The 288,358-nt window shown below is 41.4% G+C and overlaps 1 protein-coding gene and 2 long non-coding RNA genes across 24 annotated transcripts; 2 read left to right on the top strand and 1 right to left on the bottom strand.

The window, feature by feature from the left end:
* Positions 1-69,347: 69,347 nt before the first annotated feature.
* LOC111768775 (uncharacterized) lies at positions 69,348-73,587 on the top strand. Its single transcript, XR_011428570.1, has 4 exons — positions 69,348-69,483; positions 70,359-70,575; positions 70,764-70,870; positions 72,590-73,587. It is a non-coding gene; the product is annotated as an uncharacterized lncRNA (long non-coding RNA).
* Positions 73,588-79,129: 5,542 nt separating this feature from the next.
* Positions 79,130-260,266, bottom strand: MYO1B (myosin IB). Of its 22 annotated transcripts, XM_070242054.1 has the most exons (32): positions 240,394-240,499; positions 239,465-239,521; positions 225,128-225,271; positions 207,830-207,945; positions 173,542-173,636; positions 158,884-158,988; positions 154,627-154,673; positions 149,151-149,214; positions 137,492-137,590; positions 136,170-136,273; positions 134,559-134,706; positions 134,201-134,319; positions 128,876-128,962; positions 127,687-127,752; positions 117,760-117,864; positions 115,185-115,247; positions 111,621-111,821; positions 110,232-110,458; positions 107,533-107,733; positions 105,762-105,855; positions 104,494-104,643; positions 101,162-101,230; positions 99,301-99,387; positions 98,935-99,021; positions 97,067-97,153; positions 93,909-93,983; positions 92,356-92,490; positions 89,894-90,000; positions 87,425-87,557; positions 86,924-87,076; positions 85,461-85,588; positions 79,130-80,606 (listed from the first exon to the last, which is right to left on the bottom strand). In XM_070242054.1, exons 3-32 carry the CDS (start codon positions 225,260-225,262, stop codon positions 80,483-80,485), a joined length of 3,411 nt encoding a protein of 1,136 aa, XP_070098155.1. In that variant the 5' UTR covers positions 225,263-225,271; positions 239,465-239,521; positions 240,394-240,499; the 3' UTR covers positions 79,130-80,482. The 22 variants fall into 22 exon arrangements, with proteins under 22 accessions (XP_070098155.1, XP_023478011.2, XP_023478012.2 ...); XM_023622243.2 differs by lacking the exons at positions 239,465-239,521; positions 240,394-240,499 and adding an exon at positions 259,320-259,483; XM_023622244.2 differs by lacking the exons at positions 239,465-239,521; positions 240,394-240,499 and adding an exon at positions 259,320-259,471 and having other exon boundaries at positions 225,128-225,268.
* LOC111768774 (uncharacterized) lies at positions 258,738-274,622 on the top strand. The gene is made up of 3 exons (XR_002801307.2): positions 258,738-259,040; positions 260,712-261,036; positions 273,999-274,622. It is a non-coding gene; the product is annotated as an uncharacterized lncRNA (long non-coding RNA).
* Positions 274,623-288,358: the final 13,736 nt, after the last annotated feature.

The raw sequence follows: 288,358 nt of genomic DNA, 5'->3' as shown, positions 1-288,358 counted from the left end.
TGATCTGAATTATTGCGAGAATTTTCTTCAAAGATACTGGACCCAAACCTGGGGCGATCCTGGTACAGTAGTAGTGGGGTGAGTGTGCTTAGGGCTCTCCTGAGTGGTGGAGGATAAGAGAGTTAACAAAGTTAGGCCCAGGTTTACGCCACTCCACATTCCTACTGGGACTCCAAACGAAGCTTGCACATGGTGTCTGGAAAACTACATTATCCAACTCATGTTATTCTCCACGGTGTGGCTGAAGGGCGGGCTGTTCACCCCCTCTGCCCAGAAGGAAGGCCTGGAAAGTCTCAGAAGGGGCAGCGAAGCAGTCAGACACCTTTCAGGAGAAAAGGAAGATTCAGGCCCTTTGGGGGCTTCTTCCCAAACAGAGATTCACACCCCATGGCCTATCAAGGGGCACAGGAGAGGGGCAGGGATTCACTGCGCTGGGCTTCACATTCAACAGTAGGCTATTGGTCTGCAGTCACAGAAATGCACTGACAAGGTTGAGTATTTAAACAAAGCCACAATTTTTATTACCATGTATTAGCATTTCTTTTTTTCTTACCATACCAAGTGCATCTTAAAAAAAAAAAAGTCATTCGTATAGGACGTAAGTTTTGTTCTTTTTTCTTATAAAATTAACATTCTTGTTTTTGTTTCAGTATGGCTATGTGGTTTATAACAAATTACTTAGCCACTCTGAACTTCAGTTTCTTCATCTATAAAAATGGGAGCAATGATAATATTGACCTCAGGAAGTTGTTATGAAGATTAATTGAGGCATTAAAGACACTGAGCCTGGCACATGATGAAACCTCCAATGAATGTTAGCCAGTAGTAGGAGTAATTTTTGAGACAGTAGTAACATCACTGATTGAGCCACATTATCCCGGTTCTGAATCTGTCACGTGATGGCCAAAGCTCACATCATAGTGAACTCACCACGCCATGCCAATCAGTCTGCCAACTTCTTTCTTAAACGTCTTTAAGTCTCTACCTAGAGATTTTAACAGCTTCTTTATAAAAATAAAGCCACTAATAATAGTTCCTCACAAATTTCAAAGTACTCTTTTTTTCTAAGTATAAGATATAGATTAGATATATGATGGATGGATGGATGGATGGATATAGAATCAAGAGTAGAATGTTAAAAATATTATCATTTGGATGTTTGGGATTTTACCATGCCAACCTTCACTCATTGACTCCTCCAACAAATATTTATTGAATGCTTATTTCATGCTATACATTTTGTTAGGTAAAGGGGATTTGATAGTGAGCAAAGCCAGGCAAGCTCCCTGCCTTCACGAACCTGAAAAAACAGAACAACCTGGATGCAACCAGCATGGCTATAACACAACTAAGCAGGTGATCTGTAAGATGCATCCCTTTCTTGATGTGTGCATTTTTTATGTTCCTCCAAGAAATAGCATCAAATGGTTGCTAGTGCTAATTCCCCATGGTATAAATCACTCTAAGAGGAAAATTCCCATGTTTGGGAGATCATGTGGAGATGGGGTTTTGCTGGGTGTCGTACATCCCTACCCTGTAGTATGGTGGGGAATTTATGAAATTTCTGGGTCACAGACTTAGTGTTGACAGTCCCTCAACAGACAGTCAGTCCCTCAACAGGTCATCTAGTCAACCCTTACCTCCAAAGACGGAATGCCCCCACAGAAATAATACGTCTCAAGTGTTCTTCCAGCTTCAGAGAAAGACATTTACCTGCAAAAACACATAGCTCCCAGAAGGTAGCTTTCCTCTGATGGCATCATGGCTAATTACTTGGAATGACTAGCCCTTAGTGGACATATTGTAATAAAATAATAAATTCCCACAGGCTGACATTGATTCTTTCCCATATCCTGGTCACAGACCTCACTAAGCCTCCTCAGTCAACTCTACCAAAGAAATAAAATTAGATTCTTGACGTTGAAAAAGCAGCATGATTACAGTGATCATTTAGAAGAGAAAGAGGAGGAAAGACTGCTCCAAAAAATTTAAAAACTGCAATAAAACAATTAAATCCACAAGCCCAGCCTCCGGCTGATCCAAAAGATACTTCTACTCAAACAAGGAGATAGCATTTAGCAAGGTTTAACTCTGGTCTCAGTTCAAATCAAGGGAGAAAAGATGTTGGGGAAAAAAGTGTTCAATGAAGACAGTTGGGGGATAGTTGTTAGGATTCCATAATTCCTAAAGGAGCACAGAGTTCTGATTAAGGGCCTCATCTCTCCTCGTGCCTGCACCAGATCATCACTCAGTTCTCCTTGTCACAGCCTCTAGAGAAAACACTGGAGTGCTCTGGAGAAAATCTAGAGGGGAAATGAAGTGAGCTGTTTAGTACTGCGTGATTTCACTTTAAAAGAAATCTCCGTGTGCACCCTTAATAAGACCGTTAATATCCTGTCAACACAAATGTGCATTCTAAAAGCCCATAGTTCATGCTATTAGAAAGCACTGAATTTTTATCACATCATTTGAATTTTGTATCCATTTACTCACAATCTCGGTAAGGCAGAAAATCATTATACCAAACATAAAGATAACTGTACCTTCTCAAGTGCAAGAAGGGGGAAATTGCGGCATTTGACTTGGAGTTTTTACTTTCCGTGCAATGTAGACTTTTCAACACCAGAGGACAGTGTGTGAATGAAAACAAAGTTCAATTATTATTCATCTAATTCAATTCATTGACTTAGTACATCAAAGCAAAATCTTAATTTTAAGTGCATTTCCCCCAAAGACGTTTTATGTCATTTCATGCTTTAGAAATTAGAAGTAGAGGTTGATAGAAATGTGAATCATGAGACCAACTAATCAAGTTAATTTGAATCATAATGGAAATTAGAAAGATTAATTTCATAAGCAATCATTAATAATGGAAGCTCTCATGTACGAATAATCAAAGCTTTAAGTATTATATGGTAATTAATTCATTACTATGGGTTGCATATTTTAAAATAGCTCAAATCTTCCTTGCTTTGGTGTACTTATTAATAGTAATCCTGAGGGAAGAAAAGCTAAAAGACTACTTTAGAAAAGTTTTCTGTATGTGTCTTTAAATGCGCAAGAGAGAAAGTTGAATTAAATGATATAATAAAAGGCTTGCCCATCGGTAAGTTGCCTTCAAGCATGGAAGAAGTCAATTGTCAGCCCTTTGTGAAAGAGAGGAGAATTGTGCCTTTAACGAAGAGTTGGCCTAAAGTGGAGGACTAATTATATTATTTCCCAATATTGAGACTAATATTTTGTATATGTTTCATTTCATTAAAAAATGCGTTTGACTGGGACTTGATTTGGAAAGCGATCTGGTATACCCTCACTACTTACCAGAGCAAATGTGAAAAAATTAGCTAGATAGTTGTATTTCTCACTGGCAATGCCCCTGTAATCTTCCCATATTCAAATCATACAAAAACACTTGCTGTTGTGAGTTATCCACGCAAAAATCAAGGCACAAATGTACTTGGAATGTACTTTCAGACACTGCCTCTTCTTGTCTCTAGGAATTCTTCACTGTCACCGTAAAAGAGATGTGAAAACTGTCATATGGTTTCCTAGTGATGATGTGAGCGCCTGAAGAGAATACACTCCTCTCATATGCTAAAATGATGCCTTACATACCAAACCTTCATATAGGTCAATGGACCCGACCTTGTTTTCTACATTCCTTCCCCATTTTGCTGAGTTTTCTAGGTGATCTGGATTTGCCCTGGTCCTCATGACAACTTGACTACAATATGTGACTTCTGTAGTGCTAAGTGTATCCATTCCTTCAGTCACCAAGTATTTACTGAGTGTCCACCACCTTCTAGTCACGCTTTCTGGTCCTGGAGATAACAGTAAATAAGGCAGATTAGATCTGAGGAAAGAGTTCTCGGCAGAGGTTTGCAAAGCCTCCGTTTCTGAGAGTCTAAAAGAAGCCCATTATGACTGACCCACTGAAGTAAATGAATGAAAAAGAGATAGAAGCTGGCAGGTGCCATAGGGTCTTGGCAGGCCAGGTAAGGGGCTTGGAATTTATTCTAAGTGCAATGGGAGGTTTTTGAGCAAGGAAATGTTTCTACCTGATTTACTCTTTTAAAGTATCATGCTGTTTAGGAGGCAAGTTCAGAAGCCATTGCAAAGATAAGATCGTGTTTGGACCAGGATTGTAGCAATGGGGATGACGGGAAGACATATTTGAGGGTTAGAGGCGACAGGGACTTCTGTGGATTGGCCATGGTGTGTGAGGGAGAGAGCAGAGTCAAGGACGGCTCCTAGGTTTTCAACTGAGAAACCTATTGATGGAGAAGCAGGTTTGCTGGGGGTGGGGGGTTGTTTTGGTCATGGTAAATTTGTGGTGATTATTAAACATTCAAGTAGAAAAATTGAGTTAGCCACCGCATATAGGAATCTGAAGCTCAAAGAAGAGGTCAGGGATAGATAGCTAGATATAGATACCCATGAAACTTAACTAATGGGAGGAGAAAGATATTAAGCAAATGGTATAAATAAGAGGTCTTCTGAAAAAAAAGACAGTGCAACAGGTAGAGAAGAACAATATGCAAACAGCAGATTCGAGACAGCCTCTGAGGGCTGAAGGCTCTGAAGACCATGTGACTCCTGAACAGCATCAATTTAAAGGGCTGAAGATCTTAGATTACAGACAGGACCTTTACCTATAAAATGATAATTGCTTAGGGAAATAGGTCCATAATGACGAGCACTTTCTAATTCATAACAGCGCTCAAGACCACTTTCCTACCAATTACAAAGATCATCCCTTATAAATATTATATGGAGCATATGCTTCCACAATGGATTATGACCAAGAAACTAAGCTCTTGTTGTCAATTCTTTTATTTTTCTCGTTTGTAACCCCTTGTAGAAGAAAGAGGGGAGATAGCAGCATCGACAAAGAAATAATGGCCTACACTGAAGTAGCCCATATCACGGGCTTCACCTCTCCCTCCCACACCTTTCACCATTCCAAGTTTTCTTCCCTGCTCTGAACACCTGTTAGCATCATGAATTAAGGCCAGTGTGTCAAACCTCATTTTCAAATTTCTCTTTCTTCCTTAAGCAAAGCTCTTAGCATGGTGGATGTCATATTTGTTATAAGTAACAGGATTCTCATGTGGCAGGAATTATAAAAGAACAATTTCATAAGCCTCATCTGCCACATAATTCATTATTAGAATTTTTTATCTTTTTCCTCTGGAATAAGAAGATGTACTTTAAAGAAAAAAAACATTCCAAATAATGGTTCATAGTTTCCCTTTAAATTCCAAACTTAGAGAGGCTAACACTGCCATTTTCAAACTAATTTATGCTACCAAAACCTCTTCCTAACCCAGAAATTAATGAATGAACACACACACACACACACACATGCACATGCAGACAAGCAGACTAAATGGTATGTACATATTTGTAAGTTTTGGTTCGCACAGTCTCTCGAAGCTGTCACAGAGGAACTAGTTGAACTATAGAAATGTTGGGCATGTAGTTATTTTTACTGAGTTGATTGAAGCAACCAGTTTGTCACCTCAAACTCTAGCAAAGCTACTTAGATGCTTTCTAGCTGGTACTCAAATACTTTTTTCATTAATCTATTAGTTTCTAAACCACAAAATTTGGCTATTTACAATTTCTTTCTTTTTTGTGTCTTTGGATTATACCCTAGCTCTGGCCTGGATCCTTTCCTGCTTCACCTCTTATAGCATCCTCCTGCTAACCTCCAGCCTCCAGAGCCTTCCTGATGCAATCTTTCCTGCCCAACTCTGTCAGATTACACGTCCTCACTTACCACTTTGATCATGTCACTTCTCTGCTCAAACACGTTGACGGCTCACTATTTATTTGTCCATGAAATCCAAATTCCTAAGCAGGACACCAGTTGACACCTCATTTCTCTCATACACAGACCTTGCGGTCCAGCTAAGCTGAGCTACCCGCATTGCTGTGCCTTATTTGAGAAGAACTTTCCCTCCACATCTTTGTTAAAGTAATTGGCTTCCTTTAAGGTTGAACTCAAATGCGTCTTCAAATGATCTCCCTGATCACCAGTTCTTTAGAAATATCTCACATTCTCTGTAGCTATTAGCAGACGGCTCACAAAGTGATGCCTGTTAGGTGTCACGTAGCCTGGCATCCTGTGTTTGTACAGGTTTTTAAAAATTTTTCCCACTAGAATGTAAGGTCCTTGAAGGTAACCTCTCTCCGCTCGTCACTCGACACCCCAAACACAATAGGTGCTCAATAAACACTTGTTAACTGGAATTATAAAGATAGTCTGAAACATTAGTAGTGACATTAATTTTATCTTGAGCCAAAATAAAACTATTTTTAGATTATTTACATGAAAAGAATAGTCCTTATAGTCCTTCCTATTTCCTCTCTCAACTCTTTTCTTATTACTTAAAAGATTTCTAGAGGTTTGTGCTGTGCATTTTCAGATGTGCTTACTGTTTTCATGCATTCCACAAGAACAAGCAGGCTGTCCATTTTAATAAAAAGAGAACCATGCTTGGGAGATTTCTAGATAGACGCCCAGCTCCACTGCCCCATAAACCAATGGTTAGGCCATGGGAACACAGAGACCCGCTTTTCAGCCTCCAGGCATGCTCCTTCTGCCCACTCCAGAGCTTAGCTTGAGCCATGAGAGGAATTGACCAGCTTCCTTCAGAGTCTCTAGCCAATAATGCTATCCATGAGATCTTTTTAAAGCCTTAAATGTAATAGACGCAAATTAATTAGAATCTAGTCATTTCAGCTTTGCAAAACCAAGTTGGTAGACCCATGGCAGCCGAGCTTGTACTGTTTACACTGAGGATTTCTCTCATCTGAGTGCCTTTTAGAGCTCCCACAATGCACTGCTAGTCACATTTGGCCAAAGTGAAACCACAGTTTGAGATTCTTGCAATAATCTGTGCTCTTCTACCTCTCTTTCTCTCTCTCTCACCAAGGAGCACCATGCTGCCCCTCCTCCGATTTCCATTTATCTGTAAGTTACATCAATGCCCAGCAGGAAGCGAAGGTCCAACACCTCTCCTATATTCTTTACTGTTGTACCAAGATTACAGCGTTTATGTGGCAACAAAGGAAAATGAACTGGACACAGATTCCAAATTTGAGAATCTTGAAAACAAGAGACTAAAAGACCATATTCATCAGAGAACAAATTATTACAACTCTTTCCAGTCTTGACAAAGAAGTACCATTGCCATGGGGACTATTGGGTAGCTCACCTCAACGCGGCAAACACAACAGAACCTGAGGGAACATGATAGGCTTTTAATCAAGTGAGTACAATTTTTGAGTTCTCAAATCTTTCTTTATATTAAGTATGTCTGTTAGCTTCTGGGAAACCAGCTCTTATTGGGCTGACACTGTTGCTGTCGACACAGCTGTTACTCTCTCCCTCCAGAAGGACGGAGGGAATCTTCATGCACTTTACCCAGGCACTCAGCCCCTCCACCCACACACCTTCATAAAACATTCAGATATTTCTCTGCTCAATCATCTGTGCATATCCCACTGCGCAATAATCACCCTCCTAACCAGATGTCATCAAGAATAACCTCAATAGCACTGTTATGATGGACTAGGAGCAAGGCACAGGGGTGTAACCAGGATTGCACAAGAAGGTTTTGGCAATAGACCCTGTCTTGAAGCCAAGACTGATTATTACAACTAATAATAGCTATCATTGATTAAATTCCCACCAGGTGCCAGCTGCTTTATATATGAAATAATGCTGACAGGTAACATTTATTGAATTGCTTATTATATGCTGGATACGTTATAGATTCTTTACACATGTTTTCTCATTTAATCCCCCCACAACTACCCTGAAAGGTAGACACCAATTTTTAACACCAGTGGATGTATAAGGAAACTGAGATGCAGATAGATTAAATAATCGACCCAGATCACACAGGCAGTATATGCTGGAGCCGGGACATGACGTCAGGAAGCCTGACTCCAACAACGACACCCTTACCATCACATTGTATTATCTTCCCCGTTCAGCCACTTTTAATACTCATCACAACTCTACTTTTGTACCCAGTTTGCAGATGAGGAAACTGAAGTTCAGAGATTTTAATTAATACAGGTAGTAGCTGGGGTCCTCGTCAGGTCCTTTGGACTCCAAAACGTGGCTCCTGGATACAGAGCGCTATTACCCAGAAATCTCCGCAGGTGTCTGGCCTTGGATAAAAGTATCAATTCATTGTAGTCTTCTTCCAGAACTAGCACCTTTTGTCCTCTCCACTCTCATCCCCTTTCCATCTCCTAACTCTCACAGAGGCCCATCTCCCCCATCATCCACCCCCAACCCGTCATCATAAAATTGCTCTTTCCTTTGTCTCCTTGGAGGAGGAGCTCTATAAAGGAACTAATAATTTATTTATCCCTTTCCAATTTTTCACGGTCTAATGTAGTGCTTTAGAGTGCTAAGTCTGCTGAAAATGCAAATCCCTGGCCCCAAACATAGTGGCTTGATATAGAGCTGGGCGGGGCCCCAGGATCTGAATTTCCAGTAAGCATCCTGTGACTCAGATGCAGGCAGCCCAGCTTCGTTTATACCGGTGCAATATGTCACTACTTTCTGTAACAGCTTTGCGTGGTGGAGAGGGATTTCCCAGTGGGACTTTCAGGCCAGGGTGGGTGAGACATTTCAGAGCAGAAAGGCCTTTGTTGTTTTCTCCTGCTGTCATGTTGGTCAGTCTTGGGTATAGACTTTATTTATACCCAAGATTTTAAAGCAAGAGTCTTTCATAAACTCTTCGTTTGTATTAATTCAAAGAATTGGCTTTTTAAGAAAAGAACAAAAGTAAAACCTCAGGTTTATTACCACAAAACTTGCTAAATAACAATTTTTCCCTTTTTGATCATTAAATATATACATATATCACATATGTGAAGTAAACAGTATTGGACTTCATCCTTTCTTTTAATCAGACTTCTTTCCCTGGAGCTCCAAAAGGTATATCCTGAAGAATAAGGTAGAATTTTTAAAGACACTGTTTCTTTACCAATACCCTAAAAGTTATGTTTTAAACCAATTGAGCATTTTCCCCTGTATTTCCATGAACTTGCTTCCAATAATATTCAACACGAAAAAGCCAGAAATACTGATGATAAGAAAAATGCATAGATAGTTGAGAAAATAAGGGACTAATTCTTAATGCTAATAGAAGTTTCCACATTAAGCATTTTGGACTGCTAGACATCACACGAAGGATGAAGAGACCCACCCCAAGAAGTCTTAACAGCTGTAAAGGAAAACCGTGGTCTCATAAATAAATTAAGCTAGAATAAATACTAATGTATGCCCTACCTCTTTTATTTTGACTGCAGAGCTTTCTCACAAAATTCTTATTGGTAATAAATTCCCTTTGCTACCATGGTGAACTCATAGTTTAAAATGTTCAGTTATTTTTTTCAGCCAACTTTGGATGTGTTCTGAAGGTTTTATCTGAACTTTTTTTTCCAGATACTCCTCTGGTTGACATTTGCATAGTCATTTGCATAATGTTATTCCTGATAAAGCTCTGGTTCTCTGAAGAAGAAAATTAGCAATTATTATTTTGCCACAGAATGAATGATAGCGCAGGATGTTAGCTACCAACCTCGTTTAGAAATTTTTGAAACAGGGCGTAAAAATAATATGGAGACATGTAGGATTCAAAAAATTACCATCCCATCAAAGGTGGCAGAGACTTCTCTCTCAGTGATTAACAGTGTCCACTGAGGTCTCGGGGGAGCCAGGGAGGGGCGGGTTGTCAGTTGCTGAAAGGCTGGGAGAGCAGGCAAATTATTCCAAGCAAACCATTTAATGAAAGCTTTGTTAGCGTGGAGGGCTGCCGTGCTGTATGACAGCTGGCACTTAAGAGTCGCATTAATAGGGCAACATAATTCTGTCCATCTGCAGCTTGGGCAAAGGGGCAGTAATGGCCCACAATAGCCCCGAGCAGCCCTTGATTTTAATTACAATTTTCCCTTCTTGAAAAACACTCTATATGTGTATGCTACACACCCATACATTCATACATTTTGGTTTAGAGATAAGGGATGATTTTTTATAATCCCAACACATCTTTTAAATAACCCCCCATCTTCTCATGGCCATCAGGGAGGGCCTCTCCTGTTCCCTGAGAAAGAAGAGCCCAGCTGTGCTTTCTCCCCAAGTAATGGTGACAGGCATCAAGTCGCATCATTAGCAGGGCTGCCACAGATGAGGGGGTAAGGGAGAGGGCTGCCAGCAAAAGCGAGCCGGCATTGTCTCGCACACCCAAAATATTAAACAATGTTAGAATTTCCAGAGAGTTGAAAAGGTCGAGGGTCACCAAGACTATTTATTTATAGGACAATAGCAAACTCTTTAGTAAGAGGACCCTTAAAAATAAATTTAAATTTTTTCTCATAACTGAAGTTATAGAACATTTAGAAAATGAAGAGAAAAAACTTGTAATTTCATTGCCCAGAGATTAACAATAATAACCTTATACATAACGATATTCTTTTATTCTACATATTATCTATCTATCTATAATTTGTTAACCAGTAATATCATACCATTATATTGGTTTATAACCTACTTTTTTTCAAATAATGTTCTGCTAACAAATTTTCCTTGTCATTCAATATTTTACTCTACAACACGATTTTTAATGGCTGCTAATATTCCAATTATAAGAATGTGCCATCTTTTATTTAACCATGCCCCTAACGTTGGGCTTTCAGGTTCTTTCCTTTTTTTTTTTTTCTATTATGCAAATCCTTTCTTAAATATCAAAAGGAATTATCAGAGTTTCTATAAGCTTATCCAGTATCTTATTAACTGAAGAAATTTCTAGAAATAAAAGACTACTATTAATTTAGCAGAACTTTCAATGAATCTGTATTTTATTAATCGCAATAGTATCTGCTCACATTTAACAAGCAGGCATACGTGCTCACAGGTGAAAACACTATTCAGTGCCCATATGATTCCTGGGTACCCTGGAAACTTACAGAGGCTGTCCAGGGGTCTCAGGCCCACAGGGGGGGAAGATTTGGTTACAGTACTCACCCGGGAAGGATGTTCCAGGAATAGGCACAGAAAGGTAGCCTTAACATTTCCTCAGATTTTAGAACCACGGTAGTGTTGGTCTCTTAAAGTACAAAGCAGGCAGGGGCTGACCCAGTGGTGTAGCGGTTAAGTTCATGCACCCTGCTTCAGCTGCCCAGGGTTCACAGGTTCGAGTCCAGGGTGTGGACCTACACACAGCTCATCAAGCCATGCTATGGTGGTGACCCACATACAAAATAGAGGAAGATTGGCACAGATGTTAGCTCGGCAACAATTTTCCTCAAGCAGAAAAAAACAAGGAAGATTGGCACAGATGCTAGCTCGGCAACAATTTTCCTCAAGCAGAAAAAAACAAGGAAGATTGGCAATAGATGTTAGCTCAGGGCCAATCTTCCTCACCAAAAAAATTAATAACAATAAATAATTAAAAAGTAAAAAGCAAGCATTAATTTGTTGTCAATGGTCTGTATTATTTTAAGTAATATTTAAGAAAAGTCCTTAAACCTCAGGGTTCGAAATCGTAATTTAAAACTGGACACATCAGAGGTCACCTGAAGGAAGGACAGGACAGAAGCAAGTCTTAAGCCCTGGGTATGAGCCAGGTGCTCCGACTGACACCTTTACGTGTGTTATCACAAGTCCAAGCATCCATTTGTGTTAACAGCTGGTATTCAAGATCAACATTTTGTGTTAAAAAGAATTAAGGAGGTTGCATCTACCAGGAAAATTCATTTATATCCAGCAAACAATAAATAAAAATAAGTTAGCTTCCTGGCATAAGGCAGACTCTTAACCTGTATCTTAACTCACCTCCAAAAGTTGAAGAATAATACAGAAGTAAGAGAAAAAGGGATTCTGAAGGAGAAAAACAACCACACAAATGTGTTTTAATTGTTCACATCAATTAAACAGCTCGACGCATCTGTTTTGAGGTTTTAGCACATTTTATGAAATTTTCCTATTTAAAATTCAAGAGGGCAAGTCACTGGCTATTTCAGCATTTAGTTATTCATTTTCATTGTTCTTGTTAGTGCCATCAAGTTGATTCTGACTCCTAGTCACCCTGTGGCCAGCAGATCAGATCCCTGCCTGACCCTGTGGACAGCAGAGCAGATCCCGGCCTGACCCTGTGGACAGCAGAGCAGATCCCGGCCTGACCCTGTGGACAGCAGAGCGGATCCCGGCCTGACCCTGTGGACAGCAGAGCGGATCCCGGCCTGACCCTGTGGACAGCAGAGCAGATCCCGGCCTGACCCTGTGGACAGCAGAGCGGATCCCGGCCTGACCCTGTGGACAGCAGAGGGGATCCCGGCCTGACCCTGTGGACAGCAGAGGGGATCCCTGCCCGTTTTTTTGCACCTTCCTCTCACCTTCTGGCGCTGTATCAGACAATGGTCTGCTGCTCTTCACAGGGTTTTCACGGCTAATTTTCTCAAAAGTGGGTGGCCACATCCTTCTGCCATCTTAGTATAGGAACTCTGCTGAAACCTGTCCACCATGGGTGACCCTGCCGGTATCTGAAATACTGGTGGCATAGCTTTCAGCATCACAGTAGCATGCAGCCACTACAGTATGACAAGCCACAGATGGGAGGTGTGGTTCCCCGACCAGGAAAGAGCCCTGGCAACAGTGGTGAGAACCCCAAACCCCAACCACTAGACCACCAGGGCTGGCTACTTACTTATAGGTGCGCAATAACCATTAAATACTTGTTCAAACCTACAAAAATGGATGCATAAGGGCTGTAAAAATGTCTTCCACTATCATCTGGAGTAGTGGGCCTATAAAATTTTATATATTTTTGAGTTGGGATAGGATGTAACTCATAATAAAGTTTTCAAAAATTGATGTAGATAGAATGTATTTTCGAAAACATGTAATGCTTATGATACGTGGGGGTAAAAACAGTACATAAAACTTTTCCCAGTGTCATCAAAATTATTTTTCATTGTATCAATGCAACCCAAGTGTCAGCTGACAGCATCCCGCCTTAAAGATTTAAATAAAATTGTTTTTCCTCCCTTCTAAATCCCAATGAGAGTTTGGGGCCACCTCTAAAATTTCTGTGCATTCTGGGGGTTCACTTCTCAATCACTCCCAGTGCCAGGTTTCTCCTGCTAAACTCTGGATCTCATGCAAACATACCCACTATGGCATTTTTCCACCCCTTCTTCCACACCCATCCGGATGTGGAATTCGGCCATTTTTCTTTCTCCTCAGACACCCGTGCAAGGCAACAGAACGTGAAGCAAGACAGTAGAGATTCGGGGTGACCAAAAAGGATCATACATCACACAAGATCAAATGGAGTCTTAGACGTCCTCGTGTGTAAAAGGCCTCCGATGGCCCTGCCTTGGGAATTTCTCATTTTTAATTCCGGCTGTAGCTTCCTGCCTTGCTGCCCTGCTCATTTGTCATTTCCTCTTTCCTCCTCTCTCTTGTCTTCCCATAACTACACTCCTGTTTATTTCGCATGTAGGGCAATTTCACTCTCTCTTTGCTGGTTTCTTCTAAACGTGCCCTGGAGCCTCATTTTCTATATACAAGAGACGTATTGAGCACTTCTTCTAAACAGCTACAGCTCCACTTTCATTCCACCACCTTCCTTCCCCCCTCTCTCTCTCAACCCCTCTTTCTGTCTCTGTCTGTCTCACATACACATACACACACGTATACAAAGGTAGCGTGGTACATATTAAAATTTTTCTTTACATAAAATTACTTTCACAGTCAGAAAACATGATTCAAAACATATATATTTTGAAATAATGACTTCATAGTCTTTCTTCTCTCTGTTGGTCTCAAAACTCCTGGCAGAGTTGCTTGGGGAATGCCCATTGTTAGACTGAAAAGTAAAGTGAAGTACAAAACACTGTTTATAATTCCCTAATATCAAGAACTCATAAGGTTGCTTTCTTTCTTTTTGTCTGTCTGTCTGTCTTTTCTAAGAGGTGTTTCACTCAAAGTTCCTATAGGTGTTGGGTGTGGTTATTTCTGCCAAGCTACATTCCAAATGGTTGAGATGGGGTCTGGACTATAAATAGGATCCTTGAAAGAAATGGTTTTCAAAAACAAGACATGTGTACACATACTCACATATTCCAAACCAGTCGTAGCTGACAGTTTTGGTTGCTAATACAAGAGTCATCCCACTTCTCTTTTTTTTTTTTATAATGGCAGAGCTCCTACTTTATTCCAGAAGCTGTTTTTCTCCCATGTGCCTCAATGATAAATCTTGGTTGGTCTAAACCAATTCTGGTAGACCAATTTCTCTGGCCAGTGATTGTTTTAAGCATGGGCATATGATCTAGTGCTGGCCAATAACCTATAGGCAATTATCTACTAGGGGATGTCAGAAAGTATTTCCTTCACTTAAAAAAAAAAAAAACCCAAGGAAGAGATCATCTCTTCTTCTGCTGGACGTTTTTTTGTCAGTATGTAATACCTGGAGGTGCAGCAGCCATCTTGCGACTACGAATACATTAAGCTAGAGGATGAGTCTGACAGGACGAGATGATAGACTGAAAACATGGGAAGAACTTAATTCTTTGATGATGTCATTTAACCTCTGAATTAACTAACCTTGGTGCACTTATTTTTTCTGAGAGAAAATAAATTCCCGTCTTATTTAGCCAGTTGAGTTTGAGTTTTTTGGCTTCTTGCACAGAAAACATCCTGATACTCTGTGCTCAAGCCCATTGACTAAAACTAAACCCCTTTGAACACAATATTTACACTGAGTCAATGTGAGCTGCTATCTCAAGGGCTGTCATTTTCATCTTCATGCTTAAAGATGCCTGATCTCATTCACCAGCCACTCGAGAATTGCTCTGTGCTTACATTGCCTTCTTGGCAATTAATACCAGCTGTTTCTGCTCAGAAGCATGATGATTGGACCCCATGGTTTCTTCTGTTATACAAGTGGTCTCGGAAAGGAGAAGGGTGCTATAGAGGCAATAGGTTAGTCATATCACAGGAATGGCTCCTCTTGACTCAGGCACATTTATGAGAAAAGGATCACTAAGGCAATCGAGTTTCCGTAATTTGATGGAAGCCACGAAGAGCGTCTCTTTATTCTGTCTTGTATGTAGACCTAAATTCACTTCGAAGATAACAGAAGGGCATTGCATAGAAATTGACAAAGACGCCATGGTGAATATTTAAAAGAGTGACTTGTTTCAAAAGAGCCTCTGTTACCCTACCCTTTCTTGCTATGCAGCCCCAGGGGTTTCCAGATCAGCAATGCAGCTTTGTCTTGTCATGTTCCTGCTGGTTCATAATATCTGCCTCATGCAATCAAGGGGGTGGGTGTAGCTAGAAGCGTTAATGGAGCAATAACAACATGAGGCAACCGTCTCCACCTCCTGCCATCTGCGTCCCCACTCCCCTTTATGGCATGAGGGATGTCTCCTTGGTATTAATCATAAGTGTTCCATCTTTTAAAGTTTAATTTAACTTTGCAAATAATTATAAAATGTGATCAACCCATGTTATTTACAAGCCCATTATCCTTCTAAATATTTCAGAAGGGAAAAAAAAAAAAAACAAACCTATGGATTATCTATTCCTGAAGTCATCTCCCAAAGGCCAAAATTAGGAAGAGCGATTTAATGTGTACCTCTGTTATTCTTTGTTGCTCACTCTCCTTTTAGGATCATTGATACCAATCCAATTTAAACCTCAGCACTGGTTGTGAGTTCTTAAAAAGTATTTAACCTCTTTAAGCCTCAGTTTCCCAGGAAGATTGGACTATAATTTTATTGCCTAGAATAAATGATATAATTTAGGTGGAGTGCTTGGTCTGAAGATTGGCGAGAATAAATGATCAATAAGCATTAAGTATTGTGTCATTGTTGCAAACAATTCGGCAAAGAACTTCGGTGTTCGGCCTAGGAGACATAAATTTCATTTTGTCCTCTTCTCCTTCCTTAACCATAAATAGAGAAGAAATTCAGCCTAACATTGAAGAACTAAGTAATTTTAACCTAATGCTAAATCTGTAAGCGTTAGATTTTACAGACAGAATTTTCGCACTATGAAGTGTTAGATTAAAAGTTTGTTTCAAAATATTTGTTCAATTCACAAAATTAAAGCCTTTTCTTTAATTATTATAACAATGCTTCTTCTTTTTGTGCAAAAATAAGACAATGGAGAGACGCGGCAACAAGAAGCGCCAGTGAGTTCACTCCGAGTCTACTGTCTTTAGTTGTGCATACTGTCCACATACAACCAAGAGACAAGACGAAATCCACAAGGGGGAGACAGGCTCATGCTAAGTTGCCTTAGGAAAAAACAAGAAATAAAAATAAAATAAAACTGATTCTGTTCAAGGACTTCTTGAAATTTCCAAGACATTTAGGTTTAGTCATATTTTAAGGGTATTATTTTTCTATTCTGTGAAATAAAATGTCTTAGCACAACTTAGCAAATCTTCAAAGGTGTAGATGCTTACACTCAAAAGTCCACTGGGTGACTCAATTTGCAAAAAAAAGAAAGAAAAGAGAGAGAGAGGAGAAAGAAGAAAGCGGAGGAGGGGGTGAGGAGAAGGTAAGAGTACTTTAAACAAACCCCAGGCCACAGCCCGGCGGGTTTCCAGCCCGTCCTCCGTGAGCTGTGGAAGCTTCTCTAACCGGCTTAGTGCTGAGATGTGAGACCTCACGTCTTCCCTTGCTCCGCTCAGTCTTCCCTGCGCCACTTTGCAAGGTGTCCCCGCCTCCATAACTGATGTCTGTTCTGCTGGCCTGCCACCGTTGGTTGTTCCTCACCAGAGAGACACCGTCTCTGGCTCTGAGCTTCTCTTCCTGGCCCCTGACACTTGCGGTCCATTTGTGTGCACTTCCCTTTATATCTCACCTCTCAATTGGCCATTAGAGAAAAGGATCCTGCCTAGAAAGAGACATAAATCAAAACCTGGTTCCCAAGCGGACCTTTGACCAAACGCCATGACCATCTCCCAACATGGCCTTTGCTCCTTTAACTTGGCATGTGGCACCGCCATCCCACCCTCCTACTTTCTTCTGCTGGCACCCAGCTCCATTTCTGTCCTCATTCCCTGCTCTCCAGCCCTCTTCTGAGCCCTCACAGCCAGCGCCCCCTCCTTCACCCTGGGGCAGAAGCACAGCCAGGCAGCAGAGGGCAGCCGGGGAAGAACTGAGGCGGCTGCTGCTTCACGTGTGTGTTTCCTACCAGACGCCTGGTAGCCTGTGTCCCCGCTGGAAGTGGGTGAGGGGCCCTGGAGACCAGGAGGTGGAGGAGGAGAGACCTGAACGCAGTGGGATTCCCCGGGAGGTGACCAATACTCCCCGGCTGGCTCCGCCTCTCCATGCTGGCCTCCTGCCTCAACAGCTGTCCTTTGCTTTCTTTCTGTGTGCCAGAGTGGGCTTCCCCGACTTGGGGGATGAGTCATTTTGGGGTGGTCCCCACGGTTTCCAGAATCCTCCACCCTTCAAACTGCTGCAGTGTACATGTCTCAGCTGAAGGACAATAAGTTAGGCCTTCGGAAGGAGCCTTCCCAGCTCCACCACTCCAACCTGTGGGACTCTGGTCTCAGCTCCACCATTTGTTATGTGGGGACAATGACACTTAGGCTGCAGGGCATCATAGGGGTTAAATGAGGTCAGACAAGTCAGGGCACTTTTTCAAATAACACCATGAGGAGCTTTAAGGGTCTGGGAGACATATCCAAGAGATCACTCTGGCAGTGTGGAGTGGGGCTCAGCAATCAGATCCCCGCCTCTTACGCAGGCACACGCACATGCATACACATAAAAATGCAACCAGAATAGCCGGCTGGCCTTACATACAAGAGCTTGACCCTCTCGATCAGAATCCTCCTCTTTCTTCTGTGTCCCCATGCGCCTCGGGCTTTCAGGCCAGAGCTTCTAATCACCAGTCCTACGCAGCGTTTTCAAAGTGAGCTTCCCTGGAGCTGCGCTGGGGTTTGGATCCCCCAGGTTCACACCTACCCCGCCCCCGCCGCTTAACCACACAGAGCAGCTCCACTTTTATCTGCCTTATGCAATTTAACAGATTCTGAGGAACACTGGTGGGGAAGGAGTAGTCTGAGGCTTTCAAACAGCCCCAGAAGCCCCTGGTGGAGGACAATCTGGAACCACTCAAATGAGCAGGAGTGACAAGGTGTGATGCCCAAAAGGCATGGAGGCTGTGAGCAAGTACTGGGTGGGTCCAGGGCTGCCTCAACTGCAATAGCCCTCCTCGCACAGGGGTTCAAAATACTTCTCTGTCCGAATACTTACCACCTGCCAAATGCTTGAGACTGTTTTCTTTCCTGGCTTGCGCCAGCTTCAACAAGAAGGAAGCTGTTGGCACTGAGCCAGAACATCCCATGTGGCGGGAGAAGCAGCGCGAGGCGGTGTGGATGCAGAGGCCAGGGCGCAGAGCGCAGCTGCTGCCCACAGCCAGCCCTGCCCTGCAGGGCGAGGCCATAGGCTGTGTGAACCGTCCATGCCTCTTTGCCCCGTGAAGCAGGTGACACACACGCGACATTCACATGTGCCACACATTCCCATGAGTGCACCAAGATCGGGGCATACAGGCTGAGTGTGGTGAAGGCTTACCTCCAGGTAGTCTTATTAAGTAGTAATTTGTTTTATTTTTGTTTTCTCTATGTATAATTTCCCTGTCATATATTTATTTTATTTTACTTTAAAATGTTTATGCCACAAGAGCCAAAACGTGGAAGCAACCCAAGTGTACATCGATGGGTGAGTGGATGAAGCAAAGGAAGCATACACACAAGGAAATGTCAGTCTGGCTTAAAAAGGGAGGGAATTCTGACACGTGCTACAAGGATGAAACTTGAGGACGTTATTTTAAGTGGAACAAGCCAGCCACAGAAGGACAAATACAGTACGATTCCACCTACGTGAGGCACTAAGAGTAGTCAAATTCATGGAGACAGAAAGGAGAGTGGTGATCGCCGGGGCCTGGGGGAGGGGACAATTGGGAGTTAGTGCGTAATGGCTACGGAGTTTCAGTTTGGGAAGATGGAAAAGGTTCTGCTGTATTGTATGTTCGAAAGCTGCTAAGAGAGTAGATCTTAAAAAGTTCTCAGCGCAAGAAAAAAATTTGTAATTCTGTGAGGTGATGGATGTTAACTAAACTTGTTGTGGGGATCATTTCACAATATATACAAATATCAAATCATCACATTGTACTCCTAAAACTAATACAATGTTTTATGTGTGTTAGATCTCAATAAAACTGGAAAAAAAAGAAGAAAGTTCTGGAGATGGGTGTCTGGCGGTGGTGGCTGCACAACAATGTGAATGTACCTAATACCACTGAGCTGTACGCTTAAAAATGGTTAAAATGGTAAATTTTGTTATGTATATTTTATCACAATGACATTTTTAATTGTTTAATTATGACATATTTTAAACATACAGGAAAGTACATGAAATAGCCACCTGTAAGCTCCTGGATTTAATAAGTGCTTGCGTTTTGCCATATTTGCTGCTTTTTTTTTTTAAGAGATAACATCACAGATGTGGCTGCGCTTCCCCTCCTCACCCATCCATTTAATTCCTCTTTCTCCTCCAGAGAGGGAACCACCCTTGTGTATATCCTTCCCATGTATATTTTAGCATTTTACCTTAAAGGAACATATAGTATTGTTTTGTGTAGTGTTTAAACTAGACAAAGAATAATGTCTATGCAACTTGCATTTTTACCCATCGTTTTGGGAGATTTACCCACACTGACCTACGTAGTCCATTCATTTTTAGATCCTGAGTATTATCCCATAGTTTGAATCCCCTGCTGATGGACATGTAGGTTGTTTCCACTTGTTTGCTCTCATGACAAGCACTACGCAGGATATCCTGTGTATGTCGCCTGGAATGCATGTTTAAGCGTTTCTCTGATGCACAGTTCTAGTGGTGTAACTTTTGGGTTGTAGGGAACATGCATTTTCCAGTTCACTGGATATTGTCAAGTTGGTCTCCCAAATGGTTGTACAACTTGAATTCCCACTTTCACTGGAAGAGACCTCTTGTTTCCCCATTGCCCTCACCAAGCTTTGGTATTATTACTCCTCTCCACCCCAATCTAATGGATGTGAAGTGAGTTTCATTTGCATTTCCTCTCATCAGTGAGATTGAGCAGGTTTTCACAAGTTTTTTGCACATCCTAGCTGCTTCTTTTATAAACTGCTTGCTTCCTATACAGAAATTTCCACAAGGGCAAGGGCAGTCGGTATTATACATAATTGTGTGCTCATCACCTAGCATGTAATAGATAGTCATAATTCTTTGTTGAATGAATGAATGAATTGCCAGGCCCTCTGATAGGTGTTAGGTAAAAGTAGTTTTTAAACAATTTTAATGACAGTAGGTGCTATAATTACTCCTGACCTTGAGGTTCATGGAGGTTAGATAATATGCCAAGTCCCCACAGCTAATAAATGGTGGACCCCAGAGTCAAACTCAGGCTGTTTCACGCCAGAGCTCACCCCTTAATACTTCAACGTCCTGCCTCCCTTCAAAGCTCAGCCGGGAAGAAGGGAGAATAATGAACACATGTATTAAGGATCTTTAATTCTGTTAACAATTCTTTTTCTTATCTTAGTTACTTTATCTTGATTAAATCTCTCAAGGAAAAAGAAATGTTTTAATGCTGGAAAGTACATTTGCCTTTCGAAAGCATCAAAGAATTTTATTAATTTGGAGGCCTCGCGCGAAGACAAAAAAAATACTTCTGTTTAAAACAAAAGCTGTTGCAGCTGCTGCTTCTTCTAGGAGACCGTTTATATCTACAGCCCATACTTTCCACTCTAATTGTAAGCGTATATAGCCAACTGCCTTTGAGATATCTCTTCTTGATGTCTAAAAGACATCACAAAATTGCCTCTCCAAAATCGAACTTCTGATCCTCGCCCCCTGCCAATCCGTTCCACCCACAGCCTTCCCATCCCAGAGGATGACAGCTCCATCCTTCCAGCTGCTCAGAACAAAAACCTTGGAATCATCTTTACTGTGCTCTTTCTTTGCCAGTTCATGCCCCTTCCCTCAGCACATCATGCTGGCTCTGCCCTAACAGTAAGTGCCAAGCTGGACCCCTGCTCACCGCCCTTTGCTGTGTCACCTGCGCCCATCACCTTTGTCTCTGCCTTAGTCCCCTGTTGCTCCCCTTGCCCCCAGCAGTCTCTTTTCAACAGAGCAGTCAGAGCGAACCTCTTAGAACTCACATCACATTCCTCCTCTACTCAAAAGCCTGCACTGGCTCTCCATTTTACGTGGTCTGGAAACTTGAGTTCTTAAAACGGCCACAGGCCCCACGAGATCTCACTCCTGCTTCCTTCCCTGGGCTCATCTTTCCCACTCCCCCTCACCCTTCTCCAGCCACACTGGCCTCCTTGCTGTCCCTTGCACATGCCGGGGGCACACTTGCCTCAGGGCCTTTGCCCGGGCTCTTCCTGGCATCTAGATTGCTGTTCCCACAGGACTCACCTCCTCTCTTCCTTCAGGTCTTTCCTGAGATCTCACTTTTTCAAGAAGTCCATCCTAAGCACCCGTCTTGGGATGTAACTTGGCCCTCCCTCCACCTCAAACTCTCACACTCCCCGTCTCTCGCTCTTCTTTTTCTCTTGTCCGGATGACTTATCACTTTCTAACATGACGTATATTAACACTAAATATGTCATTTATAATGCCTGTCTCCCCCTACTAGAATGGAAGCTTTTCAAGGGCAAGAGTATGTTTTCCTTTGTTCACTGAGGTGTCTCAAGCAGCTAGACCAGTGTCAGGCATACAGCTAGTGCCCAACTACTGGAAGGAAGGAATGTTGTTTGTCGACCCCACGGCATTTCTCCTCATCGCATCCTTACTAAGAAAATCTCAGTTTTCACAGAGAGAAGATACCAGCCCTAAAGAATGAATCACAGTCACCTTGCCAATAACTGGTCTTGAGGCACGCATATGGCCCCAGTTTTGGAAACCTAAAAGTCACACTTCAAAAGTGCTTTTGCAGCTAGGATAGAGGCACGTGACCTTGCTTTGACCAAGTAGACATAGAGTATCAGACTTGGATTGTGTAAGTGAGCACTGTGGCTGACATTCCCATGAACCGGCTCTGGTAGAGCTCTGGTACCATAGGTGCTGCAAGGCAGCTGGCAATCTCAGTCACGTTTCATCTATAACAGCCCTAAGGTTTGCTTGGGCATTGTCCCTAGTTGCATTGTTCCTAATTAGAAAGCCTGTTTTTCTGGCTTTCCAAGAAATTCTATGAACTATTTACTATTCTTAAAACATACTTTTCTGCTTAAATTAACTATAATGGATTTGGATATCTGCATCTAAGAAATGTGACTGATACAAGCTTTTTTTTCTTTCTTTCTTGCCTTACTTCTTTTCCTCCTTCGGACAATGTTTTGTAAGGATACAATGTTCAGTGATGTAGTAGCCATCTTGTACCCATGAGGTAATATGCTAGAGGAAGAGAGTTAGACTCTGAGGTTAGTGCCATTAAGGATACCATTAAGCCATCAAATTAACCCTGGGACTGATTATCTCCAGGCTCCTCACAAGGCAATAATCAGCATCATCATGACTCGACAGTTTAACACAGTGATTTAACAGTTACAGTATTTTCTGGTACTTTCAGTCGAATACATACAACTGTATGTATTGTACTTAGTTCTTTAGTTCTATAAAAGACCGTCATGTGCTCTTGTTTTGTTTTATTTTTTGATCAAGAAAAGTAAGGGCCCCTAAACATTGCCTGGATGTGTGAAGATGGGGCATAAAGAGAGTTGGATCTCTCTGCCTAACGAAATTAGAAAGCCCTGGAATTCTTTGTTGATAGCTTGAAGTGAGAGAGAAACAAGAGAATGGGAAGGAAGTGAGAGATGTGTGGAGGTTATATAAAGAGAAAGAAGATGGCACTACTCTCTAGTTTGTAGAAAGCCAGGGAGAGCTTCATTCTCACCATAACAACAGGAAAAAGCTGGATAAGCTACAAACCCATAATTCTCTTGAATCCATTGGAAAGCTGAGTTCACAAGAAATCAATAACTTAAAATCTAAGAAAAGACAGGCTCCTTCTGAAGAGATGAGATGCAAGCACTGGCTCAAGCCAGAGCAAGAAAGAGACACTGGATGCTACACACACAGCTAAGAAGAAATCAGCTAAAGTGTTTAATGAGTTGCTGAATGCTGAATGTGACTCCCAGGGATTCCATAGACACAAGAGAAGATTGCACCCACTCACAGGGTCTTCTCTGAGAACCTCTACCCTATCCCAGGTGCTCATAAGAAAGATTAGGGGCAGGGCAGGAGACATGAGCAAGCCTCACTTGGTGGTGGATGCCTAGAGGAGAGGAGAGGAGAGGTTTTTCCACAGTGGGAAAAACACAAACCCAGCCTGGACCCATTTCCTCTAAGGAACAAAAGCCCTAAGCTGCTAGGAGAATAAAAGAAAACCTGTTACTCCTAGGACACAGATGAAGACCCATCAGGGTGGGGGAAGGGAAGAGACAAACCCTCTCCCTGTAAAGCATTCTGGGCCCAGGCCATTAGAGGTCTTCTATCACTGGAGGAGGGGCACCAAATTCTTTCCCTCCTGATGCCCTCCAAAAGTACAAAGCTGAGACTGGCTTCCAGTGGGAAGAGAAGCAGGAGCACTGAAAAAATATTGCCCCCCAAGATCCAGTGAGACAGGGTTTACCTAAGACTGAGGTTGGATCAAGACCTTAGAGGACCAGGCCCTGATGCCCACCACCACCGGGCTAGCAAGCACCAAATCACAAGCAGCAGCCATTTACAGATGAGAGACAGGCAAGGGCCTAGAGAGAGATCCACCCTGAGGTGCAGACACTCAAAGAAGATATAAACTGAGGGAAGAGAAAAGAACATTCAGGAAAGCCCTCCAGCCACCCAATCTCCACCCTAAGCACAAGATAATGCTAAAGGAATTTAAAGTTGGTGGTATACTAAAGATAACCACAGCAACAGTAAAACCCAAACCCAGTCAAACTCTGTCTAGATTGCCTCAGCTACGAATGGCCACAGGAATGGCCTAGCAGTAGAAGAGACATGTTCATTTTCAGGCATGAATTCAGTTTACTTCAGTCTCTCCTGTTCTAATTACAGTCGTGCGTCACTTAACGATGTGGATACATTCTGAGAAATGCATTATTAGACAATTTTGTCATTGTGTGAACATCATGGAGCGTATTTATGCAAACCTAGATGGTATAGCCTCCTACACACCTAGGCCATATGGCACTAATCTCATGGGACCACCATAGGATAGGCAGTTCATCCTTGACCCAAAATGTTATGTGGTGTATGACTATATATCTAGAATTTAATCAAAAATTACAAAGGGGAGAAAATAAGCCACAAGACAAAGTAATCAACAAAACCAGATTCAGAGATGATGCAGAGTATCAGACAGGGAATTTAAAATAACTGTGATTAATATGTTAAAGTCTCCAGTGGTAAAGGTGGACAACATGCATAAACAGATGGAATTTCAGTGGAGAGGACAAAACTATTTAAAGACTCAAGTGGAAACACTAGAAATAGAAAATGCAGTATCAGATATGAAGAATAACTCCAACAGGCTTATCAGGAGACTCAACTCAACTAAGGAAAGAAACAGCGAATTTGAAGATAGGTCAATGGAAATTACCCAACCTCAGACAGAAAAAGGCTGAAAACGAACCACCAAAACATGCAAGAGTTATGGGTCAATATAAACTGGACATGAAAATATATCGTTAGAATCCCAGGAGAAGAGAGAATGAACTGGGAAGAAAAAATATTTGAAGAGATTATAGCTCAGAATTTTTTTAAATGATGAAAGACACCAAAACACAGATCCAAGAAGCTTACGAACTCTAATAAATAACTACAACAAAAACCCATTCTAAGTGCTAAAATCCAAAAATAAAAAGAAAATCTCAAAGGCAAGTATACAAGCCAGAAGACATTTTTAAAGTTCTGAAAGGAAAACTTTCAACACAGAATTCTAATCCAGTGAAAAATAAAGGTAAAATAAAAACTTTTCAGATAAAAGTTTAGAGAATTCATTACTAGCAGCTCTGCCCACAAGAAATGTTAAAGAAAAACAATAAAGAAAATCAATGAAAGCAAAAGCTGGGTCTTTGAAAAGATCAACAAAGATCAAGAAAAAAATAGTAAATACGATACAGTCATGCATCACTTGATGATGGGGATATTTCTAAGAAGTGCATGGTTAGGCAATTACATTGTTGTGCAGACATCATTGAGTATACCAAAGGGGAGCAAAATTTGCCACTCCAACATGTGTTTCTTTAATGTGAGGATTATTTTAGGTTGATTATTTTTAAGAAACCAAAGACTTGCCAAGATTTTCTTGTTACCTCGCCATTAACCGCCTAAAAGGATTCAGGTTAAAAAAATGTCTCAGGAAGCAAGCTATTGCCTTAGCATAACATGAACTAGGTGGTAGATAGGTAGATAGGGAGAAACCTAGAAAGCCATTTGTTGGGTTCCCCTCTGTCTTCTTCTGTTTCTGTGTGGCCAAACACTTGTTTTCCAAATGTTTTCTCCTTTTCACCTACCTGTGAATTGCCTTCCTTCCCTTTGAAGTCCCTGACTCTCTCCACCTGCAATATTGTCTTTTGTCTTTAACTGAGGTGGTATTTAAGGGGAGGACGTTGGCCATATTGGCAAGTGGCTCAGTTTTCCTGAGTTCTTCCTGTGTATACATATTATTAAACTTTTGTTTGTTTTTCTCTTGTTAATTTATCTCATATCAATTTAATTCTTAGACCAGCCAGAAGAACCTAGAAGGGTAGAGAAAAATTTCTTCCTCCCCTACAGTACTTCCACAAACCTAGATGGTAGAGCCTACTACACACCAAGGCTATATGGTACTAATCTTTTATGGGACCACCATCATTGGCCAAAACATTGTTATGTGGTGCATGACTGTATACTAATATCTGGAATGAAATATAGGACCTTGCTATAGATCCTACAGATACTATAAGGCTACTAGGGAATGTAACCAACAATGTTATGCCAATAAATTTGACAACTTAGATGATATTGACCAAAGCTTGCTCAAGAAGGTGTAGATAGCCTGAATAATTCTGTATCTATTAAAGAAATTGAATTAACAGTTAAGCACCTTCCACCAAAGATAACCTCAGGCCTATATGGCTTCACTTTCACATTCTACCAAATATTTAAAGAAGAAATAATTCCAAACTTTTCCAGACAATAGAAGTTAGAATACTACCCAAAAAATTTTATGATGAAAGCATTGCCTGATACCAAAGACCTCAGGAGGAAAAGAAATTACAGACCACTATCCTACATGAACATGGATATAAAAATCCTCAAAACAATATTAGAAAATTGAATTCAGCAATAAAAATAACACATCATACCAAGTGGGATTTATCCCAGGAAAACAATGTTGGTTCAATACTTGAAATATTTGTAAAATACATGCCTGACGAAGTACTTATATCTGGAATTTATTTTAAAAACTTTCAAAACCTAATAATAAAAAACAAACTGCTCAATTTTAAAAAATAGGCAAAAGATTTGAACAGAGACTTCACCAAAGAAGATATATGGGTGGTGCTATGAGTACGTGAAAAGATGTGCAACATAATTAATCATCAGGGAAAAACAAATTAAAACCACAGCAGGATACCGCTACACACTTATGAGAATTGCTTAAAGAAAACCTGAGAATACCAAGTGCTGGTGAAGATGCGGATCGACTGGAAATTTCATACATTGCTGATGGGAACGCAATATGATGCAGTCACTTTGAAATCTGTTTGCAGTTTCTTATAAAGCTAAACATACACTCACTCCATGATTCAGCAGTCTCATTTCTAGGTATTTACCCGAGAGAAATGAAACTTATATTCATATGAAAACCTGTATGCATATGTTTATAGTGGTTTTATTCATAACTACCAAAAATGGGAAACAGTCCAAATGTCTTTCAACTAGCAAATGGATTAAAAAAAAATAAATTGTTGTACACTCGTACAACAGAATACTACTCAACAATAAGAACACACCAACCACTGATTCACACAAAACTGTGAATGAATCTCAAGTGCATTCTGCTAAGTAAATAGAGCTATGCACTATATGATTCCTTTTTAACTCCTCTTTAATGGCATTCTCAAAAAGGCAATAGGGGCCAGCCTGGTGGTGTAGTGGTTGACTTCACACAGTTGGCTTCAGCAGCCTGGGGTTCACAGGTTCAGATCCCAGGTGTGGACCTACACACCACACATCAAGCCACGCTGTGGCAGCATCCCACATACAAAAAATAGAGGAAGATTGGCACAGATGTTAGCTCAGGGACAATCTTCCTCAAGCAAAAAAGAGGAAGATTGGCAATGGATCCTAGCTCAGGGCCAAAAAAAGGGCAAAAACCCAGAGACAGAAACCAGATCAGTTGTCGCCAAGGGATGGGGTAAGGTGAGTGGGTGACCAGAAAGGAGTACAAGGGAATTTCAGGGGTGATGGAAATGTTCTGTTTCTTGATTGTAGAGATGGTCACACAGCCACAGCATTTGTCAAAAGTTATAAAACTGCTGTGCACTAAAAAGAGTGAATTTTACCATATGTAAATTATACCTCAATATATCTGGTTTAAAAAAAAATGAATGAGAGAGAGAAAGAGAAAGGACAAAGTAGTGGTAATTCAGGGCTTTGAGGAGGTTAGAAATTCCCCATGACGAAATGGCTAAAGAATTTTAAGAGGGTAATATCCAAACTTGATTTCCATCCTCAGCTACTCCAACCCTTAAAAAAATAGAAGTCTTTTATCCCCAACAAAACGGTGGGAAATTTAGGAAGACAATGATGAAGTCCAATGTGGCAGCCTTGCCCACAGCACCATTCGCATGAGGGCTGTCACAGCAGCGGGATAGCAAGGCGGACCACAGACTCAAATTTCTTCCTCTGTACATGTCATCAAGTTGTACTGCCTTAACCTGTTACAACAGGAGTGTAAACACAGACCTAACTCAAGAATTTGCTTGTTTTTTTCCTGCTTTGTGAATTATCACCGCCATAGCCGATACATTAAACATTTGTTCCACTTAAAGTTATAAAAACACCAAAATCTATCTTTGCGTTGCTAACAAATATGATGTCAATGCTCTTAACTCGTTTTATGAAAATGAATAGCATCTTTTCTTTTTTTTTTTTGATGATGTGAGATTGAACGTGGACAAGAGTTCAATGCTACTCTTTGGAAATACTCTTTCTTACAAATTAGTTAAGCTCAGGATTTTATTTGAATTAGGTCAGCTTTTCACAAAAAAAATACCCTAAGGATAACGAGTCCTACTCTGCTAAGTTTAAGAAAAGACAGAAGAAGAAGTGTGGTCAAATCAGTTGAGAAAATGTGGGCAGCATCTCCCGTTGGTATTCACGATGCGTATTGGTAAATTAAAGGCCTGCAGGAATCTTCTAGTAAAGAGGCTTGTCTAACTGTGCTGGGATCAGGTACATTTTGCTCAGCGTGCAGCCGAGCTCCTGAACAAGGAGGCAATTTTTTGAATGAAGCCAGTATTTCCCACACTCCATTTGACCAGAGAATCCTTTCTTCTCTAACATCTTTTTAACAACGTGCATATCAGTGTTCCGAGGAACTGCTGACTTAGCTACTAAAATAAAAATCAATGCACAAATTTAAAAAGAAAATTTGCAATGCCCAATAAAGATGAAGAGACGGAAATTTTTGTAAAAAAATCCCTTGATGTCCTACTGTCACATGTATTCATGTCCTTGCTCCGCCATTTGTAGTTCAGCTAAAAGGTGGTGAGTTTAGCAGTTTTCAAATTTGAGCTTTTTTTTTTTTTTAGGTATCAGGAAGTTTATTCAAGTGATATTCTGACATTTTACCACTGTCATTTCATGTTTTTAAATGACAGGGTGAAAAATAATAATGTGAGAAACCACAAATTATATATTTTATAGAGGTTGGAAAAGTTCAGCTAATCACAGTCCTTTTAAGATTGACTTTCGCAACTTATCTGGTCCCGGAACGGCCTGGAAATTGGAACTGTCAAAATAGATTAAGAAAGCTGGGCTTCAGCTCTGCAGATCAATTAGACAACGGGGATATCAAACGTCTGGTGGGACAGCTCCGTGCTCTGCAGGGAGGTGAGGAGTAGGAGAGGGTGTAGGGGCTGCCAAGGCTCAGGAAAGGCTTTCTTGGATGACAGAAGCATTGTGCCCCTGGGAGGGCCCTCTAGGATGTAGGACTCTCAGCTTCCCCCGTTCCCCGCGACAGTCCTCTGCTGATGGAGTTACGGACATTCTTTCTTCACCTGAGGAGTCTCCCAGGGAGGTGCTGACAACCTTCATTTGCCTGCACCCAGTGAGAGCACTTCCTGCTTCCTCCTCTGCCACATGGGTTTCATGGCGGATGACCAAACGCAGGGAGGGGCAAGCGCATCGATGCCCCAGGCTCCTGGTTCCTGGAGATGCAGTGTGAACCACTCAGGGCTCAGTCAGAGGGGAAGAGACACTCGGTGTGCCGCAGGAGGAAGGGCCTCTTCTAGGAATTAGACCTTACCCAAGTGCAGGAGGAGCTGGGGAAGGGAAGGCAGGAAAGGGCGAGTTTGAGGATGAGGAGTCACCACCTGGTCAGAGGAGTTAATCACGTTCCGACGACGAAAGGGGGCCTGTGAAGTGGGGCTGTGCAGAGGTCTGGGGAAGCTCTTGCTTCTGCTACTTCTGAGGGTGTGGAGCCCAGGATCTGGTGGTGGGCTTGAGGCTGCTGTTGGTCAGCAGGATCATCGGTCTAGAAGGATAAAGAGCAGACTGAGGACAAGCTTTGTCCATCTGTCACCAGACATGATCCTGGAAAGATCTTCAGAAAGTAATGGCCACTGCCTCTCTTCTGCCTTTCACATCTCACACAGGTTCCACTTCTAGCCAGCTCTAACCTGAGTCACGCAACGAAGGGTATTTAGGAAAATAAAGTTCCCAGCTAAGTGGACACAGCACAACCCACCATACAATCTGTACCCTTGGCAGGTGAAAACATGAACTATGCATAAGGCCCCTCTGGCCAACACAGCCAGGTCAAGCTCAAGCTCTACATAGAGCCACAAGCTCCTCTGGTTATTGGTCTTTGTGCTCCTGTCTTTTCCAGGATGGCACTGAAGACATTGTCTTTGCTCAATGGCACTGATTATCAGAATATCACCAAACCTCGAAATGAGTGGCAACCAGGTGCCATTCATCAAGGAATATTCTGTCCTCTCCAATTACTCTACTCCAGACCACCAGATGATCCATGGAGACATCCTTGCAGCATCCATGGCAAAAACCCTGGACTCAGACATCAGTCCAGGCTTTTACTAACAAAGTAAGTTACCTGGTCTCTCTGCCTTAGTTTCTCTCTATATAATTTGAGAAGATGAAGGAGTTAATCCCTAAGGATCTGCCTAGTTCTATAATTTTATATCTGTGGAAACATTATGTCTGGAGAGGAGAGTCTGCCATTTCGTGAAGAGGATGAAAATCTGCCAAAGAAAACCTCCACTTTGTAGAAAAGAAAGGCAGTAGTCATCTTTCCTCATTAGCAGCGCCGGATTCCGCTGCCTCAGCTGGGTGCTGTTCAGTTACCTCCAGTAATAAGCTCCATTCCCAGCTCCAAGCTGCTGCCTGGGCTTAGGCTGAAGTCTGTGGTTATGAGTCACAAACTCTTAGAGCCAGGAATTGAAAGGAGACCGCGAAAGGCACTTTGCCTTCCATCACTGGCTTCTTAAGAGCTGGTTTCTTCCCAAAAGAGAAAACGGTATTTGTGGTCTATGAAATATCATGTAGTACTTCTTCCTAAACTCATGGCTTCAGAATTGAATTCTAATCCTTCAATTGGAAAAGCCTAGATTTTGGTTTTAGTTATTATCATCAGTTTTTGGACCCACAGCTCCTCCCTGGGCCATTAGGTCACAGCAAAGACAGTGCTGAACAGAACACAACGATTGATGTAACCCATTCCATCTGGGAAGTCTGATGAGGCTATTTGTCCTTTTGGCATTTCCCCTTTGCTGAATTTTAAGGTCTGGCTTCAAGGCAAGGCTTAGCAATGGCAGCGTACCTCTAAGGCCACAGCCCCCTCCTACAGGTGTGCTCACCTTCTCTCTTTGCTGGGCTTCTACTAGACGTCTAATAATTACTCACTGACAGCCTTCTCCCTACTGCTACTATATAAGGCTGGAAGGAGGTGGTGCTAGCCCTACTTTTAGAGGACCACACCCAGGGCAGCCTACACTGCCTAATTTCAAAGTTTAAGAGGAAACAGGAAATGCAATTTGTGGACTATAAACAGAGCTTTGGAGAGGATCAAAGGTTGGCTAGAAATGGAAACCCAAGTGGTGTCTTCTGCAGAGCTAGCACAACGGGCCCGAGGGAATGGGGGGAAGTGGCTGCATGGACAGTGTCACTGACAGAATTTGGCCAAAGGAGATAAAGGGCAAGGCTGAGGGTGGGAGTGTGATCCTGGGAATCCAAAATGAATATGTGAGAGGATAGAAGCACAGAAAGAATGAGGAGGGAGGCAGAGGAGAAGTGAGGAAGACCACAAAGAGGCAGGGAAGGATTTACAGACGGAGCAAGATGCTATGTGATTGGTACTTTTGCTCACAGCCCTTGACACACTGTTTCTTTTAACTCGTCCCATGGGACAGGGAGAGGAGTGGGGAGGTTTTCTCAGAAGATCAATTTCCCTCCCAGCTTCTCAGGTGAGGTGACATCTGTGCTGGTCTTAAAGACTGAGTTGGAGTGAGTTAGTGATACCACACAGACTAGGAAGCCAGACGGCTGGGCTCCAACCTGGCCCCACTGCGTACTACTTGTATCATCTTAGGCCTAGCTGTGCCTCAGTTTCCTTATCTGTAAAGCCCTTCATTCAACAAATCTTTGCCGAGCACAACAAAACTAGGCAACATTCTGGTGAATAAAACAACAGAAATCCCTGCTCCCCACAGCTCACATTTTAGTGGATGAGAATAATAATACCCACACATGGGATTGCCATGAAGATTAAGGAGCAAACATACGTCAAGTACATGAAACAGTGACAGAAAATAATAGATGCCCAACAATGTTGTTATTATTATGTTATTATTATTATTATTGTTAGGTGGACAAGAAAAGTGAGAGCATTTCAGTCAGTGGTGGGAAAGGATATGGTGAATATGGAAATAGCAAGAAGTTAATTATGGCTGTCTTGGCGGGCACATGGGGTAAAGATAAAGTTGGATGTTTGATTTAGGAACACCATTCCCTGACCCCTCAGCGCTTCCTGCCTATCTTCAGAGGCAGTAAGTTTCAGACTCTAGAGTTTGAATCTCAACTCAGTTATGCACTAACTTTCTTACTAGGTGAACTTCCGTAAGTAACCAGATCTCTCTGTGCTTCAGTTTCCTTATCTGTAAAATGTAGATGACGAGACCTATTTCACAAAGTTGAGGGAGGATTAGGCAAGTTAGTATTTGTTAACTCTTAACCTTGCTGTCGTAATTCAGGAAGCATTTAATGAGTCTACGCTGTAATTAGTCACTCCTGTTACTATTATTTCTGTTATCTTCCTCAACTCTAGTTTGCCCAGACGTGCTGCAGTAATGTTTTAGGCTTCTTATTCTTCACTTTTATTTCCTTCTATCCCCCACATAACTCACCAGGAAGCTCTGCCTTTTCCCTGCATTGGGTCTCTGGAATGCTTCCTTTCTTTCCCAGGGCTTCTTTCCGAGTCTAGGTCCTCACTGCTTTGTTCCAAGGATAGAGCAGCAGTTTTCCGGGTGGCCTCTTTCTGAAGTGGTCCTTTATCCCAGTCTTTTTTCATAAAGTTCCCAGAATAATCTTTCTTAAAGAGCATTGTCCACATGTTCCTGAATCCATATAATCTATCACACATCTTAGCCTTCTCTTGGCATTCAGAATAGTTTCATCAGCACTGCCACCCCCAACCACAACTATCGCTATCCTGCCCCTCCTCTACCATGATGGCTAACTCGGGTACAAGGTGAAAAAGGCACCCTGTACTCAAGATATTTGACTGCTGTCTGCAACAAAATGTTGCTGTCAGCCAGGGTCTCATGAGGAAACAGACAGTACATTCAAAGTGGGTAATTTAAGTACAGATTAACAAAAGGACTATTTACAAAGCCATGACAGGATTTAGGGAAGCAAATAATGGAGAGTGTGGCACCCTAGTGCTTGCAATGGTTGGGAGTCCTTATCACCCACTAGGCCTGAAGGTTCAAGGGCAAGGTGTGGTTAGCACAACCCAGAGAAAGTTAGCTGTATGGATAGGGCTGATCGATAAGAATTGTGACCTTCTGTAGAGGGATGTGTTCAACCTGTGGTCACCTGGCAAAGAGAGAATGAGGGGAAGAAATGCTCCCATCTCACAGTCCTTTTGTCCTCTCCTCTTCTCTAAATCCAACCAGAAGCCAGAGAACAAGGCAGCCTGCTGAGTCAGTTCATACAGGTCAACTTCTTGGGACACAGAGCAAGGTGGAGAAGTGAGGAGAGTGGACCAGGAGGAGCAAATGAGAGACACTGGACAGAATAGTTATAATAAATATAAATCTATGATGACCCTACCATTGCACAATAAATAACCTGTACAGTCAAATGCAGCAGCCCTGACACCACGCTATGACCAAACCTACTTCCCCCTCCAACCACATTACACTTCCACCACCCTCCCATTCACCACCAAAGCCAATGCCTGACCTAAAGGAAGCTTTGTGCAAATTAGAAAAAAATACCCCTTCTTCAAGAAACTTGACTTTCATCTGACGGAAAATTTTTGGAAGATTCTGAGTTTGTTAGAATAAGATATAGCCATCTGCCAGAAAATGTTTATTATCATAGAGATCCAAATCTACCATATCTACAATATGAATGAAGTCCACGACTTTGGGATGGCAGCACAAGGAGATCCACAGAACCCCTCCCCAGAGAAACAAGCAAAACTAGTGAAAACTATTAAAACAACAACAACAACATTTAAAGTCTCTGGAAATTGTCCTGAGGGCATACAAAAAAATGAAGAAACCTTTATTCAAGAAAATCTACTAAAATTTTATTTCAAATAAAGAGAGATCCTGTGGCATTTGAAGCACAACCCACTCACTCCCCATCCCCGACTTCCCCTGCAGCTCAGCTGGATGGAAACTCCACTCTGAGCAAGTGTGGCCAAGCAGATGGGGCTCCCTCTCCCCTCAGCTCACCATCAGACGTTACCATATCTCACCAAGAGAGGCCAGCCACCAGCATTTCTTATCCCCACCAACTCAAAGTTGAAGAGGTCAAACTCCTGGTGAGTGTGGTTGGCAGGTTGGGGGCTCTCTTCTGCAAGCCAGCTACTACTCACAGGAGGGGGTTCCACCTTGAGCATGGAAGGCCAAGAATCCTGGGACTTGATCATCCACACCCCAACTTACCCATAGGACAGAGGTTGACCCCAGAAGAGGCACACCTAGGAGGCTAAAGGCTGTCATCCCACCCAGCACTCAGAATAGTGGCTTAGAGATTTTACCAGGAGGAGAGGAAGTACAAGAAAAGGGAGCTCCAATGCTCTCCCTAAGAAAATTGACTTTATCTGAAACAAAGTGTGGGGAAGTTCAACTCTGAGGTGTTTTTGAAAATAGTAGTTCCTTTTAATTAAGAGCAACAAGCTAAACCATAGATCATGTAGTTCACCAGAGAGGACCAGGGGAAGAGACAGCTAAGAAGAGCCATCCTTGGATTAGAACAAACCTCAAAAATGACCCTTGAAAGGGGCCCAAATTTAATTGGATCAGACTGCTGAGTAATTGATGCACTGAGCACTGTTGGAATTAAACAATAGAGCAATCAGCCAGAAAATAGTGGAGCCTAACAGCTGCATGTGATACCAAATGAGGCAGACAGGCTTGCAGAGACCAGAGAAAGAGACAAAGAGAGCCCTGCCCAAACCACTGTCATATCAGGGTGATTGTGTGCACCCCCAAATTTTCAACCTCTGAGAAGCAACACCACCAGAGGGTGAAACAGAGGAGGTAACAGACTTCATTAAAATAGTCTAACCAAGTCACTAAATAAATAAGCAAACTACAAAAACAAGCCCCAGAGATTAGGGAAGGAAATCAGTATCCAGAGTTGCAACAATACATTACCTAAACTATATAATTTTCAATGAAAAATTGCGAGAGGCAAAGAAAGAAGAAAGTGTGACCCATATTTGGAAAAAAAAAAAAGTAGGCAACAAAAACTACCTTTGATAGGGTCCAGGTGTTGGTTTAAACAAAGACTTCAAAGCAACCATTGTAAAGATGTTCAAAGAACTAAAGGAAACTATGCTTAAAGAAGAAAAGGAAGATATGATGACAATGTCTCACCAAATAGAGAATACTAAGAAAGGAACAGAAATTATTAAAAAAAAAAAAAAAAAAGAACTAAATGGAAATTCTCAAGTTGAAAAGCATAACAACTGAAAAGAAAAATTTACTAGAGGGGATCAACAGTAGATTTGAGCTGGCAGAAAAAAGAATCAGCAAACTTGAAGATAGACGGATACAGATTATTCAGTACAAAGAAGAGAGAAAACAAAATGCGGAAAAATTAAGAGAGACTCAGAGAACGGTGACACACCTTGAAGTGTACCAACATTTGCATAATGGGAGTCCCAGAAAGAAAGAAAGCAGAAATAATGGCTGAAAACTTCCCATTGTGAAGGACAACACTTTAAAAAAAAATTTTTTTTTGCTCGAGCCTCACTGTATTTTTTCGTGTGTATGTGAGGAAGATTGGCCCTGAGCTAACATCTGTTGCCAATTTTCCTCTCTTTTTTTTTCTGCCCAAAGCCCCAGTACATAGTTGTATATCCTTGTTGCAGGTCATTGTGGTTCTTCTATGTGGGATGCCTCCGCAGCATGGCTTGATGACCTGTGCATAGGTCCACGCCCAGGATCCAAATCGGCAAACCCCAGGGCCACTGAAGTGGAGTGCACAAACTTAACCACTAAGCCATGGGGCTAGCCCCCTGAATGACAACACTAGATGTAATGCTTTTTGTGTGGCACACAACCTGTACAGCCGTCCATGGCAGTCTGAGTTCACCACCACAGCCGCCACCTCTGCCATCACCATCGCTTCATCCCTTTTTCTTCTTCAAAAGAGCAGCTCTGCTTTAGTCAGGTCAGATTCCTAAGCCATCATGTAAACTTGTCTTAGTCATTCTAGTACATGTCTTTTCCCTTGACATCTCCTGTTCTTGGATTACTTTTCTGGTTTCTTTTTATCAGTACAAACCCATCAATTCTCCCAAGCTCCTGAGCCCATGTATTTTTATCTAATTACTTATATTGCTTACATGTTTTCTGGTGGTTGTCCTATCATTTTATTCAGATATCTGACAAATGCTTATTGAATGCCTATTATGTTTCGGGCATCCTACTTAGCACTAGCAAAGAACAAGACAAAGACCATGTCCTCATTAGCCTGCATACAAGTAAGCAAATGAATAGCATAATTTCAGACAGCATCGGTGCTATGTGGAATGTACAGCAGGGCAACAGAGATTACCTGGGAGAGGAGAGCACTTTTAGATAGTGTCCAGGAAAGGCCTGGCTGATGTTTGAGCAGAGAACAGAATAAAGACAAGGAGCCAGCCAGGTAAGAGCATGGAAGGACTTTCCAGGCAGGAGAAATAACAGACGTGAAGGCCTCGCAGCAGCAACATTCACGGTGGGTCAGGAGAAGAGTGAATGGGACAGTGTGATTGGAGAGAGTAAACCAGTAGGAAATGGGGGGAGGTGGGGTTGGAGGGCTGGTGGGGACCTCCATCATGTAGGGCCATTTTGGGGTGCTTTGTCTTGTTGGGATGTTAGTCTAGGAGTGCAAGCCGCTTCCTGAAATACCCAAGTCCTACCTCATTCCCTGCCCAGGCCCAGTCTGTCCAGAGAAAGAAGGGTAATTTCTATACCCGGGCCTCAGAGTCCCCGTTCTTGAAACTGAGGACTGTCAGAGCCAATGGGTGCCAGATCGACTGGGGAACAGGAGGAGGGGTCACCATGGTTACAGATCAGCAATGGTCACCAAGAGTGATAGGGCCCCCAATAAGCCAACAGAATACATCTATTGCAATATTGCTTACTGCACACTTAATCCATGTCAAGTTCTTCATACACACAATGCCATTTAAAAGTGACCACAATCCTGTGAGGTGGGTATTGTTATTCTACTTTACACAGGAAGAGACTGAGACACAAAGAGGCTAAGTAGCTTGCACAGTCACCCTGTCGGTAGTAACGCTGGGATTTTAATCTACAGCTGTTTGGTTCCAAAGCCCAGACTGTCCACCGACAATTACCGCTACCCCCTGAAGCTCAAAGGTTTAGTAGGAGTCCCACTGGAACAGAGGAGGGAAGGAGGAGAGCAGCAAGGAATTTAACAAGAGGAATTCCTCAATTCCTACAACCTGAGAAGGTTTTGACAACATAAGTAAATGTTATTGCTTATGGTCAATCTATTCCTGTTGTTTAAAATAAGTAAGCAACCAAATGAGAATTGATTTGAGAATACAGAAATCGAATCTGAGAGTTTTTATTTTAAAACCAGCAGAAAGTTTTTTAAGTTTCTTGCTTTCAAAAATATTGCTTGGGTTTTTTGTTTTGTTTTAGTTTTGAAAACACAGAGAAGGAAAAAGAAGAAAATTAAAATCACCTAGAGAATACTCACTTAGTTTAAGTGCTGACCTGGCTGTCTAGAATCTCCTGAGTCCTCATTGTAGATTCTCAGGATAATCTGGTTGGATCAGTTTGGATCATGTGTGTCCCTCGATCCAATCACCTATAGCCAGGGAGGGTCAGGACCATATCAGAGTTGCAGGGACCCACTCCTTTGGGTTTTTAGGGAAGGAGGTCATCAAGGCCCCCAGAGGTGTCTATGAAATCTGATTTTGTAAGGTTCTCTCTGAAGGTAGTGTGGAGGATGGAGTGGGGTGCAGCAGGACCAGAGACAGAGATGAATTGGGGGCTGTTGCTGTGATCTAGGCAAGGAAAGATAGGCTCCTGAACTAAGAAGCAGCCATGGAATGGAGAGCTGAAGAAGGACCTCAGAGAAAACTAAGAGGCAGAATGAATCGTCTTTGGTGACTGATTTGATGTGGGGGATGAGAGTGGGTTTGGGTAAGAGGGTATGAGAATTGGTTAACAAGATCATGATTTTGAGGTGTCTGCGGGACATCTAATCAGACACGTCTGGCAGGCAGTTGTGTGCATCTATAGCTTCGGAGAGAGATCTGGGTTGGAGTGAGGCACTGGTTACAGCCATGGGTGAGGATAAAATAACCAGGGAGAGTGTGCGCCGTGGGAAGAAGGCTGAGACAGGAAGCCAGGGTGAACTGCTAATGAATAAGCAACAGGCAAATTAGGGAAGAGCCACCATAAAGCGGGCTGAGAAGGAGGGATCAGAGAGGTGGGAGAAGCAGTCTGGATGCTGCGGTGGAAATCAGTACGGCATACTGTCCAGAATTCAACAGGAAATGCTGCCAATAGATCCAATAAGGGGTCTGGAAAGAGCCCATTCAACCTGGCAGCAAGGTGGATTCAGTGAGGGAGTGGGTGGAGGATGAAGCCAGACTGCAGGAGCAAAGGCACAGTGAGAATGGAGATGATGTGAGGCTTTTCAGGAAGCTCAGCCATTAAGGGAAGAAGAGAAGGTAAGGGTAAGCTGAAACAAAAGGAATATGGAGGAAGGTGCCTGCGTGTGTGTGTGTGTGTGTGTGTGTGTGTGTTTGCGAAAGAGAGAGAGAGAGAGAGGAATACGGTTAAGTACATTCAGGAAGCCTAGTAAAGAGTAAGATGCAGAGGATGGAATCCTGAGGACAAAGGGAAAGGATGTACCCAGTGCCTTAGACAGAAAAGAGGGAGGGGTAAGCCTGGTGCAGGTCAGCGTGTAGACAGTGGAGCAGCAGGCTGAGGCATCTCCGCTGCGTGGCCTCCACTTTCTCAGGAACCAGAGAGACCACACCATCCACTGAGACGGTAGGAGAAGGTGGGGTAGGACCTGAAGAGCATGAACTCTTTACTGTGTGAATGGGGACATATAGAGGCATCCCCCACTGATGCGGAATCCATGACGCTGTGGTGACGTCTGTCTGAGCAGTGGGGATTTCTCTGTAAAACTCAGCAGCTGAGGCAGAGGAGAAAAAAATCCATTCAATTAGATTGCTCTGGTTGGGGTTTTCGCTGAGTGTGAGGGACAGAGTGTCATAGGGGAAGGGCTGGTGGACGTGGAGAAGATGGAGTGGGAAGTAGGGAGGGAGGTATGGAGGGCGCCAGGGTGTGACAGAGCAGGAGGACAAGCTGATGCGATTGAAAATAACCTGTCCACCTGACAAAGCCTTGACTCTTCTGTGCCTTAGTGTTGTTACTCTGAATCAGACACAGTGTAGCCTTAGCTAAGGGCTCCCTACCTGCAGCCGTAATAATATAAAAATAATAAATGAATAGTAAACATTTCTGAGCTCTTCAGAACATTTGTGGTAGGGGCTCCTCACGTTTCACATTATCTAATTCCCATGACGATCTTGTCCTTCTGTCTGGTGTTACCATCATTTACAGAGGACGTTCAGACTCAGAGGGTCATTAACTTCAACATCAGGTGAGCTTGGCTGATTTTTAAAAATAGCTCCTTCCCCAAATCAACTCAAATGGGGTGTTTGCTTCATCTGGTGAACATTCTACCAGAGTTCCCGACAGCCTCATATATGTCCAAATCACCCAAAGTAGATCAAGAAATCTTACAGAATACTAGTTTTAATTTCCATGAATTGAAGGAACTGGAAGAGAAGTGGTCCTTAAGCCCGTGGGGACAGGGCAGAGAAAGCTGGGGAAGGGTCAGGATGGGGAGAACACTCGGGGGCTCAGAGTCCCCCAGACTGAGGTGTATCTGGCGGGAAAGCCCGAGATCCCCTAAAATCTAAACCCTTTGATCAGCGGCTTCTCTGAGAACTGCTCCTCCCCCCGCCTGCACAACATGTGGACTGAGAAATCTTATTAAAGGCCTTTCAGGAAAGCTCCATGTCGTGGAGCATCTGCTTCTGGTGTGCGAGAGATTACACACGAGTGATCTTGGCCAGGGGACCCAGCCAGCTCCAGGCTCCGCCAGGGAGACAGGACTTCAAAAGGGAGACGCTCAATTAAGGAAACAGCCTTTCCTGGTCGTGGCTCTGAATCTCATTTCCAGCACAGGCTCTTCTGGTTAATGATAAGAAGCCGGGATAAGAGCCTGCTTGTCGCCTGAATGGCTTCCTTCCTGAGGGAGGAGAAAAAAGGAAAGAAAAAGATTAGCACAAGGATCAGACTCCTGACTTAGCTTTCCTTCTGTGAAAAAAAATCACAAAGCGCCCTTTACCATTGAGACTGTTTAGATTTCTTGCACTTCCCCATTCAGGTTGTGTTTTATTTTTTATGGTTGACCCTGTGCACGGTGGGGCATTGTGTCTTTTTTTCTACAGAAGGTACTTAATGGATTAAAGTTGAAAAGAGTCAATGGTAACCAGACATCCATCAGAGAGGTCTATTTACATGCAGTCTCTCCCGCAGTTTTTGAAAAGCACAGAATTAAAAGAAAAAATTGCTGGAAAATACAATCATTAGAGTCCTTTGTCCCCCTTGGCTCCACCTCTTCATACTGCGCCATCTGCTGAGGGGGAGGGGAGGCGTTGGACATTCTGCTGCTGGTGTATGGAGGGACTTTTCCTCCTGAGCTCACAGAAGCTGTCTTGAACAATCTGATTCAGAACCTCTAAAATTCTTTACAAGAAGCAAGATGGCCTGATTCGAAATTTCAGATTTAACCCTGTACTTAAAATCAGTGGAGTCCTGGGCCAGAGAGTAACTGATTGTTACATCTCTTATGCCGAGTAGAATTTGCACCTGCCACTCCTCCACTGAAAGGACTACATTATTATTTGCAATGTTTTTAAAGTCGACACCTTGAGGACCCTGTTTTTTGCTTTTAGAGTGCCTTGTGATCCTCACACAGTTAGCACTATTGTTAGCACGACAGACACATCTTACTCACTAATGGAGGAGGCTGGGGGCAAACCCCAGATTCACGTCTTTTCCAGGGCACGTTCATTATGGAGACAGAAATGGGATCTTTGCCTTATAGAAAGCACACAGCTGAGAGGAAGTGCAGGATCGAGGTTCTCATCTATTAAAAGATAAACTGAGGCATATTAAAAATTTTAATTTATTTAAGCAAAAATCGATTTGAATTAGGCAGTATCCAATCTAGCAGATAGAAAGGCGCTTCGAGGAGCTGTACAAAATGAAAGACTTTTATAAGCAGAAGGGAGAGGGAACAAGGAAGTTATACCGGCAAAAAAGCGGGTTGACTATTGCAAGGTTCCTTTCCTTTAGGGGATGGCAGCGGTCTGTCAGGCCGGTGACCCAACTCGTGCTGATCAGGCGATTCCTGACTGACTGGCTTAAGCGTCCATTTCTGGGAAAGCCCAAAATCTAATAAGTTTAAGTCTTGGTTTGGTGACGTGACTCCATTTTGAGGCTGTTGTCTCGTTAGTTAACACGTCTCAAATCACTCTTTAAAGTAGAAAGGCTTCAGTGTCATAGAATGTAAAATTAATAAAAATTCAAAAAGCTTTTGTTCAGTTGTGTTGACAGCCTAAAGCAAAATGAAAATCAATTCCACAAATATTTATTGACTCACTATGCTAAGATGCTTCTGGGACTACAGAGATAAATTTAACACAAATGAATGTCAAGTCCTACATTTAGGTTCAATCAGTTGCATAAACTCACAGTACGTGGGACATGGACGAATTAATTAGGAATTCGTGTGAAAAAGGCCTCGAACCTCTGATGTGATTGGGAAACAGCTGATGGAGCGTTGGGCTGCCCCAGTTGAAGTACAATATGTAGGTAGAAGGGGGCATTGCCTCCAAGTTTCCTCTCTGGTGGGGCCACGTCTGAAGTATTACATTCCTTCTGGGCATTACAGCATGCTTAGAGTGGACTTTGACAAAGTAGAATCGATGCAAAAGGAGGCAGATGTGTGGTTAAAGCTCTTGGAAAACATATTATATGAGGAACAATTGAGGGAATGGAGACTGTTTAACCTCGAGATGATCAGGTTTAGGAAAGAACTAGAATCACAGAACTGTCAAGTGAGAATGACTTTCTCTGCGTCTTTTACTCTAACCCTTGTCTTTTACAGATGGGAAAACAGGCCCAGAAAAGGGGATGCTGTGTTCGTCTCCAACTACACTCTTGCCTAAACCTGGTCATTTTATTCCTGTAGCACCAGGTTACCTAACCCCACTGCTCACTCTGTAACTCAGTCTATGCTTCCTGTCAGTTGGTTGACTCCTGCCGTCAGAGGGATGGACCTCCCCGGCCCTCAAAGCTATTTGAGTGTTGGAAAGAAAGGCCAAGAGTCCAATTCTTCTTCTTCCTTCCTTTGTCTGGCAAATTCTTGCTCATCCTTCAAGACAGCTCAAATGTCACCTCTACTCTGAGCCCTCACTTACAGCGCTCCACTGAAAATTAATTACTCTCCCCTGTCATTTCCCACAGCTCTCTGGAAATATCTCACTGAAGCATCTTTCACACTGAATTGTAATAGTTTATTACAATTATGTGTACGTTCATCTTTCCGCTAAATTCTGAGCACCCAGTCTAGCATGACTCAAAGGCTAGGCCCGGCTGGTGCTCTTGACCGGCACCAACATACAACCTCTCCACTTAACCAGGGTTTCCTCACAGCATGGCTGCCTCAGGGTAGTCAGGCTCCAAAAGCAAGTGTTCCTGTGAACAAGGGAGGAGCTGCATGGCCTTTATGACCTCACTTCAGAAGTCACTCCCACCATGCCTGCCAGGATCAAGGGGAGGGGCACAGACCCGACCTCTCCATGAGACATATGTCAAAGAATTTGCAGTCATGTTTTAAAACTGCCACAGATTGACAGAAAACAAACTAATAAATTCATAAAATATGGTACCTAATATGTCTAATGGTGATAAATGTTATGAAGAAGAATATCGTTTAAAAGGGGGATAGAGAGTCTGTGACTTGAGGAATTGGGGGTGAAATTCTAAATAGGCTGGTCAAGAAATCCTTGCTGACAAGGTGGCATTTGAGCGAAAGTTTAAGGAGGTGAATGAACTGTGCCGATACCTGGGGCATGACCCCTCCAGTCATAAGGAGCAGCATGCAGCGGCCCTGAAGCAGGAATGAGAGCCTGGCAGCTTCACAAAATACCAAGAAGAAGTCACTTCTGCAGAATTTGGCAATTGGAGATTTCCACTTGAGGTCTTTGTGTATAGATTGTGCCATCTCTTTGATTATGAGATTGTTCCTGATTTTTTCACTGTTTGGTCTTCAATCCATATGTCTAACTATCTTCCTATTTCTTCTATGTTTTTAGGCCTTGGTCTTATTGACTTTAGAGCTCCTGAAGTTGTTCCAGACACAGACTTCTTTTTTTTTCTGTTTTAAAGATTGGCACCTGAGCTAACAACTGTTGCAAATCTTCTTCTTTTTTTTGTTTCTGCTCTTTCTCCCCAAATCCCCCAAGTACATAGTTGTATATTTTAATTGTGGGTCCTTCTAGTTGTGGTATGTCGGATGCCACCTCAACGTGGCCTGATGAGCGATGCCATGTCTGCGCCCAGGTCCGAACCAGTGAAACCCTAGGCTGCCGAAGCAGAGCGGTCGAAATGAACCACTCAGCCAGGGGGCTGGCCCCAAAGCCACGGACTTTTTAAAACTTTATTTTGGTGGCATTGTCTGTCATGGTCTGCAGCGTGGATTCCTTTCTGCCTGTTGCTCAGAAGGTATCACACATAGGCCGTCCTTGTTTTGCATGACACTGTGTTAATGGAAACTCATGCATATCAGGACCATGTCCTTGCTAAGATGTGTCAGTCATCACAGAACCACACAGAGGCACACGTTCCTTCCTATTTGCATGAGTTTCAGTTAACATGATGCTGTGCGAAGCAAAGACTGCCTGTATTCTCTCAGTTTTTTAAAAAAAACACACATTGCTATTTCAAGCTTCTCCTCAATACTTAAATACTTCTCCTTCTGCATGCAGCGCTTGGCATTTTTGAGCCAGGACACTTAGATATATTTGGGATGCTGAATAAGTGTCTTCTAATATAGAGAAATTCACAAAGGTGAAAGAGGAGGCAAACACAACCTTGCAGGATAACACACAATGGGAACTGAGGTCATGGTAGATGTTATGTGCATGTGTGCACTTTGTGCATTCCTATGGGGCTCAGTTGGGTGCAGTTTTCTGCATTCACCTGGTGTCCCTCACAGATGAAATAGTATCTAGGCAAAGGTAAAATTAGTATTATGCTCAAATTATTCCCTAATATATCAATCATTTGGGAACAAATTCACAATTTCAAAATAAGTGTTGTAGCAGAACTGACTGTATTGAGTTTGAGAAACCTACTGTCATGCAAGTAGACATGTTAAATAGGCGTTTATCTAGAATTCAAGGAAGAGCTCAAAGCTGAATATATAAATTAAGGAGCCACCATTTTATACATACATGTAAATCCACGAGATCATCCAGACATTGAGGAGAGAGAAGAGATTCAGACTGAAGTCTTCCAACATGTAGGGGTTAGAGAGATGAGGAGCAGCCAGCGAAAGAGCTTAAGAAAGAGCAGCTTGTGATGTGGAGTAAAACTGAAGATTGTTCTGGAAACAAAGAGAAGAATGTGTTTCAAGGAGAAGAGAATGATCAACTTTGTTCAATTCTGCTGATAAATCAAACAAGATGAGGACAGAAAGTGAATAATTGGTGGAGTGGTAGGAGCAAAAGCTTCATTGCAGAATGTTCAAGAGAGGAAGGAAGGAAAGAAATTGAAGACAGCAAGGATACATTATTCCATCAAAGAGAGTAGAGAATTGGGGAAATAACTGGTGTGGGATATGAGGTCAAAGAGATGTTTCCCTCCCCAAAGATAGGAGAAATTATAGCAGTCTTATAAGCCGATGTAAATGGTAAGGAAAAAAGGAAAAAATTGATGACGCCCCCGGGAGAGGAAATAATTGCCGGAGGTAAATCCTTCAGTATACCAGAGGGGATGGAGAAGGGATGGATGGGCTCCAGGGCCCAAGTAGATGGGCTGGTTGCAGATAGAGGTGCAGACAATTGATCCATGGTAACAAGAGAGGAGACAGAGAACATGGTACAAGCATGGGTGGGTATGTACACGAGGTGGTGGGAGCTCTTCTCATAGCTTCTTTTTTTCTCAGTGAAATGAGTAACAAATTCAGCAACTGAATAAGGACAGGATGGAACATGAGGAGGGAGATTAAGGAAAGCTATGAAGTTTCTAGGAGATAGGAGTAAACTAGGGCAGTGTAGTAAGACGGCTGGGCAGTGGTGAGGGGCCCAGTGGGTTTCTGAGGTATCTCCAGCTGATGCTCTCTGTTCCTTCTATGGAACACACTGGATGATGCCTACAGCAGTCTGAATACTCCTTCACTACTTCTAGGGTACTCTCTTCCTTTCTCATTTCTCTCCCTACTAGTTGAGTTATATACTTACCAAGAGTTGATTGCATTTGTTCCTAAACCTGTTTATGACACCTGTTCTTTACTATAATTATGTAACGTAATGTCTGCTGTGTAAATCAATGACATATGAGTGTGTAAAGAAAGTTGCACCTATGAAAACAAAGTCAAATGCTTCGGAAAGATTTGATAAACACAATGTACTACCAAGAGTAAAGTTGCCATCAATTGAAATGTGGGCAAGAAAGCTTTAACAGCTTGAAAGAATCATAAAAATTTAGATTTAAAAGCATATTTAAGTTCTCCCTCCACTATGAAGAAACCTAAACTAGAAATGATGGATAATACACTATGGACTGGTTTTCTGCAGAAATACAACTCAGAACTGCAATCAGAGAGAACTTGGCCCTTCATCAAAACTTTGGTGAATAAATGTACCTTAAAAAATGTTTTAGGTTTAAATAGAATATTTAAGATATGTATGTATCATTTTTATGATGTTATACCTTATTCGACTTTTCAATTTACCTCCCACTTTGTTTTTATCCCCTAGGATAAGAATAGTTCTACAGCAGCTTTTGATAACTACACGCTGCAAATGTACTAGGAAGCAAAATATAGGCAGTGGAGGATTCCATTAAATAATAGCGCCAAGAGCAAGCAATGAATGGAGAGTGGAGGCTTGGGTCAAGGTCTGATCAGAGGCCAGCTTAAATTGGTATTAGGGAGTGTTGCTTGTAGATACCCCCTGTAGACCTAAATGGGAAAGAAACCAGTTTGTGGGAATTTAAGCAAAGCCAGAGGATAAGAGTTTCCAGATCCAGCACGTAGATGTGGAAGGTGATGAGACAGGCAGATCAGTCTAGAGTCAGGATTCACAAGTCATGGAAGCAAAGAGCAGGAGCAGAGGTGAGCACTGACCCCAGAGAGGGAGGCTTTTTGCCGTCTGCTGCATTTTATGCTGCTAATGGGGCCTGGGTAACCCTGGCCTCAAGCTGCTACCCAGAGCCGGAAGGATGTAAAAGAACCTCAAGGCGAATCTTGACCCGATTTGAGAAGGAGCTAGAGGTGCTGAGATTAACTTACATCCTGAAAGATTCTGACATTAACTTTCAGTGTGTGGGCTAGTCTTGTTGGACAAAATTATTTGATGTAGGAAAGCAAAATACTTTCTATTTTGGAAAAATTATTCCAGGCGTTATTCATGACTGAGATTTTTGTGTACTTAAAGACAAGTTCAGATATACTCAATGCCAGCAGGCCTAGGAAAGAATTTTAATTCCTCTTCAAATGCTGTATCAAAACAGCAAACCTCATGCACCCACCTTGCACTTAATCATTCTCTCCACAGATAAACCAAACACAGTCCCAGGCTTTAAAGTCCCCATCACTTTTACCGAAAAGTCAAACACCCTTTTTGTATTTTGAGAATCCTATCAATAAAACTAGATGGATTACTGATACAACAGAAGTTTAACATGAATTTTTTGCCGTATTCAAGATTAACTGTCCAGAGTTTTAGGAGGCTTTCTTAGATAATTTGACTTCTGTTTAGATATAATTATGCTTAGCAATAAACTGTTACGTTTGTGAAGACATTCACTTGTTTTGTACCAGAATTAAATAGTAACCATGGGATCTGAATTCTTTTATTTCAACAAGCAATTTAGCAATCACATATGTTCCATTTGCTTGGACAGATACTGACCTGCTGAGCCTCCTATGTTATTAACACCTGTTCGGTGCCCTGATTTCCTCTGTGTAATCAATTTCTCCATCTACAGAAGAAAGTGGTTGTCATAAATACACGGAAAGATCTGGAGGTATAACAAACTAAGTCCCTCCAATGTATTTAGATTCACGTCTCAATGGAAATCTGGCCACATAGTTCTGAGGACAAGTGACAACTTCAATCCAAGAAAGCTTCATAGTGATCTGAAAACTCTAACTGAATGCTTTGGGAGTATTTAAGTTGTAATCTTTCACTCACTTACTCATTGCTTTTCTTCCTTCAACGTTAAACACATCTGAAGGTTTGATGTGGAAGATGTATAGCTGAGCCAGGACATGTTTACATGGAAACTCGATGACATTATTAAAACCAAGTAGCACTAAGGCAGTCCATTTGTAATTGCTAGTGAACTGGTGTTGGGAAACGAGTGTCGTGAATTAAAAGGAGGAGAGAATCTTCATAAGCTAACGTGCAGGATGACCTCCAGGACAAGCTAGGACCTGAGCAGGGTCCTGAAGGATACACTGGAATCAAGTAGGTGAAATGCAGAGGATGAATGAGGGAAAGGCGGGAGCAAGGCCTGGGCATGGAAATGGCATGCTTGTTTAGGCAGCATGGACTAGTCCAGCCTGTCTGCCTGATACATTTTTGTTGAGTTTAATTGACGGCTCATTGGAGGAGAGTCTTGAAATCTGGCCTACAGCAATGGAAAGTCTTTGAAGTTTCTTGAGCAGGGCCTGGCAGGATGAAATCACATAAGAAATTTCTGCTATAGTTCAGGAATAACGCAACAAAGACCTGGGTTGGGCCAATCAGTGCATCATCCACAGTGATTGATTCAAGAATGTGGAAATGTGTATCAAATGCATCCATTCAAAGTAAATTCCAACACTTTTGTGTGATGTCTGGAAGACAAATAGGCCTCTGTTGTGATATAGCTCTGACAATGAGATATAAGTTGAGGTTTTAGAGCAGGGCTTCCAGGAAAATTTCTTTAAAGGTCAGCCTCAATTAGCATGCACCATTTTTCCCTTTTTCACTTTTTCCTTAATTCCTGAAAAGTGAAAGTGCTGACTGGAGCCATGAAAAAAGGGGCAAAGGGCTTACTGAGACCTTGGCCTTGATAATTTTGAGCCATCCAACCAACATCAGCAAATATTTCCCAAGTTCTTACTTGTTACACGAGAAAAACTAATGCTTATGTTGTTAAAGCCACTGCTATTTGGGTTTCTGCTATATACAGCCAATTTCACCTATGCTGACTTCTCTTCCTTAATTTTCCAATCTTAAATTTCCAATTTCCCCCCCATCCTTCTTCCTTATCCTGCCCTTGCACTTTCTGCTCCAGCAATAGCAATCTATTTTCAGTTCCTTCAACAAGCTATGTCTTCTCATCTACGGGCCTTTTATATGCTCTTCCTTCTATTTCTTCTCTCTCTAGTCTATATTCCTTCTATTTCTTCTCTTCTCCGCATCAAACTCTTCTCCTGTTAATTCCTATTCAATTTTCAGTTCTCATAGATGGCACTTCTTCCTTAAAGATGTCACTCTCTTGCACTCCCCCCCACCACCACCACCTCACCCCCATCTGGATTTAAAGCCTTCCTATGTATTTAAAAGCACATGTTACTTTCTGTAAGAAAAATAACACATCAAAGAGTCTTTTCAGAGAATGCACGCCATATGGGAAAAGCACATACAAGGTAGCGGGGTTTACACATCCAGGTCAGCTATGCAGCTTTGGTCTTTCTCAGAGAGACTTGCTGCCTGACAGCCTGTCAGAGATCATGTGAAGGGCTGGATTCCATTACTCCCAAGAGAAGATTTTGCACCCAATAGAATGGAGTGAAAAACTGGAGCAACTTAGGTCTCATCCTTTGCCACCCTGATCGGATAGCCAATTCAAAACACACGCAGGCCTGGCCTGTCCTTTTTCTCTGTTGACTTAACACCTAGCTCACTTTCTCACGCGCAATGTAAAAGATCCAACAGAGTTTGGCCTCAGTTTTTATCCCAGTTCCAACCTTTATAGCAGTTTATTTTCCACTTAAAATATAGCCATGGTGTGCCAATGATTTCTTCTACCTTGTATTCTTTCTCTTTTCTTACTTCTATTCAAGGAGGTGGTCCACCCTGTTCTCATGGTCTCTGGGCGGGTTTATCGCAGGGCCAAACAGAAGCAGCTTAGAGGAAAGCTGGGCTTTGTCTTAAAAAGCCTGAGTCTTAAGGAAGAGCTTCTTCTCTCCTCTTCCTCTCTCTCCCCAGACTAGAGAACATCTCTTGGCCTGCTTGTGAGCAGAAAGAAGAGAGAGTGAGAGCAAGAAAGCAAGTGAGTAAGAGATGGAGACAGAGGAGAGGTCTGAGCAAGTGAGAGCCACAGGGAGAAGGCTCCAGCGCTGCTCTTTCCAGAAGCTCTGAGGGGAAATGGCTGCATAGTGCATCTGGAGAAGGGACCAGAGGCTTCCAAGCAGACACGCCCATGGCCCAAGTGTGTAATGGAAACAGCAGAGAGCCACCAGGCCTGCAGGTGATATCCAGACAAGAACGACGGGCATCCAATACCATGTGTGTGGACAACCAGAAGTTGTTCCCCTGCCTTTCCACCACCCCTTCCCTGGGTCTTGGAAATTCTTAGTAGCCAAGAACTTGAGGACCTACCCAGACAGGATGGGGGAGAAGCCCAGGAGAGACAAAGCCTGTCAGGCCTGCATACATACGTGTTGGTTGTGTCCTACAAAAAGTGCATGGCCAGGGGGTGACCATGCAGGCTGGTGAAGTCTGCCGGCTCTCCACGCTGCAGGCCCTGCACCTGGAGGAAGGGGCCTTTTGTGATTTTCTCCCCCAGGGTGTGTTTTGTGATTCTACTACCTCGAAGAAGAGCTCTTTGGAAATTAGGTGCTAGTGGAGCCCTGAAAGTTAACTACTCCTGCCAAGTCAGGGTCAGAAATCAACGTGTTATAGACAAGCTCTAGTCTTCCTCACTTGAACTGCCGGTGAGCTCCACATCCACTAAGTAATGTTTGCCAGGCCTACCCGATGGATCACTGAGAAAACCAAAGGAGATAATATGTGTAAAGAAAAGTGTTCGAAAACTCGTGAAATGAACACAAGCCTAAGGCATTATTACCGATAGCTTTGAGTTTTCCAGCCAGAACACTTCCTTTTGTGTGTGATTCACGTGATCGATATAAAACATTAAATTCATCTTGGGTGCACTTTACTTGGGAGTGAGACGGTCCAGGCCTACAAAATGGCACGTGCACTTCACTTATGCCATTGCATTTGGCTTCTGGACTGGTCACTGTAGGTCCTTAGACCACTGATTTGTTTAACAGACAATACACATTCTGTGTATTATGAAATAAACATTGATGATCCTGACACTAAAATTAAAAATATAAAGTACCATGAAACTTAATTAAATGGTTCTCAAAGGACTCTGAAAGGCAAACTCTCACAATCCCAAAATAATTTCCTCTGTTGGAACACCAGACCAGGTTTAAAATGAAAATATGGTATGCATGTAAAACTGAATGGTTTTTGCCCTATGTTGTCACAATAAGAGCTGAACCCAGGGACTCTATTTTTGGAACTGAATTCAATAAAACTTCTAGTTTGGTTTCATAAAGGCCTTTCTCTCTTTCCTATTCCTGCCTCATTTTATTTTTTAAGCTATAACTAAAATTACTTTGTAGAGAATTGTTTTGAGACATGTGAATTCATTTAGAAAGTAGTTCTGCTGTTAAATACTTTTTGGCAACAATTTCAATGAGCTCGCTTATTTTTTTGTTTAAAGATGATGGAAACTGGTAGGAGGAAAACCTTAGGGGAGGAATAGTTGGAGCCCTCAGGACGGCCTGTGACAGGAAGTCCCAGCGGAACAACCCACAGCTACAGGAAGTAAGGAGCCTTTCTTCCCAGAGTCTTCTGCAGCTGTGTGGCTCAACAGGCCACATTCCTGGACCGACCTCTACTTAATTACTCTGACCAACAAAACCCCAAACTTTGTCCTCAAAGTTGTCAGAGTATTTTCTGATTTTAAAAGACGTCTTGACTTCCCATCTCTTCAAGGCCAGTCACTGCTGTGGCTCCAGCCGCTGAAGCCCCTTGGAGCCTCCTCTCCTTGAGTAAACCATCTCCTGGTACTGTTCCCAGGCACAGGGCAGAAGAGCCTGGCAAAACCAAACAGCCTTAAATGAAAGAATATCAAGCTGAATGTCTGCCAAATTTTACACATTCTTACCGCCCTCCATTTTCTCTTAGTGAAAGTGTAGTATCTCAGGAAATTCCAACCAAATTTGATAAAAATTTGTATTAATAATTAAAAGAATGTTAACTGGTTATCGAAAATAGAAGTTACTGGCTCAGAGTAATACATGTTAGTCATTTTATAACATCACTTTTCTAATACCCTGGGCAGGATAAAATATCCCAGCAAGATATGTTTGCTTTTGACCTTCAGAGGAGAAATGTGACTTCAATCCTTTCAGTAGGAGAACTACCTTTAAGCGAAAAGAAACATGCGAAGTTGAGAATGCAGAATTTTTTCAGGGACGGTAGTGGGATCTTCTTAAAGCTCTTGCCTTTGTTTTGTACATTATGGTGTTCAACCACCAAATAAATTAGGACCTTTGGGGAAGCCATAAAAACTCATCATTTAAAGGCACATTAATTCTTCTAGGTCATTGGCTGTCATTAAGTAAATTACTGGCCCCAAACCTTTTAAGGTGCCTTTGGGGCCTGAAACAATATACGCTTTTCTCAAAGAAGGACTAGATTGCTAACGGTTGGCCTGCCTGCCCTTCTTCCCGGGAAAATCAAAACCAATCTATTTTAAACTCATGTTTAATTCTAGGAGGTTGCTGTATATCAATGCCAGGAACCAGCTTTTGCTGAATTGCAACTGTGTGCTTTGTCTAAGGGCTTGATACAATTGATTCTTCACCCTGAAAAGTTCCTAACATTAAACCTCTTTTCCATTACTGCTCCCGTGAGGGGCCTTTTAAGACAGTATTTTTAATTACCACCCCCGTCCCTAGGAAATTAAATACTGAGGAACTAAAGAATAAGATTTTGTCAGGTACAGCTGAGCCACTGTAATATTTAATTTACAGTCCTTGTTGAGAATATACGCCTTCGACCAGGGTTTCTCAACTTTAGCACAATTGACATCCAGGTTCAGATAGTTCTTTGTTGTGGAGGGCTGACCACACGTAGTAGGATGTTCATAGTAAGATGTTTAGAGCAACTCTGGCTCTACTCACTAGATGCCAGTGGCACCCAACCCCCTGTCCCAGAGGCACAACCAAAAATATCTCCAGACATTACCAGTGTCCCCTGGGGAACAAAATTGCCCCTTTCGAGAACCTCTGCATTAGACATATAAACAAGAAGGAGGCATGCCAATGAGTAGGAAAAGTCAGAACAGCATTTTTGACAAAATGCAGGAAAGACCATTTTTAAAGTGAGAACTAAAGCAAGATTAGGAACTAGAAGGTGAAACGCAGAAGACGATATTGAAAAAAGTGGAGTGCAAAGGGCAATGCCACGTGGGGCACGGGAGAGGGAACGGTTGGGAAAAGACCTATTGTTGGTTCGTCCTGGAGGGCGGCTGCTGTTCTGCTCTCCTCACCCAGCTGCCCCCTCCACCCTTAGGCTCACAACGCACTGAAGGCCTGATGGCAGTTTGTCCACTTATGTGTTATTTATAACTCTGTGGATACATTTCTTGACTTTTAATCGTTAGTTCTGCTTCTTTCAGTGGTGGATTCTGGGGAGGTATTGGCAGAGCTTGTCCTGGGTCCGGGTGAGTTGCTAGGCAACCAGGCCTCAGTTTCTAGCTGGAGTTACCCAAGTGAACGGGAACCTTGACTGCCTTGCCAAAGCCCTTTTTGTAATCAATAGCACTTTTCCCCTACTGACTGATTCTCAACAAGTTAAGAGAAGATGGAGACCAGTAGCTTGCCTACGGCCTGCCTGCCCCTGCTTCAGCCAGTACAATTGTGTTTTAATCTGTTTGAGGCATATTCATAAGATTTTATTTGAAGAAAGAATTCTTCCACTTAGAATGAAAACATTGACCATTTAGAGGCTGGGAGTGACATCTTAGAACCTCACTTTGCATGCAGTGGTGAGAAAAGAGCTAAAGGTATCAGAACAAACACAAATAAAGTCCTGTGCCTCTGTCTTATTACATCTTATCCCAAGGAACTCTTAGGATCTGAGTGGCACATTTTGAAAACCAGCAATCAAGATGGTTTTGTTGTTAAAGAACCTCTATGGTAATGACGAGCCCACCCAAGCATGGGCATCAATGGCTTAACATCACCTGGAACAGCCCTATTTAAATTGGCATGATTACATTCATCTCTACCATAAGAGTTGGAGAAGACTGAGAACGTTTAGGAAAGCACAGCAGAAATGTGTAAGAAATAAGAACCAGAAGGAAAGGATTAAAGAATGTGAATTTTCTTGAAAGGGAAAGGCCAAGAGATGATTTAATGCAGAAAAGGGAGGAAGACAGTAATAGTTTAAGTGCTTTCTAGGTATCATGAGTCTTAGAGTCATTTAATCTTTACAATAAACTAAAGCCCACCATTTGCCCCGAATATTCATTCTTCTCTCCTTCCATGGTAATAACATTTTCAAGTGGGCAGTTAACCCTCCAAATTAACACTACATTTTCCAGCCACTGTGTGTGTCACTATCTAAATTCTAGTTATTGAGATAACTGTCTTGTGGTAGACTTTGAGACTCTGCTTCTTTCCCCCTTGCAGCTGGCTGGAGAGTGAACACAGTAGCTGGAGCAGGAGCAACCATCTTAGAACTTCAGGTGAACTTGGTAATGAAGGCCGCCATGGACAGATCCACAAAAGAAAGGAGCCTGCGTCCCTAATGCCATACCCACTCTGGGCCAACCTCCAGACCTATACATGAGAGAGAAATAAACTTCTATCTTGTTGAATCCTTTATTATTTGGGATTTTTCTGTCACTTCAACTTTACCTAATCTCAACTGATAAACCTAGATACTGGCCATTATCCTTCTTTCCAGATGAGGAAATTGAGGCTCTGAGGAGTTAAATAACCCAAAGCCACGTGGCCGATAAAGTTCAGAGTGCTCTTTGTCCAATGCCAAAATCTCTGTGCTTTGCATTACACCACATATAAACCACCATATAAATTTAGAGTTGGACAGGTCTTCAGGTAGCATGAAGCTTGTTACTGCTGTTCTTCATATCTGGGACACAAAGGACGTAGGTCTATCTTACAGTAAGAGTTGGGTAGACTATCTTATTGCCTGATCCCTAAGTAGAAGAAGTCAAACTCCACCACTGTGTTTGTATCTATGGTTTAAATATAGATCTGCCTGACAAAGAGGAATGATCCAGATTTATTCAATCTTCTTTGAAAAAATGTCCAATGAGCACCTCCTAACTGCCAGGCCCTGTTCTGGCACTGGGGAGAGAGACATCAATGAACAAAAGAGATAAAAGCTCTTGATCTCATGGAGCTCATTTTTTCCAGAGGAAGAAGACAATAAATGAAATAGTAAAATGATGATATTTTAGATGGTGGTAAGTATTACAAAGAAAGGAAGGGAGATAAGGAAGGCCAGTGCTCTGGTGGAGAAAGGGGAGGAGGGGAGGTTCCATTTTAAACAGAATGGTCAGGGAAGGTTTCACTGAGAAGGTGACATTTGAGCCAGACCTGAGTAACAAAGGAGTGTATAAGGCGGGTATCTGAAAGAAGAGCATTTTAGGCAAGGGGAAAACCAAGACTAAGGCCCTGAGGCAGGAGTATGTCCACTGTGTCTTAGCACAGCAAAGGAGCAAGTGTGCCTAGAGCAGAACATGAGATACAGAGAGATAATGAGGGGCCCAGATGGTGGAGGGCCTTGGAGGTCATTGCAAAGAATTTGGCTTTTACTCTAAATGAGGTGAGAAATAAATAGAGGGTTCTGACCAGAAAAGTGTAATGATATGACTTACATATTAAAAGGATACTCTGGACCGCTGGGTAGAAAACAGACTGAGGGGTAAGAGCCAGAGCAGGGGGACCAACTGGGTGGCCAGTGCTCTACTCTGGATAAGAATGATGGCAACCTCTAGTTCCAGGAATGACAGAGTAACATGTATCAGAAATGTTAACTCCTCACGGATAATAGCTACAAACTCTGGACAAAATGTTTAAAAACTTTTAAGATACTGTCAAGTGATCAGAAGCAGGCAGAAACTAGAGAGAGAGAATTCAACCTGTGGAAGAAAGCAATCACGCTAAGTGAGATGGTGCATTTTCATTGGACAGCAGGCTCCATATAACATGGAGCAGACAGAACTCACTTAGAAAGCACAGTCTTACTGGTTTGAAGAGTCAGAAAACAGAATTTAAGGCCTGCAAGAGCAACTGGCAGCTGAGCAGAGAAATCTCAGAAAAAAGATTCGACAGAGTGGGGAGCCCAAAAAATCTGCATATAAATTCCATTCGGTTCCTTGGATGACCCCTGAACTGCAAATACATGGGGTAAAAAGGCTCAGTGAAAAACAATAGGAAGAAGACCATAAGAACTAACCAGAGATGTTAAATACTGCCCACTGGAGGGGAGGCAGAGTTTGGAAGTTAGGTTCAACAAAGTGAATTGTTTGCTAGAATAACTGGATAACAGAATTCAAGAGTCTCTACAGTATGTCATCCATAATGTCCAGTTTGAAATGTAAATTACTTGACTTATGAAGAAAGAGAAAGATGTGGCTCACAGTCAAGAGAAAAACCAAGCAATAGAAGCCAACCCAAGATGACCAGATAGTGGAATTAACAGACAAGAACTTTAACACAGCTATGATAAACATGTTCAAGGATTTAAAGGAAAAGGTACCCACAATTACCAGTGAATCTTGGCAGAAAAATGGAAACTATAAAATAGGTAAAAGTTCTGGGTCTGAAAAGTATAATATCTCAAATGAAAACGTCACTAGATAGGCTTAACAACAGACTGAAGAGAGCAGAAGGAAGAGTCTGTGACCTTCAAGGTAGATTAATAGAAATTATCCACGAAACAGAAAAAAAAAAAAAAAGCATAAATAGAGTTTAAGTGACCTATGGGATAATATCAAGGGTACAAAATCTGTGTACTTGGAGTTCCAGAAGGAGGAGAGAGAGTAGAGAACAGAAGACTAGCACTACTAAAATGACGAGATTTTTTTTCCAAAATAAAGAGAAAGGACACCAGATGGAAACACAGATTTACAGGAAGGAAGGAAGAGCACTGAAATGGTAAATATGTGGGTAAAAATAAAAGACCATCTTTTTTTCTCTCAATTTATTTTAAAGATGCTCACTTCTTAAAGCAAAGAGTATAATGTTGTATTATGGGATTTATAACGTATGTAGATATAAAATACATGGGACAGATAATCCAGTTGAGCATCAAAATGTATACTAAAAGTAATGGAATATAACACATTGAATAAGATGTGTCCATAAGTTCATACTAATATAAACAAATACATAAAACATAAATGGGGAGATGGGAAATCCCTTCTTTACAGAATAATGACAATTAATAAACCTAGAAGGAATGGTGGAATTTGAAAATCACCAATGGAAGCTAAAACTAGTGGTTGAAAATTTGATGAGGAATATCATGTTTTTTATAGTCTTAAAGCTTCTCCCCACAAATTATTCATTAATTATAAATGAAGAAATTATTTATTAATTATACAGTTAATTATAACTTAACACTGAAAAAGCCCTAGATACTACTTTAATCAAAATAAGATATAGGTATGTATATTTGTGTGTGTGTGTGTGTGTGTGTTTGAGAGAAGGAAGAAAAGACAGAGGAGTGAATGATAAAGTAACTGAAGAAAAATGTAAACATTGGTGAATGTGGGTAACGGGTATATGGGAGTTCTTTATACTATTTTGGCAACTTTTTTATATGTTTGAAATTATACTGAGACAGAAAGAAATGATGGCAGCTTGAACCACAGTGGTAGTGGTTCATGTCATGAGGAACAGTCAGATTTCTGAATATATTTTGTTTTTTTTTTTTTAAAGATTGGCACCTGGGCTAACAACTGTTGCCAATCTTCCTTCCCCCCCCCCCCCCCCAAAGATTGGCACCTGGGCTAACAACTGTTGCCAATCTTTTTTTTTTTCCTGCTTTTATCTCCCCAAACCCCTCCTGTACACAGTTGTATATCTTAGTTGCAGGTCCTTCTAGTTGTGGCATGTGGGATGCCGCCTCAACGTGGCCTGACGAGCAGTGCCATGTCCGCGCCCAGGATCCGAACCCTGGGCCGCCGTAGCGGAGCGCGAACTTAACCACTCAGCCACAGAGCCGGCCCCTCTGAATGTATTTTGAAAGTAGGGTCAAAAGGATTTGGTGGTGGACTGGCTGTGGGGTGTGAAAGACAGAGAGGTGTCATGGATGACCCCGAGATTTGGGACTAGGGCAATTAGAAGGAAAAAGTAGCCATTTATTGAGATGAGAAAACTGGGTAGAGAAAGTTTGTAGAGAGGGAAATCAGGAATTTAGTCTGGGAGATAAATAAGTTTGGAATGCCTATTAGCCATCCAAGTAGAGCTGCTCAGTAGGCTACTAGAGTGTCTCTGGAGTTCAGGGAAGAGGCCTGGGCTGCAGATATCAGTTGGGTAGTCATCTGTTTACTTAAAGCCATGTGCTGATGTAGGGAATCAACGTGGAAGACTGAATTCTGGGCGTTCCTGATAAAGGCCTTCCTGCTCTAAATCTATAAGCAGTATGTAAGGCCACAGTTAGATTTAGCTATTCACCTACTCATGGCGCGGATTATTATGTTCTTCTGTCTAATTTATTCACTTAAGTCTTATAAAACAAGCATTTATTGAGTATTTTCACTATATAACGCACTGTCTCCATGTGCCTCTTGGACAAGCACCAACCTGTCTGAAGGATTCCACCTAAGGAACATGACTTAGTGGGCAGCATGAAAAAGCAATTCAGAGCCATGTATCTTGTCCTGCTGCCTAACTGATTCATAGACATTTATTGCCTCGAGAAATTACAAAGACGTTTTAGGTAACATTAAGCAATGCTTTTGCAAGAGAAAACACACAGCTCTATTTTCTCACCACTTCTGGGAGAGCAAGGGACAAAGCTTATCACTGTTTTGTTTACTTATTTTTTTAAAAATAAACCTACTGCTCATGAAAGGTTACAATAAATTGGAGGAAACTTAACCCAAAGTCCCCTGGAAGTAAGTATTCTATGTCAAATCAACTTTTGACCTCTGTGAGGCATTGCCTTCCCAAACTAACAGTTATGGAAAAATTCACTCAATCTTTTGGTTGTTTTGTCTTCTTCATTTTCTTCATCTCCTTCTTATTTTTATTGTGGCAAACACCTCCAAGGTCATGAAAAGAAATTTCGCCAGTCACCCCAGAAGCCCTTCAATGCACCCAAACCCCCATCACATCCCTCCCTTCTCCATAACTAACCACTACCCTGACTTATTCCTCTGTTCTCTGTACCTCCTGCAAATTGGAAGCTGAATCCAGAGAAAGGGTCAGAGAGGTTCCATCCCCTTGACAAATCTGTGGGTGGTATTTTTGAAGACTATAGAGACACGTAATATCTGGTTGCCTCTCTTTTTGTGATTTTAGAAACTGTTGATACTAAATACCTGTAACCACTCATTATAGGTTGCAAAATAGTGATATTCTAGTTCTATTTTTTTTATTCAGTTAGAATACTTTCATAAGGAGACACTGCCCTTCATCCACTATTTGATTTCACAGCGATACAGTTCATATAGGAAAGGGAGGGTAAGTGCTTAGCTCTTTAGTTCTACTTGCCAGTTTTCAAGCTAATGATTTGGTTTCCTGTCATCCTCCAAAAGTAATAACTACTTTCCATATTTTTGTGAAATCACAGATTTAAACCAACTTGATGAATTTTAATCCAGTGCAATTGTCATTAACTCAAAAATTTCCATCTTTGGCTAGTGGAAGTCTCTTCACGTTGACTCCAGTGTCCTTTAGACATGACCCTAGTATTCTTTGATAGCTTCCTTGCCATCTGGTGTGTCAAGATGTTCCAAGGTCACCTTGTTCATTTCCTGCCTTACACCTGATTAGTGATTTCTCCAAAGAGACCTGGTTCCTTGTAGCAAAAAATGGTATTGCAAGACCACTATCTGAGTGCTAGAGATACTCATTGCTATTGTGTAGTTTGTTGTTTCTAAGTCTTTTCAGTAAACATATCTGGAAATAAAATAAGATCAAGTATCTCTTGGGCTTATATTGATAGCTCCAATTCAGTTTTGAGATCACAGATTTTTTTACCTAACCTCTTCTCTACTACTTTAGTATCTCCTTCCTTCTAGATCAAGAATCTTGGTTCTCAAGGAACCAGGGGCAAAGGAGACAATAGAATTGAATATATCGTGATTATTCATTTGTTTTATCCCATATTATATACATAAGAGTCTTGGGATAACAATTATAAGGTTAATACCAATACAATTTCTGAAAATATTCTCTCCTCCATGTTTAGACAGTCAGGCAATATCTACACTATCAGAAGATATGGCTCTAAGCATTCTCTAAGTATTCAGCCAGTCATCTTAGTTCTGGGGGAACTCTGAACTTAATGTCCACCAACAGTCCTTGCGTCTGTCAATATCTGTCTAGTTATTTTGTCGTCTGAAGCTCAGTTCATAGAATATTTCACAGGAAGGGCTCATGGGAACAATATTCTCTGAGTTCTATCTATGCCCATTGTACTTGAAAGTTATGCCAGATAAAAAAATCTTTGATTCACACTTGTTTTCTCGAGTATCTTACATTTGTTACTCCATATTTTTCTCACAGAGTACATTAGCGTCAACAAGTATAATAATCTAATTTTCTTTTCCTTATAAATCATGTACTCTTTTTTTCTAGACACTCAAGGTATATCTTCTTTTTCTTTGAAGTTGAGACATTTTACTAGAATATGTCCTGGTTTGGGTCATTATGAGTCAATATTCTCAGGGTAGATGGTGTGCTCTTTCAACATTGAGTTCCCAAAATTTTTTTTAATTTCAGAAAGGTTCTTATATTATTCATATGTTCTATCTTCTTTGCCTATCTTCAATATTTAAAGTGTTCTCTCAGATCCTTTTATGTCTCTCTTCATTTCCTTTTTCTCTTTTATTTTTTAAATATTTTTTATTCAAAAATTTTTTAATTTTGAAATAATTTCAGACTGACTTGGAAAAGTTATAAAAATAGTACAAAAAATTCCTGTCTACTGTTCACCTATTTTCCCTAAATGTTAACATCTTACATATCCGTAGTCCAATTATCAAAATCAGGACATTAACACCAACATAACTCTATTATCTAATCTACAGGTCTTATTTAAATTTCTCAGTTATTCCATTAACGTCCTTTCTCATTCAGGATTCAGTCCAGCATCGCACCTTGCATTTAGCTCTGTATCTCTTTAGTATCCTTCAACTCTGAGCAGTTCCTCCATCTTTCCTTATCTTTCATACTTTTGAAGAGTATTAGCCAGTTTTCTTGTAGACTGTCCCCCAATTTGGGTTTATCTGATGTTTCCTGACAATTACATTTAGGTCAGGTTTTCTCAGTTTCGGCAGTATCGACACTCTGGGCCAGACAATTCTTTGTCGTGGGAGGCTGTCCTCTGCATTGTGTTTATTGTATTTGTAACAGCACACTTGGCCTTGACCCACCTAATGCCAGTAGCACTCTTCCAGTCTTGACAATCACAAACGTCTCCAGACATTTTTAAAAGTCCCCTGAGTGTGACAGGGAATCAACTCCAGCTGAGAGCCACTAATGCAGGTTATGTATTTTTGGCAAGGATACCACAGAAGCAATATACGTTCTTCTCATAGAATCATGTCAGGAGGCACAATTTGTTCCATTACTGGTAATGTTAACTTTTTATCACTTCGTTAAGGTGGTTCTGCCAGAATTCTCCACTGTAAATTTAATATTTTTTCCCTTCATAAGTAGTATGTGTCGTGCAAGATCATGAGAATGTAGTGTTTCTCATCATACTTTCACCTACTAATTTTGGCATCCATTGATGATTTTTGCCTGAAGCAATTATTACTGTAGTTTTTGCCAACATTTCATTCTACATTTATTATTATACTTCTACTTTTAAAAAGAACTTTCCCTTTTCCTCCATTTATTTCTTCATTCAATTATTTGTTTATATCAGTATGGACTCATGTGTTCTTATTTTATGAGTTATAATTCATCACTATCATTATTCATTTTTGTTGCTCAAATTGTCCCAGATATGACCATTGGGAGTCCCTTAAATTTGGCTTTTTTAAAAACTTCACTAGTTTTATTGATGTATAAAATGCAATCAAAGTAAAAAATAAGATAATTTCTCAATGCTCTCCATCAGATTGAGGCCCTCAAGCCTCTCCCATGTGGATATTCTGGAGCTGATCTTCTGCAAGACTATGGGGTTTGGGCTTTATTCAGTAGGTGATGGCGATGGGAGTCACTTTTTTAAAAAAAGAGGCCAGGGGCCAGCTGATCAGTTCTGCAAATAAGAAAACATGGCTCTGAGACAGCTTGCCGTTTGGAGGCCAGGGGCAGGGAAGGCAACCACACTCTAGCAGGGGCAGTGAGCACAAGGAAAGGGGGTTTCTTAAGAGAAGGGAGGTACTACAGCTCAAGACCAAGGAAGAGAGATCTGTGATATCACATAGCACACAGAGGATACATGTGTGGAGGGCGCACTGTGCCAGGGGCTTTACAGCATCATCCTCCTCACTCTTCCCAACAACCCTTGAGGTAGTCCTCTCAGCAGCCTCAACCAAGCATAGCCACCTCTGATGTTTGCCCCTGCCATGGCCCCAGCACCCTGGACTTTAGAGCCTGCAGCAGCAAATTCAAATAATCGAATGGACCTTGAGCCTTGAATCACTCAAAGATCCAAAATTCCACGCGTGTCTGAGTCACTGTGAAGGTCCTATGACCACATTGTGGCTCCCAGGGAGGAAAACACATCTGCAGCTTTTGCCTTCCGTGGTGGGTCCTGTCTTACTCCTTTCTTGTATTCCCCTCTAAATGGAAAAGATGTCTGGAGTCTGGGCAGCCAAAATGACAAGCGTGCAATCCAAAATCACAGATAATGATTAAAGGAATATCTTAATGCTTATCATCTACAGAATGTTCGAATTGTTATGGCTTATAATGTATATATTGATATACTCCCTTCCAAAAGGACTGTACCAGCTTGCATTTAGTGATTGACACCACGGATTGGTTGATCCAACAGTAATTTTCAATCTCTTCCTCTCTTGCTACTTTCTACTGTAGAGGCTGAAAAAACAAAGCACTTGATTTTCCTGCCATCTTTGCAGCTAGTAGTGACTTTCTGATACAATGTGGTATAAATAGAAGATTACAGGGGAAGATTTTGAAAGTGTTTTTTCTTAACATCATCCCAGCTTCTTTTTTTTCTGTCTTGAATGTGGTATCTGGAGATGCAGCATCCACTTTTCAACCATGTGGCCATAAGCATAAGGGAAAGGCCAAGAAAATCCCAGGGACACTGCCATGACATCAATAGGCCAGTGAACCAAAATCAGCACCTCCTGCCTACAGATATCTTCTGTGACAAAATAAACCCTTCTGGTTTAATTTATTGTACAGAGACACAGAACCAATAGGATGAGTATATATATGCATATTTGTATATATATGCATACTAAAGAGATTTATTTTAGGGATTTGGTTTGCATGATTATAGAGGCTGGCAAGTCCAAAATCTGCAGAGTGGGCCAACAGGCTGAAGACCCAGGGGAGAGCTGATGCTGTGGTTCAAGGCCACAGGCCATCTGCTGGCAGAATTCCCTCTTGCTATTGCTTGGGGGAGGTCAGTCTTTGTTCTATTAAGGTCTGCAACTGATTGTATGGAGTCCATCCACATTGTGGAAGACGACCTACTTTACTCAAAGTCCATCAATTTCAATGTTAATCTCATCCAAAAACACCCTCACAGAAACATCCCGAATAACATTTGACTAAATATCTGGGTACCATGGCCCAGCCAAGTTGACACATAAAACTAACCATCACAGTCACTATAATTCAGGTTTGTGTTACTTGCAGCCAAAAGCATTCCTGATACATAGTGCTATTTGAAATCCAAGAAACTACTTAGATATTCCAAACCCTTCTCATCCTAGTTCATCTCAGTCACAGCCACACAAAGTATTTCCCTGCTCCATCTTTACTTATTCTTCATCTCCCACATTCTCAGCCAAAGTCTATGCCTCTGAAAGTCTTACCACTCCTTTGTATATCAAAGGTCTAAGAAACACTGATAAATATCTCTGTACTTTTAAGCAGAGGATTTTTTCCCCCAATTTTGTTCAAATTTTTTGTATGGTATAGACCTGTGTTGTCTAATAAGGCACCACTAGCTACATGTGGAAATTGAGCATTTGAACTATGGGTGGTTTGAATGGAGATGTGCTGTAAGTATAAAATACACATAGAATCTTGAATCTTTAATTCAAGGAAAAAAAGTAAAATATCTCAATAATTTTTTACATTTATTTCATGTTGAAATAGTAAGATTTTGGATGTATGGGGTCAAATAAAATGTATTATTAAAATTAATTTCTATTGATTCTTTTAACTTTTTTAATGTGGTTACTGGAAAATTTAAAATTACTTGTGTGAATTGCGTTTGTGGTTCACATTCTATTTCTATTTGGTGGGGCTGATATATACATAGAAAGAACTTTCAGAAACATTTACTCTCGTTTTTATAACTAATTTAACAATATTGGATGTACATTTTATTTGCATTTTAAAATTTTATTCAAAAATATTACTTGTTTTATTTTTTTAAAGGGCTAGCTGGAGCATTGTTTGGAATTCAGAAAAACAAAAATTATAATGAAAAATCCTATGCGTAATGAAAGGGTTATAAGAACAGAGAATCAGCACTTTGTGTTCAAAAAGTTCAGCAATTTTCCCAGCTCACTGAATTGTGGGAACTTAGCTTTTCCAGGGGATAAATATGCTATTTTTAACGTTTTTATTATACAATTTGTCACAGGCTGTCTCATGAGAGTATCAACAATCAGTTTCAAACAGAATCCAACCACAAACACTTCTCCACATGTGACTTGGAACATCTGGCCTGCCTGAGGCCCTGTCCACATCAGGAGGGCGCTGGTCTGACTTTGATTCTTACGCTCCTAAATCCTTTGTCCTACTTCCCACACTGGAAATGAGGTAGGGTGAAAACCCTCTTCAGGGGCCAGCCTTCAGCAGGTCTGAGTCCCAGGCTTGATTTTCCCCTCACTTAAGACTGCAGGCCTTTCTGGTGGAGGCATGTGCTGCATTCCAGGGATGTCACCAACTCAATGATTCATGTGGCATTTTCTCTAAGGGGTTGAGATGATAGTTTTGGTCTAGAAAAATTCAGGCATCACCTCCTAGCTGAAGAGATTATAATACCTGCCTTGAGCAGAATGCTTCAAGCAGGAGGTGTGAATTCTCAAGAGGTACATGGCTGCTGTGTTGATTACACCTTCACGTAAAGAAGAAAAAGCTCACAATTGGAAAAATGGAAAAGAAAATGTGCTCATTCAGTCAGGGGTGCTAAAGCAATGAAAGATTTCAAAAGATGGTGATCTAGTGGGACGGGAGAGTTATGCACAGGGAGCCCAGGAGTCTCACTTCCCCTTTAAGCAGTAACAGTCTTTCTGAAAAGTGAGAAACTCAATGTTAAAAGTCCACTGATGTTGTTGGCTACTCAATAAGCCCCCTGGCAAGTTCTTTCCTAAAGAGAAGAAATCTTTAATGAAATGAAACTATCCTTAAATTATGTTTTCCAAGTACAGGTCTCCATACCAATTTTTCTTTAAATAAAGGGCACATGTGGAAGATTCTAGTTCATACAAGAGCTGGGTCTTCCGAATAGCATGACTTTTCAAGTAAATGCTTGCCTGATACGTGGGCTCACCCACATTCGATAGTAGATACACCACTCCTCTCACTGCATCATGATTCATGTGAGAAAATAGACGCAGGTGTTCTTGGCAATGACGAGAAGACTCATAAGAAAGCATTTGCCTCAGTATTGAACAGATTTTGTTTTTAACAGGGTCATTATCAAAGAATTTGAAAATATTTAAGTGGAATTGATGTGAATAAAAAATTTACTGTAAAAGTAAATATATTTGAAGGAATGTATGCCATTCTTTCATCTTAAATATTAATATGCTTGTTGCTTTTTGCCACACATAATTGTATGAAATAAATGACAGAGATGATAGTGAAAGTTTCAATTTGAGTTAGGCTCAATTTAAGGTCACTGCTACCATAACTTTTAAATTCAGTTTTTCAACTGCAATGACAATGCAACATGTAGCACATGTATATATTTAGTACATAGCGCACAGTTTTTATTTCCAGACTTTAGCAGTGAGTGTGATATACTTTTTATGTTGTTACATAGTCTTCATAATATTCCTCTCTGTGAGTATTTGATGGATGAATGAATAAATGAATGAAAGAGAAGCAATAATGCAGGAAAATAAAAGAAATTCTGCAAAGTCAACATAGTATTTTTCATTGGCAGGAAGTTCTCAAAATACACCTTTTAATTTTAACACCTAAAGAGAATTCATGTGACTTATTGAAAAGGTTTGCCACCTTTTCTGGTTGGTGAACGGTCTTCCACATCAACACAGGTGACAGCTGATTTGTTTGTTTGGTTTTTAACTTTGGAAGAGAAGTTTGAGTGTTGGATAGCCCATAAAGTGGGAAGGAGACACAGCACCCACACCTACATTGCAGGCCATGATCAAGTTCTTCTTCTTAATAATGATGATGTTGGGGAAATGAGTAGATAAAATATTTACATCTATTTCTTTAGAGAGCCAGGTTATTAACACTCTGAAATGCTTCCTTCAACATTTCATTGGGTTTTACCCATGGTGAAATCCCCTCTAGCCACACAGATAGGCTGTATTTCAAGAGTTAAGCTCATTATTAAACACATGAATATCTTTCCTGATAAAAATTGTTCTGAAAGATAGTTGGGTTCCTACACTCATATCCAAAGCCTATTCATATTATAATGTGGCTGAAACACCTCATGTTTGCAAGGACACGTATTTGAAAATAATGCTGTGTAATATTAGTCATTAAGAGAGAAAAATAATGAGGTAAAATAAGAAGTATTTCCACTTGAAAGCAGGCACTTAAGAAATTTTAACCAGAAAAAGACAAGGAGATAGAATCTTATATTTATTTTCAAGGATGTTAGAGCTTGATCATACTAGTTTTTTATGATGTCTACTTTCAGTTGCTTTTTATTTTATTTAAATGAGGATAATTCGATGCATTTATCAATTAGAATGTAAGCTCTAGGAGCCCAGGGACTAGTCAATTTTATTTGTCAATATATCCCCAGCACCTAGGACAGTATCTGACATACAGCAGGTGCTCAATAAATATTGCATTCATTCATTCATTCATTTGATAATTCTGCAAATATTTATTGAGTGTCTACCATGTGCTTGCCACTGTAAAGAAGCTGGGGGCCGGCCCGATGGCTTGGTGGTTGAGTTCACACACTCCGCTTTGGCAGCCTGGGGTTCAAGGGTATGGATCCTGGGCGTGGACCTGCACACCACTCATATGGTGGTGTCCCATATACAAAACGGAGGAGGATTGGCACTGATGTTAGCTCAGTGGCAGTCTTCCTCAGGCAAAAAGAGGACGGTTGGCAATATGTTAGCTCAGGGCCAATCTTCCTCATCGCACACAAAAAAGATGGGAATATTTTTTAAAAAGTGAGAAAAACCAAAGTCTCTTATAGGAGAGAGAGAAACTCACAAAAGAATCTCACTAAAGAATGTAAACATTTAAAATTAGCTAAGTGCTCCAAAGGAAAGAGTTACTCTGCTATGATTAGCACACATTTTTGGCTTAAAAATGCCATAAAGATGAAGGAGAAATGTAATTCTCCTGAGAAAACTGAGAGGCTGAGGGGCAGGAAGGCAGGAGATTATAAGAGTGTATGCAGGCAGAAGAGAATAAACTTTCCAGAGATGCGGTGAACCAAGCCGAGAGGACGCACAGACGGAGATGAAGAGCCAAGCACAGTCATGCACAGCACCCCTAGGAGGGGAAGGGGTGAAAGGATGGAAGTGTGGGGAGGAGGTGTTCTCCCCGGGCGCAAAGTGATGTTGTCCAGAGTGGTCAATGTGAGTGGAATGTGACGAGATGAGGCAGGCAAAATGCAGCTTCATGCCAATCCACAGGATGTTTCGTCCCTTGAAAGTTCCCGTGTTGAGTCTTGCTGAAAAGTTAATTTTATGGTTTAGACAAATAACTCTTGATTAATCAAATTATTTGTATAAGTGAGTTCTAGAAGACTAACTGGAAGGAGAAAATTAAGGATATAAATGACACTATTTATTGACTAGAGACGTCCTCTGCCATCACAGCAGCGTTTCCTCCCACTATCTTCACCAGCCCAAACCTGCTTTCTCATCCCTGGAAACTGTGCCTTCCTTGCCTGCTGCTGTTCTGTTCAGACAGCTTGGCTGCATCCCTGGCTCCAGGATGTCACCATCAGTTCTGCCATCTCTTTCACCCTTGTTCTCCATCGGTCTGTCAGAATGGCCTAGAGCCACACGGGCTTACACACTAGTCCACCCTGCAGAGCACAATGGAGCATCTTCCTGGAGGCATGAAAGGAAACTACATTTTTCCAGTAGCAGGGAAGGAATTAATAGTGACCTCTAGAGGCCTGGCATCTGGGACCTTGCTTGATTGATTCTGGTGGATACAGTCCAAGCTAGCATCATGGAATTCTATTTTGTTCTTTTGCTTTTTAAAAATTTTAACCCTAGTGTTATGTCCCTTTGAGGGACAGGACATGTTGTTTTCAAGGGAGTCAGAAAGATGCAGCCCTGTGTTGCAAAATAGTTATAAAAATATCTCCCGTACTTCCTGATTAGATGCATCACAGATGAGGAGATCTGCCTGTTCGTAAGATGCAGTCAAGGTTCAAAGAAGCGAGCACATAGCGAGATTTTTCTTCTGTTTTCAAATATACACACCATCTTCAATGCACACACACACCATCTTCAGAACTGAGATTTCTAGACACTTTTATTTGGGAAAACAATTTAGCCACAAGAGAGACTGAATCATATGGTTTCAAAGAATAACATACATTTGATTGTTTTAAATAGCCATCTGTCAGTCACAAGCACATGGAAATCATACGAACAGTACAGCCAAGAAAGCCCCCATATCTAAAATTTAAATAAGTTGAATAAGTGCCAGAATAGGAGGAATAAGAGTAAGAGTCTAGATAGCTTCTTTAGCATCTGAGCCCCAAGGTTTTAAAGGGGAACAGTAGTAACCTGTTCCCTACAAATCTTAAATGAAGCATAAATTAAACTCTGCAGATGCAATTATGTCACTCTATGGTCCAAAGCACCAGCTGTGTAGGCTCAAGAGTCATTTGGAGCACAGGCACAAGTTTGCCGGTCTGCCTCTACTCTCTTAGCTGTCAGTCACACCAAGTGCTGAAGGACATGTGTAAGATGTGGCTAAAGGCACAACTGTTCTCTTCCTCCACACTGCAGTATTGAAAAAACATTTTCAAACTTGTAGCCATTTTTGTTCATAGAAAACATACCTGATCACACTATTCTAATGTACTTCTGTAACAAAATTATTTTATTAGCGGGTCTGGAATATAAGAGGGAGGCAACAGAGAAAGAATGGCTTACTACTTTTAAAAAAATGTGCTGTATGGAATATACTCATCAACGACAAAATCTATCCCTAATGGGATAATACAAACATGTCTTCCTTAGGCATGTTCTGGAAAGCTTGATGTTTTTATAAATTTCATTTCTCATCATCTTACTTTTTAAATTTCTTTCCGATAGATTGTTTTTGTTTTTCATTTTTCTCTACCCGGAAGTGGCTTTAAACATGTCAGCTCCTCCGGAAGTGGAGAAGAACGCCTGGTTGTCGCATTGAAGAGCACCTTGTGTGCTTCTGGGGCTGCATTTTCAGAGTGCTACTGACTACCTGCAGTGCAGGGCACCTGGGGCCAGGGTAAGTGCCATATGCAGGCGGAGAGATGGGAGGTATCAAACCTCTGCTTTCTAAATGAGGACTTGATGTTTTTGTCATGTTAAAGAGAGCAGACCTCTCTGGAGCTGCTTCCGAAGAAAACCGAAGTGGTAGCTGCAGTTTCCATACAGTAATTCTCCAAATTTTCATCTGTAACACATTTACTGTGTGCCATTTTAATCTTCAGTTTATCAAAATTTAATTTTGAGTTACTAATTTTCTTATGAGAAAATTGTGAACAATCCTCCTCAGATATGGCAGTATTGCTTCAGAGTCAAACGCCCATGCCAATAATTTGGGCTCCTCTTCACACCAGTCCCGAGCCAGTTGAGAGGCGCAGGGATTAGAGAGGTGGAGACAAGCGATGGGGATAGCGGGGCAAAGTGAGCGTTCCTGAAGGTTTGTCCCTAAAAAACAAACCCGAGTCAGTGTGTGCTCAGGAAGCCCTGGGCTGTGTGTATGTGTGCTTATCAACTAGGATTAAGATCTAATGAAGCCGACCAACTCTGGAAGGAACTTCCAATCTGCTCTAAAATGCTCTTCCTAAAAGATAAAAGATGTGAGGGCCCCTGAGTCTAAGCAGTCTAAGTCTGTACAAACACCCATCAGTGCTGTGTTTATCAGAGGTAGCAGGCGTTGGCTTACCGCAGCCTCATGAAACTCAATCTGCTTCCCTGGTCCTTCCTAGTAAATAAATGGCGTGTTGCAAGTAGCCGCAATTGTTCTATAATAAAAAAATGAAGTGCTACACCTTAAACAGACTTCAATACTATTACTTTATACATAGTCACTGTCAAATAAACTTGAAATAATTTTCTCTCGGAGACGAAATATCTAAATGCCCTATGTCTTTTCAGGCAGCTGAGGGTATCTGTTCTCTCCTCTTCCCTTTGGGGGAAATCAGCAGAGCACAGCTTTGACTGGGCTGAAAGAGCACTGAATCCAGGAAAGACCATCTGAATGAAAGTCCGACTCTGCCTGACACAAGTGCCCTTCCTTGGACAGCCCTATTGGCTCTTCCACAACGAGGAGTTCCTGTGGCTCAAGTAACAATTTCACGGATTCGAGGAAGATGTAAATATATTTCTGAAATGGATGTTCATGCTGCAGGGTAGTTTATACTCATGATATTAAAGATGTAATTTGGTTTTGGAATATACACTGTCTTAATTGGCTTAGAGATAGCTCCTATAATACCAGAAAGAAAGAATGAAGACCAGGGGAAAACATTTAATTGTTCACATCAATGTTCCTTTCCTTAGGATCACAAGAGAGAAAGTTTCTTTCTGGAGCACTTGCCTGGGAAATGAGAACAAGCCATCTGTTTGTGCCCATTTCCTGCCAGAGGGATGGCGCCCAGGTATGGAAGGTAAGTCCTGTAAAGTTATAATACAAAGTTATGGGTGGTGGGGACAGTGGACGGAGGTGGGAATTCAATTATTGTAAATAAACATCGTTGGGAGAAGCAGACTGGAACATTCAATTGTATAACAGGGGCAAAGGAAGCTTCATGTTTAAGGGAACTGGAATGCTCAGGGAGAGCAGAGGGTTAATTATGGAAAAGAAGTTGTGTTGCCATCTGCTCTATTTATTGAACAATTACCATGTGCTAGGTGCTGCCAGTTTTGGCTTCTACATTGGGGTCCCATCTTTCCTGCATATATTTTGTATTGTGGCATCTTCCATCAGTATCCACCACCGTAATTTCATAAACAAAAATTCAGGATTTTGGGCTTTTCCTAATCGTCCTATGGGAGCCCGTGGTGGGGAGTGTAAAAATCAGAACATAGATTGTAACCTGGGTCTGCCAGAGACCATAAAGCCTTGGACCCATCATTGAATCTCTCTGGACCCTGATTTTCCTTGTCTGTAAAGTGAAGGGATTGGACGACACATATTGGCAATTCCCAAACTTCGGAGTTTCTGCAAGGGGTCCATGAGGCCACATGAACCAAGTCCTGTCTGTTGACTGTATTAATGACTACAAACATTTGTAATTCCCTTTTGCAAATGTGTTGAGACACACTACAATTAAGAAAATGCAAATTTACTTGTCATGAACTTATAAAAATTATGTATTTGCCCAATCCAAAGATGCTGAAAGCATGACCACCATCATGCAAGTGTCCATGAATAAATTAAGAAGAGGTCTTCATACTAGAAAACGTTGGGAACCACCCAACTAGGTGATGGAGATAACCTCTTAATATTGTTTCACTGATATTTTCCATTGTGTAAAGGAAAAATTCTCTTCTTTTTAGGTAAGAGTTGAAAGTGTTTTTCCTTCAATAACACTTCTAATCTTCAGCATACACATTCTAAATCAAGATCGCAAACTTTGAGACACTCTCAATGTACTTTCATTTGAATGGCAGTGTAGAGTTTCTGCCAGGCCAGTGACTGGCATTTTTGTCTAATGATATACATTTGGTAAGGCTCATTAGGTGGAATCTAAGATAGAGCAAAATGGCCCATTCAGGGATCTGATTTTGGTTTAAAAGCATTTTATTAGTTCCATGAAAAGAACAAATGGTAATGCAGTTATTGAAAAGTAAGTGACTTGATCACATCAAAATTGGACTTGATGGCAAAACTGGAAGAATGTAAATCTCTAGACTCAACATAAAGCAGATCCTGTTACTAGAGTGTACCATGTCTCAGCAGAAAATAGAATGAAATCCTGAAGTGGGTGCCCCAAAGATGAAGTATTCAAAGATGGGTTTGTCTGGGAGGTAAGTGACAACCATGTGCCTAACAATGACTCCTGAGCAATCCAGGATGAGTAGAGCAGACTTGGACCAATTTTCCTAATCAGTCACACGTGCCCATCAGAAACACACAGGCATATGAATAGGGATATGAATGGTGTTAAACTACATTTGTGACATTATTCTTTCAAACAACCTTTGTGTGTCTGGTGTGGTTTGGTGGCAGTTCAAGATGCCACACATGGCATCTTCATCTGTGGGTTTTTTTTTTCTTGGTGGAAAGAACAAATTGGTGGGTAGATTTCCTTCCATTTTTATGTTTCAGTGACGGCTCTCAAGTGATTTTCATTTAGTGTTACCAGATCCCATTTCTTTTTCAGATCAAAGCCCAACTGTGTGAGGAAGTAAAGACAGCTGTTATCAAACAGCCTCCAAGATGAGCAGACTACATTCCAACTATTGCCATTTCCTGGATCTCTACCTTAATTCCTGCCAAGTCTGTCCATAACAATACCCAGACACAAGGACTTTTTCCCTATTTATATTCAAAGCTACAGTAAAGTGAAGGTGTTTTCCAACAAAAACAAACACCAAAACACCCATGAACACCTTCTTTTTCATTTTTGTTCATGGTTAATTTCTACAAAATAATGCTCAAGACAGCATTACGTCTCCCCCTCCTGTGTAAATGGCATGTTTGACAGCATAAACTTTTAAAGCCCTTTCTGAACTTGATTCTCAAAAATGCTGTGTTGGTCATTGGAATAGAAACTTACTAATTTTCCCCCATCAGAAAGGATTAGGTAGTTTCATTTGAATAAAATAGTGCTGAGTCTCATCGGATATAGACCCATCTCCTTTGAGCTTCTATTCCGAAAGCTGTTTTCAACCTCTAGGAAATTCATGTTCAGGTCACTTTTAGGGGCTATAACAAGGAGAATGAGTCTTGATGATTTCTCTGCTTGAGTATGACAACCTCCCCTTTTAGCGTTAGGATTTAAGAGACAAGAGAATGGCAGTATCACCATATATATTACTGACTAAACAAAGAAGGTGAATTTGTAGCTGAAGGACTACTTTCAGGTTTCTAAATGGAGGCAGGAGAATTTTTATTTTCTGCTATGCACTGCCTCAACAACTGTATCGCTCTCCCTTCCCTGCATGAACTCAGACCGACACAAACTTATTTCTCATTTGTGCTTTTCCAGGCAATTATTATTGTTGCATATAAAATGAATGTTAAACATGTTTTCCTTTGCCTATAATCTGTCCCTCATGAAAAAAAAAAGATGTATGTGTCTTTAATGCTACTGAAAAAATGCCACTAAATGTCTTTTTGGTAGTTCCTCTCTGTCAATTAAAATCTCGACTTCGGGAAGCTGAGTTTGCAGTGATCATTTTAGAGAAGGCAATTCTGAATTTAGCTCAGAACTGCACACAAGAGAATGGATTGGGTGAGCCCTAGGAAATGATTTAGAAAAATCTTTTTTTTTTTCAATTAAAAAAAGTGTGGCAGTACTAGAGGCCAAAGATGCACACTCCACTTGTAGCACCATCTGGCTTCATCTATAAACGATTATCACTGCACAAGATAACCAGTCGTAAAAGATTGTGAAAATATTGTAAAAGATTGTTAAAGACTTAGAAAATCCATCAGAAGTGTCTCAGTATCCACCACTAAAGAACCAAATGAGAGAGAAACAGGCAGTCCTACTTAAAGACAGGGAAGATATTCACAGGCACTTGTACGATAATTTTACGAAGACTTTACGGAAAATTTTAAATTAGGATGATTAGTAATATGGATGGAAACCACTGAGACAATGGAAAATCAAAATATCACATAAAATTAGAAGTTGTTAATTTACTTCAAGGAAACATTTAATATTTTCCCCATATGATCCCATTAGGAATTCACATGCCCAAATCCCTGTGGCTAAAGGAAAGGGCTGATTTTATGTTCATATGTTTAGAATTCTGATGAACTATCACTACTCCAAATACCCGAAAATGGGTACTTGTTAATTCTAATGCTTTTTCTTTTATCTCAAGAGTGTAGCACCTCTAAGAGTTCTGAATTTCACTTCGACATGACTATGCCAACATGTTACAAAGTGATAATAATTAACACGGTTTAGTACTGACACAAAGATAATGTTGTTAGAAGTGTGGGGCAAGGATGGTCTTTTAAGTAAATGGGACCGGGTCCACTGGACATCCATATGGAAAAAAGTGAATCTTGACTCCCCACCTCACACCATTCAAAAAAATATAATAATAAATTCCAGTAGACTAAAGAGCCAAATGTGAAAGGCAAAACAAAAAAACTTCTAAAAGGAATCAGCAGGCAAATATCTTCATAAACTTGGACAAACAAGTATTTCTTAAACAAAAAGTACTAAACGTAAAGGAAAGAACTGGTAAACTGGATTACACTAAAATGGAATGTCTGTTCATCAAGCACACTGGTTAAGAGAGTAAAAAGGTGGCCACAGTCTATGAGAAGACACATGCCACACACATAGCTGATAAAGGTCTCATATCCAAAATATAACTGCAAATCAAAAAGAAAAACACAACCTCAACAGAAGAAATGGCAAGATACTTGAATGGGCATTTCACAAAAGATGATATGCAAATTGCCAATATTGAAAAAGTGGTCAAGCTCATTAATTATCAGGAAAATGCAAATTAAAGCTAAAATCCATCAGAAAGACCAAAATTAAAAAGACTGACGATACGAGGTGTGGCTAAGGTATCGAGCAACTGCGATTCCATACACTGCTGGTGGGGGTGTAGACTGGCACAGGTGCTTTGGAAGTCAGTTTTGTGGAATCTACTAAAGCTGGACATATGCTCACCCCGTAACCCAGCAGCTCCATTCCTAGGTAGACATCCAGCAGAAATGTGTACAGATCTTCACCAAAGAACATATACAAAAATGTGTGCAGCAGCACTATGCATAATAGCCAAACGCCCATCAACAGTAAAATGGATTACAATGTTGTAGTCTACCCACATGATGGATTATACACCTGGGAGGAGAAACTTGAGCTGCATGCGACCATATCAATGAATTTCACAATTGTAATGTTGAATGGAGGAGGCCAGGAGGAAGAGCATATACTGTATGATTCCAAATATACAAAGTAAAAAAAAAAATGCACAAAATTAGAAAACAAGAGAAAGGTTACTTTTGCTGGGGATTATGACTAGAATGGAGAAGGGAGCTTCTGGGTGCTATCTTTGGGGTGCTTCTTTCTTCAGGTGCTAGGTACAGGATGTGTTCACTTTGTAAAAATTCTTTGATAGGTACATTTTTGACGTGTATGTCATTAAAAACAGAGAATATGCCAGATCCATTAATTGGTGAGACAAAGGAAAAGGAAGGAAGGCAGGCAGGCAGGCAGGAAGGGGAAAGAAGAAAAAAGAACAGAAAAGAAAGAAAATAGGAAAGTTGGGGTGAATGTAAAATAAGTGAAATGATCTAAGAGAACTGATCTTAAAAGTCCTCATCACAAGAAAACAAACTGTATGTGAGGTGACGGATGTTAACTAAACTAACTGTAATCATTTTGCAATACATGCATATATCAAATCATTATGTTTACACCTAAAACTAGTATTATGTCGTATGCCAATTATGTATCAGTAAAACTGGAAAAATAATTTTTAAAAAAGGGAAATGACAAGGTAGCTGGTTAATGTGTTTCCTTCTCTCAGTACAGCCAGGTCTTTGGGCGAATACGGAACTAAATTCGGTTCCCAGGTTCCTCCTTAAACAGAGAAGCTGAGACTACTTTCCTTGGTTACAAAGTCAGATTTTTGTTGAATTTTATGGAACTGAACAGAGGGGATCTGGCCACCATGCCAGTAAAAAAAAGTTAATGAGGAAAAGATCGTGGCTTATGCTGCACCGTGATTAACTCCAGATTTTGAAAATGATCTTCAAACCAAAGAGAATGAGGCAAACAATTCCAAGATTTGGAGGAAACCAACTCAAAAACAACTAATTTTCTACAGAGTGGCTATTAAAATAGAAGCTGATGAGACCAGAAAGCAAGTGCCAATTCGTCAAGGCCATGGCTTCCTAGGGTTTAGCTAACAAAAACCTGAGAAAAGAGCACATAATGGAACTGTTAAAATGAGATTGGAAGAAACAACCCCTCCAATGGTAATATGTTAACTCCTCAACATGAAATCTTCAAGTGGACAATGGAAACTCACAGCTGTTTTTCTCAACAAGAGGAAAGAGCAAAACTACTGTCCTTCAGTCTCTTCCCTTCTACCCCCTCTGCATCAAATTGTTTGAGTGAATTTGAATGCTGCGGTATTAATGGAAGAACAATGCCCAGCTTAAAAACAAAGGCTCTTACTACAATGCATCCTGGAAAAACCTTAAAATAATAGACACATTAGGGAATTTACTAAATCCTTCCCCAACAGCACACACCATTTTAAAGAATGCTTGTTATTTGAATATCTTAGAACCTAAATACCTTACCTATTACATGAAAAATAGCATATAAGAAAAAAAAAAAACGCTGCTGCCTGTTACATTTAGCCTAAAAGAATTTTAAACCAAGCTCTAATTATCATAATTATACTCAATTACAAGAACTTGAGAGTTCTCACTCAGCATATTAATTGAAATGGCATGATAATAAAACTGCTTGTTCTTTTAGATTTCAGCCAAATCTTCAATATTGAGGATGTGCTTAGGATTCTGAGAAGTCATGGTCCTGGTGCTTTGGCATTACAGACCCCATAACCGCAGGAGTATCAACGAAGGTGTTTAAGCTTGAGCTGAAGTCTTACATCTGAGTACTGGGTCTAAGTTACTATTCCAAGAGTGTGAAATACAAAACTGTCACCAGTCTATTAGAGAGGAACTTTCCCATGTTCCTTTCCTGCCCTGTGGTAGATGGAAGTCCAAGTCAAGAGTATCTGCATCAACCACACAGCAAACTTGTCAACTATCATTACCTGGTTACTTTTTTCAAGCACAACGTCTGTTAGTCTAGACCTACAAGTCACTCACTTCAAGGGCCGGGCAACTGAGTGGTGGTTGGAAACAAGTTGGGGCCATGTGGCCACGTCGGGATGCACAGGAATTCTGGAGTGCCACCAAGAGTTTAATTCCCCATTGCACAACAGTGACAGAAATTCAAAGCTAAAGAAGTATTGGTTGCTCACTCGCTACAATAGGGCAATGCCACAGTTAGTTTATCAGCAAGGTCTAGCCAGGCATTGGAGGCGGGTGGGCAGCACTGGCAGGTCCAGGCACCAATGCCATGTGCAGCTACAGAGGAGCACCAAGTCAGCTCCGATCCGCTCGGGTGTGCATCAGAATCAGCTCCTGGAGGACTTGCTAAGACAGATGGCTATGTGTAGCCACAGAGACGCTCCAGTAGTTTTCTTGGTGGTTCTCAAAATTTTAAGGTGCCTGATCACTTGGAGATTTTCTTCAAAGTGTCTATCTTCACACTATTCTAAGATTTTGATTCAGTTGGGAAGGGGTATGGTCCAGGAATCTGCACGGGGTTTTTATAAAACAAGCTTTCCTTGTGGTTTTGACTCAGGTTGACTTGGCGACATTACGGAAACACTGCCCTATAGCGGGTCACCTGGAGCATGGTGGCTCTCTCCTCACTTCCTGTGTGGTCAAGTTATCACTGCTCTCCCCAGGGATGAAAGTGAGGGGCTTCCAAAAAGACAACAGCTGCCTCTGAAGGGCAGTCAACTCTAACCTCAGGACTGAAAACCAGGGTTTAATATTCTATTTCTGAGCTGAAAATCTCTAAATAATTGCTCTCAGCTTGCTCCCCATGGAAAAGCAAGGAGGCATTACCACGTACATTTGAAGCACTAAGACTCACTTCCACTTGTATTGTTCAGGATGTTTACCCCACTGGCTAGCTTGCTTTAGAGAACTCTAAAGAGGCAAATTTCACCCTGGTACATAAACAGGTTCAGAAAACTTTGCTAAAGTTCAGAAAACCTTTTCCAGCAAGTAAACTCACAACCCACCTAGAATGAATTTCATGACCAGAAATTATCAAAGATTTTGGTGACAAGACTATATGTGATGGATGTATATGCAAAAATATTCTTATTTAAAACTACTTTGTAGAGATGTTTTTAAATCTTTGAAGAACACCTACCATGAAGTTTGAGATTAAATAGTTTCTGTTTTGGAAATAAAACTTTGGAAAATATCTTGTTGCCAACTGCTGTTATTGCTAATTATCAAGACAAACAATCTGCAAATAAGGTACTTGGGAAAATTTAAGAAGTAGATCCATGGAATATTGGCCCTCTCCTTCCTGGACTTAAACTTCCATTCAGGAAACAATCCAATGATGATCAGTAGTGGACAGGATAAATACAGTAAAGTGCATCCATAAATGCAAGACCATGCCACTGTTAAAAGAACGAAGAGTGAAAAAGGCAAGGTAAACAACAAAGTCTACAACATATTAGCTTTTATCTACTAAAGCAGCAAGAAGGTAAGAATCCATATTTTCATTTCCTCTTGTAAGCATATGCATAAAGTAATGCAAAAGTAACTGAAAACAATGGTTAACTTTGGGCGGGGCACGGGAACTGAGCAGAGGGGTGATTGATGAGATGGAGTACTTCTAGTATATATCATTTTTTACCTATTTGTATGTTGGACAATGTGAATGTATTACATATTTTTTTTTAAAAAAGTTTTTAAAAAACACCTCTCAGTTCCAAATTCCTACTCACCTATTTCAGGAACTGTCAATCTACCGCTGTACATCCACGCTAGAGAAGACTAAAAGAAAGGAATTGTGTCCCCCACCTACTCCAATAAACACAAAGGCTTCTGAAAATGTCTTTATGGGACCAATTTTTTTAAGTACAAAAATTAAAAGAAAAGCCCCAGAAAATACTTTCAGTGAATGTTTCCGGTTTATAAAAGATAAGTGAAATTCAATTACACAGAGAACATAGAATGTTCGGATTGGAAAGCCTTTCTGTGCAACGATACAATGACACACAACATAAGAAAATAGCTTAAAATACAAAAATACAGTTGTGATCCAGGAAATGGCACCAAATTAGAACAGTTTTATTATTTAACATATCAATGTATATACATTATCCTCCCAAATAAGAAACAATTTGGTTCCAAAGTTTAAATGTAGTTTCCAAAATGAATCCTTACTGTAAATTTGAAAAAAAAAAAGTCCTGCAAATGAACACAAACAATTTTGATCCTTGACTAAAATACGCACCCTGTACCAATCACCTCTCTCATACAAAATGAATAGTATAAATAAAACTTTCTAAAAAGATCTTGGATGTTTATTGCACATCGTACAGAACGCTTGCCACTATCAGAAAGGCTTTCAGCCCTTCACTGTATTAGCTGTTTCAAATATTTACTCAAATTTGGGTGAAAACAACACTCTGCAGATATTAGCATACGTAGGATCATATATGATGTTTACCAGAAACAGGAAAATAGAATCTTACTGGACTGTTTCCGTCACTTTCTAAAATAAGACTGACTCTGTTTTCTACTGTTAAAAGCAATTACAAGAGATCTGACCAAATTAAAAGTCCCCTTCAAATGTCAGTTTTCTCTTTTCAAATAGAAACCACATGTAGAGGCATTTTACTCAGTCATATATTTCTACTTCCTAGGACCAGCCCTTCTTGAAGTATAAATTGCTAAAGATCATACTACAGGATTCCTAAGAATGCTGTCCGTAAGCAGCAGCTACTGTTTTGGTCTCCCCATTTTCAAACTCTCTTTGCTCTAGTAAAGCCAGCACAAACCAGCCAGGATGCAACGGCCTTAAAAACAAAAAAAAGTTCCTATTAAATCTTCATACCATCTAGCACAGTGCCTAGCACAGAGTAGGCATTCAATAAATATGTGATGAATGAATGCACTGTCTTTTAAGACCGTTTCCTATAGTTAGATGTATTAATGATTTATGAGTAATACGTTGATTTAGGGTACACAGACCTAACACGATCACTAAACAAAGAACACACAGGACATGGCACAGACGCTGTTAGTTTCTACAATCCTGCCCCAGGACAGAATGTGTACTAAGGGGTTAAAACTATTCCAATAATAAAAATTGATTAGTCAAATATTTTTATTTTGCCAAGGGACTCTAACAGTATTAGCCTTCAGCAATTCCCAAACGTACAATGAACCCCAAACAAAACAAAACCAAATTGCACTATAACAAAGACACGAGTCCGTGAAAGCAGACAGGAGGTGCCAGCTACGGAACCGCAACTTCAAGGAGCCGGTTGTTTTTTCGTTTGCACGTTGGGACACTCCCATTTTTCTGGTTGCCCTGAATAAACTTCACACATACTTTGTCCTGTCTGAACTGCACCAGGAACCTAGGAGAAAAGAATAGGACACATTTTTTAAAAGTACACACAAAACAGCTGACAATTACACTAACACTAGCTTTTGTTTTTTAATAGATATTGGTCTTGACAAGTATTCCCCTCCCATTAGCACTTCTGTACACAGAATTAATCACCAGGTGCTCCGTGAGATTTTACTTCCAGCAGTCACCATTTAGCCCTAAGTAAAGTGGAGTTCCTTAACTCATCATCTCCCAAAATACGGCAAGAAGGGCTAAGAATTATTTCCACGTTTCAAATGGAAAGACCAATGTGCTATTTTTCCGTTTTTCTACATTTTTGCATAGCAAAAATCTAGACTGAGGGAGGGGTCCCATTAAACTATCAGCAAATTGAGAAAATGAAATAAAGAATTTCAGAAAAGGAAGGGGTCTAGAGACCCTCCAGACTACGGTTTCCAAACGCTGGTTACTCACATACTTTCCACACGATGTTAGCCATATCCGCTCACTATGCTAAAAGTTATTTTTAGTCTAAATAAATATATTTCAAAATAGTTGTGCCCCATGGAATTATAACGATAAAATCACAAGTTTGATCTGCCACTTATATTTTTAACACCTGTTAAAAAATATATATATGTAAAACTATAAAAATTTAAAAATCTATCGGTGTACACCTAAAGCCATCTGCTCTCCTACCAGTGGTACATGTGGTACACTGTGGGAAACCACATTCTTGTCCAAATCTTTCCTTTCACAGACCATCAATGGTCAGGTGCTTGTCCACAAGATTATTCGTCATACCTTCCTACAACAAACATACCACTGGCTTCCCCCGGGGTTGGGTGCTGTGAGGGACACCTGGGTGGGTAAAGTGAGGTCCCTGCCCTCAAGGATGACATGACTGGGGAGGCATGCGAGTGGCATGGCTGGACCAGAACCCAGGCTTTCCCATCTCAAGGCCAGTGCTCTTTTCTCTCCACCATCAGAATCGGTAAAATGGTACCATGTTTCCAGTAGGTTTCTCATACTGGCCTATAACTGAGTTATTGGCATATAATTAAGTGTGTCACCCTAACAACCATGTGACAGATCGTGCGTTTGCTGGCATCCACGACAACAGCAAAGATCAAAACAGCTCTGCTCTGTACACATTAGTCTCAGTTCCAAAGTCTAAAGAGCCCACGTTTTGCAAACATCATCTACTGGAGGGAAACGTGACACATAAGTTTCTGATTCATCGTTAGTTGAACATGACAGGACTTCTGAGTTTTTAAATGGGTTGCTTCTTTTCCACTTGAAAGATTGAAAAAAACAAGCTATAGTTCCAAATTCACCTATCTGAGATATCTCTCCAGCACATATACTTATATCTACGTGCCCCAAAGAAAAAAAATCTTTCAAATTTAACGCAAATAACATACTTAAAAAAATCAAATATTTTTACATTTTAATTTTCAAAGATTACTTGTAGTATAGTAAACGTATAGGGAGTTCTTTCCCAAAAACTTTAGCAAACATTGGCTGTCTCCATGGTCACAATTCCTGATTGTAATTCACTTTAGAAATAATAATAGCTAAAATTTATTGAGTATTTACCATACACCACACTGTTCTTAGTAAGTTCTATATATTAACTCAACTTTAAAACAAACCTATGAGGTCAGTACTATTATCTATCTCTATTTCATACAAGAGAAAACTGAAGCACGGCCCCCAGTAAGCACGTAGAGAATCAGAGAATTATTCTCCAGCAAACAACGTCCGATGCATTATTTCACAGCATCAATACCAGTTAAAACTCCACAACAAGAGGGACATAGATTAGTTGTTTGGATTTAAAATATTCAGAAAAACAACAGTGCAACTTAAATGATGTGTGCATGTATTATGTGTACGTGTGTATACATACGTACACATATACAATGTATATTTAAAAGGTTTAGCAGAACATATTCACTTTAGTTTTTAATATATTCAGATCTTCATTTCTACAAATGCCACGCATCCTATTTAAGGTTATCCATAATGCAATCTATTTACAGATGGAACAGTTTGGGAGTCTAAGGACTGGGGATTACAAAGCAGTTGAGTCTCTCCATGAATTCAATTCTTCCTTCTCTATGTGCAGGTTAAAACCGCTCTGAGGAGTACACAGGACTTTGACTCTCCCCCAGTAAACTGATATCCAGTTTATCCATAATAATTATGGAGACTGGGTTTGTTAGAATAACTACTTCTCCTTCTGAAGAGGATGCACTGAGGAAGGTTTTGGTCACTGACCTGCATGCTGTTGACAACACTAGTCTACATAGCAATGAAAGACTAAAGCCACTTAGGCTGAAAAGTACATCACGGGCGCCCCTACCCATGACTTTGTAAAATTTCATTTAATTTAAAATGCTCTCAAGGAGGTGTGTAACCCCTGCCTAAGAGCTCCCAGAGGTGATGAAACAGAAGCTACATGGGCACCCTGCTCAGTCATGTCGCTTCCCGTGCTGCCTGGACAAGGGGCCACGGGGGCTAGGCAAGTTTCCATCAGCTATTTTATTTTTATGAGACCAACCAAGAATTAGGAATTGGGGAAGGAAAGGTGTTAGGGAGTGGTTTACAAAGCTACTAGTGTCTGTTTTCTTCACGTGGCCAGGCTGTAAATCTTCACTCAGATAAGCATGTTTACTGAAAGCTTATGCAACCAGGACATCACAGCCCTCTGTGACAAGGCAGGGTCCCTGCTGCCCAGAAGCAAACGAGCCCCATCAGTGTTCCGTGATCGTGGGCCTTGAACACAAACCGTTAGAGCCACTGGAGGGTTCTGTGGTTGATTACGTTTGAGAAACACAGCACATGCTATCCCCCAGACCCCTCAGGAGAGTTGTAATGTGCAACAAGACTGCAGAGGCCCTAAGAAGTGCCACAGGAAAGGAAGACGTAAATTTCCTCCGGAGAATATCCTTCACAGCACACCATTATTAACATCCTGCAGAGGCAGCGTTCTCAGAATACCAGTTTGGGAAATGTGTAAAAGTAGCACTCCTTTCTAGCCTGGATGTTGGTGTGATTTTCTCTGTAAAGACGGCCCTATTAATGTAGCAGGCAACTACGAGGCTGCTTCATCCATGTGCCAAGGTGCTCCTGTGTTGGAATACACAGAATCCATGGATTCTGCATTGGAATACATAGAATACACAATTCCCATGAAGACTGGGAATTACCAGTCCCGCCAAGACATAAGCCCAGCACCCTAAGTTACGAAAAATTTCATCTAAAGGGAGTTTAAAGCTCTAACAGGCCCTTACAGGTTAAAACCTTAATTGACTTAACCCAATTAGCTATTATCTTTTTTTCTAATATTCTTTGTTTATGAGAAAGGACTCAATAAGAAGAAGAGTGATTTAGTCCCAACTGCAACTCCCCATTTAGGGTCTACATCAAGGGCCATCTCGCACCCAATCGAAACCCCACTCTCAGTGTTCACTGAGAACAGACCCTGACCCCAAGGTTCTGTAAATCCTAACACATCAACAAGAGTTAGTTTGGCTTACAAAGGGATAGACATGGGTATGAATTTATTCTAGAAAAGCTTTTAGGAAGCACTGAAATAGAATAGACTGGCAAAATCTTAATTAGAAAATAAAACATTTCCTGAGTAATCTGGTTATGCAAATTTTTACTATACATGCAAAGAAGTATATAAGCAGATAGTAAACAATCCATCGAAAAGTAACTAATTAAGTATCAATCAAGAGAGTACCTCAAATTCATTCAAATGCATTAATATTGACAGATTTCATAAATGGGGGGGACGCTCCATTCTACATGCAAATAATCAGTCTCTATAATTGGAGACCTGATGCTAAGTAAAAAAAGTAGATTTCCCATTTATAGCAGTCTCGGCACTAATGAACGCTCATCAACATGGAGTGCTTATTCTCTTAAGTCTAGTCATCTATGCGAAAAAGTGTCATCTCAAATATCACACATCCAAACAGAACTCCTGATTTCGCCTCGTCCCTGCCGCCCCCAGACCCTCTCTCCCCAGTGTCATCTATTGCAGTAAATGGCACCACCACTTGGGCTCAGGCCCAAAACCGAACACCCAATCTGTTACTAAGTCCTCTTGTTTTCCTTCAAATCACATTCAGAATCCGACTACTTCTCAGTGCCTCCCACTCACACCTCAGCCAGAGCTGCAGCATCCTCACTCTACACAGCTCCGAGGAGCTCCTGTTTTCTCTGCCTCCACTCCTGCCTCCCCATAGTTATTCTGCACACTGCAGCCAAAGCAAGCTTTGAAAATCATAAATCAGATCATGCCACACCCTTGCTCAAAACGTAAAACGGCTTTCCATCATCCTCAGTAAAATCTCACCTCCTGACCTCAGCTACCAAGCTCTACATGGCCGGGTGCTTGCCTCTCTCTCCAGGGTGTTTTCCTAGCATTTCACTCTGTCACAGTGTTCACGCCTGCCCTAGGGCCTCTGCACCTGCCACCTCCCTGCCTGGAAGCTCCCTAGACGGCTGCCTGGCTCAATCAATGGTTGTCTTACTTGATTCCAGTCTCGACCCAAATGTCGCTGCATCCAAGAGGCCTCTCCGACCTCACTATCCTGCTTTGTTCCCTCCACAAGCACTTGCCACTACTCAGAGTCCTATCACCTGTTTATTATCTTATTTGTGCATATTCTCTTCCACCTAGATGTCAGGCACATGAAGGCAGGGACTTGGTCAGCATCCTTCACTCAAATCCATAAAACAGAACAAATACAAACACAGACTCGGTTACTTAAGTAGTGTCTGGATAAATGAATGAGGTCGGACTGCTCAACTAAATCGACAAAGCTGAAAGTGAAAGGTATATTCAAGCAACTCAAGAACATACTCATCGGAAATTTCAATATTGAGCTTCTGTTTGGTTTGGCTGAGAGTCGTCCGGTAAAGCTTGGTGGCCATTTCAATCAGGTGATCACTGCTGAAGAGAAAGTCTCCTTTACTAGCTGCTTCAGAGCCCTGAAAGGACAAACCAAGGGTCAGACAATCACAATTAAAGACAGCTCAGGAGGTAAATGTTTACCGACTTGGCTGAAAACGTATTTACAGTCTCTCTAAAAAATCAGATACTCAAGTCCATTCTTCCACATAAACAATAAGGACAAAAGCAGTGTTTCTTCCAACTTGCTCAGAGCACTTCAGCAAGGTTACCCAGCCCCTTGCTACCCAAAGGTTGGCCGATGGACCAGAAGTACCATCAGTATCACCTGGGAGCTTGTTAGAAAAACAGACTCTCAGGCCCCACCGCAGGCCACTGCATACGAATCCACAACAAGGTCCCTGGGTGATCTGTGTGCACATTCAGGTTCAAGAAGCACTGACCTAACCGGTAACTCATTCTGAAAGAGCTGTTTAAAACACTCCTCGGTGATCTGGTTTAAAAAATAGCAAAAACAATACTTCCAACAAATATCCTAGAGCAGTGGCTCTCAACCTCAGCTGCAAAGGGACTCATCTGGGAGCTTTCAGAAAATAGGATGCTTGTGGCCCATTCCAAGAGACTCTGACGCGATTGGACTAGGAGTCTGGCCTGGGCATCAGCATCGTGTTAACGTGTCATGGAGGTTGAGGACCACTGTCCCAGGATGTGATAAGCCCCCTTTAGATTAAGAGCCCCCGGGGTAAAACAGGCTGAACTAAGCTTATGGGATTGTCCCAAGTTTAGGAGGATGGAGGGTGGCACTCAGCATTTGCACGTCCCTAAATATGGCTGCTATTTGCCAACATCCGTTTACTCAGTGACTGTTCTGTGACAGGCACTGTCCTGAGCACTTTGCATACAGCATCTCATTTAATCCTCATAACAAGGCTGTGAAGGAGGTACTGTTACTATCTCCTTTTTAAAGAGAGGGAAAACTAGGTAAGCACATGGAAGTTAAATGATTTGGCCAAGGTCAGCATAAAGTTAGTGAGACCAACCCAGAGCCTACATTCCTAACCACTCTACCCGGGTCAGGAGGTCCTGTTTAAGCTAAAAGCACAAAACACTAAAAAGGCTTTAGGTCAAAATGACGAGGCAGATGTTTTACTGCGGTTGCATTCTTTAATGAAAAATCACCAAGTTAAAGACGAACAAGAAGACACTTGCTAAAGTGGCACATGGAAGAACCAACAGAAGGAAGCATCATTTAAAATATCTTGGTATTTCTACACATTAGCTAAAACTTGCAAATCAGTAAGGACATGTGAATTTCAAGTAACAGGATTATTCAGATGTGGAAAATTTTAAGTCAATGGCTAAAAGACAGAATAAACGCAGAAATCTTTCAGTCAAGTCAATGACTGAAGCTTTACCTCTTTGAGGTGGACAGCGAAGAAGCCATCGTTTTGTGAGCTCATCGACACTTTGGTCACATCCACCAGGGGAACCTCTGACTTGATCTGTCCAGACTTTTGATCAGCAAGAAGGAGATTATTATTTGTTAAGAGGAAAATTCGGGATGTACTCTAAAACAAAACAAAACAAAAAGGAAAACCAATGATCAAAAATACCCAAAAATGGTCCATGAGTTTAAAGCATTCGTTATTTGCAGAAACGCACATTTTATTACAATACCTTTCAGCATGCACGCCTATACAAACTGAGAACCACAGAACATAGATAATACATTTTAATTCATAAAAATTTCAGAGAATAAGCAAAATTCCACCACGTTTTAAAGGTAAGGGAAAATAGCTTCCTTCACAATAACTCTGCCAAGAAAAAGAAATGCAAATTTTAACATTCAGAAAACTAAAGATGACTGTCCCAACTGATAAACACCTCTCATATGTCTTTAGGATTAACATTTTTACCTTGCCATTAGCACGATTAATTTTGTTCACAACTTCAGCAATGATGATCTTTTCTTCAATGGCATCTTTGAGTTTCTTATACTTGGGGTTCTTGTTGATTTCCAGGTAAGCCCCTTGGAATGGCTGCCCAACACTAAAGGAAGAAGATTCCCTCACATTAGAAATGGTTTCAAATGGAAGTATCACTGGAAAAAGCTAACAGATCAGTTGATTCCTAAGAGTATCTGACAACTTCATAAAAAGTTAATTTATTTTACATGTTATACATTATACTTGCACCTGTACTAAATATAAGTTGAAAACAGAATCTTAAACCTATTTCAAATGTTTTTCTGATGTGATCATGGCACTTGGTAGGTAGGTCTTTGATAAGAACTTTATCACATGGAACAATCAGGATAGGAATCACCCACAAGAATGGTAGCCAAGACCCAAAGGCATGGCCTCATGTGAAGAAAACAGCAATTCCTTCTAATCTGTTAATATAAAGTTGACAGCTGCCCAAAACCGATTTATTAATGCCTTTAAACAACATGTGACAATGGAAAAAAGAGCACAAATCATTGCCATCACCTGCTCCAAAGAAAAATTTCATTTTCTTGCAGAGTGAGAAAATCAATAGGCCTTCCGGGGAAGAATAGATACAGAGCAACCACTTGAGAAGAAAACTATGGAGCACTTACCATTACCATATACCTCTGGCTCTAAATAGGCAATATAGCAAAACACAATCAGGCCTCTGCTCCTAGGACATGCCTCTAAATGGACAGATGGGGCCCAGGCAAACATTCTGAATCAGGCAGTTTTCTTTCAAACCAATTACATCTTACAAGAGGCATAATCGTGCACATACCCTAAGATGTCAACCTCCCTAAAGACTGGTCGGGTGACACTCTCAGGGCAGCTTCTTCAAAGATACCAAGAAAAAAAACCCTGGTGCTTCATTTAGAGCCATAAAATTGCTATCCTGGCAATCTGCAAATACAACTTTAAATGCTTGCATTGTGGGTGGAGGATCAGGGAAGAAAAATCCACGTAGGTGGTCAGCATTTCACAGCTCCCAGGATATAAAAGCTGAAACCCGTAAGAGCTGCTGCTTGCTTCACACAGTGGTGGGAGGGTAAATTATTCCACCCCTCTCACTGCTCTAGGGTGAGCACGCCACCAGCCCTGAAGACTGATAAAACTACCCAAAAGGACTTGGCTTGATGCTAACATTTTTTATTGTTGTTGTTCACATTCAAATGTGTTTTTAATAACAAAGAGCACTAAAGCCTTTGAATTTATTTCTTCAAAAAAGCATTTTTCTCCCTCCAGTTTCTGAAGATTCATCTACAAAGAATGCTCATTAAGAAGGTTATTCTACAAGTTGAAAACATACAAACAGCTGAATGAAATTGGTTGCTGGAAAAAGCATATAGACCATTTTCCTGTTTGAATATGCTTTATGTAGCAGGCATTATGGACAACTTTGAATTTAGATGCTATGTTTGACTTACAATATATGCCACCTCAAACAGCCAAATCAGCTGACCAAGAAAGCTGTGTCCTTTAAAATATTTCAACTGAATGAGTCTGGCAACTTATGTTTATTTAATCCTTTAGAAGGAAGAGCTTTCAAACATGTGTAAAGACACAGACAATAGAAACATACCATATACAATAAATACAAATATACTTAGCACATAATGCATTTTTATTTCTAGGCCAGTCTTTGGAAAAACTAAAAATTGTTATAAATTTGGCTTGAAATTGTACAAGCTACTTTTTTATAAACACCAGATGAAAAAGGGATAGGAATTCATTCAGGAATAAACTTGGGAGATGTAAGAATATTCAGATAAGCAGTCTTTCCCAAGGACGTCTCTTGGCAAACTTGCAATTGGTGTTGCTTCTTTTATTAAGTACTTGGTGTCTACAATAAAGGAACTGAAGTTGCTGCACAGCCCACTGAAGCCACGCCCAGGGAGTGGACGGACCAACGGCCAGCACAGACCAGTGCTTAAGCAACGCTCCAAAGTGATATCCTGGCTCACTCTTCATTTATCTTACAAATGAGGTTCTGACCCAGCTTGTTACAGTAGGAAGACTGGAATGGCAATTTCACTATATTGCCAACAGAAATTGGCCTAGTTTCTGCAAACTAATAGGAATTTACAATATAAATTTATCTTAATGGCCTATACAATTTTCATTTTAAATGGCGACTTCTGATTATTTAGTGAAGTGTTTGAGCTAATGCCAATGGAGTAAAATCAACCAACGTAACCCTGTTTCATTCAAGGACACTTTGAAAGCCACTGCTCAAATGTGTTTATGTGTGTTCATATCCAGCTCCTCATAAAATAATTCAAAAACTTAAAAATCTCTCATGTATTACTGAAATCAGACTCTACTAGAAAAGACCTACGAACATATTTGAGAAACGTTTAAAATACTGACTTTATGGGTAAAGCAAAGCCATAATACCTGGATGGGTACAGAGCCTTCTTGTCTTTGAAGAGTTCACTGGCTTCTAGTTTCTCTTCGTAAATAAGTTTCTGCTGGTCTGTGAACTGGTCCCTGTATTTTTTACACTGTGAGATATGAAAAGAAGAAAAGAAAAATAAGACATCACTTCTTTAAATAAAGCATTACTCATTCTTCAATATGCTAAGTCAATTTAACAGCAGCAAGAATAAGAGTAAATGTGTATGAAATATTCATTTACAAGGCCAGAAGCATTTTTGCTTTGTGGTTTCACTGCTTGTACTGCAGAATTGGTGATACTTCTTGGAAAAAGACAAGGGCCCTGCTGGGAGTACTGTCTTCCCACATTATGATGTCAGTCCCCGGACATCCTTCAGTCCTGACGCTGTCACACTCTTTTACGGAGATTCGCAGTAAGAAAAACACCATATAACACAACCCAGTGCATACATTTACACACACGCATATAGTCAACCGACACAAAAGCGTCACAAAACATTACTAGAAAAAAAAAGATTGGAAGGGGCCAGACTCATGGCCGAATGGTTAAGTTTGCACGCTCCACTTCGGCAGCCCAGGGTTTTGCCGGTTTGGATCCTGGGCTCGGACATGGCACCACTCATCAGACCACGCTGAGGCGGCGTCCCACATAGCACAACCAGAGGCACTCACAATGAGAGTATGTACTGAGGGGCTTTAGGAAGAAAAAGAGAAAAAAGATTGGCAACAGATGTTAGCTCAGGTGCCTATCTTTCATAAAAAAATACCCTTTCTACATGTTGTGTACTCCATTATTTTCTATTCTGGTGTATTTCATTTAAAAATGCTGGTAGTAGCCCACTAAAGTGATTTCATGACCCACAAATATGCTATGACCTATAGTTTGAAAAACTCCACATCCCTCACTCTAATTGTACACTGTGGACATGGGACCTGAGAAACCTCCTTTTCACCCTGATTCTGAGATTGCACTGAAAGGAGACGGCGGGGGGCGGGGGGCGGCGGGTAGAGGGGCAGGGCCAGGTTTTTTAGATGAACTCTCTAAGAAATTCAGTTACAGCTGTGGTTGAGAAGCCCCAACATAACTGTATAAAGGAATGCTAGCATTGCTGCCCCACCTTTCAAGAAAAAACACATCCCTCTCATTCTCCAGCCCCGACCCAAGGAGGTAAAAGCGAGACTCGGGAGCCAGGCGAGGGTGGAGGCAGAGCAGATCCCGGCATGAGCAGCTCCCCGCAGTTATTTCTGAAAATAGTTTCTATGTGAGATTTAAGAGGGGAGAGGAACATTGAAATGTTGGTGAATCTCATAAAACTGACTCACTAAGTTAGAGGACAGAACTCAGAATCCAGTTCCATACGTTGTGCTGCTACCAAGCAATACATCAATCAGTGATGATGTCTCTCTAACACCTATGTGATCCTGGTAAAGAACAAGCCTAGTGCAGGACAGAAGAGTTTCCGGAAGAGGAATCCATCAATCATTGACTTACCAAATACAAGGCTTTTAATCTAACGATTTTATTATATCTGATACGTGTACATGTTTAGCATTCCATTTACCAACTAAGTTATTGAAAAGGTCAACGTCTATACAAATACCCCATGCACCCCACACTGGGCAATACCTAAATTACATGTTATGTTCTCCTATAAAATTAAGTAAGCCAAAATATAAGGCTACATCTAATAGATTTTCAGCTTCCCTTTAATTCAAGTGGAAGGAAATTTTAATCTCCTTAATGTCTTTGGGGGGGCTTTAAAGCTTTTTTTCCAGCCTATCAAAATGTGTGTGTTCAGGGGCCAGCCCCATGGCCCAGTGGTTAAGTTCACGTGCTCGGCTTCGGCGGCCCAGGGTTTCGCCGGTTTGGATCCCGGGCACAGACATGGCACCGCTAATCAAGCCACACTGAGGCAGCATCCGACATGCCACAACTAGAAGGACCCATCACTAAAAATACGCAACTATGTACCAGGGGGCTTTGGGGAGAAAAAGAAAAAATAAAATCTTTAAAAAAAAAAATTGTGTGTTCACATGTATGTCTATGTGTTCAATAAATCTTACAAAGTAAACCCCTATGATTTGCAGGATTTAACTACATCGTTTGTTTGAAGATATTCAAATTTTATTATTTCGATCTCTGGTAATATTCCTTCAGATAAAGATGAAAAAAAACAACTACTTGAACGCAGCTGCGACCTGGAAGGGAAAGACGATGCGGGCACACGCTCTCTGTTCCAACCGTGGACGAGGGGAGACCACCGTGGGGCCACCTGGCTGCTCTAGGATTTCCTACAGAAAGCCAAGCACAGTGCACGACTCAAAAATACCAACGTCCTCAAGTCATTCTCCTTGAGGCTAGAGAACGAACATGGTAAAAATGGGCTTTTACATAACACTTCGCAAACACCCAAAATATATGATAAAAAGTCACTGAAAAAATATAACGAGACATTTCTTACCCTCCACAAGTGGAAAATCCTTTTTAGCTCCTTGTGAGTAGAATCCAAGAATAGGTAAGGTCTGGATGGCCAATTCTTATCTATTGGAGATAAGGAGGGCATCTTATTTTTCATTTCCAAGAAGTATTTCTGCACCTGTGTTGGGAGTGACAGAAAATATCAAATGAGTAAAATATACCAGAAAAGACATTGTTTTGTAAAACCAGAATCAAACAAACCAGTCTTCAGTGGAATTTAGTATGTTTTAGTCCATAAAACTTTGTAACTTCTCTGGAAAGTCTCTGTTCTACTCTTCGCATTGATTGGGAAATCTAAGCTCCACCAACGGTTAAGAGAAAAGAAAAACACTAACTAATATTAATATTAACATCAAAACTATTACCAGCTGACACTAGAGAGCTGTACCATGTAATAGGTCGCCAACTAGTCACGTGCGGCTATTTGTATTAAATTTTGAGTAATTTAAAAAAATTAAAAATCCAGTTTGTCAGTCACATTAGTTACATTTCAGGTGCTCAATGGCATGCATGGCTAGTGGCCACTCTATTGTACCACAAAGACAGAGAACATTGCCAGCACTGCAGAAAGTTCTGTTGACAGCACTGCTCTAGAGGACCTAAGACAGGCCAGGCACTTAAGAGCTTTACATCATTATTCCATTTTAATCCTTAAAACAACTCTATCAACTTCCTGCCAGTATCATCACCATTTTACAGATGATGAAACGAGTTCCATGCAAGTTAAGTAAGTTGCTCATGTCACAAATCTGTAAGCGGCAGAGCAAGCTGGCTGCAGAGTTGGCAAGCTTCACCACTACATCAACTTCTCTGAAGGACAGAGGGGAACTTCAGAACCCACCCTGGAAGACTGACACAGCCTCGCTCTCCTTCTCCCCTCCAGCCACTCACTTGTTTACCAAGCTCGCCCTGCAGCAGCTCATGGCAGTTTAGCAGGGCAAGATGTCAGGCACTGCCCCCAAATTCCTCTGTGCAAACCCTTACCCCGAAAGGGATGATATTAGGAGACGGGGGTTTGGGAGGTAATTAGGTTTTGACGAGGTCCTGAGGGTAGAGCCCTCGTGATGGGGTTAGTGCCCTCATAGGAAGATAGGAGAGCTTGCGTCTCTTTCTCTCTGCCACATCAGGAAACTATCCAGAGGTTCTCACCAGAACCAGACCATGTGGGTACCCCGAATCTTAGACTGCCTAGCCTCCAGAATTGTGAGAAATAAGTGTTTATTGTTTAAGCAGCCAATCTATGGTATTTTTGTTACAGCAGCCTGAACTAAGACACTTGGCTTTCTTAGGCTCACTTTCCCCAAAGTATTTTCTTTCTGTCAAAGAAGAAAAACATTTTATTAATCATACACGAGCCACTACTAACTCTGACACAAGTCTGCCAAAAATTGAGGGAAATGATTAAAACACAGTCACAATCTCTTAGTGTCATAGTTATGATTTAACAGTTACCAAATAAGTCACATATTCCTGAGTTGGTACTGTTAACAGGTTAATCCAATAACGCTATTAGCCATATAAAAAGTGTAAACTTACAATTCTCTGAAGAGTAAATTCATAAATTTTCTTTCCAGCATTGGCTCTGAAGAATTTCCTGTACTCTCTCCTTACCTTTAGAAAGAAGAAGCAGAATACAGAGGTTAAAGTGTGGCCAGCAGATACCCATAAAGATGACACACCTCTATTAAATATGAAAAGAGGTGGAGCAAATAAATTTACACGTGCCTTTCTGGATGTAGTAAAATAATTGAAGCATACTCAGAGAGTGGATTTTAAGTCAGAGAAAAATGAATTAGGAGATGCAAAGTGATGATACAAGAATGTTTTGATGTTTTAAATCCTCTTAACTAGTTTTTAAAGAGTCTGATGACGAGAAAAACTTTACAGGCATAGCTGCAAACTCGTCACAAATCAAAATACATTTCAGAAAAAATTATATAAGGTAATTTTTGCCTCAAACTGTCCCTAAAAGGCAAAAAATGCCTGAAGAACGATATTGCAGTTCCAAAAGGCTTGCACACGAAGATAGGACTTTAGAACTGTACACTGAGAACTGGTATGAGTAAAAAACATACTTAAAAAGAAGCTTTTGAACTACATTATCCTCCATTTACTTACATCAATTTTTCTCTCATCCTCACACGAAATTTTCTACTGAATACTATCATAACACTTACAACATCATATCATAGTTTTAATTTACCTATTTCTTCCTTGCTAAGTAGTTGTATTTACATTGTAAACTAATGTCTAACAAATAAAATAACTGAGTGAGGTGTTTGCTGAATGAATGAAATAGTTATATTTTGAAATTGAGGGAAAAACATGTAAAATATTTATTACATCCAGCTATAAATGGGAGAGTTAGAATTTAGCAAAATATTAGCCTATTGAATAATTCAGACATTATGAACGTTTTTCTTTTGTCTCTAGTTTTCCAGGTTTAATAGCACATGTTCAAAATATTTCTACATTAGAAGTTACAAGCTAGCAACCTACTAAGCAAGTTCGGTTTGTAGAAAAATGTTTTATAAGCATATTTTAAATTAAGAGCTTCACAGAGGAATTCAGACTGCAAGTTTTTCTTAAAATTTGCTAAGATCTAGCAACAGAGAGCCCCATTCCCACAAGACAAGGGCTGAGAAGACCAGAGTAGCTGCTGCTGCCTTTAGAGGAGAGATGCATGCTCCAGGCGGCATGAGGTCCCCTCGTTCCTAACCCTCCCTCATGCATGGGACCAGCCTGCTCCCTTTGGGCGTCTGAGCACCACACCCATCCTCTACACCTGCAGATTATTAAGGTTTAAAAATTCTCCCATACACCACATAGGCAGCTCTTCCTTTTATTCACATTCTATGTTACTGATTAGCATTTCTCTCTCAGCCACGGAGTTTTAGATTTGGAACCATTTCAAATCTCAAACTTATAAGGTAAGGGACCGGAAGAAGAAAAATGGTACCTATTAATTGGCTCCTGACATTCTAATAGCGTAGGAAAGCAGAGACGTTAAAGTGAGGTTCACGAAAACATATCCTTGGAAATATGTTAGAAGTCCTATTACGTTTAGTTGAACCTCACTGTAACTGAGCTCACTGCAACATGCTTTTTGATATTGACAGGACAGGCCCTTTCTCCTGAAATCAGCTACGCACTGACAAAGCCTGGTGACAGCATGCTGACATACAGAAGGAGTTCCCCTTACACGCCCCGGGAGTCCTAAAAGGGTCTGCTGAACTTTGTAACCAATTCCACAAGAATCAGATCATTTAAAAGGGCAAAACTACTGCTCATATCAACATAATTCTTTAAAAAGAAACTACTACATTATTGGACTTCAAAGAAGTTTAATCTTGTTTCATACCAATAATAATGTAACATATTAAGACACATCTGTTTTGTTAGAAACTGGAAAATAAACAGCATTCACCTACAAACTGAATTTGGTTTATAGGTTACTAGCACACACTGCTAATATGAAAGTGTTTTTGAAATGATATGCAGTTTATTAAGCCCAGAAAACTGAAGATAAACATGATGTTGCTGGTAGAAATCATTATAGATAGCAAAAATCCTGACTCAGTGTTTATTCCTTTCTTTCATGAAAATTAGAATGCAAATTAGAACATATGAATAAAATAGGAAATAAAACCCTCAGTTTTGACTTTAAGAAAAGCAGTTACAAAACTTGTTCAGAATTCTTGAAATAGAACATCTTAAATTCGTATTTAAGTTACTTCTTAATTACTTCAAAAATTCCTTGATGAATATTCAGTTTAATCAAAAAGGTTAATTTACCAAAAGTTTACAGGCTAACCTTTCAGGGAAAAATGCAGATTGTTCAAAGCAGAGTTTAAGGACACTGCTAATGCTATTCAGATTCAGAGGCAATGGTTTCCTGGATAATATTCAAATATTTATAAAAAGATGAATTGTTATAGTATTAAAGTAAAAATCAAAAAGGGGCCTAATTATCTCAAAAAGACAATACGGATGACTCCCTATGGCGACAAGTTATTGAATATTAGGAAGACAAAATCCTTACACTGCCTAAGGTAGTTCTCAAAGGTTTTCCAGAGCTCAGAGTCATATCTACTTATGCGCGTCCTTCCCTAAAGCAGTAAGTGCCACTTGGAAATAAATCCTGCCCTAATTAGCAGGCATTTGAAACCGAAGTTCTCTTTAACCCCACTGCTCATCTTACTCATCAAAATGTGCAAAACCCTTTGGTTTCTATGCTGAATAATTAGAATGGTGGTCGGTTTGAAGAAAGCTCTGCTCCAGGAGCCACCGCTGGAACAGAATAGGTGGATAAAGAGAAACAAAAGCCTGTCATGCGAGGCTGGTCATTGCAGACGGTGCGTCAGCTGGTAGCGCAACTACTCAAATTCTGTCTCGTGAATGAAAAAAACTTAATTCTCATAAAGATAACATAAAACAGAACTTGGATAACAAATTCTCTTGGATAATATATGCCACACTGCTATTCCTTTAAATCTATCATTTAAAGAAATACATCACAATAAAAGAAAACATTAGTGTGTAGGTTTGTTCTCAAAAAGAAACAAAATTAGGCAAGACGACATTGTCAAGACTGTGCAGACCATCAGCAAGCATAATCAATGGTTTTCTCGGGTTAGTAGGTGCTAGGCTTCATTGAGTTCACCCTGGGCAGAAGGAAGGGGGTGAGGAAGTACCTTCAGTCCAAGCCAGTAAGCCCAAATGACAGCGACCGCATGCTTACGCCTAGCCTCCTCCTTCAAGCGTTTCAACTCCCTTCGAGCCTAGAACGTTTTAGATAGTAAATAAAAGAGACAGCCCAACGCAGACAGCACAAATGACGGGAAAAGACACCCCACCAAACAGAAGAGCCCATTTATGAACAAGGATTTCAGAATGATAGAGGAATGGTGCATAATCTTTTAAACCCAAAGAATCAGACTCAGGCGGGAGCAGTCCCGCGTATTTTTAGTGCCCTGAGGCTCTGTTCCAGAGAAGGGCAATCTGTGAGGTACCCAAGGTCAGCACTCCTCCCCGCCTTACTTCCGTTCTTTTCCTTTTGTCTCCCTCCTCCCTCTCCCTCTGCACTTCCTTCTCCACACTCACTAGTTATCAAAGTTGCAGAACGGCGAGGGGTGCCTAAGGATTTTAGTGGACATCCCACCACTGCCAGCCCAGGGGCCGGAGACTGGGAATCCCTGAGTTCATTCATTTGGAATAAAAAGACATCTCTGGTGAACAACCATTTAGGAACTTGGAAGGGAATAAGGTTGTTTCTCCGAAGTTCCAACAAAAAAAAACAAAACTCCAAATTCTTTCCAGTTAGAAAATCAGAAATAGCACGTATCAAAATCCAATATCAGCTAAGGTGCCAAACAGTGAAATCTACTGAAGCAAGATAAAAAGTGAAACAATTTATAAGTTTAAAAATTAATCTTAGGGAAAAATCAATCTGAGGCATGTTATTTTAAAAGACAGGAACAGACAGGCAATGATTTTTCATTAGGTGATAGTACTCAGACTGGGAAATGAGCTCATTCAGTGGAGAAATCCAGGAAGAACCATCTAAGAGTCCTTCTGCCTCTGCTGGGACCACTTCCCTCAGTCTACTCCAGGAACTAGCTCTTCACAGGTTTTCGAGGGAAAACACAAACGAACTACTTTGGTTAGTTTTTGGCAAGTTAAGATCTTCATGCAGGCAAGTGTTGACTTTTCTTATCTTTCTCACAAGATGGGCTTATAATGCTGACAAGGTGGACTTAAAAAGATCGCGCTATATTGGTATTTGTGTTTCTAACTGGAATACACATTTTTAGCAGAGATGACCTTTGATTTTTCTAAATAACAAAAACATCTAAAACTCTGGTCCCTTGGGGTATGTGAAATGTTCACAGAGCCCACAGCTCTGCCTGGGGATTACTGAGAGCATTTCAGGAGGCCTTTGTTGCTGAAAACAAACAGCTGATGCTGAAATTCCTGAGATTCTTCAGCGGCAATTAGAGCTAGCTTTGCATGAACATAGCTTTCTGTCAAATCACAGATGATAATTCTTTTCACATATAATATTTTGCTGATAATAATCAATAGCTCTTACAGTAAGGCTAACAAACAATTTCTCTCATGGATTAATATTTTTTATGGCATGCGTGAAAGGCATTTCTATCGTCAACACGTTATGGAAGACCAATAGAAGCCCAAAACTTAACATTCCCAACATGCCCCCTACACACAAAAATACCCCTAGAAAACTGTCAGTATATGTCGGGGGGGAATAAAGGGAAAAAATAAAAAGAAACTAAACGTGCAAGTTACTTAAGGGTTTAAAAAAAAGAGCAACCACACCAGAGCCTCATTAGTACACAGTTAGTTGTCTTTTCCTACACATGCTTAAGCTTCCCACGTGCACAACTGGCACTAACATCTCCAGGTTTATTAAATCCAGCTGCTGGACATGCACCCGTGTGAGCCACTGTTAACTGTAGTCATTCATCCCCTGAGATGCTAGAGATACGGACTGATTATTGCAGATTCCAGGACGGAGTGATGGGATGTGCGTATCGAGTACCTTCGATCCAAGCCAGTAAGCCCATATAACTGCAATAGCATGTTTATTCCTAGCCTCCTCCTTCAGCCGGCTCAGCTCCCTCCGTGCCTGTGTGATGCATTTGAAAAGCAGTTACAGAAAAGTTTAAGGCAGGAAAGGTTACTGCTGGTTCCCAATGGAGAAAGAAGAAGAAAGACATGGATCACCACCAAGTAGTCAACGCGAAAGCGTGTGCCGCCACCCCACACCAAAATGGTGGAAAGAGCGAGAGGCAAATGCGTGCTCAGTAGCTTAAGCCAGTGAAACATTTTCTGTCCCCGAATAAGAGGGTCGTTTTTTCACACACTACTTCTGACCCACTGCTGTCCTGGGGCATCTCTGGCCTACCTGGGTACCATGCCAATACGCTGCAATGGTGGTGACTGCTTCCTCACAGCGCTTTTGATGCTTCAGCTCCCGCAGGATTTTTCGGGCCTAAGGTGCAGAATCACGCAGAAAAATAGAAAGTTAACCCAATAATGGAATCCATAGTGACTTGGAAAAAATACCTGAAGAGATGATCATAATACCCATTTCTCAAGTGAAAAATCAATAAATGTAAAGAAAGGAAAAGGGGAAGTTACTTATTAGCCGAAATGGACTATGAGATGGACTAATGGATGGACTAGAGAAGGTGGTAAATGAAGACATCAAGCATGACAGGGTAGCCCCCACTCAGACTGCGACAGCAGCCCCCATGCCCACATATGTGACAGGAACAAATCTGACCACAGCAATACAAGCTGGTGCACACCAGATGGAAAGAACAGTTCTCAGAGTATGGTCAGAGGATCTCCAATGGTCTAGCACAATCCATTTTATCATTTTCATTATTATTATCTGGAATGTAACTGTAACTGTACTTTTTATTCAAAAGAGATGTTTAAAAATTTACTATAACAAAATTATCTCACTGGTCCAAACCCAGTGGCTTCTTTCCAGCAGTTGCTGGAAACTGATTTTGCAGGGGTCAGGAGGACATCTGATTTGGAGGTGGACTTTGAATCCTTCCTCTAAAGGTCTCTAGACCAGAGACCTGCACCCAGGCCTCAGCAACAAGGTCAAAGAAGAGCCTGCAAGCAGCAACTGCACTTACTCTGCGTGCCTGGATTTGTATTTTGGCATTTGCGTGGGACAGCTACCAAGCCCTTGGGTGGCCCATGGGCCTAGACAACGGTCAACTGACGTCGCTGGACTCCTGGCCCACGGCTCTACCTTGGGAAGGGGTTCCCGGCCTGAGAACTACCTTGAAGCAGCCGCTCTGGATCCAGCCTACTCCACAAAGTCTCCCAACAGGCAAGTGGTCAGAGCAGGCCCTGAAGTATCTTTGATCGAGAGCAGTGGTCAGTAAACTTTTTCTGTAGGTCAGATGGTCAGTGTTTTTGGTTTTGCAGGTCATATGTTCTCCATCACAACTACTCAACTCTGCTGTTGTGGCACTAAAGCAGCCACAGACAAGATGCAAAATAAATGACCATGGGTACATACCAATAAAACTTTATTTATGTGAACTTGTATTTCATATATGTATATATTTATATGAAATTTGTATTTCATATAATTTTTACATCATGAAATCTTTTCGTCTTTTTTTTTTTTTTTAAACAATGCTTTAAAAATATAAAAACCATTCTTAGCTCTCAAGCTGTAGGGTAACAGGTAGCAGGCTAGATTTGGCCCGTGGGCTGTACGTAGTTTGCTGACCCCTGAATCAAGCTTTGGCAGAAAGGAACTGGAACCAAGTCACCCACTGTGACCCCCCACTAGAACAGTCAGAGCTCAGGATCTTTCGATCACTATGGGGCAGCCCGCAAGACGGTCACCAGGAAGTCATGGAAGGCATTGGGCTGGGGGTGCTGAGGTCTGGCAGGACTCACGGTTACAGAGGCACAGTGGGAGACAGCCTTCTGGACTACAGCTTCCCTTGCAAACAGGGGGCAAGAGGATATTGAAATCATGGACAGTATTATTTCAAGGACTTCCTGCTCAGAGAATAATGCTCTTGAAAAGAAAGTCGGTTAAAAGGAAGTGGCCAAGACGTGGTCACAAGGGCTCCAGCTTGGCCCATAATATTTATTCTTTCCATCTGACTGTTTACAGGGTAGGCAGGAGACAAGGAACGCTCCCCTGCAGAGTAAGTCTACAGACATCATCCTTTGTGAAGAACCTGAAACTCCAAATAAATAAGTCTCATTTCTTTGAAACTCACCTTCCAACCCCGGATGTAAGACTGAATTACCAAGGCAGAACTCTTTATCTGTTGATACCGCTTTTGTTGCTGGAGGATGAAAGGGGACAACGTTAGCAGTTCTCCTTACGTGTCTGTAATACACATACTACAAGGACTGAGAAAGGGCATTTGCTCACTTCGTGCAATTAACTCTTGATCACCCAAATGCCACCTGAGAACTAGTATATGAAGAAACCAAAATATCAATCTAAAATATTACAGTTAATCCAATGTATGTTTCAAGTACGCTAAATGTAATTAATAATTTCTAAATGGCACACAACCACCATTAACATCTGTTCTTTGTACTATGCTTTATAATACAGGGTCTGACACACAGCAGATACTCACTAAGTGCCTACTGAATGAATACACACTGAGCTCTGCACCTGCCTTTGTGTTCCCTCTTCCGGCTGCCATGTCTCACCATGCTGCTGACTGGGTCAGCCTCTAACATCCCCCGTCCTCTCAGGTTTGCTGTTCTTACTCTGCCTCAAGCTAGGAAATCAGCTAACGAATTTAAGCAAACTTCTATCAATCCACTCAACTTTATTGAGCTCCTACTCTGCATGAAGTCCTTTAATAGAACTGTAAGGTCATAAACGTGAATCTGACTCCAGTCCTGCACTCAAGAGCTTGCAGTGGACACAAGTCCGCAGTGTAAAACAGAAACAGAGTCCTGGGAGGAGGAGAGCGTGGCAGGCAGCTTCAGAGGCAGCAGCAGTTATGTCCAGGTGAGGAAGGTTAAAGACGGTCCAGTGAGGCTCCAAGCAGAAGGCTCCAGGCCAAGTGTTGGCTCAGCCAGCTCAGTGCCCAGAGGCTTTTCTTACCTCTAGGGCTGATGCCTCAGAGCGTGGAGGCTGCTGGAACACTCCCTAGAAAAGTGACCTTTTACTGTATTTAATGCAGAAGAGTCACTGGAATGTGGGCATCTGCAATGAAATTTCACAGCATTTCAAACACAGTACTGAAGTCATGCTGTGACTCTGTGCAAGCCCTAGATTGCTCAGCTCCCTTCCTCTGAGGTGGGAGAGACGCCTTCCAGGATGCCAGGCTGCATTTTGGAAGATGAGAGGAAATGGGGGATGATGTTATCAACACATGAGCAGCAGAAGAGGATGCCAGAGAGAAAGATAAGGAGAACCCCGAGAGCTTGGACAAATCACTACCATCTCTGGGCCTCAGCTTCCTCATCTGTTAAATAAGGAGCTGGACAGTCTCTAAGGTTCCCCACAGAGTAATATTCCATGGCTGTAGATCGAACTACACCTACAATATCTGACCATCCCTTCTGACATTCATTTGACACCTCAATTTTTTTTTTAAATTCCTACAAGGCTTCAAAATACCTCTACCTCACTTTAAAATTCATCTCAAAGAGCCATGAAATATATCACAGAATATGGACTTTAAAAGAATCAGTAACTGAAATGAGCATTCGGAAAATCTTCGAGTTATTCAGTTCAGAGAAAATATTGGATTTAATCACTGGCTTGGATAACACGCTAGTTAACTGGTTGAGGTATATAGTTCAAATTCTGAAACAGATATAACACTAGAGCCAAATTAATACTTTTTCTAAAAATTGGGCTATTACTTGTTTTCATTCTAAAATTAATATTGCTCGTGACTCTCACCATCAAGAATTAACGACACATATGGTGACTTTTTTCCATCTTGAGATACGAAAGCTCTACATTGGGAGAGAGGGTGCAAAAAGCACTTGCTCTTCTTGGCTCTCTGTCTGTTTCTTCTCATCTTTCTGATGAAAGGCCCCTTCCAGAAGTTCCTTCTTGATCGTCTATCTAAAGGTATATCCTGTCTCCCCATTATTCTTTATCCCAGTTCTCTATTTCCTTTCTAGCACTTATTACAATCTGTAACTGCTCTGATTATTTATTTGTTTAAATGTATATTGTCCCTCACTAGATACAAACTCTGTGAGGTCAGGATTAGGTTGTTTTGTTCACTTTGCTATCCCCAGAGCCTGGCAGAGGAGGGGTTTCAAAAGTATCTGTAGAATTCAAGACAGATGAATTCAGCACACTTCCAACCTTGAATTTTCTTGAATGATCTCAAAATAAGAAATGATAAAAAGGGTTCCTTGAGGACTGACTTGTTGGTCTTCCCTTTCTCAGGCAAACAGAAAATAGAGCATTATGAATCTGCAGAAGCGCCAAGTACCATGGGCCACGTGCAGCCAGGCTCGTGACAACGGTCTTCCGTGCCTTTGCAGAACACGCAGGAATGAATCAATTTGTCGTTAACGTGGCTGGATAGGTTCGCACTTAAACACTTGTACTGTTAGTTCTACTCTTAACTAGAGGAAGCAACTTTAAAGATACTCTTAAAGATCAGGCAATTTTTCTTTAGCTTAATCATTTAAGTATCTCGTTAATTTCTAAAACTTGGAAATAATACACTAAAATGTACTACATGAGAATAGGTCAGCATAAATTATTTCCTGATTGTACACTGCCTGACAGCAAAACCTCTCCACGGCTGAGAAAGAGGAACAGCCTACAGGAGATTTGACTACTAATTTCATTCATTTTCCAACTCACTCTCTAGTGAAAAAGCACAGAATGAAAAAGCAACTGGAAGCAGTGTTCTTATCACCAAAATTTATTTTGTGAGAATGCAACTCAAGATCGAGTCTGAGGGCAAACCTTGAGGTTTTCCTTCAAAGCTGTGTGATGCCTCCAATGAAGTATCTATAATCAAGTGAGCATAGAAATTCCAAAAAGAATTCCATGTTAATTGAGTAACCATACTTTATTATTGAATCTTTTCCCATAGTTAATAGGGCTACATATCTGAGGACTAAAGGAAATCCAACCCTTCAACCAAACCCAGAATTCTACTAAAATGTGGCATTAGCTTTCTGGAATTAAAGCCATTCTCAGTGCTGCTATAGTAAACAGAGAACAGCCAATTATTTTGGAAAATTGACCCTCCGATAGCCAAAGGGTTAGATAACATTTTCTCTTCCAATCTGATGACCAAATTCAAGATGTAGATTGCCCACTGTGCACATCTATAGCAGTGGAACAGCGTCATGTACTAAACCTGAGCTTTGAAGTTGTCCCGGATTCAAACCCATCTCTGCCACTTCACAGCTGTGTGACGTGGGCATGTCCCTTAACAGCTCAATGCCTTAGTTTTCTCATCTTTAAAAAATGGACCAAAAAGTACAGCCATTTCACTGAAGTTGGGAGGACTAAATATGTAAAAATTGGATACATAGTTAAGCACATAACAAATACTTGCAAATTCGCATTGTTATTACAGACAAAATGTCGGAGACTTACCGCGTATCTCCTGTACCAGGCAGCGATCACGATTTGGCTTTTTCTCATTAGCAGGAAGTGTGTGCGGCATTTCCACCCCCGATAAATCTTCTGAATGAGGGTGGCCAAGTCCTCTAGACGCTGCTTCCTCAGGTCTTCTAGTTTGAATAACTAATAAGAAATGATAGATGGATTTATCAAAAATCCACTCAAAACTCATGGCATACATGAAAGACATTCTCTGGAGGTACAATGTCAGGATGCTGGAGTCAATCGCAGGGAGAAAAAAAATGAGTAATTGTCTTAATTATACATGATACGGATAACAGCCCATGAGAAAACGATTTTGATGAATTCACACAAGATCCACAATTTAGATTATGGTCATTAGAATTTATGACAAATCAGAGAAGGGCTGGACTGAGCTTCGGTTTACCTACACACTATGTACAAGGATGCAATTATTAATGGAAGGACGATGCCGGCAAAGTTTCTCTCTTAAACAATTTAAACACTTTCCAAATACTCTAAATTTCGAAATTACCAATCAATTGCTATGCTAATTAAACTTCATGCTAGTCTAATCACTTATAAAAAGACTCCCTTGGAGTTCTACTAAGTAGAATTTTAAGTGTTCTTTTTAACTTTAAAAAAATTTTCACTTGAGGGGGCCAGCCCGTTGGCACAGCAGTTAAGTTTACATGTTCTGCTTTGGCGGCCTAGGGTTCACCGGTTCAGATCCTGGGTGCGGACACAGTACCACATGGCAAGCCATGCTGTTGGTAGACGTCCCACATATACAGTGGAGGAAGATGGGCAAGGGTGTTAGCTCAGGGCCAGTCTTCCTCAGCAAAAAGAAGAGAATTGGCAGCAGACATTAGCTCAGGGCTTCCTCAAAAAAAAAAATTTTAACGAGTGGCCTCATGTACCTCTAAATAATTGGGCCGTCTTTCCTAAAATTATTGTATAATTCAGGTATGACAAATTCAGACTGAATTTACCTCCAATTCCTATCAATTAGAGAGGTTTTATTGTTGTATTAACAGTTTCTTTATGATTTCTTAAGTGCAGAACGATCTATCAGTTCAAAGATTTTGATGTTTCATAGAAAATATATATGGTCTTCCACTACCCCTTACTTGCCCATCCTCTTGGATATCTACAGATAAACACAAGAACGTGGCATTCTTGGTAGCATCCCGTGTAACGTTATGAAGTTAAACATCCTTTAAGAACTTGCCTATATGGTTATAACATAAGTTCAGGGTGTAAAGGTTTCGATTACATACTGTTCTTGGGTTTCGGATGAATATCTTTGATCTACCAAAGGAGTATTCTTCCACAGGAATCTCTAATTCATTAAACAGAACCTCCACACCAGTCCTATAAAAATAAATAAAAACAATCAGTTTTCTGAATTACAAAAATAGTTTATCTTATCCTAAATCATGATATCAGGTTCTTAGTAGTATAAAAAATAATAGCTTCAGTTCCAAGTGTAATTGCTCTTTCAGTTAGCATCCTTCTATCAAAGAATTTTCAAACTGAATTCCACAAATTAAACCAAATCCAGGAGATGCTAAAAAAGTAAATTTGGGTTCAGGACTACGTCATCGAAGAAAATGTGGTATTAAAGCCAATTTCTTGATTTTCATTAGCAGAGGCAATACTTGTCTCAAATATACCTGTAACGATATACCAACCAGGACCAAGAGGGAGTGCAAGAAACTCAGAACTATTTTGAACCTACTCAGTCAATTCTTGAAAATGTTTTCAACATTGCTCCTGCCCCTTAGAGTGTGGGCAGGGCCTGAGCGAGCGCTAAGTGCCAGACCAATGGGGTGTAAAGGAATGTGGGCCTTACGTGGCGGGAGCAAGGCCTGGACTTGGCTCTGACCTCTCCATCCTGGACCCTGGTTTTGACATCCGTCTTTAAAACTAAATTTCACCCCACTAACCTGTGGGACTAGGTGCCAGGAATGGAGTAAATCCATGTTCTGTGTATTATGATATACACAGATCACAATATCCTGGAAATTAGTGGTGAGGATTGAAAGAGTACCCAGATCCTACATTATTTGGGTATTGAATGATACATCCGAGACCACACTGTATGCCTGGAGTTTCTATATCTTCTCGTAATATGTGGTGTGTGTCTAATACTGTTGATGTTCCTGTGAAAGGCCAGGTCCAGCAAGAATGCGGAGGCAACACAGTACAGTGACATGACAATCCCAAAGTTCCCGCCTAGGCTTGTAAAAGAGGCATGCCGGCCCTCCTGTAGTAGTCAGGAGAGAGGTTCCACAGCCCGCAAAGAAGGGGCAACCTCTCTGACTGGGGAGAGCAGAAGGAAGGTCACTGTACAAGCAAGGCCTGATTTTTCTTCTGCAGCGGCCCACCCACCAGCACACAAGTTCTCTCTGTGTGTGGAGAGCTCACAGGGGCTGTTCCACGGGATGGGCCTGCAGCGGTCCAGTGCTCTGCCTGGGCCTGGATGGGTGAGTGCATCTCAGGGCAGGTGAGCTAAAAGCCGTATGGCCTCAGGTCCAAGCCATATTCTCCAAACCAGCTTCACTAGCAGTAACACTGACACTTTGAACCCCATCTGCTCAGGTATCAGCTTGTCATTTGGTGCAGACCTGGGCGACTCTCGCTGGGGTTAATTCCCCAGGGTAAACACGACAAGCTGAGAGAAAAGCAAAAGCTGAGAGAAGGGATCCAAGATGGCTCTAACGCTACCCTTTTATGAATTCCATCAATTACAAATCAATTACAAGTTGCCTCCAACTAACTTGCCATGGGCATATTTTTAAAATTCTATTACAGACAAGTTCCAAATATGGGTTTGATAAGCCCTGTTTCGACCTTAAAGAAAATCGAGACCTCTATAATTAATCAAGAATTGGCACAAAAGGGTATCCTGATGGAAGAGCGTCCAAAACTGAGGTTACATCCAATTTTTCAGAGAATTCTGTTTTGCCTAACAGCATGTGAAGGAAACAACACGCTATTTGTATGCTTTAAAAATTCATTATTAAATATAATCAGTGAATTTCTTACCTTGCTGGTCCTTTCCAATGAGGCCACGTTTGTTTACAAAGCATCTTGTATCTTTCTAGGCAAGGTTCATAGGCCTGTCTGAAGGCGTAGCCGGCCCTTCTCACCCGGACGTTCTCCAAAAGACCCAGGTACCTGATCTGATGACATACTAGAGCCTCGTTGAAGATGTGTGCTGCTTTTTTATCATTTGGTTTGATACACCTAAAAGATTATGAAAATTTTAGGTTTTAAACTCTGTCTGCATCCATGTTTTACAAAGTACTATATATAATTACTTCACAGTGAAATAATGATTTATTACTCTTGGGAAATCTAGTCATTTCTTTTGAAATTATTTCAAGTCATTTTACAATAACCTAAAACTAACACAACACTACATACACAGCAATAAAAAAAGGATAAATTAAAACATACAATAATATGGATAAATACACTGCCATTTTGTTGAGTGAAAGAACTCTGACATAAAAGAGTACATATTTTATGATCCCATTTTATGAAGTTCAAACAAAACTTCAATCTATGCTCAGAAATCAGTAATGCTGTTACCTCTGGGGAGAGGTAGGGTGGAGACTGATAGAGGCGGGGTACGAGGGAACCTTTTGGGATGATGGAAACGTTTTATATCTTGGTCTGGATGGGGGTACACGAGTGTATACACATGTAAAAATTCAACAAGCTGTAATTAAGAGTCCTGGAATGTACTGTATTTTATGCATATTATATACCTCAACGAAAAGATTAAAAACATTGCTATCTCCCCATATCCCTGTATCTCCCTTTTTAATAGGGCACTTTGCTGCCCTGGGAAAGACTATATTTCCCAGCCTCCTTTGCAAGTAGATGTGGCCATGTGACTGAAATTCTGATCACTAGGATCAGAATTCGTATGCCACTTCTGGGTGTGTCCTTAAAAGGAAGGGACTTGCTCTCCCCTTGTTCTTCTCCCACTAACTGTGGGCTGAGACTGTTGACATGGTAGAGAGCCCTCTCTGACCATATAGATGAGGGAAATACCCTGGAAACACCAGAGCCACAAAACAGAAGGAGTTGCTCTATCAGCCTTGGAGTCCTTACACTTAGAAGCTATATAAAAAATAAATGTCAATCTTCTTTAAGCCAATTTTGGATCTTCAGCAATCTCTGTGTCTTAATTAATACATTGTTAAACATTTATGGTTCCATCTGCCTAATTACAACTGTCAAATAAATTCCACACACATATATAATATGTGGACAGTTAAATCTTATTTGGCCTTGGAGGTTTTATGCTTTTTCTTTTTTTACAAACAAATCAGTAGAACAGACTAGTGAGTTTTCCACCTAGTCTGACACCTAGACCCCTGCACATACATTCAACTGATTTTCAATAAAAGCATCAGGGCAACTGAATGAAAAACAGAGATTTTTTTTTTCTTTTCAATATATGGTGCTGAAGCAACAGGACATCTATATAGAAAAAAATAGATCTTAATATGAAATCTGAAACTACAAAGATTCTAGAAAAAAAATACGACAATATATTCACAACCTTGGAGTTTATTAAGACGTCTTAGAGATGCCTTAAACTACTCAAGGGAAGGAGAATGAAGGAATTTCTGGGGTGGCATAACGTCCCATGACCTCACCTGGGTGGCGGTTACCAAAATGAATACAACAGTGAAAAGTAAGAGTGGTTCCCCTAGGATCTGTGCGTATCACTTCACGTAAAGCATACCTCAATAAAGTATAGTTAAATAATAATTTTTTTTAAATTCTACTTAATTGAGAATAACAAAAGCAACTGATCATAGAAAGTTTCATGGTTTTTTTTTTTTTGTGAAACTAGGATCTTTACCTAATATATGTTCTAACTTGAATGCAATCAAACCAGGGGATTTTGCTATTTACATCTGTTACTAATATAAATATTAGGTAAACAAGCCAAACACAAAAACATTCTTCACTCTAGTTTCCTTATAACTGAGTTTTCAAAGACAATGAGAGAAGGTATGTGTGGGTGTGTGTGCTACAGGAAATCTGACCTGTTAGAAACACACCTTCTATTTCTAGTTCAACAAATACACACTGCAAACTCTAATCCTAGCTGGTCTTTACTGAATCGTGAGATGGTCATATCCAAGATGCCCTAGACATAGAAAAAAGAGAGCAGATGCTTTTTAAGCAGTTTTATTGCTTTGAAAAAATTCAGATTGTTTTAGGAATCGTTACTTTCTCTGGGCCTTTAACTCTCACAGGAAAGAAAGAGGGACATTTTCCCTTACACCAGAGTTGTAACGAAAGCCCCCACTTGCTGCAATGCTGTGCTCTAAGTTAAAATAAAAAGAATCCAACAAGAGTTTCATGCAAAACTTTTACTAGAAAAAAAATTTACATCTTGTTTCTTAATTTCCCATGAAAAAAAAATACACAAATTTGAGAACTCCTATGTGCCGACAACCCAATTTCATTAAGTATCTGTTCCCCTCCCCTGCCACATGTTCTTTTGCCCTTTTTTAAATTCCTTATTTTGGGGGAGGGAGGGCACTGGAGAATTTTTTAAGCAAACAGAAGATACCATCTTATTTGACCTGTAAGTACCTAGTTATCCTCTGCTTGGGCTACACTCAGATTTAAGCAAACAGGAAAATGATCTTATGACCTTCCTTGAGAATGCCTTCATAATCACACTGTCAAAAGAATTTGATGCGCCAGAATACCTAATATAGTTTGGATTCTTGGTCTGCAGGTTTTTCATCAGAGTGGCCACGGATGCCTTGAACTGGGAGCCTGCTGTAGGAGGCCTTTTCAGGTTGATCTTGGCAGGGTTCCCTTCGGGGAACAAAGACTTGATGAGGGCATGGCCGGCCTTCCACATGGCTTGGGACAGGTCTCGATAGAGAAGGTCGTTGTTTTTGTCAACAAATCCTTCCACCTGGTACAGCACCTATGAACAGCACAGAGGACTCAACTGCTGACACACCGGATGCTAGAACATCATACAACTGTTAAAAATATTCCAAGACCATCGACGGGGTAGCCGCTTCTTTCGGCATCAAAAAATCCCCAACATGTTAGTCGCATTCAAATACCGAATTAGCCTCTAAGTTTAAATTCCATCTGTCTAAATCACAGAGGAGTCCAAAATAAGTTACCCTTCAGGATTTGCAAAGATAAACTCCAAAAAGGTTATCATAACATTTTCAAAGGATTTGAGGGTTTTTCTGGTGTTTGAGCATATTTTTGAGGTTTTACTTTTATTTTTTTAGTTCACATGTGCCAATTCTAGTCTGTTTAAGAGCAGACAGGGGAAAAGAGAGATAACACTGATATTTTCATAGACATTGTAAGCCGACAGAGTTTAGGTAAATTATCTTTTAATGACACAGATTAATGCAAATAATAACATAGTAACAAGCTCCAACATTCTGAAATTAAAGGTAATCCAGATTCTATATACTTAACTTTTACTAAATACATAATTAAGAATTTTTTTCCCTTTGAAGTTTGCAACCTTATTTATAAGAAAGGAGGCACTAACTGTAATTAATAATCTTTTAGGATTCTAAAAAATTATTGCCAAAACTGTTTTAAAATTATCTTTATATAATAGAGGACAAAAAATTAATTCCCCCAAATAGTGAGCAAATGAATAAGTGAATTTTTACAAAAAAGAAAATATTTTCCCTAGTGTCATTTCCAAATCTCAATCTCAGAATTCACTATTTCTGCTGAACGGTTTGTGTGTTTACACCCTTATTGTTAAGTCTTTAGTGACTCCTAATTTTTACTGGCAAATATCCTTTATTAGTGTTGATAGATTTTTTAATAAGATAGCTTAGAGCTTGAAAATAGTAAAATCGATTTTTAAAATACATTCAAACTCTTTCATTAAGACTACTAGCTTTCCTTTCATCTCTGAGTACTAAGGAGATTTTGCTCAACTTAGTCCAGATTCTATTGCTATGAAACATTTATTGTTTCTACTATTTTAGCAGCTCAGTTCATCCTCACAAGTTGGCACTGGTCAGAACGCCCATCTCCGAGGCATGGTCTCCTCAAGGGAATAACTCTGCAGGCCCAGCCGGGTGCTCACAGCTCCCCCATACCTTGCCGGCATAATGCTGAATTCTGAAACAGCTGTGGGGCAGGGTCGTGTCATTGAGGAACCGAGAACACTTGCTCATCCTGCTCTCGAAGTGCTGGTGGGTGGCGCAGACTTGGTTGAGCTTCTCTAAGAAGGTCTCATCGGTGACCGTGCCAGGCCTCAGGCACTCCTCATCCAGCATGGCCAGGATTCCATTTGTGTTCTGGGAGAAGGGAAGTAAAAAGGTTTCCTTCCTTCCTCACTGTATTGTTTTAATAATTATTCCTAATGACACCATCAAACACAATCAACTTAGTCACAAGAAAATTCCGTTCAGTTACAAGGAAAAAGCAGAGAATCAAAACAAATAACAAAAAGCCACAGAAGTCAGCTCTCTTTCAAAGTGTCCCAGGTGTGTGTAGGGAGGGTGGGAGTAGGGTAGGGGTGGGAGTGTATCAGTCTCTCCCTCCCCGACTCTGTTCCCCCCACAGAACAGAACTTAGAGTCACCTCAGCCATCTTAGCTGGTTGATGACTCCAATTTGCATTGTTAGAAAAAGGTAACTTAGACCTCAAAGATTCAAACACAAATCTAAAAAGTCAGAAACAAAGTGACAGTGCAGTCTCTCCAACATATGGTCATAAATCACAAAGCACGGTCTTCTAAGGCCATTATTTGATTCATAGCTTGAGAGGGAAATTGGTTTCAGATGTTTTCAAATTGCTCATGTGTTCAAAATAAAGTTTATTTTCTAGGGAAAAAAATGATGTGATTTGGGATGCTGCTTTTAATGATCAATGCAATCAAGCTGTGTTTCAAGAATATCTGTTTAGAATAAAATCCTTCTTCTATATAAAATTTCGAAATGGATGTTAAACATGAGTGAGAATTTATTTCTTGTGTAGTCAGACCCTGGGATCATACTTATCCTAAGAGCAGTCAGCCCAATTAAACTGAATCAAAAATCAGGAATCTTCCAGTTTGCTACATAAAGGCTGTTATTCCTTTGATTTCCCCTCTGGGCCCATATGTCTCCATTCCACAGAGAACCATCCACTCCACTGACCAGCAACCTCACCACAGCCACCAAGGCACAGCCTCAGTTCCTCTCCCCTTCTCCTCACAAGGCCGTGACATCCTTGACAAGCATTTATTCACTCCACACAAAACCCAGGGGAAGTGTGGGCTCTCAGGAACCAAGTGTGTTCATAACAGTCCAAGAATAGACATTATTGTTAAGTGATGCTGGAAGGAAACACTTCCTTTATGTCCCCAGGCCCCTGCGTGGACATGAGTTTCTTCCATCACATATGCAAGGGGATGTCGGGCTGAGACAATACAGTTAGACTAACACAATCCAGTTAAATTACCCCTATTTTTTTTTCCTTCTTAAAGGGAAATAATTAAGTGCAATATTATGTTTACGAAGGAAAACGTGCTAGTCGTGACTGCTGAAAGTTAAAATTCCCACAGCAAATTACCTTGGTCCAAAAATTTACCAGGAAAAGTTTTCAGGAAATCCACTGATTTTCTGGATTTTAGACTAGAGTTTTGGATCGCTTAGGTGAAATATTAGTGTTCACATTCCAACAGCGTTCAGATTTTTCAAAACAAAGTTTATTTTTTAAATGGAAAATCGTAATGCTTGAGAATAGTTTTTAACAATCGATTTAATCAAAGATGTGGCTTTCAGTAATACTATCTTGAATACCAAGGGAAAAGATACTGCCTAATGACATAACTTCCGAAAGGATTTGTTAAAGGTACATAAATAGAAAGTGATGTGCTGGACATTTAGAGCCTGTAAGGGCTTTCCGGAACCAGCACTCACTCACCACTGACAGCTCAAAAGGCTGTGGGACAATAAAGTGTACACATTGTTTCAAATAACACTGTTATCAAGGCCAGGAATGTTAATAATCCTAAGCATAAAGCAAGTTTCCAGAGTTTCACACACAAATCAGTCTTCCCGCAATCAATTCATTTCCAGTAAACTACAGAGTATGACGTAAAAACAAAAATCTTAGACTCAGAAAGGTTACTGTAAATTATCCAGTGGTTTTCCACACTTGAAGCCTTTTCACATACGTACACACGAACTTGGGTCACCTGAAAAGTCCCATGGCCCTTGGCCACCTGCAAAGTCACACATACAATGTCCCCTGCATACATTCTCTGAACCAGTGGTAAGTCTGTATCTGAGCCTCTTCTGGGGTCCTACTTAATCAGCTCCTGAGGCTGTCCCTTTCTCTTAACTTGAACAGCATAGTTTTTTGTTGTTTTAACTTTTTAAAATTTTTTTCCAGCTTTACTGAGATATCATTGACATATAACACTGTGTAAGTTTAAGGCGTACAACATGTTGACTTGATACACTTACATACTGCGAAATGATTACCACCAGAGCCACAGCAGTGGGCTGACACCTCTATCACGTCACACAATTACCACTTCTTTTTGTGGTGAGAACACTTCAGATCTACTCTCTTAGCAACTTTCAAGTATATAATACAGTATTGTTAACTACAGTCACTGTGCTGTACAGTACATCCCCAGAACTTAGTCCTTTTCAAGCTAGAAGTCTATGCCCTGTGACCAACATCTCCCCTTCTCCCCATCCCCCCAGGCCCTAGCAACTACCATTCTCCTCTCTCCATTTCTATGAGTTGGGCTTTTTTAGATTCCACATAGTAATGATATCATACAGTATTTGTCTTTCTCTGCCTGGCTTATTTCTCTTAGCATAATTCCTTCAAGGTCTATCTATGTTGTCGTAAATGACAGGATTTCCTTCTTTCTCATGGCTGAATAATATTCATTCATACACACATACACACACACACGTCGTTTTTTATCCATTCATCCACAGACGAACACTTAGGTTGCCTCCATATCTTAGTTATTATGAATAATGTTGCAATGAATCTGGGAGTGCAGATGTCTCTTCAAGATCCCGATTCCATTTCCTTTGGATATAAACCCAAAAGCGGGATTGCTGTATCATACGATTGTTCTATTTTTAATTTTTTGAGGAACCTCCATACTGTCTTCCATAGCTGCTGCACCAACTTACATTCCCACCAACAGTGCACAACGGTTCCCTTTTCTCCACATCCTCGCCAACAATTATCTTTCTGATAATAACCATTGAGCAGTATGTTAAGAGGTCACTAAATCGTTAGAAATGAAATGGGTATTTTGATTTGGTAGAAACCTTTAAAGCTGCTCCGAGCCTCCTCTGATCAGTGCTCACACTCCAGGAGCCGTGGACTGGAGCTGGGCTCCCAACACACAAGAAAGGCTGGTGCATCTAAGGGCAGTAATGAATGGGCAGTAATGACACAGCACAGGATGAGTATGGGGGATCCAGGCTAAGTATCAAAATGTCCAGCTGTCTACATATGTGTTCAAGAACTGTGTATGGTCCCTTAGGACTACAACCAAGTCTCCAGAACTCTGCAGTTCCCTAAGAAAAGTGTTAAAACAGTGAAAATATTAAAGCTTCACAATGAAGGCAGTGAGATCATTCATAAGGAGTGAATCACACTACTAAGAAATTCTTTAGAAAACTGTACCTAATACTCACATTTTCTATTAGGTCACAGATGATAGCATTATTGAAGTAATCAATGTGCATCCATTCTATGTCCTGAGAAACAAAACAGAACAAAATCAAAGTCCATATGATGATGCCACAACACCACCATCCATAAAACAGATTTTGCCCATCTTATCATATTTCACTTCCTCTCTGAACATTTCCTTTATAAAGTCAGTGCTGCAAATGTCATCTTCCGGTTCCCAAAACTTTCTCAGTGCAGCAGTCCACCACTGACATGATCTGATTGAAACGAGCGCCCTTGACCTGTCCTGAGACTGCCTCCCATTCCACTCTCCCATCTGTGGCAATTTCCCATGCACTTCACTGGGCCTGGGCCAAATATTTACTCGACAGGCCCATGGGTCAATATTACTTTGTGTATATTTACAGTGTTTATAAGGAAATAAGTCAGAACTTGATCCCAGGAATCTAAAGCCTAGATTTTTCTGTTCTTAATTTGTAATCACAAGGAAAAAATTAATTTTAGAGTCAACCCCATGTTGTAGGACAGTTAACTTTTTTCAAGTGTGAAAAATAGCCCAGTGCTCAGACAAAATACTTTCAACATAAGGAAAGACAAAAACCTATCCACTGGTTCTAACGCTACCAACAAAGCCAAATCTGGGAGGCCAAATGTAATCATTCTGCATCTGCTTACACTCTGCCCATCAGTGTAAACATTTATTTTTCTTCTAAGGGGAAGAAATTGAATTCGTACAGCAAGCTAGGGATCTTCCTATATATTCTTAGAAGTGTTTTAGACAATCTGTACAAACTGTTTTAAGTTAGAGATCAAAGTCTGGGTATTCTCTTTATGATGAGACGACAGGAAGAGAATTAATCTGGCTTTTAGGATGTTTATGTTACCAAAAGGTGCCAGACAAATAGAAGACATTTCTAAATGATCATTCTAAAAGAAAAATGAAATATTTACGATTTAGCTTTCAAGTAAATGGATTATTTTACTAAGTCACTGGGAATAATCATCACATTAGAAAAATCTATACTAAGAGACCACCAAAAAAGGAGGTTTCAGTGTCCTTAATGACTTAAAATGACATCATAGAAATGAAGACAGGGCCAGCCCCGGTGGCCTAGTGGTTAAGTTCAGCACACTCCACTTTGGCAGCCTGGATTTGGTTCCTGCAAGCTGACCTACACTGCTCTGTTAGAAGCCATGCTGTGCTGGCAGCCCACATACTGAAAAATAGAGGAAATTGGCATGGATGTTAGCTCAGGCTGAATCTTCCTCAGCAAAGGAAAAAAAAAAAAGAAATGAAGAAAAATATGTAATGTCATTACTAAAATATTAAAACAAATAAATGAAAAGGAAATAAAAATACGGATACAAGAAAATAATTTCTCCTTTTTATTTTTTCTGAAGTAAATAATTTTATACTTAGAGAAAGACTGGCTATTTAAAAAAATGAAAGGGTGAAAACCAAGTGCGTGTTTTACAATTAGGGTTAAAAGGCTTTTGCAAACATTACTTCTGATTATTTTTAAATTACATTAAGTGAGAGTCCATACATGGCACTAGGACAATACCTGGCATATAGCACTCAACAAATGTTACCTGTTTTTATTAGAAAATCAGTGCTTTTCAAGATTGAACAAAGTCTTAAAATATTTTCAAATTTATATACAGCAATATTGACTTTTTTGGTAGACCATTCTCTAAGTTTTGGCAAATGCATCACATCATGTGACCACCACCATAATTAGCCCCCCCAAATTCCCTCGTGTTGCCCTTTATAGTCATGCTCTCTGACGACTCCTGTCCCCTGGCAATTGCTGACTGTTCCCTGTCTCTATCACTTTGCCTCTATAGTTTTGCCTTTTCTAGAAAGATAAAGAGATGGGATCACACAGTATGTAGTCTTCTGAGTCTGGCTTCTTTCATCTAGCTTAATGCATTTGAGATTCCTTCATGTCACTGCGTGTCTCAACTGTCTGCTCCTTTTTATTGCTGAGAAGTAGGCCCTTGTAGGGATGGACCACAGCTGTTTGTGCATTCATCACAGACCATTTTATTAACACACTATTATTTTACATCATTGCACTGGAATCCAGTGAGACTCAAGTCAGTCAACTGATATTTACTGAGCACCTACTATGTGGCAGGCATTGTTCTGGGCACTACTAGCAGAGCAGTAAAGAAAATCTCAGTTAGCTTAAATGTCATGCCAAAGAAATTTTTTTTTTTTTAAAGATTTTATTTTTTTCCCTTTTCTCCCCAAAGCCCCCCGGTACATAGTTGTATATTCTTCTTTGTGGGTCCTTCTAGTTGTGGCATGTGGGAGGCTGCCTCAGCGTGGCTTGATGAGCAGTGCCATGTCCGCAGCCAGGACTCGAACCAATGAAACACTGGGCCGCCTGCAGTGGAGCACGTGAACCCAACCACTCAGCCACGGGGCCAGCCCCATGCCAAAGAAATTTTTAAAAGACAGAATATGGCTAAACTTAGATAAATCTGATTTTAGGGTCACGTTTACATAGTCTGAATCCAGGATTTGTATGTGAGTAAAAAGGAACATTTAAAAGAATATTTCAACATTACCTCCCGTATATACTCCTCCTGCTCTTCTTTAAGAGTAAGTTCAATGAAGATTTGTTGCAGCTTTTCATTACAATAGTTAATAATAAACTGCTCAAAGCTGTTGTCCTGTATGGGGAAAAATGAAAACAGCCTTATAAACCAAGCCATTAGCTCTTCCATAACGGGGGCACTCTAACGTCTCAGTCCACAAGAGACGCCACCCACTGCCTATCCGATTCAACTGTGGCCCAGCACACAGCTGCTGGGTCAGAGGCTCAAACATCACAGGCACTTGAGAAACGATTCACGAGATAAGTGAATGAATGAGGAGCACAGAAATTATACAGTATTTGAAGGATGAAGATGTTTAGTTGACAAGGAAGCACCCCACACATGGTAAAAAATAAAAAATACATACATTTCCCCCGAAAGATCAGAAAACAAAGAGTGAGATCTACAATCTCTGTCACCCAAGTCCTCATGCTTTCATTCCCAGGTAAAACTTTGGAGCTCAAGACAGTCTTCCTGACCTGATCCTCTTCCCGAACCCGGGGTCAGATCCCTCATTCTGACTCTTACACACTAGCACTTTTAAAAATCATGCTCTATGTACATATGTGTGTATATAAGCATACACATGTATTGATTAGTTCACACTTATCTGTCTCACTAGCCTGTACATTCCTAAGGGCAACGTCGACCCTGTGTCTCTTTTGTCCACCGCTGTAAGCCCATGCCTTACCCAGCACCTCACCCCTAGTAAGCGCTCTGTATGTATCTGATGAGTGAAGGAATGGATGAGGGGCCTACAAAATGGAGACCCAAGGGAATCAGCACATCGAATTCATCTCCCTCACTAGAAACGCTCTCTCTCTTCTCAGAAGGCTCACATTTATTCCTCTTATGATTCTCAGCAGTTTCTCCTTCACATTAGAGTGATCTCCTATGAACTCCGATGGAAGATCCAGGCCTGCATCGTTTCTGAACAACGCACAGGGCTTAATGCATTTTTGTACATACTGAGGACGGAAAATGCACGTCTGCTAAATGAATGCACTTCACCAAGAGCCACAGCATCCAGGAACAGGCAGATCTGGTCATAAACTAGCTATTTTCACCTCTATCCTTCCTTTGTGCAGGGAAAGAAATGGTGGCATTGGGAGCAAGGGACGCTACGACCCCACCACTGATAAACCTGACTCTTTTCCCACTGAGGTGGCCAGCCCTGGCCTAGTGAGCTAGGAGGGTCCCCATGTAACGGCAGAACCAAAGCTCACAACTCCCTGAGAATACAGAGACTGGCCTTCAAGCCTCTCCATAAATGAAGAAAGCAAACCATCAACTTTGGTCCTACCTAGGACAAATTTAAAAATGATACTTATAATGTAGCATCTGACCACATTCTTTCCTGGAGGTCAGCGAAGGAGTTCTAATCACCAGTGATAAACTAATCTGAGGAAACTTTTGACTCTAAACTATAAATGACACATTGACACTGTCACTGACTGATCTTTTAACATTAAATGTAGTCAAGGATAAAAGCTGTTGTTGTTGTTTTTAATCCTGAAATTTCTTACTAAAGGGCATACATTTATTTTCAATACTTTTGACAAACCTAGTCTTAGACACAAAGGACAGTCCCCAGTACTCATTTTCACACAAAAGTTTTAAAAACCATGTGCTCTAATCCTAAGAGCTTAACAATTTTGATTAAATGTTGAATTCAATCTGGTATAAATGCCTTATTATTATTATAATCAGCATAAGGCCATTTCATCTTTGACAAAGTCTGGTTGTCTTGGTTTGGTAAAATAGATCCTTATATAATCTACTACCGCAAATGAAAAACATAATAAAATTAAAATTTTAATGGTTTGTATGAGCAGATCTTTGGTTTTGTTAGAAAACAAATTCATGGAGTAAATCGTCTCTCTAATTTAATAAGTCTGTGCCCATGGAGCTATTTAAACAAAATTATGTTAAATCTTCAAACAGCCACTAATGAGGAGCAGGCAGGGGAAAGCAACTAGCGTCCGCAGACATATTATGTGACTTGAACAGCTTGAACAGGACTATGAAACACACACAAGCAGATCAGAAACCAGAGGCGAAGCTTCACAGTTATAACACAACTTAAGAAGTTAGAGCTAAATTAATTTTCCCTATAATTTTTAAAAATTCCTCTGTGAATTCTACACTTCATATCCACACAGTTAATCAATGGCCATTTACTGCAAAATTCACACAGCTGGAGAAGCTATTCACACAGGAGCATGCAACAGACCGTCACTGCAAACAGTTCATACTTACTGCATTCTGGTGCAGAAAGGGACAGATTACACAAAATGCAGTCAGTTCTTAATTTGCAATAAACTTCTAAAAGTAAACACTCATCTGATAGTTACTCATTGGTGGAAATGACAGATTTTACCATTCACGCTGTATTTCTGACTGGCATAAAACTTTAGATCAAACACATGTCTGATCAATTCACAAGACAGGGTCACGATACCTACACATGCTGTCTGAATTGTGGTTCTGCTAGGTGAGAGCTATTCAGGATAAAAACTGTGTGACTGAAATAATGATACACCACGTAATTTGCTTCAAGTCCTTAAGGCTTCAGAATCTAATGTTTCTAACCCTAAATTATCAGGAAAAATAAAACGTGTAGGACACATCCACCTCAAGAGTCAGGGACAGAGGGAGTTGGCAGGTCACCGAAACAATGAAGAGATTCAGCAAGATCCAGAGCACCTCCCCGTTCCCATCACAGCAACCCACCCCTGTGCTATACGTGCTGTGTCTCCCCTTCAAACACAGACAAGGTGGTAAGGAAAGTATTCTGGAGACAGCCTAAGAACAGTAACCTTGACTCTCCGACCTTATCCTGCTGCTTAAAGAACAGAAACAAAAACAGAGTAACACAATTGTCAGGGCAGAAACCAGCTTACCTCCCCACAGAAATATCTCAGCATCTTTTGCAAACACACTCCACAGCCTCCAAAACACGTCATGAATCGCCAGTGCAATCATTACTGCTGCAAACGCAGGCAATCACATTTCTTGTGATCTAAGTTTAGGCTGTTGACATTATCCAAATTTTGGGGAAATGGGACTTCACAAATCATTAAAAATAACTTGCAAAAATTTATAATTTGCAGAAAATTAAGGAACAGCCTGGTAACCATTTATACAGCTGCAACTTGCACAGGTCCAACGCATTTCTCCATCGATACAGGCGTTAACCATCAGCAGGTTTTCCCTCTGCCTTTTATAAAATAGCTAAACTGAGTCTAGGAACCATCACATGAATATGAAGGCCCCAAAGCAACTTGGTATTTGGATACTTTTTTGGTTTGTCAAGAACTGCATGGGTGGCCAGCGCAGGCACTCTCTCCCACGTGTCAGTTTCATGAATCAAAGCCCCCCACAGAGGAAGTGGGCAGGAGCTTGCTCCCATGAATGACTCACCTCCTCTCTCCAGTTTGCTACCCATGCTCCATGCAGCAAATTTTTCTCCGTTCTCTAAGCCACATTTATCCTTAAAGACTGAGGGATAAAACTAAAACTTTTGGGAACATCTTCAAACAAGTAGATCCAAAATTTTCCATTATACAATCCCCTTGAACGAAGCTCAGAACAACCCCCACCCCCACCGGACTGCTCTAGAAAACACAGGTAAACAGCAGGGTGCCTGGGTTCTATACTATTTTACACTGTATTTACCAAGTGTATTTTGGGGTAGTAAGTACTTACTATATTTAGAAGTATACAAAATACCAAAATTTGAAACTCTAGGGCTTCTTTCAAGAATTCTAGAGTTTGAGTAGACCCTTTCAACATCAAAGAAACAGGAAGTCATACTCCCAACAGAGTTTACAACTGGTTTATATTTATAAGTATCAATCATGAAGTTTCCACTTGGAATGAATTTGAAGGATGGATCAAAACTACTGGCCTGTTACTACACTTGTATATTCTCAGCAATAGAGGAGGCTAAAGAAGTCCTATACTCTTTAGGCAGATATTTAAATCTCATACTCTTTCAAAACAATAAATATTGAAAAGAATATGTAGAATAAAGGAGGAAGCTCTGTCACCTCCATCATTAGGATGGTGGGACAGCACGGGGTTTGCAGGTGAATATTATGTGTGGGGAAATGGGGGGCAGTTCAAACACAAAGACCATGACATATTCAACCAAAAAGTACTGTAAATTACGTATTTAATTGATATTTCTTACAGTTCAACACTTTCATTTGAGGTCAAATTTTGGACATAAGTTGGTTGAGGATTTCTTATTTTACATACAATGAAGTCTCTTGCATAATAAATAAAACAGTACATTCATATAAAAATTATAGAACTTTGAGTATGATATCACTGTTTCAGAGGAGTTGGGCTATATTAATAGTTTAAAATGTGCTACTGGTCCTAGTAAAGATTTTACTTGGTGAAAAGCCTTTGGGCAGTCTCCAATTATAACACTGTTCCTATAGAAAAATAAAATTTACGTAACAATTAATTTTTAAAAATCACAAGGTTGGGGCCGGCCCGGTGGCGCAGCGGTTAAGTTCGCACATTCCGCTTCTCGGTGGCCCGAGGTCCGCGGTTTGGATCCCGGGTGCGGACATGGCACTCCTTGGCACGCCATGCTGTGGTAGGCGTCCCACATATAAAGTAGAGGAAGATGCACACAATGTTAGCTCAGGGCCAGGCTTCCTCAGCAAAAAAGAGGACTGGCAGTAGTTAGGTCAGGGCTAATCTTCCTCAAAAAAATAATAAATTAATAAATAAATAAATAAAATAAAAATCACAATGTCAAGAAATGGGTCCCAAATCAAGACCTGCTTTTTTTAGAAAGTAAACTTTACAAAATTCCTCAAAACAAGAGAAAAACATTTAATATAAAACATTCTCCTTGTTAGACATTCACAAAATTGACTGGCTAAAGTTTTAAAAAACTTCCCTTTAAATGCATAACATTTTTCTTCCAGATACATACTCAAATACGATAAATTTTTTTAAAAAACAGCCTTACAGTGCTTTCCTTAAATATTTTAAATTAGGCTTTGGATTAAAAAGTTAAAGCAAGAGCAATGATGAACATATACATACTATGAATCATATTAATGCCCACCATTTTCGTTCTAAGAATCTACTTTAAATCATCTCTTCCTCTTCAACTGTTGTTCTCTAACGCACCAAGGACAAATAAAGGCAACTGAAACACAAGGTGTTGACTGTAACCAGCATCAATTTTCTTTTTAAAACAATTTAGAAAATAAACCCTATAATCATGAGAGGGACTTGGCACGCTGCACTGATACTGGCCCAGCTACAGGCCTGTTTTATGTAGCACACTCACTGCGTCTAGCCTATCGCATCCTTGCTGCGTACGGGCCACCTTCAGTGAGGTTAATAGGGGCAAGACGAATAAGGAGAGCCTGATTCAAAAGAACCAGCTCTTCGCCTGCATGAAACCAGCTAAACCATATGAAAAGTGACATATTCAGCCAGTGCTGTCCTGCTTCTGTCTACAGGATACTAATAGTTAAATGGATTTCCCCATTAAACTACCTGTCAATTTTAATACCTATCAGATAAGTACTTATAAAAAAGCTGAATCAATTTAGACTGCTCAACATTGTTTTGAATTTAATTTCACTTCTTTAAAGAATAGCATTTGTTATTTTATGGAGATGCTATAAATATTTCTCAGAGATCAAAGGCCATGTTTTCAGTTATGAGAACATCCAAACTTCATTGTACAGAATTGGAGTGTTTGGACTGTAATTCTCTCCCTTTGCAAACTGGACTTACGTCCAGGATTTATAGTTAGATTTTTCTCCTCTAAGAATTTTAATTCACTTCACCTTATTTTTGGTATCATTGTTCCACTAATCTGTTCTCCAAACTGGCATCAGATCCCACGTGGCCAGCGAGGCAGAGCCATTCACCCTGCTGGCGCTGGAATGTCTGTTAGTCAAACCCATGTGTCATCACCCCATGGTTTAATGCATCAGTTTCCCTCTTCCGTTTAGAGACAGACCAAAGTGAATGAAAGGTTTCCACCAGCTCAGCTGAAAAACGTTTTCATGGGAACTGTCAGCGGGGTCATGAAGCAGAATTAGAAACATTAAAAAATTTTTTTCTGGACCTTTACAGTCCGATCTTTAAAGTGATGTCCAGGGCATTCTAAAAGGCAGAACTCTTAATTCCTGTAGCCAATTTTCACTGAAGAATAAGGGCAGAATTTCCTCTATACTCTATCTGTTTATTTCCACTTGGGCAGACGACACCATAGACATTTTCATTTTTGCATTGATGTGCGCTCTGAATCCTCCCTCCTGAGTCAGACTCTGAGCTCTTCTACTTCAGTTGGTGGTACCTGTAAGTCCTTAATTATCTGGCTTCCTTGGGTTCCACCCTCTGGGCTTCCTGACCTTTCTGTGTGTTCTATGTTTGCTGAGAATCCAGGAACACGTACAACGGCACCTGGGGTATGTACGTGAATACATTAAAAAAGAAATTTCTAATTCTGTATCAAAAAGCAGGTAAAAGTATCTTAAAAGTACCCAACCAAATCTCTATTCTGACTTCCCCCAAAATAAATTTATTTATAAAATAAATAATAAATTATTAAAAATCAAGACATTTAGAAGATTAACCTGAGAAGGAGAGCGAGAACTATTAATTACAGTCATGCACCGCATAACTACGCTTCAGTCAATGACGGACCACATATAGGACAGCGGTCCCGTAAGATTCGTAGCATATAGCCCGGTTGTGTAGTAGGCTACGCCATCTAGGTTTGTGTAGGTACACTCTATAATGTTTGCACAGCAATGAAATCACCTAACGGTGCATTTCTAAGAACGTATCCCCGTCATTAAGCATGTCTGTAGAATGAAAAACAAATCTTAGTTTTCTCAAGGGACTAGAAAAGAAATCAAAGCTTTTACTGCATGGAGAAGGAAAATTAACTTCTAACGATTTTATGGCCATCACAAGATTTGCTATAGACACATAACTAGTTTGATTTGGCTTTGGCTGAAAGTTCTATTTAAGAGTAAAGATGTAATCTGTTTGGTTTTAGGAATGTTATATACACACAGATTAGGTTTAGAAAGGATAAACTGAAGTGAGGCTGAATGTTTTATAAGGGCATCTCGTGCAGAGGCCAAACAGCCAGCAGAACACATATGTTTGGAATTTATAGTTCACTCTGGAGATTCCTGTTTACAGGAACAGTTGGTCTTAACCTTGACTGCACGATGGAATCACCTGGGACCTTTACAATACTGCTGCTGGGGCCCTGTACCCAAGGATGCTGACTTATTGCTCTGGGGTGCAGCCTGGACATCTGAATATTCAAAAGCTCCCCAGGTAATTCCAATGTGCAGCTAAGTCTGAGAACTACCGAGCTGGAGTATTCCTCTGAAGAAAGGAAGAGCATTTAGAAACATAATGCAGGCATTTGCATAAGCTAAAGTCCGTAGCTGTAAGAGTGTTAAGAAAAACGGTGATATAACCTGTAGAAGTAAAGCATCTTCAGAAAGATGGGCTTGGAGAAAAACTTGAATTAACCACAAATGAAAAATATTTCCGCATTGCTACAGGGTGTTTCACCCAGTGCCAAGTGAACGTATCCACCCAGAACACCCAGCTTCTATTCTGATTAGGTCTATAGCAAAAACACACTTTTAAAGAGTAATCTAGTTTCCTGGTTAGATTTTCCTACCAGATAGGATGTGTCCTCAGCCGGCAGCAGCCCCTCAATCTTAGGGCCAAGACCATAAGCTCCATGCAGGAAAGGAACATCTCTGTCTTGCTTCCCACTGGCATCTGGCTCATATGAGGCACTGAATAAATGCTTGAGAAATGACTCCCTCACTTATACACGGTCAAAACTACATGAGGAGCAACTCAGTTCCCTGAGCGCTGTGAGGGTCTCTTTTCCCACAGCTGAGATCTTACGATATCCTGGAAGATGAAGGCAAGCCAATGTCCCATCATAACCCCATTAGCCTATAAAAAAAAATTTCCATGTATTGTGACATGACATTAAGCCCTTCCCCACTGGCTTAAAGGCCAATAAATTTTTTTCTTGCAAAATAAAATAAAATAAAATCAGTTTCTTTGATTTTAGAAGTAGCACTGAATATATCTTTTTATTCTAACTTTCTAGTGAGATCTCCGCTTTGGCCCTGTTCATGAAACCATCTAAATTTAGATCAGTGATGTGCCAGGTAAGAAATCTTTTCCCTGCCAACTGTAAAGAATGTCTTTGATATGCTGCCCATTTAGTGACAGTAACCCTTCTTGATGCAAAGAAATTAATTTTGGCACCATGATTTCTGCATATACTCAAGCAATTCTCCTAAATCACAAATCTCAAATTCTTCCCCTTTAATGAAGGGACCAGAAGCTTTCCTTGCAGAGTGTGCTACAGGGTCACCAATACAAGCAGACGTTGTGCTGAAGGGCAGTTATTGAGGGGCAGTATGGGGACAGCAGCCAGTGCACAGCACAAGTGTCCCACACTCTGCCACCAGCATAAAGATGAACTCCAGGAAGTCTCCCCACACTGGCCTGGAGCTTGGAACGATGACAGTGGTGCAGAAATAGGGGGTGTCAGAGACCTATCACATTTAGTTTTTTTTTCCTTATTTCCAGATACTGGGGACCCTGTGAGTTTGTGGGTGAAAGTGAGGAAAAGGTCCTCTAGGAGGTCTTTCATTATTTATTAGGAAGTCTGGGGTTTAGGTCTGGAGTCCACGACTTAGCAGCCATGTACCCTTCGGGGAGTTACGTGGCTACTTCAGGGGACTTACTTCAGAGCCTCACTTCCTCATCACAGAATCTGAATAACAATAGCAGCTACTTCCTGCATGAAGTTGTTGTGGAAATTAAATTGGACAGTCTATGCAACACGTACCCATGCTTGCATACAGTCAGCCCTCAATGATTATTTGCATTAGCTATTAAACGTGGCACATGATCAATAGGGAGAAGGCATTATCACACAAATAAATGCTGTAAGAAAAAGGCATTTGCTAGAAAGGCGTGTCTTAGCAGAAGGGGAATGGGCTGATGTTTTTTCTGATTCTGTGAACCTGATCATTTGGAACATGTAAATTCTTGCAAGGGGTCATTCTGGCAAGGTCTGGTTATTTGAAGAGATTCACAAATCATTACTTGTGGGGAGAATTAAGAAAGGAGGAGCCTGATTCACTTGTTATTTTCCTGAACCAAACTAAAATACCACTCCTAAAAGTGAGAGGTAAGTATTTTAAAAGGTCCTTAAAACAGCTTCTAAAGGTCAAAGTTAGCAAGGGGGTCAACAGGAAATTCTAATATAAGTAGATAATGTTTAAATATTTAATTCATTATGAAATTCAGCAGAAATTTTTTCAACCTTTGCAGAACTCACTATCGTAAGATCACAGTCAGATGAGACCTGAATCATTTAATCATTTAATCCAATAAATCATTTAATCCGGACCCTCTCTGATGAGTCCAACAGAGATAATAACCAGCTCTGGCCAGACCATGGCCAGCATTTGTCTCTCTCACGCCTGGATCTTTCATGACAGTATCCTGCCTCATTGTCCAACAACCTACAAACGAATGAATGACCACAGGCATAATGTCCAAGTACCTGGTTGGAAATTTCACAGTAAGAACTTTGAATCTGCAATCTCAAAAGTCAAGTACTGATACAAGAAGTTCTTTTTAAATAGCACTGTCTCCAAAATGCTGACTCTCAGCACGTAAAACACGCATATATACACACACACACACAGATTTTGTTACATCTGCACAAAGGTTATTTGTAGATTCAAAGTTGTACTATTATATTTAATGTCTATAGTATATACGATTTAATTTCTAACTGTTCAACATTAATAAAGATAATACAAAAAATAGAAAATAAGTTACCTCAAAAATTTCAAAGCCATAAATGTCCAAAACACCCATGACCTTCTTTCTCACTTTTGTTTGTGCCTTAAAAAAAAGGTTCAAATTGAAAGGTTAATTTAGGCATGAAATATAACACCAAAAGCATATTAAGGAATATAAACACATATTACAAGTTCATTGTGTTTCATAACTAGGAGAAAAACTGTAACTTAGTTTCCTTGTTTTTTTAAAGATTGGCACCTGAGCTAACAACTGTTGCCAATCTTTTTTTTTTTCCTGCTTTTTCTCCCCAAATCCCCCCAGTATATAGTTGTATATTTTAGCTGTGGGTCCTTCTAGTTGTGGCATGTGGGATGCCGCCTCAACGTGGCCTGATGAGCGGTGCCATGTCTGCGCCCAGGATCCGAACTGGTGAAACCCTGGGCCCCTGAAGCGGAGTGCGGGAACTTAACCACTCGGCCATGGGGCTGTCCTCCCCTTAATTTCTTTTTAAACATACAAGATAGGATATTGGTATGGAATCTTTCAGAAATTTTAATAATAGATGACATTTAAAGAAGGCATTAGTGATACTTAATTTAAAAAAAGATCACTGAGGGCCAGCCCGGTGGCTCAGCGGTTAAGTGCGCACATTCCGCTTCGGCGGCCCAGGGTTGCTGGTTCGGATCCCGGGTGTGGACATGGCACCACTTGGCAAGCCATGCTGTGGTAGGCGTCCCACATTTAAAGTAGAGGAAGATGGGCATGGATGTTAGCTCAGGGCCAGTCTTTCTCAGCCAAAAGAGGAGGAGTGGCAGCAAATGTTAGCTCAGGGCTAACCTTCCTCAAAAAAAAAGATCACTGAATCTTACAACAGGGTCTTTCAAAATTACCTAGTGTAATACTCGATTTTACTGAAGAAAATTTCAAGTAGCTGGCGAGGTCAAGTCACCTTTTCAGCCAAGTGTGTTCAACTAGTTAGAAGATGAGCCACAAGACCTGGGAGACTGACTCTCCAGTGAGATTTCTTAGAACACACATCGCAAAACAAAATAGATAGAATCCCTGACAAATTTCAATCCTATGCAAGGGAAATTCTTTTCAAGGAACAATCTTTACAAGTGATCACTAACGATCTGATTATAAAATTAAAATATCTTTAACTTAATATTTATACTCTGAATACCATTTATTACCACTGATTTATTTGGTTATAGAGATTCAGTACCTTGATGCTTTCATTGATTCGATTTACCAACCACGAGAACAACCTGCTGTAGAGGTTTTTAGCCAGAGCATCACGGGCATAATAAGCCTATCAAAAAGAAAAAGAAATACTCAACACTCACAATGACCACAAGGCTTAATTTCAATAAAATAAGATTTTTTAAAAATATTTAAAGCTCTTTTATTTCCATTTTTTTTTTCCAGAGTCAGTTTTTATTATACTCTGGAGGAACAGTCAAGCTGTTAAGAGAATCAGGCAAATTGTTTATACCTAGTTATTATACTTTTTTTGCATCCCAGGAAACTAATTCTAAATATTGCAAAAGCTTTCCCCATGAAGATAGTCATCTCAATGTTATGGAACAGAGAAGAATCAGAGGCAATTTAGAAGTTCAACCATAGAGAATAAAAAAAAAAAAAAGCACCCATTGAAAGAGAAGTTACACAGTTATCACAGAATGATCATTATGAAAATTAGGTAATGAAATGGAAAATGCTTACATTTTGTGAAAATAAAAAACTCTATACACAATACAATGACAACTAGCGTTTTTAAACCCCTACACATAGGAAAGGAAACTCAAAAGAAATACATTGAAATGGCTTCATTAAATCTTTTGAGTATTTTTTTTAAAGTCTTCCTAAAGAGCAGTATAACAACTACATTGTTGGATAATATGTTGTATGCTAAAAATAAAATCCTCTTATTTGCGTATTTATTAATCTGAAAGATGTTCAGAGCTACTTGACAAAGAAGACGCACAAGACATATATGTCTCTATGACCTTGACTCAGAATCCAAATGCTGGAGAAAGTTAGGTTTGATTGGGAGAAGCGAACAGCCCTTAAACGCACGGGGTGCCAAGAGTGTGCAGCAGTGGATGCTAACGAGATGTGTGACACCAGCGCTCCTGGGGAGGCCGGGAGAGGAAAGCTAGGGGTTTTGCTGTTGTTTTTAACACTCTGGCCATATGTGCATTTCATTGCTTATAAGTAGAAAGTTGGGTATTGCTATTAAAGTAAACCATTACATTTTTATTTTATGAAGAACACAATTTACTAGATTATGCAGAAATTCTTTTTCTACATTTCTTCCTAATTGAAGTGTAACAACTTTAGTAACACACTGACATCCCTGGCAATGTACTGCAGCTGAAAAGAGAGCGCCTCTTCCCGAGAGCGCCTCTTCCCGACATCTGACACTTCCGTGCTAATCCCAAACCCTTCTCTCTAACTCAGGCAGCTACTCCAATCAGAGTTAGGAAATCCACCCAGAATTTGGCAAAAAATAAACCCAACTACGTAGTGATCCATGGTGGGGGATGGGGGGGTGGTTGGTATTGGTTCCATAGCAGAAAGTGCATGTAAAATGCTGAAACAGAGAAAGAAGCCTAAATTTAAATACATACCCTTTCTCCAATCCCTTTTCTTCTAGTTTCCACTTTCTTAAAATAGGTAATTTAAGTGCCTAGAACAGTGCCTGGCACACAGTAAGTCTATAGACACATTTATATTATGATTTTTGAAGTATCCTCTCCTTTACTATTACCTCGTGAGCCTATATAATTCTTTCTTAATCCTTTCTCCTTTCTTGTGAATTCCAGTTATCTCAAGACACTACATATTTGTAAACAGACCCTTTTTCATTGTAACGTCTTCCAGTTTTTTTAGTTGTATGCTACCTGCTTCCTACAAACCATCATTTCAGCATGCAATTGAACTATAGTGTCAACTTATTCGAGTAAACTGCTTTATATTTTTCAAAGTCTATTCACAGCCAATATTAATGTCCTTTGCTCCCTTCAAACAAATATTTATTCCAGGACTCACAAACTCAAATGCCTCCAGGGACTGGGTGACAGAAATGAACAGGAAGTAGTGGGATCTGCAGAGGCTGGAGGATGCATTCCAGGCTAAAGGCACTCAAATTCAAAATTTAAGAAGCAAGCAAACAAAACAAATAAAGAAAAAAAACTATCCTTTCGCCAAATAAACTATGCCTATTGAGCTACAGCTGGGACCCGGGGCTGTCAATTTGCCAGGTCTGACTTCTTGAGTCTGCTTCATGCCATCTAACTTCCACAATAATATCCTCTTCAAAGGAAGGGCAGGAATGTTTAACCTCATTTAAGGATCACCACTAAGGTGTGCAGAAATGAGGGAAGACCCCGAGCGTGCTGATTCACCATCGCAGATTCTCAGCACAATATGAAAAGACTATGCATTTCTCCAGCTGCGTGAAGCTCACTGAACAAACTCCCAGGAGGAAGGTGCTTCAGAGATGACCGGCATCAGGAGCAGCAGGACAGCACATGCTTGGCATGGGGACACGGAGAGATGCACCGACATGGGGCCCACCCTCCAGGAGCTTACAGTGGAGCGAGGGAGATCAAATCAACATGAACGAAACGATCAGAAGGCAGTGCCAAAGGGCACCAGGTAAAAATAAGTATGGCATTTAGAGATTAGCAGGGAATAAACTGAGATAAGCCGTGTAGGGTCAGATTACAGAGGGCCTTGGAGGCCACGTAGAGAATATGTGGCACAAGCTGAATGATAATAACTCTGTCTTGAATTTCCATTATTTCAATATTAATCATCACATCTGGGGAAAGATCTAAATGCCCTGGAGAAAATGAGGCATCAAGCATTAAAGATGATAATGGAGCCCAAGAAGGGGAGTTATGAGGAAAAGTCAAAACATTTCTCACTAGAATCAAAACCATCTAGGGAATAAGATCAGTCGAAACTCTGAACCCTACATTAAAAAAAAAAACAACTTGAATAAAGAGTTGAGTCATCAACAATCTCAAGCCAAATTATTTTATGCCAAAGGTTAAAAGAATGTGGAAAAGTTATGCCCAGTGATGCAAGGTGACTCAAGCTTACAAAGTATGAGGCACCTGGGCCTGGTTTCCATAGAGGATGATTAAAAAGCAAGACTAAAACACACAATAAAAACAGACCAAAATATATCCATATATTTATATATGGATATTCCTAAATGGCCTTCTTAAACAACAGAGGTTTTCTCATTGCATCATCTTATACTAAACAGTCCCTACTCTGACTATGGAAAACATCTAAACTCACTGTGACCTTCAACACACTGGTTCTCAAAATGTGATCCCTGGACCAGCAGTCGCATCACCTCTGAACTTGTTAGAAATGCAAATTCTTCGGTCCTACCCCAGACCTACTCAATAAGATGCTCTGGGGGTGCAGCCTGCAAACGAGGGTTTAACAAACCCTCCAGGTGATTCTGATGCTCGCTCACGTTTGAGAGCTACTGCTGTAGACGCTCCACTCTTTGACCCCAAACTTAACCTTTCCAGCTACACTGTTTCAAATCCTCTTCCCGTATCTACAGCTATAGCCAAGCTTAATCAACCCCATTCCTGAGATGTACTCCAAACCTGGCTTTTCTCACTATTTTCTTTTTGAAATTCCCTTTTGCCCATTCTTTATACATCTAAATCCTTCAAAACTGGCTCAGAAACCCTCTTCTTGATGAACTCTTGCTTAATTCCTTCTGTCCCGACTAATGGTCTACATGGCGGCTTGTGCTGAGTAGGCTCTCAACAAATTTTCTTGATTAAGTCAGTCACTCACCATCTGACTGTGAATTATAAGGCTGACTTGGACAGACACGATAGCAGAAGAAGTAATTTAGGACGAAGGACACACAACAGTTATAGCTAGGAAAGGACTGTTACAAATCAAATTTACATATACATGAAATGAGAGTATTTTTCATAGCCAAAGTAGCTCACCTAAAATTAGAAATCAACGTTGAGAGAAAGCTAAAGACACATAGGCATTCTTGGGTTAGTGGGAAAGACTAGTTCAGAGCAGCAGAGAGAAAGACTAAACCTACCCCACCATCTTACTGACGCTTAAGGCTGCTTACAAGGGGGATGAGAATACAGTTGGACAAAGCAGGCCTGAGTTGAAAAAGTCCTGAATTAATTATTTCATTCTAGCCCAAATCCATACTAACTGGTGGGAAAATGTCTAAGCCATAGAAACCAAGGGTTTCCATTGAAAGGGCTCCAGAAGCTGCCTTAGGTATCCACGCATTCATCCATCCATTTAACTTGAACCCAAGGAGAGAGGAAGTAAGCAACTCTGATTGTGTCTTAGAAAGACTTCAGTGGCCTCAGAGTGGAGGATGGAGGGAGCACAATAAGGAAGGCAGGGCAGCCAATTTGGCCATTTGACCACAAGCTGGTTTCTCCCACTGTCTTCTCCAAATCAGAAAATGGGAATTCTATTTTTCCCAGTTGCTTGGGCAAAAAATGTTGGGAGTCATCTCTGACTCTTCTTTTTCTGTCGTACCACGTACCAAGCCATCAGCAAATCTTGTTACTTCTATCTTCAAAACATATCCAGACGTGACCACTTCTCACTCCACTGCTGGCACCTAGTTCAAACCACCCCCATCTCTGGGTTAGTGCAGAACTCCCTGCAGCTCCCCTGTGCCATGAACTGAATGTTGGTGCCCCCCAACATCTGTATGTTGAAGCCCTAATCCTCACTGTGATGGTACTTGGAGGCGGGGCCTTTAGGAGGCAATTAGGTTTAGATGAGGTTGTGAGGGTGGAGCTCCCATGATGAGACTGGTGTCCTTATAAGGCGATGAAAACACCAGAGCTCGATCGCTCGCTCTCTCTCTGCCATGTGAGGAGAACACGGTAAGAAGGTGGCTGCCTATAAACTAGGAAGAGGGCCCTCACCAAGACTCCGATCACGCTGGCACCCTGCTCTCAGACTTCTAGTCTCCAGAAGCGTGAGAAATAAATGTTTTTTGTTTAAGCCACTCAGTCTACAGTACTCTGTTATAACAGTCCAAACTAAGACACCCTGCTTTTCCACTTCCCTCCCCTACAGTCTGCTCTCCACACTGCAGCCAGAATGACACTTTGAAATACAAGGGAGGGCATGCCCCTCATGCTCAGATCTCTCTAGTCATTTCCCACCTCACTCAGACCCAACCTCCCCACCCCCAGCACTATGGATCTCCGTTACTCTGCTCTATGTTTTCTCTTTGTCCACTGCACTTATCTCTTGGTCCACTGCTGGCTTGCTGTATAAATTTATTTCTTTATTAGGTCTACTGGCTATTGCCTGGCTCCTCCTTCCAAAATTTGAAGCTCCATGAGGTCAGGGATCTTTATCTGTTTAGTTTCTGCTGTGCCCCTACTACCTAGAATGATGCCTGGAACAGAGTGTGACAGTTAAGATAACAGCCTGGAAAATAAAATTTTTGTTTCCACTTATCACAGAGTTTTTAAAAGCTCACTTCTGGATGCTATGTTTCACCCACCTGAGCCACGTTCAGTGTAGTAGAAACTTTCTCCTGCTTGGCCTCAACCGTGCGGAAACTGAATGCCCGTTCTAGAACCGACTGATCGATGCCAGTTAACTCACAAATTTCTTTTAACTCTGTTGGGGGAAGTGGACACAAAAAGGCTCAGGGTGTTCTTTCTGAATCACATTCAAACTGAACAGTACAAAATGTATAAATCAAAAGACCTAAAACTTAGCTGTCATTAACTTTCTACTCAGTTTCACTAGAAAGCTTTTCAAACCAATGAAAAGCAGAAGTTTTACTTTCTAGATTAAAAACTGGGCAGGAGTTCAAAGCACGTTTGCTAAACAAAATTGACTCTGCACAGACTTACCGTTTTTATCTTTGATTTTGCTCTCATCTAACCCATTCACTCGAGATTCCGGCTTGAACTCGATGTTGCCCAGTTTCAACACGGCTGCCACTACCTCCAAGACCGACTCAGCTTCATGGTCCATAAAACCCACAATCTGCATGGCATTCTGAGGGGGGAAAAGAACCTGTTTGCTTTCTGTAGTTCTTTATTATTTGTTTCAAATGAATCATATAACAGATTTGTTTCTGAAAACACAAAACACAACAACAAGAAAGACAGTATCCCCGAACAAACTCTCCGAAAGGCAAACCTATTAAAAGACCTGATGTAGCCCCATTAGGGGGCTGTAATTTGTTCAGTGGGTTCAAGCTGTGATTCAAGGAGTCCTAGGGTACCTTGCACGCTGTGGCAAAGCGGGGCGTGCAAAGAGGAAGAGAGAAGGAGGAGAAGCTGAGAGCCGAGTCTTGGGTTCCCACCCTCGCTTCAACTGCGGCAGCTCAGTGTGTGCGTGTGTGTGTGTGTGTGTGCATACTTCTTTTAAACTGGGGTTTTGCTACTAGAAACAAAATCAAACAAAAATCTTTCATAACCGCCTACAAAAAAAACCTCCTTGCTTATCTTACACATGAGAAAAACCGTGGTTTGTAAAGATGAAGTGCCTGATCGAAGGCACTATGAGTAACAAGGAACATTGGTTCAATCATAAATTTTTATTGAGTGCCAATGATTTGCCAGCCAAAACAGTTATAGAACTGGTCTTGAACAAGTCTTAAAATCATGTCCAGGAATCAACAAGCTTCCCATATAAGGATGTTTGCACAGTTTTTAAAAAACGACATACTCTAAGAAATGCTTTCTTTTTGAGATGAGCCCAACTTATTTTTCTTTGTTTGTTTGTTTGTGACTAGGCTACCTAGCAATGGGAATAATGTAAGTTTTTTGTTATGGAAAATTTCAAATATACACAAACACAGAAAGAACAGGAAAACAACTCCATATCATTTTCACTCACCCCCAAAGATGAACTGACGTCAATCTCATTTTATCTACAATCCGACCTACTCCTCACCACACCACAGCTGTCACATTTGCAAGTACATAACAGTAACTACATCATGGCCCAATAGGTAGTTTTCAAAGTGCCACATAAACATAGAACATAGGATATTATTTAGAATAATTTCTTTTCTAATGAACATGAAATGCTAATCATTCTGGTTTATACATGATTTTTTAAAAACTGTATAAAAACATGACTTTCTGTCTCAAAAACTGTTTTGTATTAATATATTCTTGGACAGTTTTCACAGCTGGAAATTAACTAGTGAGTTACGCCTATGAAAATAATTGCAATTTAAATGCAACATTAAAAGAGTCAGGATAATATAATAAGAAAGCTCCTTACAATAAATAGCAAAATCACTGCTCTAGTAAAGAATGGCCTTGACAATACTGTATGATTTTTGAGCTAGCAAAAATCAAACTAAAAAGAATACAATAAATTATTGTATCATTCTAAAACCTTAGGGAGCAAGAGTTACACTTTTAATAAAACTCAGAATTATTATCAATTCCAACTGAGCAACATAGTCTACCCTTTTAAAGAGTAATAAAAGCATTACATCTTACCCTAACGGTTCTGAAATTTGCTGCATCGTCCACTCCATTAACTTTGGCGGAGTCCAAACTCAGGTAGTTATATCTGCTGAAATCCCGCTCAAGTTTAAGTTTATCTATTGAATCACACACACGAGTTGATAAGTTACTTCAGTAAATCTAATCATCTGTAATAGCTCATTCCTTTAATCCTTCAGATAAAATGACTTTCACATTATGTATTGAATCAACAGAATACAAACTGCTACCCAAGTATCAATAATAGCATTTTTCTCCAATCACCTTTAACATTGTTTGTACATATTTCAACTCTGCTATTTTACATTTATTCTTATTGGGTCAGGCTCTTTTCCAAATTTTTATAATACAAAATATCTTCAATGTACTATTTCACTATAACAGATGATGTCTGCCCAGTGATTCCCCCACCATTGGACACTTGGGTTCTCTCCAGTTTATAATAATAAATACAGAGCAGTGATAAATGTCTCCATATGAAACCTTTTTTGGATTCTTCTGAATTACTTCTTTGGGATTTCATTGGGATTCCAAAGAGCAGTGTGCCGGGGAGGAGGGCTCTGATCATTTTAAGATTTATTTTGGATTGCCAATTAGGCCCCCAGGAAGAAGTCCTCGCTTTGAAGTGACACCCACAAGCTCTAAGGAGATCAGTGCCTGACAATTCTGCCAGCTTTATCCTTTTTAATAATTTTTGCTAATATATGTATAGTGAATACTTCAGTGCTGTTTTAATTTGCATTTGTTGATTATTAGTAAGGATGGTTTTCCCCCCAAGTGTTGTAGACTTTCCATAGCTCTTCTTGGTTGAACTATTTGTTCAAAACTTTTCATCTCCAGGCTACTGGCTACTATCCTGATGCATTTATATTAATTCTCTAAAATATATAAGGTCAGATTTTTAACTCTTTTATCAGTTACATCTGTCTTCCCACTATTTTTAAATTTTCAATGAGAAATTCATTTTTTTATAATTGTATTCACCTACTGCTCTCTGCTAATAAGTTTATCTAACTCTCTCCCCAAGTGGAATAATTATATTCTTCCATTTTATTTTTTAAATTTATGATTAGCCCTTCCCTAATGTTTAGTTCTGTTGGTAAACCATATGAGACATCTGGCCCAGTGTCTGGTGAGGGACAGAAATATATATAAAAGCGAAGCTGGGGTACGACAGAGGTAAACACATATGTTCTTCAACCAGAGGCAGGGAAAAACTTTAAGAAGGCAGGGGAAAAGCATATGGGACACTTTAAAAAAGAATGCTTTGGAAAATGTGCAACCCTAAAAGTTAAAACACAAAAACAAAGACTTACTGAGGAGCTCTTCAGAGGCACCAGAGAGCAGCTGATAGAATACATGGAAGTTTCTTTCACCTCTCGGCTGCTTAACAACTCGAGATTTTTCTAAAAGATCTAAAGAGAATCAAATCATAGTATAGTATTAATTTCACTTTCAAATCCACCAAGTTCTTCTTTTTTCCCCCTCCTCGCCTTCTTTTTTATTTTCTGTTTTGTATTAATAAAATAATAACAGAAGCTACATTTTCAGTTCTACTTCCAGGAAGAAGGACCTACCCTAACTAAAATCAGCAAAGTAAACAAACCAGGTTCTTTTTAAACAACAGTGAATATGTAAAATAAGTTCAATAATACATTCAACAGGCTGATTAAAGACAATACAGTTTTTATACTAATATCTCCTGATTTTATATCATCTATGATATTAAGTTCTTCAAAATGAAGCATTACAAATCTAAGCAATGAAATTCAGCCGTTTGGTCACAAATCCACTTAATAATTATAAGGATAAAAAGTAAGTTAACATTTTTGAGATCTTATTATGTGCTAAGTGCTTTGTAGACATTAATTATCTCATTGAATCCTCTCAATCATGTCATAAGGTTTTATTTAACAGATGAAGAAACTGATAGTCCAAGACTTTAAGTAGAATTTGAAATCAAGCCATGTGACCCAATTGCAGACCCCATCTTATATGCAGACATCCTGCTACCTGGGATAAAGGAAGCAGATTTTCTTACTATCTTGAAGTCTTAGAAAATGAAAGGTGGTTCCTTTAATGGAATTTGGTGTTATTTGACAGTATACTTTCATTGATTCCAAATAATTTTTCATCCCACAAATCTGATGCTCATTAAGTTTTCAAATGTTCATCCAGGAAGGAAGGAAGGAAGGAAGGAAGGAATGAAAGAGTGAGCCAGCCAACCAGAAAGTAGCCACTACAGCAGGAAATGGCAAAGCACAATGGCCGAGAATATTCCTGCCTGGAGTCCTGCTTATCACTGACCAGTGATATAAAAGAGGATCTGGATCCTGTGGGCAAAGGCCAAATTTAGTCATAACATTCCAAATCAGTGATCCCATTATTAAGTACTAAGACTGGGAAACACACACATTTGATTTCCAATCAGGTTGAAATCTAAACATTATCCAAAACATGAGTAAGGGGGAGAATGATGTGCAATGTTTCTGGGAATGCTCACTGAACTTCGTAATGTATATTTCTGGAACCCACATCAGCATGTGAAGAGCAGCCTAGGCAGAATTAGAGTACAGATGTGATGAATGAGAAGCCCTGGGGGGTGCTCTGGAAACGTGAAGTCATCTGTAAGAATGAAGAGATGGGTTCCAAGGACACATAAAATTAAGTCGACTAAAAAGAGAACAAAAATATGTAAATACAAAAATTATTAGGAACAGGATGCTGTGGAGTTTTAATTTTCATCTCCAGCTCTCATTTGACTTGGGTGACTGCCAATGGCCTCAAGTCATAGATGGAGAATAATGAAGACTTCATATTTAGCAAAAAGAAAGAAAACAGAAATTGAAAAGCCCAGGTGAGACAAAATTTAGAAAAGGAAGGATTGTGTGATATTCATCATCTCTATGGATTGAATGTTTCAATCAATAAGTAAATAGTGACATACAGAGCAGAAGACAGAATAATCAGTTAAGGATAAAAATGCAGTATGGTTGTATTTATCATGTGACCAAGTTGCTATGGGGTCCTAAGAGTATTAGCACAGTTTTAGAAGAAAGAATCCACAGGGCGTCAGCAGATTCTTCATTGAGAAGCTAATCCTTATAGGAAATCCCTCAAGCCTAGAAGAAAGTAACTCGACTACATGAAAAATATAAACAAATGCTATAGTTTACTTCATCCGCTCATGCACAAATTCCTTCAATCAACTCCCTGCTCACCCACTATGTGCCAGGAACTACTCGGGAATGAGCCCAGCAGCAACTGCAGACATGAAGGCCTTCTTCCTCTTGGCCTACAAGAGTCACACATGCACCCAATTACTCCCACCACCCAAACCAACAGCAGCAGCTCTTTCCAAGGTGGGAAGCCAAGGCCCTTGAGAGAGAGCAGGAGGTGGGGGTAGGGACGGCAGAAGGACCATGTGTTCTCTACTGTCAAAGCCCGCGAGCCCCAGGCTCTTCCCATAGGGCTAAGAATCCACGCCTCGCAAGCACTGGCAGCCTGCTGCCCTCTCACCTCATGGGGGCACCTTAGTAATGATGACAAATCATTGTTTCATGGCACTTATCCAATCACATTCCAACAAGCAAATTGCGGTGCTTCAAGACATGAAATAATACCTTCCAACCAGGTGACAGGGCCACACTGTGCAACAGCAACACACTGGCCTGCCTAATGCTCGGCATTTTTTAACAAATGCTCATAGACAATGAAGACTGTAGAAACAGAAATGGCCACAAGATTCAGCAGATAACAGCCACCAAGTTAAAGAATAATATCCGCTTGTGCACGGTGTGGAAAGGAATGTGGGCCAATGTACTTCTTGAACCACACACGCTGATATGATCAGTGACTACTATCATATTCAAATACGAAACATAATACAATGTGTGTTTAAAAGGGAAGATACAAAGGGCAAGCCGAAAGGGAACTTTCAGTGACATTCCCCCTGTGCACTCGGTGCTTCTCATTCGTTATCGTGTTCAACCCCTAACACCTGCCCTGAGGTCGGTTTTATAATCCCTATGTCATAGATGAGAAAATGAGGCTCATGTCACGTTGCTACTAAGCGATAGGGCCTGAATTCACAGCCTTACGTGACTAAGGGCTCATGCTCATACTCATACTCTATAATTTTCTAGCAAAAAGAATGCAAAATTCAGAAACACTTGGAAAGGCTGTACTTTACATAAAAGATATGACTTCACCTAAGCAACTCAATCACAAAATAAGGAACCTTTTATTACAAAGCAGTTGAAGGTTTTACCACCTAAAATGCTTAGTCTATTGCCACAGAGCCTGCTATTTCCTCATGCCTTTTCTCATAAGTCACAAGCTTCCAGGTAGAAAAGTAATCAGGAAGAATGTTTGCCCAAAAATAATTTACTAATGCTAAAAAAGCATTCTCTATTCTCTTTTTTTAATGTGCACACACCAATACAATCTCTCAGTTTGAAGCCATATCAAATAATTACTCAAAGTACAGAAGATAAATTCAATTCACTATAAGGACTCGCCACCTGATCATTTTAATTTACTTAAATGTGCTCCTGAATTAAGTCAAAGCAAAACACTATCACAGCCTTCTCTTTTGCTTTAGACGCTTCTGCCACCACTGACTGAGCCTCTACTAACAAGATTTAGCACAGGATATGCCAGATATTTAGTAGAGAAGAGAGTCTAAGAGTCTCCATATATTCCAATTCAGCTACATTCCCCTCTCAAGATGCAAATTTAAGTTCATATTAAATTTGATATAAATTTAAGTTTTAATGGAAGAGATAAACCTACTGAGCCATTCTAAAGGGGAAATTCAACAGGCAGGGAGAGAGAAACTCTGGAATCAGAACTTGCCCACCTACCCCACTATGCCGCTGCTACCCGACTATTAACAGAACCGAGCCATCATTTAGGGGTCTTCTTAGTTTTGACTAATTACCAGCTAGTCCAGGGCACATACACATGCCCATGCATGTCACAGGACAGCCTCTCCATGGCACAAGATAGAAAAGAAGTAAAACGTCTGTATGTGCACCTGCTGGACAAGGAAGTCTTTTATAGGCAAAGGAATAAAAGGACAAGTAGTGGTTTGGAAGGAAAAAAAAAAATCACATTACTTTGGAACATAACAGATGAAAGATTAGATAGTATGATCAAAGTGTCTGGATTTTATGTACAATCTCCCTTCCTGAAAAAAAGATATGGTCCAACTTCTTGATTAAGGCTTAAGGAGAAATGAGCTTTGTCTTAGTCTTGCCAGTAAGGCCAGAATGACAATGAAACCCATGATGTAGCACACTGACCGACCCCCGAGACCCTGTGCTCCTCCAAATGCTCACAGATAAACACGACGAGAAAGTGTTTGAGTGGCACTGAGGTTCTTCCAATCAATTTATGCCCCTTCATTAAACCAAAGTGATACATTTAGTAATAATTATGGGTCTGCAATCTAAGTAAGTACAGTTTATCTCCCTTTTGTCTCTGTTGTTGTGGATAATCATCCTAAAGAAAAAGTGTCAACCAGTGAATTACTGGGAATAAAGGATGATAGTTTTAGTGGAAAACTCTATGAGCTTATGTTGCCTCATATTATGGGGTATATATTCTAAAATCAACTCTATACTCTTTCTGGAAATAGACAACATAACTCTCAAGATTGACAACTAGGAAGTTTCACTAATGACAAATTTTAAAGCCAAAAACATGGGACAAATGCCTTCCTCCAAATCTTTCACTGTGCATGTGTATTACAGTGAGAGGAAGCAGATGCGAATGCTCACTACAGGGCTCTCTCGGCCCAGGTCTCACGCAGATCTCCATCTTTTTGTGGGTTACAGGCTTTGCGAGATCTAAAACATCTAGCATGACAAGACATTGCAATTTTCACTTAACTCCACCTCCACTGAGGCTTTAATTTTTAAGAAACCGGATTAAAGTTTTAAAAGTCAGTATCCTGAAGTTACGAAATCAGCACTAAAGAGAGCTGGACATACTGCACAAGTTGTGAAAGGGTTCCAGTGTCTGCAGGAGAAACATTAATTTGGGCTTTAAAAACACTAAGAAAACATGGCTTATTATCCACCTAATCAACTACTGGGTTTTATTAGGCTCTGGTTATGAACATATAGCATACATGGACTTTCACAAAAGACTGTTTCCTAATACAAATTTAATGTTTATCTAATAATTGAAAATTTACTCATAAATGTATGTATCTGAATCTAAAATTCCATATCCAGCCCTGAAATAAAATTAATGAGATATCTAGTCCATAATATCTTATTACTAAACATACTATCCTAATTGATTTAGAAATATTTGAACATCTAGCTTCTTCTATAATGCATATAATCTTGTTTCATGATGAATGTATTTTTGTAAAAGAAAGAACACCAAAGTAAAACTGAGACAAAGGAAGGCATCTACTTTTATACAAAGCCATCTATTACAGGGTAACAGAATTGCTCTTCGAAATTTGTTTTATTGCTACAGATACTTTACAACCAATGGTCAAAGGGCTAAAAAAAGCCCAGCCTTGTATTATAAACTAGGTAATGCACTGTCTCAGACTTTTGGCGAATTTTGAGCCTAAAGAAGACAAATTAAAAACAGACACTGTTTATTGATGAACATTCATTAGCTGTTGAGAACTGACTTCTGTATGGGTCATCTCCAATTTGACCTTAATGGGTATACTCCCAGAAAACAGAGCAGATCAGTTTCCTTTAGGAAGTGTTATAATAGGCAGTTTTACTCCTAATTAGTGACTCGTCATCAATAATATCAAGGATACGATATAAAGGGAAGAAGAACGCTATAAATCACAAACTATTTAAAAGACTAAAATTATATTCCATATCCTGCAAAATGGCACGAATGTGCCATACATATAGATTAAACAACATCCCAAGAGGGAGACAGCACATAAAAGTGAAGCCAACTGTATCATAAATTCAAAAGACATGTGAAAGAAAAGGAATTCAGAGCCATTTGTTCCATCCCCCATCTGCCCTGTGAGGGGCTGGATGTTTCCTCCTGCTTGATGACTCCATGTGGGGGGATCTCCTTAGACTAACTCCCCCAGCCTCTCTCAGCCCCTTACTCACTCCTCCCCTTGGCAGGAGGAAGGACACCTCTGCATAGCGAGGTCTGAAGAAGCAAACGGACATGCATATATAGCTCAGCTCTCCGATTCCCCACACTGTGCACACACTCAGATCTACTACCCAGTGCTGTAAGATAGAAGGAGCAATGCACACAAGGAGAGGCCAGCGGTTGCTGAGTGCTGTTGATACCTGCCTAAGTGCCATACCACCAGAGGACTACAGTCATGGGTCGCTTAACAACAGGGATGGGTTCTGAGAAATGTGTTATTATGCAATTTCATCATTGTGTGAACATCACAGTGTGTACTTAACCCAAACCTAGGATGGTATAGCCGACTACATACCTAGGCTATATGGTACTAATCTTATGGGACCATCTGCGTATATGTGGTCCATCACTGACTGAAACGTCCTTATGTAGCACATGACTGGAGTAGCACCCACTTAGCCACTTTCTTCAACTTTGTCTCTAACAGTAATAAAGCTGCTTGCTCTCCAGCTTGATGCCTGTGCCTATTTCTCATGTGTTTCTGAACTGAGTAGGGTAAGAGGTATTAGCTACTAGACCTCTGTATCAATTTTTGCTGTATAACAAATTGCCCCAAAACCTAGTATCTTAGAAGAATACCAATTATTAGTTCATGAGTCTAAGAGTCACCTTTGTAGTCCTTCTGGTCTCAGCCAACTTGGCTGGTGTGTGCTAGGCTTCACGGGCTGACGGTCTGCTGGCAGGTTGACTGGCAGCTGGCTGATCTAAGATGCCCTCGCTCATGTCTGGGGGTTCATTCCATGGGTCTCTCATCATCCAGCAAACTAGCTCAGATTCAGTCACATGGTGGTGATGAGAGAGTTCCCAAGAAGAACAAGAGAGAACCAGCTCCCATCTGTAACCAATTTTCAAGTCTCTGGTTGTGCTGTATTTGCTAATTGCTCCATTGACCAAAACAAGACTCCCGGCCAAGTCTTGAGTCACTGAGAGAGGGGACTACCCAAGGTACACAAGGTGAGAAATCATTGTGGCCATTTCTGTAAACAATCTATCAGATTGAGGCTGTTTAAAAGGAAATGGTCCACAAATTCTTTGACAGTCTTCCCACTGAGAGGCAGAATCTACCTCCCCCACCCCTGAAACTGGGGAAGCTTATGCCTACTTTGACTGAATAGCACAGAAGAAGCGATACTGTATGACTTACCAGGCTACTTTAGGCTTCCTCCCAGTTCTCTTCGAACACTTGCTGTCAAGAATGTTCCCTCTTGGAACACTCTATCTCAGAACCTATCCACCATGTTGTGAGAAGCCCAAACCACAACAGGCCACATGTATGTACCTCTAGTCAACAGTCCCAGCTGAGCCCAGCCTTTAATTCATCCAGCCCAGGAGCCTGCCACATGAGTGACAAAACCTCCAGAGGATTCCAGTCTCCACTCATGCAGGTCACCCTCAACCACCTGAGTCTTCCCAGCTGAAGCCCCACACATTGTGGAGACAAGCCAATCCTGCCGTGCCCCATCCGAATTCTTGACCCACAGAATCCAAGAGAATATAAAAGGGCTGTTGTTTTACCCTGCTAAGTTTGGGGTGGTTTACTGGGCAGTAATAATTACTGGACCACACACCAATTTCAACATTTGCTTTCCTTCATAATTCACAGGATCATATTACTTTTTTCAAGCTGAACACAGAAGCCAGGAACAGATGACGTTTGACTACCAATAACTTTCCTTTTCCGGGATTTAGAAAAAGTAGTTAAAAATGACTGGCATAGAATATTCAGAGAAAACTATCCACTAAAGCAGAAGCTTTATTTTTCAATATATTTCTCTATGTCAATTGTACTTGTACATTGTGTAGTTGTGTGATTATTAATTAAACAAATATATATTAGATGTCAGACACATTTTATTTGCTGACATTTAGTGATGAACCAAACTCTCTGTCCTTATAGGGCATATATTTAGCTAGGGGCTAGAGACAATAAACAAATAAGTATATAATAATAAAAAAGAAAACATGTGAGTGCTTACTATGTGCCAGACTCTGTTACAAGTGCTTTAGATATTAACAAATAATTTATACCTCATCACAACCCTATGAGATCAGTACTATTATCATCCCATTTCAAAGATGAAAAAATGGAGGCACAGAGAATTAAATAACTTGCCGTCTTTTTGTTTAGACATTGGAAACCACATGATAAACCAATAGGAGTTGTGTGAGTAGGCTCATGGATATGCCCCAAATAATGAAGCAGGAAAAGGCAGGGCCCATCTATATTTAACTAAATCCATCCTCATCTCCAGTATTTACTGAGTACCTACTGTATACACCATTGTGAACAAGACAGCCATATCTGCTGTCCTTACAGTTTACACAGGTATATGCATACTTAAAACCATAAGGCTTTTTCATAGCATATATATATATATCCCTGTGCTATTCTTCTTTTACGACATAAGATCCCTAGAGACTTGTACCACATTTTCTCCACAATCTAAATTGCCATCAAGTGCCACAGCCAAAGAAAGTGTCTGTGACCATTAATAAAAGCCACACATTTCCAAAAGTTTCTTGTTCATAAAACTAGATCCAAAATCCTCAAATACAAATGTATAAATTTTATGAGACCTACAAGCATTGACAAAGTAGGAGAAATAATTATCTCACATCAGCCAAACATCTGGATATGCTTCCAGATTTTATCTTCTCTCTTGAAGCAAATGTTTGCCATTTTCTATTTTTGTAACACCTCTCTCCTAATGACACTAACCTCAGGGACACGTAGCTATCAAGTGAGCTCAAGACTTAAGTTTTATAGCATACCTCTTTTAGAAAGAGAGAGTCAGTTATTGGGCTTTCTTTTCCACTTCCTGGGCACACAACTGGCTTGAGTGATCTTGTGCCGTTTTCAAAGTAATAATTATAGCCAACAATGATCTACGCTTTTACTAGGCGGTTGCTGGAAAAGGTTGTATTTCCTACAAAATGGCAAATTTTGTCTTCTTTTCTAGGCTACAAGAAGGTAACTTTTGGCAGCGTGGAGAGAACAAGGGTGAGCCTGCCCATTGCTTTACACCGCCTTAGGCCAGCAGACAGCAACTCCCCGTGACCACCTATGAGTCAGGCCTCTATCTGTACAGGGTGAAATTTCCTGCTCTCACCACTAATGTATTCCTTTCCCTTCCAAAGCAAAGGCCACTAAAATACCAGAGTGTTCCCACTACCACAAATTTCAATATAATTTCATTGTGGGAACAAATGGTAACAATCACCATATGAAATCCATTCATGATGATATATTAATCTTAATTGGAAAAGAACTGAGTGTGTAATATTTATTCTCCATGGATACTGTAAGAATTAGGGTGCAGGAAGACATTTCTGTTTAAAATTTATACTTCAAGACATAAAACCTAAGTTATTTTCTAATACTTAAAGTAAGTTAAAAATATATTTTATTTAATAAAATATATAACTTTATATTATAATTTTATTTTCTTAGAGTCTTCAAAAGTATTATTGATTCAATCATTCCAGATGTTTAGATGTAAGTTCTACAAAGAAAACAGTAAATTTATCTCATTTAAAAAAGTGTATTATTAATTAGTAACTAGAATTAATTTGTCTTGTAAGAGCAAGTGCTCAAGATTTATGAATATCTTTCGGAATAAAAATTGATCATTCCTTAAAATGGCAGTCTTCAAACTGAGGCACACCTCTTCCTATACAGCTCTCATCAGCTGCCCTACCTTCTGAAGAGAGTCTGCCGAACAAGCTCGGCAGAATTATAATCCTTTGCTTTTGGTTTACCTCATATATGGTTTGCGTGAGTACTTTTGCTTCCACATTTGACATATAAAACGTTTTAACCTAACTAGCACGATTCTAGCCAATTTCATTTCATATTAACACTTCCAAGAAGTCTCTCTAGAGCCAGCCCTGATGGCCTAGTGGTTAAAGTTTGGCACACTCTGCTTCAGCAGCCTGGGTTCGGTTCCTGGGCACGGAACCACACCACTCATCTGTCAGTAGCCATGATGTGGTGGCGGCTCACAGAGAAGAACTAGAAGGACCTATAACTAGAATATACAACCATGTACTGGGACTTTGAGGAGGAAAAAATTTTAAAAAGGTAATGATTGGCAACAGATGTTAGCTCAGGGCAAATCTTTCCCAGCCAAAAAAGAAAAAATCCCTCTCTCTCACTAAAAGAACAAACAAAAGTCTCTCTAATAATTATACATTTTTACAAATATAGATAATCCCAATGCATGGCATACAAAGTGTGTAATACGGAAAACTAAAATGGGAAATTAAACTATTTAAAACCTGCAGGCCCTGTGGCCGAGTGGTTGGGTTCGCGAATTCTGCTTTGGCGGCCTGGGGTTTTGCTGGTTTGGATCCTGGGTGCGGACGTGGCACCGCTCATCAGGTCATGCTGAGGTGGTGTCCCACATGTCACAACCAGAAGGACCCACAACTAAAAATATACAACTATGTGCTGGGGGGTTTTGGGGAGAAAAAGGAAAAATAAAATCTTTAAAAAAGAAAAAAACTACAGACTCGTGGAAATGGGAAGAACCACTGAATTCATCCAGTTCAGTCCCATTGTTTCAAAGATGAGGAAACCCTAGCCCTAGAAGGTTTCTCTGTGAATCATTGATTAAAAAATTGTTTTAAAAAATCGGCTGCATAGTTTGCCCAATTACTGAAAACACTAACTTTGGAACGGCATTCCTCTGGTTCTAGAGTTCACCAGGAAGCTCTTAGGGGTCACCTGGGGATCCAGGGCTTCTGGCTAGCCATCTCCTCTTCAACCAGATCAGGTCTTGTTTTATCTGTTTCATAGCTGGAGTTCAGCATAAAATTTCATTTGAAGAAGGAACAGCACTGCTATAACCAATCTCATGACCATTGCTCTGGATACCTGTTTCAATTTGTCTTTCTTTTTTCTAGTCCAAACTTAGACTTTTTTCATTCTAAAAATCCCAATAGCACCATGGGGTTGTGAGGAGGCCAGGGGTAGTGGGAGGTTCAGAAGTGTCACTCTCAACAAAACAAGAGGGCTCAGGAGGATAATCAGGCCAGGGCTCCGTTAGGAGGTGTGCAAACCCTGAGCCGTCATCTTAAATTTTCCAAACTAATCAACTATGAAGTCAACACGAGCAGAGACACCAGGGCACGTCCTGCAGCCCCAAAGTGCTGATGGCAGGGCCATATTTATAACAGATACTGACCACTGGGCCCACTTTAGAAAACTCTGGACCTGGGGCTGTTAAGCAGACCTCATCTGATTTCGTTTGTTTTTTCACCTTTGACACAGAACATTACACTTCTATAATCACAAATCATGACTAAAGGGGGCAAATGAATCGGTTTCTACCTAACAGTTGTATCACATTTCAATTATCTAAATACACTGCAAGACAGACAAAATCTCTCGCAACAAAATGTGAAGTACAGGTCCACTCATTTTATTGGATAAATGTTACCCCAAAAAAGTTATTAAATTTAAATTATTTCTATTTTCTTTTGAATCACAGATTAATTTTGTTAAAGAAAATGACCGTTGGAGGATCCTTTTCATTACGAGATTGGCTTAAAGATCTAGAGAATATAAAATGCAGTTGGACTAATTCTTATTTCTTTAGCAGACTTCTAAAAACTCTTCCAAAGGTAAAGATCTTTTAAAAAGGTTTAGAAATTAAATTATATTATAAAACAATCTGAAATGCATAGGTTAAAAAAAATCCAAAGAAAAAGAAACGTATTCTTATACCTATCTCTTGAAGACCCGAGTATCTGAAATATTGTATGATAAATGTTTTACTATTCTGAATTTTAAAAGGATTCAAGCAAAATACTCACAGTTACTTATCACTCCTCCCAGTGGATCGCCTTTAAAATCAAATTCAATATCCATATATTTGCCCTGCCAAAGAAAGATTTTGTGAGTTTTCAAGTTCACCTCAAAATATCCCGTCAGCATATCTTCTTAGAGAATAGCATACTAAGCCGTTTGTGCATTTGTTTAAATGTAATTAATAAAGACACAGTTTATGTAAGCACGACACAAACAATACGCCTCCATAAATAATTCATACTAACTACCCCATTAGCACAAAGCTAACATATCAGGTTACTAATTTAAGAATAGATCTCCTCAGCTATCATGTGACTTTTCCATTTCAGATATGTGTTTCAAACTTCTGAAGCTGTGTGTGTATTCAATTCAGGAATAAAAACTGACAAAAATAAGTACTCCTTGTATGTGCACTACTTGAGAATATAAAGTATTTCATTTTTATAGGGATAACATGTTTTAAGGCATGGCTGGAAACTCCAAACATACTGGACAGTGGATAAAATGGAACACTCTAAGTTCTGTTTTTATATCTGCTCCAACCAAATCCCTGATGATGTGCTGGGACCAACTCAGAATCAAAGACCGACCACCATTACTCTCTTTGGCTTTGGATCTAGATTATACAGCAACATACAACCCCAGGTTCGTATTACACCTTACAGATGATATCTCAAACACACATGGAGTTTCATATTGTGATTTTTAGAGAATTGGTCTATAACTGTCTAGTTAAAGAGTAACCAGTATAACAGAATAACCCTGACAGCTGTTTTTCGTTTGGATAAGGGCGTGTGGTTCTAATAAGTAGTCCTTGGTTTCCTTTCATGTTCTACCTTAGTCAAATAGATGGTGTGTAAATAATTGTCTCAAAGAATTACTTTAACTCTTTCTATTTTCAAAACAATGGTAAGGAAGAAGAAACATGATCACATGGCACTCAGTCAACAATGCAATTTGTGACTTTTTATTAGCTCATGCATGCTCCCTTGACTCTCCTCCTTCACTGTCATGGGTCATCTGCCCTTTTCAAGTCTTCACTTATTCATTAAGCAAATGCCTAGATACATCCAGCATTTCCCAGATACTAATGTAGGCACAAGGGAAAAGGAAGGCACAGCGCCTGCCCTCAAGGAACTTACAGCCTGGGGGAAGCTGAGACAGGTCAACAGGACACTACAAGGATAGGCAAGGATAAATCCCACAGCGGGTCATGGTGCTATGAATAAGGAGGGGACAAAGAAGGAGCAGAAAGCCTGCCCTAGCTTACATGCGAAGCATCAGGAAAAGCCAGGCAGGCAAGGAGGTGGGAGAAAAGAAAAGGGCAGGCATAAGAACTGGCACTCGTGAGAATGCTGAGTGGGGAAGCAAGGCTGGAGACGGAAGCTAGAGCACATCATGACACTGAGACATTCTCCTGACAGCAAAGTTCTGTCATTAAAAGTTCCTAAACAAGGATGCCATGAGGAGACTTGCCTCTTTACAATATCACTTTGGCTAGTGTGGAATGGACTGGAAAGGAGCAAGACCAGATGTGGCTAATAGGCAGTGGCAGTAATCAGGAGAGAAATGTTGGTGGCTTTAGCAGGAGTAGCAAAAGGGAAGAGAAAACAGAGTTGAGAGCTACCCAGAGAATCACAATGACAGGTCCTGGTTGGATGTAGGAGGTAAGAGAGGAGGGGGTCAAGGACTAAAAAGTCCAGGAATGTGGCCCAGGCAACTGAGTGGACAGTGGTGCTCTCCATGATGGCAAGGGACAGCACAGGCGAGGCAGCTGTGAAAGAGGGGGGAAAGGGTAACTTCACAAGGGAGTCCGAGACAGACCACAAGAGAGAGGATGATTTTGACGGAATGTGGTCCCTGGACATAGGAGGCAATAGGGTCTAGAGCACAGGTGGAGGGATTTGTATGAGACAGGAGTTGAGAATCTCCCAGTGTGACAGACGGGTGCATACAGATACAGGGACAGGTGAGGCACCCAGGTTGAGGGCTTGGATGATGATGACGACGATTAATTTCTGTGAAGTAGGCATAACATCAGCTGAGAGTAAAGGATAGGAGGTTTGAAGAGAGTAACATAAACAGTGTAGAGAATGGAAAAGGAGCCGACCAGGGACAACTATCAGACAGCACTGAGAATTCAGTTGACACTGGAACAGCCCTCTTCCCATTCAGCCACACCCTGATGACTCTCCACAAGCTTGATTCTGATCATGTCACTCAACTAATCAACAGCTTCCAAATGCCTACAAAATAAAGTCCAAGACCCTGAAGCTCATACTCCAAGCCCTCCAGTTGAGGCCTGACCCATCTTTCCAGTCCTTGGGCCCACAGCTCCTGTCTCAGAACCTCTGGTCTAGCCACTAACCCTAGTAAATGCAGGTTCACACTGGTTTCTCTCCTCAAGCTTCCTCATGCTATACTGCCAGCTCTTTCTTCTCTCCACTAGATTTTGGCACATTTAAATCTCACGGGCCCACTCAGAACCGTTCCCAGTCCCAGACTCCTCCAGCTTCTCTTTCCTCAACTTCCATTACATTTTATCGATAATTTTCATGAGGAACTTTTATGTGTGTTATAATTATTTTACGTGTTGTGTTACAATTACTTTTAGCCATGTCTATTTTTTCTGACTAGTTTATAAGCTTCTTAAAAATAGATAAACAATAAATGTTTTCTGAGTGTCTACAGGGGCACCAGGCATTGCTCTAGCTACTGGGGCCACCACAGCGAACGAGAAGGCTGGGGTGCTCACGCTCATGGCTCCTGCTCTCTTGGGTCAGTGATCACGTAAATGGGAGAAGTGAGGACAATAATTCCAGAGACTGATAAATGCCTAAAAAACTAAAAACAAGAAGAAGTCATAGAGTCTATGAAAAGCATCATGGAAATGACATTTGAAGTGAGACCTAAATGATACAAGACGCCGGTCACGCAAAGATCTGGGAGGAAGCCTGTACTGTGTTCCAGGTGCAAGGAGGAGCCACAGAGGGCTTTCAGCAGTGAGAGACGTAAGTTTGTAAAGATCCCTCTGGCTACCAGTGAAGAAAGGACCCTAGGCTGCAAGAGGAGATGCAGGGAGACGTAGGTTTAACTATGTTAAAAAAAACAGTGTTTTTGAACAAATGAATAAATTGTGGTTTTTTATTCTTACTGAATGAGAGGTTTGGTGATGAAAGTTTCCTGACCCTACAGGTTCCCTCCTACACGCCCCAGTGCCTAGCTCAGCAATTGGCACCCAGGAAGTGCTCAACATAACGCCCCTCCCCCCTCCAAAATCCTTGGTCAAGAACAGAGATTTTTCAAAGCCTTAAAACTGGTTTTTCCCCCCCCCAAAAAAACAGTGGGTTTCTTCTTAATAGAAGCTCAACGTCACCTTTGAGGTGCTGGGGGGAGGAGAGCACTGTAAGGCACCTCCACGGGAACTCTGACGTAAAATGTCAGCTACAAGGAACACGCACAGGAACTAGACCATCTCAGGGCCTACCAGATTTCTCAGTGAAGACCTCAAGAAGTTTATTCTTGGTTAACCAGTCAAACACACTCAAAGGAAATGTAATCTCCCAGGAGTCATAAACCACTGTTATAGACAGTTTAAATACAGCACCAGTCCTACTATAATATTCTAACATGGATTTGAGTATGTTACTGGTCAAGTTAGACCACAAAGCAGAGATATTACTAAAATCCGGGCATGAAATGATTTAGCCTATAATCACGTATTAATCTCACATCCTAATACCTGTGTTATAATAGGATTTCTCTGAAGTTACTTAATGAGCCAAATCACCTGCCAACCTTTCACCAGATTTTCAAATATCACTAAGTACTAACGACTCTTTAAATAATATGGTTTTCTGCATTTTTATGGTCTAGAGACTAAATATATTTGCAATTTTTTAAAAGTGTGTGTGCGTGTGTGTGACTTGCAAACAGCAAAAATAAAATCTCCATCCCATAAAGAAGCTTGATCTATTGGAAGTACTTCTATCTGCCCACCCTTTGCTTCTCATTCCATTTATGTAATAAGATTAGCCATGTTACCACAACAGGAAAAGGCAAGGCTCAAATCAGTTCTAAGAACTTTAAGGGCTAATCCGACGGAAAAAACGCACAGCCTCGGATTTGGGAGCCTTAGCCTTCCACTTTCCAAAATATCAAAACGATCTCCACCTGAGCTCATTCTCATGCCTTCAGCACTCGGTAACTCTAATGAGACAAAAGCAAAAAGGGGCTAAAAGAAGACAGGAGAGAGAGAGGGCAGGAAGGTTCTTTGGCAGAGAAGCATAGGCTCTCTGGCAGGGAAGCACAGAAGACCACCAAAAATGGTCCCCAGTAATGTTACATGAGAAGACACCTTATAAAGTAAATATCTTTTAAGAATTTGTAAGATTGGTTAAACTATAGAAAAAAAGGGACCAATTTCAAAACGCCACCATCATACTCAACATATTTCCCCCAGCTGCCTCCATGCAGCATCTGTGTCTCTGTAAAGACCAGAGGCACGAATGAAAGAGCCCAGCACAGCTGGAGAGATCCCAGTGGGCTGCCGTGCACAGTGCATGCTGGAGAGTGATGGGTGATGAGGCTGGAAAGGCTTCTATTAGGGGAATTAGCATCTTCCAATGCAACCAAACTCAAAACATCAATTAGCTTCAGTTTTTACTATTTAGTCCTCCTTATTAGTTGCCAAACCTAATGATTTTACCTCTGTAAAGTTTTAGAATACACCCCCATCCTTTCTGCTCCCACTGCATGAAGGACAAAAGCTACAGAGTATACAAACTTGACACCCAGTTCATCCTTCTTTCTACAGTCATCCCCCCTTATCTGTGGTTTCACTTTCCACAGTTTCAGTTACCCATGATCAACCACAGTCCAAAAATATTAAACAGAAAATCCCAGAAATTAACAATTCGTAAGTTTTAAATTGCACGTTGTTCTGAGTAACGTGATGAAATCTTGTGTCTTCCTGCTTATCCCACCCGGAATGTGAGTCATCCCTTTGTCCAGAGTATCCATGCTGTATCTGCTACCCATCTGTTAGCCTACTGCGTAGGAAAAAACATAGCATACACAGCATTTAGTACTATCTGCAGTTCCAGGCATCCACTGGGGGTGGGTCTTGGATATCCCCCAAGGATAAGGGGGGCCTATTGTACTTAATTTCTGATGTTTAATTAAAATTTTAAATACCAAAACTCACGTAAATAGTTATTCTAAATAGCCTCATTTAAATTGCTCATGGAATTTTAGGTAGATGACAAGAACACACGAAAAAAACAGCTTGTCACTCCAAGAATCAAAAAGGAAAATTCCAGAAGGCAAAAAGTAGTCCTTATAGAACCTTCAGCGTCTCAATAGCAATGGTGTTCTTATCTTTAAAATGTGTGTATTAAGAAATATTAAACATCTGCTAATTGTTTAAACATACAAGAGCTAAATATTAGTGTTAACACTTATGCTTACACAAATACTTACAAATCTAGAGGAGTTGTCATTCCTTACAGTCTTGGCATTTCCAAAAGCTAGTAAGGAAGAAACAGATGTGTGGTTAAAATTGACAGAAAAATAATTTCAAGCAGAAAGACAAAGCAAATGTAATGATTTGACAGCTATAAATCCCCGAAAATGTGACTTGCAGCAATGACATTTCCATCCAAACTTTTCATAGAAACACATTTAAGAGAAGTCATAGTAACTTGCTAAAGCTTCCGCGTCTTATTGTAAGTTCACAGAAAAGAAGAGCCATGCCTATGAATCATGGAATTTTTTCCAAGATTTCCCGTAAACTTAATCTTGTCTAATTCAACACTTTTTAATCGTTTTGAGAGTAGTCAATTGAGTGGCTAGCAAACAAGTCGTCTTTGCTCTTCCACCATTATCACCAGTGAATAAGGTTATTTCGAAGACAACTACTTAATATTATCAAAGGTTTTGTGGAATTTCATGACGTTTCCAGACAGAAAAGGCACGAGAAACTTTAAATCGTTTAATTTTAAAATAAAGCTACTTCAATGTGATTAAATGTATAACTCGGGCTGTCCCGGTGGCGTAGCAGTTGGGTTCGTGTGCTCCACTTCAGCTGCCGAGGGTTCGCCGGTTCAGATCCTGGGCACAGACCTACACGCCACTCATCAAGCCAGGCTGTGATGGCATTCCATATAGAACTGGAATGACCTACAACTAGAATATACAACTATGCACTGGGGCTTTCGGGAGGAAAAAAACAAAAGAAGAAGACTCGCAACAGATGTCAGCTCAGGGCCAAGCTTCCTTACCAAAGAAAAACATACCTAAATATCTAACTCTGAAATACAGAAAGAGATTTGAAACCTAACGTCATTTCCAATAGGCTAAACATGCTACGTAGTTTCATTAGCTTATGTCCATCAGACCTAAGTGAAACTTTCCAGGAAATAAATATTTTGCTCATAATGCAAAATCCAGGTTTGCTCCAATCTTAGCTACGTTGAAGAGCCGGAATCTCCCACAGGATTCCCTTTTAAATGAGGGCACATAAGAACCATGAGTTGATGTGGCCCCAAGTACAGAGTGCTCCTGTTTAACACGTACAGTTCATAGTGTCAGAAGGTGAAAGGACTGTTTCACCAAGCTTGTGTATGGTATACGGGCAAATTAATCAGGGCCATGGTAGTAGAGGCCTAAGTCAAATAAATATAAGTCCTATAAGCAGAGGGGACCTTGTTTGATGCTTTGGAAGCCCAGCAGTCCACCTCACATCTTAATGTGCAAATCAATCACCTGAGGACCTTGTTAAAGTGCAGACTTTGGGTCATTGGGTCTGGGGATGGGCATGAAATTCTGTATTTCTACCTATACCTCACCAGCCCCACCCCAAGGCTATTACTGGGATCCCTGGGCCACACTACACCTAGCAAGGACTGAAGAGCTCATGACGATGTGGCAAACAGAAATGAATCTTAGATTGGGAGGTCAGGCACCAAATCTCTGGAAGCCTCCAAAACTTCATTAAATTTAACACACAGCAGATTAGAGTGATGAGAGCTCAAATGATTACTTAGGGCTAAAAGCTGGTCCAAGTTTTGATAGCAATCACCTGACCAAGGTGTGGAAACGTGTGTTCAAGGTGAAGTTCACTTTCTACATTCGGTAGCCAAACCTAACGTGTTATGTGTCACGTTGGCTGGCTTTTTAGGTTTTTTGATTAAAAAAAAAAAAAAAAGTTGGCCCCTGCTCAGTTAAGACAAAATTTACAAAGTCAACACAGGCGAAGTTCTTTGTATGAGACATTCCGCTTGGAATGGGTATGGTTAGGTAGGTCCCTGACACCAAATTCTCTCTTCAATAGAAAATAAGCTGAGATGCTATATTGAGTGAGGAAACCTGTACACAGGAAATACTCAAAAGAGGATGCTTGCTGGAGAGGTTCACATCATTATCCCATGTCCAACACTTTAATAAATACAAGCTTCGTAATGGTGAGGGTTGACTGAGCTATCATGAAGACCATGACATTTTTTGTGTTTTCATAGGCTAGTCCTTCCCGGTGGGTGTGAACATGTAGGGGTGCCAAGTGAACTAACTTGCACTGTCCCAAAGTCCAGCTCAAGATGCCGATACATAAAGGACAGTTTATTGTGGCTTGAAGGTCAAGGGCAAGTGAAGGAATTGCTTCAGAAAAACTTTATTCAGGGCGCCATTTGTAAGCCATAAACCATCTTTTCATCAAACAAATCTGAGTTGCACATTACTAACACAGCTCTAAACACTGAAGTCTTTTATTGTGAGCCACAGAATCAAAAACAAGTCTTCCATTATAGAACACTTGAGACACATTCCTCAATTGTTTTTTTAAGTTCATTGTTCTAAATGTTCATTTACAGTAGTAGCTCCAGTTAAAAAGTAAAGCATTCCCATAAAAGATAATACATGCCCACAGTAGACATTTCTACCATTTCCTGCACCCGGGCCTAGTTTCAAATACCATTCAATAAAGGGCCAGATTCTAATCACAGATGCAAGCTATAGCATTCCACAGTGCTTCTCCTTTAGATCACGGCATTCTTAAAAGAAGCATATACAGAAATACAACACATGTAAAGCACCCTAACTTAAAAGCAAAACACAGGAACAAAAAGCCAAATATTGGAACAATAAAATGAATTTATAGCACTTTTTATAATAGCTTCTTTATTCATTAAGATACTGAAGGGGAAGAAATATCAGTAGCCACATAACAGACGTTTCAGCCTTTGCCTTTCATGAAGTTAAAGCATTTTCACGACTCTTATTTCGCTATCTGGGGGATAAGGATCCATTAAAGTGGAAGGAGGGGCTAGGCCTGAGTAACAACGACAACGGGCAGGGTTCTGTCGCTCCACACAGCGGGGCATTCCACCCACCCCAAAGAGCTCTGCTTTAATCCATGTTAAATCCTGACCTTCTGTGACTTTGAACAAAAGCTTGAACCAAACTACTCTTACAGACCAGAGATTCTAATCAGGAGTGGTTTTGACCCCTTAGGAGACATCTGGCAATGTCCAGAGACATTTTCAATGGTACCAACTAGGGGCAGGAGTGCTACTGGAACCTGGTGGGTGGAGGCCACGGATGCTGCTAAACTCCTTCAGTGCACAGGACAGCCCCACACAGCAGACGCATCCAGTCCAAAATGTCAACAGTGCTGAGGCTGAGAAACCCTACTCTACCCCAACAACTGTGTTAAATGACAATAAAGACATCCTTCCAATATAAAGCAATGTTAAAAGCTTGCCATCAATAGGGAAAGGCTCTGATTTATGTTCTCAAAGTAAAAGATGCTTTATACCGATGGTTTCCGTCAACCTCCATGGCATTAAGGGGACTCACGCCTGGCTTTGTTTTCTGATGGTATTATGGAGTGAATGTTTGTGGGTCCCTCTCAATTCATATGCTGAAGCCCTAACCCCTAATGCGTGGTATTTGGACAGGGGGCCTTTGGGAGGAAATTAGGGTTAAATGAGGTCATGAGCCAGCCAGGCTACCCCTCCCCCACCACATCGACAGAAAAGGTCATGTCAGTACACAGTGACACGCACACCTACAAGCCAAGAGGCCTCAGAAGGAAACCGACCTGGCCAGCACCTGGATCTTGGACTTCTGAGCCTCCAGAAGCGTGAGAAAATAAATTTCTGTTGTTTAAGCCACCGAGTTGCCAGCATTTTTTTATGGCAACCCGAGCTGACCAGTACAGACAGCCATGCATAGAATGTGAGCTCTACAGTCAGGTCTAGGCTTTCTAGGGCCCTGAAAAGACTGGCCCTTAGATGTTTCTCTGGCACAGCCTTGATCTCCCTGCCAACGGAACCAAGCAGCCACAGGGGTCACCCTGAACAATAAAACTGCTCTGTACTCACGGCGCTCTGTTCCACCAAGTCTCCTAGCCATTGAGTCAAATGCAACTATCAGCTGATTATTTTTAAGCAAAAGTGAAGAGATTTAAATAAAAATGGAAAGGGAAAAAAATGATTGTAGGTGGGAAAGCTCCTCTTACAAGAGTCAACGGTTCCCCCTTTAAGCACTTGGAGCCACGCGTTCCCAGGACGCTGCCCGTGTGCTGGGCGGGTCTGGCCTGAGTCTCCTCCTGCCTCGGCCCTCCCAGCCCACCTCCCGGCCCACCTCCCAGCCCACCTCCCAGCACACCAGGAACTTGAAGGGCCCTGACAACCGGATCCACTGCTCAGTCACACCGACCCCGCACACAGAAAATCCTACCTTCCAGCACCGGGTTGGACTGTAAAAGCTGTTCTTTGACTTGATTAACTTCTGCTCCTTTTCCACAAACCGCTGCTACATAGGACATAACAAGCTTGCTGGCCTCTGTGGATGAAAACAAGTCAGATTAATAAATTAGGCAAAACTTAAAAATTTGGGGGGGAGGGAGAAGACCCATTTACAGTGTTTTCCAATGCCTTTATTACTCCTAGCTATAAACAGACTTAAATATATGTAAATATGTTTAAAAATATTAGTGCTTTCTATTCAACAACATATCGTTAATACAGATGTAATAGGAATTGTGCTTAAAGGTTATCACTGGGCTGCTCAAAGATTTGCCGAGTAACACAGCCAACAAAATCTTGGGAGAACTATGTTCTCAGAGCAATCATTTACATACAATTACTATATTACACAGACAATTTGAGCCAAAAATAACTTGATAATCTGGGTATCTTTACCAAATTTTTGTGCATGGCTGTGAGGAAGATTGGCCTCCAGCTAACATCTCTCCCAGTCTTCTTCTATTTTATGTGGGATGCCACCACAGCATGGCTTGACGAGCGGTGCTAGGTCTGCACCCGGGATCCGAACCTGCGAACCCTGGGCCACCGAAGTGGAGCACAAGACCTTAACCACTACCCCACTGGGCCGGCCCCCTAAATGTATTTTTTAAAGTTTAAAAGAACTATTCTCTTCAGAAATATTCTCTAAATCAAACCGGTTTGCTCACAATTAGACTAAATTAATTACTCTTCAACTCAATTAAAAACTAAGAAGGTAATCTAAGGATTTGATAACAAGACATACAGCCCCTTCAGTGAACAGCTGCTTTCATGGGCTTCACTCGTCACTCTGAAAGGTAAGCTGCTGCAAGCAGCAAGCCATCTGAGGTACACAAAGACTTCTTAGCTCAAAGGTGGACAAAATTTGTTTCTGAGTTTTCTCCTTCTGTGTCTCTCAGTCCGTGTCCCCTCTCAGCACCTGCCTCCTAGAACCTGATCCTTTTAATACTGAGTTCCAAGGAATGGTAACAGGTCTTCAGGGAAAATGAGGTCCAAAGTCAAATGAATTTGGGGCCACTGTGAGTTAGATGAAGTGAGAACAGGTTTCCTTTTTAAAGGGCTTCTTGGAGGATCACGTGCATGGTAGAACTCTGGAAAAGATCGAGAATGCTGCATTTCCCAAACTTACGTGCCAAGGAATCTGTTTCTCGTTGAGCTGTCCTAGTTCTAATGTTCCATAATCAGGATCTGGGAAACGCTCAACTATTAAATGTTGGCAGAATAAAACAGACACCCTCACTGGGACAGTCGGGATAGGGAAACCAAGCTCCCCAGATCTTACTTCCTCTCAAATCTTTGCTCTGGCACCACTGTCTGAGAGCAGACGAGCCTTCCCCAGGTGTGAGTGACAGAACCTCTGCTCACGGGCAGAAGGGGGCAAATCTCAACACTGCCATGTCTCATGTGGAGACCTGCTGTGCTGTCCAGCCCCATTTTCCACCCTTGAAGAAATAATAAATGAGCAACTGGAATGCCACCTGGGGTACATTGGCCAACGCTTGCCTCAGGGCCTTGAGCAATCCTAAAACATCGACCAACAGGAGCCACTGAGCACCAAGAATTTATGCAGGTCACATAAAGTTCTCAGGGCCTAAGATGACTGCTTCTGGAGTACTAGCAAATACGGTATAGGAGAAGTAAGTGATCGCAGGGAGCCCTGAGAACTGGTGGGAGGCTGGGTACTTCTTCAATGGTTGGCTTTAGGTCTTCCTCCAATTTCCTTTCTGGGTAATGAAAATGGGTCCAAATAGACTCTCTGGCCTGTGATGGCTGATTTCCGCTGTCTCCTTTTAAAGACCGCAACTGACAATCATCAGTCTTTTCATCTTTGCAATACCCTTCCTCCAAAGGGCATTGTCCCTTAACACACTCTCCATTGTGTAAAGTCCCTGAACCACATTTTCCATTGTTCTCAGGGTTTAACTATCTAAAAGCTGGTAAATTATATGCACATATTCCTTTGCTCAGTTCAGGCTGACCCGGCCTCAGTTATGGACAAAGAGTTTATATGCTATTACATTTCACTTGACCTTGGTGACATTTTCCTCTACCCACCAGTCCAAACTGAAACTCTTCTTCTGGTCACTTCAGGATACTTTATTTCTAGGCTCTCCAGCTTTCAAGTGAGGCTGCCCTCCCAGCAAATTCCTGACATCCTGTGCTATCTCATCTCCAACTCTGGGCCAATTCTCCTGAATCCCCACGCATTCCAACTCTGAGGCTTAGCCTCTGAAGCAACTCACCTCCAGGCTTGCTTTCTTGTCATTCTGCTTTCTCGGCGGCATTCTTTGCTCCCCATCCCCACCTATACTCTCACATATATTATGTGTTTTCCTTCTTGACATGAATTTCTGGCCTGTCTTTCTACTCATTATACTATTAGAAGACTGAAAGCATTTATAGGCCAAGTAACTGTCCCAGATGGTGGCAAATACACAAACATATATAAACCTATGCATTTTAGATGGAAAGGTACATTTTCTCTTAGGTAAACTGAAAAGAAATATTAAAACCCAGGCCAGGCTGTTTCGTTTATTCCAGTGATGATGGATCTCACTGTAGCCAGATCTCAAACTTCAGATACACGGCCACAGTAAGTTCTCCAGAAACCCTGTTCTGGTCCAGGATGGACTCCAGGGACAAAGTGTCTTGGGCGGGGGGAAATCCACCAAGAATGAGAACCCTTCGGTGGCCGCTAGAATTGATCTGGCGTCTCAGAGAGCTTTTAATGGCCTGAACAAAATGGAATCAAGTTCTCTCAGGATCAAATCTGTTAAAAAAAAAAATGGTGCCAGGACAACTCTTTTGGAATTTGGATTAGACTTACATCACCTGGCTGTTAAACTGTATGTAAACCCACAAAATCTACTGAGATACAAAGATGGGTTAACTTAAACTGAAATTAGGAAGCATTTTTATTAATTTTAAAATCTATTTAAAGCAATTCAAATATCATTTCTAAATATGCTTCAAGGATACTTACTTCTAAGTTGCTAAAAAGTTTCTATGTTCAGATCCTTAACTATCTTCAGGAATTCTCCTATTAGGCTCATTTTAATAATTCATTTTTGGAAGCTTGGATTAAGAGTAATTTTCTGCAAAGTCTCATTGTCTAAAAGAGACAACTACTATAATTTTTTTTCCTGACAAAATATTTGATCTTTAACTCAAGAGGTTCACGAGACAGTCCCTACTTTAGAGAAAGTAAGTGAACCAGTAGGATCAGTTGCAGGGTCCAACACAGTTGAGAAGACTGTTTTCATAATATTTCCCCATGCTGGAAACAGGAAATAATAGTTATCTCATGAGGCTTTCTGCTTCATTTCCTTTTGACTCTTCTGTGCTAAAGTTCAAGTAAATCTGGATCTTTACTCAAATATTTATTTGTCCAAATCAAAACTTTATGTAATAACCTCTATGAACAGAAATTATATTTCTGAGAAGACTCAAGAATCAAATTATCATCCTCCATATTTCAAAGTCTCGTTTTTTAATTATGTTGACTATTATAAGGACGAACTAAACATGACCTTGGCAATCACAGCATAAAACTGTAAGCATTTTCCAAAGCAATACTGTTTTTTGCTGGGGTTTTTTTTTGTTTTTGCTGAGGAATATTCGCCCTGAGCTAAGATCTGTGCCAATCTTCCTCTATTTTTCAGTATGTGGGCCACCAGCACAGCACGGCCACTAACAGAGAGGTGTAGGTCCGTGTCCAGGAAGTGAACCTGGGCCACCACAGCAGAGGGCACTGAACTTAACCACTAGACAACCAGGGCTGGCCCCCAAAGCAATACTTTTGAATAGCCTGTGAATACATCAATCTAGTAATCATACTCTCAATGACAATGTCTTGCACATATGCTGTAAAAATATAAAATGATTCTATTTGGGACAAAGAGGTGTATTCTTCATATGTACTCAAAATTTCGAAAAGCACTTCCATTTTAGATATAAGAACAGTGGCAGTTAAAATTGGCAAAACTTAACACTGCTTATTATTAATTCTTAGTTCAGCAATTCTCTGACTCATAGATACTTTACATATGTAAATTTATGTCATATATATTTAAATGTAACTTGAATTGTAAAATTCATCAATAGTCAGGCAAACAAAATATTAAGTCTTTGAAGTCAAAATCTCTTTACACCAGAAAATGGGAGAACATCTAGAGTTAACAGATATTCTGCACTAATGGACAAATGGCCTATAAGAAAATACTTCAAAATCAAAACATCTACATCAGAATTCATTTCTACATAGAACAAAAAGGAGTTAGAGATGATAGCTTGATTCTGGGGATTTTACATTCCTGTTAAGGTAAGAATGATAACTAATTTAACTCTGTATTCTCTGGCACCTCGCACTGGGTTGTGAATAATATCTATTATATGTTATTATGTAATTATATAAATTTATATATAATGATATGCTTTATGAAAGAAAGCATTGTGAAACAGCACTAGGTCAAAGAGAAAGGGAAAGCAAATATTTCAATGAAAGACATTTGCAACCAGGAGGACAAAAGGATGGGAATCTCACTGCGAAGATATCAAAACCTATGCATGTTAATTGAGCAGGCTCCACTTGGATTCAATCACTTTGTCAGGGGAAAAAAGGTATGAATACAGGCAAAGCTTATTCTGAGTTTTTTTCATAGAGCTTCTAGTAGATTTACCTAGGAATTAACAGGTATCTATGCATGCATTCGTAAATATATGTAATAGCATATACGCCACATATAGATCATATAACCATGTCACATATGTCATTATAGCATATAGACAGAGTCACATATTTACACTCACACACATACTGAAATGTTTACTTCTATACCTCTCTATCTCCTTGGTTAAGACACCCAAGTTTCTCTAGGAACTGGGCTTACATAGGTCTGGTGGTCCAGTGACCTAAAGAGTGAGACTGCCTAAATCACGAGGCCATGTTTGTGCACAATGAAAGAAGGACTGTGCAACACTGAGGAACACTCTTTTCACCGGTCCTGAGTCTGCAGTGCTGCAAAATAACCCAGCTGCAGCACACCCACAGTGATCTGACAGGCAGCTGTCAACTGTTCCAATCGTGCTACAAAACGCACAGGTCTTGCAATAAGAAACACAGCCTTTGCTCCAAGAGGAGTCGTGACTAGCAATGTTTTTACTGAAATACAACTATATGTACGTTGCTCTGCTTATGCAAGTTGGCCACAAAATCTCTGACAATTCATATAAAACATGTAGGTCAAGAGAGGCCTTTCTCACGTGGCGAAGCAACAAATCAAAGGCTTAGTGTGTTCTGGCCTTCAGTTTGCTTGGCTATTCGGCTTCAGGGTGGATATAGTCTGTGTTGTGAAATGCTCATGATGTTTAGGCTGCAGGAAGTCAAGCGACATCTCTGTCACTGGCAGTCAGAGAGCTCTCGCAGATGTAAAGTAATCCAAGGTCATTTGGGGTTCAGAACCAAAAGTCTTAATGAGGAAGGCAGGCTTTCTAACTCTTTTAGTAGATGGCTGAAGAGTTCCTAGAAACTGATATAACTATAAAATTAGAAACCAAATAATTTACGTTTTCATATGTCACGATCATCTTCTCAGGCCCACAGATTTATTCTGATGTCCTTGAAAAATGTGGTTATGATGGTTCCCTCACGCTCTGCCTCCCTGCCCCCATGAGTGCTTGAACAGTCCTCCACAAGTTATTTGTATGCTTCGTAGTGAATTTTTAGTTCACTGCCTAGAAATACTTGGGCACGTTTAGAGGCATGATGAATTTTTTATTTAGCACAGCAGTAATGAATTAAACAGGACCCCAAAGGACTCAAAGAGTTCGTGCCTCTCCCTGAGTGCCCACTTTCTACCACCCTGCAGCTTAAGAGCGTCTCCAATGTTTAAGACGAATAACATCATCATCTGCCAAGGCAGGTTTACAACCTAGTTAAATTAATTACTTCTTAGAAAATAAGCCCTCTGATACCACACAGTGGTTCTGTGTAGGCTATTAAGCAAAGACTCTTATTGAAAAGAGATACTATATGTAAAATACATAGCAGATTCCAGGCCCTCAATAAATGTTAGTTCTCCTCTTCTTTCCTTTACTTACTAACACAAAATTTTTAACAGCTACATGTACTCAAAAACAATTTTGGTGAATAAGATAATGTGACATATCAGAAATGGCCTGCATCCCTCTTTCCCACAGAATTGAGATCAAACCCCCTCTCTAAACTCCTCACACTACTGGCAGCAGTCTCTATATTATTTTCCCTCATTTCATTTTCCCATAGGTAATCTCCATAAAACAGAGACATTAAACAACACACAGACTTTACTCAAATTTATAGTGTAATGACTAAAAACCATAATAAAAGTTGAAGCAATTTTTGGCCTACTGCTTTCAAAATGAAAGAAAAGTAGAAAAGGATGGGAATAAGTCAGCGAAACACTACATGACTCCATGGAGACAGAGAGGGAGGAGATGCTGTTGGAATCTATAAATGAAGAGGAAGAGCAGAGCAGCTACCACAGAGCGCAGTGGAGTGGATATTTAAAAATAGCAGCTCTCAGGAACAGTGCCCACCTCCTAGCACTACAAATTTTAGTGATAATGGACAACTGAAGCATCAGAAGATCTAGAAGCACAGTAGCTCAAAAATATGACAATTGTTTCAAGAGACCGCTAGGCAATGCTACTCAAAGCATGGTCCAAGGACCAGCACTACTCAAAGTTGGCCAGGCCATGGAATGTTACTGGTCTACATATGAGAGTAGGCTCTTAGAAGTTTTTGTAGCAATTTGGTAGTTTATTTTGTCTGTTGAAACTAAAAAAAAAAATTAGAGATTGAATTTTCTATGTCTTCTTGTATTTCATTTTTCTGATATCAGTCAGCAACAGATTTGGGGAGAGGGGGACCTGGTGCTTCAGGTGGAAGGTTTGAGAAACAGTGCTGTAGGGCGTCTGTGCTACCCTCCTCCAGGCTCCTGCCTGAAGCAGCACCTAAACTCGTATGCTGTAGACAGAGTGGCCCTCCCAGAAGAAAAGGCGATAGCCCCGAGAAGCAGCTCTCCATTCTCCAGCTTGTGACAGAGGGTAAAGGGATCCTAGAAGGACTAAGTTCAGGGAAGATGATCGAGAGAAAAAGATTTCAAGTGTTGAGTGGGACAACAGGTTAGTGAGAAAAAATGTCAAGAGAAGAGAAAAATACAACAAAGAAGAAAGAACTCTACGCCACTAGATTTCTACCAGAGGAGTGAGGTGTTTTTGCTTTTCTCAGAAAAGAATCAATGCCAACCCTCTGAAACGGAACTAGCAACCTCCACTCAGTTTTTCAATAAGGAAGGTACACGAGGCCACCAGGAGATGGGATCTCGCTCCAGGAGGAAGTCACGTACTGACATGACTAATTAGTGGACATTCTGTCTTTTTGGAACATATGTTCCAGAGGAGATGAAAAATTGGCCAACACCAGTCAAACAAGTGACCACAACCCACTTCTGATGACTCGCTTAGGAACAAATTGATACAATCAGACTCTCAAAAATATATCTTTAGTCATGACAAAGAATGAGTAAAAACCTAAAAAATTTATAGGCTTGGGATATTTTCATCTCCCCCTCCCTCATGCTTAAATAAAAAGAAAGAAATGTAAAGTGAATAGGCTTGTAGATACAGTCAAAAGGATTGGGGTGGGGGTAGGTGGCATGAGAAAGACCACAATACAAACGACTTCTGTCAAGGGACACAGTTTTTACCTTGCCTTGCTACCATTTTCATTGGTCAACTTGGAAACAAACAAGAAACTGTTCTGCTTCTAAGAATTAAATTCTGTTTCACAAGAAAGAACTGGTCAGTAACAAGAAGGGGCAAAAACTTTCTCCCAAGACACAGTGTCCTCCTAAAATTCCTACTGGAAAGAAAGGGTTCTGAACAGCCAAAGATTTCACAAATTTCTGAGCAAATACAGGTAAGAGCCCATACCGAGAATTCAGATAAATTATCTACAAAGGGACAGGAAGCTCTAACTAATGAAACACTGCCTGTATATGAGAGAGAGCAAGCCTTTTAATGGAAAGTAACACAAGCTGCCATCAGAAGGGGAGAAAAGCATGAGGGAAAGTGCAGAAGTGGGTAGGGGCCAGGTCAAGCAGAACTTTGTGCAACAGGGCCACTGTGTTTGGCTTTTATTTTAGTGCAATGGAAAATGTTTTAAAATTTTATATAAAAAATATCTTGAGACAAATGAAAATGGAAAAACAATATACCAAAACTTATGAGATGCAGCAAAAGTAGTTCCAAGAGGAAAGTTTATAGCTATAAATGCCTACCTTAAGAATAAAGGAAGATCTCAAACTAACATTACACTTTCAGAAACTAGAAAAAGAAAAAACTAAGCCCAAAGCTAGCAGAAGGAAGGAAATAATAAAGATTAGAGCAGAAATAAATGAAACAGAGAATAGGAAATAATAGAGAAGATTAACAAAACTAAGAGTTGGTTCTTGGAAAAAAATAAATAAAATTGACAAATCTTTAGCCAGACTAACCAAGAAAGAGAGAGAGGATTCAAACAAAATTATGAACGAAAGAGGACATTCAACAGATACCACAGCAATACCAAAGATAGTAAGAGACTACTCTGAACAATTATATGCCAATGAATTGGACAACCTAGAAGAAATGGATAAATTCCTAGAAACATACAATTGTACCAACACTGAATCATGAGGAAATAAAAAATCTGAACAAATCAATTACTGCTAAGAAGATTGAATCAGTAAACAAAAACCTCCCAAGAAGAAAAGCCGAGGACCGATGTTTTCCTGGCGAATCCTACCAAGCATTTAAAGAATTAACACAAATCTGTCTCAAATTCTTCTAAAACACTGAAGAGGGAACACTCCCAAACTCATTTTACAAGGCTAGCATTACCCTGATACCAAAGCCAGATAAAGATACCACAATAAGAAAATTGCAGGTCAATATCCCTGATGAATATAGATGACAAAATTCTCAACAAAAGACCAGCAAACTGAATTCAATGGCGTATTAAAAGGATCACACATAATGATCACCCTGGGATATAGGGTGGTTCAACATATGCATATTAATAAATGTGATAACATCACATTAATAGAAGATAAAAATCATATGACAATAATCTCAATAGACCCAGAAAAAGCATTTGACAAAATTCAATAACCTTTCATGATAAAAACTCTCAACACATTGGGTATAGAAGGATGTATATCAACATAATAAAGGCCATAAATGACAAGCACATAGCTAACATCATACTGAATGGAGAAAAGTTGAAAGATTTTCCTCTAAGATCAGCACCAAGACAAGGATGCCCACTCTCACCACTCCTATTCAACACAGTACTGGCAGTCCTAGACAGAGCGATTAGGAAAGAAAAAGAAATGAGGGCATCAGAAACTGAAAGGAAGAAGTAAAACTGTCTCCATTTACAAATGACATAATCCTATACAGTCACGCAGTGCATAACAACATTTTGGTCAACAGTGGACTGCACACGATGGTGGTCCCATAAGATCAGTACCCATATAGCCTAAGTGTGTAGTAGGCTATCCCATCTAGGTTTGTATAAGTACACTCTACGATGTTCACACAGTAACAACACATTTCTCAGAATGTATCCCTGTTGTTAAGCAATGCATGACTGTAAACAGAAAACCCTAAAGTCTCACCAAAAAGACTGTTAGAATTAATAAATGAATTCAGTAAAGTTGCAGGATACAAATCAACTTACAGAAATCAGTAGAATTTCTTCATACTAACAATAAACTATCTGAAAAAGAAGTAAAGAAAACTATCCCATTCACAACAGCATCAAAAACAATAAAACATTTAGGAATAAATTTAACCAAGGAGGTGAAAGATCTGTACACTAAAAACCAAAAGACATTGATGAAAGAAATTTAAGTGACACAAACAATGGAAAGATATCTCATGTTCGTGGACAGGCAGAATTAATATTGTTAAAATGTCCATACTCTCCAAAGCTATCTACAGATTCAATGCAATCCTTACCAAAATTCCAGTGGCATTTTTCACAGAAAGAGAACAAACGATCCTAAAATTTGTATGGAAGCACAAAAGATGCCAAATAGCCAAGCAATTCTGAAACAGAAGAACAAAGCTGGAGACATCACACTTCCTAACTTCAAACTACACTACAAAGCTCTAATAATCAAAAAACTATGGTACTGGCATAAAAAGAGACACAGACCAACGGAACAGAATCAAGAGTGCAGAAATAAACCTATGCATATACAGTCAACTAATACCTGACAAGGGAGGTCAGAATACTCAATGGGGAATAGATAGTCTTTTCAATAAATGGCGTTGAGAAAACTGGATATTCACATAAGAGAAGGAAATTGAAACCCTATCTTATACCACTCACAAATATTAACTCAAAATGTATTAAAGACTTAAATGTAAGAACTGAAACTGTAAAACTCCTGTAAGAAAACATAGGAAAAAGGCCCTCTAACATTGGTCTTGACAAAGATTTTTTGGATATCACACCCAAAGCACAAACAATAAAAGCAAAAATAAACAAGTGAGATTATATCAAACTGAAGAGCTTCTACACAGCAAAAGAAATGATTAACAAACTGAAAAGGCAACCTATCGAAAGGAAGAAAATATTTGCAAATCATATATCTGATAAGGGGTTAATATCTAAGATACATAAGAACTCACACAACTCAATAGCAAAAAAAAAAAATCCAATTAAAATATAGGCAAAGAACTTGAATAGACATTTTTCCAAAGAAGATGTTCAAATGGACAATAGGTAAATGAACAGATGCTCAAGATCACTAATCATTAGGGAAATGCAATTCAAAACCACAATGAGATATCACCTCACACCTGTCAGAATGGCTAATGTCAAAAAAAACAAGTATTAACAAATGCTGGCAAGGAAGTGGAAAAAAGGAAACACTTGTACACTATTCATGGGAAAGCAAATTGGTAAAACCATTATGGAAAACAGTATGGAGATTCCTGAAAAACTCCAAAACTTCCATATGATCTGGCAACCCCACTTTGGGGTATACATCTGAAGGAAATGAAACCATCATCTAGAGGAGAGATCTGCATTCTGAAGGTCATTGCAGCATTATTTACAACAGTTAAGACGTGGAAACAAACTAAGTGTCCAACAGTGGATGAACAGATAAAGAAAATACGGGGTATATATACAATGGAACATTATTCAGCCATAGAAAAGGAGGAAATCCTACCATTTGTGACAACATGGATGAACCTTGAGGGCATTATACTAACTGAAATAAGTCAGACAGAGAAAGACAAATACTACATGATCTCATTTATATATGGAATCTAAAAAAACTCAAATTCATAGAAACAGAGAGTAGATTGGTGGTTGGGGGGATGCATGAAAGTGGTCAAAGGTTACAAACTTCCAGGTACAAGATGAAGAGGTTCTGGGGATGTGATGTCCAGCATGGTGACTATAGTCACACTGTACTATATACTTAAGAGTTGCTAAGAGAGTAGATCTTAAAAGTTCCCACCACAAAAAAAAGGGCAGGGGGTTAACTATCCATATGAAGTGATGGATGTATTAACTAACCTTATTGTGGTAATCGTTTCACAATATATATGCATATCAAATCATCCTGTTGTACACCTTAAACTTATACAGTCATATGTCAATTATATCTCAATAAAGCCTGAAAAAAATATTTAAACAGATGTAGCGTTTGACCCAGTTTTCATTTTCGCAGATCATTCTGTGAAAAGGGATTGCAGGCAGGCAGAAAGGGAAAGAGAAAGACCCACTGGACATTGCAACAAGTAGTCCTCAAAGGAAGTAATGGTTGGTGGCTTGGCCTAGAGTCTCCATGTAGACACCAAGAAAAGGAAGAAACAGCTTGGTATGAGATATATTCCAGGGGTGGGCTTATAAGGATTTATTCATTCATTCAGGAAATAATTCCTGAGCACCTCACACAGAGGCAAGGCCCTCACCAGAAACCAAATCAGCAGGCACCTTGATCTTGAACTTCCCAGCCTCTTGAACTATGCGATATAAATGTCTGTTGTTTAAGTGACCCAGCCTGTGGCATCCTGTTACAGCAGCCTGAGCTGACTAAGGCATGTGGGGACTCTAGAACTATAGACACTATCTGTGTTCACAATCCCAGCTCTGCCACTTACTCACTGCGTAAGTTTGGGCAAGTTCGTTAGCCTTTCTGTGGCTCCATTTCCCCATCATAAAAACGGAGATAAGAAGAATACTTATACATGTAATAAAGCTGGCACATGGTAAGTGCTCAATGTAGCCACTATTATTATTCCCCAAAGGCACGGCAGTGCTTCTACACGAGGGGACAGAATCAGAATTTGTCAGTTTCTCAAGAAGCTACAACGGTCTAAAATTAATACAAATAAATAAAAGATTCTACATGTAAGCTTAAAATAACTTTGTTGAACAATACTGGATTGAGAAGATCCGACCTAACAGAAGTTACTGTACAAAAAACCTACAATATCCTGCTTGACAAAAAGACCAATACGAGTCAATACACATGCTATGCTAATAGAAGCCTAGTATCCACATTGAGAGGGGTAATAAATAGTTCCACCACAACCAGGATCCAACTTGAAGTATTCTGTTTACCTCTTGGATTTAATCTTATGAAGCGTATTGACAAACTGAGATGATTCCAGAATAATATGACCATGATAGTGAGGAATTTGGGAATGAGATTCGATCCTCCTGTTATTATGCTCTTATAAGTACTCTTATAATGTAGTTTTCCTTTACCACACTTAAAGTTTTGTGTACTAATTGTAAGTATACATGCATACATTTAGATGTATGTTCACACACAGTGTAGAGCTACTGTTTATCTCCTCTTCTAGACTATAAACTTGAAAAGGACCGGGATGGTGTCTAGCTCACCAGCGTATCACTAGTACCTAGTACAGTGTCTTTCACTCAACAGGCACTCAGGAATTACTTCCCGATGAACGAATAAATGAATGTATATCATATAAGAGATTTTTGAAGAAAAGAGATTTTTAGCCGTAGAAGATATGATGGATGACACTTCAAATAACGAAGTGATTGTCCTGTAAAACAGAAAGTAGACTAATTTGGTAAGGTTCCAGACTGCAGAGTTAAGACCCATTGGTAGAGGCAGAATTAAACTCTAGGTAAGGATGAACTTTTGATAGCCACGCCTGTATAATGAATGCAGTAGGCCACCTTACAGAGGTTACCAAAAAAGAAAGGAGTTCGGCTCATCACCAAAAAAGAAGGAGTTCGGCTGTCCCCGGGAAGACCCTACACTACATGATCTCTAACTAAAATCCTTTCCAACTCTATGAGACTAGGCTTTCTGCTACTTTAGATTCTCCCACGCTGGTCTTCTTCCCCCCATTTCTGCCCATCTAGAGCCTAGAACCTGCACAACCTCACAAAGAAACAGTGTACTATGTCTACAAAGGGCTCTAGGAAGGGAGCTGGACACACCTACCTAACCATTCTTTCTTCAGCTACATTGGGGGATAGGGAGCAGTTACTCCTAAAGCAAGTGGAGGAAGGAATAGGTGGAGAAGAAAAAGCCATTTAAAAGCAGACAGTGAGACTTTAAAGGCAAAAATCTTACTAAGGGCTCATGAACAAAATGGATTCAGTCAGTTGGCTGAAACATCCATGGGGATTTTTCTTCTCTCAGTCATCAGGGAATCAAAGTTTTTGATCTGATAACTAAATAGCCAAGCAAAATGGAAACAACTGAAATCTCACTTTGGCAAACTAGCAGAAATTATCAATTATCAGAACATTTTACAGATGAAATGGTTATGAAAATACCATCCCCCTTACTATCCTCCTCATTCACATACTCATCATTTCCATCAAAGATACCCACTGACAACAGCAGTTTTAACCTGCCCAAGTTTGGACCCAGAGAGCACAGCTCTTCTGAGTCTTTTCCAAGTAGCTGGACAGAATGTGCAAAATCGCTTTCTCACTCAAGTCCATCAACCATACAAATTACTTTTATTAAAAGCAGAAGAAAAAAGCAGAGGTTGCCAGCCCATCAAAAATACATACAAAAATCTCAATTCTTTAGGCTTCAGAGGAAGACTTCTCTAGAGCGAAATTCAGCATCTTCCTTGTGCCTTCCCTCACTTTTCAGCAGAGATAAGCTGTGACTGTGGCCTCCCAAAGCTCAAATAATTTGGCATTCCTTAGGGAAGACCTCAATGACTTTGGTGTCTTGGAGGAAAGGTAAAGACTTGAAATACTCAAGGACTAGACTAGAAAGGTCTAGAATCCAGAAGTAGACTCCCACATTGGTTGGAATCCCTTTCATAGGTCCTGTTTCTTCACGTGAGAGATGAGGTAAGTCCTTCCCAGATAACATTCCATGATCCTAATCAGGAGCCTCCTGCAAAGGAGCCCTCGAGGTGGCCCTGTGCAGCTGCAAGCTAATGAGGCCCCACCTGCCCTGTCTGCTCTGTCCTTCTGTCATTCTCTCATTCTGTTCTCATTTACCTTCTAGGGGAGAAAGTCCGGTGGTAGCCTTACCTGTTTTTCCTGCTCCGCTTTCCCCAGTAATGAGAATACACTGGTCTTTATCTTGATCTCGTAGGGATCTGTATGCTTCATCAGACAGGGCAAAGCTGCAGGGGATAATGGGGAAAAAAGTCCTTAGACTGGAGCTTACTGTTCTGTTTATCACATGTAACCACAGGCCCTTTAAAGGGCCACTGAGATGCTTCAGATAGAAGGCTGAGACATTACATTTTATTTCCTTCAAATTCCGAACATAAGTAAATAAACCCATCCATCCTCTGTGGCCCATGTTACCTTTTCCCATGCATTCTCAATTAACCAAAATGGCACTGATTTATCGTATTTGAAAGAGATGCTTTATTTAACCCACATGCTATATTTATGTCTCCCTTTATTAAAATCTAGGCAATTCAGGGAACCAAGGAGAAAACATTACATCACATGTCCACTACTGAGTAATATTGAGATTGCCAGGACAATATACTGGAGTTTCAAAACAATGAGGGGAAAACTCCTTTCAAACATTAGAGAAAGTCTATCAAATACCAAAGAGCCGATATCACCCTTACTAAGATAAATACAGAACCACCGCCTTCACAAATGCCCGTGACGTGACGTCAGGTCCACCAGAGGCAAGTGGCTCCTGGGTTTGCAGAGCTTCCTGGCCAGTCCAGGCCCTCCAGCCCCTCCCTGTGCCCTATGACAACCAAGAGCCCATATCAAGTAAGACCAGGCCAGTCCTCATGTTGACCTCCCCCTCCTCACAATCCACTACCAACGTGAAGTTTGCCCCTTCTAGCTAATTGAAAAATAATTTTGACATATGATAATGTTTTTAATATAGGTTACGTCCCTCTTCTAATTCAGCTGTCAACAAATACTTACTGAGCGTCAACCACATGTCAAGAACGTGCTGGGAACGTAAAAATAATTAAGACTCAGCCCTTCTTTCATGAGTTCTCAGTCAAAAGTAGGGGAGAGAGATATAAATAGAAAAAAAGTAAGTAGAATGATAAAGATATATACAAAACACTACAGAACAAGACAGGGACCTAAGGGGGTGGGGAACTGAGTCGGAGAATCTTAAGAGGTGGAAAAACCAGTCCTAAAGAATTCATTAGCAAGACAAAGTGCTTTTAGGCAAAAACAAAGGTCAAACTATTCTAGAGGTGGGGTGATAGGGTTAGGAGTAGTTCCATGTTGCTGGAAGGCAAAGCATAAGGAAAGGAGATGAGTCAGAGCTACAAAGATAAATGGGCTGACTCCAAATTAAGACAGAGATGATGCGGCGCCACACGGCAGGCCTGTAAGCGGGGGAGTGGCGCTATGAGATGGTAATCAGATAGTAATTAGAGCTACAAATAGCAACCTTGACAAGGTACCGGCACTGTCCCAAAGCCCATTTTAAATATCACAACAAAACTACTAAGAATAAAATATTATTAATCCCATTTACAGATGATGAAACTGCGGCAAAAAAGTGAAGATCTAACTTACTGAGGTAACACTGCCAGTGTGACACAGCGAAGCCAGAAGTGACCCCTGCTCTGACCACTGGGATCATTGCCTCTGCATCTTGGACAGGTCACAGGACCACAAGGGTGCATATGAGAGAGACCAGTCTGGAGGCAAAGAGACTGGGGAAGGGCTGGGATACAGGAGGAGTTTACTTTTGGCGACCAGACCGCAGAGGGCCTTTCAATCAAGGACCTTGGCTTTTCTTCAGAAAGTGTGTGGAGCCGTTAACATGGACATTTACTGAGCACCTTCCATGTGCCAGGAGCTGAGTGAGGTGTCCCCACAGTCATAATCAGATTTAATCTTTAAACAGCTCTATGAAGTAAATGTCAGCCTCCTTCAAGAAAAATGGTCCAACTGAGACTGAGAGGTGACACGAGATGCCCATGATCTCTTTCTCTGGACAGTCGTAACTTGAACCCAGAAATACCGTCTATCATGTTCTTCCTCTGGTCACATAATCTTTTAAATTTTTGTGATCTTATCTTCTGGCTAGACTACTCTGAGACCCTCAAAGAGAGGCACCATGAGCTTTATCTTATAAATGTCACATGGATGAATCCAATGCCTTGCACAGAGCAAGTAGACTCTAAATGCATTTGTTGAATGAATGTATGAATAAAAGAAAAAATAATGGAAGTATCTGGCGCAAGGGACTTTTTTGAGTAACACATCGCTTTAGCTTGTTTCTGTGAACAGTGTCCGTGGATCTCTTTCTACCCAGCAAGTCCTCCTCTCCCTGAAAGCCCCCTCAGCCGTTCCCTATGTAACCAGTGCCCTGCCCGCCCCCAGGGTCACTCAGTGGCCTCATCCTTCTCTTGTGTTCTCTGACCCCCAGGTGGAAACAAGAGTGCCCCTGTGTGCACCACTGCACGCCGGGGACGGGGGGAGAACAGAGAACATGGAGGCAGAAGACATCCCGCATAGGATGCCCTGGACCCCAGATCCGCAACTTAAAACCCACGTGAGTTCCAGCAGTCACTCACCCTGGCCAAACTTCGGTTTTTTCACATACAAAGTGGAGAATGGAGCCATGTACTTTAGCTTAGAAGATTAAATAAAAGTGTATTAAAGCACTTTAAAAGTGACAAAGCCCTGAATAAATGTCCAAAATCTTTCCACATTATGATTAGTGACGCACACATCTTCTTATCCCCTACAGAGCATAAGCTCCTCTAGGGCACAGTCTTTCTACCTAATTAACCTTTGTGCCATCCAGAGCTATAAACATAAGACATCATCAATACCAAATTAGGAACGACTGAATGAGTGCATTCTCTCCAAGTATTGACCAAGTCACTGCTGGAGCGAGCTCCATGAAGAACAGTAAACAGGAAATTCATTTCTTCTATGACCTTCACACAGGGAAGGAAAGCAACGTTCAGATTTCTCATTAGCCTTCCTCGCCTCCCACTCCTTCCACCTCCAGACAATAGCTCAGAGATGCCATTATCATTATGATCACTGGCAAGAAACGCAGGAAGACACGTTACAGAAAACACAAGCGAACTTTTCCAACCATACATTTTTACCGACCTCTTCGTGGGTTGGTTAACACAGGCCGTTTCTCATGCTCCTGGGACTGTAATTTATATATATTACACTATTACTAGATCTCAAATGATGCAAAATTACTCCTAACATGAATAACCATATATGGTTGTGTGTGTGCATGTATATGTGTACACACACACACAAACATACACACACAAGAGGCATTGGAAGATCACCAAATGACCCTGCCACGGGTTTATTTCAAGTCAAAATACCTTAAAAAAAAAAAACTATTTTTTTCTTGTCTGTCCAGACAGAAATACTTAACTGCTGTCCCCCAAAACTGGGCTTCATTCATCTAATGAAGAATATATTTTAATATAAAATAAAGGCTAAAAGGGATAATTATTCTTTCAGGACTCCAGAGAAGCCCTGATTTCAAATTACCATGAAAATTTACCAGTTAAGTGCTTAAGCACTGGGAAAACTGGCTTGAACTCCTGGCATACCCATCTCAAACACAGTATGAATGTCATCATACTTATTTCGTATAAACACAGATCTTCACTTCGCTTTTTTAAAAAATGGCAAAAGGGCAGGCTCTGAAGGACACAGGGTCCTCCTCCCAATCTTGTTTTCTCTTCCTCTCTGGCAACATGAGCACGTACTCATCACCAAACCCAAGATTTACAAGTTTAAACTGAAACCACACGGCAGTCTTACAAACCACCCATAATTAAGAAACCTAAATAAATCTTTAGAGAAGTTTTGACTCAAAAACAGTTGTGCTCCATCTGCTTCGTGTTATTTTGTGAGCATGTCAGCATTGTTATTCACCACACACAAAAATGAATGGTTTATTATAATGACGATAACATAAGGGGCAAGCACGGTTTTTATCCCACCACATCAAGAGCAGGGTTTTATCCACTTCTTGTGCCCTCTAGTTGGGCTCTAAGAATAGAGATGGTCTGACGTCTGAATGCAAGTCTCCCCTTCATTTCCAGATCAGCTAAAGGACTGTTCATTGTGAGCCAAACTTCCCCAACACCACGTATGTTGTTCATTGCATGTTTCCAAACTGCTATATCTATTGCTTTGAGGTTTTAAAAGTTTGGTTTGGGGCTCATCTACTATTTTCTGTCAGGGTAGAATGTTGGGTTGCATGTTCAAAATTATCTAACTGGTATTTATGCTCCTCCTCCATCTTTTTTCTGCTCAGAATGTTCATCTCCACAGTGGTCCTGCTCTCACGGCCATCAAGGGCAATGGCAGGGCTTCTTTTCCCAACACTCCACGCCCTCCAAACTGCCACTTCCTTTCTAAGTTTATTTCACCTACAATGCAAAGCACAAGAGATGCTGTGACACCAAATACATCATCACCACCACCTACAGCTTATGTTCTTCCAAGCAAACCCCTATTTTCCAGTCTCTCTGGCTCTCCCCTACTGAGTTGCTTGAGAAATCAATCTCTAAAGCAGTCTGAGCCATTCTGAGGACATTTAGTTTGTCATCTCCATTATCCAAAGTGTTTAGCAGGACAAAATCTGTCTCAGGAAACTTTCCTGAACTTAGATAACCATTTCTACCTTTTTATTTCATGGCTTTTTCTTCAAAAGCTCTCAAAATGGATTACCCCCTTTCAGTCGATCCTGAATCCTAGAATACTTTCAAATCACACTAGGGAAATTCTGCTTCTGAATTTAACCCTCTTAAAATAGCTGAGTCTTAAAATTCTCCTCTACAATTGAGATCTACAAATCTCAACGATTTATTTCCTTTCTAGTTCAGGTTCAGCCCTAAATATGGGCTGTTTCTAAAACTAAGTAACAAAAAAAATAAATGTTTTTAAAAAATTCCTAGCCTCCAAGTGTTCCTTCAATTTCTAACCTCATATTGAACGCAGTCTAGGGCTGAGGACAGTCCACAAGGACATGGAAGAGAAAGAAAAGGAGAGAAGGAATTACGAGTGGTGTGTTTTGTACAGAAACCTCGAGGGTTTTCTGTTTGCTTGCTTGTTTGTCTCTAAGGAGAAGCACAGTCGTGGCCTGCCTTGTAAATTACTATTGCAGATATCTGCACATCTATAATAGTCTCATATTGTTAATTCAGAAAACATTCACCCACTTGAAAAATATCACCTTGTTAAATCAGCATTATGCCCTTTCACCATTCATGCTATCCCATATTAGGGGAAAATTTCGGGGAAAACAGGTCTTTAAAGTTATCTGTTACAAATAACTATAACTTTCTAGCTTGGAAAGCTTCACTGCGTTCTCACCCCATGCCAGTGCAAGCACGGCACATTAATATATTTACAACAACAGTTATCCCTCCTAGTCACAACACTGGTAAGTATTCCTAACAAACCAAGCCTCAGGACAAGAGAAGACTGAGAACAAAGGTAAGCCTCTCTTGGGGGCTGGCCCCACGGCCAGGTGGTTAAGTTTGCGCACTCTGCTTCAGTGACCTGGGGTTTGCCGTTTCAGATCCTGGGCGCAGACCAACGCACTGCTCATCAAGCCATGCTGTGGTGGCATCCCACATGGAGGAACCAGAATGACTTGCAACTAGGATATACAACTATGCACTGGGGTTTAGGGGACAGGAAAAAACAAAGAGGAAGACTGGCAACAGATGTTAGCTGAGGGCCAATCCTCCTCACCAAAAAAAAAGTAAGCCTCTGTTCAAAATAAAGAGCAATGGGCAAAATGTACACTATGAAGTAAAAAAGGAAAGAACATGAAAAAAACATAAAGAACAGGATTGGGGGGAGAGGGATGGTAAATGGACCTAAATGGTTGCAAAGTTTCTGTATTACGTGAAGCGGTACGATAGTAACTCTACATGGATCCTGAAAAGTTAAGGATGTATACTGTAATACCTATAACAACCACTAAAATAATAACACAAAGAGCTACAAAATAACGAAAAATTAAATTAAAATTCTAAAAAAATAAATCAAATAATCCATAAAAGGGCAGGAACAGAGGAACAAACACAGAGGGGACAAACAGAAAACTATTAAATGGTAGATCTAAATTCAACTACATCAATAATTATATTAAATGTCGATGGACAAAATACTCAAAAATGAAATTTAAATCAAAAGGACAAAATTAAAAGGCAGAGAATGTTAGAGTGGATATAAAAGTAAAACCCAATTATATGCTGCTACAGGAGTCACTTTAAATATGGAGATACAGATAGGCTGAAAGGAAACAAATGGAAAAAGATCATGAAAAAAAAAGTCAAAAAAAAAAAACCCTGCAGTGTACTTTTCTCTTTAAACATTTAAAGTCAAAGAGGTTCCTTGGTCCTTCTCACTATAAGAAGGATGCTACGCCATGGGCAGGACATAGGGCAAAGCGCAGGTGAGACTTAAAAAATGAGGTACAATCATTTTTCTAAGAATATTGTATCAACACTTAATTTTCTAAGTTCATATACATTCTTCCATCCTAAACATAAGTAGCCACATTGCCTTCTTTTGGCTACCTAATTGGAAAGGTTTGTTTCTTTTAGCTACAAAACAGGAATAATCGCATCAAGGATGAATCATTGTAAGATGACATCTGTTCTGAAGTGACAAAGGTAAAGCATCAGATAAAGTTCAAAAGTCAGGTTTTAAAACAAACAGGCTCCAAAAGTTTCTTCTTCCTTTAGAATTACACTGGTTTTCAAAAAACAGATTCCACAGTAGTTTTGTGAAATTTCATGGATTGCCTGCGTCAACCTCAACGTACACCATGACTCAGTATTTTTTAATGGATCACTCAAAAATATTTTTTAATCTTGACTGTCATATGTAAGCACTAAGGGGACAAAAATCACAGCATTTGAATGTTTTGTATATATAAAATGGTTCACGTGTGTTATAACGTTTTAAGAAACAACAGAAATCCCTGTGTAACTAGACAAGAAACTCTTCTACTTCAGTACTAGAATTTACAAGCAAAGCTCTTTATTTCAGAAGTTCACACAACAGTTACGGAATATAATCCAAAACAAACAGCAAAGAATACTTAAGGGGTAGTCTTCTTTCAAAATTTTAGAAATTTTCTTTATAATCTTCTTGTGATGAAGCAGCTTTGGGGCACACCCAAATTCTTCCAACCCCATGGGCCTGACCATTATCAAGACCATAATGGAGCCCCTTAAGCCTACCCAGCCCAGGGCCAGCTGGCTGAAAGACACTGGACAGAGTCAACACCTTCCTTCTACTGGAGACTGATAGGAAGGTGGACTGGGCCAAAGGGTGACTCTTTTTCAAAGGTGGACTGCAAAAACCAGGTATTGGAGACACACAATAGGAAGCAGATAAGAGGTTTAGAGAGACTAAATTATGCCAGGAAGGAAAAGCACTGGACCTAAGATATGAAAGCAGGAGGAGGAAACATCTGCCTTCAGGGCCTAGAAGCTGCTCTTTGGAATTTAGCAGTAATCCCTTGTGCGGCTGAGGACTTCCTGCTGAGAATGGTGCCCTCAGCAGGAGACACCAAAGGGGGAAAGCCCTCCGCAGGGGCAGCATTCTGCTGGGGGCTTGACAAGGAGTCCAAAGCAAAGAGGCTGATGCCACTTCATCAGTCTTTGCAGCTACAGGTCCTTAGCTCACGAATTAATGAAGTGGGAATGGTTCTACCATGTTGAGTCAATCCCCTAACTACTAAAACGGAAGAGTATGTGGAGGCTAGAGGAGAACATCCGCAAGGGTGGGGCTCTCAGGGAGTTCACAGGTTCCCACGAGATGAGAGGCATTGTAGTTCATGGGCACCCATGAGATGAGAGGTCTGGTACTCACTGTGTGGGTTGTGAGGACGATGATCTTCTAGAAGCTTAAAATCTAACAGGAAACACACTTAAGTCCCCCAAAAAGGGGGTGGGAGAAGGTAATTAACATATCAGCAATCTCCTAAAGACATTCAGAAAAGGAAAAAATGACTTCCTGAGACAGGCATGTTATGGAAAGCTGTAAAATCTGAATCCCAAGGCATATGCAAGGACAGAGGCTGGGAGGATACAGAGAAGGAGGAGGAAATTAGGTTATTTCCCCTGTCCAGAAATTAACAAAACACACCTGATTTGGGGGAAGAAAACAAATAAACAATCAGGCTCTTAATTCAAATTCAATAAGCCCTAAAAGTATTTTTAGCTATATACTTTATTAAAAAAACTTTATAAAAGTATTTATCTCTTTTTTAACAATCATTTTTACTACCTGACTCTCATAAAAATAATTACACAATTACAGTCCACAAGAACAGCCTTTTCTGCTCAAGGTAAATATAATTTAAACAAATTCCCAACACAATTGTTTCCAAATTGGGGGGCAAAATTAATTTATTTCAATTTATTAAGAATTTATTATTTCAATTAATTTCATAGTCAGTTTTTATGACTTTATTATAGGCAACTAAGTTCTGGAAACACCTATACCAAGAGAAGTTACTCCAAAGACCTTCCTAATTATCCTCATGACTTAAATGTTTTACTCTTTAAGGTAAACAGAATGATTTCAAGTTCTCAAAATGCTAACCGATTTTTCAGATAGATGTTCCCTAGTGAACTAAAGCCTAAAAAAGTGCCTCCGAGTGTGCCACCTTGTGTGTCTTTGTCTTTGTCTAATTTTGACACACATATTCTGATCTAAGGTACTTCAAATCCACATCCCAAATAGTAGACTGGTCAACAAAGTGAACCCTTCATGTTTACCACATTCAAATGGAAACCACTCTGCACCATCTAACTTTGATAGCCCCCGAGTGCCTGCTATGAACACAGGATGCAAAGAAGTGGGGTCCCAGCTTCCCTCAGAGGAGAGACACAGGGATGCTCGCCCACAATAGAAGATGCTGTGCTGGGGACCTTGCGTGGCACCATGTACTGAACAAGTGCAGAGCAATCCGGCTGCAGGGATCACAGAAGGCATTGGGTGGAGATGGCATCCAAATGGGAAGCCCAAGTACACACTGCTTTGGTTTATTTAAAACAAAACTGCACAGAGGAGAAGCAGTGGGCAGGAGTGAAAAGTAATCAAGTTCTTCAAACTTCGGTCTGTGCTTCAAGCCTTACGGGGCTGTGCAGAGGATGTTCACAAAGCGCCCTGCACAATGTCTGAAATGGAGCAGGTGATCAGTAAAGACGTGAAAGGGCAGCTGGGGCTAAGTTTGCACGTTTACCTTACAGAACCAAGGTCACAAATCTATTCACATTTTGGAGAGCGAGAGCTGCCTCCATTTCATAGAGTGGATGCGAACTTCAGTGAAATCAAGAAATATTAATAAGATGCCTGATTATGGATGTATGCACACATATACATACAAAGACCACTGTGTGTATACAACGGAATAGCTGGGTTTACATATATTATTGTGGAGAAGGGAAAGTGAATTGGCAAAATAACAGTAATAATAATGAGACTTCTTGGTTATTAGCTATATTCATATCATGATACTGTAAGGGAAGAACCATTTAGGAAATAATTTTAAGAGAATTCAGTATTCATCAATTCAGTACACCTTCTACTTGCTGGGGAGAGTGTCAGATAGAATACAAAGGATATCATCCCCACCCTGGGGTGCTCAGTCTAGAGAAATCACATTACCATCTAACCAGAAAATAATTTAGTCGTTTGAGGACAAGTCCTTCGGTCTATGTGGCTTACTAAAAATAAAACAGCAACAAAACAACAAATCTTTCCCTAAAGCATCAGAGGGATGCTAGTACCAGGAAAAGTTTTTAATTTTGCTTCTCTTTCATCCAGGCACCTGACACCTTTCAAATCTGCCCCTTCCTCCCCTCTCCGTCACCAGATTCTCAATGCCCTAGTAGAGTTCCTCATTTCCAGCCTGAGCTTCAGTAACTCCTAAAGGGGTTTTCTATATCCAAGCAGGACACTTTCACAAACCATCGTGATACAACACTGTTGCATTATATCAAAATATAATGTCACTTTTTCATTACCATGACTCTGTCTCCATTCCTAATTCTGTCCTCACTGCAGCCAGATTTAATTTCTTGCTTTTATGAGTTTCTCTAACAAAGTTTTTTCCCCAAATTTCTTAGAATTCAAAGCAAGGTTATATCATTCCTACCTCCAAAACCATGGTGCTCTGATTTTAAGCATAATGCATCTATTTTGCTTAGGCGCCAGAGAGAAAGGTTAGCAGCATGTCTGCGGATTTCCTAGGCAGTCTGGACTGAACTGAAGTGATCCTAATGTGGCCCAGAAGCTGCCCTCCCCACCACACACCAGGGTTTAATATGTACCTATTCAAATAAGGTTTGCAAATTCAGGACACGGACAAAACGCAGAAACCTTTCTTTAGATTTCCAAACAGAAAACAAAAAAGTTCCATTATCACACAATCAAATCCATGTCTTAATTTTAAAGGAGGTAAATGAGAGGTTTGCAAACCAGAGCACTGGCATAGAAGCCCCTCAGAGCAAGAGCAGGCCCCAGGCTGGAGTGATTGACAGCCCTCTCTGAGAGGACCAAGTATGGTCAACAAAGGATGACTACTCCTTATCCGGCTGTGTCTTCCTGAAGGTTCTCACTCCCACTCCCTCCTCCTCCCCAGTCCTGGTCCCCACCCCAGGGACCGGCTCCATGGTAAGGTTAGAAAGGCTCAGACGCCAGGAGGTCTATTCTGCACAGTATATGGTTACTATTTTTTACATTAAAAAAAAGAGAATGCTAAAATGTCTGCCTATAAAAAATGGCTTCAAAGTGGCCACATAAGAATGGGTAAACCAAAAATACCATCTGCCACTGGCCTGCAGGCTGGCTTCCCTGCAACCCTCCTCCTTGTAAAATTCCAACAGGCCACTCCCTCCTTGACAAGCTTCCCCTGCTCTTGCCTAGGCTAGCAGAGCCTGACCCAGGACCTCGGGCAGGGGAGGACGAAACAGCAGTGCTCTGAGCTGCTGCTCCTGCTAGAGGAAGACTTAGTGTGACACCTAGAAAGTGCCCTGACACTCACACAAGGGGCTGAAACAGCCCCTGTATCGTTCCACCACATGGAAAGCACAGCTACAAAAGGAACCCAAATACAGAGCACTCAAACATCCGCTTTCAAGTTTTTTAATCCAAGTCACTACGTCTGCAAAGCGGCCACAAAAAAAATAACTGCGATGAAAAGTCACATACACAGATCATCTAAGTATTGGAGAGAAAGAAACTCTCAGATCTGCAAGCAGACAGTCAGTATTTATTACATCTGATAAAGACTTTGTCCTTAAAGATCAAACATTGAGAAACTACAAATCAAGTCCCGAAGGCAGCACCAATGCTCCCAGCCCAGCAGGGCAGGGGCAAGAGGCCCTGGATGGGAACAGGCTGCACCCTGAGGCACTCTGGACATAGACATGGGGTCCTTGGGAGCTATGCACGGTGCCAGTATATGTTTTTACTATGGAATATAAACTCAAGACAAGCTTGTATCTTCAACACAAAATCTTGCTACAGAATATAAACTCAAGACAAGCTGATGTCTTCAATAAAAAATCTTGAGCTTCAAAACTTCGTGTAAATCTAGACTGGTTCCTGATTACCCAGAGAGATCAAAATTAGGCAGGCCACTCACACAGAACCTAGTCTCCAAGAGCTTTATTTCTCACGAGTATGCTACAGATTACAACGCAAGCAAGCCCTTCCCAGATGCTAGTCTGGCTAGTCTTCCTGGCTCATATCCCCCGCCTCTCCCTCCACCCCCAGGCCCCACTCCCCCTCTGCCCCACTGTCCCCACCAAACACCCTCTTCTCTTGGAAGTCCTCAATGACTCTCCCTGTTCGAGGAGCACCATGCCTGTATGCCTGTGAAACTCCATTTATACATGTGTTATATCCTTAGCATGCGGTATCTGAACTTTTCCGAGACTGTTCTCTCTCCCTTGAGAGCAGGAATTATGACTCACCAGAGAATCACAGGGCCTGACACACAGCAGATGCTCAGAATAAATCTGTGGAATGAATCTTACCATAATCTTTTCTCCTCTTCACGCAAGAAACTCAGAAAATTAATGTACAGCATTTTCAAAGTCTATTATTTGTTTACCAACTATTTGTAAATAACCAAGTAAAAGGAGAAATCAAGAAATGTTATTCAAGTATGCCTATGTTAAGTGCACATTCACATGTTTACAAAGAAAGAGATCTATGGATCTAAAACACTCAAACAAAGTTAGAGAAATGGGACTCTATTTTATACTCCCTAGCTGAAATTCTTCATTTAGGTGATTTCTTAGTGTTCAGCAATTCTCCCTAATGCTAGTCTATATAGATTCTACTTGAAGACACAGGTAACTGATCACCTAGAATCTTCTGCTTTAGAAAGGCCAAGCGTGATGATATCTGCACCAGTTACACTCTAGGACCTTGCTGGTTCTTGAATTAAGACAATTAGAGTCATCTCCAGAGCCGGCTGATGAAAATATCCTGCTCCTACCCTTCCTAAAGCCCCAGCAGGTGTGATCTCTCTTCTCCAAAACATGTACAGTCACTTCTCTAGAGCAAATTATCGTGTTTATCCTTTCTTCTCAAGCTCTGCAGCCAATATCTATTGAGTCCATACAAACTGCCAGAAACTGTGCCCAGCATCAGAGCGTGTGAAGTTGAAAATGAGGCTGTCTCTGCTCTCCCTCCACTGTGGCCTCTTAAGAGTCACCCATCACACTGCCGTTCTGCTCTTGCAAGCAAAGGACCTCTGCCTGGAAGAGGGCCTGCAGTTTCACTGTTCTGGAATTTATGTTCTTCAGAGCAGATTTTCTGCACAAAGAAAATACTGGGATTTGCAGAGGTGGGGCACTCAAAATTTTTGTTAAATTAATAAATCAATAAATCTTCAAAGACTTCACACATTAAATCTTTATAACTTAAACAAGCTGGATAGGAGACTACCCAGAAAAGCCATAGTAACAACCCTCTCTGTTCCTCTCCCATGTGTCTTTCTTGCCATTGAAATCTGACATGCTGTTGATCTGATCAATTTAGTGGCATATCCTAGAATGATGCCAACTGACCCTCCCTGCAGCTTTCTATATGCCAATAGCAGGCTCAGTGACAGAGAACAACATCCACTAAGATGTGGAATGAAGCCACACTTCTCAGGAGGTTTCAGAACTGTGAACACTTACTGGAGGAAGACTTCTCTGCAATTTGTATAGACAGTCATTCAAATGGGGAATCTCAATTCCTAAACACATTCTACAGTTCCTAACCTTATTGCTTGAGGTTAAAAAGAAGGAAAACACACACATATGCACATGCACACACACATATATGCCTGCTCTCTCCAAATATGTGTATGTCAAATACCTACTAACTGAGATAACTCCTACAGACTGGGGCCATCCTTGCACCCTACACAGTTGCCTAATCACCATTATAAACTAGTTCCAGTCTAGAGAATCTTCTCTCTGTCATGTCTCATGGCCCACATGTCTACAGAGAGGAGGGTGCCATCTATTCAAACAAGTCTTGGTTTGCTTTCTCAATTTTCATAAAATGATGACAGCCTCGCCTATTATTCAGTGAGTTTTAAAATTAAGGCTCTATTTTGATTGACAACAGTATGTGTGCTCTGGGCCCTTTCCAGAGATACAACCTCAACTGTCTGCAGACCACGTGTGATCCAAAGCCCAGTTATGAGAAAACAGAAAACAAACAGAGGAACATACAAAACTGTCACGGAGTATCACCTGAAGGAGAAACTGTAACCTACCTGTTCCTTGTGTTCCTGAACCAAGTCAAACTACCAATAGTTAGGTGCTTTGTACCAGTGGTTCTCAACCATAGATGCACAGCGGAGTCACCTGGGAGCTGCTGCCTCACTCCCCACCCCCACTCCCACACTGCACACACACACACTGCACAGGTTCTGATCACATTCTGCTGTGGTTCTACTGAGCAGCCCAGGATGAAAACCACGGACTCATACGTCTTAAAGACTTGGCTTTTGCTAAGTGTGCTTGGTGTTACGTCCTCTGCTTCCACTTAGTGAAGTGGCATAAAAAGCAGCTATATAAAATTTACTACCTCTGTTTTCTGCAGGGAAATTTTGGGAGGTGTTGCTCAAGATGACATCTTCATGTCATAAGTCCCATAAGAGAAATCTCTTTTAAACCTAACTGGTAAGGCAAACTTTGCTTCTCTTGAGCAACTCATGTGCTTTAATCTTATGTGCAAAAATAATTTTGTAACTGATCCTATTTCCCTTGTTGTTTTGACTATGAGGAAATGAAAAATCCAAGTTCAATAACCAAATGGGACATGATGGTACTAACTTTCACTTTGGTCTGACTTATTTTCTTTTTCCTTTGCTTTGACCTTTAAAAAGCTGTTCATTTTATAATATTGACTGTAAAACAGTATGCTGCCTCCAGTCAATTTTCAACATGCAGGGACATAATAATTAGCTCCCATTCATATTCCTCACACATTTTTGGACTATAAAAGACCAAATAATGCAATTGGTATGACTAAAATCCGTGCATACATGTACAGCTCCTCTTTGTTTTCAAGGGGAGGGAGAGAGAGATGGATAGATGGATGGACGGAGAGGTACGTAGGTAGGAAAATAGATTTGCCCCAAAATGTTTGAGCCCCCTTATAAGCATAGCTAAGAAAGGCAATTTCTCAGAAAATCTTCATTTATTCACTTAAAACTATAACATTCAAAACTATCACAAATCTAAGAAAATCTTCACTGTGCACGCAGACAGACATAGGTTTACCAGAGCAAAAAGATTACAATTTAAAAATTATAGCAACACTGAGTCAAGAGAAACTTCGAAGGGCTATTGCCCTACCTCCTGTTATTGAAATAGGAACTCTGATCACATGACTGTTGGCATGGATTCTGTATCCAAATTATCTGTGCAGTCCTATTCTATGCTTTATCCCCTAACCCATCACTCAACAATCTCAAACCTCTCCAACTCTTCTGTAAAAATCCCATATTCTCCTTTCTTGCCAATTCCAAGAGGATTCTTTCCTTACATGCTTTTGTGCAGATATTGAAAAGGAGGCCTATGCTTATGAAGACGTATTGCTCCATTCACTAAGGTCTCCAATGGAAATACACCAAATCTTGGTCACCAGTAACCCAAAAAGAGTTAAGATTTATTTCCATAAAGAGAAGTAGATAATATTTGATTTCTTTTTAACGTAAATAAGCCTTGTTAGTCACATCTCCAAGTTGATGGAGGAGTTTCTCTCAGAAGCGCCCAGTTGACAATGAAGTTGGAAAAGGACAAAACCAGGCTTCAAATCTAGATATGCTGACTAACCTTAATTACTCTAATTTAGATTATAATCTCTAGTTTAGAAACTCTAAAGAATGAAACAGCCCCACATAAGCCCCATTACCCAGTTATTCTAGACAACTGAAGCAAACTTTTCATTCACTAACATTAAAAGGAAATTTCTAACAAATTTTCTCCTAAAATATACCACATATTTCTTAAATAGGAGAATCATATACCCATAGAATTTTAGATTTGAAAGAAACCTTAGAATTAAATATTTCTCATTCACAAATTATTTGTTGACATTCACAACTTAAACACCCACCAATAACTGTATTGACAGCACAAGTTAATCTGTGAATATTTAGCTGTAACACTGTCAATAGACGTTCACATCTCATATTTGAATAACTTTATTATTTTCCATTCTCTATTATGAATATCTAAAGGAGTTGTTTCCTATATTCCAAAAATTACACCATTTGAAATTTTCTCTTTTTTTCTTTCTTACAGAAGTCATTAAATATCAAGTTAAGATACCCAAGCAAAGTCTTTACAATTTGGCTTCATGTTTTGATGTGACTCCCAGAATCAGATATTTTGAAGATGTGATTAAAGGTTTATTTAATCTATTCAACTGATATTACAGACTGTCTCATACATGCCAGCCACTGTTCTAGGCACTGGAATACAGCAGTTAACTCAGACCTGACATTCTATGGGTGGGATGGAGGGGAAGGCAGGCAACAGAGAAAATAAGCAAAGTACAGTATACGCTGGAAGGTGGTGAAAAGAGAGAAATAAAGCAGACATGAGGAACAGCGAGTGCAGGGCAGAAAAGGGGAGCAGGTTGCAATTGTTGGAAAGGATAACAATAGAAGGACCCACTAAGAAGGTGACATTTGAGCAAAGACTTGAAGGAAGTGAGGGAGGAGGACGTGGAGATAGAGAGAGAGATAGACAGATAGATACACATACAGGCTGGGGGGCTGGGGCATTCTAGGCAGAGAGATGAGAGTATAAAACCCTCAATATGCAAATATGTATCTGGCTTAATGGTTAAACGGGATCCTATTTTAACCATCATACTACTTTAATGCTTTATTTAATGCCTTCAAAGAGTTGGTTGACAATGATTTTTAATCATGCCTTTGGGTACATCAACCTACAAATATAAACAGTGATAATGAGCAAGACACTCAATTTGGTACTCTTGCCCCATTCAAAGAAAATAGAAAATAGAGTCTATTCCTACAAGAGGACCCTGTGTTATGGGAAAAATAAGATATATACACATAAGAAGATAATTAGCTTTTTAAAATAAATGCATAGACATGTATGAACTGTAACTTTCTTTTTACATTGAATTTAAATAAAGTTGTCCTTAAACTCCCTATTGTAAGGGAAATTGATTTTTATTTATTCACCACCCATCTTGGAACAGTTGAATCCAAAAAAAATTAACATTGCACTGGCTTAAGTTTCAGAGCTGGTTGGAATCTTTTTGCCACAATTCCCAATAGATGAATATGTGAATTAATATAGATGAGCGCAGCATCTACTTTTCTAAAATTCTCAATAAACATTTATTTCAAGAAAATCAATAACATGGGAATTGGACTAAAGACAGATCTATTGCCATAAACTATCAAATCATTTAGACACATCTTCAAACATTCACATATTAACTTCTTCTATAAGCAACAGCAACGAAATATGACACTACTAAAGGCCTTTGTTCATAATAAACCAATAAGGCACGTGTCTCTGCACTGAACAGCAGCGTGAAAGAAATAATAACAGAATCGTGAAAAATGAGTCAACAGTTTCACTTCTGTAGTTTAAAGGGCATCAAATAAGATTAAAATGGAAATGCAGAAATGCACTGTGATTACAGTCATTACAAGGAAAAAACATTTCTAAGTACTTTAAGAGGACTTATTTTCTTTCTAAATTATACTACTGAACTCACGTTTAAATTCATGCGGAGGTTACTTTACATGGTGCCCATGAGTTCAATTATCAAACAGTAACAAACCTACTGAAATGAACAGATGATCCTAGCAAACAGAAGGCCGTGCGACAGACCGACTAAGTCCCATTCCATTTTTCCCTTCCTGAGCGCATGGGAAGACTATATTTCCCAGCTTCCTCTGCAGTTAGGTTGGGCCCATGTGACTGCGCACTTCTCTTTCCACAGCAATCTTAAAAGCCACGTGTTCCCGTTGTTACAACTACAAGATAGAAGCAGCTTGGATATGAGTCACCTTCTTGGAGAAAAGCCTCTGAGGAAAGCCATCTGACCCCCATGAGACTGGCCATCAGTGAGAACAAACCTTTATTGTATTCTATCTTGAGGCATGACAGCTTGCTGCCCAAGCGTAACCTATCTTATTCTGACTAATACCATACATCCCCTATATTCCCTACTAGATCTCAAACATACTTAGACCATAACCTTGAGTTTCATTTAGGACAGGTGGAAAATTTGTTAGCAACCAGCACAGAATAGCTGAAGGCTAAAAATAAATATTTCCTGAGGCCCTAACATGTACTAGGCCTCCAGAGTGAGGTGTGGGCTTCCCAGGGCATGCCCAAGACGAGCCACTGGAGTATGGACATAAAATATTAGAACTTCTATTTAGGACTTTATTCACCATTTCTTTAAAAGTTCCTCTTCTTGTGTATGTTTTATAATGTACACAATACATCAGGATGGCCTGACTTGAAGTCAACTATGGATAAGCAAACAGTTGGGTTTTAAGACCACTGATCTTTTTTTTTTTTTTAAAGATTTTATTTTTTCCTTTTTCTCCCCAAAGCCCCCCAGTACATAGTTGTATATTCTTCGTCGTGGGTCCTTCTAGTTGTAGCATGTGGGATGCTGCCTCAGCGTGGTTTGAGTGCCATGTCCGTGCCCAGGATTCGAACCAACGAAACACTGGGCTGCCTGCAGCGGAGCGCACAGACTTAACCACTTGGCCACAGGGCCAGCCCCTAAGACCACTGATCCTGAAGCAACAAAGCCAATATAATGCACAGTCCCTGCTCAGAAGATACTCAGTCTTGTATAAGTCCAATACTTAAATAGGAAGCAACTAATGCAATTAACGAAATATATAAGATACTAAACAAACTGCCATATAATTGTGACAAAACGAATGCTACAGAAAATACATGTTAGGGCCACCAAGTAGCCTTTGGGGAAGAGGCTTCAAAATGCAGTACCCTGGATGCATCTTTAAAGATGAAGAGGGGTTCGCCGGTTCGGATGCCAGGTGCGGACATGGCAGTGCTTGTCAAGCCATGCTGTGGTAGGCGTCCCACATAGAAAGTAGAGGAAGATGGGCACAGATGTTAGCTCAGGGCCAGTCTTCCTCAGCAAAAAGAGGAGGATTGGCAGCAGTTAACTCAGGGCTAATCTTCCTCAAAAAATAAATAAATAAATAAGATGAGGAGGATTTGGAGGCCAGCCCCATGGCCAAGTAGTTAAAGTTCCATGTGCTCTGCTGTGGCTGCCTGGGTTTGTGGGTTCAGATCCAGGGCACAGACCTATTCCACTCGACCATACTTTGGCACTATCCCATATACAAAGTAGAGAAAGATTGGCACAAATCTTAGCTCAGGGAAAATCTTCCTTAAGCTAAAAAAAGAGGAAGATTGGCAATGGATGTTAACTTAGGGCAAATTTTCTTCCCCCCCCCCCCCCCAAAAAAAAAGATGAGTAGGATTTGAACACATGGAGAAGAGTAGAGTGAGCGTATATGAGGCCAGTGTACCTAGCAAGAAGGAGAAATGAAAGAAACAGTGAAACAGGCAAGAAGAGGCCAAGTGAAGGAGGGCATGGAACTAACCAATCAGTAGCTACAAGTTTATTCAAACTCAACCTCTCTATTTACACAGCCAAAATTTTCACTTAGGACTGATTTTAATTGTATAATTTCTATTCAAGATCAACGCCAGAGATATGTAAACATCAAAGAAAAGTTCAAGTCCCTAAATACAGAAAACGACAAAAATTTTCAAGTTTTAAGATTCATTTATGCTACCTTATCTATGCCTGCAAGACAAAGTATGGCATTCACAATCATAGATATTATACTGTTATAATGAAAATTATGTTACATTTTGAAAAGGAAGCAAATATTCAAAGCATTATACACCACTGTCTATTTGTTTTAGGAGCGATGCCCAACAAACACCCATACACATTTCCACACTTCCTCCTTCCTTATACCCACATCCCAGGTAATGAGTAACCAGATAGCAATGACTCACCCACATCACGTAATCTTAAACAGCGACATGTGTTGATTTTATAATTTATGTCTCAATACCTTTCTACTTCAGTAACATTTTTCTTTAATACATTTCTCTGACTTTGAATGGAATTCCACCATTTTAAAATTGTTGTTTTTATCCATAATGCTATTCACATAAGCAAATTGTATAAGCCTATTGGCCAAGACCATTACAAATAGAGACAAAAGCAGCAGCATCACTGTAGGATGGAATGTGAGGAAGGGTGTATGAGTGTGAGGCTGTTGCAATCAAAGCAACGGCTTAAAAGCTACCAATTCCTAAAGAAACATTCAAGAACCCTTAGCAACCCGTGCCTCATGAAAATACAGAAGATAAAAGTGGAAACGGACTGCTCCAGCGGCAATCTATGGCCTCACGTAGCCAACCTAAGAGTAGGCCTGCAGGTGTTTCCCAAAGATAAAGGTCCATGGTGCACACTTGACAAATCTCCCTCCCCCAGGTGCTGTTGAGGTGGACTGAAGGAAAAACATTAGTAGAAAACGTATATCTTCTAACTTATTCCTCTATTGCTAAATTTTTGTGAAATTAGGCTAAACCATCTATAAGGCTTAGGATGTTCCCAACGCAACTGAGGATAGTCTTTTCAGACCTCGAGCTGACCACCCATGCATCCAGACAGCCAACACTAATATCCCAAGGGGAGGGCGTCATATTCAAAGGAGAGTGCATCCTTTGGAGCAGCCAATAATGGCTGAAATTCAGTATGCTGTGTATCAAATGTTCCTCCTTCTGAATAACATTATGATCCATCACCAATAGCAACTAGAGGTTCTGACATAAAACATAATGAATTAACATCTGTTTACACTTATAAGTCATTTCAACATTCAGTCATTTACCACTCACTCATTAAAACACTGCATTTATACACATACACATTTAGGCGTATTTAACAAGTCTGAAAATTTTTTCCAGTTGGTAACTGAAAATGCAAGATGGCAATTTTTCTAGACACATAAGCTTGTAATTTTAAATAATGTCCTCATCCCAAACTCTCCTTTTATTACTTTACAGTAACCTTCATAATCCTTCAATCCTCCCAATGAGTCAAGTAGACTGGTATTTGACTATTTTATTTTTTACAAAAAGGTTGTACATGTAGCTATCATCTCACCTCAAACACCATTTCCCTTCCCATGATCCTGGTTTGCTGCGCCACAGCCAAAACTGGTTTTTTGCTTTATCTTCCATACAGCTAATTATTACACTACAGCGATCACCTATTTCTAGAATGATCAACATAGGTGCCATCTATAGAATCTCTGAACCCGCCAATTTTTGTTGCTTCCACCTTATTCCTTGTCATCGCAAGCACACTATTAGAGTAAAATGACCTGTTTATGTAGCGATGCCCCTCTCCTCCCAACCAACCTGAAGCGTCTTGAAGACAAACACTATGTGTATCTTTTACACATAGTTTCTAACAAACAGTAGGCCTCCCAAATTCATTCATTCATTCACTCACTCAACAAATATTTATGGAGTGGCTGCTCGGTGCCAGGCACTGTTCTAACTGCTATGGACACATGGACATGTGAAGTAAACAAAGATCTTGCTCTCACAGGGAGGTAACGTTCAAATACAGGAGACAAACACTAAAGACATAAAAGAACACCTAGTGAAATGTTAGATAATGATAAATGAAGAAAAGCAAATTAGTCTAAGGGGATACAGTGAGCCATGGGGTGCGGACTGCTCTTGTAGGTAGTGTAATCACTGACAATTAAGGCGTTTCCTAACTGAAATGAGAGAACAAGTCACCCCTGGACAGGGCAAGAGTGATACAGAGTGTTTGGCACGTGAGAGGAGTAGCGAGGAGGCCAGTGTGGCTGGAGCAAGGGGGTGAGAAGCAACAAATGCAGCCATGTGGCTAGCACCCTCATCAAGTAGAGACCCGCAGGCCACACATGAGCCACAATAGGTCTTCGAGGAGCGAAGAAAAACAATCCGATGGTCATTTTTAAGAAAGGTCACTTTAGCCAGCACCCATAACATTACTTGAGAAAAGATGGTTGGGCAGTGAGGTATGGGAGCAGGAGACAATAGTAGAGTTGAAACAGGAAGAGCAGTCAGAGGCTACCACGATAATCTAAGCAAAGGAGGATGGTTGGACATGCACAGCAGCAGTGGAGGTGGCAAGACTGGGATATATGAAGGCAGAGCCAACAAGACCCAAAGGTCGATTGAATGTAGGGTGGGAGAAAAAGAGAAGAAGAGATTTGTGTCTTGAGCAGCCAACGGATGGTGATGTCACTGAGTGAGATGAGAAAGAGGAGAGGGAGTGGAGCAATCCGAAGTCTAGTTAGAAGCTTACTATAAAGTTCAAGATGCCTCTTGGACACCCAAGGAGATAATGAAGAGTGGAAAAGAGCTGCATCGCCTAGAGCTCAGGGGAGAGGTCCAGCTGGAGAGCTAAATCTGGGGGCATCAGCACATAGAGGGTATTTAAAGCACACAAGGCTCATCTAAGCACAGCCTACACAGGAGAAAAGAAAAAGCCCCAGGGCAGAGCCCTCAGACGCACCAATATCCAACAGAGAGAGGAAGAGGTGCATCCAGTGTAGGCCAAAGATGGAGCAGCCAGCAGGCTGGGGAAAACAGGAAAGTGTGGAGGCCAGAAAGTCAAATTAAAAAAAGGGTTTCAGGAAGGAATGGGTCACAATGTCAAATGTTACTAATAATTAAAGGAAGAGAAGGATTCAAATTTGACTATTGGGGGGCCGGCCCAGTGGCACAGCAGTTAAGTTCACACATTGCACTTCGGCAGCCTGGGGTTTGCAGGTTTGGACGCCAGGTGCAGACCTATGCATTGCTCATTGAGCCATGCTGTGGCAGACGTCCCACATATAAAAAAGTAGAGGAAGATGGGCACGGATGTTAGCTCAGGGCCAGCCTTCCTCGGCAAAAAAAGAGAAGGACTGGTGGCAGATGTTTGCTTAGGGCTAATCTTCCTCAAAAAAAAAACAACTGACTATTGGATTTGACAACATGGAGATCACAGATGATCTTGAAAAGAATAGATTTAGTGGAGTGTGGAGTAGAGAGATAAAAGTCCAATTAGAGTGACTTTAATAAAGAAAAGGAGATAAACTGAAGACAACAAGTACATGCAACTTTTTCAGAGTTTTTGTAATAAAGGGAGATGAATGGTGTGGAATCAAGAGAAATATTAAGCATATATGTTGTTGAGAATGGATGAGAGAGAAGGAAAAGTTGGTAACACAGTGGAGAAGGGAGATAATCACAGAGCGATGTCCTTAAGGACACAAGAGGGGCTGGATGGGATCCAGGACACATACGGAGGGAGGGGCTGCCTGAGAGGGGAGCTGGACAGTTGAATCTTTTTGATACTCAATGTTTATTGAATTGAATTGGTAAACTATCCTCAAGACATTTCCCGGAAAAAGGAGGCCGGCTAATTCAGGTTTCTAGGATACCATACAGAAACTCCAACATTGACTTGGCTTCAGGAAGCTGACACTGAAGAACAATACATGCATATGTCCACATATGTGGTATATTAAGAATATATCTGGTCTTTGTCTCTGGTTCCTGGCACAGAGGTCCTAAAACCCTTGGAATTTCCTGAGTAATAGGAATGTCTTTTGTTATTCATAACAAGCCTCTTTGGCCCACACCGGTTATGCTGAAGTGACTCACGGTGGGACCCCCAGATAGCTTTGGGATGGGGGGGCTGGTCACCAGAAAGACCCAATGCATGATTAGAGGGTGGGAAATTTCAGTGCCACCTCCCCACCTGCAGGAAGAGGAGAGGGGCTGCAGGTTGGGTTATAAAAACTTTTGAACAGGGAGGTTCAGGGAGCTTCTGGGTTGGTGAAGGCACTGATAAACTGGGAAGCTGGCATGCCGGGTGAGGGCAGGGACACTCTGTACCCCTTTCCCCCTTACTTTGCCCTATGCCTCTCTTCCAACTGGCTCTTCCTGAGTTGTATCCTTTATAATAAACCAGTGAATGTAAGTCAAGTGTTTTCCTGAGTTCTATGAGTTGTTCTGGCAAATTACCAAACCTGAGAGGGGTTGTGGAAACTCTTAAATCTGTAGTCATCTGGGTACAAGTGTGAGCAGCCTGGGCACTCCACTGGCGGCAGGGATCTGAAGTGGGGGCTGTCTTGTGGGACTGAGCCTTTGACCTATGGGATCTGCAATAACTCTGGGTAGTTAGTGTCAGAACTGAATTGAACTGTTAGACACCCAGCTGGTGTCGGAGAATGGTTAGTGTTAGAGAAAACCACACATTCAGTGTCAGAAAACACACAACATTGGCTCTTAGGCCACGGGAGGGATAAAGCAAACAAGAGATAAGGGACCATGGGAATTGAGAAGAGGCGTGAACGTCTCCATGTTGAAATTTGAAACGATCAGGTTTAAGGAATAAGAAAACAAGACTATAAAAACTGCACTCTCTTACACCTTAATCACCGGAAGAGGAAGTTCAGATCAAAGCAACGTAGAGCCAACAAGTTAAGAGGCACAGACACTGGAACATGAGCAAACAATTACCTTAAAAATAAAACAGCTACATGGTGATTTCATATATTAACAAAGAATTCAAATTTTACTTCAAATCTTTCAGAAACACCTTTATAAAACAGTAAATGCTGAGTGATTGATCATGAGTAGAAGGGATCCAATAGTGGGAAGGTAAGCCTACCCAGGAGTCCCTCTCTATCCATGGGGGATACGTTCCAAGACTCGCAGCAGATGCCTGAAAACAGGGAGAGTACCGAACTATGTTTTTGCCTATACGCACATACCAACAATAAAGTTTAATTTATTAGACACAGTAAAAGACAAACAACAATAATAATAAAATAGAACAACTATAGCACTATAATAATAGTTATGTAAACGTGGTCTCTCTCTCTCTCTCATAATACCTTTTTGTACTGTCTTCACCCTACTTCTTGCGGTGATGTGAGATGATACACTGCCTAAGTGATGAGATAAAGTGAGGGGAATGACGCAGGCATTGTGACGTACTGTCCAGGACAGGATGGAGCAGGACAGCGCAATATCTTATCACACTACTCAGAACGGCACACAATTTAAAACGTATGAACTGTTTATTTCTAGAATTTTCCATTTAATATTTTCAGACCACAGATGACTGCGGGTAAGTGAAACCATGGAAAGCAAAATCACGGATAAGGGGGAACTACTGTATACACATTCTCCTCCCTAAGTTCACACAAGCCACTCTCTCCCCACATTGAAAATTAGCCAACATGGAAGTGCCAGGGAGGAAGGCCCCCTATCCCAAGTCCATGTTCTTCTAAGTATCTACTGCAGTTTACAAGGCTGTCTCCAGGCTATTTTAACTTTTGGGGAATTGTCAGGCATCGTGATCCCCACCCCAGCCAGGAGTCATGACTGGTCTCTGAGCCTCCTCCCTCCTACTCACTCTTCACTACTTCTAATCACTTCCACTAGGTTCTATGGATTTGCCTTTGAAACGTCCCCTCATTTACAGATGAGACTTCTGTCCTTCTCCCTTCTAGCCTAGATTATTGCAAAAGCCTACCAGATCCCTAAACTACACTGCCCTTGAGTTCCTCTTCCTCTGTGCCCCAGAACAGTTCAAATCTCCAGACTGATCTTATCTCCCCTTCTACCTGCTTAAAAGTACAAGCCCTTAGCATACAAGCCCTACATGACCCACGTGTGCTCCTCCTCTTCTACCTTATTTCCCCCTGCCCAGCTTGCATCCTACATTCCAACCTTTGGGAACCTCATGAATTTGGATCACTGACATGCCATGTGGTTGTATCTCAATGTCTCCCCTTCAGTCCTTGGCACTTACTGTTCCCTCAGCCTAGGACACTCTTCCCCAGCACTGCACACTGCTCACCCCCTTACCCCTTCAGGACATTACTGAGATACCACCACCTCAGTAAGGCATCCCTGGCCACCCTATTAAAACAGAACAGCATGTCCCCGCTCCCACACAGTCCTTCTCCCCTTCCCCACCGTGTTTCTCCGAAGCACTTGTCACCGTTTACATCATCATTTATTTTACTCACTTCTCCTGTTGATGGTCTCCCTTTGCTAGAACGTATGCCCAACAGGGCTGAGATTTTTGCCCAGTACATGTGCTAGTACCTGACACATGACGGGCACTCAAATATTTAACAAATGCTAAATGACCACATCAACACCATTCCCTCTGATGGGGAAATTATTTGCTGGATTTAGAATCCTATTCCCTTATCTATGCAGCAAAGTCATCCTTCAAGACTCCCACTGTCCCATCTCCTAGCCCCTCAGGCAGGGCTGAAGCACCTCCATGGCACACCAACAGCACCTTTTCCCCAGGGAACCCACACTCAGACACTTCTGTGAGTACAAGGGGGCACTATGAATAATTATGTTGACAAACCAGGAATGACCAGGGCCATCCAGGGACATGTGGACCAGAATATGTGGTCACTCTACATCTCCTGCCTTTTTCATGGCATTTCTCTCTCTTCTGTGGTTATTTATTTATTGGCCTGTCTCCCACACCTTGAGGACAAATTCATCTTTGTATCCCTAGCTCTTCACAAGTATTTTGGGTGCTTAATGATGCTGATCAAATCAATGAACAATCACTTCCACTTGGGGACGTGGGACCCCTGAGACAGGGTGGGGCAGGAAGAACACACCCTGGACAGTGGGGACAGCAACAAGCCCCCTTCCTGGGGCTGGGACTCCAGGGCCTGCTCCCCTTTGCACGGATTTTGGCCCCATGACAGCCTCAGTCCCCACTTTTGGTTCCCCAGGCTCCTAGGCGTGGGCCCCCTATGCACTTCTCTGACCTCTGTTTCTATCATCGTTGCCTTTGCTGATTTCCCCAGACTGGATGAGGCGCAGGATTTGCTGGCCCCTGTCTAGACAAATTCCCACGTCACTCCCTCTGCCCTACCTACCCAGCCCAACTGCCAGTATGTCTTGGCAACAGACCATGGCAATGAGTCTTATTTCAGCAAGAAAGCGGTGCCCCTCCCCACCCACCCTGAACACAGCCTCTCTAGACAGGCTCCCCACATGGTTCCAACTGTAGTTCTCTCTGTCAGGGATGAAGTGTCAGACTAATCCTTCTCAGGGCTGAGGCCTCAGTGCCACTCCTTTGGATGAAATGGATCTCTTCCAGAACGTTGTAGAATTTCTCAAGGCCTGTCAAAGACATGTAACATTCTGGCAGGAAGCAACCAATTTTGCTGAGAATCAAACGCTGCCCTTTAAGATTATCTATCATGGAAATAATCATGTATGCTGGTATGAATGTGTGCTTCGCTTTACAACAGCATTTTCAACACACACTTCCTTTCAAGTCTGAGATGTGCATTTTGTGAGAAGTGATATAAATTCTAATTAGGGATCTAGAAATTAGGATTCTGAGACTTCTCAGACATACAGATACACTTTTCATTAATAAATGTGTTCTTATATCACAATGATTTTCATGATAAAAACATTATGGTGGCATAGAACCAATCTTCCAACTTTAATTTAAAAGGGTTCACAATCTGCAAGAGCAATTAGCTGAGGTCTCTTTCTGTCCAGGCACATATTCTAAAAGAAACTGTTTTGAAAATAGCCCCAAGAAAGCAACAGACTGAGAATAAAAGTTGGAGAGTCAAAGGCGGTAAGTTCAGTTGATGGAGCTTCACAAAAGCTGAGTCTGTGCTCGGCCCAGAAATGTTCCTCAGCACGGACCCAGCCTCAGCAAGCAGGCGATTTAACAACTGTCCTCCACCACATCGCCACTGCACTGCTCACAGGAAACGTGCCTCTAAACCAAGAAGTGTTGTAATCCATGATCATCCAGAATCAAGTAAGTGTCTGCCCAGGCTGAAAGCAAACACGGGGACTGTCTTCTGCTTCTTTTGACCCATGACAGTCATGCAGAAAGGAAAAAGGGCAGTTTTAACTATTCTCAAGATGGCGTCACTCCATACAAAATGGTAATCTAAGTGTCTAGACTGGGGTGTAACTGGGATTCCCTCCTGCACAAGAGCTCATGTAGATTAGAGACCGAAGCAGAAGCAAAGCCTTCCAGACTCCAACCTACCGGCCACTGCCTGACACTGCCTGAGAGAACATGGCCCCGGGTGCTTTCAGAGAACACCACTGAAAGGCACACTGTCTTCCACAGAACCTTCCCTCCCTGTCTCTATCCTCTTTCCTCCTGATGATTTGGACAATCTTGTTTCGGTAAACTTAAGTCTGAGGATTGTCTCCCTCACGGAGACAGGAATTTTATCCGCTTTGTTCGCTGCTGTATCCGTGCCTAAAGGAGAGCCTGGCACACAGTAGGTTCTCAGTGAATATTTGCTCAGTAAATGACTAACTTTTCTAAAGCAGCGAGTAGAAAGAATGCTAGATGGGAAAGCATAAAACCCTATTCTGCAAGTGGTTTTTGGGAGGTACTGGATCAATGAGAGGCTCAACTATTCCAAAAGTGAAATGAGAGAAATAATACAAAAGCCTCAGCGACATGACATCACATCAAGACACACATACATACTCTCTCTTTCTCTACCCCCGCCCTTTCTCAAGCACTTTCACACTCAGTTATACAAGCAACCTCTAAGAGAATTCAAGATCGAGCTGTCCTGAGTTCTCAAAATAAAGAAAATTTTATTCACAGAATTTCAACTCTGCTGTAGAGAAAAATACTGATAACATAAGAGGGACAAGGCCTGGGTCTTCTGCCCTGGATCTGAATGCTAAGGTCTGGACACTCAACCACAGCACTTGTACATTTTGAGATACAGTCAGAAATGTTCTTTGTAACATTAATCTGGTTCAACCTGAGTGGAATAAAATGATAACAGGAATAACAAGGACTCAAAATACACAAGCATTCTAGCTACGTCATTCTACGGGCAACAGCATGTGGTCCTGCAAAATCAGTTTGGCACAAAATGAGGAGTCAGAGGTTCCCTAGAGACAGAGGGCTCACATCTGGACAGCTGACATCAGCACCATCCAAACCCTCCCATTGATTACTTTCCTATTTTTAGGTGAGAGTAGCCAGAAATTTTTCAAAGCCTTAAGCCACTTCTCTCAGTTTATAAAATTTATTGCAGGATCATTCATTTACTAAAATGGAAAGATTGCTTGCTTCAAATAGTACTTGTAAATGCCTACTGTCACATGGCCACCACATCATATCCTAATCTAAGGACACATTCCAGCTCCTTCCTGGGCTGTGACCACAAGGATGAGTTGTTGGCAGGGGCCACAATCCGCTCCTCCTTCTCGTGGCAAGTTCCCCTTGCTAGGCACGTCACGTAACTAGATGGTACGTGCTCCACACATCACGAACAAATTGAACCTTAACACTCACTGGTGAGGAGCACTATAAAAACAGTATTTTAGCTTACTTTTTTATAAAAATGAGAAAAAAATCTCATACTGCATGACATTTTGAATAAACTGCAGTTTATTCAAACTTATTCCTGGTGGGAATAAATTTTATATCAAGAACAATTTGATTTTATTGAGTTATCACAGATGAGATAAATACAAGTAAAATGTAATGCAAAACTACTTAAAATCTCCTTTGTTCTACAGTTACTGAGCTCTTAAGACAAAAGCACAGAGAGGGCGACACAGATGTGCAGGATAAATTTCCTGATCTACAGAAGCGTCTATCTCATTAAAGAGGATGACACCGAAACAGAATTAACCACAGTCAGAAAGGTGGAGCACATGAGTGATGCTAATAACTGAGAGGCAGGGAAAGTCACCTGTGGGTTAGGCTAGAGCTGATCAAGCCTTTCAGACAGACCCTAGGAGACTGGCAGGATTTTAACATGAGCGATAGGGTATGGGGTGGGAGAGGTAGAAAGGAAAAGACATGAAAGGCTGTGACTCAAAAGGAAGTTCCACGAAGGAGCTGAGTGGTATCTGGGGCTGGAGAGGAGAGCTAAGGCTGGACTGTGGAGAGCCTGAACACCAAGCCAAGGAACTCAGAGTTCACTCAAATAGCCACAGGGAGCCCATAATGGTTTCTGGGAAGGGAAGTAGATGATCCAATTTTAGGAAGATCCATGTGACGGTGATAAACTTTATCTAGAGCCACAAGGTCAAAAGGCAATCACCCAGCAGAAGGCCAGTGGATTTGGTGACTAACTGGCAAGCGTACTGTCACAGTGCTCTTCCAACTGAATGAAGACAGATTAAATGGTTCAATTATTTCCCTCGTCTCTCCCCTATCATTCTTTCGCATCTGGGAGGTTTGGCGATCTGAGGCTGCTCTCCATGAGTGCAGTTACCGAGTTGTCTGAAATGTACTAAGTCCTCGCTGGGACATATAAAAAATTCCTTATGTTCAAAGAATTTAAAAATCCCACTGGAAAGACACTCTTTGCACAATTAGAAAGGCAAACAGTGCCATGTATGCCGCCCCACGGTGCCCTCATTTCTCTGGGCATGCCACCCACTGACATCACACTCAAGGTGTGGCCCCAAATATACAGATAGGAGCTCAGAGAAGAAGAGGGTAGGAGAAGAGGTAGGACAACATAAAACTATTTTTGAAAAGGAATATAGGAAAGAAACTACTGTTTATTTTCATTTTACTCATTTATACATTTCCACTATCTGAAAGTCAACGTACATACATGGAATGTAAACATTTTTCAATTGTCACAAATTTAAAGAAAAATCATTTCTGGACACCTTCAAAAACACATGAGCTGTAGGGGAACTATCTAGATGTTTTTTGGGTTTTTTTGAGGAAGATTAGCCCTGAGCTAACTACTGCCAGTCCTTCTCTTTTTGCTGAGGAAGCCTGGCCCTGAGCTAACATCTGTGCCCATCTTCCTCTACTTTTATACATGGGACGCCTACCACAGCATGGCGTGCCAAGCGGTGCCATGTCCGCACCCAAGATCCCAGTGAACCCTGGGCCGCCGAGAAGCGGAACGTGCGCACTTAACTGCTGCGCCACCTGGCCGGCCCCTAGATGTTTTTGAAGACTAACAGTGAACAACAGGTCAAATTAAATTCCAAATGTAATCTGGGGTAAATTAATTGGCAAAATTTTCAAAGTGTAGGGTCTGAGCAGCTGCTTAAGTTCTTTTTTATTCAAATTGGAACCAGATTCTTGAAATAGTTATGGTTAGAATGCATCACAGGCCTAAAGTCATCTTATCCCATTACATCGCAAAAATCCTATTTGCGACTCTTAGGCTGGGTTTTAGCAGGGAACCTAGCTGGCATTGATCGTGTTTCAGATACCGTCAAGGACAGACATTCACAAAGAATAATGCAGGAAAATGCATTAAAGGAAGAGGAAAACGTCCCCACCATGGAGGAGAAAGTGGTGAGACAGAGCCTGTTAGGATGTTGGAAATGTGTCCGCGTATCTCATATTACAATAATTAGCATCATTATCACTGTTAATAGCAGCAGCTCTCCTTTACTCCAGGGCTGTCAGAGTCCATGCTAAGCACTTTACGTAAACTAGACAGTTATATCATCTAAACATGGACTAGATATTTAGCCCTCACAAAAATCCCACAAGTTAGGAGCCAGCCCAGTGGTGTAGCGGTTAAAGTTTGCACGCTCTGCTTTGGTGACCCGGGGTTCGTCAGTTTGGATCCCAGGCGCAGACCTAGGACCACTCATCAAGCCATGCTGTGGCGGCAGCCCACATAAAATAGAGGAAGACTGGCACAGATCTGAGCTGAGCAACAATCTTCCTCAAGCAAAAAAAGAGGAAAGTTGGCAATACATATTAGCTTAGGGCCAATCTTACACACACACACACACACAAAAACAACCCTATAAGTCAATAATTATTTTCCCACTGAACAGAGCAAATAATTTAAGTTCTGAACTATAGCTCTTTCAAGTAATTTGCTCCAGATTACATAGTAATACATACATTGTAAACGGAAGAGCTGGGACTCGAACCCAAGTTCTGTTCAATATCCAGTCATGTGTCACTTAACAACAGGGATACAGTCTGAGAAATGCATCATTAGGCAATTTCGTCGTCGTGTGAACATCATAGAGCGTATTTACACAAACTAGATGGTATCCCCTACCACACACCTAGACCACACGGCACTAACATCGTGGGACCACTGTTGCGTATGCCGTTGACTGGAATGTTGTTATGCAGGGCGTGACTGTTACTTTGAACACTTACTCTCTGGTGCTAAGAATATTACAGGGGGCAAAAGCTGGCACAGTAGGTGAAGCTGACCTGAAGCAAATAACGCCACAAAGAAATGTTAAACTGTAAGAGTGACAAGAGTAAGAGACCTGCCTTTGGCAGGGACGTGGTGAGGGATGGTTCCTCCCTGAGGTCTAATGCAATCTAAGATCCAAAGGAAGAACAGGAGTTGCATGAGGAAAAGGGATGGAAAAGCATTCCAGGCAGAAGGCACAGAATGTGCAAAGGTGACGTAGTGGGAAGGAGTGTGGTAAGGACTCAAAGAACAAAGCGAGATGGGGAGGAGGCTGTGATACGAATCCAGCAAATTCAGATTCATTGCATAAAAGTGTACCTTGCACCCCACACACAGTGTTTTATAGACCACAGTGAAAACTTTTTGTCTTCATCCTAAGCAGACTGGGAATTTATTTTATTTTACTTTATTGCTGGTTGTGGTTGTTTTCCTCGGGGGTAATAGGGTGAACTAGGGTAGCAGTGCCATGCAGCTTTTTACAGGAATCCTTCAGAGGCGAGGATAAAAATGGACATTCCAGAGCATGAACTTCTACGTTCTAGAACAGACATCCATCAGATACCTAAACATCCTCAGAGTGGAGACTTAAGCTGCAAATGGGAAGAATGGGATGCAGTCTCTGGAGGTAAACTGAGGCACAGCCAGGCTTACCTTGGAAGGTTTGGGGTGCGGGAACACAGGCAAGCTGAGGGCAGGGGGATGGAAGCGCACAGTAAGATGCCCTAATGTGAAAACGGGAGAATGATTTCTAGCTGAGGGGGCAGCAGACAACTGTTTTCACACCCTGGCTCCCCACCCAAGTGTGTGGCTGTGGATAAATTCCTTGTCCCTCTGTGACAACTTCTCCATCTGTAACAGTACCTACCTCGAAGGGTTATTTTGAGAATGAAGTGAGTTATAACACACATAAAGTATTTAGAGCAGAGCCTTCAGATAGTAAGTACTCAGTAAGTACAAGCTATTATTATTATTTTTGTTAATATTATCATTGTAAAAGATCACAATTTGTGGTAAGCAGTTAAGGAAAGGAAAACATTTGTACATATACACCTAAGACATGTTCTCAAACTTGCACGCACCTAAGAATCATCTGGAAAGCTGGTAAAAAAATGTAGACTCCTGGCGTGTTTGAGGTGAAGCCTAGGAAACTAGATTTTCCCTAAGCTCTTGGGGGATTCTGACACAGTTGACCTCAGCACCTTCCTCTGAGAAGCACAGCTTCAAGGCCTGGAATTTAAAATAAATATTCAGGCATCAAGCCCAGTGGTGAAAGTTCCAGGTGCCCTGCTTCAGCGGCTGGCTTCACCGGTTTGGATACCCGGCCTGGACCTACTCCACTCATCAGCCATGCTGTGGAGGCATCCCACATACAGAAAACAGAGGAAGATGGGCATAGATGTTAGCTCAAGGACAATCTTCCTCAAGCAAAAAGGAGAAGGATTGGCAGCAGATGTTAGCTCAGGGCGAATCTTCCTCAAAAAAAAAAAAAAAATTCAGGCACCAAAAAAAGTATTTCATTGCAGAGACTGAACTATAGGGATAACTTTATAAAACAAATTTCAGATTTTATTTTTGTTAAGGCAAAATGAAACAAGATCTCTTGCAAAAATCTACTTTTAGAAGAAAACCAAGTAATCAGAATCTGCTTGATTGATAAAATATATAGTGCCTAGTTTTTAATAACCATTTTCACAAATTATTTAAATCTTGAGTTCCAAATGGCCCAAAGATGTCACTGTATCTCGCATTATGAAGAGAAAGCAAAACAAACATCTGGACAGTGGTATATATGTTCTTTAATTATTAGATTTTATTTTCTATCAAAATTCATAGACCCCATCTTCAATCATACAGAGATTCTTTTCTGCTAGGAAAGAACTAAAAGTCAGCAGGTTCTTTCACTTTAATTCAGGGTTTCCCAACCCCAGCACTGGGTTATTATTGTAGATTATTATTTACAGGAATTATTTACACTAACAAGTGACCTCCTTCAGAAAAATTAAACAAGTGACTAACTTAGAGAAGGTGAAATCATTGGCCGAATGCATACATCTGGTGAACAATGTCTGCAAAGATGAGAAACTGAAGGTATTATTTACTCCTCTTGCTTAAAAACTTTTACACAACCCCACACTTGGGATTTTTCTTGACCCACCAAGAATACGGAAACGCTGCTTGGGCTCTTTATAATAATAAGCATTGCACATTCTTGTTTTATTTGCAAAAATAATTAGCAGCAGCTGCTACTAACACAGAATTTTTTAACAGAAAATATTTTACATATTAAACCCAAATATTTCAGAATTTAAAGAGCCTGACGCCAAATGAAGTACTTGCCTTTTTTTACATTTAAAATAAGGCATAACAATTAACTTCTACATTCCCTCATCTAATTAAAAAAAACAACTACAATACTTTCCTGAGACTCAAATGGAACAGCTGGACACATCTGTCAACTACACATCTTTGGAGCGAAAGAGAAACTTAATGCTTTAATACGGTACTTACATGTGAGGGCTCAGCTCATAAAAATTCCTATTCCTGTAATCTTCCACTTTCTCAGGTGAATAAATGGGCAGTGAGCGGTATGGGTTAACGGATATAACCACACTTCCAATGTATGTCTGCAAAAGAAAGCATTCAGTATATCCATTAGCACATGGTGGACTCTAACATCTTAAATCTTAGTGTCCCATGGTTTCAGCCCTCTAAAAACACTAGTTCTACTGCTAACCATTCATTTGATACTTTCACAAACACTTTACATCTCTGAAATGATGGTCGATAATGTTGACTGATTTAGCTGATAAATGGAAAGCATAGATTTATACATTGAAAATACCTTTCAAAATAAATCTCTCAATTAATTTATGATCCTGGATAAGAGTTCTCCAAAGCCCTGTCAGACTTGCCAAAAATTTCATCACCAACCACAGCTAATTGCGAGCAAGGGCGGAGCTTCCCCTGATGCCAGTTAGAACTGGGCTTCCTTCTCTCATCTCTACCCTCCTGTTTCAGTCGACACTAACCCAGGGCTTTCCCTCCTCCCTATCCACACCCACTCCCATCACGTAGGGCCTGGACTTTGGCGCTGCCCTTGCACAAGCCTGTCAGTCTCTACAATGGGCTCAGACCACGTACAATTTGGTATCAGAGCCACAGTTATCCCCCAGGATTCAAACAACGTAATTTCACATTATATCTAATGCACTGTAATATGAGAATTTAAATGTACTTTCTGAAGAAGAGACCATTTAATGTCGAATTTAAATTTAATGTAGAATTTAAATTACTTTTGGAGGGATCAATGCTATATTTTAGCAGACACTAACTGTCTCACACTACAAACCAGAACACTACTTATCTTCCTTTCTATTTCGATCTTAAACTCCTGACTGCAAGAGTAGCGTTGGCTTCGTTCATTTTGCACAAAAACTAGCACAATGACACAAGCAAAAGTCACTTAACCGTAACTCATCTTAGCAGCTCCATTTTTCCTTTCAGTTTTGACATTATAAAGATGCAGGGGGAAGATGCTAACAAAATAATAAGCGATAAAATTTTTTTAAAGAAAAAGATGAAAGAAAGAAAGAAGAAAAAAAATCTCCTCCAACTTCCCAACCTTTCCATTGTCAGGCAACAAAAGGCGGCATTTTTAAAGCAACAAGTTGTCCAATATCACCATCTTTGGATTCAAAGAGATTGTCAGATCTTTCCAGAAAATTAACCAGAATATAAAATGGGATAGTAGAAACGTTCTACTGCTTTTTTTTTTATATGGGTCACAATTATTTTAATTATGAAAGACTTCTCTCCCAACCTGGAAATCTGAACAGGTCATTTTTATACAGACTTTCATCCTATAAGAACATAATCTTATCAAGAGTAGACAAGACTGCTGTTGTGAAAGAAACACAGCTCCCATGCAATTTTTGTATTTATTTCTGAGATTCTATCACCAGGACCCAATTAATGGGGCCTGACAAGAGATGACTCCAAGTCTCCTAACTTATCCCACTGCAACAAGACTTTTTCAAGATTTCTTCACACTCCGACCCACCTAGGCAAGTAGATGAAAGATGCTGGAGACCAAAGAGTTGTCTGAATAGCTTCTAACTAATATACTAGAAGCAGTGCATTGGTAGATATAAAAATATAATGACTGGTTACTCCTTTAGTATCTGTTGATTAAAAGATCAGTCTTCTTTAGTAGAAAAGTACATGAATCTCCCTTTCTGGATAATTTCTTGAATACAATAATTAAAACATATATTCGCTGTCAGCAGAGAAACCAACGATCAAGTTGCTCTTTAAAACCGAACTTCACAGTGTTAAACTCTTGATAAAAATCCGCCTCTTCTTGCAGAGAGAACAAACTCTGCTGCCTCAAATCCAAAATCAAAAGCCACACTACCAAGTTTTAAGTTTCTCTTTGTTACTTGTGACTTTTATACATACCGAATTACACGCACTTTTTTCCCCAGCTGTTTCTCTATCACCTAGAAGAGGGCTGGCCCATTAATGATGTCCCATAAATATTTACAAACTGAACGAACAACTGACTCGCACAGGGCCTGTTCACCACTAAGAGAGTGGATGGTACCAACCACTGACTCTCATAGAATTACTCTTCAGCTGAAATGTAATACCAAGTACATTGCATACAGTGCCTAATATTTTATTAAACCTGTATGCCACATGTTGTCACTGAACAAATCCTTGAAGTACGTCCTTTCACCTCAAGCTCCTTGTCCTACTGTGGTAGACCGTTTGCAAAGATGGCTGGAATAATTCCTTCCACCCCTGTATGCACATCACTTGGAAATGTGACTTTGCCATTCTTTCTGTATCAAGAGACAGAGTTTATTTCTCCGCCCCTTCGATCTGGATTTGTCCTTGTGACTTGATTTGACCAAAGGGACATTACAAGATGAGACACAAGCAAAGGTCTGAAAAGGATTTGTGTATTAGGATGTGTCCCCCTTTTTATAACTCTGGCTAGAAGCCAGGATGTGAACGAGCCTGAGCTAGCCTGTTGGAGAGGTCATGCAGAAAGCCAAGGCACCCTGAACTACAAGTCTGACAACTGTCAGACACATGAGTGATGCCATTCTAAACCATCCAGCCCCAGTTAGGCCACCAGATGCCTAAAGCCACATGCATGATCCCAGGTGAGACCAGCAGAAAACACACCAAGCTGAACTCAGTCTAAATTGCTGTCCTAGAGAACTGTATGCAAATAAATGGTTGTTGTTTTAAGCCATTAATTTGGGGGGGGGGGGGGAAAGGGGGCTGGTTTGTTACACAGCAACAATTACTGATACACCAACATAGCTGAACAAGTCTTATCAATCTAAATAAGCAAACAGTAGAAGAAACTGCTCTCTCTCCACTCCAGTTTATGTGTATGTTTCAGATATGTATCCTCTAACCTTGAACTTCCAGTAGGTATGTCCTCTACCATGATACCTGCCCTTGCTGTTTATGGGTTTCTTTCTTGAAGGTTCTATGTGCATTAGTCAAAGATTTAAATATTCCCGTATGTGCCAACAGAATGACTCAAATTGTTCAGTCACAACCCTCCTTTCTCTGAGACACAAAAGACATTTCTGACAGCAGCTGACTGGCTGGGTGGAGTTTGCAATTCTCCTCTAGTTTTAAGCAGCTACTCATTCTACATTCAGGTAACTGCAGAACCCAATTAAACCTCCTTTTTGGGAGTCGGAACAATAGTGACCAAAAAGTTCGTTTTTACATCAATTAACATTTGGACTTACAAATGATACACTTATTTTTTTAACAAGCAGCTGTATATTATTTAAAGTTGGTATTTTCTTCTTGCATCATGCTGTGAAAACAACGGTAAACTAACTCATTAAGTAACCTCTGGAATTAAGACATCAGAGATAAGACACAGAGCTTTTTAAAGTCAAGTGTGTGCATAAAAGGGCTGCACATTATGCGCCCTTTTTATTCTGAATATGCCAAGGAGAAAAAAAGAAAAGTATGGTACACCTTTACAAAAGGGAACAGCAACAAGGACCCACTTCTTGCCCTGGAAATAAGAGGTAAGTATGTACTGCATCCAGCACCAACATGCTTGGATGGTGCCAGTACCAAGAGAGCCCATAAAAGCCCTCTGGCAGTTTAACCCATTCCTACTAGGCCTCTTCTGTGGCTGTGTTCACACTTCAACCTGGTCCTTATGTCCCAAAGGACTCACAGAGAAACTCCTACTGGAATCCAGAGGATGTTCTTCTCTTGGGTTGATCACACTGAAAAAGACTCCTTCCACATAGTGGCCAAGACTATCCACCACTTAGGTTCTATCTGTCTTCTGTAACAGAGACAAGTCTGGCTCATTACCCTCAATGTATGTACTCATGCATGTATGTATGTACTTGCTCAATCAATGTGCTTATTTACTCAGTGTAACCAACCTCATAACCACCCCAGCCACTTCTAGCTCACCACCTCCACACTCCCCCAGCACCCCCAAGTCCTCAGGCGTGTGCACACCACCACCATGACGGTGGAAAGCTCCCTCCATGGCACTGTCCTGTGGGACCAGCCTCTGACACTGAGGAGGGGAAGAGGAAGGGAGGGAAGAGAAGGGGGAGGGAAGAGAAGCAAACAAGAAAGAAGAAAAGAAAAAGGGAAGGGGGAAAGGAAAAGCTCCACCTTGCTATAAAAGGCACATTCAATTAGTAAGTTTATCTTTCACTTCTCAAGGGCAGACAATAAATCAAGAATGTACAAACATTCCTAAGCCAAAACAATCTCTGCCTTCATATTTTAGATATCTCTAGCATTCCAGAACAGATGCCTTCTGAATAACCAAGTAATACTTGAATATTCCTATTGTGATTACACTGGAAACTGAAGTCTTTTCTGGAGGATGCCATCCAGTGACCTCCACACTCCAGACCACAATTCAGAACCCAGACATATAGAACCCAAAGACCATACACTTTATTCTGTAAGAAAGTTCTTCCAGGGTCCCATCCTCAGAGATTCTGTTTTAGTGGTCTGGGGAGGGGCCATGTCTCTCTATCTTTTAAAGTCTCCCCAGATGAAGTAATGTGTAACCAGAGTTGAAAACCACTGCTGTGGCCTTCGCCTTCAGGACTCACAGGACCACGTTTTACTCTGAATTGCAGAAACCATGCTAGTGTTGCTGTTGGCCTATCTCCTATCTTACTTTCCCCTTTAAATATTCTTATGTAATTAATTCCGTAAACATTTAGAAAAGAAAAGAAAATCCTTCTAGCTTTACTTACTTTCACTTAGCCATGTTTCTAATAAACTTGGCATATGGTATCTCAACACACTACAGAGAAACAGAAGCAACATCTGTAAATTGGAGCTGTTCTATAGCAGTGTATTTCAAATATCTGGCTCATTGTAAGAGATAAAATTTTCATCATGACCTAGTACGTGTATTTGAGTGTCTGTTTACATACATGCACACACACATATATGAAGCAAAAATTTCACAACACCATAAATACCCTTATCAGATGCGACACACTGATATTCTCTGTTAAATTACATTCACTACAAAATTCTTTAAAACGGCAGGTCCTAACTCACGAAATGGTTTTCGTCACCCATTAATGGGCCGAAATCGCAGTTTAAAAAATACTGCTACAGAGCCCTTCTTAACCTTTTTTTTTTTCAGTTGTTGATCCCTTTGGGATGCCAACAAAAGCTATGAACTCTCTCCTCAGAAAAAACACACATAGCATATGCCCATAAAAGTTTGCACACAGTTGACAGAACAGGTCAAGAACTCCCACCCTAAAGGAAGAAACAATGGCTACTCATCGAAAAAGGAAAAGAGAGAGTGTCAAAGAGAAGCAAAGAAAGAAGGAAAAGCAATAAAAAGTGACCAAAACAATTCTAAAAATATAAAAACGAAGAGTCCTTTGGAGTAAGAGCTGACAGCACAGTCAGCTGGCCCTGGGGCCTCTGACAGCACCGAGTCAGAGCACAGCCTGACCACCAAGGGCCAAACAAGATAACGTACTCTGTTCTTGAAGCCAAGGATACATGCAACGCATTTTGGAAAGATATTTGACCAAAAACACTTTGTTCAAGTGAAACAGTGAAGCACAATTGTAATATTTTGTGAGTCTTGACTACGCATACCTGTACACCCATTCCTCCACAATGCCAGACCACTGAAGCGTTAGTACAACATACACACAGAAAAGTCAGAACAGTTTCACATCTCTCCTATCGTGGTTCCTCCCAGGGCAACGTGATGATCTTTCGAAGCCCTAAATCCTGAAAGTTTACATTTCAATTCCCCATATAACACTGAAAATCAAACTATAACTAAACCATGTAAAGAAATCCTACAGTGACTCGTTTTCATCATGATGACTACTCTGGCGCTTCTTTTCAACTATCAAATTCTTCCAAAATATATTTTTTAAGCCCCTGCTCTACTGAGGCTCTAACTAGGGATTCCCATCTGCCCACTCATCAGCTTCCTATTTTCTTCAGAATGAATTTCAGTTGTTTCCAGTCTCTGCAGTTCCTTAAAAACTCACCCCAAACCTGTTCAAGTGCTGGCATATAAACCACACTCAAGCACCTTTTTACTAAACTCTTCCTAAATCCCCATGCGAGAGATATGAATTCTCCATCTTAACATCCATAACCACGGAGCACAAAGAACTCAAGTGGTATGACCACATTATCTAACAAAAGTGGAATCAGGACAAGCAGCCAAGAATCTGTTCTCTTTTTCATGAGAGCACATAATCCATGCTGTCTGTCAGGCCTGGGAAGCTTTGGCAAAAAGTAGCCAAGAAGAATGCCAAATCACAGAAACTTGTGTTGTCCGATGCCTCACAATGGTGTCCTCACCGCTCTAGAACAGAGAGCTACTCTGTCCGGCAGAAGCCTCCTACTTGACTATCTGAGGAATGTTGAAATCCTTCTACCACCAGGTACAAACTAAAAAGGAGGGGGAGGAAGGAACAGATCTCCTAGTTACAGGGGAAATTTTTCATCTCAACCCAAAAAGATTTTTTTTTTTAATGTTTATCCAAGCACACAAAGTTGTGCCTACACGGTGAAGAAATGCAACACTGTATTACAATCACTCTTTAACTTCAGAGAAATAAACCAGGAAAGTGGCAATGCACCAGGGAATGTCTATTTAAATATCTTACTTAATGCTAATTATTGAGCCTAAAATGGCATCAAAGAAATACTAAGGAATGCGGAGGAGTCCTCCAAGTGCCAGTCTCCAAGCATGTTACTTTCATCTCCAAAGCACTAACAGTTCAAATCCAGGACAGGTCAGGACTCAGGTACAGACAACGCTTCACATGGCTGCACAACCGCACTGATGGCCTTGACAGAATTTAGGTGACAACCATTTAACAAGCAAGCAACAAATTCAGTAAGAGGCTTCTTTATGCAAATCATCATGTTGGACACAGTGGGAAATATAAGACGCTCCTGTGGTCGTGCCTCTGAGAAGCTTATACCAAAGCTTCGAAAGTGAGACTTTTATATTGCAAACCACAACATGTAAAAGTCAACTACTCTAGGGGCTGGCCTCGTGGCTGAGTGGTTAAGTTCGCGCGCTCCGCTGCAGGCGACCCAGTGTTTCGTTAGTTCGAATCCTGGGCGCGGACATGGCACTGCTCATCAGACCACGCTGAGGCAGCGTCCCACATGCCACAACTAGAAGAACCCACAACGAAGAATACACAACTATGTACCGGGGGGCTTTGGGAGAAAAAGGAAAAAATAAAATCTTTAAAAAAAAAAAAAAAAAAAAAAAAAAAAAAAGTCAACTACTCTAGCCACGAAAACAGATGAAATACGATTTACGTGATTCTTGGCTAAATGAGTCATTAGTCTTCTTACTGCCTGAATGAGCACTTTGGGTTTAAATGAACAAAAAGTCACTATGATCTGCAGAGGTCCGAGATGTTCCAGGGAAGCCTGGGAGGGATCTGAGCAGGTCTGAAAGGGTGGGCATGATTCAGATAAAGTAATGTTCCCCGAAAGAGCGGCATATGAGATTTCAGGTTTTAGATGACACTTGGACCCTTCCCTTTTTTTAAGAAATTTTGCTAAGATGGTTTTATCCTTCCAAATATATTTTTTTTAAAGCATGAAGTACCACAGACTCAAAACAGACATGTGTATGTACACCAGGTTCACGGCAGCTTTGTTCATAGCCAAAAGGAGGAAGTAGCCCAAGTGTCCATCAATGGATGAATGGATCAACAAAATGTGGTATATGGATACAATGGAATATTATTCAGCCCTGAAAAGGAGGGATGTTCTGACACATGCTGTAACATGGATTACAACATGGACAGAGGCACCCAACCACATTTCAGAGATAGGGAATGGAACAGCTTGCCTAGAACACAAACCTCCTGTGAGTAATAGCCTAGAAAATAAGACTGGGATGAGATCAAACTCTACAGAGCCTCGACTATCAGGCTGAGGAGTCTGGGCTTCGGTCTGAAAGCAGTTCTGAGGTAAAAGTCAGTGTGTGGGGTGAAGGGGTTAGATGATGAAACTGACTGAGTCTGAACCCAGGTCATCCTGACTTAAGTGTTTCTGAGCTCTTAGATTCTACGTCATCCAGTATCATATAATGCTTCACGTGTACTTGAAATATTGTGGAAACCTCAGCTCCAAGTTATCTGGCAAAGATTTTCAGTTTTGTGTGACCCTGGGCACATTACTTAACTTCTCCAAGCCCCAGTTTCCTCATCTGGACAAGGAGGGTGATGCTGGTTCCTCCTCAAATAATGCAGAGAATTGACTGAGATTGTGTGTTAAAATACAAAACACAGCACAGCAAGCATTCCATAAATACTACCGACTGTGCTTACAGAAACTCACAGTTTACCTCTACTGGAATCTACTGGCCACGGTAATTAGCCAACTCAGGACTTGGCAGCCAACAGCATAGATTACTACCTCAGCTAAATTCACTGAGGAGTCCCATGATGCCAAAGGCTTACAAAACGGTCTTTGTACACAGGGAACTGATGAGTTATCAGATGAGCACATTCGGTACGTCTTAACGAAACTAATACCAAAAGCCTAGGATACGGAGAAAGTGATTATACAAGACCAGCTGGTGGGATCATCAGAAACAACAACACGCTCCTCACTTCACGGGGAGGGCCCTACCCTCTTCTTGGGTCTTGGATCCTGGGAATTTGATCACAAGACATCAAGACATTATGTGCCCCAGTGTTTTTAATTAGACATCTGTAAGATTTCCCGAATTCCCCTGAAGAGGGCTTTTGTCTTAATTAGATTTTTAAAGACACAGTTTGGTCTACCAAAGCTTTGTTTGGTATTAGACACAGTTCAAAATTGTGAAAAACTCCCTAAGTGAAAAGTTACAAACATAAGGCCGATAACCAAGTTAGGATTCTATCTGGATGTTATTGCTAAAACAATGTAATTCAGTGTGTACACCTCACATCCCAGTCTCAGAACATATTTGTGATAACATACGCAAAACATATACCTAGAAGAAACAGAAGGCATGAGAAGGTTTTCAAAGCTTGCCCAAGGTAGTTTCATGCCAAAGCTCTACGCCACAGTCTGGGACACTGGACCAGAGAAGTGCGATTTGCTTGGGCTCTTTCAGCTGCTTGGCAGAGATGCTCTCAAGTTCCATCAAGTACTGAAGTTTTATACTGTAACAGTGAACACAGGCAGGATCCCCCAAGCAAGCTATCATTGAGCTACGAGAAAAGCTGGGAGCCAAGAGCAAGTACGGTACAAGGCAGCCCTAGGGACCACGAAACACAAGTCTGTGAAGACTTCCTTTCCACTGCCGGCTCAACATCAACGCGCTCATCCCCTGCTCACGCTCCTGCTTCCTCTGGGCCTGCAACTAACTGCTTTCCTCACTTTCTACTCCATAGCTGGTCTACTTCAAAGACTCTTCCTCAGAGTTTCTGCCTGCACATGGCCCATTATGGCCTCACGTCAGTACTGTCAGCATCTGCTTCCACTGATATTTTATTTTTTCAGTATTTCTCAATTCAAAGTTCGAGGAAAGAATCAAGCCCTGATCATCTTTTTATCTATGCTGTGCCATAAGTCACTGGCCTAGATCAGGAGCCCACGCACAGGCCAGGAGCTGCCAAAGGAGGTGGCAGCTTGTCAGGCCTGGTCACTGTCAGTCTAGTCCGAGACACGCCTAAACTACCATCGTATTATAATCCTTTGTTCCTGTGCTGTCAGTCATTTCAGACTATGAATTAAAGAACTATATATGAGTTCCATGCCACGCTGAAATACTGGCTAAAAATACTGCCTCAGGCAGCCTTTATTTTAGAGCAGAATAACACAATACTTCATTGAGATAAACTCTGCAATAAGACAAGGATTTTCCAAATACTGACCATACTCCAGACCTACCAAAACTGTTTAACTAAGATACAGAGTGGTCCTGTGTTACAGGCATACTGCTAACTACAAGTCTTGAAAACAGTATTATATGGCTAATTAAAAATAGTAATACAACAAAAATGAAATCTGTACAATGAATACCAAAGAGGGAGGAAGAAAGGGAGGGAAAGAGAGAGTCTGGAAAGGGGAGGAAAGAGAAAGATTCTAATTACATGAAACCTTGAAGAAAAGTCAGTCTGGGTTTCCAGGTTTTTCAGAAAGTCATGGCACCTACCAGGGACTCCACTCCTACTGTGTGCCAAGCACCGGGCTAAGATGCCCCTTAATCTCCATCACAACTCAATGAGATAAGCCTCATGATACCTCTATTATGGATGGGAGAACTGACCCTCAATTACTCACAATGGTCACAGTGGTTGTGAGCGGCCAAGAGTCAACCTTAGGTCTGTCTGCCAAAGGCTCATACCTTTCCCAGTAAGCCATACTGTCTCTGACCCTTCACCCCCTCCAAAACAGAGTTTGATGAACACAACAGCCTCTCTTTAGAAATTAGGATTACCATTAATATTCATCTGTACTATAGATGTAACAGCAGAAAGAGATGCATGTGTAGAGGGGAGGGCTGAATTGGCCACATGTCCCTTTTGCTAAATTGCTTCCCCCACCTTCTGCTCATAAAGGTGAAGGACCACGTGCAGCTGTCAATCACCCGCCAACCAGTGAACATGATAAAAAACAATCTCATCCCACGATCTTCTCCCTCCTTCCAGAGGGGGAGACATCATCCCAAGGGCTGCTATGGCTTTTCTTTGACTAGTGAGTGCCTGTGACTTTAGAACTGAACGCACTTGCTCCACGTCACACTAGTTCATGTCACAGCACTGCTGAACCCTAATTCAACATGGGACTGGAATACTGATTATCATTTCAGTGATTTTTCTGGTTTGTTGAGACCGCCTTTCTCCAAACCTACACATTCTTTAATATCATACTCAATTACTGTGAACAGCACTTTGTAGACTGAGAATGCTTCCGTACCAGTGGTATCATCTGATGTCCACAGCAACTGTGTAAAGTCAGCAGGACTATTTATTATTAAGAGAATGAACTCTGGAGCCAGACTTGTTGGGTGTGAATTCCAGTGCCATCACCTACTCGCTATGTGACGCTGGACAAGTTACTTAGCCTTTCTGAGACTCAGTTTCCTCATATGCAAAATAAAGATAATTTAAAAACCTACAGTGCAGAGGACTCTAGCAAAAATTAAATGAACAAATGCACGTAAAGTGCTTAGAATAGCATATTGTATCAATAAGGAGTTAATAAATGTTAGTAGTTATCATTTATCCTTTTACTGATAAGAAAACAGTCTCACAGACAGTAAGAGGCAGAGCCAGGACTGGAGTTCAGGTCTTTGCTTCTTAGTACCCACCTCACGGCCACCAAAAGATGACACTTCTGCAGACTCAAGGTCATGCCCTAATCTCATCCAAATGGAACTTCAGGTAAAGCTTCAACCAGAACGTTAAATTAATATATTATAAATGTTATACAGACATGTGAAGTACTATACAGAGCCTGCATGATGAAACAACTCACTAATCTTGGTAAATAACAGAAAAATGTGTGTCCATTTTGCAAGTTCTAAAAGGAAGAAATCTTCCAATCACCAAAGGTTTTAAGAGAGTTTGGATGGGTTGAAACTGGCAAGTTATTACCAAAAATGATTGTTTTGAAAAGTATTATAAAACCATCCAAGAGATAGACTGTGCTCAGAAATCAGACACAACATTTCTCTTCAGCCTTGTGACTTGCTGTTTTTCACCAACTTTATCTGGCCTTCTAATGCTGTGTCTCCAAACCAACACCAAGGCCACACTCTTGAAAACACATACAATTTGTTCTCTGTGTTTCCTTAACGGTCTACCTTTCAATGAGCCCAGGAGGCTGAGTCTGCTCATGGTGAAGCCCCCATGCACAGCCATGTCTAGGCGTTTCGTTTCACCAGGTCAGGGATGCCCTCCCTCCCCCTTTCCCTGCTCGGTCTAGGTGGGATGGGGGGTAGCATTAAAGATGGTCCTTGCTTCCATCAAACTCTGTTGAGTCTGGGCCCTCTGGGAACAGGCTCATCCATCTAGATGAAGGAGAACTCCAACTTCCAACTTGAAAATAAAAAAAAAACTTATTTTTAATTCAACTAACATAATCTGGAAGATTACCCACCTCTCTATTAACTATTACTCCCGGAAATTGGACTGGGGTACTAAGATAAGAAAATTACATTTTTAGGTTATATATGCCCGTACTGTGGGATTTTTTTCTCCAAAAATATTTGTTACTTTTGTAAGTAAAAAACATAAAGAATTTTTAAAGGAAATTTAAAAAACAAAAATAATTGGAGAACCTCTAGGTAGCAGGAATAGCACTAAATTGGACGTTTGAACTCAGTCCCGCTCTCTGCCAACAACCCTGCAAGCTTGGAAAAGGACCCAGTCTCCAATGATACTGCAGTCCTGGCTGACACCTTGATGACAGCCTGGGAAAACCCTGAGCAGAGGACCCAGCTAGGCCAGGCCCGAACTCCTGAGCCACAGAAACAGCAAGATAATAAAGGTATGCTATTTTAAGTCACTACGTTTGGGGCAATTTGTTATGCAGCAAGAGAAAACCAATATAGCATTTATCAAATTCCCAGGAACACATGTTACTATACTCATAAGGTAGGAATTTTCATGTGTGTAAATGAAAGTGTTTTTTGAAACTTCAAATAAATATATAAATGTTAAGTAGAATTATTTTCATTTACTTTGCAATATTTTAAACCAAATACATTGTACTTATATTTGAGTATCTTTCATAAAAGCATCTCACCTCATCCTTATGGGGATTCTAACTCTAATACTAACTTCTAAAAATTAAGATAATTTTTACTAGACTTTCAAAGTAGTCACTCTGACCTCTACAATTAGCTTAACTTAAGATCCTAAAATTGGACTAATTCAGACCTCTATATCTGGGTGATCCGCAACCTGACAATTCAGAGAGAAAACAGAAAAAAATCTACTTGTCAGCACCAAAAATACTTCTTGTCAGGGAACAGATACCTTGGTTCTTTAGTTTCCAAATTTGCCCTGGGCCTTGTTCTGGCCTAAATTGCAGCTTTCCTGTTTCTGAAGAGAACCACAGTCCTGACCGGCCACCCTAAAAACAGAATCCCGTCTGGCTGGGTCTCCGACATTACAAGTCCACGTGAAATCCTGCCACCATCCCGTCTGGCTGGGGGCGGGGGTGGGGAGGCCGGAAGAAGGTCTGACAAAGGATACAGAAAGGCAGTGCTTGGAATGTCATGACCAGCATTTCCTACCACTGACCCCATACAGAGACTGCTAGACCAAATGGCACAGCCTGCAGCTGGTCCCAGCTTGAACTGCACCCTGCCAAGAGGGAGGAATAACAGTCCCTGCGCCTGCACGCTACCCCATCGGGCCGCCAGTCCTCCTGGCTATTCTCGCCTGAGCCTCCTCCGTCTCCCACTGCACAGCCCTGACTGCAAAGACCACGTCAACGTCTGGAACTGTCCCAGATTTAGAGACTCTGTCTGGCTACAAACAGGGTTATGAACCAACTCAGGGCTTTTTAAACAAGTGTATGAACCCACCTCAAAGCAAAGAATGGATGTTCCTGAAGCACGCACTTTAGTATCTTTCATAAAAGTACCCATCTTTATGGGGACCCTAATTTGAGTACTAACTTCTAAAAATTAAGACCATTTTTACTAGACTTTCAAGCACTCCTCTTACAACTACAATTAGTTTAACATAAGATCCTAAAATTGGACTAATTCAGACCTATATTATCTAAATGATCCTGAACCTGACAATTCAGATAGAAAACCACCTAAACCCACTCATCAGCAGAAAAACCAGTTCTGACTCGAAGAAGGGCTGCAAGGAGCATATTAGATTAAAACAAACCCATATGCGTTACAGAACACAATAAAACTCTGAATTACCTTGGAAATAAAGATTTGAACAAAATTTCCCTAAAGTAGATGGACTTCAACTCTGCCCAGAGCCCTGGGACACCTGTTTACTCTTCTCGGCCATCAAGAATGCTCCAGGAGAAAAGTCCGAAGGGCAGGACTCTGGGCACACCTGTAGCCTAGAACTCAAATGATAAATGCTTCCCATGGGGCATGTCCTGTAGGGCGGTATCCACATCAATAAAGGCACTTCATCACAGGATTCCCTGCCAAACCTGTGAGGGGTCTACAGCACGTGGCCTCATCAGCATCCATTCCCCGTTTCCTCCTCCTAACATGTTGACAGATATATTTGGTTGGGCATTCACCCCATTACATACAGCCCATCTACTCTGGAAAAAGCTGATCCTACCCCAATCCTAGGGATAGACATCATTTTCTTAAGCCACTCGGCTCATTCTGGTCACCTGGCCACAGTCAGTGGTTTGAGGAGTATGTGTGACTGAAGCGGTCTACCCAAAGCTTCAGGTTTCGTATAGACAGGATCCGAGGGATTCTACTTCCAGACTCAGCTGGCTGGAGCTCCAGAGGATCACCAGGGGTTACGAATGCTCTGGAGAGTGGAGAACTCATATGTGGAGGCAAAGCAATTCCTTGTGAGAGCTGTGTGAAGGTAGGGACAAAGGCAGATAGATGCAGGATAGAAGAACAGGGTCCCCTGACCTACAGCTGGTTCACACAGGAGGTGGCTAAGGCTCCAGGTACAGCCAGAGTTCAAAAGTCTGAGCCAAGGGTCCTTCCGTTCACCAGGCCCCCTTATCAACCATAGCTTCTGAACCTACAAACGACTGTCCTACGTGTTCGCAAGATGGATCATCCTAGACTGTCACCCGCTTTTATAGTATAAAACAAAGCTATGAGACTACAAAAGAGAATTTTTTTAAAAAAAATTGCACCTTCATTTTCTGGGAAAGAATTAAAAAAACAAAGTGAAGTACAAGACAGTAAAACACTGCATGTCATATTAACTTAGGCTTTGGCATCAGGCAAACAATTCTGCAGCAACCCAGGAACAGAAGCAAAGGAGGAATATTATCAGGATAAGAGCCAGAAACTGATCTCCCAAAGGCAGTATACACAACATATGAGGCTGCAGAGGTGTGGAAATCACATTTATTGTACAGTAATTTTTTTAATTACAAAAACAATACATGCTTGACTTAATGAGTCCTATAAGAATAACCCTTCCCTGTCCCCACATCCCACCCCACCCCACTGCGGTGCCCAAAGTCAGCACGCCCTTCTCCACCTGCACACAAATATACAAACATATGTACACATCCCTAAACCTCCCACTAAAGAAAAATAGGATCATATTACACACATTATTCTATAACCTGCATTTTTTTTTTTTTTTTTTTTTTTGCTTAAAATAGAGAATGCCCAGCCCTCCCATATGATGTGTGTTTAAAGGTACAAAATCAAGCACACCTCTCATGGAAATGACAGTCCTAAAGGATCATGGAAAACATTAATTGATATGAATATCGGGAGGCAGAAAGCAAGTGTCTGCTTTTGTTTTATACCAGAAAGGGCATTCCTAAAATAGTTAGAAAATAAAATTATGTAGGGCTGAAACCCAGACATTTCATCTGCTAAAGACCCATGAATGTTAACACTTGGCATTTTGTTAAAAAGGGGATTGTTTTATGTCTAGTGAGTGCAACAAATCAGGTATTTGAATGCATGTAATGTTCTACCCACTATCCTATTTTCAATTCACCTAAAAGTGAACTGTGCTTAGAGCCAAAAAGAAAAATGATCAGCAACGTTAGTTACAAGAGAATTGATTCCTCCTATCTCCATCTCAAAGGCCAGGCTTTAAAGTCTGTCTTTCATTTGCTATCAGACCATTCTGTCAATTAAAGCTGCAGAACCGTAAGGTTTTCCCACCTGAAAGGTGAAGTGCTATCCTTGCAGGGAAGGTGACACGGGGCCTCCCTGCCAAACTCAACAATACCTCTTCCCTGCTCCACAGCAGCATTTTCTACCTTTTCCATTTGAATCAGCATTTTACATTAACTACATCTCTGAACTTAGCTCAATCGCCAGTCATCAAATTAATATACTAAAAGCAATATTCACATGTCTCATGTTACTGTCAGCCTCTCCCCACCTGCAAGAATACAAATCAAGAAGGGCGGCAAGTTCAATTCCCAGATGACGGCCACTATTTCATTAAGAAATTAATTATCCAAAGCTATTCTTGAAACATGATTGGCTATCTGGAAAGGAAAGCTATACGTGACATAAAATAACATAGCTTTGCACATAATTTTTAAAAATATATTAGCTCAAAAAATAATATATATATATATATATATATTAGTTCCACAAAAGGCAAAACTGACCCTACGTGTATCAGCTATGATTTCTCCTTTTATTTATACTTCCTCCTACTGTTCCCACACTGATAGACAGAAAAATATGAAGCATGTCCCAATAACCCAATTCAACTCCAGACACAAATACACTATAAAAAAGGGGGAAGAAGAACTCAGAAGCGAGGCAGAAGTAGTTAAAACTACCTCTATCTAATCCATCCTGTTTCATTCTCAGAGGCTGGTACAGGGTATCAATGCCCCATTTCCTTGGTTTAGTTAACAACACTCTCTACCTGAACAGACACAAACTTCTGTGCTTTACACAAAGTCCTGAAAAGCTGCAGATAAATTCTATTTTTCACTCAATGTTTTAAATATATTTAAGGAACTTGATAACACTGTGAAATCCTTTATAAAGAATTTTTACAACACAAAATTTCTCTGATTATTATATATATTTATGTTTTCATTTTTGTATATGACATTCTACTTTTGTAGAGCAGGACATGATTATTCCCAAATCTCCAGGGACCAAACACATTTTCTTATCTGGTAATTTGCTCCTGTCCCTGCTAACTACAAATGTCAAAAAGGTTCACGTCTTTTTCGACCGTTCACGGCCTTGCATTTTAATGAGTAGCTTCTCAATGATTAGACTGTTAATCTTAGGAAGGCATTCAAGAAGATGCCTATGAATTTCAAAATTCCTCCTGAACATACATTCCTCAGAGGGCAGGCACAAAGTCTTCTACTTGCTTTAGAATACCCCCAACATCCAGGGCCACAGTCTGCACGCAGCCAGCACTCTACAAACATCATATGGAAAGCACACTCATTTGAGTTTAATCGATATTACTCACGTGCCAACTGAGCAAACACAAAGCTCTTTCTGAGGGTATAAACAAAGACCTCTGCACTCTGATCACAGAAAGAGGAGGGAACAGTCTGTGGCAGAGAAGCCAGCTCTCTGCCACCACACACAAGCCTCAAGCCCACAGATGACCCCTGGTGTCTACTCACATATATTTCATTGTGGTCAAAGCGCTTCTTGAGGTTGTTGATGAAGGTCTCCTCACTGAGAGGTTCTAAAAGAACCATATCACCCACTCCAATCATGTTGTCCAGAAGGGATGTTTTCACCTCCATTTTGGCCATAGTCTCCTGCTAGAGGAAAGAGGGAAGAAGGGTCAATTTAAATGAGCAAAATTATTTCAGATGGGTTCTTAGCACCACTGGAGAAATGAAACACTGGTTGTTCCAAACGGCCCTCACCTGCCTCACAATGTCCTGACCTCCCCTCCCTACAACCTACGTCAGAAGCCTCTGAGGTGCTGCAGTCGCTGCCAAGCCACGAGAAGCCCCATCCGACAACCTGCTGCCACAAACACACTTCCCTCCAGTCCATCATCCCAGGCAAAGTCCAGCTACAGAAGAGCCACTAGGAAGCCAGGGTCGCCATTTTCTTCTTTACACCATCCTCTCTCCCAACCTGTACTTGCAAAACTCTAGCAAGAGAACCCAATCCACCCCCTTCCATGAGCCCTTGAACACCACTGTCAGACTCGAGCCTCTGTGCACCTGCTTCCCCCAAGCTGCCATTCCCCGGCACTCCATGATAAAATTCAGAATGCATTTTCCCAGAAAATAACGTTTAAAAAAATGATGCTAACAGGGGCTGGCCCCGTGGCCGAGTGGTTAAGTTCGCGCGCTCCGCTGCAGGCGGCCCAGTGTTTCGTTGGTTCGATCCTGGGCGCAGACATGGCACTGCTCATCAAACCATGCTGAGGCAGCGTCCCACAGGCCACAACTAGAAGGACCCACAACGAAGAATATACAACTATGTACCGGGGGACTTTGGGGAGAAAAAGGAAAAAAATAAAATCTTTAAAAAAAAAAAAATGATGCTAACATTTACTGAGTACTTGCCACATATCTGACACTACATCAAGAACTTTACATGAATTAATTAAGATAATCCTCACAATAACTCTATGAGGTAGGTTTGTTATTATTATCCCCATTTTAAGATAAGGAAATTGAAGCTCAGAGAGATTACGAAATTTTGCTTATGGTGACTTAAGAGTATGCTACATTTTGTGTTAAAGCTCTCAGTCACCACTTACAACACTGCACCTATTGGGGGAAATTTCATTCCAGGTACCAACACTAACTTATAAAGAAAAGAACACAACCCACTTGTAAATCGGAGGTTGCCTATATAATATAACCTGCCAAGAGTGACTTCAATGTTCTTAATTCTCATTCCAACACACATGCCACTATAACAGCAAAATCAAATTAACATGCAATGACTACTCATATATATTCATGACCCTAATACTAAGGAGAAAGTACATTTAATTCTTTGCATTAAGGAGTCACCCAGGTGGGACTACATCAAATTAAAAAGCTTCTGCACAGCCAAAGAAACCATCAACAAAACAAACAGACAACCTAGCAATTGGGAGAAGATATCTGCAAATCATATATTTGATAAGGGGTTAACATCCAAAATACATAAAGAACTCATACAACTCAACAACAACAACAAAAAAAGAAACCTGATTAAAAAATGGGCAGAGGATCTGAACATTTTTTCAAAGAAGACATACAGATGGCCAATGGGCACATGATAAGATGTTCAACATCACTAATTATTAGGGAAATGCAAATCAAAACCACAATGAGATATCATCTACACCTATCAGAATGGCTATTATTAAAAAGACAAGAAATAACAAGTGTTGGAGAGGACATGGAGAAAAGGGAATCTTCATACATTGCTGGTGGGAAAGTAAACTGGTGCAGTCACTATGGAAAACAGTATGGAGATTCCTCAAAAAATTAAGAATAGAAATACCACAGGATCCAGCTACTCACTTCTGGGTATTTATCCAAAGAACACAAAAACACTAATTTGAAAAGACATATGCAATCCCATGTTCATTGCCAAATTATTCACGATAACCAAGGCTTGGAAACAACCTAAGTGCCCATCAATGGATGAATGGATAAAGAAGATGTGGCATATAGATACAATGGAATACCACTCAGCCATAAAAACGATAGAATCTTGCTATTTGTGACAACAGGGATGGACCTTGAGGGTATTATGCTAAAACAAATAAGTCAGACAGAAAAAGCCAAATACCATATGATTTCACTCATATGTGGAAGACAAAACAACAACAACAACAACAAACAAACACATAGATACAGAGAATAGATTGGTGGTGACCAGAGGGGAAGGGGGTTGGGGGACGGCACAATGGGTAAAGAGGCACATTTGTAGGGTGATGGATGGCAACTAGACTCTGGGTGGTAAATATGATGTAGTCTATATAGAAGTCGAATGATGTACACCTGAAATTTATATAATGTTATAAACCAATGTTACCTCAACGAAAAAAGATTTTTTAAGTAAATAAATAGAAATGAACATACAAAAAAAAGGGAGTCACCCAGGTATACTATATCTTAGAAAGGTGGGTCCATTTGCTTGAGACTTAGCAATTTAAATAAACGTCCTCCTATTCTAGTCCAGAACATCCAGAAGGTCTCCTAGAGGCAATAGAAACTACACTGAGTTAGGCTATTTTAAAGAGAACTAGGATGGAGTGGGAATTGCATAATTTTTTATTATTAATTACTAATGATTTATAGGAATCCACAAACATATCCTTTATTTCTAACCCTATTAAAAAAAATTTTCTTAAGTGCTCAGTGAAAAGCCAGAAAAGAAAGACCAAGAAGTAGAGAGGTTCTCTCAAAAAAAAACAACTCAGTAAGGAAGAATTTAACTTTCAAAAGAATAAAAAGAGTTAACTTTTTTGTTAATACATGTTTTTTTAACTTCATGTCAACGACACCCAGAATAAATAACCCCAGGTATCTACTAAAACCCAACAATAGTATCACTAAGAATGATTCCATCACTTTGAACTAGGCCAGACCCTGTTTTAAAACAAAATCAGAGGGGGTGGGGGTGGGGGCACCTGCCATTCTCTGGAGATGCAGCAGAATTCAGGGAGACAGCTGTTCCCCCTGCCAGGTCCCTGGAAAGACGTGCACAGAAACAGAACGTGAGTGCCCAACCTTTGTCACAATAAATTAACATTTAAATCAAATTTCAAGTTCTCAGTCTCATGAAATGCCAAAAGCACTCTAGTTGCTGTGCATTACATATAATTTGGCAGGTGAGGGAAGAAGGCTTGGGGATTAAGGGGGAAATCAACCTGAGAAGGGTTTCAAAAATAGCCACCTCAAACCAGCAATTTACATTAAGCAAAGAGGCTGAATGGGAACACTCTGCCCGGGGGGGTGGATTCCTGTACATAAAGTCTATTTATGGAAACAGCTGCCGAAAGACCAGGGCTTCACTGCAGGTAACAAGAATTAAGCAGCCAGTCTTTCTCTGTAATTAAAGCTGCTTCACCATCTTTTCAAAAACAAGCTTCAAGCAAGTTTGTATGGGTTCCAATCTTTACACTTCTATCCCAACTTTATATCTGAAGCCGGGGAGAGGGCCAAACAAATGCTGAGCTATAGGCACTTGGTAAAAGTGAGAAACTCTGAAAACACAACTTTTGCAAACCAAAATGCAACAATGAGTAAACCAACTGAAAAGGTGATACCAACAGTCATTTAGTCATTCAAGCACAGTTTTATTTCATTTCGCTTTTTCGTCTTTTTAGCATCTAAGTACTGTTGGGGAGAAAACAGTGACATCCTCCCTCATTCTCGTGGTAAAAACGGGACACTGAGAACACTGTGTGGAGGCACTGCCCTATCTTCCCACAAAGGGACTGACTTCCCTTCTGTGCCTACTGTCTCCAGCTTCGGTTTGGTTCACTTTGACATCTCAAAGAAATTAGTTGGTATATTTCCTCCACCAAAAAAAGTTGATCTGTTTTTTCTCTGAAAGACCAATGCTTACCACAACAATAAATTTCAGAATCACTTGCTAACTCAAGATTTCCATAAACTATTAGAAGAATTCACATGGGAGAATTAAATGAGAACCTACATAGAGCACTTAGGATGCTTTCTGTTCGCCCTTGCCAAGACCCCCATGGGACTCCATGTTCTAGAGAAGCAAAATTTCTCCCATGTTCCAGGAAGGCAGCCGCGATCCAGTCTAAGACGATCAGCAGACTCCCACCTCCCAGCCACTGTCAGTGACTCAGGGCTGCTCAGACAGCTGAGCCTGAGGCTTGGGCTTGAAATCTTAGGACAAAGGTTCCATACACCTCTGGATGGCATGATCTGCAGAAGTGATCCTTGGAACTGCTGCGGCCATGTCTGCTTTCATGACAGGGCCCCATCTGAGGAGGAAGACAACACATGGAGGAGGGCAGAGCAAGAAAACAACCAGGAATTTGTGTTGGAGCCCTCATAACATCACAAACCTCTGGATCAAATTGCACTTGAAGGCTGCCCCACAGCTCTCAAGTTTTCAGTCATGGAGGCCAGTTAATTCTCCCTACTGTTTAAACTGTTTGAGTTAGATTTTCTATTATTTGCAACAGAAAGTATCTTACCTAATAAAAGAAGCTGATAGCTGGTACGAGGAAGAGGAAATGGAGTATCATAAGTAAAACACAAAAGAGCATGGACTGGCTGAGCTCAGGCCACAGGGTAGAGGGCGTAAGGACCTACTGTCTTGGACTGGCAAGATGATCATCTTTGTTATTTAATAGTGAAACAGCTGATTAAACCATGGGCTGTTGTGCCTTAAGACTTGGACCTTGTGCCTGCAACTTTAGAGAATTCGAGAAAAATTCAGATGCCAGACGATGTGTCAGCTACTTTTAAGGATCTATAAGAAAAGCACAAGCCTGCTGTGAAACTGGCCTGTCTGAAAGCCAGAGAGGAAAACATATGGTGCTGCTAAGAAGAGGAGTCACTCTGCCCAGAGGTGGGAGATGCAGAGGAAATGGGACCTATCCCAAGTTTTGTTTTGCCTCTACGGCCTAAGAAAGGGATAGCGCTCACACCACGAAGCTACGGCACAGGAGAGGTACCACCCTAGACATTGCTTTCTATGCGTCTTAACTGTTCCCAGGTGGATTGTACTACCCAAGAGCTAAGGCACTCTGCAGGGCACCAAGGCCAGGTCCAACTGCCAGGAGACAAGTTCTCAGACAAGTTCTAGGTTCAAAACCTTGGGAGCTGGCAGTATCTCCAGTTTCGGTTACTTAGTCCATGGAAGCAAATAAACCTTAAAAGTCAACCACATTTTTAAGAGATCTATATTGCCAAAGAAGTCTGGTGGACAGTAACTTAGCACTGATTGATTCTTAAGACAATCAACCCCAAGAACTCCAACTCATGAGAACAAAAACAGAACCACGAAAGCATCACAGCCCCTGATAAAGCCATCTTCCCCAATGCTCATCTCCGATGCAGCCATGGAAGACAACGGACAAAGGAGATCTTCTCAAAGAGCAGAGCCTCCAAAGAGGGGTGGCTGTGTTTTCAGCCACACAGGGAAGAGTTTCATTATGTTGGTGGCAGCATTTCAGTCTCACAAGTATGGTACGAAAGGTGGATGTGAACGTTGGACAGCCACAGGAGAGAGCCACAGTAGACATTTTTTTTTAAACTATCCAATATACAGATTGCACCTAATCTCCCTTTTAGGGAATCCCCAGTTATCTTGGGATAACAAGTAACCTAGTGAGAAGTAGTGCCCAATTCCCATTCCAGAATCCAAAGGAAACAGATCTGCTCTCTCCGTACCCCAAGGAACATGGCTTATGTACAGCCACTCAGATGCTCCTGGAACTTTGAGTCGTAGGTGATGACGAACGCAGGCGGTGGGGGTTATACTCATCAGTCACTGCAGTAATAGCAGAAGCATGAAGACCAGGTGGTTCTGTGGCATGGCTTCTCCTACAGATCCTGCAGCCCAGCACTCTGGCCTTTCCTTGGTCTCTGCCTATCTCCCAAGCCTATATCTTTCGAAGTCTTCCAACCTTTCTGCATTTCTGTCTCTACATTCTTCCTGCATTGCCAGCAACCAAGATCCTTCAGTGACATGAACACTAAGTACAGTGGCCAAAATATAGTATTATATCACTGTTTGATCTTTATTACTATGCAAAACCTAACCTGTTTCTCCCAATCTTGGTGAAAGCAATCTACAAAATACAGCACTGGGAGAGCTTTCGGGGAACCTGGGAGCAGGGTCCCTTCAGCTAACGTGCTGATTTAGCCCAGCCACCAGCCCACCTATTGCCTCATCTCTTTCCACCTGTTCATCTATCCAAGAAAAACAAAATAAATGACCAAAATTACTACCTGTATTTTAGTGTACACCAATTCACTTTCTGGCATCTTTTGCAGTATAAAAATACCACTTAACATATTGAGAGCATCACTTCAAAAATTCCTCAAAATCCAAAAGAGAATGCAGCGTAAATATCCTATAGCATCTTAAAATGTCATCTATAACCTAACATTTAAATATAAGTAATCTACCCAGTCACCAACCTTAAATGGTAAGCCACCTACCATGTTAATGTCATCTGTGCCCAGGAATGTCAAGATCACATTCCCCAAGCTGATAGCCCCACGGAGAGACAGCCAGACCAGACGGCACATCTGTATGAAGTACTTGGTCATTCTACTATTCAATATCAAAATGGAAACGCTGAAAAGCTACTCCAAATTAATCATTAACTTAATAATAACTAATAAGAGATGCAGGATAAGCTCAAACAAAACATTTGGTGGTCTCTCACATTAAGCAAAGTTGTCAGAATCACAGATGAAAACAAATGCATATTTTTAAGTTGAGATAGCTTTACTGTAGAATTTGAAAGAACATTCACAAATCAGAGGTGAGGCCACAATGATTAACAAGAATTTTTTAAATTTGAAGGAAATTTGAAAGCAAAGCCATCAAAGCCACTTGCAGGAAAACTTAATGAAAGTAGATATTTATTGCTTTGGTAATTACAAATGAGGACATTTAAAACACATCTACTATGACATCATTAGCAATACACATCGGAGGCAGCACCTTCACGGAGTCTTCTCAGCATAGTAACTACAGTTCTTATCGGACTCCAGTTCCAATTCCACTCCTTAACCTCCCTGTATGGTGTCACGTGTGCTCGACAGCCCCTCTTCTAGAGAATCAGCTCCTAGATGTCAAAAGTCACACCTTATTCATCTTTATTCCCCAAAGGCACAGTGCACAGCCTCTTGCATATGGTATGCATTCAGAGAAGTACAAAGGGAAAACAAGTATGCAAATTTACGAGTGATGATTGAGTCACTCCATAACGCAGTTCTCACAGCTGCCATCAGTTGGTCTGTCACAGCCGACCAGAAGGCAAAATAATGACCCAGCCTCAAGCCACTTTGATCCACTCCTCTGAAAACATGATATTATCAACAAAGGACAGGAAACAGAATTGAGTCATTTGGCTCCCAAAGAGATCACTAATGCTTTTAAGAATAACATGAGAAACACATTTAAGTAAGAGAACCAGGCCGATGTGGCAGGATTTCATGGACAAAACAAATCTCAGCAAATCCTAATGGCAAAACAAAGGCAGAGGGGGCCAAGTCCATAGGCTGTGGATCAGTACCTAATGTGAGGGAGGAGCTAAGTGACGGAGGAGAACTGGAATTTCCTTCCTAGATCTTTCAAAAGAGCGCCAAACCTCGAGGTTAGTTAAATCTCCATTCAAGTCAGAACACCCGCCATTACAGTATGGAGTCCCGTTGGCCCCTGGCATTGTGTTAAGTGCTCTCGACACAGCGAATAATCATGGTACTTGCCCTCCCCACACGACCCCCAGGAGCTCACAGTTCAGTAAGGGAGTCAAGGCAAGAAAATAGGCCACTTCTGAAATTTCAAATGACCTTTTGAATGAGTAAAAGCAATATATGTTCACTATAGAAAAAAAAGTGTGGGTGAGCTAAAAGAATATAAGCCAAATTCAACACCCTCATGCTTTAGTCTAAAGCCTTTTGAATTTATCAGAATCCTTATGGAATCAGATTTTTGTAACCAATGAATCGCCATCATTTCTGGTTTTATATATTTCTGCTTCAAGACAGGAATGTAAAACAGATCCATAGGAGCTAGAAACTGTGGGGCTACAGCAATAATATCCCCATCACTCTTAAATTCAGCCAAACTGCATGCCCATCTGCCCCTTTATTCTTTACTTTCTCCCCTCCCCCAAATTAGCAACTCATATTATCAACAGCCTGCCCACCAATCATCTCTACCACTTGGCTGTGTCTAACATCTGAATACATGTCAAAAACTTGTATCTGCTACCATACAAAAACAAAAACAAAAACAAACCTCTTATTCCCCCTAAATTCCACAAAGTCACAACTGACTCGGTTTCTCATCCTTGTCCTCTCCCTGTCTCTTACTCCCTCCCCCTCACAGCCAATCTGTCTCATAGATTATAGCACCTTAATCACTCCCACTATCATCCCTTGCCCTCTCTTCCCCACTGTGACTGTCCTAGCGCAGCCTTCATCATTCTTCTCTGGAAGGCAACACCCTTCCAAGTGGCCTCTCTGCCTTGCCTTGCCACCACAGCCTCTGCCAGCCCTCTCCTTCCCCAACCATGGGCCATACTCCCCAACCTGCCTTTCGAAATCACCACCTGATCAGGGAAGCTCTCCTTTAAATCCTTCAACAACTCTCCTGTGTCTTTAAGCCAATATTCAAATTCCTTAGTAGATCCTCAAAAATATGAAACATAGAATTACCATATGACCCGGCAATTCCACTTCTGGGTATACGTCCAAAAGAAGTGAAAGCAGAAACTCAAACAGACATTTATACACCCATGTTCAAAGCCAGCATTATTCATAGTCAAAAGGTAGAAGCAATCCAAGTATCCGTCAACTGATAAATGGATAAACAAAATGCGGTATACACAGGCATGTGCCACCTAACATGCAGGTCAACAACAGACGGTATATACAACAGTGGTGCCATAAGGTTAGTACCACATGGGTTAGGCATGTAGCAGGCTATACCACCATAAGTTTGTGTAAGTACACTCTATGATGTTCGCATAATGACGAAATCACCTAATCAGAATGCATACTGTTAAGAGACATGTGACTGTACATACAATGGAATATTACTCAGCCTTAAAAAGGAAAGAAATTCTGACACCTGCTGCCACATGACGAACCTTGAAGACATGCTGACTGAGAAAAGCCAGTCACAAAATGACAGCGCCTGACCCCACTTCTATGAGGTACTAGAGCAGACAAATTCAGAGACAAAAAGGAGAACAGTGGTTCCCTGGAGCTGAGGGAGGAAGGAAGGGGAACTTGTTGTTTAATGGGTAAGGAGTTTCACTGTGGGAAGATGAAAAAGTTAGGGAGATGGATGGTCGCGATGGCTGCACGACAATGTGAATGTACTTAATGCCACTGAACTGTACACTTAAAAAGGTTAAAATGGTTGATTTTATGTTACATATATTTTACCACAATAAACAAATTTCCTTATCAGAGATCACATAACTCCACAGCCTGCCTTGAGCCTTCCTCCTCAGTCTCATCTCTCTCTCTGAAGTCCCCCTACCCTAGGGCAAACCTCCCACGACACACGAACATCCCAAGGCCTCTGGCAGCTCCTTCAACCAGGCCATGGCTAACTGGGCCAGGGGTGTACACCTGCCCAAACGACTCCAGCTTCCAGGATCGGGAATTAGGACAGAGACTATAGCCAGGTGGCTGCGAGCGCTGGACCAGGAAGCTCCTGTAGATGCAGGGGACGGGGTGTATCATTCAGGGGAGCCTTGCCGGGCTCCTACAGAGGAAGCCGGTCTGAGGAGAGGAAGGAAGCAGACGTGTAGAGAGAAGCAGCGATGAGGGACCACGTGGGACAGACAGGAAGGCGGCTGTAGATGCTGAGAGTGGTTCTAGCTGTAGGCCCGAGAGGTTCAGCTGAGCTTCTTATCTGAAATAAATCCGGCCTGACTTAACCAGTGTGAGCAGCCACTCCCCAAAGGCAGCGTGCTCCGAGCGAGCCAGAACTCCTCCAGCACAGCCGTCACTCCACGTGTCGTCTCCTCCCGCTGGAGAAGGTCGGGCTCGCCCTGTGCGAAGGGCCCACCACCTGGCAGAGCGGCTGGCCCGCAGGACTCTGGGGTGCAGAGCAAATAAATGAACACACACTGGGGAGAAACAGCCCATTCTGCCTTCCAAGACTGTTCCCACCACCTCTACCCTTCCCAGCCAAGTCACAACTGGCAAAGGATCATCAGAGAGCCTCAGAGGATACACCAACAACGTGAAAGACCATCAAAGACTCAGGCTACAAACCAAAGGGCAAGACAGGTTCTCAGTATTTATCAACCTAAAGGGCAGGTGAAATGAAAAGTGCATTCTTTTTTTTTAAGATTCGCACCTGAGCTAACATCTGTTGCCAATCTTTTATTTTTTTTTTTTTTTTCCCTTCTTCTTCTGCCCAAAGCCCCCCAGTACGCGGTTGTATATTCTAGTCGTGAGTGCCTTTGGTTGTGCCATGTGGGACCTCGCCTCAGCGTGGCCTGATGAGTGATGCCATGTCCACGCCGAGGATCCGAACCGGCGAAACCCTGGGCCACTGAAGTGGAGCACGCAAACTTAACCGCTTGGCCACGGGGCCGGCCCCAAAAAGTGCATTCTTTAGGACAATTTACTCAAAGGCGATGGGGCTGGCGGGCCACACAGAGCCACACGGGGTGCTGTGCAGGGCTCCCCAGAGCATATGAGAGTGGCCCTGACAAGGATTCGTGAAACGGCTCTCGTGATGCTGATTTCCATTCCTAGCAACACACTTCCTTAGAGAAACTTCTATAAGGTGTATTGATTCATGGCATTTACTTCACCAAGTATAATTACCCAATTTTCCAATCCTTTACTCCACTGTTAAAGCCACAGCATATTGAGAGTTCCCCTCCTCTCTTTCTCTAAAGCTTTTTCTTATTTAACACACTGCTGGTGGGATAGCTTTTGTTAGGATCTTGGATTAGGGAAGAAATAGGCCCAACTCTAGGCAATTTCCATACAGTAAATTGTTACATAAAGTAACAATATTGCCTTGTGCTCAAACTCTGGATAACACAAAGAATATTCAATTATCAGGCAACGATAAAATGGAATAGATTTGAACGGGGGTAAAAACAAACAGCTAAAAGCATATGGAAGCCCATAAGGCATAAACTGAACTCCAATCTTAAAAACCTCTGTGAATAGGATGGGCAATTAATTCAACAGTCTGGTTATCTAAGAGTTAACACCCCAAAGGGTGTCTCTGCATAAGCAGAGATGGGCCAGGACACCCAGTGTCAATGTCAAGGTTTGTTTCTGCCTGGGTTTGGAAAGGCTGGCCTTATCAACCAAAGTCATCAGACAAGACCTGGGCTGCCCCCAATCCCAAGCATAGTTCAGTTATTCAAGGTTTGAAAGATAGCATCTAGAACTTGACAACTCATAAAGTGACAGGTCAAAAAAAAAAATTGGGGGCTGGCCCGGTGGCATAGCGGTTAAGTTCATGCACTCTGCTTTGGGGGCCCAGGGTTTGCAGGCTCAGATACCAGGCACGGCCCTACACACTGTTCATCAAGCCATGCTGTGGCAGTGTCCCACATACAAAATAGAGGAAGACTGGCACAGATATTAGCTCAGCAACAATCTTCCTCAAGCAAAAAGAGGAAAGTTGGCAAGAGATGTGAGCTCTGGGCCAATCTTCCTCACCAAAAAAAAAAAGTTTTTTCCCAACAGTAGAAATGCTGAACGTATTATCTACACTAATTAGAAGGATTTTTGAGTCAAAAATAACAGTGGCTGCTACGACAACATGGAAGGTTTTGGATTACAAGCTACAAACTATCTCTTCTGACGTATGAGCAAAATTTCTTATGATCCCAGGCAAAACCTTCTTTTAACAGAAAGAGAAATGGACCCAGGAGGTGTTGCACATCTGGTTTCTGGAAGCACCAGGGTGAGGAGGACGCTTTCCCGCCTGGTCTGAGAGTGCTCTGGCACACTTTTATATTATCCTTGAGTCTCGTTCCTAAATTATCAACCTCTTCACAATACCCCATGGTTTTTAAAGAGAGGCTTCACTTCTACACCGGGAAAGAACAACCTTCTCCAGAATTTTTATGACAAGAGTTTGCCACCCGTGAGAATTCCCTTTTGATCTGCCCCAGCATGGGACAGCGCATGCTTCCTATCACAGACCCAGGCTCGAATCCAAGAGAATTCACCTCTGGAATTCGAATTTCTGATCTAAAAACTCAGAAGTGACAACAGCAGGCTTATTACGCAGGCTGACTGAGAAAGCCAAGGGGTCTCTCACCAGCTAATCCTCTCCCTCCCCAACGCCCTCTTCTCCTGATCCTGAAGAGCCCCCACTGCCGCTCCTCCTGTGCTGTCTTGTGGCAAGTGTGTCAAGGTAAATAACCTAGAGAGCTGCCTCATTTGCACCAGGCATTCCACGGGTTCAGTGCACTGAGGAGGAAACGCAGCCAACATCACTGTCCCCACCGTCATTTCCCGGAGGAAGCTCTGCAGAGTCATGGCACGAACAGCTGCCAAAGGGCAGGGCAACTCCAGAGACTGTCACCCACCCCCAAGACTAGCTCTGAAAGCCAACCCCAGCCTTCCAGCTGCCCCTACCCCACCACCTGGCACCCCTCACCAGCCAAAATCCTAGAAGGTCTAGAACAGACAGCAAGCAGTCCCGGCTTTGGGGGGAACCTATGGTCAAGCTCTCCAAGTCACACTGGATGTTATGAGCATTCATGAGCTAACGTCTGAAAAGGGCTACGCGTTCCTGCGGGACAAGGTGGCCAAAAACTATAAAGCTCTCTCACAGCCAGAAACACAAACTCAGCTGCACGTGGGACGTGCTAATTATAACCCACAGACTTCTCAATTCGTTCCCTCAAGGCGGATAAAAAAATTCCAAGAAGTCGAATGTGTTTAGATTGGCAAGCCCAAGACCCTGGGACCCCTAGGTGACCGTAAACCTGCTCGCTAGGACCGGCACACCCGAGGCGCTGATCTGCTCCTGGCCACTGCACAGACCCCCAGCACACCAGTGATTATTAAACTGAACACAGACACCAGGGGAAAGCCAACTTTCCTTCCACATGAACTGGCTTGCTAATCAGAGGGTCCTAATCTCATCCCACAAGCTAATGTCCTCACCCATGTCCTCCTGTCCCTTGAGCCCTCCTTATGCTTACCCGGCTTGTAGATTCATTCTCTCTGCTCTTCCCCCTGATCAGAGCACCCGGTCACTCGAGGTACTCCCCGATTATTAAAAGTTCAGTGATGTGCACCTGGCAGGCACTCACACAGGGCTCCCTATCCCCGCCAGTTTTGGGGGCCCCTAGAGATGGGTTTTTGAAGACAACTGGCTGAACAGAGACACTCACATAAAATAGCCCGGAGTACACCAAGCAGGACTACCTTCTTTAAAAAAGGCACCTTCCCGTCATTCAGGGGCTTTTCAGGGACAACGGGAGGACATGTGTTGAATTTAGGGCACTCTTCTTGTTCTCTGGGCTAAGGAAACGAGTTCTCTCTCAGGGAAACATCAGCTGTGCATTCTGCCACAGACCGCAGAGGTTAGCATGACTACCACCGGGGCTCCAGAAAAAACCCTAGTCTGCAGCTGGCCCACAGTGAGACCCTGGGCACACCGCTAACTCTGAGCCTCGGCTTCCCCACAACAGGGTCGGATACATCAGCTCCTAAGAACCTGTCCCAGCTTCCATCATTATTGATTCAACAAAAAAGGCTCAACTTGGGACTGACTGAGTTCCTTCATTTTGAGGTAGGCATGCATCTTGGGCCTGGTTATAAAGAACGTTAAAAACCAAAAATGCCAGTAAGAATCTTTCTCAATGACATGTACTCAGCGGTAAAGGAAAGCAGCTCTCTTTATTCTGACCTCACCAGCAAAACTTGTAAGAACCACACACGCACAAAAAGACACGCACAGAATCAACAGGATCCTCGTAAGCAAAGGCATCGAGGCGCGTGTGGAGGTGCTCTCTGTGTGGTTTCCAGCCACACAGTCAGCTGCAAAATGCCACTGGATATTTTAATAAATTAATCTAGTTATGAAAGCAAAAAAGGGTCTAAAGATTACAAATTAAGATATCTATACAATAAAGGAAAATATGTGTCACTCAACAGTGCATCTTCGGTACCTTTGTGTGCATGGTTAAAAAAAAGTTTTTTAAAATAATAAAAATTCAGAAGCTTCCTCCAGCAACACTCACTAAAATAGAGTCTAATAAACTACGTAATCAAAGGGAGAGATGTTTACATTTACATTAGGATTTGATGAATGTTTACCAGTTGAGAAGTGATCAAACAAAATTCGCGAAGATGTTCCCCAAAGACAGTGATGATCTAAAGTGAGAAGGCAAAGTCCTTTGTCATTTAAAAAGAATTTTTAAAGAAAACAACTACATCACAGTGGGTTACCTCACCTAAGCTGATTAAAATCAACAGCCGTATTAGAATTTAGGAGTATTTTCTGTTTTTCTAGTTTTCCTAACGTTGGAAGCATTACTGAATGTAAAATCAAATGCACCATGTTACCTATCTTACATAGCTCTAAATACATTTTAAAGTATTTATGAAGAACTAAAACATATACTGAACTGCAAATCATGCCATAACTAAATCATCTTTTTAAGTCACGGATTAAAATGTTTACAAAAACATATGTTTATTAAATTTAAACTCGTAAATGTTAACTAAATTTGAGCAATAGTTCTGTTAATTTCCAAAAGTTCTGTAGGATACAGAAATTATTTCATATACTTATATAAGGATACATACATATACATGCCCCCCCAACACACACACTTTTTTCCCCTTGAATATAGTACACACTTACCCTGTAACGCTATACAAACATCAATTTTTAAAGCTAATCAGTTTGACCATGTAGAAACATACAATAGATTTTCCCAAGCAAAATTTTGCTAAGAAATTAAATATTCAATAGTGAACTACATGGTATATTCCCGATTAAGAAAAGTTTATTTCCTTCTACAAGTGGTTTATGAAAAAAAGGTTTTTAAAAATCACATTATTATATTGTAAATCATCAAATTAAAATGCATAAAAACTCAAAATTTACAATCCACCCTTAATCACGTCTCTCAATATGTAGGGAGGTTGGTAGACAGACACACAGATTCAAAAACCACAGAGAGTTCTTTTTAAATGACATAATTATAAGGCCCCCTCGTTCAGAAATTAAAACTGCTCACCAACTTTTCTTCTCCATTGTTTTTTCCACCGATTTAACCAGCACTTTAGCATTCAGTTCATATGAAAGGGAGAGACAAACATTCGTTGTGACAGGGAGAACACACTAAGTACAACAAATATTTTGCACACAGATAAGGAGGGAAAAGTAGGTCACTACCCAGGGGCTGGGAAGAGGCGGTTCACCCAGAGCCGTATTCCGGGACTCGGCCCGGCGCACTTTCCTCCAGCCACACCTCCCGCACAGGCAGGGGAGGAGAAGGGATGAGACAGCTACCACTTCCAGGCACCTGCAATCCAGCAGGGGAAAGAAAATACATAAGAGGAACGTAACTAATAAAACCAGTGCTCACGTAAGGCAGAGGACTCACCTTAAAAAGAGGGATACAGAGACTACCGTTTATGCTCCGAGGTGGAGCTGTTATCAGGGCGTAGGAGGATCAGAGAAGGATGGCTGGAGAGGCGAAACTTGACCTTGACTTTTGATGATGAGTGGGATGTGGTTAGACAGAAAAGAACTTTAAAGCAAGAAGTACAGAACATATTCAGAAGATAGTGACTAGGCAGAATGGCAGCAGGGGAGAGCTGGTGTAGGGCTCTGGCAGGCCCTGATGCTAGGAAGAAAGGTAAGCTGAGGCAAGACTGGGAGTCTGAGCTAAGGGGCTCAGAGTGTGGGAGTGGCGGGGAGTGCGTGGAGAGGAGAGGGCAGCATTACACAGCCTATCGCCTATGTCTGAGCTGCAGTCATCACAGATGTCGGTGCTTCCAGAAGGCAACAAGTGTGACTGAGAGTCACCAATGGAAAATAAAACTGAGGACCGCCATTACAGAAGATGAGGAGTCATCAAAAAAAATTCCAAGCAGGGACAGAGACAACAAAAAATTTAAATGAGGTTTAATCAAGCGATAGTCTAAATTAGTTGGGAGAGAGATTAGAAGCAGGGAGTAGGACTGCTCTGTGCAGTTGTTCGGTTGGGCACTGCATACAAGTGGGCCAGCCAAGGGCGAAAATGGGGACTGACATCAAGTTGAGTTCCTGGGGGGCAGTGTTTGCCCTGAAGAGTACCCTTTTTCTAACTGCATACAGGCATCGTACAAGCTAGCAATTCTACGAAGGCTGAGAGAGGGGAGGAAGCTGCAGAAGAAAAGTTGGAAGCCAGCAGAGGTTGGTCCACAAGATTTAAGGAGAGAAGCTGTCTCCATAACAGCAAAGTGAAGCAGCAAGTGCTGAGGGAGAAGCTGCAGCAAGTTATCCAGATCAAGCTAAGATCATTCAAGAAGGTGCCTACACTAAACAGCAGATTTCCAATACAGACAAAACAGCTGTATACTGAAAGAAGAGGCCACCTAGGACTTTCATAGCTAGAGAGGAGAAGTCAATGCCTGGCTTCAAAGGCCAGGCTGACTCTCTTGTTAGGGGCTAATGCAGCTAGTGCCTAAGTTGAAGCCAATGCTCACTTACTATTTCGAAACTTCTAGGGCCCTTAAGAATTATGCTAAATCCACTCTGCCTGTGGTCTATAAACGAAAGAACAAAGCCTGGATGACAGCACATCTGTTTACAACATGGTTTACTGACTATTTTAAGCCCACTGTTGAGACCTACTGCTCAGAAGACTCCTTTCAAAATATTACCGCTTACTGACAATGCGCCTGGTAACTCAAGAGCTCTGATAGAGATAGGCAAGGAGATAAATGTTGTGTTCACACCTGCTAACATCCATTTTGCAGCCCACAGGAATAATTTCAACTTTTCAAATATTATTATTTAAGAAATACATTTTGTAAAGCTATAGATGCCATAGATAGTGATTCCTCTGATGGGTCTGGGCAAAATAAATTGAAAACCTTCTGGAAAGGAGTCACCATTCTAGACGCCATTAAGAACATTCATGATTCATGAGAAGGGGTCAAAATACCAACATTAACAGGAGTTTGGAAGTTGACTCCTACCCTCACGGATGACTGTGAGGGCTTCAAGACTTCAGCAGAGTAAGTAACTGGAGATGTGGTGGAAACAGCAAAAGAACCAGAATTAGAAGGGGAGCCTGGGGGCCAGCCCCATGGTGCAGTGGTTAAGTTGGGCATGCCCAGGTCCACGGGTTCAGATGCCAGGCACGGACCTACACCACTTGTCAATCATGCTCTGGTAGTGACCCACATATAAAACAGAGGAAGACTGGCACAGATGTTAGCTCAGGGCTAATCTCCCTCAGCAAAAAAATGACTTTAAAAAAACAAATAGGGGCCGGCCCAGTGGTGCAGCGGTTAAGTGCGCAGGTTCAGCTTCGGCAGCCCAGGGTTCACTGGTTCAGATCCCGGGTGCAGACATGGCACTGCTTGGCACACCATGCTGTGATAGGCATCCCACGTATAACGTAGAGGAAGATGGGCATGGATGTTAGCTCAGGGCCAGTCTTCCTCAGCAAAAAGAGGAGGATTGGCAGTAGTTAGCTCAGAGCTAATCTTCCTCAAAAAAAAAAAAAACCCAAAGAAGTAGACCCTGAAGATGTAACTGAATTGCTGTAATCTCACGATAAAACGTTAACAGATGAGGAGTTGCTTCTTATGGATAAGCTAAGAAAGTGGTTTCTTGAGATGGAATCTACTCCTGGTGAAGATGCTGTGAAGATTGTTGAAATGACAACAAAGGATTTAGAATACTACATAAACTTATTTGATAAAGCAGTGGCAGGGTTTAAGAGGACTAACTCCAATTTCGAAACAAGTTGTGTCATTGGTAAAATGTTACCACACAGCATCACATGCTACAGAGAAATTTTTCGTGAAAGGAAGAGTCAATCAATGTGGCAAACTTCAGTGCTGTCTTATTTTAAGCAATTGCCACAGCCACCCCCCTTCAGCAACCACCTCCCTAACCAGTCAGCAGCCATCAACATCAAGACAAGATCCTCCACCAGCAAAAAGATTACAACTCGCTGAAGGCTCAGATGATGGTTAGCAGCTTTTAGCAATAAAGTATTTTTTAATTAAAGTACATATATTGTTAATTTAGACATAATGCTATTGCACACTTAACAGACCACAGTACATTGTAAACATAACTTTTATATGCACTGAGAAACCAAAAAATTTGTGTGACTTGCTTTATTGTGATACTCGCTTTATTGCTGTGGTGTGGAACCAAACCCGCAATATCTCCAAGGTGTGCCTGTATGTCCACTGACTGTGGTACCCAGTGGTCTTTCTTTTATAAACCATCCTTATGGTATCATCTGCCAGGTCCAATGCCTTTAAAGAATGGTGAGGCTCAGAGACACCTGGGAAGCGACGTAGGGTAGCCCACGTTGCTCTTGACACATGCTTGGCACCCCTCTCTACGGAAGCATTGTACATCCCCGCCTTGCTGAATGCAGGCCTATCACTATACAGGCTTCGCAGCAGCCTTTCCCGCTGCCGCAGGGATCAGCATTACTCCAGAGGGGGCTGCTCCATCAGGCTGTGTCCCGGAGTAAGGACGAGGACAACGTGGGGCAGAGCCCACATCTGACCTACAAGGGACACACAGTGAGTGTGGATTATTGCTTTGAGCCACTAAGATTCTCAGGCACTACACAGTCACAACTTAACCTACCTATCCTGAATGACCGACAATATTAGTGAGAATACGTTTATTTGATGAGCCCCCAAATCCTTTACAGCTATCTCAGCCACTCTTAACTCGGCTGCAATCATGTTCAGAAACTTGCTCTTATCAGGTGGTTTCCAAAACATTCAAGAGAATTTTCATAGAAATAACTCTTTTTGTACATATATTTTAAATCATTATATTAAACTATAATAAGTACACCAGCCATAAGCAGGTTTGGGAATAAACACAGTTGAGTCTGGATAAGCATCCACCTCTACTGGTGGGAAGAGAAACTCGAGAACACGCTACAGGGGAGCCCCTAACTTTGAGCATTTAGTGTGTTACAGGCATCAATTGACATATTTTACAGAGGAAAAGAACACCGTCTAATCCAGCAAGTCTGAAGGTCACTAAGAGCTTGCAACCTACTGTTTCCTAAAGCTGTGAGCCTAGACTATTATAAGAATGAACAGCACTATCATATTGCCAGGTTAAAAATCTGGTTGGTTTTTCAAACCTATATCCAACTGTCATATTTATTCTGTCCCAAATGTACAGTCAGAATTGCTTTAGTCACTTAAGAAAGCACAAAAATAACATTTCAAACCCACAACCAGACAGAGTCAAGAGGACAAAGTCACATGTCATTCCAGTAGCCTGCCTCTTAAAGACAGAAAGAACACATAAGTTGCTATTAAAAACTAAATTTGAGCTTCATACTTTAAAATTACATACTTCTTTAAAATTGTCGACAGAGATAAACGTTCCTCTCAAGGTTGCCTAGCAAAATCTGGAGGCTTCTATTTTAGGTAGCCAAATAGTAAATCTATCCAGAATTTACATCCTTTTAGAATCTGATAGTCAGCCTCTTCAATAAAAATATGAACTTTGATGTAGAAATCACATTGATATATTTCAAAAGACTAGTGAGAGAAACACCATGTAAATACATATACACCAGAAACCCCCAAACCAACCACAGTTTAAATAACATATATTCACAAGTCAACCCGACCCCTTCACCCATACCATGCGTGTGAAGGCGCCCTCCTCAGCATGAAACAGGACAACCTGAACCTCTACCTAGCTGTAATTCCAAAAAGAGAAAGGATATCTGGGGGGGAAAAAAGGTAAGAATACCTTATCTACCAAAATCATTCCGCCCCAGACTCTACAGGAATAGCTACCCACTCAGTCTCATTTTAACCAAGGTAGGCTCCTGAAAAAGAAGGAACCCAAAACCAAACTCTAGGGAGAAAAACATTAACTTGTACGGTATGAGGTGAGCTCAAATATAAATTTTTACTGAACCTTGACCTAAAATCGTTGTTCCCACTAAGTTGTTCTTTTTTTTTTAACTGAGATGAGCAACCATGAGGACAGGATTACAAAATTTAGTCTTATCATTAAATAAAATTTATCACCGAGTTAACCTGACACGAACATTACGCCTGGGAGAACAATTACTTTGCTCCAGGAGATTGAGTTCTAAGGGAGGAGGAGATGAAGACAGAAAGATGAAGCGATTCCAGGAAGAGAAGAGCGCCCATGCCCAAACGCTGCGGAACCCGGACACCAAGGGACCAGGAGAAGATGAGGGGCGAGACCAGAACAGCACAGGTCACTGAAGCCAAGGGACAGGAGTGTGATGAGGACGAGCAGATGGTCAATAGGGTGGAGAAGGAGAGAGCACGGGGCAAGGAGGGAGACAAGTGGGTCATCAGGCTCAGAATCCATCTGTTAGGGGCTGAACTGTGTCCCCTTCAAAATTTGCTGTGTCCCCCCCCCACCACCAAAATTCCTATGTTGAAGCCCTAACCCCTAGTACCTCAGAATGTGACTGTACTTGGAGGCAGGGCCTTTAAGAGGTAATTAAGTAAAAAGGAGACCAGTAGGGTGGGCCTTAATCCAACAGGACCAAATGAGGACACAGCCAGAAGGTGGCCATCTACAAGCCAAGGAGGGAGGCCTCAGAAGAAACTGATCCTGCCCACACCTCCAGCCTCCAGAACCGTGAGAAAATAAACTTCTGTTGTTTACGCCCCCAGTCTGTGCTATTTTGTTACGGCAGCCCTAGCACACCAATACACCATCCTACAACCCCTTCTAGCAACTGCCTAGCTCTGTCTCTTCCTCCACAGCTAAGGTTTCCGACACGGCCCACCTTTGACAATGGCCACCCTTCCTTGGCACACACCATTGAAACAGCCTGTCACCACCTGTTTGCTGCCCACTGGACTCCCTCCTTGAACCTCTCTCCCGCCCTGGTTTCCATGTGGCCATTTCGTCCTGGCTGTCCACTTCTCACCTCCATCACTCCTTATTTTCCTTAGCAGCTTCTCCTTCCTCTACTCCTCATAAAATCACGTTCCCCAGAGTTCTATTACCCACCGTCCTCTTTTCGTACTCCACCCTCTAAGCAATCCTAACAATACCCACAGCCTCAACCACACCTAGATGCTGGTTCCCTTCATGCGCACCTCAGGCCCTGGCTTGTCCCTCAGCTCCAGGCTCTGCATTACAATGGTCTGTTGAACCTCACTCACCGCCTGGAGGCCCCACAGCCCAGACGGAACCGTTCCCTTCAGGCTGTCTGTGCCAGCCATTCCAGACATCACACAGGCCACAAACTTGGGACTCAGCCCTGACTCCCATTTTCCCCGACCCTCCAAGCCAGTCACTATATCCAACCCCACCCCCCTGATTTAAAAGGGGTATACCAAAATGTTCACAACAATCTGTGGCCCAACCATCTCGTTCTCAATACCTATTGTCAGACAATCATCCAAAACACAGAAAAGGTTACATGTACAAAAACGTTCATCACAGTATTATTTACAACAGCAAAGTGGCAAAAACAACTCAAATGCCCAGTAACAAAGGGATCCTTTGAAAAATTATGGTACTCGGTAGAATAATATACAACCATAAAACTTATTTCCAAAAACTATGCAGCAACATAGAAAATATTTATTACAATCATTTTAAACCATACACATAAAAAGTTTGGAAAGGAATGTTCGGGAATGACCACAGTTGATGTTTTAGAGTAGCTGGCTCAAGAAATGTCTTTTTTAAATCCATTTTCCAAACTTTCTATAACGTTCTTAAGATGATTCTCTAGTACAAAATATCCAAGAGAGAGTTCTAGTAATCTTGGGCTTTCTGAATCGCTTGGTTGCAGCAGAAACGGGAAAGGTTACTCCAGAATTCCCTTCAGTTGCCATTCCACCACCACGCTACCTCTGTGGCAACATCCAATGCAAACTCCCAAAAAATAAAGTCTCTCCCTAAATCCTATTATCCCTGTAGCCCTCAGCATGAGATCCTAAAAGCTGATTCTTTCAAGAAATCCAACTGGACATACAAACAGCTGCACAATGGCGGAACTGGGCTCCCAACACCTGCCACAGTTATGAACTGTTCTAGGAAGAAGAGATCGCCACGCGCAAGCTTGCTGCCAAGAGAGCGTGTGGAAAGCTGGCAGCCGAGTCAGGGGGTGAGGCCGCCTCCACATCCAACGTCTGACAGGCTCGCTGACTGCCAGATAAGGAAGGGGCACCTTCTCCATCCAAGGAGGAGAGAAGTTGTCCACTACTCCATCCTAGAGTCCAGGAGATACCCATCAGGACACCTCTAAGGACGTAAAATGGTACAAGTCTCCTTGAACAACTACCTGTACTTTCTCGTTTGTTTTTTAGATTGGCAACAAAAGGCAAGTATTAAGACTGGGCTGACAGTTTTTCCATTATTTCTTCAATAACTCATGCCCTACTCTTGGCATGACTCAGCTCAACCCAACACACTTCTCCTCCTCCTCCTTCACATGTTGGCGTACACGAAGTGACACAGGCCACAGCCACAAACGTGACACAACAGCATGCCCACACCTATATGGGTCTGCGAGAAAACCTGACCATCAGTGGAGGGCCCACAGACCTTCTACAAGCTGTTCCGTACTCCAAAGTGGGGTAGATGCTGTTTCTAATTTAAAGAATTCCTGTGACAAACCCTTTTGAAAAGTAAATACTGAATCCTAGTAACACCCATTCTATAAATTCAGGTTTTACTGTAACTGTACCAGACTTCCTTACAGCAGAGAAAGAACGCTCATAAATATTTATGTTATGTCCAAATTAGGCCTTTGTGGTTGGAGAGGAAAAACATTATAAAATGTGGAAAAAGCTTTAGGAAGGCATCACCTTATTTAAATGCCCTCAACTAGATTTTACCTTCAAGTGTGAAATCTCCTTAAAATTAGCAATATTTCTCAAGTAAACAGCTCTTCTGCTGATGCCAGGCAACATCGCTGTCATACCTTCTTTGAAATCTGTGTCAGTATTATTTTGAGATACCGACGGGATGGCCCCACTTAAGAATAAACTCCAGTAGACACAACAAACTTAGCTGGAAAGCCTGTTTCTCCACTCACAATTATACAAGACAAGGCGCACGAAAGGAAAGCTGGGAAGCTCAACGTAATCAAAATCAACGGGCTTTTGAGGGCATGTGTCAGATTTGGCAAAGTTTTCTTCGTCAAAAATGTATTTTAGGGTTCAGCCGCGTGGCATAGTGGTTAAGTTCAGTGCACTCCGCTTTGGAGGCCCAGGTTCACGGGTTTGGGTCCCAGGCATGGACCTACACCACTCGTTGGCGATGTTGTGGTGGTAACCCATGTATAAAGTGGAGGTGGACTGGCAAGTGGAGGTGTTAGCTCAGGGCTACTCTTCCTCAAGCCAAAAAAAAAGAGGAAGATTAGCAACAGATGTTAGCTCAGGGCTACTCTTCCTCAGCAAAACAAAAAAACAAACAAGTATTTTGGTAATTTTCTAGAATTTTGTTCTTCAAGTTTGAAAAGTTTAAAAATTCTGACACATACCAAAATGGTAGCCACACAGACAACCCTAAGCAAAATAGGTAAAGAGGAAAAACTTAACTTCTACATTCCCTCGATCTTCCCTTCCTTTCAGCCTCCCAGTCCCCTAAGATTCCCAGTGCTTTTAGGAGGCCATGGACACCCAGAGTTTAGTGAGTGGGTTAGTTAGTAAGTTAAGTAATTAATTAATCCTAGGTGCGAGTAAATGAAAATCAACAACTTAGATTTTTGAGGGTAAAAAGTGACATTTATTTTTACAATTAAAAATACGAAATAAAATTTACTCTTTCCTTTGAATTGTAGAAATGTGTGCATCACTTTTGCACGACAGCAAGTAAAGGAGAAAGATGGGGTATTGAAAAGAGAAGTTTTCAAGGGCGAGGGGAGAAAGAAGAGACGGAAAGAGACTGACAGATGGCCAGAGGCCCACTCGGGGAGTGCAGGAAGAAACAAAAAGGGAAAGAAAAACCCAAAGCAAGACATGACAGAAAAAGAAACACTCAAAGCAAGAAGAGTGTCACAAGGAATCACATCCCCATCTTCTAACTTTCCGGGATCCTTCTGCCGAAGATCTTCAAATACTGTTACATTTCTGCAACTATAAGAATAAAGGGGAAAGCACCCCGCCTGCGAATGGGGTACTTCACTGGCATGGGGTACTTCGCAGGAATAGGGTACCAATTAGAGCAGGCCAACCCAGGCGTCCCAGCCTCTCCTGCCTTACGGAGTGATCCACTTGGGCAACCGCCAGCCTGACCTTTTTCATAATATTTTATTTTACTATCATTAGTACAGAGGTAACACAACTAGATTACAGAAAATCTGGAAAAGAGGTGTAAAAGGACAATTCACCCCAATCTACCACAGCAACACAATCGCTGTTAACGTTTTGGTTTATTTCTCCACCATCTTTCTTCCCACTTATTTTTCAGAGGAGTAACCAGAGTCCCGTAACAAATCATAAGTTACATGCACTGCTTGGATCCAAACAGAGCTGAGTATCTGGTGGGGGGAGGAGGAACCCCAGGAATCCATTTTCACGAAGACTGAGGAGCAGAGGAGTGATAACTAACATTTCCTCTGAGCGCTCGCTGTGTCTGACACTATTTATTGCAGGGGCATACGCCACACGTTAACGCGTTTAATCCCAACGACAAGCCAAAGAAGGCTCTTTCATTACCCACATTTTGCAGATGAGAAAACGGAAGCAAGGATTAAGCTCCATGCCCAAGGACAGGGGGACTACTAAGCAGAAGACTCAAGTTCCAAAAATAATACCCTCTCCAGAGCCCAGTCCATAACCACTGCACCACACTGTCTCCCACCGAGGCAAGGACTCATCTCCTTATAAGAGAGAACAAGGTTCAGGGGCACGTGCCCCAGGTGCAGAGCATCAATGACCAAAGAGCAACGATTCTAGGTGGATGAGGTGTGTCTAACTCAGACAAGATGCCTCCCACCCAACCCACGTTACTGCCGAGCCCTCAGTGTGCACTTGGAGAAGGTACCGAAGGGCAAAGGGAGAGGGCTGAGGCACTGGAAGAGCCAAAGGTGGTTCTGCTTCAAGACCCCTCCCAGGAAAGGCAGAGAGGGCTTCTCCCAAATTAGGAGCAAGGCCCCAGTCCATTAGTGCAGAGCCCAGGATGCTGACGCGCCCAGCAGCGGCCAGTGCTGGGGCAATCCCGGTACTCAGAGCAGGGTGGACAGAGCTGGGACTAGGGGATGGGCAACAGCCCCATTCAAGCCCCATCACAGAGGCAGCTCTCTTAAGTCCGGCAGTTTCAAATGAGGAGGAAGGGGAACACACCAACCAAAAATAAATATTTTCATGTCATCATAATTTAAACACAATTAAATACCACTATGATGATGATTTACTAAGAAGTAATAACTTGATTTAAGTCATTGATTATTAAAATGTCCATCCATCTACCATTAAGAGCAGAGCCCCACCTGAGGGCTTCTGAGCCCATTTCTCGCTGTCTGGACAGCTCTTCCATCCTGCTCCTCTAGCACCAACTCATCCTTCAGGCATCTGTGTGAACATGTTTCCTCAGACAAGCCCTTGCTGTACCCCCAATATAAGTTCTCCTCTCCCCACCTTTCTCACTCTCACAGCCGCCTGTCCTTTTCCTTCACAGCGTCTGTCACAATTCACTATGTCGTAAGTATCTGCATTCATTTCTGCAGTCCCTCTCCCCTCATACTCCATGAGAGCAGAAACCACATCTGCTCTGTTCACCACTAAAGACCCAGTACCTAGAACAGTGCCTGGCACATACTAGCCATCCAAACGTTTGATGAATGAATAAATGAATGCACAACCCCCTGACTCTAAAAGTATTATATATCATTTTAAAAGTAAAGCGAATCGTGACATTTCCATGACAGGTTGTTATTTCATGCTCTATTAGAAAAGCTGCCTGACTTCAGGTTTCCATGGCAAACACAAGTTTAAATGTGAACTCGATCAATTAAGAAGCATCAATACACAAATACAAAATCAATCCCATTCTTGGACACCAGCAACAGCAGCCAAAAATGTGTTAAACCATTCCATTCACAATGACCGCAAAAACCATAAAGCACCTCGGCACAAATCTAACAGATGTGAAAGACTTTTACACAGAAAATTACAAAATTTCATTGAAGGACATAAAAGACCTAAATAAATAAAGAGTTATATCAGGTTGCAGATGGGGAGCCATGAAATCATAAAGACGTCAATACTTCCTGAATTCTATATAGATGCAATGTAATTCCAATAACACAAAATTTAAAAGCAAAATAAGCCACATGCTGGAATAACACGTGCCAGTTAACCCGTGTGGAGGGAGAGAGAAGAACGTGACGTGCGTGTGGTGCATCAACTGACACAAATATGGAGAACGGCATTCTGTGTGAATTCCAATAATTTAACTATTATGTGTGTGCAATGTGACTTCCAATATTTTGTCTGTTTCAAATATTTTTTTTAAGTTATGATAGAGTAAATGCTGTAAGTTCAGAAGCGCAAGAGTCTGGAGGAAACTGACAGAGAAGATGGGAACAAAGCTGGGTTGTGAAAGATGTGTGGGTGCGACAGGTCGAGAGGGGCTGCTGCGGTGAAGAAAAACAACGAGGTAAAAAAGCGTAAGACACATTTGAGGGCGAACCAAGTGTGGCTCACACAGAATACATATTCCCATAGAAAGCCAGAGAGCGATGGATCTAGAAACGGTACAATGAAGTGACTACAGCAGTGTTATCTATGTAACGATGCCCCCAAAAAGTGACACAATGATCACATAAGTTGGGACATGTGCATACTACAGCTCCCTCCTAGAGATTCACAGTGCAAAGTCACAAATAAAAGGCTGTGAAAGTCCGTCTGCTAAGAAACCTTTTTAAATGTTGTTTAACCAACACCTACTTAGCCAAGGAACCCTTTTTTACACTATCAACTCACTTTATGGGTTTTTTCCCCAACCTACTAACTTGTCATGGAACAACCCACTTTGGGAAATGCTGTGTTCTAGGAACCCAGCCTTCTAAAGGTGTGACCCACAACTGAGGCTTCAGGATTTGAAAATAAAAGGCAAATAGATGAGACAACAGTCAACCAAACACAGCAACTGATGGAATGGACGTAAGGATCACAGAAGATAGAGAAGCAGGCGATGCTTCCGAAATCCAAAGTTAAGATGATGACAGGAATGCTATAAGCATACACAGCGAAGTCAAAAAGGACGGACTGGGAGGTGATGGGCACTAAGCCTGGATTTAGATGGGTTTGGGGAGACAGTGAGATGTTCCCCTAGAATGAAAACTGAGCACGAAGTTAAAAGACTTGGGGTCAAGTTCCCAAGTCTGTCCCCGGTTAACTCTATGAGCCCCAGCAGGTCTCAGATACAATGAGGCGGTTACAGCGGTGACCTTTAAGGTTCCTTCAACCTTAACACTCTACCATTCCAAAAATTGGGCATTTGAAGTCAAAATACCAATTTAATCAAATTCTACCTTTCAAGAAGGTGTGAAATGTATAGAATATAGGATAAAAATAAACAATCCAAGAGGAACTTAAATATATGGATGAGAGGTTTTAAAGAGATTAATCAATTATGGATGTTTAAGAGATATCCCTGAAACCTATAGAAAGTTATAAAATGTAACTCCGGCCCCCTCCCCTAGTGTCACAGAATACTCAGGATTCTGCTTCTGCAGAAAGCAGATTCCTGAATCTGATCCAATGAGGCAGTTCGTATATTCTTATGAATACCTCTCAACCCCCTGAAGACTTCAGGCAAGTGAGAAAGAACTTTTTCCTCGATGGCTCACATCAGGGGGAGATCAAAACTGCGGTCAACTTACTACAACTGTACGCAGACTGCAGGTGGACTAGCCATGCGAATTGGCCTAAACCCAATGTTTATAAAAATTAAACTTTTCCTAAAAGCATTTAGGCTGGGACTCTAAAATGAATAAAATAGTGATGATCCTTTTGAAGCACTTTCAAGGGAAAAAATGATCAGCTAGGAACCAAGCATATTCCCAATCTGATCACTGCATATAGCCCTTTGGGGTCTAATAACACAGAATTTAAAGGGAAGCAGCACGAAGGGAGGAGAGGGCAGGTCTACACTGGAAAATGCAAGGGGGCCAGCAGGGATTTTTCAGTCAAGGGGTTTTTGGTTTGCTTTGGTTTTTCTGGTTGAAGTGTGTGAAAAGTACTTTCATGAAACCAGTGAAAATGAGTAGGCAAACGATGCGCACACATATTACAACAAAACCAATAATTAATAATCTGTTCCACTGTCCTTTCAACTCAGTTTTCTAAAATCTCTTTACGGATGTTGAATTTTTTTTAACAAGTTCAAAAATTTGTACGATTCTGAATTGTATTTTCATTTTAACACAGCAAAATGAAGCCATCTGCGCAATTTCAAAGCATCTTGAGTCCACGCAGGAAGGCTGGGAGAGTCCCCGGGGCGCAGGGAACTGTCTCCTGCCCTCTACCAAGGAAAGCCAGGCACCTGGTCTTTTTAGAAGCTCAGTGCAGTTATTTATCTGATAAGCGAAGGAAGAAGGTCAATTGTCACTTTTCTCCAGACTCCAATTTCAAATACCGCCTATCCTGAAACAGCAAAATTCCATACCAACTCCTTTCTTCCCCGCCTTGTTGGAAGTCTTACTCCCTAAGCGCCAGCTCTCCAATGGTGCTCTCACCACTTCATTCACATACAGCAGACCCTGAGCTCCGACTGGATGCCCAGCAGCGAACTGCGCTCAGAGAGCCTGGAGAACAGAATCAGATGAACCCCCTGAACACTCCCAGATGACCATCGACTTCCTGCAGAGAAGGACACGACCGGCAGAGGGTATGACGGCCAGGCAGGGACCAGCTCCTCCAACTCTCACTCGCAGGCTGGATCTTGTTTCACCAAGTCTCCTTCATTTGGGGGAGCAGAGTGATGCAGGACGGGGAGCTAACCACGACAACCAGAAAGGAGGAGAAACTGAGAAGCATTTCAACCATCTCTCCCAGCTCTGGACTAGCCAAGGACACTGACACCCACAGGAACCCTGCCTGCAGGTGACAAAGGAAGCCAGCCAGGAGGGACAGAGACTGTCGGGTGGGTGCTCCCTCTAACTCCTTAAAACAAACTCCACAAAAGCAGCCCAAAGCTTCAAAGAACACTGCACCATGAGGCGGTGTATTGTTCTGGAAAGTGTACAGTCTTGGACTAGGTCCCCTCTGCCATGGGCAAGTCACTCAGTTCCCTCAGGCATTCCTACCTCCTACTGAGGAGAGCGATGAGGATTAAATCTAACAAGTTATGGGAAAATACCCAGGATGAAGCCTGACACAAGGCAAGCAGACAATACTTAATGGACTAGCATGAATGTCATATAAAATATGAATGATTCATTCTCTGGGGACTTGGCATTTCTTGTCCACAATGCGAACATTCAAGTCTATGAACAGCCTTAGCAGGGTTGAATTGACAGCCTCAACAAACAGAGGATAAGGATGGGATGCTGGCAGGTGTGGAGGACACCAAGGACTTGCCACATGCTGGGGCGCCCATGTTATTCAACACCTTCTCCCACGCAATGGTACTTTATACATCCTCAGGGTCCAAAAAAGGATCCTCTGCTCACTCCTCAGGCAGCAATTTACCAGGATGACACTTCCTAACACCCCAACCAATTCAACCTTCAGAGGCAGGCATCCAGAGTCCTTTCCGTTTCCTTCCACCCCGTCAGAGGTTGGAGGAAACAAAACCAAGGGCAAGGAAGGAGCCAGCACTGTGTTTGCCTTCCTCCCACTCTCTTGCTTTTGTTTGTTTTCAGCTTTTGTCTCGGCAGCAGGTGTTGGCGTGGCCTTGGTCACCACAGCTGTCACAGTCATTTTCTTCATTTCACCAACATCTACTCTCTGGGCACACCAATCTGCCCTACTACATCCTCTGAGGCACAAGAGATTCCCTTTATTGATTTTTCATGCATGCCTTGCATCAACTGTGTGCTTAATAAAATACCAATTGATGAAGAAAGTACTGACAAGTGAAAAGAAACCTACGAAAGGTTATAACAGCGCAATGCTGCTGAGCATCTTTCATCCTTCTTGGCTGCCAAGTTGGAAGGTGCTCCCTGTTAGAACTCAGGAGACCACATATCTGCGTCCCTTCTAAACATGCTGGGGCGGGGGGAGGATTTTAATAGTATGAGGAGACACACATTACCGCACCTACATCACAACCTCAAAGACCCCAAACGGTGTCCTAGCCTGAAATAACTAAATAAGCAAAGGTAGAACTTTCAAAGTCTTATCTTAAAAACAAAAAAAACAATATTGACTTTTCCATTTGCCCAGAAGCTTTCTGAGAAATCCATAAACAACTAATGATGCCAGGTGTTAGAAACCATTCTGCCCTGCTCTTGATGGTCACTCTTGGGTCAAGGTCAGGCGCCTCATGCCCAGCAACACTCTCCATTCCACCCAAGGGCGGACACCACTTCCATTCCCTTTCCACATTGATGTCTAAGCCAGTTCACTTCCCCAGTGGGGAAAGGATGAACACAGAAATCTTGTGGAACGTGTGTTCCCACAGAGCTCAGAAATGTGATGATCTCAGAGGATATTGTAAAGAAAGACCCCTGACACCTCCCTAAGGAAGAATGTCTTCTGTAAAAGGCGACTCTCAGGACAAAAACCATGTGCTGGGAAAATCTACAGCCTGCTGCTCGTATGTTTCCAATTCTGATGTCCCACTTCCTCTTTATAATCACATTCCTTCCCCCCGACTTCTCTCCTAAAAAGACACTTGGCAGCGGGTCTCAGGAAAGAAGCAAAGTGGGGTGTTCTAAGAAAGACTGTCAGGTAAAACGAGCTCAAATGGATTTCAATAAATATAAAACACTTGACTACTATATTAGATCAATTCCATTCCACTCCTTTTAAATGGTTCCAAAACAGAACTTGTTTTTAAGTGTTGGCAGTCTACCTTTTTAAAAATAAAGTTTCATTCACTTAAAGCTTATTCACACAGGCCGTCAAAGAGCCAAAAGCTTTTTAACAATACAGTTTGAAGAGCTGTGATGGCACTAATCTGGCCTTCCAAATCTATCTCGCAGTGGGTTTTGGAAGGATCAATTAAGATAAGACATGTAAAAGTGATTTGAAATCTGCAAAGGGCTAATCAAATTGTTGTTATTCCTACTATTAAGAAATATACCATTCAATGTCTACTTAAAAGAGCGCGGACCTTGGACTCAGAGACCCAAATTCGAATCTCACCTCTGCCACTTACTAGTTACCCACACAATAGGGTACAAGAGGCAAGTTACTAAATTCCCTAGGCCTCAGTTTCAACTGTAAAATGGAGATAATATCCACTTTATCAAGTTGCTGTGAGGATTAACGGAGTAATGTATGCAAAACACTTTGTACAAAGTAAACACTTACTAAAGGACAGCTGTAACTATTGTTAGGCTACTTAATTAAAATTCAAATGTCCAGCTATTGATAATAGAAGGGAGAAGTCAAAGAGGAGAATCTTGCCCAAAAGGAGGACAAATCCTAAAAACATGGATCCTACACTGTGAGGATCCCTTCTTAGCCAAACACCACTCCCAACCCCCACCCCATCCCCACTGACGTCAGAAGCTCCTTGTTGCTTTGCATAACTGTGCAGCAACCAGAGAGAGTCAGTCTAACTCCAGGCTTGACAAAGTGATGATTCATCCCATCCCACGAAGGGGGTGCAGCCTGTAGCCAGCCTCACCACACAACAGGGCATCCAGCAGGACAGCCAGCGACCAGGGACCAGCTACTTAGGAGAATCCCACATCCGTGTCTCCAGCAGCAGTAACACAGTTGTATGCTTTGCATTTTGTTAATGTATATTCCAGTAAGCACTGGGAGGAATCCAATTGTGCTACATTTTACAAAACAATTCACAACATAAATGAAAAGTCCAAAATGGCAAGACAATGATAACAAAGAAGTCTCCCGCTGTTCACTGCCCATGGCACCATGGTTTGCCAGACAGCATGTTAGTTATAATGACAAACAGCTTGATGGCTGGACAACATCCCACTTCAACTTCACATCATAATGCCTCCTGAGGACACAGCTTTTCAGCCTGGCCTGAAATCTGACCACATCCCCCACGAAAAAGACAAACCCTCAGCAGTAGCTCATACAGCTCTTTTCCATTACCATTTAGTGGGCACAAAACATTTTTTCCCCCAGAGTAAGCTTCTAATTCGCCTTCTAAGCTTACGAGGCTTTCAAACTAGGTTCATCCTAAAACACATGGCCAAAGGGGTATTTACCGGTGGACCCGCTGGCTTGTCAACGAGGCAGCACTGTGTCATTCCCCAGCCCTGCCTGCAGCCACACTACTATAACTGAATGTCTCCTAAATTATCACCACAGTAATTCTAACCTTCAGCCTGAGTTTGGGATCCTTCCACCAGGGTCCCATAGGCACAAACCATGAATGCCTGGAAATGTCAGCCTCCTCCCAAAACAGTTTTGCTTGAAATACCCCATCCAAAAAACAGTCACGATGCCACTCCCCATGGCTCCCTCCCGAGGTCAGCCAATCCTCTCCGGTTTCTCGATTCCAATCTAGGAAAGGGTCATTTAACAAATGCCCAACATATTACATTTAATTCTACCTCCTCCCCAAAATAATTCCCATTCACCATAATGCTAAGTATTCTGTTTCTTATTCCAGATGACCCACACTGGGGGAGCGAAAGCACAGAAACCTTGGCTTCTCAACTCAAAACCCAAACGCTGGTGTGTGTGGTGTGTTTTCCGGGAAGAACCGTAAAAGGTTTTTCAATTCAGTGTTACATAATCTGATTCATTTATTTAGCAATGTCTAATTTTCTGGTGGTTTCCCCCTGAACATTCCTGAAAAATGGTTATACTACATTACAACGGAGAAAACTATTTGGTGTCTAAATCGATTCTATAAAATTTGCCTCCTACCCATTCCAGCCAATACCCACTAGCAACACACACAGATCCACAGGCACACACATACACATGAATATCCTGATTCATTGCCCAAAAACAATTCTTCTCCCATTGTAACTAACAAGATTTGATTTCAGCAAACTAACATTGGGAGCGCCTACAACTCAGGGAAGTACACAACTTGTTGCAGCAATAAATGCTTGGCCGCAGCCTGAACAAAGCAGTACAAACAAGCTCCAGAAACGCACACGGCCCTTGGACAAAACGTTGTGTTTGTAATCAACTCCCCAATGCACTCTCATCACCCCCTCCCCAACCCTCTTCCCCTGCCCTGACTCGCGTTCCTAATCTGGTTTCCATTCCAGCCCCGCCCCCTCCCCTTCCCTCTCTGGGACCGTGAATCAATCCCTTCCCCGGCAGGAAACGAGACCCAGGGCAGCCCCCTCCGCTGCGGCGGAAACAAAGGAGGACAGCGCAGGAAGCCCCATCGGGTCCGGAGTCCCTTCTCCCACGCCGCCGCCGGGGCACTCCGCACCTGAACCCCACTCCCCAGGACGCCCCATTGTTCTCTCTCCGCTTTCCTTCCCGGAGGAGGCCACCCCATGTCCTTCCATAGAACCAGGGGGCCAGGAAACAGCTGTGGGCCAGAGAGATGGAGGGGGTGTGAGTGAACACGAGGAAGATCTGGATCCCACTTTGCCCACAGGTACGAGGGGGATGGGGCAAAGTGAGAACAACTTAGTTTACGAGCCCTCTTCTCTCCCATTCGCCCCCGAAGCATCTGCCGTCACGACCACCCTGCGCGCCCTCCCGCGTGCGCGTGTTCTAGCCGCAGCGCCGCCTCACCCGGAGGACGGAGCCGCAGCCCCCGCTGACCTGTCCCCGCGCGGGGGCGGCGGGCCACCGGGACCCGGGCACAAAGGCGCGGGCGCCCGCCTTCGCGCCGCTCGCGCAGGGCCGGGGGACAGGGAAGGCGCCGCGCTACCTGGCCGGGCGCGCTCCGCGCCGCGTCGTCCTCCCTCGCGCCGGCGGGGTTCCTGCGGCGGCGGCCGGCCCTGTGCGCCCGCGCTGGGCTCCGCGGCGCCGGGGCTGCAGAGGCGCGGCGTGCGCACTGCTCGGGGCGGCGCGGGCGCGGCCACTCCCCTCCGCCCGCAGGCCGGGGGCCGGCCGAGGGGCGGGGGCGGCGACCTCGCCGCCTGGGATTCGCCCCGCGGCGCGCCGGCGGGCCCGGGCCGGCCGCACAGCGCCCCCCGGTGAGCGCGGGCCGCAGCCTCCGCACCGGGGCGCCCCGACGGGACGGGGACGGAGACGACGGGGCGGGAGAGGCGGCCGTCCCCTCCCAGCCCCGCGGAAGGCGCGGTCCTGCCACCTTTTTCACTCCCGCATTTTCTGACATCAGACGAGAAATATAATTACCGGGCGGGGGTGGGTGACAGCTCGAAGCCAGCCTGGGGGCAAATACCAGCAAAAAGTGGGAGTGTTCTCAATTTTTCTCCACCTCTAGATAGAAAAAAGTGTCGATGCCCAAGAATATCAGAAAATATCAATTTGACCAAAAGACAAAGAAAGTGTACTGAGTGGCAAAGTGCTTTTACAAGGTTTTGACATCTATTAACTCGCTCATTCTCACATAACGCTAAGTAGACACTGGCCAGTTCTCTGTTACAGGTTAATAAAAGACAGTTTGAAAGAAATTGCACATACCTGTGCACATCTGAATATAGCGCATTGACTGGCACTGGGTGACACGAGCAGCGATGGGGTGTTAAAATTCTTGGGCACGTTGGAGAAACCAGAGAAGCAGCACCTCTAGCTTCTCGCTCCAGGCGCCCCCGCCTCTTTGTAGAATTCAGAACAAGCCGCTTGACCCAGTCCTGGTTTCCTCATCCCCGGGGAGGGAAGGGTGCTCACTCAAACTTACTCACTGGGTGAGGTGAGGATTACTTAGCTAAGGTGTTAAAAGCACTGTAGACACAGTAATTATTACTCATGGTTCTAACTGCTTTATCCTATAATGAAATAAATTGCCATAAATGGGGCCAGGTTTACACGGACTGACCTATATCTGGAAACTGTCACTAAAATGAGGTGAACCAAAGAATTCAGACCATATATAGTAACTCTGCTCCCCACAGACACAAGAACCACAGGCACTGGGATTTGTCAAATGCCACCAGTAGAGTTCGGAAAGGTGGCAGTTCCCTCAGATTGTATCTGCTGGGAAATGTACCATCATTGATGACACCATCAGCATCAATGCAGATTTGCAGAAGGCATGATAATGGTCTAAGCTAAGACATACTGAGTACCAGGTACTGTTCTTGTTTAATCTTCCCCAAAACCTAGGAGGGGAGTTACCCTCATCTTTGTTTTACAGACCAGGAAAGCCAAGAACAGAGAGATCTTCCAGATAATCAATGGCTATGCTGTTTTGAAGTCATGCCCACAGATTCTTTGACACCCCTGCCCTTAAGGAGTGGAGTCTAATTGCCCACTTCTTGAATATGGGCTGGACTTAGTGACTGGATTCTAGTCAATAGAATGCAGCAGAAGTGGTGCTCCGAGACTCCTGAGCCCCGCTCATCAAAGGAGCTACAGTTTCCACCTGGCTGTCTCTTGGGACACTCGCCCTTGGAATCCAGCTGCCCTGCTGTGAGGAAGCTCGTGCCACCTGGAAGGCCATGTGCGGCTGATGGTGCCAGGTGAGGACCTAGCATACAACCAGTATGTGAGCCGCCACACCTGTGAGTCAGTGAGCCTTTGAGGTGACTCCAGCCCCTGTCACTGACTGACCACGCTGCATCAGAGTCCTAGAGAGAAAACCTAGCTGAGCCCAGCCAGCGCCCAGAAACTTGAGAGAGAGAGCAATAGTAAGAGGTTGTCCTCGAGGGGGCTGCTACACAGACGCTCAGAACATGGCAGAGCTGGGATTTGAACCTGGGCGGTCCCACTCCAGTCTCCCATACAAGCAAGAGCACCACCCCCCAGCCCTTGATCACCCGGCCTAGATAACACCCTGGAGACGCCAGCCTTCACAGCAGGTGACATATAAACCTGCTACCTGGCAACGCATTTTAGACTCACTTCTCCATTTCGCCCATCTGATTTTAGGTTCCCAAGTGACTGCTTCTAGCAGTTTGGAAATTAGGGCACCTCTGACCTCTGCTGTCCAGTCCAGCTTTTCAAAATAGCGGAAATTCAAATGGCGGGTTCACAAAAATAAAATGGAAACAAATGGTTTGAAAGAGTGGGGGAATTCTATCACCTTTTGATCTTGAAAGATGGCCAAGTTTTCATAAAAAGTAGGTTTGGGACAAGTCTGTGCTGAGTAGGATTATTGAGAGAGCTGCTACGAGGAAGGTTTTGGAGCTCCTGCCTCAAGAAAGAGAGAGGGAACGTGGTTATACTGAAACAGTCCCGCCTCTAGAAGGACCTTGTCCAGTGGGGACACTTGAGTCTTTCTCCCTGTTTCTCAGCAAGTTCAGAAAAGAGAGTATTAGAAACTGTTGAATCTATCCTAGTAAACACTGAGAAAATGAACCAAGAAGCTATTAGAAAGCCAAAAACATTTCTAGAGCAAAGCTATGCTTCTTTTAAAAATACCGTTAACCTAGTTTTCATAAATCTCAAAACCCAAACTTTTGAAGACATACCACGAGGTTTTAAAATGCCTTGACCTTCCTGGCTGCTCTTTTCAAAAGTCCGTCAATCAACAACTTTTGGATTTTAGAGATGCAGATTACAGTTGTTCTAATAATTGGCAAGAATAAATAATAAGTCCACCAACTGCAAAAGCATTTTTCACTTTCCCCTCAGTCTGTTTGGAGGAAGTAGAATAATATATGAAGACGCAGAAAGACTGTTATTAAGATTTCAGGGTGAAAAACATAGATTATCAAATTACAGGAGTAAAAGAATATAGGAAGTGGGCTTGACCTCAGTGAAAACATGCAGCGATTCCAATTAAAGCCAGGGAAATCCTGCCATCCTTGTGGGAAAATGGAGAAACTAAAGCACATCTGTGTGTGTCCCAGGTAGAGAATCGCCACTAAGTGTGTAGGGTTGTTTTGTTTGGGAGTTTTTTTCCTTAGTTGTTTTTATATGAGCCCTTTTTAAAAAAAAAATTAAAAACAATTCAACATTGGGGAAAAGACCACCGGAACGACCCCATGACCTGCTTCTGCCTCATTTTGGGCTAGCAAACGAACAGCCGGCTGGAAGTCAGTGTTAGATTTGCCCACTGGCCTTGTCTGCAACTAGCTTCAGCATTTTAGCCAGAAGGCTCATGGTCTCTCTGTTTAGCTATTTTGCCTCTTCTTGAATGGATTAAGGGCCTTCTAGTTCTAAAAACTCTAAGAGCCTTTGTCTTTGCCGTCGTTTCTCTCCTCGTCTACCTACCCAAACACTGGCTTTTCCCCCACTTCACTTATCCTTTCAGAAGAAACTCAGTTCACCTGTTCCTGACCATCTTCTGGAACTGGAGCCCACTTTCTTTGGTAACATCTTGATGCCTCATCTTCTTAGTACCTATTAATTTGCTCCAGGTTTTGAAATCTTTCTAGTTCTTCTCTTTTAAATGGTTGGCCTCTCCAACTGGATGGTAGATCTCTAGATTAAAGGAGTAATTCAGTTTGAAAAACCAGGCCCAGGACAAGAACTATCTCAGAGAGCTTACTCTGTTCTGGAAGATGTTCTAAATCTCTACATGTATGTTAATTCATTTGACCCTCAGCACAGCGCAATGAGATAGGTTTTTATTATTGTCCTATTTTACCGATGATGAAACTGAGGCAGAGAAAAGTTAAGTTACTTGCCTGAGGTTACACAGTAAGAATGTTAGAACCGGGATGTGAATCTTGTCAGTCCAGCTTCAGGGCCCAATCTCTCACCTCAAGGCTGTCTACCTCCTCTCACATAGGTGAGCGTCTCATCTGTAAGCTTTTTTTTCTTTCGTCTCTGAAAACAAGTATTGTCTTATTTCTTTAGCATCTCTCTCTTAGTTTAGAATACTGCTCCGACTGCTGTATGCCCTGAATTTGCAGTTCTTAAATAGTCCGTGCAAAAGCAAATCTTCTTTATGTATTTAAAGAGTGCTTGGAAAATAAATGCTTAATGCTTAAAGTATTTTTTGAATTTCAGATTAGGTATTATAAAAAATATCTCTATAGCATTTTCAGCCTCCAGGACTCGGCAGTAAAAATACAACTCTTCCTGGAAGTCTTTAAAAAGCTATAGATAGAAAGTGGCTGAGCTTGAAAGGTCCCATCACAAGAAAAAAATTAAAAATTGTGTAACTATGTACGATGACAGATGTTACCTGGACTTATTTGGCGATTTCGTGACCACGTGGTGATACAAATATCAAATCATTACATTGTATACCTGAAGCTAATATAATATCAGGTCAATTATACCTTAATAAAAACATTAATAAATTTTCAAAAATTAAAAACTGGATAAATGACAACTAGGATGGTAGAGAATAAAAAGACTGATGGAATTTCTCCCGGGCAGAAAAATTCACTAAAGCCTTTGAAGTTAAAAAGAGAAAAATTCGAAGAGCTCACCAATAGGGTTCCTTAGAGCAATTACACTGTACGAAGATCAAAAACAACTATTCTTTCTAAAAGTGTAACAATGTAATGGAGCACTAAAATCAGGCAGTGAAACTCAAAGTGTAATTTTTTCCTCCCCAAAATGCATTTGTCTGCAGCTCAGAATACTCTGAGTCCTCAAATAAGTAATAGACCCATTTCCAGGAAGTTTAAATTGCCTGAATTTTTCCCCCGACATTTTATAATTTAGCGTTTTGTGATTGCAACTAGTAAAATAATTGTCTTTTTTATTTTCTCTCAAGCTGTGACAAGTTAGTACCATTATGGCAAAACTTTGCTGTTAAACGATAAATCAATCTGGAAAATGACTAGACTTTTTTTCCAATCCTTTTTAAAGAGCGTTTTCATTTTCCTCATGATAACTGGGGAGCTTGTCATCTTGTTGCTGAGGAGACCCGAGGAGGACTGTAAGGAAAAGCAAATATTCTGGCTAAGGAAAGAAATAGTGGCTGTCTATAGCAAAGGAAGAGCGGTTTAGCAAACGTATGAAGTAGTATTCTGTTTCTGCCTCAGTCCCTAAAACTGAATGTCCGTTTATTTGAGTTTGGTGTATACATTCATCACGGGTGTTAGCATATGAAAATGCTGATTGAGAAAGATAATTGTGTAACAAAAAATATTTTAATTTATTCACCACCAAGACGACATATAATCCAGGTTTAGGGACTATTGACTAAATAAACCAAAATTTCACTTGGAATATTAAACCGAGGTTGCGTAGTAGCTTGCTCGCTGTTTCAGCAGCGTTCTCAGTCTTGACATCTCTGTCCAAGATGAGAAGCTCCGTGAGGCAGAGTTTTTGTCTCTGTGGCTCACTGTGGCATCCCCAGAGCCCAGGAACATACAGGGTACTCAATAACTATTGTTGAGCTGATGAAAGAATTTCATAAATTATTATTATTACTTTAAGTAAATTGAACTGACCTATAATCTCAGTGAATACTTCCAGATGGATCTTAGAGCATTGCACGGTAGAACAACAGCGGGTCCTTGCTGATGGGTTCCCGGGGGTGATCTCCTTCAGCTCTGAATAAAGCTGGAAAGATTTTAGAGAGAGCAACACCAGAGCACTGCCACTCATGCCGAGGAAGCAGCGGACCACGTGAGCCAGGACGTTGAGGTCAACCCAACTCCCAAAACAGGTGTGACTTCTACCGAAAAGATACATAATCTCCTTTCCCATCAGACACACCGAAACCTGGGTGTTTCTCTCGAAATCCATTCATGTTACTATGGCTAAGAGAAGGGAGCAGACACGTCCCAGACTCTCTGGGACCCTCTTGCCAGGCTTCAACCTCACCTGCGCCAACCCTCCTTTTGGTGAGTGGGCACTTTACAAGTTCTTCCCAGATCTTGAGTCTGGACCTGAAATGACCTTGAGACAGCTCAGGGTGCTCAAATGTTTTCTCCTCCCGTCTGAAAATTGCTTCAAAAAATTCCTGTTCTCCTAAAGTCTCCTCAAAACCTGTGTCTACTCCCTGAGGCGTCCTGCGGAATCGTGCATGCTTCTGCAAGTCCGCAGTTCCGTTAAATTGGAAAGCACGTTTTATCACTTTTGTTTTCTTTATGAATCTTTATCAGCCTAAAGCACCACCCAAGTGTGTCTTGCGTGTGGGAAGAAGAATCTCTTTATTTCCTGTCATTTCGGTGCCTGAATGCTTTGGGTCCCATTGGGTGATTTTGATGGGTGCTGCAGTTGCTCTAGATTATTGGCCATAGAAGAACCTCAACACTGGGGACGCCTTCCATTCCAGTGCCTGTGGTCAGACGCCACCACCCCCGGGCCAGAGAGTGAAGCAGATAAGACTTGCCCAACATCGATATGTATTTATGAAGTGTCTACTCAGCCCTGTGCTGGCACCATCCCTAGGATAGGAAGGTAAATGTGACAGTCTGGGTCTGGGACCTTCCAGAATTCAGGGTCTAACTTCAGGTCCTTGGCACCTTCTTCGTGTGAATGTAACTGCCTTTTCCTTTGTAATATCCTCCCAGGCCGCAGGCAAAGGAGGGCCCTGCTGCTGCTCTCAGGCTCCCCCAGGGCTCACCGTCCCACCTCCTCATATGCTGCCTCCAGGGTTTTTACGTCAGTGATGTACAACCTGGGGTCCAGGGGCTACAATATAGTCCCGGATTTCAATTCTCAGTAAAAGAAAGCGACCTTCATTTTCCTCCATTTCAAACATTTAAATATCACATTTCAAATATTCAAAAATTTAGTAGCTAAAAGACATTTTTCTAGTCAGTAAAATAAAACGTTAAAGAAACAACTTGAGTTGTCTTTTCAACTGTGGCCTCCTATGGGCTTTGGGATTTCAAGTTATATTTACTTCTTTTTCATACAAATAATGTTCAAGGTTTTGTAATAACAAACATGTGTTATTTTTATAATCAGGAAAAAATAATAAAGCTATTTTCATCTTGGACAAAATATGTGGCCTGTAAACTTTTTTTGGTTGTTTTTCTGAATTGGCCCTGATGAAAAAAATAAGTAAATAAACACTGCTCACATGCTTTTTCTAATACCTTTCCATCAGAACGTTTCAGTGCTTGATGATCTTTTCCATCATGATATGCTAGAAACTGGCAAACCTGATATCTACCGCCTGCTGAGTGAGAGTTTGTGTGGCTTTGAATGCAGGCTACTCAGATTTGGTTTTTTTTTAAATTATTTTATTTAGATTATATTGGCTTATAATATTGTATAAATTTCAGGTGTACATTATTTTCAGTTTCTGTGTAGACTGCATTGTATTCACCACCAATAGTCTAGTTTTTATCCGTCACCATACACATGTGCCCCTTTACCCCTTTTGCTCTCCCCGCACCCCTCCCCTCTGGGAAACACCAATCTGTTCTCCTTATCTATTTGTTTGTTTGTTTATCTTCCACATATGAGTGAAATCATACAGTATTTGTCTTTCTCTGTCTGACTTATCTTGCTCAGCATACTACTCTCAAGGTGCATTCATGTTGTTGCAAATGGCACAATTTTGCCTTTTTTATGGCTGAGTAGTATTCCACTGTACATATATACCACATCTTCTTTATCCAATCATCGAGGATGGACATTTGAGTTGCTTCCACATCTTGGCAATTGTGAATAATGCTGGTGAACATAGGGGTGCATATATCTTCTTAAATTATTGACTTCATGTTCTTTGGATAAATACCCAGTAGTGGGATAGCTGGGTCATATGGTATTTCTATTTTTAATTTTTTGAGAAATCTCCATGCTGTTTTCCATAGTGGCTGCACCAGTTTGCATTCCCACCAGCAGTGTGTGAGGGTCCCCTTTTCTCTCTGCATCCTCTTCAACACTTGTTATTTCTTGTCTTGTTAATTATAGCCATTCTGATGGGTGTGAGGTGATATCTCATTGTGGTTCTGATTTGCATTTCCCTAATAATTAGTGATGTTGAACATCTTTTCATTGGCCATCTGTATATCTTCTTTGTAAATGTGTTCACCTCCTCTGCCCATTTTTTGATTGGGTTGTTCATTTTGTTGTTGTTGAGTTGTATGAGTTCTTTATATATATATTGGAAATTAACCCCTTGTCAGATATATGATTTGCAAACATTTTCTCCCATTTGGTGGCTTGTCTTTTCATTTTGTTAATGGTTTCCTTTGCTGTGCAAAAGCTTTTTCGTCTGAAGTAGCCCCATTTGTTTATTTTTTCTTTTGTTTCCACAAGGTGCTTGGGTTTCTTTTCTGCCTGTTCTTTAATGGGAGACGAGCTTCTTGCCATTTCATGCAGTCTTGTTGCCCACAGGTAGTGGGCAGTGTGTGGGAGGCTTTAACGGTGATTAGGAGTGCTGGGGGAAGTCTCTCCACCACCAGCCTTGTGGCTGGCTGTGATAGCCCCCTCAAAGGAGGAGAGGGCTGTGGAGACACAATCTACCAAAGGTGATGCATCCAGGATCCTTGGGCCAGTGTGACAGCCTTGTCTTAATGCAAAGGGAGAGTAAAATCAAGATTTTAGGTAAAGCTGATAGAGATGGGGGGGTGGGGGCGTGTGTCTGCTAAAGCTCTCAAAAATGGCTGGCCCACTAGATACATGTGAGAACTTATGTATAGAATCTTCAGATTCCCAACTAGCTGTTTCCTAGGTTAGTTACTGTTACAGACACCATAGTTCTACCTGGTTTCCATTCAATAACACTTCATCCAGGACTCCTTGCTTTTGAAATTAACCCTGGAACTTAAAGATTGTAACCCCCGGACCGTATCAGTGTGCTGAGATGTCCAGGTGAATTCTACGTTAGTAACCTCAAGGGGTGGTAGGGCATATCAAAGTCTTAAGGAGTGGATGATGTTTTATTCTATATTATAAGTATGTTTTTGGAAAAAAATGTTTCTTTTATAATGTAAATTGTTGTAAGTAAAATTAGAAAAAATCTGCTTGCTGGGTAGAAATATTCAGACGATTGAGCCACAATGCTCAGGGAGAAGAGGACTCTATCTGATCAGAATTTTGGGGTAATAAAGTTGCACTCTTATGTTTATTGAAAAAGGATCCCAAGTCTTCAAAGCTCTCTCTCCCAACAGTCAAGTTTGGAAAGCTTACTGGACATGTTCTGTCTACTACCTCACCTCCCTTTCATACTCCAACCCTTTGCTCCTATGACGGTGTTAAAACATCTTGCCAGTGTCCTCAGTGACCTTTCAATTGTCACAGCTTAAAGGCAGTTTAGGTCCTTGTGTCACTTGACCCCTCTACCACATGACCCCTGCTACCTTCTTGAACCACTCTTCTTAGTTAGCTTCTGTTTGCCAACCTCCCTTCTTCTCCTCTTAATGCTCTTGCTGCTTTTTCTCAGTATTATTGAGCATTCCTTTGTCTCTACCTTTCCCCCTTAAATGTTGATGGTACCTTAGGTTCTCAACTATTCTCAACTCTCTCTTCTCTCTAATCTCACCCACACCCAAGGCTTCAACGACTGAAGACTCCCAAATTTCTGTCTCTTAGGCTCAAGTTCCATACATTAAATTGTCTACTGAACATCTACCTCAAACTCAATATGTTCAGAACATGAAAAGGGAAATCATCATCTCCACCCAATCCCAAGCCCATTCCCTGTCCTTTATTCCTAATCAGGGTGAATGGCACCACTATCAATCCAGTCACCCAAGCCGGAAGCAAATGTCATCCTAGACTCCTCTCTCGCGGTCATCTTCTGAATCCCATCAATCTGGGTGTTCCGTTGTTATTCTGCCGTATAGTTGACTCAAAGATCCATGCTTTTTTCTCCACACTCATTGCCCCTGCCTTCTTACTCTTAGAGCCTTTGGCTTCAGGATACTCCCTTGTTAGTATGGCGTGCATATGCCTTGTGCTTCCTCTCCAGCCCATCTCCCACCATGCACCACCCAGGCCCTTTGCACCAAGTCATTCCAGTTCCTGATCTCTCGAGACTGTCTATCTCTTCCTTTGCTTATGCCGTCTCTGCTGACTGGGATGCCTCTCCCTCCCTTTTCCCCTGGCCAACACCTTCTCATTCTGGAAAACATCACCTCCTCTGAGAAGATCTCCTGATGCCCCAAAACAAGAAAAGAGCGCTTCTTCAGTGCTCCAATAACACCGACTTCTGTCATAGGATATACCATACCCTGATCAAATTACCTGTTTATCAGTCTCTTTCCCTACACTGAGATAATCTTGAGGGCGGAATCATGTCTTATTTGTTTCCTCATTCCTATGTTCTAACATAGGTCCTGGAATATAGTAGCAATCAGTGCTTGTTGCATGAATGAATGAATGAATAAATGAATACTAAGCGTTTCCAGTATCTTCTTTCATGGGTCTTGCATAGTTCTTATCACTCAATTTGAAGGATTATCCCTTTCCTCTTATAGCAAGCCTCAAGAATTTTAGTGTAATAGTCTCTTCTAATAGGCTCAAATACAACAAATAGCTAGAGTTGTTTAAAAGAAAACCAATTTTTCCTTTTTAATCAATCTTGGAACCAACATCTCCTATTACTTCTCATATATACTCTCACGCCTTGATGCTAAAGGATTCTCATTTCTGTAGAAACAGATACACTAGGCTGACTCCGCTCAGCTTATCACTAATGTTCCATAATGGTTTCTCTCTCTACTTCAGAGCCCGTTTGTATGTTTTTCCTAGTCTTCCTGCCCAAGTCAACCCATAAATATTTTTAATCTATGAACTTTTAAACTCGAAAGGATTTATTGGGCCACTTTAAATACTTATTTATTGCTTGCATGGGACTGAAAGATCACAGTGGCTTAGGATCAATTGCATTTCATCTTTTCAGTGCTTATTTCACAGCTGAGCACTTCTCAGAGTTATGAACATGAGTCCAGCCCCGGACAAGCCATAGCAAAGGCCAGAAGAATGAGCAAAATTATCCACCCTGGAACCCTCTTGGGATAGCAGGGACCGAATAGGCAGCTCTTCTGTGACTTATTACAGAGTATATGTTACACTAGGCCCCAGATCAATCCCAAAACGGAAGTCTTGTGTCATGAGTCTTTCACCACAGGAAAGCAATGTACACATACATTCAACAATAACACTCCATAAATCTCTGTCCCAATTACAGAACTTCATCTCATGTGGTGCCAATAGAAAGAGAGAGATCTCAAAACAGCAGGAGGAAATTACTGTTTCATGTGCAGAAACATTTAATATCACTATAGAGGAATCTTTTAACACAAGTAAGACATGGAACTATCTGTCTCAGGATAAGTCCAAAAGAAGGAAGAATCTCTCCAAACAGCATCTGAAAGATTTTGTATTTTGAAGTTAAATTCATCATTTGCAAGGAAGAGAATGAGAAGAAAATACGTTATTTATAAAACTATGGTTACTTACAGAGGCAATACCCAGGGTATCCTGAATATGGACGGAAGTATAATATATGACCGAGGACCATGTGTGAGGCAGGGGGCGGGGGAGTCTTAATCTGGAATCAACAAGCCTGCTGAGATTTATGGCCAAGTTTGTGTGTGTGTGTGTGTGTGTGTGTGCAGGCACACACACGCACATGCTCACTCACAATCACGGCACGTATATCTATTTCTCTGGAGAGAAGTTTCTGACCAGTCCTCGGATTCTCAGAAAAGGACTTTGACTCACAAAGTGTTGTTGCAAACCACTGCTCTGCGGCAAATATTTCCCAGATTCATAAACAAGATGTGTTGCTGTCAGGTGAGATGCAAGGTTATTGAACACAGTGATGACCAAAACTATATTACTGGAGTCCTGAGGCAGTGATGCAAAGCAGATGGGACATGCCCACTCGGATCAGAATATGAAAGAAAGTCACTCAGATCTCACATATCGTTTTGCCGTAAAGCCCATATTAGTCAGGTAAGGGCAGAAAATCCTCCTCTCCATGTTTAGGAGAGTGCAAGCAACAGGATTCCCTGGGTGCACGGAGAAAACGATGCTTCATCTCTTTCGCTAGTGCACCACTCATGTGCACCCCAAATTTACCTTTGACATTGAATCTGACAGCTGTTAATTTCATAAGGTTTACTATGTGTAAAAAAACCCAAAGGAACATATAATAAGGTCATGCATAGCAGCATTCCAATCTGGAGAACTGTTGACCTGAGATGTTGCTGTTGTGGTTTGTTGTTGTTGCTGTTTTCTTTCTTTCCTTTTTTTTTTTGGTGAGGAAGATTAGCCTTGAGTTAACATTCACTGCCAATCTTCCTCTTTTTCCTGAGGAAGACTGGCCCTGAGCTAACATCTGTGCCCATCTTCCACTATTTTATGTGTGGGATGCCTGCCACAGCATGGCTTCATAAGCAGTGTGTAGGTCTGTGCCCAAGATCTGAACCCTGTGAACCTCAGGCTGCCGAAGAAGAGCAAGCAAACTTAACCACTATGCCACCAGGCTGGCCCCACTGTTTTCTTTTTTTAATTGTTTTTTTTCATCTTTATTGTTTTATTACATCGAAATGATGATTAACTCTCATGTCTGGGAATTTTGTGTCTCTTTTTCCACATGGTAGACCTGCTAACACATTAATCTAAATGATGCCTGATTCAGTTATACACGGAGAAGTTTCCATTACCATGTGTAAATTCGCTGACCTCATTAGTCCAAAAATCAATTCATTTGTATATGAGTATCATTTATGTAAATTATACTGTTAAGATTTAAGCTATTGCTTGAGTGTTTTCTCTTCTCCACCTACAACTCATATTCTCCTCTAGCAGAGTTGTATAAGCTGTTGTAACAAATAACCATCCAAATATATAATGGCACAAATGCAATAACAGTTTGTTTCTTGTGCATGTGCCAGCTTGAAGATGGTGCTGCTGTTCAGTAGGCTGCCTTCTTCCATGTGGTGATTTAGGGACCTAGATGCGTTCTGTCTTATGGCTCTGCCATTTTTGAGGACTTGTCATCTAGATTCAGCTTATGAAGCCTTTATAAGACTTGAGTTTTGAGAATTTCAGATGAGGTTATAATTTCTTAAATAGGTTTTAGAATACTGGTTTATTATAAAAGGATATAACTCAGGAACAGCCAGATGGAGGCATAGAGATGCACAGGACCAGGTATGTGGAAAGGGCATGGAGCTTCCATGCCTTCACTGAGCAAGCCACTCTCCCAGCACCTCCATGTGTTCACCAACCCAGAAGCTCCTGTTTGTTATTGTTGTCACGTTGAGCCCCCTATTTCAGTTGGGGCCCAACTGAAAATAGAGAGACCACTGTAGGTGTTTCAAACAGAGAGAATTTAATAGAGGAACTTGTTATACATGTGATGGAAGAACCAGAACTGAGGAGTTAAGGGGTGGTGGAGGTGACCCCAAGATTAACCACAGTCAGAGCCATTAACCTCCCCCACCTCTATGGCTGGAAGGACTCAGGGAGAAGGTGGTGTTATCAGAGCTTGGAAGATGGGATCATCAGAGAGAAGGCAGGAGCACCGAGGGAGAATTCTTGGCAGATGCTGAGACCACAAAGGGAGGGGCTATCTGACAGCAGCTGGAGTCGTGGAGGAGAAGCAGCCACTGCAAGAGAAACACACTCAAAATGGAGGGGAAAAAAAAGAGGAGAAACTCTCTGGCTCTCCCTTCCTCCCACTTCCCAATCTTCTGCCTGTGCCTCCTATTGTCTCAGCCTACGTGGAAGCCAGAGGGCAAAGAAGCTGGAAAATTCACTTCTTCATGATAGAGAGCAGAGCAGGGGAAAGGCCAGAGCCACCAGGCAAATGATCGGCACATTTCTTTTTTGAAGATGATGTTGAGATGAGTCTGCAGAGGAAAGCCACATGGCTATGGAATTCTTTGTTGATACGGGGAGGGGAAGGGAGGTCAAAGGAAGAAAGGTAGGAAAAGAAGAGGAAGTGGCAAAGATTGGGAGTCAAGAAGAGTTAGAAGAGAAGGGGGGAACCCCTCTCCAAGTTTGCTAGAGCAGCCGCTCAGATCAGAAGCCCTGTTTACACTCACGTACAGTGGTGGCTAGAACAGGCCGACAGAAGAGTCAGAGAGCTGCAAGCGACCTTAGAAACCAGTGGAGAACTAAAATCCAAACTTTGATGTTGTTGAAGTTTGTTTGCATTTAGTTCATAATTGATTGAAGTTAACGTGAATTTAATTCTCTCTTGTCAAAATGGAATTTACATATCTTTCAAGAGTCTTATGAAGGGATTTCAGAAAGCCAAACCACTGTGGGGCCTTGTATTGAGCACAAAGGCAAAAGAACTGAGAACAAACAAAGCAACAGAAAAAATGTGTGTAGGGGGAGAGGGTGTGGGAGACGAGAGCCCAAGGGATTTCTTTAGCAATGTTTGTTTATGGCTGTTTCAAATTAAGGAACTAATTTTGGATTGGGGAATAAATAAAGTTCCTTGAGAAATAGAGGACTATTGCTAAGAACACAGCACTGCCTGTAGTTAAGCAGGGAAAAAAAGTCTACTCACACTTATACCTGGCTTGTTTATTCTGTGGTGTTAAGGTGTTTGTGAAAAGAATCCAATGCACGCTATTTTTCCTAAAGTTTCCTGTTTACCTGCTCATGCAGAGAAATAACCAGCCCCTCTCCTATTTTCCTTACTCAGGTCCGTGATGAGAGCATCTCTTTAGAAGAGGCAAGAGAGGCACCCCTGGAACCCACATCAACTCTTTCAGGCACCATTCAGTCACAATCCAGAGCCTGGTACTGTGTTCCTGGCTTCTGTGGACTCCCCTTCATGGGCTGGTGCACATGATTTTTGTCAGATGAGCAAGGGTGTCTTGGCCCAACAATATGCTTTGCTTAAGAGCTTAGTAGAAGGCAGTCCACGTGGAAACAGTTGACCGCTCTTGAAGAAGGCCAGTTGTCGGTGTGAAATGGAACCTCCAGAGCAGGGTAGCCGGAGCCCCAGGCTTGGCTGCCCTGAGCCGCAGGCATGGGTTTGCACAAACTCCATTCCACTGCTGTTGACTTCACTGGGCCAGGCTCAGCTGCATGAGAAAGGAAGCCTGCCTGAAGCTCTAAAGTGTCTTATAAAATCATCCTGCCAGTATTAAGACCTCACCCAGAAATAGTTTCAGTTTTTGCGTTTGTTTTTTGAGCCATTCAAAGAGAATATTGCTATGGGAAAGTTCCCCTTTACTATTCAGTCTCATCAGCTGAGTTATTAATGGAAAGTAGTTCATGGCAACCATCTCTACAGTGCCAATAAATGCCTAGTGTTAAAACAGCCAATGAAACGTTGGTCTTCTTATGTGGATCTTCTTAAAATAGTACCCTTGGTCCTACCTTTGAGAATGCTGAAACACGCCATTTCTGAAACATGTCTTCTTAGTCATTCTTGTCGTTGCTTACAAGCCCCATTTTTCAAACTCTTGAATGTATCAGTCCATGCCAGGTAAAAGAGATATTGGTATGGAGAGAGCATGAGATACTAATCCTACTTTTAAGAGTTTGTGATCGTCAGTTAAATAATCAGTCTGAGTTATCAGCTCAGTGGCTCTTTTCTCTTCTCCACCCCTGAAGCTCCTTAAAATGGCAATCATTTTATCTACGTGTTTTCAAGTGTCTATATAAGCCAGGCACTGTGCTTACTTCATTTAACGCTCACAGATATCCTAAGCAGCAGGTAAATTAATCATGCCCATTTTAGAAAAATGGAAGTTGAGGTTCGGAGAGATTAAGTAATTTTTCCAAGAGTTACACGATTATTAAGCAGTGAAGCTGGGATTCAAACTCTCGATTTCAAAGCCCATGCTCTTAACGACTATACTCAGGACTGCCTTTCCAGGGTGTGCAAGCGGGGCCGTAGCACAGGGCCTGACCCCTGGAAGGGCCCCACACTTGGTTTAATGTTCTGCTGTCACTGTCTTGAAATTCTCAATAATTCTTCATCAGGGTTTCTGCATTTTTCTTTCGCTGTAGGTCCCACAAATCTTGTAGCTGATCCTGAGTATACTGTATTTCCTGACATCCTAGATGAATACTATATGTAGGAGTTTAAAATTTGTCAACGAAAATAATCCATAGCCAATCTATAGACGAAAATTTGGGAGAGTTTATTCTGAGCTAAAATGTGAGGACCATGGCCCAGGGCCTTTCTTCCCAATGGAAGAAAGGGCACCGAAGAAGTGGGGTGTACAGAGTGGTTATATACCCCCAAACAGGATGTTTCACATATGATTGAAATGTCCATTTTACAATAGTCGCGAGACTGCTCTGTCGGCACAGCAATTGATGGAAACAGCAGGTAGGTCTGCTGTCTCGGTGAACACAGCAGGGTGGCAGGTCTGCTGCCTCGAGCTGGGTGGTCACAGGTGAGCTGGGTGGTCAAAGGTGAGCACAGCAATCAGTTCCTAGCCTAAGGAAAGATGCTTATCCTTAAGGAAATGCCAATGTGGGGGGAAGTTGCACCTTTATCTTAAGGCCATTGGTTCTTGCCATAGGAAATGTTTTAAAGCAGATATGCAATGTGTGCTCAATGGCCACAGTCAGGCCCTTTTGGAAAAAACAAAGTCAGGCCGAATTAGGTTTATACCAAATGGCTTCCTCTATACTCCAATATATCCTATTGCTTGCCATTTCTATTTGTCATATTCTTCAGGAGTTCTTCCTCTAAAAGGTAGAACCAAACTCTCGCCCCCACTTGAGTGTGGGCTGGACTCAGTGACTCTCTTCTAATAAACAGAATATGGTAGAAACCATAGTGTGTGTCTTCACCATCGATAATAAAAGGCGTTGTGGCATGTGCCTTGTTCTTGAGTCACTTGCTCTGGGAGGAGACAGGTGCTTTGTCATGAGGACAGTGAGCAGCCCTTTTGAGGCCCACATGGTGAGGAACTGAGGCCTCCTGCCAGCAGCGGTGTGAGCGACCCATCAGCCAAGCATTCTGTGACTACACCCCCAGCCCAGAGCTCAACTGCACCTCACAGGAGAGACCCTGAGATGGAACCATCCAGATCACTCCTTGATTCCTGACCCTCAAAAACTGTGTGAGATAAGTTTGTTGTTTAAAGCTGGGATAATTTTTTGTGCAAGAATAGATAACAAACACTCCATATAACCCCAGAACTCAAGAAAGGAGAAGAACCTTTGATTAAAAGGCAAATGCATTCACCAGTATTTTGTGCAACCTTAAAATTAATCTTGTTGTCTCTTCAAAGAACGTGGATGTTATATTTTAGGGGACATGACAGCAGTGCTCTTCAGTGAGTGTCAGAGGGCTTCTTTCCACGTGATCTCTGTGGGAAGGCCTTCCTTGAATTTGGGGACGCACCTTTTGATTGTAACGCTTGCCAGCCTGTCCTGATTTTTAATCTACAGACCACCAAACACCTTTCTTCCACAAGAGCCACCTCCCTTCTGATTGAGAAGTCTCTTGCCCTTGGTGTTCCTGGTCTGCCACACCTATGCCACGTGGCCTGGAGATGTACTTAAAGGTACTCTGACAGCATTTCTTCCACCTGCCTGGCATGGAATTGGGTCACCTGAGCTTGCTCCTCCGCAGCTTCCTGGCTTTCCTGCTGTCACCCACCTGCCCAGGAGAGTAACGAGGGATAAGCAGTCCCGAGGTGCTGGTGGACTGCCTCCATTCTGTGTCCTTGTTCTTCAGGATGCAGTCACGCGGGTTCAAAGGAAAGGTGATAATGGTTAACAGATGACAACAATGGACTCACGTGGAAAATAGACCCAACAGGGCTATGCAATGACATCCAAGCGTCAGAGTCATAAGTGTCAATTCTAATTCAACTTCCCAGACGTTTAAAATCTGATGCTGGAAGTCAAACAGCCTCTTGGTTAGGGACTTCTCTCATGTGTATAATGCTTAAGGGCTTGCCTGAACCAGAACCCCTGGCAGCAGATGAAACGAGACTTCAGCTCCTCCTCTGCACGGTGGGGAGATCTCATACATAACAAGTGAATTATGTCTACTTTAACTTGGAAAGTTAGAGCGACATAGCGCCCTTTTCACACAGCCACAGATGAAGTAGAAATTGTCTGCTAAGGGAGGACCATGTGGGCTAGCCTTGTTTAAAATGTAGGCTCCACATTCTGCTTTTTACTTAATTATATAAGGCAAAACAAAGGAGGAGGGTGTTGATAAAGAGTGGGGAGGAGGGGCCCAGAGGACTGACAGGAGAATTGTATGATAATCACTGTTCTGTAGAACCAATCGTGTACCCATAGTTCTCAAGGAAACCCATTCACTTTACATTATCTGATTATTCTGATGGCAGATGCAGCCAAGTAAACCAAAGCCTAATACACCTAAATGAGCTTTTTTTTTTTTGGTGGAAGATTAGCCCTGAGCTAATATCTGCCACCAATCCTCCTCTTTTTGCTGAGGAAGATTGGCCTTGAGCTAACATCCTTGCCCATCTTCCTCTACTTTATATGTGGGACGCCTGCCACAGCATGGCTTGACAAGTGATGGGTAGGTCTGCACCCGGGATCTGAACCAGCGAACCCCAGGCCACTGAAGCAAAACATGTGAAATTGACTGCGCCAGCAGGCCGACCCCTAAATGAGCATTTTTTACGAGAAGGCATAAGAGGTTCATTTATCAGTCTGACTAGTTTTTTTCCAGTGCAGTAGCCCTCTTCTGACTCCTGTTTTTTAATCGAGAGCTTCAGATGATGAGAGCTGAGCCAATCAGCCCCTTGGACAGAGGACAGGTGACAGGGGACAGGGAAGGAGCTGCCAAGAGAGGCCCTCTTTGTTGCTTCTCATACCAGGCACGTCCTGACCTCGATGCAGACAGGACCAGCCAAAGCCATGAAGACTTGTGCTACCTGAGGTTACTGACTGATTTACAGGGTTTTCATTTGTTTTGCTCTCCATATTTTAGGACGTCACCTCTATGAAAGCAATGTCTGTGATGTTCATAGTTGTATTCCCAGCCCCAAGGATGGACCCTGACACCTTGCAGCCATCAAGAGATGGATGAAGGAAGGAAGAAATAAACTCACACTTTGCGGAATTAAATAAGACTCATTGCTTCCGGAGTGTCCCAAATAACAAGCCTTATGACCCCAAACAACCAGTAGCAATCTCCAACATTTACTCATCATTTATTGAGCAAGCATTTAATGAGCCCTTACTGTGTACCTTGAATGGAAGCATTACACTGCACTTCTCATTTCGTCCATTCGATATTATCTCTCTCCAAGACTTGAAGCCGGAAGCAGTCCCATCCTCAATTCCAGGACAAACTTCCACAACAACAGTATTTTTCAAAATATTGTCCCAGGGAAGAGCTCCCTGTTTCACTACAGACAGTACTGCTGAGCAGGCACCACCTACCTTTATGATTAAATTGGTTTAAAAATTCACTACCTATTTCACATGTGAATTCTTATTAGCACATCAGACGGTAGTTTCTCTTGATGGAATTCGTTTTCCAATTTATGTGTTTTAGGCTATTAATCTTACGGGGATGTTAGCAAAAAATAAGGCAAAATTCGTATTTCAGGGCCTGGCCTTTTTTCCCCTCTTCCTTTATGTTTATTTATTTCCTTAGAGAATAATAACAATTGATCTCAATCTAATGTAGAGGCTTCTGCTATTTCTGTATCTAATTCTGGAAGTAAAGTAAAAGAAAGTTTTTAAGAAATAAATATCCTAGGCACCATGCATTTCTCTTAAAAATGACCTTTTTTGCGTCTTTTATGATGTATGTGAAAGAAAAATAATATAATGCTCTCTAGAACCACCTTTTATCTATCATATGGTAACTGTTACTATGAATGAAGAAAGTGTGCATAGAATGTTCAGAAACGTTGTTGGGAGGCATATTCCTCTCTGCAGGGGCCGCTGCCAGCGCTCAGTCCCGCTGCCTCTTTCGAGCAAGTGGAGGACTCCCCTGGGACTCAGAAAATGTTTCCCATCCGAATACAGGTCTTCATAGGACATGTAGAAAGGGAGGAGGGAAATAAAAATATTTTCCCAAGTCAGAAGACTTCTGGTCAATAGGAAGAAATGTGGAATCTGGAAAGATTCCAATCGGCTTCCTTGAAGTAAAATCATTCCAAGGTTTTTCTCATTTTTAAAACATATCTTTCACTCAGGAGGCCGCAGGAACCAACAGCTGATAAAGTTCGTTAACAGCTCAGATCATATGGGATAAAATATTCTCTTTGAACAGGTGGACAAAGAGAATGGATTAGTGATTATCAGAGGGGAAGGGGGTGGGGGCGGGCGAAGGGGTAAAGGGGCGCATATGTATGGCGATTCATAAAAACCAGACTATTTATGGTAAGCAGGATGCAGGCTATACAAGTACCAATAGATAATAATGTATACCTGAAATTACACAGTGTTATAAACCATTGTGACCTCAATTGAAAAAAAATTCTGTTTGAGAGTAAGTTGCTTTTTAAAAAAAATTTTTCATGAGGGGGGCGGGACCAAGATGGCGGAGTGAGAGGTCTTCTTTGTCTCTCCCTCTTCAAATCTACAACTAATTGGACATTCACTGATTAACAAAGGATATCCAGATAGCATCTCAAGACGTCTAAAAGTCTCGTGCTACTACACATCGGAATGCGGACAGATTTACCCCCCCCCCCCCCCCGGAGGAGGTGGAAATAGGTGAAAGCTCTCCGATCCCCGACCCCCGGACAGCCTTGTTCCTGCAGAAGGCTCTCTTCCAACGGACTCCACCATAGCATCGCCAGACACGAAGGACAGGAGTGTGCACTCACCAGCGGAGCGATGGTGGAAACAGGTGACAGCACCACTACCCAAGCCCCCCACGATCGCATCTAGGCCCAGGGGGAAATCCTCAGGGCCCCCTACCCACTGGCAGGGAAGGCTTCTGCTCGCCATTAGCAGGGAGGCCCCACCCAGAAACCAGAACAAAGAGAAGCTCCTGGCGGGCCCGGCACCACACCAGACTGCAAGCTGCCACTCAGCTCACGGTCTCTGGCACGTGGCTCGGTACAGGGGGCACCCTGACTTCCCGTAGAAGTGCTTGGGGACACGTTTGGAGCTCCTGGCTCTGCGGCATGGGGGAAGGCTTCAGGGTCCCGCACCTCCCCGGCAGGGAAAGCCTCTGCTTGCCATTAGCAGGGAGGCCACGCCCAGAAGCCAGGAAAAGGGAGGCTCCCGGTGGGCAGATCCCCTGGGGCGGCTCCAGACTACAAGCTGCTGCTGGGCTCACAGTCCCCGGCACAGAGCTCGGTGCAGGGGGTGCCTGGACTTCCCGTAGACGTGCTTGGGGACACGCTTGGAGCTCCAGCGCCTGGCTCTGCGACGCGGGGGAAGGCTCTGGGGTCCTGCATCTTCCCGTCAGGGAAAGCCTCTGCTCACCATTAGCAGAGAGGCCACGCCCAGAATCCAGGAAAAAGGAAAGCTCCCAGGGGGCGGATCTCCCGGGGCGGCTCCAGGCTGCAAGCTGCTGCTGGGCTCACGGTTTCCTGCACACGGTTGATACAGGGGGTGCCCGGACTTCCCATGGACACACCTGGGGACTGTGTGGAGCTCCAACACCCTGCTGTGTGGCCCAGGGGGTTGCTCCAGGGTCCCACACCCCCCCAGCAGGGAGGGCCGCTGCTTGCCATTGGCAGGGAGGCCCCGCACAGCATTCAGAACACCAGGAAGCTCCCTAGAGCAGAATTCCCCACAAGGCAGCAGCTTACAAGCCACCGCCAGGCCTACGGACTCTGGCCGTGTCCCAGATGAGGCAAGGGGCTCCCAGAGATCCCATGAGAGTAAAGTGGGGCAGAGTAGAGCTCTGGTGAAAGGACTACGTAGCCCACGGGGGAACTCCAGGTTCTTACAGCAGCCTCAGTGAAAGCCTCTGCACACTAGTGGAGAGGTCCTAACTGGCAATCACAAGGCGGGAAGGCCCTGGGGCAAAAGCAGCACAGCTAAGTGAGCTAAAGACAGACTGCAGAAGCTCTGCTGGAACTTATAGTGGACAAGTGTGATCTGGTGGGCTCTGTTAGGGACAAATCAGAGATTATAGGTGATCCTGCTCCTGGCTGCTGGGAAAGCTGACAACACTGCTGCAGACCACAAGGAGGGAGCACGTCTAGGTGGGCTGCAGCAGTAGGCACCAGCAGCCTGAGGCCCCCTTGTGATTGCCCCCACAACCGACAAGGGACCACACAGGACCACTGTGACTACGAGGAGGGGTCCAGACCCAGTCAGTAACAGCTGACAGGGTTCCTGGTTGGGGCAGTCTAAACAGCTGCCCCCCCACGCACAAACCAGTCACAACAAGTGGAAGCAGCGACTAAACTCTATCTCTATGCGGAGGCACAAACCCACACCGTCAAGCAGTATGAAAAAATACATTAAATCTCCAGAACAGAAGGAAAATGATAAGCATCCAGAAAACAATCCCAAAGACAATGAAATCTACAACCTAAATGACGATGATTTCAAAACTGCCATTATGAAAACACTCAACGTCCTAAAAGAGAATTCAGATAGACAACTCAACGAGTTCAGGAGCTATGTCGCAAAAGAGCTTGACACCATAAAGAAGAACCAATTAGAAATACTGGAAATGAAGAACACAATGGAGGAGATTAAGAAAAATCTGGACTCTCTGAACAATAGGGTTGATAATATGGAGAACAGAATTAGCAATTTGGAGGATAGGAATATAGAAATGCTGCAGACAGAGGAGGAGAGAGAATTAAGACTAAAAAGAAATGAAGAAACTCTCAGAGAATTATCCTGCTCAATTAGGAGATGCAACATAAGGATTATAGGTATACCAGAGGGAGAAGAGAAGGAGAAGGGGGCAGAAGGCCTGTTCAAAGAAATAATAGCTGAGAAATTTCCAAACTTGGGAAGAGAGATGGAACTTCATGTCGCAGAAGCCAATAGATCTCCAAGCTTTATTAACGCAAGAAGACCAACCCCAAGACATATAGTAGTGAAACTAGCAAAAGTCAATGACAAAGAGAAAATACTAAGGGCAACCAGGCAGAAGAAAATAACTTACAAAGGAAACCCCATAAGGCTATCAGCAGATTTCTCAGGAGAGACCTTACAGGCTAGAAGAGATTGGAATGAAATATTCAAAACTCTGAAGGATAAAAACTTGCAGTCAAGAATACTCTACCCAGCAAAAATATCCTTCAAATACGATGGAGAAATAAAAACTTTCCCAGATAAACAAAAGTTAAGGGAGTTCATCACCACAAAACCTCCTCTTCAAGAATTTCTCAGGAAGAACCTCATTCCTGAAAAATCAAAAAAAGGAAAGGGGTTACAAAATCCAGAACAAAGGAGATAAGCAGAAGGAATAATACAAAGTAACAGCTCTCCATCAGGACAAAATGCAAAAGAACCGGAAAGCAAGTGATAAAATTGCAACAGTAGGCCCCCACATTTCAATAATCACACTAAATATGAATGGATTGAACTCTCCAATCAAAAGGCACAGAGTGGCACAATGGATCAAACAACAAGATCCAACAATATGCTGCCTCCAGGAAACACACCTCAGCCCCAAAGACAAACACAGACTCAGAGTGAAGGGGTGCAAGACAATACTCCAAGCCAATAATGAACAAAAGAAAGCAGGTGTTGCCATACTTATATCAGACAAAGTAGACTTCAAAGCAAAACAGGTAACGAAAGACAAAGAGGGGCAGTATATAATGATAAAAGGGACACTCCACCAAGATGACATAACAGTCATAAATATATACGCACCTAACACAGGAGCACCAAAATTCATGAAGAAACTCTTAACAAAACTAAAAGGAGACATCAACAGTAATACAATAATAGTAGGGGACCTCAACACCCCATTAACACCAATGGACAGATCATCCAGACAGAAAATCAACAAGGAAATTATAGAATTAAATGAAAAATTAGATCAGATGGACCTAATAGATATATATAGGACACTTCATCCAAAAACAGCAGGTTACACATTCTTCTCAAGGATGCATGGAACATTCTCAAGGATAGACCATATCTTGGGAAACAAAGCAAGCATTAATAAGTTCAAGAGGGTTGAAATAATATCAAGCATCTTTTCTGATCACAATGCTATGAAACTAGAAATCAACTACAAGAATAAAGCTGAAAAGGGCCAAAAATGTGGAGACTAAACAACATGCTACTGAACAAACAATGGATTATTGAAGAAATTAAAGAAGAAATCAAATATTATCAGGAGACTAATGAAAATGAAAACACACCGTACCAAATTATTTGGGATGCAGCAAAGGCAGTCCTAAGAGGAAAATTCATTGCAATACAGGCTCACCTCAATAAGCAAGAAAAATCTTACATAAACAACCTCCAATGACACCTAACAGAATTAGAAAAAGAAGAACAAATAAAGCCCAAAGTCAGTAGAAGGAGGGAAATAATAAGAATTAGAGCAGACATAAATGATATTGAAACAAAAAAGACAGTAGAAAGGATCAATGAAACAAAGAGTTGGTTCTTCGAAAAAATTAACAAAATCGACAAACCCTTAGCCAGACTCACTAAAAAAAAAGGAGAGAAGTCTCAAATAAATAAAATTAGAAATGAGAGAGGAGAAATCACAACAGATACCGAAGAAATACAAAGGATCATAAGAGAATACTATGAAAAACTATATGCCAACAAATTGAACAACCTGGAAGAAATGGACAAATTCCTAGACTCCTACAATCTCCCCAAACTGAATCAGGAAGAAATAGAGAATCTGAATAGACCAATCACAAGTAAAGAAATAGAAACAGTAATCAAAAACCTCCCCAAAAATAAGAGTCCAGGACCAGACGGCTTCTCTGGAGAATTCTACCAAACATTCAAAGAAGATTTAATACCTATCCTTCACAAACTGTTCCAGAAAATAGAGGAAGATGGAGCACTCCCTAATACATTCTATGAAGCCAACATCACCCTGATCCCCAAACCTGACAAGGACAACACAAAGAAAGAAAACTACAGGCCAATATCACTGATGAATATAGATGCAAAAATCCTCAACAAAATTTTGGCAAACCAAATACAGCAATATATCAAAAAGATTATACACCATGATCAAGTGGGATTTATACCAGGGACACAGGTATGGTTCAACATCCGCAAGTCATTCAGCGTGATTCACTACATTAACAATATGAGAAAGAAAAACCACATGATCATCTCAATAGATGCAGAGAAAGCATTTGACTAGATCAAACATCCATTTATGATAAAAACCCTCAATAAAATAGGTATAGAAGGAAAGTACCTTAACATAATAAAGGCCATATCTGACAAACCCACAGCCAACATCATACTCAATGGACAAAAACTGAAACCCATTCCTCTCAGAACAGGAACAAGACAAGGGTGCCCACTTTCACCACTCCTATTCAACATAGTACTGGAGGTGTTGGCCAGAGCTATTAGGCAGGAAAAAGAAATAAAAGGAATCCAAATAGGCAACGAAGAAGTAAAACTCTCACTGTTGGCAGACGACATGATCTTATATATAGAAAACCCCAAAGAATCCATACAAAAACTATTAGAAACAATCAACAACTACAGCAAAGTTGCAGGGTATAAAATCAACATACATAAATCAGTAGCATTTCTATATGCTAACAATGAACTAACAGAAAAAGATCTCAAGAAAATCCCATTCACGATCACGATCATGATTTTAAAGAATAAAATACCTTGGGATAAACTTAACCAAGGAAGTGAAAGATCTATACAACGAAAACTACAAGACCTTCTTGAAAGAAATCGACAACGACATAAAGAGATGGAAAGACATTCCATGCACATGGATTGGAAGAATAAACATAGTTAAAATGTCCATACTACCTAAAGCAATCTACAGATTCAACGCTATCCCAATCAGAATTCCAATGTCATTCTTTACAGAAATCGAACAAAGAATCCAAAAGTTCATATGGGGCAACAAAAGACCCCGAATTGCTAAAGCAATCCTGAGAAAGAAGAACAAAGCTGGAGGCATCACAATCCCTGACTTCAAAACATACTACAAAGCCACAGTAATCAAAACAGCATGGTACTGGTACAAAAACAGATGCACAGATCAATGGAACAGAATTGAAAGCCCAGAAATGAAACCACGCATCTATGGACAGCTAATCTTTGACAAAGGAGCTGAGGGCCTACAATGGAGGAAAGAAAGTCTCTTCAACAAATGGTGCTAGGAAAACTGGATAGCCACATGTAAAAGAATGAAAATCAACCATTGTTTTTCACCATTTACTAAAATAAACTCAAAATGGATCAAAGACCTAAAGATTAGGCCTGAGACAATAAGTCTTTTGGAAGAGAATATAGGCAGTACACTCTTTGACATCAGTTTCAAAAGAATCTTTTTGGACACTATAACTCCTCAGTTGAGGGAAACAATAGAAAGAATAAACAAATGGGACTTCATCAGACTAAAGAGCTTCTTCAAGGCAAGGGAAAACAGGATTGAAACAAAAAAACAGCTCACTAATTGGGAAAAAATATTTACAAGCCACTTATCTGACAAAGGGTTAATCTCCATAATATACAAAGAACTCACACTGCTTAACAACAAAAAAACAAACAACCCGATCAAAAAATGGGCAGAGGACATGAACAGACATTTCTCAAAAGAAGATATGAATATGGCCAATAGACACATGAAAAGATGTTCATCATCGCTAATCATCAGGGAAATGTAAATCAAAACTACACTAAGATATCACCTTACACCCGTTAGATTGGCAAAAACATCCAAAACCAAGAACGACAAATGTTGGAGAGGTTGTGGAGAAAAAGGAACCCTCATACACTGTTGGTGGGAATGCAAACTGGTACAGCCACTATGGAAAACAGTATGGAGATTTCTCAAAAAGTTAAAAATAGAAATACCCTATGACCCAGCCATCCCATTACTTGGTATCTATCCTAAGAACCTGAAATCAGAAATCTCAAGAGTCTGTTGCACCCCTATGTTCGTCGCTGCATTATTTACAATAGCCAAGATGTGGAACCAACCTACATGCCCAGAAACTGATGATTGGATAAAGAAGATGTGGTATATATATACAATGGAATACTACTCAGCCATAAAAAAAGACAAAATTGGCCCATTCACAGCAACGTGGATGGACCTCGAGGGTATTATGTTAAGCGAAATAAGCCAGTCAGAGAAAGACGAACTCTATATGACTCCACTCATAGGTGGAAGTTAGTATATTGATAAGGAGATCTGATTGGTGGTTACCAGGGAAAAGGGGGGGTGGGGGGAGGGCACAAAGGGGGAAGTGGTGTACCCACAACATGACTAACAAAAATGTACAACTGAAATCTCACAAGGTTGTAATCTATCATAACATTAATAATAAAAAAAAAAAACTACACTAAGATATAACCTTACACCTGTTAGAATGGCAAAAGTATCCAAAACCAAGAGTGACAAATGTTGGAGAGGCTGTGGAGAAAAGGGAACCCTCATACACTGTTGGTGGGAATGCAAACTGGTGCAGCCACTATGGAAAACAGTATGGAGATTCCTCAAAAAGTTAAGAATAGAAATACCTTATGACCCAGCCATCCCACTACTGGGTATATATCCTAAGAACCTGAAATCAGCAATTTCAGAAGCTCTATGCACCCCATCTTCATTACAGCATTATTCACAATAGCCAAATCATGGAACCAACCTAAATGCCCAGCAACTGATGATTGGATAAAGAAGTTGTGGTATATATATACAATGGAATACTACTCAGCCATAAAAAAGGACAAAGTTGTCCCATTCACAACAACATGGATAGACCTTGAGAGTATTATGTTGAGTGAAATAAGCCAGACAGAGAAAGACGAACTCGGTATGACTCCACTTATAGGTGGTAGTTAATGTATGGACAAAGAGAACTGATTGGTGATTGCCAGGGGAAAGGGGGGTGGGGGGAGGGCACTAGGGGTGAAGTGGTGTAACTACAACATGACTAATAATAATGTACAACTGTAATTTCACAAGGATGTTAACTTTTATAACCTTAATAAAAAAATAAATTAAAAAAAATTGTGATGATAGCACACCTCTGTGAGTATACTAAAAACCATTGAATGGTTTGGTTTAAATGGGTAAATTGTATGGTATGTAAATTATATCTCAATAAAACTGTTAGAAAAAATCATGAAAAAAAAATTTTTCATGCCCTCAGCTCTCAGTTGTATTTAGTTTATCCATGGTTTTCTGGTTTCACAGGTGAGTCGATTGTTTTTAGACACACAGATGGGATATGAATTGTTGTTATTCTTTTAATGCATTTAAAGTCTATTTCAAACCCCTCTTAAAACAATAATTACTGCTCGGGACTCTCAGCGGAGTCCTCTAACCTTCTTTTGCATCCTTGAGCAGGGCTCTGCAGAGGAGAAATCCTGCCCTGGACCTCAGCAGGGGTAAAATCATGAAGGAAGCAAGAATTTCTTTTGTTTGTTTTTCCAGGAGAGAAAAAGAGACTGTAAAATAAATAAAACATTTGACTAAAGAGAAGGAAAGATATATATCTTTTCCTCACCTCCTGCGTTGGTACTCCAGTGGAAGGTAAGAGAACTAGAACTTCCCTGGGGACCCTAACAAAATCTCAGGGGTCACAGGGTCCACAGCACCTCTCTGGGCTTCAGTCTCCTCATCTGCTAAAGGAGATCCAATATGCACCTTACAGAGTGGTTTAAATACAATGTATAAAGCGTTAGAACAAAATTCGCCACATAATAAGTGCTCATGAAATGTTGGCTTCTGTTAAAAGTCGATATGACCTTGTGAACTACTGATTATAAGAGTTAATGGTTGGCAGTTAGAGTTTGTCCTAAAAATCTCAGTCAGGATACAGAACTCCTGGGAAAAAAGCATTTGGTCTGGCACTTTCCAAAGCTATTTTGTCTTCCAGCCAATACATATGGATTGCTTACTGTTTATGAGCTACTTTGCCAGGAGGGAGAGAAGCTGGGCAAGCGAGGTCAGGGCGTGGGGCCTGCTGTCTAGGCGTT

The sequence above is a fragment of the Equus caballus genome, chromosome 18, assembly GCF_041296265.1.
Source record: "Equus caballus isolate H_3958 breed thoroughbred chromosome 18, TB-T2T, whole genome shotgun sequence".
In the NCBI taxonomy this organism is placed as follows: Eukaryota; Metazoa; Chordata; class Mammalia; order Perissodactyla; family Equidae; genus Equus; species Equus caballus.
The sequence above is the reverse complement of the archived record's forward strand: the minus strand, read 5'-3'. Positions and strand labels throughout refer to the sequence as shown.

Coding starts and splice junctions, on each gene's coding strand:
- MYO1B (XM_023622243.2), bottom strand. CDS start 225,262: ATGGCCAAAATGGAGGTGAAAACATCCCTTCTGGACAACATGATTGGA. Junction 134,707..136,169: donor CAAATTTCAGAACCGTTAGG/GTAAGATGTAAT, acceptor TTCCCCCCTCAG/AATGCCATGCAGATTGTGGG. Junction 134,320..134,558: donor CAAAATCAAAGATAAAAACG/GTAAGTCTGTGC, acceptor TTCCCCCAACAG/AGTTAAAAGAAATTTGTGAG.